This window comes from Stegostoma tigrinum, chromosome 5 (assembly GCF_030684315.1).
Source record: "Stegostoma tigrinum isolate sSteTig4 chromosome 5, sSteTig4.hap1, whole genome shotgun sequence".
Classification (NCBI taxonomy): Eukaryota; Metazoa; Chordata; class Chondrichthyes; order Orectolobiformes; family Stegostomatidae; genus Stegostoma; species Stegostoma tigrinum.
Genome location: NC_081358.1, coordinates 96,910,994 through 97,167,848, shown reverse-complemented (window position 1 = coordinate 97,167,848; position 256,855 = coordinate 96,910,994). Strand labels below are relative to the sequence as shown.

Here is a 256,855-nt window from a genome sequence, read left to right as displayed (position 1 = left end):
CACCTCAAAAAGAACTGTAATAAATTTGTCAAGCATGTCTTCCCCTAACATGTAATAATGCTGACTCTGATTATATTATGTATTTCTAAGTGCATTAGCATTATATCCTTCGTAATAGACTCTAGCATTTCAACAATGACAAATAATAACAGAGAACGAAGTACAATTTACCCCTTGAGTTTGTATGACCATTCCAGAGTGCATCTTGACAATTCTCTGAACAGTTTAACTCTAAATTTTAATTTATGTCCCTTGTTCATAACAGGAAATAGTTTCACTCTGATGACCTTATCAGCTCCTTTTTAATCATATTAAATGCTTCAATTATATCATTCCTTAATCTTCTAAACTCATGGGAACACATGCCTAGTCAATGCAATCTGTCCTTGTAACAACATGTTTTAACCTCAGTACCATTAAAAATTATAAGTAAAACATGAAACTTTGATCGGGAGTTTTCCTGTAATTGTTCCACAGTCACTTTGCATGCTTATGTTCAGTGCTATTATCCTTCAAATCAAACAGTATATGTATCACAAATGGTCAAAGCCTCAATTTTTATCACTAACTAACCGATCTAGCAAATACCTATCTTTACAAATATTAAACAAAAAACTTCATCCTAAACTGTCAGTTCTTGTTTTGTTTGTGCATTTTCTCATGATTGGCTATGCTAATGTTGTCTCTGAACCGCCTTTTCTGCCCATATTGCTTTCATCATTGGCAAGACAGTGTTAGAACAGAGCAACAACTTAATTAGTAGGTTTGACTTAGGTAACTCATAAAAAAATGCATTTCTCAAAGGACAAAGATACAAGTCATCCAGACATCAAAGGAAGATAATGTTGGTAGGTGGGATGTCAGAGCACCATTCACGCCTTGGTGTGATTCCTGTTTTGGGGCCTGGGAGAACAGGCTCCCATCCTTAGTTGCCCTCGAGCAAGTGGTGAGTCATCTTCTTCAATGACTGGAATATGTACTATAAACGAACATCACCTCAATAATCACTTCTACAGATCATTTAAAGACAATGACCCTACCATCCCCACCACCCACACAAATACCCCACCCCTGAAAACGCAACAGCTCCAAAGTTATGAGCTCAAATCTCTGGAGATGTTTCAACCCAAATCTTCCTGACACAAATGAGAGTTTGGCCAATGTTGTGCAAGAAAAATCACTGAAAAGTCATAGGGGCAGCTCCGGCAACATGTGCACTCATTTGTTAGAAAATACCCTACATACCTTCATGTTATGGAATAAATGAATACATTGCATTTATTTGACATAATTACTTACATAATAAGCATGTATTATACTTCTTTCATGTTTAAAAAGATATTCTCATATTTACGTTTAGTTTTATTATTTTAACAACAAAGGAGCAAAAGTTTAAAGTTCTCAGCTGTGAGATTGCAAGCTTCATGACTCATTTTATTATTGATCAGTACTGAAACAGGTCAAACCTAATTAATCATATTGGACTACTGACTACTGAACAGTGATGTACTTAACACTGATATTATCCATCCATGATGGGACTGACCATTGCTAGTAATTACTGACAGTATTTAATTCTTAGCTTTGTTCTTGATCATTAATACTACTAAACACTGATAACATTCTAACCAATTATACAAACCAATGATTGTTTTTATCATTGGTATCTTTATTCATTAGTACCAGTGGCAACTTTCAAATTGCTTGGATTTAATAGAGTTGTCTTTTTCCATAAGTTAACATGGTTAGTCCTGGGAGTGTTATTTTATAAATTATAGAACTAATCATTAAACCTCATCTGTATCTCTTTGGCCAAGCTTTTGATCAACTGTCTTAATGTCTGTTCATGTGCTTTGATAGAAAATAATTGTCTTAAAATACCCATATGAAACATTTGATACATATTTCCACTTTAAAGATAGTCATTAATTGAAGGATATCTTTGTCTGTTGATGCAATGTGATAAGTTTGTTCATCACTTTATATCCAGAAGAAGTTTACTATGTCACAATGTGTGTTGAATGAAAGTAAAAGAGTCCATGAAATAATGGCACTATCTTTGGGAAAGTAATGAAATGAATACAGCCTTCAAGTTAACTGAAGTTATTTCTGGTGCCTTGTTATCAGGAGATGAGGGGATCTTGAGCAAAATACTTCCAGCAACTATTGTGTAATGTGTTTATCTATGGCTCTCATCAGAAACATTCTTCTCTCCAATTTCGAGAGACTGAGTCACAATTACAGAGAACCTCTCACTGTCACATACTTGCCAAATGCTATATTTTGCCTAATAACCTTAAAGTAGGCTCAGATTTAGTTGTGAAAGGACTGACCGCCCATTCTTTGGTTACCCTTCTCTCATGTATTGACTTTTAACCCAACACAGCTATTTGCCATTGGTTTAAGCTAGTGATTAAATGGAGTAGCCTAGTAATTAGGCACAGACAGGCCACCTTTGTTCTTTGATGTAAACTTGAGGTCTTTCATCTAGCCTCCTTTCGAAAGGCCAAGGTGAAATATGAAGGACCATTAGGAAATTCATATCCATGTAGGTTAGATGAGCTTCAGGCCTGTATGATGACTAACATTTCCTATGTGAGGATCTGAATGTTATAACAGGTCATGGAAAAGCCTTTACTGCCATATATTAAAGGCAAGCAATGATGCAACTACACTAACACAATCAGGTATTGATGTTTTATTTTGCCTCCAGACCCAGCTTCCCATCCTGCATGCTCCAAACACCTAGGCTCATTCGAAACTCTGCTGCCTGTTCACCTGTCTTGATGAACTATATTATCACTAATTGCGTCAAAATTTAAAATTCTCATTTTTGTGTTTAAATCCATCCGAGACTTGCTACCTCCCTACAGTTATATAACCCTTCCAGAACTGTGCACCCCTCCATTTCTGGCCTTTCATGCTTCTTTCACTTCCTTTGCATCATGAACATCAACTATGCCTTCAACCTGCAATCACCTTTCTGAAGTTTCCTACTTCTACGTCTCTCTGTCTCCTTCTTTAAGGCACTTCTTAAAACCTAGCATTATCCAAAATAGCTGGTCCTAATGTCTCCTTCTTTGGCTGGGTGTCAATTTTTTGTCCAGTTACAGTCCTGTGAATTCCCTTAGGAGGTTTTCCTACTAAAAGATGCTATATAAATATGAATTGTTGTTTCACAATCTCAGGAGATCCGAAAGATGTTTTGCAACCTGTTGAGAAATTGTGACATTAAGTCATTGCTATAATGTTGGAAGTATAACAGAAAAGTCAATGTGATAAAAGCTAAATTATGTGTTCGGGATATTTTAGATTGTTGTTGGTCAGGTCACCAGGAGAACTTCCCTTCCCTCTTGTGGGATCCTTTTCATCCACTTGAAAAGGCAGATGGGGAAAATGTGAAACTATTGACCCAAGGATGTGTACTCAGCCCCCTGTTGTACTCCCTGTACACCCACTGCTGTGTAGCCAAATTCCAAATAAACACCATCTACATGTTTGCTGATGATACCACCATGTAGGCAGATTGTAAACAACAAAACGTCAGAATACAGGAAGGAGATAGATAGCTTGCTGGTGTGGAATGATGGCAACAACCTATCTCTCAATGTTGCCAAAACAAAGAACTGATCATTGACTTCTGTAAGAAAGGAGGAGGACATACCCCCATCCACATCAATGGAGCTGAGGTGGAGTTGGCTGAGAGTGTCAAGTTCCTAAGAGTGACGATAACCAACAACCTGTCTTGGATTTGCCACGTAGATGCAATGGTAAAAAAGGTACAAACATGCCTCTTCTTCCTCAGGCAACTTAAGAAATATGGCATGTCCATAAGAACCTCACCAACTTTTACAGCTGTACCGTTGAAAGTGTACTATTCATTGCCATCATGGTGCAACTGCTCAGGAATGTAAAAAACAACAGAAGGTTGTGTGCACAGCCCAGACTGTCATGGATACCAACCTCCCATCCATTGTCTCCATTTGCATTTCTTGCTGCTGCAGAAAGGCTGCCAACATCATCAAAGACCCCTCCCACCCAGGTCATGCTCCCTTACAACCTCTTCTGTGAGGCTGAAGATACAGGAAGCTTGAACACATGCAGAAGCAGGTTCAAGAACAGCTTCTTCCTTGCAGTTAGTAGACTAACGAATGGATTCTCTAACTTAAAATAATTTTGTCTTGCTAATGACGATCTTGCTTTGTCTACTTCCTGTGCAATTGTAACCTGTACGCCTTGCTTTATCTAAGCGTCCCGTGATATGTGTGTCCATTTTTTGCTAGGATCCGCCTGTACAGCTCACAAAACAAAGCTTTTCACTGTACTGAGGTATGTGTGACTACAATAAGTCAAATCAAATCACATCAAGACTGGAATCTTTACGGTTTGTTCATTGTAGAAGAGGCTAAACGACGAATCATGACGCAAAACCAAACAACTTGTTTATACTTTCAGGGAGGCAATGGCCTAGTGGTATTATCACTAGACTGTAAATTCAATGTCCCAGGTAATGCTCTGGAGACCCAGGTTCAAATCCCACCATGACAGGTAGTGGAATTTGAATTCAATAAAAATCTGAAACTAAGGTCCTAAGGATGATCTTGAAACCATGGCCAATTGATGAAAAACCCAGAGGTAATGTGAACTGCAGATGCTGGAGAATCCAAGATAACAAAGTGTGAAGCTGGATGAACACAGCAGGTCAAGCAGCATCTTAGAGCACAAAAGCTGACGTTTCAGGCCTAGACCCTTCATCAGAGAGGTGATGAAGGGTCTAGGCTCGAAACGTCAGCTTTTGTGCTCCTAAGATGCTGCTTGGCCTGCTGTGTTCATCCAGCTTCACACTTTGCTATCTGGGGAAATACCCATCCAGTTCACTAATGTCCTTTAGGGAAGGAAGCTGCTCTCCTTGCCTGGTCAGGTCTACATGTGACTCCAGACCTAAAGCAACGTTGTTGATTCTTAACTGCAATCTGGGCAATAAATGTTGGCCTAGCCAGTGATGAATGAAAAAAAAGCTTACTCTGTAGCCATCAAGCAGTGATGATGGTCACAGGGCTACACTTAGTCCTGCTTGTGAGTTAAAATCGAAGCACAACAGTACAGATGCTGGAAATTTGAAACAAAGAAAGAAAGTGCTTGAGATATTCAGCAAGTCTGGCAGCATCTGTGAAGAAGCTCTGAAGAAGTATGGTATTTGACTTGAAATGCTGACGCAGTTTCCCACCCCAAAATTGCTGAAGAGTCAGTCTGGACTTAAAACAGTAACACTGGGTGGAATGCCTTTGGAGTCTGAGTGATGTGGGCTCTTGTAACGTGTGTGGTAGAAAGTGCAGCAAGACCCAGCTTAATATCGGGAGCAAGTTGACCATCTTTATGTTCTTCACAAGCCATGGGATGAGATCTTCACGAGGGAGCAGCAAGTTGCCAATTGACAGTCATCATTGCTTGTTAAATGCCTTACTTGCAAACTAGCTCACTTCATTAATATTCAGTATCCAGCTTCACCAGACTTACCAAAATTGCTCACTGTTGGAAAAACCCCACAGGAAAACCAGATGGCGTTCCTGTGGATTCACTCCCTGTTTGTCCTGAATGACTTCCATGTTGGAAACAGAACATCAACAGGGCAAGGTATGGCCCATGGGCATCAGACACATATACCCTGGTGTATGCATGTTGGCATTCAACATGTGCCAGCCTCTAACAACCCTCATGGCACATCTCCAGTCTACTTACAGAACGGTTCTGCACTTCATTGCTGCACCCCAGGCTGCACTTACTACTTGTAAGTATCACTGTAATTATCCAGCAAGGACACTGTGAGCTCAGGAACACAATCACAGCTCACAGACTAGACTAGGCTGCATCTCCAGGCTGTTCACTTGATCTCTTAGCACTCACTCATTCTGAGCCTCGGTGAATGTCCACAGTATCCTTATTTTGCAATGCCTTGCCATTTTGCACTTTGGCCCCTCAGCCAGAGATACCAGGCTCATATTACTGCTGTCTTGCTATGCTGTTTAGTACAGGTATAAAGCCAGGAATTCAGCAGAGCTGAGTAAATTCAAGGGAGATAGCTTTTTCTCAGGTATCCTGTCTCAGTAATTCAATGAAGCCTCCGATACCAGTCCAGGCCCTGCTCTGGATTGTCAGGATCAGGATCCACACCATCATAAGGGGTGAGGAACCAAATGACGTGCAGCACACCACCCATCTTAATGCTTTCTGTTCTACTGTGGACTGAGATGAAGGTGGGTGACCCAGCTATTACTATTGGTGCAGGTGGAGAGGTGTCCTGAGTAAGACTGACTCAGAGAAGTCACTAGGCCATGTGTCAACAAATCCTCCGAAAAACATGATATAACTCAGAATTTACTGAAACATGAGAGATTCTACCATCTTCTTTTCTCCAGAGATGTTGTTAGGTTTACTGTTTTTGAGCCATTGGTTGTTATTTTATTATTTTGGTGTTTAAACATTTTTGTCAACCTGTTTGAGGGTTTTCAATTGAGGATTAATGCCATCAAGAATCGAAGCAAAATTTGAAAAATGAGGCAAAAATAAATTGCATCTTACACTCCCTTATGTAGACTCATTCTAGGCTTGCTATGTCAAACTGCTTTATTGCTGTTCATAAAGTTAAGCTCTATTTTCCTCCCAAGCATATATTTTTGGCTATAGTTGAGAATAGGGGAGTAATAGAAGTGAACCTCTGTGAATGGAATATTGAAACAGGACAGTGGAATGGGTTAATTGAGGAAAAAAGATTAAAGGTTATCACCTAGCAAGTGTCTAACAGGTATCATTAGCAAAACCTAGAGCAATGTTGGTGGACACTAATTATTATACAAAAGCGAGGCTTTACATTCCAAGTACCCTTCTCACACAATGATTGCAAGGTGAGATTCGGACCTCCAGGAGTTCCTTTCAGTCCCAGGAGACTACTAAAATAACCATTCAAGCTGTCCCTTAGACATTTTACAGCCTAATTACTCCGCATAATACTCTCTTCACTAAGTTGTAATTTATTTTTAGTGTGTTTTACTATCCTGATTCCATCAGTGGTACAGTTAAAATGGTGATACTCTAAATTTTCTTGACTGGAAGACTGAGCTGTAATTAATTCCATATCTGAATGACTTTTTTATCATGATCATATTGAAGGCATTCAAAATAATCAACTCACCTAAATAACCAGAACAAATCGTAAAACACTCTCTTACTTTTCCTGTTTTGGTTGGTGTTCTGTTTTGTACACCTTCTGTCTAGGAACATCAAAATCTTTCCAATGAATTGGTGCTCCACTGTGTTATAGGCTTTTCCTGATTTCATGCCTCAGTACTTGGAATGTCCTGCAGTGCAGATCATGGCCTTACTCTGCATTATGGGCCTTCACTCATATATGCCATCTATGGGCACACCCTTTTGAGATTTTGGCCTTGGTATTTCCAACATGATAAACCTTGGTCTGAGCCTGAACAAAATGCTTCACACCATAAATGAATTAAAGGCTTTGACTTTTCTCTGAACTATAAACATTGTTCCTTACTTGCTCTAGAGGTCATTTTGTGCTACGTATCTCAACTCTGCGCTACAATGTCAGAGGCCTTTTACCATGTTTATTTTTTACAGAAAATTAACTTGCTCATTTAGCTAAAGAAGCTGACTTGTACTTCTGTTTAGTTTATTGTCAACCATCCACTGCTTCTCTGCTCAAACCTAAGCAGTAAATGTTGACCAGCTTTCAACAGTGGATGCATCACAGCAGAGGCTGATCCTGTCTCACTTGAGAGTTACACCAGAGGTCTTTGACCCAGGGCAGCAACCCTCTTCCATAGGCAGCTGCCAACTATTTTAGATTTATTCTCACCCAACTGAGATGATCAGCAACACCGAAATGGTAAACCAGGATTCAAATATAGTCCACAGGGGTGTAGGGTCATGGAGAGAAAGGAACTGCAGTAAGGCAGAATGGTGCTCAGAGCCCTAGTATAAGTCATGAAAAGCCATAATCTTACGTATATGGAAACTGCTGCAGCTAAAACATTATAAATCAAGGACAGATCAATCAGAGGAGCCAGCTGTCTCACAGGTAATCTGAAATAACAATCTTTTACATAAAAGGGAGAGTGAAGGGGCTCTTGTCATGCTAAGGCTGTGTCCCTACCTCTTGGCGCCTGATTCAAGTCCTACCTGCTCTGTAGATAGATTATAACATGTCTGAACCGGTTGTTTAAACATATCAAAATAGAAATTGGAGTTGCATCTATTGTCAGATCAGCCATGATTTTATTGAATGGTGGATCAGGCTAAAGGGGCTGAATAGTCTACTCCTGCTCCCATATCTAATATTATTATTCCCTTGTTTGAAAAATAACAAATGTCACAGTGCAACTTATATTCTATTTTCCTGCCATGCCTCAGTACATTATGAACTTTCTAGCTATTCTTTGATTTTTTAAAACTGTGCACAACCTATTAAAATATCCACTGTAAATCATGTGACAACTGTCATTAAAACTTCAGTCTTAAATGTCAACCGCAGAACTCACACATACCTTCATTTAAGGACAGGACAATGTGAAAGGATTTTGAATTCCAGCCAGCCTGGAGTTCTGTGTAACCTAGACAAAATGAAGCATCAAAACTCAATGTCTATAACGATTATTTCAACTTTACTTTGTATTGTGGTCAGTTCCCTCATTCAAACCAAATTGGGTGACTTTCTTGGTGTTACAGACAACACAGGATGTTGGATTTACACACCTTCCCACCACCTCTTTGGAAAATTGATTTGGAATTTATACAGTCACATGACAAAGAAGATATTTTGCTGAACTGCTTTAAAATCAGCTAGAAACTGTGTTACATAGGAAATCTCACCAGAAAGCCATTGAACTAGTTGTAAGTCATCCAAGCAATCAAAGCAATACCTTGAAGTGGGAGACACTAACAGAAAGGACTTCCTTAGCCTGTTTTAGCTCTTATAAGCTTGACGACAAGTAATCTCACAGCCTGCTGCAAATATTTAAATTGACAAGACATTCAACTTTAAGCATATAATATTGAAGCCATCTAAAAAGCTACAGGCTTGTTTTAAAGCTTATAAAAGCTTTCTGATGGGTTATATAATTTGGGCTCACACCCATTCTAAACAAAATATTCTGATCACCAGCAGTAAAGAGGATTCATAAATTTTGTCTGTGATTGTCTCAACATTTTGAATTGTATATTTTGTATTGCACCCTCAGTAAAGCCTCAATACCTTTACAAGATCACCTACTCCAAGAATGAAATTATATTTTGTTGCAAAAGGGGAAATCAGTGAATATGGAACAATAGCTCATTTTAATTCGGCAGCAAAGCGACAGAATGGTTAACAGTGCTGCCTTATGGCACCACCGACCTGGGTTCAATTCCACCCTCGTGCGACTGTCTGTGTGTGGAGTTTGCACATTCTCCCCATGTCTGCGCCAGTTTCCTCCCACAGTCCAGATAAGTTGGATTGGCCATGCTAAATTGTCTGCAGGCTAGCTGGATTAGCCACGGTAAATGCAATGTTATAGAGTGGGTGGGTCTGGGTGGGATGCTCTTCAGAGGGTTGATGCACACTTGGTGGGCTGAATGGCCTTTCTGCACTGTAGGGATTCTATGATTTCATGAATTATGTTGATTCAGCCGGAGGAACTTTCACATAAGCAGGAGTTAATCAGCCCTGTTTTAAGTGAATGATTGAACAAACTCAAGGTGTTGAATGGTTAATTCTGTTCCCACATTCCTGACTAACTAGCAACTGCCCCTACTCTCACTATAGAAACAAAACTCAGAATGAACCAGTGAATTAACTCCATTAACAAAACCTAGTACTAACATATTCTAATCCGGAGCTTTAAGTAACCAAAGCCTGATGTGTGTCCTGTTTAATTATTTTATATGGCTGGGATATCACACTATTTGCCAATGGGAGGGGAGGACTCAGTGTACTGTAAATGCAATTAAGTATAATACATTTGTGCACTGCTTTATATAGTGCCAAACCATATAAAGCTGCAAAGGCCCATCCTCAATGACTGTAAAGTGCTGAGTCGGCGAATTTCAGGCAGAGTATCAGTTTGGTGGGTAAATTTCCATTAACCCTGGAAGGGAAATGGGGTAACCATCTAGCTTAAAAATGTCTGCATGTATGTTTATATATTTGCATGCAAATGACCATATGCCTACCTGCGAATGCATCCAAGTTGATGTGAATCAATTTATGTCTTTGTGTAAGTATGGGTATCTTTATATGTATGGAAATCTCTATGTCTATCTCTGTATATTCTGCATATGGACATATGTGAGCATGTGAACATGTGTCTTTATACACCTGTTCATGTGTCATAGCATTTGCTTTATTTATTCTCTTTTGGGATATGACCATTGCTGGTTGGACCAGCATTTCTTGCCCATTGCTAATTATCTTTGAGAAATTGTTGGTGAGGGGTCTTCTTGTGTCATTGCAGTCCATGTGCTCTAGATATGATTACAATGTTGTTACAAGAGTCTTTCAAGATTTTATATCAGTGAAAGAATATTGATATGTTTCCAAATCAGGGTGGTGTATGCATTGAAGGTCTATCTGATGTATCTGCAGCCCTTGTCCTTCTACATGGTGAAGGTCATGTGTTTGGGAGGTCCTCCCAATGAAGCTTGGCGAGTTGTTAAGTAAAAACCAAAAGAACTGCAGATGTTGTAAATCAAGAACAAAAACAAATCTGCCATAAGATGATTCTGAGGAAGAGTCACCGGACCCAAAACACTAACGCTTTTTTCTCCTTCATAGATGCCACCAGACCGGCTGAGCTTTTCCAGCAAGTTTGTTTCTGTTCTTGGTGAGTTGCTACACTGCATCTTGAAGGTTGGACACACTGCTGTGCATCAATAGTGGAGGAAGTTAATGTTGCCGGTTCCGGATGGGGTGCCAATTCAAGAAGGCTACTTTCTCCTTGATGTTGTTTAGCTTCTCGAGTGTTGATGGTACTGCATTAGTTCAGACAGTTGAAGATTATTGCATCACACACCTGACTTGCACCTTGCAGATTGAAGCAGACTTTAGAGAGTAAGGAGGTGAGTTATCACGGCACAATTCAAAGTCTTTGACCTGCTCTTGTCATATCTGAAATTGCATGACTGGTCCAGTTCAGCTTCTGGTCCATGGTGACCCCAGGATGCTGGTAGTGTTTGTGGTTGTAGATTTGCTCACTGAGTCGGTGTGTTTGGATAACCAAAAAGCACAATCCGCTGTTACCTCCGTGATGGACCACAACAAGAAGACACTACACAGCCAGGCACACTAGTCACCCTACCCTACACAGGGACATATCAGAGATGAACACAGGACTACTCAGGCCCTTATGTATCAGGGTGGCCCACGAACCAACAACTACCCTGCGACAGCTACCGATGAACGTAAAGGATCCCATACCCAAAACCAATAAACCTAATGTAATGTACAAAATACCATGCAAGAACTGTGAAAAACTTTACATGGGTCAAACTGGAAAAAAAAATACAGGAACACCAACTAGCTACCAAGAGACATGACTAATTCTCATGGTCTCAGCACACACAGACAAAGAAGGACACAAATTCAATTCGGACAATACATCCATAATAGCATGAGCTAAATTGAGACATGCCAGGGAATTCCTGAAGGCCTGGCATTCCAACCAGAACTCCATCAACAAACACATTGAACCGGGCCCGATACACAAACCACTGAAAAACAGAGCTGGAAGTAATGCCAACCACCCCAGCAAACTGAGGCATATAAGTGACAAGTGGGACAGAACACCGAAATGTCACCGGAGGTGCACTGACAATGTTACCCAGCAGGGCGACAAAGCCGAACACACTGGCTTGGCGAGCATGTCTACAACCTCATCTACAACAAGCTACAAATCTTCTCAAACATTTTGGTAGCATTGGTACCTATATAAATTTGTATGTGTCTGTGTGTAGCGCTGTATGCTATGTCTGTTTGTGAATTGGGCCCACATATATCTGGGGTGGTAAGTAACAAGAGAATCGGATTGCCATCTAAAGTTATCCACGTATGAACCCTCAGCTGTCAATCACTGTTGAGACTTATGCTTGAGCAATGTCCACCCAGGCGACATAGATAGTAGAGCCAAATCCTCAAGTGAGTTCACAGATCAATGAATGGAGAGAGAAAGAGGAAACAAGCAGGAGCTGGCAGCTGCAGATCACAGAGCTGGTTCTCCTCGGTGTAACTGGCAGTCAGCCTGATTCACATTTTGCCCCAAGGTAGACAGGTGTGATGTAGGAGGATTTCTCTGAAAGCTTTACTATCAAAACAGCTGTACCAGCAAGTTTCGTTCAAAGGAGAGCTGAACTGGAAAAGTGCATGTAACAGCTGAACGCTGACAGATCATTCATGTTTGGTATTGTAATGTATGTCTCTGAGGCAGCTCCTGTAAATATACAGTACATAGTCGGGGGGGAAGAGAATCAATTGACACAAACTGACACCGGCCACTGGCCTGTGTTTGTGTTTCAGTATTAGTTGCCGCAGATGTATAACACATGGGAGGGGACATTTTAGTCCTGTCGGAATTTCTACAGCTCTTGTGTCTCCCAGCATCTGGTCCTGTACATGCAGCACAATTGTAAAATGTCAATAACTCAGTCATTGCTGAGATCATACAGACCATGTACATCCTTGCACCATATACATTACACAGCGGGTAATGGAGAATAATTCACTTTTTCGTGTTTTTTTTTGCTATCTTCCTCCCACCATTTTCTAATCCCATTCCCTCACTTTATTAATTTCATTACCCATCAAGGAAATTTGGGCTAATTGAATCCAAGATCAACTGAATGACTGGAAGCAAAGGCTAATGGTCAAAGGTTGTTCCTGTGACTGTAAGCCTATGTCTGCAGAGTTCCAAAGGGTTTCCATTATTGGGGTCCTTGTTGTTTGTGGTATATATAAATGATTTAGACTTGAATGTAGCAGGGTAGATTGATAAATTCATGAAGGTTATTGAAATTATGGAGTGGTAAACAGTGAGGCAGATAGCCTTAGATTGTATTGGTTGGTCAGATGGGCTGATCACAGGTAAAGTAAATTCAATCTTCATAAATGAGAGGTGATGCAGAGCCTACAAGGCAAGTGAATACAAGACAAATGGTAGGACCTGGAGAAGCACTGAAGATAGGAGGGACCTTGGTGTCCATGTCCACTGGCTCCTGAATGGAAGGGCAGGCAGATAAATGTTTAGAAGGCATATGGGATACCTGCCTTTATTAAGTAAAGCATGCAGTTTAAGAGCAAGCAGGTTATTCTGGAACTGTATAAAATGTCGGTCAGACCACAGTTAGAATATTGTGCGCAGTTCTGGGATCCATATTAAAGGAGGGATGTGATTGCACTAGAGAGCATGCAGAGGAGATTTACCAGGATATTAAGAACTGCTGATGCTGGAGTCAGAGATAACACAATGTGGAGCTGGAGGAACACAGCAGACCAGGCAGCATCAGAGGAGCAGGAAAGCTGACGTTTCAGGTCGACAGAAATTTCTGACGTAGGGTCCCAATCCGCAATGTTAGCTTTCCTGCTGCGCTGATGTGGCCTGGCCAGCTGATTTACCAGGATGTTGCCTAGGCTGCAGAATTTTAGTTATGAAGGGAGATTGGATACCTTGGGGTTGTTTTCCTTGAAGCAGAGGAGGCTGAATGGGGACATGACCAAGATGTATAAAATGATGAGGAGCACAGGAAAAGAGAGGGGATGTGAGGAATAACTTTTTCACTCCGAGGGTGGTGGGAACCTGGGACTCGCTGCTTGTAAGGGTGGTCAGAAACTCTGATAACATTTAAGAAGTATTTGATGATCACTTGTGTTGCCAAGGCGTACAAAGCTAAAGGCCAAAGCTGAAAAATGGGACTAGAATGGTTACATGCTTACTCTTTACTAATCTTTATTAGATTCAATGGGCTGAGGGACCTTTCTCTGAGACGTTGTAGACCTCTATGATTCTATGAATCTGTCTCTGCCTTCCTCCTCTCCCTCCCTCCCTCCCCTCCATTTCTGAGGAAACATGTCTTTTTGAGATTACATTTTCCGACCTCCTTTTTGGTACCAGTCACATCCAATACTGAATTGTGCCTGTGTAATATTTTGTAATAGTTCTGGGATGGTTGTGTGTCTTTCTTAGTAATTTGGGAATGATTGCATGATCTTATTGCTTTGGAGCAGAAGAAGGTACAGATGTGCACTTGAGTTATACGGAGAAGAGAGGCGCAATTGTTGAGCTTATTGTAGATGTCTGTTGCATTCAATGATGGCATTTTTGCCATTCAGTGGGATCAAGCACCAGTCTAAAACAATGAACTCGTAATCTATACTGATGTTCCAGTCCACTACTGAGCACTGACTGTTGGGGTTATGTCTTTCAGACAAAATATTAAATGAATGCTGTCCACCCTCTTAGATGGATGAAACTTTGGTACCATTTGAAATTGTCTTTGATATTTTGACCAATACTACCCCTCAACAATTATCTAACACAAATTATTTTGTCAACATCTCATTGCTCTTTTTGAGATCTTGCTCAATACAATTGAGACACATTGCAACACTTCAAAATATCTAGAACTGTAAAAGTAATTTGCTGACAGTTGTGTTATGAAACATGATGTAAAAGCATATAAAATCTTTACTGTAGAGTGAGAGGGGGAAAGGTGGGACAAAGGAACTAAGAGGCTGGCATTTCTGAACTTGCATCTAGAACTACAGCCTACTCCATTTGAATGTGTGTTTTACTCATTTTTTATAGATGGTAAAATATATTCAGATTACCCTTCATCACTCGGTACCAATAGCCAGGAGACAGACCCCTGAAACATGTACACCTTTAAGACCTTCCCATGGATCATATTATTCTCCTGACATGATTCCCAGTTTATGTCTTAACCCATGATAATAATTCCCTACAACACGCCTGCTCTGGGGGTAGATTAACAAACTGCTTTGATACTACAGTTGGGCGTTAACAGCAATAGAACAATGGATTAGGAAAGTTGTGACACTTGCGTGCTGTGACCTTTCAGGATTTGAAATTGTCTCCTACCACAACAATACTTATTGGCAGCATGCCATATGAAGGAACCTTGAGGGTAACTGGCCTTTGAGAAGGTATCTACAATTCCTTCTGGTGCTCCAAGTTATCTCCTTTGATGTGGTTGGATCTCTAAACCATGTGCTGCACAAATGCCTGTGACTCGATGCAACATGAGTACAATAGGCTTGATGAAAGACAAATAAATCTAATGAATATTGTGGTTCATTGAGGCCGTGTTCTTCACTCGATTGCAGAAAATACAGTGCAACACGTTATAAGTTCTGGCTCCTCAATTGCAGAAATGTACTGGTCACATACAGTATTTGAACTAATAATTCAGAAAATTTCAGTTCATATCCTACCATGGCAAATTAAGAATTTTAATCTTAACAAATTGTAATAAAAAGGTGGCATCTGTAAAGGTATCCATAACACTTATATTCTTGTCAAAATCCAAGTTCTTCATGAATGTCCTTTGTTGCTGGAAACCTGCTACCTTCACCCTTTTTGATCAATGTGCACCTTCAGTCCCACGTCATTGACTCTTAATTGCCCTCTGATTATTGGTCTAATAATCCTTTTGTTATTTAAATATTCTTAACTGTCCCCGCATTATGGCGCTCTGTTTTGTTCTTCCCTACACACAATGCATTCCCACTACCTTTTCCCTATCTCTGCACTTGCTTATAGTCAAACTTAAAGCTCAAATAAAAGCAAGGTTGTGTCTGCTGGCACCATAAGACAGTTTTTATTGCGTATGTGCTGCACCCCTGTGAATACTGTAGTGACATAGACAATTAATGCTAGGGCTCTGGGTAATGTTGTAGATCAGAGAGACTTAAGTGGATAGGTGCAGTTTCTGTGCAGTTCCTGTTCCTGCTGAGTGCCTACTGGCAGCACACTGCATCCTTGTAAAGAATGGATACCTTCAGCAGCACAAGATCCTTTATTCCCCTAATGCCTTTCCATTGCTGTAAGCATTAATGGCCAGGGTGATTGAAAGCAGTTTGTGTTTATATCCAGCAGACTCTGAGGGTGCTGGACCTGCCCCTCCATGGTGTCTGCCACACTGATCACGGAGGAAGCCAACACTCACATGCCTGAAGCATCTTGGGCCCATAGCTCAGCTGCGTTTCTGCAGGTTTTGTACAGGTTTACCAGTGCCCCTGACAACCTGCCTGCTGCTCTTATATCTGCTTGAGTATTTATGTGAAGTCACAAGTTGTCACACCAGAGAGTCCTCTCCTACCTGGCGATGAGCAGGTGCCTGGTCTCTGGTGCCTGGTCAGTGCTCTGGGTGCAATTAATCTGGGCCATTTCTTCCTTGGCCATCTGCAGAGACAGGGCAGTGAAGTCCTCCCCAGTATATACTTGCAACTCTGATCTAAAATACCCATCAGGTGCCAGTATCTGAGATGGTGGGAGCTGCATTAGGCAGCTTCGCTGTTTGGCAGAATTGCACACCAATGAATAATGCTTCCTACTTGAGTTGCAGGATATGGGATGGTTGCTTTGCCATAAGTGTCGCCTTCACTGGTAAGGGCAAGGATCCTCTGGAATGAGGAACTAAATGTCAGGCATCCCTCCATTCATCCTGTCATTGTGGCATATTTATTTCTATAATGAAGGCCAGGGAGGGATTGAAAGAGATGAAAGTGGGTGGCACATCTGTCAATGCTGATGCAGATAGGGGAAAGCTGGTCAGGTTCCCCAGGAGAGAATAGATGCAGAGGGGTCATACAATGCAAGAATATTGGGTGGGGGAGAGCAAGTGAGGTCTTTTGTTAGTATGGTAATACAAATGAATTGTCAAGTGTTTCTCCAGACTGCAGAGAGTGCATTGACCTGAACAATGACCAGGTTGTCATGCGTCCAGGCATTCGCATGGATACAAGTGCAATACTGCATAGCCACGCTATTTCAAAACATTGCATTAGCACAACATAACTATACTCCAAAAATATATCATTGTCTATAAAGTGCCTTGGGACACTCAAGGTTATGCAACGTGTAAATGTCATGGTCTCCTCTGGTGTTCCTTAGGGAAGAAGACAGGCTTTCCATGCCCCATTCAATCCATGCAGGCCCTGTTTGCAAAGAGGGGCACCAATGTATCATTGTCTGGCCTGTGCAGGGCAACTCTGGAAAGCCAGTGTTTGTCCATGTTCACAACGGCCTTTAAAATACAGTGCTGGCGGCAAGGATCTTGAAATATCCTGGGTTATCCCCACTTTTATGAGTATTTCTGTCTCTTTCAAGTGGTAAAATCTGGCTAGCTTGGACGAGAAGGGTGTTACAGCCATGGGGTAGGAAATCAAGGAGGCACATTTGGGAAGATCGCACAAGAAACTTATAGGCCTTGTGGAAAGAAACTCTCCGTGCAACGGGTCAAAAATGGCATTTTGTCAAAATATTGTAAGATACAGCCCATTGTCTTTCTTTGCACATGTTAATAACTTTGCATTCTAGTCAAAAATTTGTCAACAGGGATGACAGAGGAATCTCAACTGTCCTGTCTCTCTATCAAGTTGCATTTATTAGCATTAAAGGCAGGGATACCATTTCAACCTGATCCATCCCTCGACAACCCATTTATCTGGATTGGACTGTCGGAAGATTTAACAGCAAGGAGTCACTATGGATACAAAATAGAAATTTGACACTCGATGTTCTGAACCAATGAAGAATTTCACGGTTTCATCACAAGGATATGAAGTGCAAATTAGATTTAAATTACCTTAAGAAGTACACTAAAATTTACATTGTTTTATTTGTAAATTAGGCAATATTTTCTGAAGTGGAAGGTGAGGGACACCATTTGAATGTTCTAGGCTTTGTGTGTCCTTTTAAGAGATGAGAGATTTGTGTACACCAGACTCAAGGTCATAAGTGGATAATTGGGCAGTTTGAAATGCTACACAGATCAGCCGATTGTCACTGAGGCACTTAGCCCTTGGGGGATAACAAAACCTAACTAAATAGATCAAAGCCTATTTGATCTGTTTAACGTGGGCTGCAGTTTATCCTTGAATGCCTTACCCCCATAGCCACCATGTTCACACATATACGTGCTAACGTACTTCTGCAAACACTGGCACAGACACTCGCATGCAGTCGCCTACATACATACACATGCAAATACATGCACTTAGAAGTCCTCAAAGTACATGCATGTAGTATGCATATGGTCAAATATTCAATCATTCATGCCTTGAAATGTGTGAAATAGAATCATGCGTCCAGGCATTTGCATGGATACAAGTGCATTACAGCGTAGCCACGCTATTTCAAAACATTGCATTAGCACAACAGAGCTATACTCCAAAAATATATCATTAGCTATAAAGTGCCTTGGGACACTCAAGGTTATGCAAAGTGGAAATAAATGTGGATCCATTCTTTCTTTCCTTCACAACGGTTTGTATGAATAACCTTGTAAATATCTCCAGGGAGAGAGAGAATGAACAAAACCTATTGGAAATCCCAAATCAGACAATGACTAATAGTGATAGTCCAGATATTCCCCCTCAATTTAATTCCATTATGTAGTGGAAAAAGTGGAAAACATATTGTGCCTATTGTAAAATTGTTGATTTGTTAAGAAAAAGGGAATGTAAATCATCAGCTCCTAAATTTAGCTGTTTTCTCTATTTTAGCACTAATACTCACATTAAATCTGCCTCTAATTCTTAATAACTCTCAGTTCTAAACTTTATCCTAAGCTTAAACCCAAATCTTAAACTCATGCCTTGCTTACTAATTGTTCAAGATAGCCCAATGGAACAATAGGTTTGCTACAAGGAATTCACACCACATTTTTCATCCCTTATGTTTTTTTTTGAGATACCTGATCTCAACTAGGAGGGTGGTCAGTGTGCTCCAACTAGCTGAGTCACTACTGGCTTGAGAGAGAAAAGTAATTTTAGCTTCAAAAGCCAGTGAGCTTTTCTGACAGTTTAATCTTTGTGCATATCCATTGTTTTATGACAATCGCTCCACAGTAAAATAGACAGACAATCTTATTGTCTGTGTTGCACAGCAGCTGACAGCACTGTAACTTTGTAGAGTCATGTATGCATTCAAAATTAGGGGTCAGAATCATTGATACCCAGAAGTAGTGAGCCCAGAGATGGGAAGGGAATTTAACTAGGCCAGATGATGACAGAACAGAATCCAACTGCTAGGAGTTTACCTGATGTGGCAATGCCTATGTTAAACCACCTCAATGTCACTTGAGGCCCTATAGGTAGTCAATTAATGACCATTTCAGAACCTATTCCTTACGCTCAATTCCCCCATCCTTGCAGTCCAGGGTGCCAGCAGCTGGCACAGCTTTTTCCATGTCATTGCTGTGCTCTCGTGCTGTTGGCCTTTGGCTGACAGCTGAGATTGTATTGTTCTGGATTCTAATAACAGTGTCCAACCTCCACCAGCCACCAACCAAGTCCCAGCCGGAAGATTCAGTGGCCTTTCAACATCTTTGTTGGCTATTGATTTATTCATTATTCCGTTCTCTCCCTCTTGCGGAGTTACAGAAAGATACCACCCAGAACGTCAATTTAGCTAAGGTAAAGTTGCCATAGTTTTACCAGATTGTGGAGCTGCTCTGACATTAAGGGGAGAGAGAGAGAGAGAGAGAGAGAAGCGATGTTGAATTTAACCTGAGTGTTTAACCTGAAGGAAACTGTTAAGAAGGAGAGTCCTTCATTGTAACCTCATCCACTCTGGGCCTTGAACACATGCTGTTGGTGTCAATCTTTTATCACAAAACAGCCATCCAACCAACTAAGCTAACCAACCTAAAATAGTAAAGACAGTTTTGGTGTTCTGAAATCCGAATTCTGATTCCTCCAAGCTTAACGTACATAGGATTTTTGAGTTTGTTCTGAGCATAACTCCTGGAATTGAAAAGTTGACAGTTTAACTACCAGCAGCATCCATTTATTCAAAGACAAATTATCCAATCTAAAAGCTGTGAATGTTGTTACACACTAACCTGAATTGGAACTCTAATGCTATTCCGCTGGATCAAAATCCTGAGCTCCTTTCCTGATGTCATTTTGTGTGTCCCTACACTTAATATTCCCTGTAATATTTATTTTCCAGTGTGTGGGCCTTCATGTTCCATAAGTGGCAGCAGCTTCCACAAGTTGATATACTGGCACTCCAAACCTTCCAGCAGCTGCACAGCACACAACCTTGAGAGAATGGTGCCTTCATTCCAAGGACTGCAGCAGTTTTAGAAGCCAGCTTATTCACCATCTTCTCTATAGTAATTAGAGATAGAACATAGAACATAGAACAGTACAGCACAGAACAGGCCCTTCAGCCCACAATGTTGTGCCAATAAATGCTCACAACGCTCACACTCCATGACTGAATAAAATATTACGCTTTGTTATAACGTTTTATTCAAACCTTTTGCACTGGACACATCAGGAAAATTCCCACAAGAAATACCAAAGCAAAGGGAAAATAACATTTATACTGTGGGAGATTTCTAATGGTTGGTGTGCTTAGATCAGTGGAGGCATTGCCACAGAGAATGCACCAGTTAATGACTGCTGACAGTTAACTGCCCAGGGTTTGTTTAGCACTTAAACCAAGTAGGTAACTCTAGTTGCCCTGATATATGAACCAAATAATGGCTCTCACTTATTTTGCAGAGTTAAAATAGGTACAGTGTGTGAATATGTTCTTTCTGTGTGGAAAGTACGCGGCCGTGAAATAACGTATGTAACTCCTAACGTATGAAAGTGTGTCTCATTGAAAGCTTAATTGTTGGTCATTTTTCAGCAATATGCAAGCTCTGTATTATGGCACTACTATTTATAGAGTTTTCTTAGGTGAGGAGCAGGATGAAAGAGTTGAGGGGTACATGCAGTCATGGCTTGTTTGAATTGGAGGGCAGGTTCAAAGATCTAAATGACCTGTTCAAGTTCCTACGTTTGTATCCATCCCCATAAATGAATCAACCTATTCTGTTTCTTTACTATGTTATATATACCAGCCCTGATGCAGGGCCACTATCCACTTCATGCATCCACTACGATAAAGAAGCTAGTACAAATCTAAACAGACTTGAGAGCCTAAGGTGATGCACATGGCATAATAACTAGCCAAAATTGTCACTGTATCATTGGTTTAGGCTGTATCCACACACAAGATGGAAAGGTGCCATGTTTAGTGTTGCAACACAAATTCTGTAAACACATATCACCAACAGTCCGCAGCATTCCCAGGTCATATGCATCACAACAGAAAAGGACAGTGATCATTAGCCACATTCCTGATCACTAGGAATTCAGATAGCATCAGGATTTTCATACATTCTCCCTGATATGTGACCGCAGTAATGCTTGATGCCTGCATGAGACCATGCATCGACAAAGATCCTGGAGGGCTGTCACTGACAAGAACAGGACAGAAAAGGGAAACAAAGCAGAGAGGATGCAGAAGTGGGACAACCAGCATCAAATCTGCACAGACACTTTGTTCAGTAATACATTCATGGGCCTATTTTATTCAGGTAGCCAAACAGGCATTAGGCCTCATGACTATGTTAATGAGGAAGACAAGTCATAAAAAACCTAATTCCTGATGAGAAGCAGACATCAGGACTGCTCTACACTTTAACTGGATCTGTAGCAGCCAATTAAAGGTGATGGTTTTTGTTTCTTCCTTGCAGTAAAACCAGGAGAAAAGTGTGGGTTCCTTTAAGAAGATAAGAAAAAGGAGCATACAATGCCTTGAGGCTCTGCCATTAAATAAGAACATGAGTGATCTTACCTTGGCTTCAACTCTACTTTTTCACCAGTTCTCTATAATTTTCTACTGCATAACCTTGTGATCACCACGAATGCCCCAACACAAGTCAATCCTGTGTATCTCCACCATTGCTTACAGCAGCTCCATCCCAGCAGATACTGTGACGGCAATTAGCATAGTTTAGACTTTTCTTGTGGAGTGAGCAGCATTGGATGTATGACAACAATGTCAATTTGGTCCAAAGCTACATATAAGGCTCAAGAACCAATTCCTAAAAATCCTCACAACTTTTGGTTTGGGGTGCCACAGCTCAAGCAGTATTGATAATGGCCCAAGACTAATTTCTATCTCCGCTTGCCCTATAAGATGAGGATGGCCTTTTGATCCATTTAACCACATCTTTCCACAGCATCAACCTTATTGATCTTCATCTGACCGTTTCTTTAATTATTTCAAGTCTTAAACAATTTTCTCATATCTATTCTAAACTCGATTTTCAGCATAATCCCATATTGTCCTGCCCTGTTGTCCAGAGATACCTGGAAGTATTACACATGCTTCTTCAGAGTGAATAAGTGCCTAAGAAAGAAGGATTGAATGGCCTTTGGATCCTATTTAGAAAGCAAATGAGATAAAAGCACATTTGCAAACAGTATATGAATGTACCCATATTCCTTGGGGATTTGGAATTGAAGCTGAGTTCTATCTAACTATCTGGTTCCCTCCCTTCCTGCTTTGATGATGATACATTCCAGATCCGGACAAAGATCACCAAGCTAATAATGATTTCTAAACAGAAAACAGTCCTATATTACAGGAGAAAGTTCATGAATTAGTTGGGAAATTGTTCCATGAAAGGCCATGTATCAGTTTAGGAATAATATCCAGTTATATGGCCAGCAATTTGCAGAAATTCATTGCAGTAGTCTTGTCCAACTGGAGATATCTCAGTGTAATGAAGGATCACTTAAAAGTAGCACATTAAACTGGCCTGTTGTTAAGCCGAATGGTTTGCTGGTCAAAAATGACTTAGTTCTTCCTCATAATCCATGGATCTATTAAGGAATGGGGCAATATTCAAGCATGGCTGCAGCTCTATTAGCACAAGAAGCTCAACACACTCCAGGACAAAGCAATTGTTGGATTGGCCCTCTGGTTTAAATGCAATTCCATTCACCGCATGTGCAACATGGTTACAGTGTGTACTATAATCAGGTGAAGGATTCTTCAGCAACTCCCTGCAAGTTTCACACTTGGAAGGCCAAGGAAGTACCACAAGGACTGCTAAAAGTTAAAAGGAAGGTTCACTGATTTTTCACAACCAGAACTAGTAATGGCAAAGAAAAGCAGCCTTATCAATCACAGTCACATTTGATGAATAATTTTTCTTGGGAAACTTTAGAAGCCTTACCGAAGAGAAAAAGTCACAAGTAAAAATGCAAAAGAATGACCTGGTAGCCATTACAGGGCCATTGCTACAGGATAACGTGGATTGGGGCTTGAATCTTCAAAGATGTAACACAAAACAAGGAAAAGGTGGCAGGATGGTTTTATTAATTAATGATGGTTTTAGCACCATAGAGTTCAATGAACTAAGTTCAATATATGGAAACATTTTGGTTTCAGATAAGAAATGTTAAAAGCAGAAAGCCACTTGTCCAAATGACATACAGGTCCCTTAACTGCAACAGAAAGGTAGGGAGCAGCGACAAAGAAGAAATAATGAGAGCTTATCAGATAGGTTCACTGTTCGTCATGACAGATTTTAATCTACATATTGACTGGAAAAGTCCAAAGGGCAAAGGGTTTGTGAATAGTTCATAGAATATTTTCAGGGTAGTTTCTTAATACATCACGTCCTGGAGCCAACCAGAGAGCAGGCTATACTTGACCTGGAGATAGAGTTAATTCATGATATCACAGGATGTTACCTTATAGGGTCTAAGTAACTTGGGCTAAAGCAAGATCTGAGGTTGAATCAGAGCCCCATGAGATTCATTGCAATGTCAGGGGCATGTTATTCTATCTTTTAGATATTTTTGTTCAGCCTGCTCAGGGATATTATGACACAACTCTGGACCAGGCAGGATATGAACCTGGGTCTTCTGACTTGAGTAGGGACAATGCCAATACACCTTCACTCTTTTTTTTATGTTGTTTTTCCACAAACGGCAGGATGATTTTCTTACTAGGCAGTGGCAAGTTGCCAATAAAGGGGGTTTATTGTTCATTAAACATCTTATTGATGGTTCGATTTGTTTCAATAAACTTAGGAATCTGTCTTAACAGGCTTGATCGACAAACTAGATATTGAGGAATTCAACTGGGAAACCAAAGCAGATATCGAGCAGATTTAGCTCACTGCTTGCTCATTAGGACCCCCTTGTTGGACACTAGGCACTGGCATCTCAGATATGTGGGCATTGGCCACAAGCATGCCACATCCACAAAATTTTGCATCCAATATTAGCTAGCCTCTTAAAAACCTTCATGACGCAGCTCCAATCCACTTGCAGGATGTTTCTGCACTTAATGCTCCATCTCAGGCTATACCTACAACTATTATTGTGATGTTGCTCCAAAGTCACTGTGTGACCAGGATACACACAAGTCAAAGACAGGACCAGGCAGCATCATCGCTCGCTGCCATTGTGCTGTGCCTTTTATTACAGACCAAAAGCCAGGAAGCTTGTCATAGTAATCAGCAAGCCCCAGCTGGGTCAAGGGATAGCCTTCACTCAGAGTGTCCTGGATCAGTAAATGAAAGGTAGCCTCCGTTACCAGTCCAGGCTCTGTTCAGTCAGCATCCTCCATGAGGTGAAGAGCCAAATGATAGTTAACACATTACGCATCTTGGCACTTTCTGCCTACTGTGAGATGTTTTTCTTCTGAAACAGGAGACAAGAAGTCATTAAGAGAGACAAAGCGACGGCACAGTGATTACTTATGGTGCTGGTAAAGAGGATGCCTAAGGAATGACCAGGCAACGCAGATGGCACTGTTGGTGGTGTTGGATTAGCAGCAAGTGAGGGAAGATATTGCAAGTATTCATGAAACTGGTGGAACATGACCATCAGTGGGGAGTGGGTGCAATAGCAGGGAGAGAGTGGTGTGAGGCATCAAAGAGAAGATATGGCACTGACAAACACAGAATGTAGAATGACATAATCTTCTCCCTACAGTTCTAGGCATTATTCCAGATGACTGAGTCTGCTTTAACCCAATTATAACCTCAGATAAAAACCAAATAAAAACCAAAAGGTTTTGAGGAAGGGTCACCAGACCCGAAACGTCAATTCTGTTTTCTCCTCCGCAGATGCTGCCAGACCTGCTGAGCTTTTCCAGCAACTTTGTTTTAGTAACTTCAGTTAAGACTGGCATGTTCTAGTGTCATGACCTTCACTCCTTGTCCTGGGGCGATAGGAAGTCCCAGATCTGCCCATCCCATCCAGCAGGACTGAGAGGCCCCTGCCCATGCGGCAAGGCACCGACTTTTCCTTGTTTACCAGATCCAGGGCAAATAACAGGAACTGTGGCATTGCTTGTCCAGGTTCACCAGGGGCTTTAAAGGTACAGGAGGTCCCTCTGAATGCCGGGATATCCCTTGAGTTTTCTGCAAGTGATGTGAGGTGAGCTGAAGGCAGAATCAGACATGATGGAAGCCATGGGGCAGGATAGGTTGTTAATAATAAAATGTGAGGCTGGATGAACACAGCAGGCCCAGCAGCATCTCAGGAGCACAAAAGCTGACGCTTCGGGCCTAGACCCTTCATCAGAGAGGGGCATGGGGAGAGGGAACTGGAATAAATAGGGAGAGAGGGGGAGGCGGACCGAAGATGGAGAGTAAAGAAGATAGGTGGAGAGAGTATAGGTGGGGAGGTAGGGAGGGGATAGGTCAGTCCAGGGAAGACGGACAGGTCAAGGAGGTGGGATGAGGTTAGTAGGTGGATGGGGGTGCGGCTTGGGGTGGGAGGAAGGGATGGGTGAGAGGAAGAACTGGTTAGGGAGGCAGAGACAGGTTGGACTGGTTTTGGGATGCAGTGGGTGGGGGGGAAGAGCTGGACTGGTTGTGTGGTGCAGTGGGGGGAGGGGACGAACTGGGCTGGTTTAGGGATGCATTAGGGGAAGGGGAGATTTTGAAACTGGTGAAGTCCACATTGATACCATTAGGCTGCAGGGTTCCCAGGCAGAATATGAGTTGCGGATTATGAGGTGGGAACTCCCCACCTACGTCCGTGACACCACCCACGCCCTCCACCTCCTCCAGGATTTCCAATTCCCTGGCCCCCAACACGTCATATTCACCATGGACGTCCAGTCCCTATACACCTGCATTCCGCATGCAGATGGCCTCAAGGCTCTCCGCTTCTTCCTGTCCTGCAGGCCCGACCAGTCCCCCTCCACCGACACTCTCATCCGCCTAGCTGAGTTCGTCCTCACCCTCAACAACTTCTCTTTTGACTCCTCCCACTTCCTACAGACTAAGGAGGTGGCCATGGGCACCCGCATGGGCCCCAGCTATGCCTGCCTCTTTGTAGGTTACGTGGAACAGTCCCTCTTCCGCACCTACACAGGCCCCAAACCCCACCTCTTCCTCCGGTACATTGATGACTGTACCGGCGCCGCCTCTTGCTCCCCAGAGGAGCTCGAACAGTTCATCCACTTCACCAACACCTTCCACCCCAACCTTCAGCTCACCTGGGCCATCACCAGCACATCCCTCACCTTCCTGGACCTCTCAGTCTCCATCTCAGGCAACCAGCTTGTAACTGATGTCCATTTCAAGCCCACTGACTCCCACAGCTACCTAGAATACACCTCCTCCCACCAACCCTCCTGCAAAAATTCCATCCCCTATTCCCAATTCCTCCGCCTCCGCCGCATCTGCTCCCACAATAAGACATTCCACTCCCGCACATCCCAGATGTCCAAGTTCTTCAAGGACCGCAACTTTCCCCCCACAGTGATCGAGAACGCCCTTGACCGCGCCTCCCATATTTCCCGCAACACATCCCTCACACCCCGCCCCCGCCACAACCGCCCTAAGAGGATCCCCCTCGTTCTCACACACCACCCCATCAACCTCCAGATACAACGCATCATCCTCCGACACTTTCACCATTTACAATCCGACCCCACCACCCAAGACATTTTTCCATCCCCACCCCTGTCTGCTTTCCGGAGAGACCACTCTCTCCGTGACTCCCTTGTTCGGTCCACACTGCCCTCCAACCCCACCACACCCGGCACCTTCCCCTGCAACCGCAGGAAATGCTACACTTGCCCCCACACCTCCTCCCTCACCCCTATCCCAGGCCCCAAGATGACATTCCACATTAAGCAGAGGTTCACCTGCATATCTGCCAATGTGGTATACTGCATCCACTGTACCCGGTGTGGCTTCCTCTACATTGGGGAAACCAAGCGGAGACCGCTTTGCAGAACACCTCCGCTCAGTTCGCAACAAACAACTGCACCTCCCAGTCGCAAACCATTTCCACTCCCCCTCCCATTCTCTGGATGACATGTCCATCATGGGCCTCCTGCACTGCCACAATGATGCCACCCGAAGGTTGCAGAAACAGCAACTCACATTCTGCCTAGGAACCCTGCAGCCTAATGGTATCAATGTGGACTTCACCAGTTTCAAAATCTCCCCTTCCCCTACTGCATCCCTAAACCAGCCCAGTTTGTCCACTCCCCCTACTGCACCACACAACCAGCCCAGATCTTCCCCTCCACCCACTGCATCCCAAAACCAGTCCAACCTGTCTCTGCCTCCCTAACCGGTTTTTCCTCTCACCCATCCCTTCCTCCCACCCCAAGCCGCACCCCCATCCACCTACTAACCTCATCCCACCTCCTTGACCTGTCCGTCTTCCCTGGACTGACCTATCCCCTCCCTACCTCCCCACCTACACCCTCTCCACCTATCTTCTTTACTCTCCATCTTCGGTCCACCTCCCCCTCTCTCCCTATTTATTCCAGTTCCCTCTCCCCATGCCCCTCTCTGATGAAGGGTCTAGGCCCGAAGCGTCAGCTTTTGTGCTCCTGAGATGCTGCTGGGCCTGCTGTGTTCATCCAGCCTCACATTTTATTATCTTGGATTCTCCAGCATCTGCAGTTCCCATTATCTCTGATACTAGGTTGTTAATATGGTGTGTTTGATAAGATACAGGGAGAAAAGGCATTAGGCCTCAAAGCAGAAATCCCTCCAAAATAGCCAGCATAACTCAGGCTTATCCAAAAAAAAATAGGATTCAGTCCATTGTGATGATACACATAGGCAGCAGTGACTGTACATAATATGGTTCAATTTTATAATCCAATTTGAAGGCAAGAGGAGAGGGCACAGAACTATTTTGTAACATTTAAGTAAGATTATCAGGTCGTGAAAGCAGAGTTGGCTAAAGTGATTTGATTATTAAAGTTAAATATTGGGTCAATACAGATAGAGCGGCAAACAATTAAGGGGATAGTTCACGAGACCACAGAATAAATACATTCCAGTCAGTAACAAAAATCTTAAGATGTGGATCTACCGTGTTCAATATAGTAACAAAATCAAAGAACAAATGTATATAATTGTGCAAAGACAAGCGGCAGTTTAGAAGATTGAATAGAATATAAAAAACAGCAAAGAATGACCAAGAAGTTGAGAAAAATTAGAAAGTGAGAGACTGTCAGTCAGAAATATAATGATAGATGGTATGAGTTTGTATAAATATTTTAAAAAGCAGAGTTAACAAAGGGAAGGTTAATCCCATACACTCTGAGACTGCAGAATTAATATTGCAAAGTAAGGAAATGGCATGTGAAATGAATGATGAAATGAATCTTTTACATCAGTTTTCATGAAAGAGGATACAAGCACGTTCTTAAACAATTATAAATCAGTAAGAGAGGAAAGTCAGGAGAATTGCCATCACCAGGGAAGTGGTATTAAATAAATTGTTGAAGCCGCAGGCTGACAAGTGCCAGGTCCTGATGGAATTCATCCCAAGGTCTTAAAAGAAGTGGCTGGTGAGATAGTTGATAGACTGGTTTTAATTTTCCAAAACTCCTTTGATTTGGGGATGATGGCACTAGATTTGAAGGTAGCAAATGTAACTCCTTTATTCAAAAAGGGAAGAGACAACTCCTTTATTCAAAAAGGAAAAGAGAAGAGGTGACTACAGGGCAATTAACTTATCATTTATCACAGGGAAGCTATTAAAAGTAATTATTAAATCAGATATAACATTGCACTTGGATGAGTTCAGGTTAACCAGGCATGTCAACATTGATTTAGGGGTTAAATCAAAATGGAGTTAGAAGAGGATAGAAGAGGATGGAGTCTGCTTTGTTTTGTTGTGCACACTGTTGCTGACACCCTGCAATGCAAACCAGTCATCCAAACAAGCTAACAGCTCCCCTGGGATATAGGTGTCTCTGGGAAGGACAATATTTCTTTGCCCATCTCTAATTGCCTTTGAAGTGAATTGTTTACCACACCCCTCCACACCAAATGGCCAAATACCAGGAGAGTGGATCTGAAATGCAGCCAAAAACACTTAGGTCTGCTTCATTTATATTTTCTTAATCAAGCCATTCAGAGTTAATGTTATGACATATCTCCAGTGCAAGTGAGTCTCGAACTCCTGGCTCATGAGTAGGGACACTACCACTGTATCACAAGAGCCTTTCTAGGTCTGCTTCATTTTGTTTACTAGTTCTAGAAAGAGCAGCAGTACAGATGCTAAAGTTAGTCTCAGGAGTAGAGAAAATCTGGGCAACTCAATTTGAGGAGGTCCTTGGTGTATACAATGTGCTAACATTTTTATATATCCATAAGTGCTAACATACACAACTAAATGACTTTTCTACCACCAAATTGCTGTGACAACTCATCTTCCTTATGAAGGGCTTGGGTGAGAAGGTCCAGTTGGGAAGCCAATGCCTATTATGAAGAGAACTCAGACTCAATAAGCTCCACAAGAAAATTAATTAGCGATTGCCCATGAACCTTGTAGGGGTTATCACAATTGCTAGCTAACAGAAAGCAAAGAATACCAATAAATAGGGCATCTTCCAATTAGCAAGGATGTAAGAAGTATTATGTCACAGGGATCAGTGTTAGGACTCAACATTTTACATTTTATATCAAAGATACTCGGAAAGGGACAGTAAGTAATGGATTCTAAATTTATTGTTGACATAAAAGTAAAAAAGTAAGTTGCAAAGAGGCTATTAAGACATAAAAAGTGTCAGTGGGCAAAGATTCAGCAACCAAAGTATAACGTGGGACAATGTAAAATTGTCAATTTTAGCAAAATAAATAAGAAGCATTTTATGTGACTGGTGATAGATTGCAGAGCTCTAAGATGCAAAGGCAAAAGTGAACATACAGATACTGCAAGTAATTAGGAAACCTAATAGAACGTTATTCCTATCTGCAAGGAGAATACAAATGAATACAAAAGGGGGAAGATTAGGTTTCAGTTCTCCAGGAGGTGTTGAGACAACATCTGGCGTTTTTTGTTAACATGTGGGATTTGGGTGATTATGGCAGGCCAGCACTTGTTGCCCATCCCAAGTTGCCTTTGAGGAGGTGGTGGCGAGTTGCCTTCCTGAACTGTTGCAGTCCACCTGCAGTAGGTAGGCCCACAATGTTCTTAGAGAGAATTTTAACATCAAGACATTGTTTGATTAGGAGCCAACTTAGATCAGCAAGCAAAAGAGTAACAGGAGAATGGGATTTGCTATGGGTTAAGACATGAACAATAACATTTTGGATAACTTCAAGATTAAAAAGAGTAGTGAGAAACCAGCGAGAACTGCATTGGAACAGCCTGGAGTTAAAAAAGATAGGAAATAGGATTTCAAAAACAAATGAATTGACAGGAGTGAAGTCAGGCAATGCTACAGAAGTAGAGAGCATTTTGGTGATAGTGACCATAACTGCCTCACATTTTACATAGCTATGGAGAAGGAGAGGATTAGGCAGAATGGGAGGATATTTAATTGGGGAAGAGGAAACTATGATGCGATTAGACATGAGTTAGGAAGCATGGACTGGGAGCAGTTGTTCCATGGTAAGGGAACTATAGACATGTGGAGATGGTTTAAGGAACAGTTGTTGGGAGTGATGAGTAAATATGTCCCTCTGAGACAGGCAAGAAGGGGTAAGATTAAGGAACCTTGGATGACGAGAGCGGTGGAGCTTCTAGTGAAAAGGAAGAAGGTAGCTTACATAAGGTGGAGGAAGCTAGGGTCAAGTTCAGCTAGAGAGGATTACATGCAGGCAAGGAAGGAGCTCAAAAATGGTCTGAGGAGAGCCAGGAGGGGGCACGAGAAAGGCTTGGCAGAAGGAATCCGGGAAAACACAAAGGCATTTTACACTTACGTGAGGAATAAGAGAATGGTCAAAGAAAGAGTAGGGCCGATCAGGGATAGCATAGGGAACTTGTGTGTGGAGCCTGAGGAGGTAGGGGAAGCCCTAAATGAGTTTTTTGCTTCTGTCTTTACGAAAGAAACCAACTTTGTAGTGAATGAAACCTTTGAAGAGCAGGTGTGCATGCTGGAATGGATAGAGATAGAGGAAGCTGATGTGCTGAAAATTTTGTCAAACATTAAGATTGACAAGTCGCCAGGCCCGGATCAGATTTGTCCTCGGCTGCTTTGGGAAGCGAGAAATGCAATTGCTTCGCCGCTTGCGAAGATCTTTGCATCCTCGCTCTCCACTGGAGTCGTACCTGAGGACTGGAGAGGGGCAAATGTAATTCCTCTCTTCAAGAAAGGAAATAGGGAAATCCCCGGCAATTATAGACCGGTAAGTCTCACGTCTGTCGTCTGCAAGGTGTTAGAAAGGATTCTGAGGGATAAGATTTATGACCATCTGGAAGAGCATGGCTTGATCAAATACAGTCAACACGGCTTTGTGAGGGGTAGGTCATGCCTTACAAACCTTATCGAGTTTTTTGAGGATGTGACTAGAAAGGTTGATGAGGGTCGAGCTGTGGATGTGGTGTATATGGACTTCAGTAAGGCATTTGATAAGGTTCCCCATGGAAGGCTCATTCAGAAGGTCAGGAGGAATGGGATACAGGGGAACTTAGCTGCTTGGATACAGAATTGGCTGGCCAACAGAAGACAGCGAGTGGTAGTAGAAGGAAAATATTCTGCCTGGAAGTCAGTGGTGAGTGGGGTTCCACAGGGCTCTGTCCTTGGGCCTCTACTGTTTGTAATTTTTATTAATGACTTGGACGAGGGAATTGAAGGATGGGTCAGCAAGTTTGCAGACGACACAAAGGTCGGAGGTGTCGTTGACAGTGTAGAGGGCTGTTGTAGGCTGCAGCGGGACATTGACAGGATGCAGAGATGGGCTGAGAGGTGGCAGATGGAGTTCAACCTGGATAAATGCGAGGTGATGCATTTTGGAAGGTCGAATTTGAAAGCTGAGTACAGGATTAAGGATAGGATTCTTGGCAGCGTGGAGGAACAGAGGGATCTTGGTGTGCAGATACGTAGATCCCTTAAAATGGCCACCCAAGTGGACAGGGTTGTTAAGAAAGCATATGGTGTTTTGGCTTTCATTAACAGGGGGATTGAGTTTAAGAGTCGTGAGATCTTGTTGCAGCTCTATAAAACTTTGGTTAGACCGCACTTGGAATACTGCGTCCAGTTCTGGGCGCCCTATTATAGGAAAGATGTGGATGCTTTGGAGAGGGTTCAGAGGAGGTTTACCAGGATGCTGCCTGGACTGGAGGGCTTATCTTATGAAGAGAGGTTGACTGAGCTCGGTCTCTTTTCATTGGAGAAAAGGAGGAGGAGAGGTGACCTAATTGAGGTATACAAGATAATGAGAGGCATGGATAGAGTTGATAGCCAGAGACTATTTCCCAGGGCAGAAATGGCTAGCACGAGGGGTCATAGTTTTAAGCTGGTTGGTGGAAAGTATAGAGGGGATGTCAGAGGCAGGTTCTTTACGCAGAGAGTTGTGAGAGCATGGAATGCGTTGCCAGCAGCAGTTGTGGAAGCAAGGTCATTGGGGTCATTTAAGAGACTGCTGGACATGCATATGGTCACAGAAATTTGAGGGTGCATACATGAGGATCAATGGTCGGCACAACATTGTGGGCTGAAGGGCCTGTTCTGTGCTGTACTGTTCTATGTTCTATGTTCTATGTTCTAGAACTCAGCAGTCTTAATGATGGTACAAATATGAAGTTGGAAAGTAATCGAAAACTAATGTAACACCAAGGCTGCGAACAGATGGGCTCAATCTCATTCAGTTTCCAGGGAGAATGACGGAGTCGGTAGCTAGGGAGCGAGTTTTGGAGCAGCAACCAAATACAATGGCTTCAGTTTTTCCAATATTTCATTGGAGGAAATTTCTGCTCATCAATAGACGTCAAGTAAACAACCTGGCAATTTTGTAATAGTGGGGGAGTCAAGGCAGATGGTAGAGAGATAGATCTAGATATCAACATACATATGAAAATTAACACTGTACATTTTAATGATGTTACTTGGTGAAGGCATGAAGGTTAAGAATAGGAGGAGCCAAAGTCAGATCCAGTGGAGGGATAGCAGAGGAAACCGTGCAGGAACAGGAAGAGAAGCGAATGTATATAATATTCTGTTTAACTGGTTAACCTGGACCGTGAGATGGCAACAGAACCCCAGCTTATGATCTGCTGCTGAATGATCTAATCAAGATTTTTGATAGGGATTTGGTACAGAGGAGACACAGTACAGAGGACATGTACAGAACAGCACTTTCTCACTGTGGCACCTCAGATAAGAACTTGTCTTCTTAAATTTCCTGTCCTGGCCAAATGGTTTCCTTTATCAAAGTGATCACCTATCTCCAAGTTTCTGGAGGTGCCCTCAGCTTCCAGGAGGTATTCAAATTATTCCTTCATCACCATTCCTTTGGACAATTTTCAAACTATTTGTCTAAGTTCACTATATTTCCCATGGGTGATTTATCACCTATCAACGTGCTGTGCACGTACACTTACTGGTTACTCCCAGCAACAAATTATCAGGTCAAATTCTGGTCTTCTCTTAATGAATCTGACATAGTCAGCATTTGGCCCAAGTAGTTAGTGTATCTATTACTCTACAGTAACAATAGCTATTCTTATTGTTCTGATAAAAATCACAATGTGGACAACTTTTAGCCCTTTCAACAATGTCGCAAATTCAGGTTTAAATGTCACCTAATTGCCAATTCACACCTTGTCTCAGCTTCTCACTGCCTCTTTCCTTATTTCTCATGTTCTGTGACATGAATCTTTTTGCTGAAGTATTTCATTCAAAAAAAATGGCCTAATTGAACCTGTTATGGACCTAAGGTTAATCCTTTTATTCCGCTCCAGCTCCACCCAAGTGTCATTGTCTTTAATTTCAATTTTAGATTCGTCTCTGGCCAATAAATTTAATTGTTTTCTTCTCTCAATCACTGTCCACTTCTGTAATTCACTGGTAACTGTTGCTAACAAGGGCAGAATGACGTTTTGACAAACTGGTTCTATATTTCTGCAGTTACAACAGTGCCACATGCATTCCATTTGAGTAAGTGAGCTGTCATGCATTTCCCAGTGTAAGTTTTGGCTGCAGCCTCTACCAATCTTACATTTATTTGCCCAATTAACTTTTCTCTCCTTCTTTCCTTTACAGCCTGCTAGATTGAAACTGATATAGGAGAATTATGCTTAGTAATTTGTTGCAACCTTTGCTAACTGTTTCAAGTGTTCAGAATGGAAGCAATCCTAACTCTGGAGCTAACATTACCAAACTGGCTTGAAAACAGATCAGTATCAGTAATTGAACTGAATAGATCACCTCCAGCAAATTTGTTTTCCTCGCTACCTTATTTAACTCTGTGTTTTCCATATTATATGCCCTTTACCCCTTCCCAAACCATGTTTTTTTCAAGGCAAAAAAGAAACAAACAGAACAAAAAGAGTGAAAGAGAGAGAGAGAGAGAGCAAGAGCTTGCAGTTAGTCAACATTCCCTTGGGGAGCATGATGGCTCATTGATTAGCCTCACAGTGCCAGGGACCCGGGTTCGATTTCACCTGCAGGGGATTGTCTGTGTGGTGTTTGCACATTCTCCCTGTGTCTTCATGGGTTTCCTTCAAGTGCTTCTGTTTCCTCCCACAGTCCAAAGCCGTGCAGGTTAGGTGGATTGACCATGGGAAATACAAGTTTGGGGTGGGTTTGTGTGGGATACTCTTTGGAGGGTCGGTGTGACTTGATGGGCCAAATGGCTTGCTTTCAAACTGTGAGGGATTCTATGATTTGTAAATTCAGGACTACTAAAAGCACTTCTCTGCCAACGATATCCTGTTACAGCAGGAAATATGGCAGCCTGTTTTAACAGAAGGAGGTCTTACAAATAATGATGTGACAGTGATCAGGTAATCTGTTTTTTGTGGCGGTATTCAAAGTGAGAGATTTTGCTACTTCTCATTGGATCTTACATGCAGTCAGGTCATTTTTTTCAATGCATTGGTAATTCAGTAGGCTGATAAGAATCTGGTGAACATGAGCTCAAATACCAATATGAAAGTTTGACCATTTGAATTTAGCATTTTGAAAATCCAGAATTAAAAAGCCACTATGAGTAAAAATGATTTGGAGAATGCTGGATTATAATTTTAAAAATTGACGAGACTCCTTTAAGAAAGGAAACTGCTGTCCTTACCAGGTCTGTCTTGTATGTAACTCCAATTTTTCACACCAACATAGCTGCCTCTTAACTGTCCTTTCAAAGTGCTTGTTAAGCCACACAATTGAATCTAAGCTGCTACAATCATGGAAATTCAGCACTGTGAGAGGCTCTTCACCTTATGCAATGCAGTGATTAGATGATTTAAAGGTCTACTATAATGTTCTCAAGGCCACTCGGGAGAATTCTATATGGAATTTTAGGAAAAGTGTGGACTTAAGTAGACAAGAATAACAGTGTGCATGAGAGGTCCATTGTGTGTGGATAGAGGAGGTGGCATAGATTAAAGTAGGGTCAGACTAGGCACGCCAAGAGATTTCCAACTTCTACAAACAGTTCATAGACGTATTATTGCCTGTCCTCTCTTTTACCATGAGACTCTTACATTGTGCAATCACTTTTCATACTAATGATGGCATGTGGAATTTTTCTATGTTCTGAACTTAGTGTCAAACACAACTAAGTCAGGTCTAGCAAAGGCTAGGTACAGCATATAGCTTCCTTGACATAATTTAGTCCCAGGCAAGTTACAGCATGGCTTAAATACAGAGCAAATCTCCCTGCCTCCAATAGCTTTGCAGAGTTTAGTGGTGAATTTTGTGAAATGTGAGGCTTGTTTCTAAAACACCATTCAAATCGCTAGTGCACAAAAGATTTGGAGACACTGGGGCAGAATTGAAAGTGTTAATATGTCCCTGTTGCCAGTTTCCCTGGCTGTGTTTCATCTGGTTAGGTAAACATCTTGTGTTCATTTTTTTTGGCTTCTTGTAACCAGGTTCAGTCTTGCAAGTTTTTATACTGTAAAATGATACCAAATCTTTCAAAACTCTTTTATCTGAACCCACTTCTCATTTACACTAGCATCACTCAATACATAGTGACCCTGACAGCTAATCACAAACAATCTTGTTACTTGATATTTTCATTGTGATGGATGACATGTCAGGTTTCTTGTGAAGAGGTGGTGTGGCCTGTTAAGGATGGGCTGTTATGAGGCACAGAGTGCCAATGTATTTCTTTATTAGGGAGAGTTTGAACTGGTGTCAATTGCAGGTAGGAATGCCAATTTGGCTAAGTTGGTAGCTCTCTGTCTGTGAGTCAGGCCATTGTGAATTGAGCCCCCATGCCAAAGGGTTCATTTTGTGAATGAGATCTCTTAGTAGACAATGACAGGAAGGATCCACATGAAGTTATATCATTTTAAATATTTCAAATTTGCACATCTAACTTTGGTAAAGCAAAGTTTTCTGGCTGCAATATTGGCTCTGATGTAATCTCAGAAGTAGGGCATGAGAATTTGCTCACTGTTACAAATATAATGCTGAAATAGGGTGCATCATAGCTACCTTGAAAGATAATAGTTATCTTGATCAGATAATTGCTCTGTTCATGAATAAACCTAGGTCCACCAATGTTGGATATGAAAGTGCCCACTCTACTTTGAATTGGAAGGGCAAGGCGTCTCAAAATCTTGAACAGCAGGTGAAGCTATTCATATCATGTTACTACTATGCAGTAGTTACACAAGTGGAATTCTCTGCAACAGGACACTGCAATCAATTCTAAAAGATAGTATGTCTATCACACAACTGAGTAATGTGGGACATAAATTTCAGTTGGGGTGCAATGCCATAAGACCATAAGCTGCAGGAGCAGGAATAGCTCATCCACCCCATCAAGTCCATTATGCAACTCAGTGAAGTCATGCCTGATCTGATTATCCACAATCCCACCTTCCTGCCTTTTCTCCGTAATCCTTGATTCCTCCTCATATCTGTCTGCAATGGGTGACTCCTTTATACCTTCTAGTCCTTGGCACCTCCAAATGGGGATACATCCTTTCTACATCTACCCTATCAAGCTCCCTAAGACTCGCATATGTTTCAATAAGGACTCCGCTCATTCTCCTAAACTCCAATAAGTTTAACTTCCCTGCGTGAGAAAATCCTTCCACATCTTGGAATAATCTTGTGGAGAACCTTCTCTGGACACCCTTCAATTCCAATTTATTCCTCTGCTTCGATAAGGGGCCCAATACTATTCACAGTGTGTGAACCATACAATTCAACTGTACTCAGCTAGCTCTTGATTACATAAGTCAGAACAGGGTGTTTAACGTTAGGTGTGCTTCTGCATTATTTAGGGAGTAAAGACAGAAACAATGCTTTTTGAAAAAGTGTTCCTGGATTAATACCTTCATTAATATCCAAGATAATGACTTATGGAATTTACATGAGATACATTGGCATGTTTATAAGATTGATTAATGGGCAGGATTCACAGGATAGCAACAGATGGGACATTTTAACATTTGGCAGTTTGTGTTGGAAGAATCAATGTTGGTGCCATTTACCCAGTATTTTAATGACCTAAGAGACAGAGAATAATACAGGGAGCTTTGCAAATGATGCAAAGGTTGGGGAGAGCAGAAAATCGTGAGCAAGACATAAGGATGTTGCAAAATGATAATGACTGGTTGAGAGCAATAAGGTTTAATATGGGAAAATTTGAGACTGCTCATTTGGTTTTAGGAGTAGAAAGGCTGTTTTATTTATAAAAGCATGAAACTTGCAAATGTCATCTTTCAAAGAGACTTGGGAAACAAAGGAAGTTAGCATATAGGTACAGCAAGCAATTAGGGAAAAAATGACATGGTGTACTCAATTACTCAATTACAGGTTCATTGGAATACAGCAATAAAAATGTCTTGCTATGACTGAATTAAACTTTTGGTGACGCCATTCGTAGATTTTTTTATTTCTTCACTCCTAGGATACGAATGCCATTGGCTGAGCCAGTATTTATCGCTCATTGCTAATTGCCTCTGAGAAGTGGTAGAGAGCTGTTTTCTTGAATTGATGGAATCTCTTTGGTGTAGGGACACCCACATTTCAGTAGGGAGAGAGTCCCAGGATTTTGACCCAATATCATTGAAGGAACGGCAATGATCTATTTCCAAGTTAGGATGGTGAATGGCTGGGAGGGGAATTTGTTTCCATGCATGTCCTTCCCTTAGCCTTCTGTATGGTAGCGGTTGTGAGTTTGGAAGGTGCTGCCCAAGGAGCCATGGTAAATTTCTACAGTGCATCTTGTAAATGATTCACATTGTTGCTACCAAGCATCATTGGTGGAGAGAGTGGATAGTTGTGGCTTTGAAGACTAACAAGTGGGCAGCTTTCTCTGGATGGGGAGGCGAAGGCTTAGTGGTATTATCCCTGGACTGTTAATCCAGAGACCCAGATATTGTTCTGGGGACCTGGGCTCAAAACCCACTCATGGCAGATAGTGGAATTTGAATCCAATAAAATATCTAGAATTAAGGATGCATTGATCACCATGAATCCACTGTTGATTGTTGGGGAAAAATTCATCTGGTTCACTAATGTCCTTTAGGGAGGGAAACTGCCATCCTTACCTGGTCTGGTCTTTGTGACTCCAGTCCCACAGCAATGTGGTTAACTCTAAACTGCCTTCTGGGCAATAAATGCTGCCTAGCCATTGATGCCCTCATCCCATTAATGAATAAATAAAAAGTTTCTTGAGTGTTGTTGGAACTGCAGTCATCCAGTCAAGTGACATGTGCCTTGTAGAATGGCCCTGGGGAGTCAGGTGGGTAGTGAGTTATTTGTTGCAGGATTCCTAACCTGTCACCTACTCTTTTAGCCATTGCAGTTATATGGCTAGACCTGTTCAGTTTATGGTCAATGGGAACCTGCATAATGGTGAAAAGTAGGGGATTCAATGATAGGAGGTAACGTCGTTGAATGTTTGGATTCTCTCTTGTTGGATAAGATTAGATTAGATTAGATTCCCTACAGCGTGGAAGCAGGCCCTTCAGCCCAACAAGTCCACACCGCTCCTTGAAGCATCCCACCCAGACCCATCTCCCTATAATCCAAACACCCCTGAACACTACGGGCAATTGAGCACGGCCGATCCACCTAGCCTGCACAGCTTTGGACTGTGGGAGGAAACCGGAGCACCCGGAGCAAGCCCACGCAGACACGGGGAGAATGTGCAAACTCCACACGGACAGTCGCCCGAGGTGGGAATCAAACCCGGGCCCCTGGCGCTGTGAGGCTGCAGTGCTAACCACTGAGCCACCGTGTCACCCTACAATGTTGGAGAATACTGTATTTGCACTCATTTTCTCCATATTCAGGAAGAATATACTTACATTGGAGACCGTATTACAAAGTTTCACTAGATTGGTCTTTGGGATGAGATGGTTCTACTATGACAAGAGGCCAAGTAAATTATTACATATCATTTGGAGTTTTGAAAAATAAAATGTGATCTCAGTGAAATATTCAAAATTATTAAGGGGCCTTGCAGATTCAATACTCAGAAACAGTTTCCCCTGGCTGGAGTGCCTTGAACAATGTATCACAGACTAACAATAAGGGGCCATTCATTTAGAACTGAGAGAAGGAGGCATTTCTTCATTCGGAGTTGTGAATTGAAATTCTTTACTGAAGAGGATTGTGTAAATGCCTTCATTGAATATGTTTAAAACTGGGGTAGATGGACCTTCTGTCTCTCAGAAAATCAAGAGATATGAGGAGCAGAGAGGAAAGTGGAGTTGAAGCTCAAAATCAGCTATGGTCATATCAAATAAGGATGCTGGCTTAATCTTCTGCTCCTCCGACATCTTATAATCCCATGTTCTTACTGAGTGACAGTCTGAGGAAACATGATGAACTTTGTTGAAGGTGTGAGAGGCTAAATTAGACAGTCCCCTGCCCCAAATGAAACAAGGGTATCATGGGATCATAGCATGTGATTAACTATGCTTATTCAATTGTATGTAGGGAAGTCACTAATTTTGTGATGCATGCTTATTTGAAAGATTGTTGCATTGCAAACTGCGCTGTTTGTTGCATGTATCAGTAAAAGTTACAGAGTTTTTGATTGCTAGCACTAATTACATCCATTGTGGGATAGTGGGCATCGCTGACTGGCCAGCATTTATTGCTTGTCCCTAGCTGCCCTTGAGAAGGTGGTGGTGAGCTGCCTTCTTGAACCGTTGCAGTCCACATGCTGTGGGTTGACCCACAATGCCATTAGGGAGAGAATTCCAGGATTTTGCCCCAGCGGCAGTGAAGGAACAGCAATATATTTTCAAGTCAGGTGCTTTCTGAGGATCTTTGCTGAATTTCTGCAGTGCATCTTGTAGATCGGACACACGGCTGCTACTGAATGTTGGTCAGGGAGGGAGTAGATGCTTGTTGACATATTGCTAATCAAGCGGGCTGTTTTCTCTTGGATGATGTCAAGCTTCTTGACTGTTGTTGGAACTGCACTCATCCAGGTAATTGGGGAGTATTCCATCACACTCCTGTCTTGTGCCTTGTAGATGGTAGACAGGCTTTGGGGAGTCAGGTGGTGTGTTTTTCACCGCAGTATTCCTAGCCCCTGACCAGCTCCTGCACCGACTGTGTTTATATGGTCAGTCCATTTGAGTTTATGGGAGGAAATGTGGTATTGATGTTGGAACAGATCTTGGCAGTTACGTAGGATGTGATTCTGAGTTTATAAGCTATGAAGAAATAACAAAACTCAGAAGCAATGGGCTGCAAACCTTTTTGATGCTGTACTGGTAGCCTTAGTGGATGAGATGGAGAGACTTTCTGTGCCTGCTGGTCATTATTAAAATGTTCATGCTGAGGCTTGCCACTTGATCATCTTAATTTTGAACCTTCTTCACATTGTGTATTTTTGTCTTTTTTTCTTTCAGATACCCGTGAAGTACAACTGGGTACGCAATGGGAGAACATGAAGAAGAGTTTGCATGAAGACATCAACCAATCCACATACTCGGCATTTATCCATTTTATTTTGTTAATTTTAAAGACCCACAATAAATTTATTTAATCACCCAATTAGAAAATCAGTTCTCCTGTTCAGTTGGAGGAACACAGCAGGCCAGGCAGCATCAGAGGTGCAGGAGAGTTGACATTTTGGGCTGGGATCCTTCTGCAGACCCTTCCACTGAAGAGGGGTCCTGACCCGAAACGTCAACGTTCCTGCTCCTCTGATGCTGCTTGGCCTGCTGCGCTCCCCCTGCTCTACACTGTGTTATCACTTACTCCAGCATCGGCAGTTCTTGCTATCTCTCCTGTTCAGTGAAATGTTATGACACACCCTCTGGAACAGGTTGAGATTGAAGCTAGGTGTTCTGACTCAGAGGTATGGACACTACACTGTACCATTGGAGGCCTTATTGCAGTTATATTAGAGGCTAGGTTAGAGGTAATCAGTTAGAAGTTGTAAATGTGTTGTCAGGGCAGAGGGCAAGTAAATTTGTGAGATTCGCAGGGTAAGTATTTGCACATGGATTCCATTGTAGAGAACTTAATTCATCAGCTTCATGGGGGAAGCCACTAGAATGGGTGTACACAACAATATTTTTGATTTGTTAGGAAAGATGCCAAAACGCCTGCAGTCAATGTCAAAAAGTGTTGGGGAATCCAGCTTCATACTTTCATTTGGAGGAAAAGATCAACGAGGAGCTCAAAATTGCCACTTACTAATACCATTTAAAGATAACAGGGGGTAGATCTGCATAGATTTCAAAGCCCATTCCCTCCAGTGAAGATGTAGCAGCCAATTTTGTTAACCTAAGTGCATCCAACCATGATACAATTGGCCTGATAGCCAATTGCTGCAGTTTCTATTATAGCAGACGCCACCCATGACCTGAGGGCTGTGTTGGGAGTTCAGACTGCTGTCGTATAAAGCTCAACTTGCCATCTTGTTCATTCAGATGGTGTCATGGCTGTGAATCAGAGACCTTCAGGATGTCCTAGCAATCTAACTAATATTCTGCAGCAGATTATTGGGCTTGTTGAAGCATCTTTGCAGTGGCTCCGGGAAGTATGACTTTTCTTCAGGAAGACGCTGCTAACCACTAACATTTTACCAGTACCTTGCTGCCACCTACCAGATAAACAGCCAAGATCACTACTGACCATAGAGGGATAGTACAGACTGCTGCTGAGCATTCTTGGCCTAGTGTAAACCAAAGTTGAAATATAGTGCTGACAAACTGATGTACAAGTAAATGTAATCAGTTTGCAAAAAAAACCTGTAATTCAAGCAAAGCCGCATGCTTGCTCTCTGTCATCTGCAAGAGAGAATCAAACAGAAGAGCGACAAACCCTATGTAATATCAGGCAGCAAGCTGTAAGGTATGGCAAATATCCCCAGCTTTATGTTGGAAAGAGTCAGTCAGGTAATATTTCATCTCCAAGGTTACTTTCATAGCCACTGACGATGTGGATCTGAAGACTGCATGCTCAGCTATACACTCTTTGGTGGAGCACTCAGCTTTAAAATGGTACTGTCAAATCAACATGGCACACTGACTGGGATCATGATTTTCCTGCTCTGCTTCCTGCAGAAAGCAGTGTGCATGTTTTAACATTTGACTCTTGTGCAATGCAGCACCATTTATTCCAGAAGCATGTGTTGTTCATTGCTACTTTGAAGATCATGGCACCCAATTGCTAACACATAGGCAGTAACAAGGGCTATAAGAGGATGGGTTACACACCTCAAGAATATGAATGACCTCTGGTGTTGGAAGAGGTCCAGAGGAGATTTACAAGAATTATCCCAGGGATGAATGGCTTATCATTTGTGGACCAAGTTAAAAATTCTAGGTCTGTTCTCAATGGAGTTTAGAAGTGGGGGGGACGGTTCTGATTGAAACTTACAGAATACTGAAAGGTTTGGACAGAGTGGACATGGAGAAAATGCTTCCACTAGTAGGAGAGACTAGGAGCCTCAGAATGAAGGGACAGTCCTTTAGAACTGAGATGGGGAGGAATTTCCTCCACTAGAGGGTGGTTAATCCATGGAACTGATTAGCGCAGAGGCCTGTGGAGTCTAAGTCATTAAGACAAAGATAGGTATGTTCTTGATTAGTAAGGAGATTAAGGGTTACAGGGAGAGGGCAAGAGAATGGTCTTGAGAAACATGATTGAATGATGGAGTAATCTCGATGGGCTAATTCTGCTCCAAATCTTATGACCTTAATAAGTTAAATATCAATGTTATAAGAACTTTATTTAACCTGTTCTCAGCTAATTCAGGAACGCCTAAAGACACATCATTCTGAAAGTAATCTGTGCACTTCTCATTTGTTTTTTGGATGTCGTTGCCACACGTTGAATTTAGCAGCATCCCTCACCCCTGCCCCAGTTGTCCTGTTTATATTTGGCATTAGAAGACTTGAAATGGCAATGCAAAGCAATGGTTCACAAATTATTCTTTATAGGAGCCTTTTGCAAATGGATTTGTGACCAATGGTCCTCAAATGAATTAGAATGCTAAGTAGAAAACTCAGTACTAAAATGCTGTATGTTTAAAAAATGCATTGAAGTATGTGTTAAAAACTTGGATATTTAAAACAAAAGCTCTCCTCATTTTATCATGGGTGAACTCATTTAGTGCCCACCTTCAGCCCTGCTAAGTATAGCTTGAGATGGCAATTTTCAGAGCCCCCTGTGCGTCCTCACCTCTGAGAAGAGACAGCCCAGTCAGTTTGCCCCGAGCTTAGCTCGGTAAACACTTTCAGATTATTTTAGAAAATGTCTCTACAGACTTCAGGTGTCTGTGAACCCCTGTTTAAGAACTACAGGTGTTGAGGGAGCTTATCCAATATCTGACCTGTGTGCTCTGTCAGTTCTGGAAGGGTCAAATGAACTTTGCAGAGTGTTTAATCTATTTCTCTGCACTGAGAATGACTGAAAAAAGGTTTGACTGTGACACTGCATGAAAAAATTTGAAACATTCGACCATCTTTAACCTTCTCTCACATTGAAATAAATTCTAACGCATTCTTTCATCTAATCTCTGTAGATTTTTGCTTTCTCCACCCACCCATCTTAACCTTTTGGCTTGGCTAAACAAAATCTAACAGCCTAATGAATATCATACACACATTCAAATTATAGTATAGTTAATTAAGATACTTTGAAATCAGAAAGAAAAAAAGCATTGCTGAAATAGAAGCTTTTGAAAGACAGATTTAATTTAAAAGGATATTAACATTAAATTACTTCAATTTACTTTCAAGGCAAAGTAGCTCTATTAGGCCATATACATCTGTTTCAAACAAGGTACATTGTCAGATGCTGTTTTGGGAAACACACACCTCAAAACAAAGAACAAAAGCCTCCCTAGTTAGAATCTAGAAATCTTACAGCACAGAAGAAGACGATTTGGCTCATCATACTTGTGCCTAAGTTTTTGAAAAAGCAATCTTATTAGTCCCAATATTTCTTCATAGCCCCACAAAACTCATGGTCAATTCCCTTATCATGTTTGAATCTGCTTCCACCATCCTTTTGGGCTGTGTATTCTAGATCATAAAAACTTACTGTGTGAAAACATTTCTTTATTGGGGTTCTTTTGCCAACTATCTTCAATCCAGGCCTTCTGACCTACCCGACAGCTTATGTTTTTCTAAAATGATTTGCTTTGCAGTCCCAGTCTAATGGATTGTAATTTGTGAGTGACCATGGCTTAAAGCAGAATCTGGAATTCCAGGCCATTTGTGTACACTAATCAGAGTCTTATCAGATGAGAATTTTCTCTCGAGAGCAGTGACATTTCATATGACAACTTTCCCACAGCCTCATTACTGGAACACTCCCCTCTAAACTGCGTGCAAGTTGTAATTTAAGAGAAAAAAAAAGCAAAAAAATTCAGCAACTAATTACTTCTGGGATTCTATCACGACTGTACCACCTTCCTTATTTATGGTCTGTGCCAACAGTGCCCTTGAATTCAAGCTATCAAAGACAGAGGGCATGTCAGAGAGTCCATTGAGAGTATTAAGCTCCAAAAGGGTAGATAGATAAGTATCCTGTTGTGGAACAGTTCTGAAGATGAGGCGATGTAAAGTCAATTGGAGCACATTCTTGCAGCTCTAGATAACCTATCACTTCCTAATGGCTTTTCTCCCATTGTCTCCTGAAGGTGCTGGACTTAGTGTTATAACAAGCTTGATGTGAGGGCATTGTCAGGCATGGTATTAAGCTTAAGCAGTAAAACTCTGTAAGTGGCTGATGAAAGACTAAATGGAGGTAGCCCTCATTATAGCACATGAATTTATATTAATTCTATGCAAGCGGTCGGCATGAATTGGGGAATAACATGTCCTCCCATACATAGGAACAGGCTGAATCTGTGCAGAGTGATTTAAAAGTTACATATCTGTATCAGGTAACACTTGTAAAAATAAGATTTTGTAGAACTGTATAGAATTGGCTCAATTTCAAGCTGTTGCTCCATTTCCTGGCTTTCCAGTGCTTAATACAGTTCAAAGGTTAAGATGGATGGGCGGAGGAAGTGAAAATCTACAGCGGTTAGATGAAATAATGCGTTCGAATTTATTTCCATGCGAGAGAAGGTTAAAGAACACTGCCCGTGATTCTAGAAATCTGAAAGCAACTACAGAAAGTTGCTGACAACACACAACAGACCAGTCAACATCTGGAACTAGGGCAGACAAAGTCAAGGTTTAGTGTGCAAACTATTTTGAAATGGTTCTGAATGTCAAAGTTTATCTTGCCTATTCTCTCCTATGATACTGATCTGCCTGCTCTGTGATAGCATCATCTGCTTTACTTGTTAGTGAGAGTTCATAGGATGGGGTATTATGGTTGAACAGGAGTGAGGTCAGCCTACTAAATGAGGCAGGGGGAACATTGGTTACAACAGCAGCCTTTCCTATTCCAAACTTTATCAGTGGGGCATGGAGCCTCCAGTGCTGATGGCACCTCTCTCAGTTGCACAGAGAAGCCACCTCCATTGAGCTGGGGGCCTCTACAAACAGTAGGAGAATCCTCAGTTATGGCACTTTAGAATCACACCTATTTGTGGCAGAAATACCTTGGGGGACACACTTCAACATGGCTACTCACTATTTCCTGCCCCACCAGACTTCTAAGGCTGCTACACCAGAATGAAAAATCTTCTACCAATACTTATATTGTCCTACTCCAACGGAAGGCCCATTTCTCAACTAAGTTATGGGGCTGGATCTTACATTTGTTGGCTGGTGTGAGTTGGACCAAGATTTTTGGAGGGTTTTTGCTGTGACACCAAGCAAATTTTCTTTTTGTATGTTACAAAACTTACCCCAGTATCCATCTGTCCCACCACTATGACATCTACCTCATGTGAATCTAGCCCCATGTTACCATGTACCATTTCTGGAACAACTCACCACTTTATTGAATAACGCGGAATTGACGGGCATCCCTGGCACTGGTGTTATCCTTAAAAGCCTATCATGCACCCAGACAAATATCACAAAACCGCACTGCATGAGTCCTGAAATTTGCCCGGGGCATGGCAGGCATGGGAAAGATATCTACTTAGAGGTCCTACTGGACAGGCAGGACTTTCTGTTCACCCAAGACCAGCAAAAAAAAGCCACAACACCAGACTATGCCAGCCGGTCCAAAGTTATCACCTGGATCAGATCAATCTGGACTGTCTAGAGGAATACACAGCCCTGTAGAAAGTAGTTCAATGACCTTCTCCAATCCATCAGCATGAATGCACCTTCTCTCCAATGTCTCATTCTCACCCTATCTCTGCTGCCATACCCACCTCCCACCAAGGTTCACACTCTACCATTCTCACTATTGCCTGCAACATCTTTCCTCACTCATTCTTACCCACCCCCACCCACAAAAGCATTTGCCTTGCATTTCCTGTGCACTACCTACTCACCCACTTGGGCTACCTTCTGAATTGCAACAAAAGCAACAACCCACTTTTATTCCCCATAACCACAGAATTCCTACAGTGTGGAAGCAATCCATTTGGCCAAGCAAGAACACACCAACCCTCTGCAGAGCATCACACCTAGCCCACCTCCCTGTAGCCCTGCATTTCTCATGCCTAATCCACCTACCCTGCATGTCTTTGGACTGTGGGAGGAAACAGGGACACTTGGAGGAAACCCACGCACTCACTGGGAGAAGATGCAAACTCCACACAGACAGTGACCCAAGGGTGGAGTCAAACACAGGCCCCTGGTGCTGTGAGGCAGCAGTGCTAACCACTGAGCTACGGTACATGCCTCTCTCTCATTCCAGGAGGAATGTAGTCCCCAGTACAGCAGAAGGAGTAAAAATGAGTGCTGGGTTGCCTGACATTCTGCATCTCACTCACTACGTAGACATGATCCTGGGTCTGGTTTTCCTAAGTAGCTGACTGACTGTGCCTAAGCCCCTGGGCTGCCTTAGAGATTGCTCTTGACTTACTGTGTAGTGACCTTATGAGCAAAGGCTCGACTTGACTGAGGCCTGTTGGCAACCATGACAAGCTTCTTGCCTTGGTGTCTATGTTAAAATGCAAGGTAATGTAAGATATGTGGAGGGCAGAAATAAAGTGGTCAATTTCTGAAGTTATTGATTTCAATTTCGACACCTTGAGGCTGTTGAGTCCATCAGCAGAAACTGAGATGTTGTTCCTTGAGTCATTTGTTGGAACATTTCAGGAGACCCAGGACAGAAATGTGTCTATGTTAAAATGCAAGGCAAACACAAGGGAAGGATGCTAACAGCATTCTAGTTCAGAGGGAATGAGAGACACGACAGCAAGCAAATAGGCCAAAGATACAGCCTTGCCCAGTCCATAAGATGGGTGTGTGGCCCTGAGCACAGTGTCCTTGATACAGCAATACAATGATAGTTTCTGGTATAACCCAAGTTGTAAAATTGGAGTGCAGGAACATACCATAACGGGATCAGAGTGTGCCACTAGGATTGTATGCCAATTGTGTGCAGGTGCCCACGGATGTGTCCTGACAGATTGTTGCCCAGTATCCAGCATAGAGGTCTTTTGGAGCAAACAGCAAACTGAAGTTATCAGATACCTGCTCCGACTTCCATGTGGAGATTTCTTGATATTGAGATTGTTCAGTGTGTTAGGTAAAAAAGAAAGCTGAATATTAATAAAATGAGTTGTGACATTAAGAATCAAGCAATAGCCTCCCTTAATTAGCAAGATGCTGCTGCCTAGCAAGAAACTTGTTTGGCTGCTTGACATATGTAAAAGATGCACTGAATTTCTCTCAATAACTGGCCTTACAGAAACATATGAACTTGAGTAGGCTACGTGGCCCCTCAAGCTTGCTCTACCGTTGGATAAGATCATGGCTAATCTGTGGCCTAACTCCATATGCCTGCCTTGAGCCCATATCCCTAGATAACCTTGCTTAATAAAGAAAATTCTCAAATATGAATGTAATAATTGTATTAGCATTGATTGCACATTGGACGAAGAATATTCCAAACTTCCACTGGCCTTTGCATGTAGAAACACTTTTTAACTTCTTTCCTGAATGGTCTGGCCATAATTCTTAGACTTTGTGCCCGAGTTCTAGAATCCTCAACCAGTGGAAATAGTATACTTTTATCTACCCTGACTTTCCTGTTAATATCCTGAAGATCCTATTAGATAACCCCATAACCTTCTAAATTTTAGATAATAAAGGCTTAATTTGTCTAATCTCTCCTTATAATTAAAGAACGGAAGTCCACTCTAGATTCTGAGGAGTGGTCACTGAAACTGAAACGTTAACTCTGATTTATCTTCACAAATGCTGCCAGACCTGCTGAGCTTTTCCTGTTTATGCTCCTGATTTACACCATCCGCAGTTCTTTCAGTTTTTATCAATGTGGAAAATTTGTGCTGAACTCCCTCCAAGTCCAACATATCCTTTGCAAGGTTTGGTGTACAGATATGTTCACAGTACTCTAAGTAGAGTCTAATTAAGGTTTTATGTAACTGAAGCATAATATCTGCAACCTCAGACTCCAGTCCTTTAGATAGTCCATTAACCTTCTTGATTATTTTCTGCATCTGTTCATGTCATTTTGGTTTGGTTCGATTTATTTTTTGTCACATGTATTTTGTTACAAAATACAGTGAAAAGTGTTATATAATCACCACTCTCTGGCACTACCTTAAAACACTGAAAAATAAATAAAAACTTAGAATATAAGGCAGAAGAACAAAGAAATAAAGAAAAGGTATTCAATTTTACAGAACTACAAACATTTTAAAGAACTATGAACCCCAAATCTTGTTGGATATTCACTGCATTTAATTTTATGCCTTCGAAAAAATACCCTGAACTATCCTTTTCCTGTCCAAATGGATTACTTCACACTTGCTTGCATTAAAATCCCTCTGCCCCACAGCACATTCACATTCACCTAATCTATTAAAATCCTGTCATAACTTTAAGCTGTCCCCAACACTGTCTACAATACTGCCCAATTTTGTGTCATCAGCAAATTTGAATATTTGACATTTTATGCCATTTTCCAAGTTGTTAGTGAATGTTGTGAATAACTGAGGCCTCATCACAGATCCCTGTAGGACACTGCTGGCCAATTCCTACCAATATGAGTATTTACCCATAATTCCAACTTTCTGCTTCCAGTCACTCAACTAATTTTCTATCTAAGTCAGTAATTTGCTCTTAATTTGATGCTGCCACAAATCTCACCATTGCCCTTGTTACTCAGGTGCCTATTAGATTCCACCCATGGGGCTCAATATAGACACTCGGAAAGAAATTTCAGTCCTCAACACAGTATTATCCTAACACTGTCAGAAATTTTAGTAAGCCATTAACATTAAGATGTCCAGCAAATAATAGCAATGCTCTTTCTAAAAGAAAAGTACAAACTTTAATTAAGCGATGGAATTGGCAATTTAATTTTCTAAAAAAAAATCACTTCAAGAGAATCATAGAATCCCTATAGAATGGAAACAGGCCCTTCAACCCAACAAGTCCACACCAATCCTCAGAGCATCCCACCCAGACCCACCCCCCTAATCTACACATCCTTGAACACTATGGGAATTTAGCACAGCCAATCCACCGAACCTGCACATCTTTAGATGGGGTGAGGAAACCGGAGCACCCAGAGGAAACCCATGCAGACACAGGGAGAATATGCAAACTCCACACAGACAGTTGCCTGAGGGTGGAGTAGAACCTGGGTCCCTGGCACTATGAGGCCACAGTGCTAACCACTGAGCCACCATGCTGCCCAAAGTACTGCCAGTTTCTAAACAACCTCTTCAGAGATGTTATGGCATACCTCTTGAGTAGGTGGGATTTAAACCCAGAACTCCTGACTCAGAGGCAGGGACTTTATCTCAGAGCCAAAGAGGATGATTGAAATATACATTTGATTGGTTAAAGTAAATATTCTGCATTGGATTTATCCAAATAACTTAGATTTTGACATTCACCAGTAACACAATCCTTCATTGATGTTTATTTTGCTTCCTTGGTTTCTAATACCCTTTACTCACACCACTGTGGGCACAGCAAACTTGTATAATTTTCAGGTCTAACACAGCACTGAACTATTTAACTTGAGGGAATATCATATGCGAGTCAGGCCCTGTTGCCATCATTGCTCGCACATGTTCATTTTCATTAATATTCAGTCTGCAATGATTTTCCTCACCCTAACCCTGAGGAAGTGGGGACACAAGGTAATCATTACATCTTGGCTGCTGCCCTAATGGGAATTAATTATCTCAGTGCAGCAGAGCCACAGAAACCAAAGTGCTTTCTGCTCCATGCCACTCATCTTCATACCTCTTTTTCCAGGTGAGTCATTGACAAAATTCAAACAAAATACTAGCAACTAAAATTGTCATTCACAATTGTCACTCTTATGTATTATTCTAGGGATTTACAACTACTGTCACCTGGACAGAGATGAAGTAGCAGCAAAGGCATCATGGGGAGCATTGCATGGGACATGGGTCATGAGTGGTGTCAGCTGGAGATCTGGTGCATGGAGCAGCTTTAGGCCCGGAGTAGTGTCAGCTGGAGGTCTGGTGAATGGAGTGACTGTAGGCCCGGAATAGTGTCAGCTGGAGGTCTGGTGCATGGAGCAGCTTTAGGCCCGGAGTAGTGTCAGCTGGAGGTCTGGTGAATGGAGTGACTGTAGGCCCGGAATAGTGTCAGCTGGAGGTCTGGTGCATGGAGCAGCTGTAGGCCCAGAATAGTGTTGGCTGGAGATCTGGTGCTTGGAGTGGCTTTAGGCCCGGAGTAGTGTCAGCTGGAGGTCTGCTGCACGGAGCAGCTCTGGGCCTCAGCCCAACGTCACTAGAGTGAGCCCAAAGTGTCGGTGAATGAGGGATTCCCTTAGCATCTGCAATGTCAAGAGCAGGAATCCTGAAGTTTCTTGGAGAGTGGGTCACAGAAGAAGAGACTGAGTCCTTGCAGGGAGTGCATTTCCAAAAGACTGTTGAACTTTTACCCTTATTCCTTTACTTTTCCACTTAATAATATGAAGGTTTGTAATCTTACCTTTTAACTTTATTCCTTTATTTTTCTCCTTATACTAAGAATAATAGTAATGCTTTATTTTTAACTTTGTTTCTCTATGTTACAACTTGTACATAAGTTTTGTAGGCACAAAGTTACCTTTATGGTACCTAATATGGTGCTATTCATGATGACATTGTACACTTTTCACTGTACTCCTGTACAGCTGCACTTGAGTAAACATGACAATAAAGCTTAAATCAAACAAATCAAAATCAAATCTTCATTCATTAAAATAGTCTCGAGGAAGTTAATTGGATTTAGCTTCTCTTAAAGACATCCCTCTTTCACTTAAATCAAGTACCTGGTTAGCCTTGTGCCTCTGAATTTATTTTATTATTCATTCACAGAACGAGGGTGTCACTGGCTAGGCAGCATTTATAGCCCAGAGGGTATTCCCTTCCCTAAAGGACATTAGTGAACCAGATTGGTTTTGCCAACAATTGGCAGTGGATTCACGGTCTGCATTAGATTTTTAATTCCAGACTTTAAAAAAAAATTAAATTTAAATTCCACCATCCGCTATGGTGGGATTCAAATCCAGGTTCCCAGAATGTTATGTGGGTCTTTGGATTAACAGTCCAGCAATAATACCACTAGGCCATCACCTCCCCAGATCAGAATCATGTGCAGAACTTGAGTTTATAATCTCTCTGAACGCTTCACTACAATCATTCAAATTAAGCCATACTTACCTGCTTCATTGAATGTCAAGGATTTCATTGACCCATTCAACAATGAACATTGTAGTTTTCGTCAGGATATGCGTAATATTCATCCTTTAATTATTGTCGCCAAAATCAGATTGGTTGTTGTCGAGGGCTCTGTTGGCGCAGTGTTGGTGTCCCTACAACTGAAGGTCTGGGTTCAAATCCATGTGCTCCAGCGATGTGCTTAATAGCATCTCCAAACTGGTTGATTAGAAAATATCAGCTTGGTGATTCATGAAGCAAACACAACCAATGGTCAGAATCTAAGAAGCTAGGAGGAACAGATGGATCTTGGACAGGCAATCTACAGTTCCCTGAAGGCTAGGAGGCTAGTTAAAAAGGCATACAGAAGACTTGCCTGTGTCATAGATAATGAGCATGGAGGTTACGTTGGATCTGTACAGAATTTTGGACAGCACACTATAGGATTGACATGATTATACTGGAGGGGTTGCAGAGGAGGTTCACCAGGACTTTGCCTGGGATGGAGCAGTTTATCAATAAAGACAGGCTAGATAAGTTTGGGTTGTTTTCTTTGAAGCAGACAAGATTGAGAGGGGATCTGATGGAGGTATAAGATTGTAGGGACTTGGACAGGATTGTTAGAAAGCAGCTGTTCCTCTTAGTTGAAGGGTCAATAACAAGGGGATATCATTTTAAGGTGAAAAGCAGGAGGTTTAGAGGGGATTTGAGGAATTTGTTTTTCAACTAAAGGATGGTGGAAATCTGAAATGCACTGCCTTGGAGGATAGTTGAGGCTGGAATCCTCACAACTTTGAAAAAGTACCTTGAAAACTCATAACATTCAAGGCTATGGACCAAGTGTTGGAAAGTGAGACTGGTGTAGGTTTAGAGTAGTTTTCTGTCAGTGCAGGTTTGATGGACTAAGGGCCTCTTTGTATGATCTGTTCTATCATTCATCAGTTTGTTGTGCAAAGGCTGCCCAGATTCTGTATTCAGTCTTAATTATGAAGGAACAAAAACAAAGTTGCTGGCAGCATCTATGAAAGCAAACACGGAGTTAATGTTTCGGGTCCAGTGACGCTTCCTCAGAACCATTCTGAGGAAAGGTCACCAACCCCAAGGCGTTAACTCTGCTTTTGCCTTCACAGATGCTGCCAGTCCTGCTGAGCTTTTCCAGCAACATTGTTTTTGTTCCTGATTTACAGTATCTGCAGTCCTTTCAGTTTTTAATTATGAAGAATATTGGATGCGGTCAATATGATTAATGTAATGTCTTTATGATGTTCTATTCAGTAAACACGGCAAAATAGCCCCATATTTTTTCTAAGTGTCATTTTCGTCAAACTTCATGAATGTCTCTGCAAGGCTTTATGAATTTGTCATGTTAAGTGACGTCATCTTCTCTATAAACTACCTCTCACCACTCTCATCATTGCTCGTACCATTATCTTTCACTCACTCCCACCCACAAAATCCCATACAACTAATCCTGCGTGGCTGTTGCCTCTGCTACTCACCTCACCACCTTTCCCCCATCTTCAGCAGCACTAACAACTGTGCCACCCACTTTCATCTCACTTAACCCCTCCTTTTCTCTCATTACAGGAGAAAGCCACCTACAACAGGGCAGTAAGAGTCAAGATAGATATCAGAGGCTGCCACACTTGTCTTAGTGTGCCAGGATCCCCTGACTGAAGGCTGTCTTCTTGAGGGGTTTAAGAGGCATTAAGACATGGGCATGTATTGGTAGTGCATGTATTGCGATTGCAAAGCACGTGGATCGCACATGGTACAGGTGTGAGACTGAGACTGACGTAGCACTGCTGTGACTGGTAACATATCCAACCCCTAACAGGCATATCAAGCTGCCTTTCTCATTGCTGTGAACTGCAAAGTAAGTTAGAAGCACTATGAGCCTTTAAAGAGCAGCTGGGAGGCAAAATACTGAAATGCAAGGCAATACAAAGATGCAGTGAGCAGCTCGTTAGCTACAACTGAATGAGGGCTAAGAGGTCAAGTGAGGATCGTTGAGATCTCGGGTCATGTCTGTGAACTCGATGCTTCATCCTGAGCAATGAAAGGCCTTAGCAAACTCTAAAGTGCATTGTTAAACTGCGCAAGTGTAGAGTAAGTGGGTCGAGATGTGTCATGGTGATGAAGAGGCTGGCACTAGTCGGATGGCAGCAGCCATGGACAAGGGATGCATGCAACTTCTGTCCATGGAGCACACCCTGAGATGACGGCACGGTGGCTCAGTGGTTAGAACTGCTACCTCACAGCACCAGAGACCATTGTTCAATTAGAGCCTCAGGTGACTGTCTGTGAGCAGATCGTACCTTCTCCTCATGTCTGCATGGGTTTCCTTCAGGTGCTCAGGTATCCTCCTCCGGTCCAAAGCTGGGCATATTAGGTGAATTGGCTATGCTAAATTGCCCATAGTGTCTAGGGTGGAAAATGTAAGGTAAGGGTTGGGATGCTGTTTGGAGGGTTGGTGATGGGCTGAATAGATGGCAGGGACTCTATTTCAGTGCCAGGTGTCCAAGATGGAGGTTTGGAGTAGCAAGTAGTGAGCTGGGCTCACCAAATACCCACTGAGACTTACAAGGTGGGAATTCTTGACATTTCTTTTCTACCCAGTAGGTGGGAGTATCAGAGCCTGTACATGAATGAGGTGGGATTAGACAGCACTGAGGGCTATTGGCAGCGATAATCCCTGTTAATCGAACTCTTGCTGTTCACTAATGAAAATTTCATCCCGAGTTCTAGAACCTGGTTGGAAGATGTGACATTTTGGTCTTGTTGCTGAGTAAGGCCTCACATATTTCTACCAAATCTCTTACCATTGGTCACATTGTTTAAGGCCTGGGAAGATTCCATCTTGCAAGTCCGAAAATTTGTCAGTCTTAGGAGGTTAGTTTCAAGTTTTCTGTCCAATCATACCCACTGCAAACTTTGTTTGGGAATGAGGAAAAGAATGATAACCAGAAGGAAAGCCTTCGGGAGACTGGAGAGTTTCTCCTCCATAATTTGTTATCTTCTGAATAAATGTTGCCCAAAAAAAGAATTCTGGCGGCTCCCTAACCACCTTCTATCAGCCACTGTCGTCCCCATCTCCAACTCTTTCACAGATGGTTCTGGCTGACAAAGATAGTAAATGACAATATTTGTAAGTTTTCAGCAGCCGTTAATGATATTGCTCCTCATTTGGGTGGGACCTCTGCAATCTGCAAATGTCTGAAAGACCCCTATTGTATTGCTGTGCAATTATTTTAAACTAGCCACTCAGTCAAATAGCTTCTCTCTCAGCTCAGTTGAATTATTAGTGTATGAGGTCCTTGACCCCTATCATCTTGTCTTCTGTGAGATAACATATTGGACGTGCTTTATTAAATGCCAAGTCATTAATATTTTCAAAATGCATAGAAGGTACTTATTTAAAGGTGAGTTGAATTTCCATTAAAGCTAAATTAAAGGCCTTCAAGAAATTGATGCACAACTTTCAGTAAAATATTGGTTAATATTTTCAGCTACAAAATGCTTATTGTACCTGATAAAGAAAGGAGACCTCGATTAAAAACACCTGCAGGAGGACACCTCTTGTCTCTTGTCAGTGTCCTTGTCAACACCATGCAAAACCCCACGGATGAAGGGTACATTTTTCTGGGGGCCTATCCTTTCATCAAGACCAGAGGCTCAACAGTGATAACATTCACAACTCGTCTTTTCTGTTGATGTAAAATTAATCTCATAAAGCGGGTGACCTTCACTCCCACCTCTTTAATGGTAATCTTGAGTGTCAAACATTCTACACAGCATGCACCATAACTGCAATCTGTCCTAGCCATCATTGCTCGTTCACCTATTTTCCAGAAGGAGCAACAGTGAAATTAAGATTGCTTTTAATTCCCATGCACAATGAAAATCATAAGTGGATGGCTAGTTTCTGGACTGAAACCACACAGAAACCATTTAGGCTGACTTACTGTGATGGGACATCCACCCCATCAACTGGAGTTCTTTTAAGCCTCCGTGATGAATCTCAATGATATTAAAGTCTGATTCCAAATTTTATTGGGTAACCACAGTGGGAGGTGACTTTTAGTCTCTCTTCTTTTCTTTTAAATCAATCATGGGATGAGGACATCTCGGGCTGGGCTGGCTATAATTGCCAATCCCAAATTGACAAGGTGCCCCACAGGAGGTTGTTGAATATGCTAAGACCTCATGTTGTTAGAGACGGATGGAGGTTTGTTAGACTGGCAGAAGGCAAAGAGTAGGGGCAAGAGGGTCTTTTTCAGGATGGCAGCCAGTGACTAGCAGAGTTCCACAGGAGTGTGTGTTGGGATCAGGACAAATCATTACATTTTAAAGCTCCAGACGAATGAATTGAGGGAGTTGTTGCTAAGTTTACAGATGACACAAAGATAGGTGGAGACAGGTAGTGTTGAGGAAGGAGGAAGGCTGCAGAAGGACGTGGACTAGGCGAGTGGGCAAAGAAATGGCAGATGGTATACAATGTAGGAAAGTGTGAGGTTATGTACTTTGGTAGGAAGAATAGAGGTGTAGACTATTTTCTAAATGAGGAAAGGCTTCTGAAATCTGAAGTAAAAATATGATTTAGGAGGCCTACTTTAAGATTTTCTACTCAGTTCACAGTTGGGAAGGCAAATATAATGTTAGCATTTATTTCAAAAAGGCTAGACTATAGGAGTACGGATGCACTACTAAGGCCATATAAGATTTTAGTTAGACCATATTTGGAGTGCTGTATTGTGAGCAGTTTTGGGCCCTGTATCTAAGGAAGAACGTGCTAGTATTGGAGGGGGGCCAGAGGAGATTTACAAGAATGAGCTTGAGGTGAAGAGCTTGTCATGCAAGGAATAGTTAAGGACTTCGGATCTGTACTCAATGGAATTTAAAAGAATAAGGAGGGATCTGATTGAAACTTTCAGACTATTGAGAGGTCTGGGTAGAGTAGTTATGGGAAAGACATTTCCACTAGTAGGAGAGACTATGAGCTGAGTGCACTGCCTCAGAGTGAAGGGATAACCCTTTAGAACAGAGATGAGGAGGAATTTTTCACCAGGGTAGTGAATTTGTGGAATCATTGCCACAGAATGTTGCCGAGATCAAGTCTTTGAATGTTTTTAAGACAGAGATAGATAGGATCTTAGATAACAAGGTGTAGAGCTGGATGAACACAGCAGGCCAAGCAGCATCAGAGGAGCAGGAAAGCTAACATTTCAGGCCTAGACTCTTCTTCAGAAAATGCATCTGCAGTATCCCACTATCATAGATAGGATCTTGATTGGTAAGGTGATCAAGAGTTACAGAGAGAAGGTATAGAATGTCATTGAAAAATATTTCAGCCATAATTGAATGGTGGAGCATATTCAATGAGCCAGATAGCCTAATTCTGTTCCTATATCTTTTGTCTCATGCCCAAAGGGCGTACTGCGTTGTTGTGTCCCGTGTAGGCCAGTTATGGTTCGCAGAATACCTTTTCTGAAAGACAATAGTGAACTAGATGGATACTTACGACACTCAATAATAGTTACATGGTCACCATTAGCTTATTATTCAAGATTATTTCATATCGAAATCAAATTTCACCTTCTGCAATGTTGGGATTTGAAGCTCAGAACATTAACCTGGGGTTCTGGATTATTAGCCCAGTGATATTACCACTATGCACTGCCTCTCTCACCTGGCCACCAACTGAACAAGCAGCTTAATCATGGGGGCACACTCAAGATGCCCTGAAAACCTATCTTGTCTCTCATCTGTCGTTGCAGGTTGTTTATTTCCATTGCTTCCCACTTGGAATGACTAGGAAATGAACCAGTAGCATTTATTTGAGACCCTGGAGTTAAAATAGCACTAGATTGTTTCTTTTCATCTGAAGCGAATGAGATTTGAACTGAGATCATTAGCTATCTGATGAAAAGTTGTTCGCAGATAAAATTAGAATTAGGACTAAGTTGCAGGCTGGTGTTTGGATAGCTAATATAATAATGTGAGCTCCAAACACTAATAATTGAAGAGAAAAGGGATAATACAGAGAATGTAAGAGAGGAAATCTTATCTGGAGCCCAACAGATGCAGCCTCCAGTTCCAAGTGATCTAATGTCACGATGACACATCTCCTTTCACATGTGCTCAGAACCTATACTTAGAGCAAAGGTATAATTCTCTTTTTTCATGCCCAAGTTCTTTTATGGTATCTTTTTCCACTACTAACATTTAATCGTGAACATTGTGCTCTTCACACCCACCATTCCAACCCATAAGTCTCCTTTGCGTAATCTTCAAACATATCTCTGTTGTCCTCTCAGACAAGTGTGATATGTGCACTCTCATACTATTTCCCTGAAGGGATAAAATATTGGTGAAGTGGAATGGCATCTTTTGCTGACACTCACAAGGCTTAAACATAGAACCACTGAAGGCTAATCAAGGAAAAACTGGTTCAAAGGAGAACTATCCAGGGGTTAATGACCACAGCCTTTTGGAAATGAAAATAACCATATGAAAATTTTGCTTTCCTATCCAACTACTTTGCTTTCTTAGGTAAAAATGAATCTACTTGATGAAAAGAAGAACTAAAAGTGTTCTGGAGGTGATGAAGCGAAAACCTCTTCATCGCTTCAAGGGTAAGAATTTCCCTTTCTGCAAGTCATTGTATTGCTTCAACACCTACTACCGTGAGATGCTTTTGAAAGAATAACATCTCATGGGCTTCATGAGAAAGTAGGAATGTGTTATCATCAACAATTGCATAAACCACTGACAAAGGTCAAAAGGAAATTCATGTTTAGTACGGCAACATCTTGAAAGGTCAGCCTCATTCTACATATGTTATTTGCCATTAACACGTGAACAAACATTCTTGTTTTCTCTTTCCATGTTTTATATTTGACAGATTAAGTCAACAATCATCAACTATAGCATAAAGCTTTCTTCAGCTAATCATTCACTGTGATCTTGGAGTTCTGAACAGTTTTGCATCAGAGGCCTTTTCCTCCAACAGTATTCCTCTCTACCATATTAATTGCATGAGAACTCCAATTGTCTGAGTGTACAACTTTAGTAACTCTTCTGCAAGCTTTTAGTTTTCAGCCAGAAAGTCATTGTTGCACTGATTATCTGTTAACGGTTGAGCTTTTAATACATAACCATACTGAGGTAGAAAAACGCTAGTTGCACTCTTGTTGAGTTTGGATCTGTTCAGATTAGTTCTGATCCTCAACTTCTAGCATCACCAAAGCAGCCTATGTTTGTAGAATCTCAATGGTTGGACTTGTAGGTTTTGGTTGAAAAACCCTTTAATGTTTCCATGGCTTGCTGAAGTAATTTTTTTTTGCAGCCTCCTAAAGCCTTATATGCAGATCATCAATTTCTGTATGTAAAATATTGACTGGATTCATTTTGACCTAAGGATTTGTTGAATAAACTTTTATTAGTTAATTACAATTCTTACAATACCTCTTAATGGGCTTTGTATGTGGAGTTAAGTTTTTCTCTGAACATGTCAAGGTCATGTTGATCTCTGTGCATGATTATAACAACATATAGGATACAATTTCCACACAAATTCTATTTACAAGTTTGCTGAAGGCACCACCATCGTAGGTCAGATCTCAAACAATAGCAAGAAAGAATACAGGAAGGAGACAGAGTGTTTAATTGCATGGTGCAAAAGACAATAATCTCTCCACCAATATCAGCAAATAAAGGAGCTGATCATTGATTTCAGAAAGTGGAGTGGAGGACATGCCCCTGTCTACATCAGTAGTGCTGAGGTTCAGATGGTTGACAGAGTCAAATTCCTGGAAGTAATGATTACCAATCATCTGTCTTGGTCCACCCATTCTCACTGCAGCCAAGAAAACACAGCACTGTCTCTACTGCCTCAGAAGGCTATGAAAATTTGGCATGTCCATAAAGACTCTTACAAATTTTTATAGGTGCACTACAGAAAGCATCCCATCCAGATTCATCACAGCTTGGTATGGCAACTACTCTTCCTAAGACCAACAGAAACTATGGAGAGTTGTGAACACAGCTCAGTCCATTATGCAAACTAGCATTCCACCTATTGATTTTCTATAATTCCTGCAGCATTGGGAAAGCAAGCAACATAAACAAAAACACCTCCCACCCCAGGTACACTCTCTTCTGCCCTCTACCATTTGAAGGCACATACAAACAGATTCAAGAACAGTTTCTTCCCTGTTGAATGGACCTCTTTAATGTTAGCATTGATCTCTCTCCGCACCTTCTTGGTGGCTGTAACAATGTATTCTGCACTCTGGTCTGTTTCCCTGATGTTTTTGCATAGGACGATCTGTCTGTAAAGCACTTAAGACAACACATTTGGTACATGTGACAGTAATAAGCCAAATCAAGTTAAATTTGCTTTTGCCTGAGCAGGTTTGAAGCAATCCATCCTGCCTGATTCATCAACAATTCTGAATTTGTTTTGAAGCTCTGAGACCTCTTTCCTGCACACTTGAAGATCTCATTCTGTTCCCATAATCTTAGAGATTTCCAATCTCCTTGTCATTTTATTGACTGTAAAACCTTGAAGTTTTACTAGCTTCAATTAACAACTGAACTTATACAGATTTTTTTCTTGTTTTTCTATAAATGATGTGGTCTTATACTATGGGAGGTATTGCCTCATCTAATTGTGACCGCAGTTGCTGCATCTTTTCAGTCAGTTGTGTGCAATCCACCTTTACGTCTTCTTTACATTCTTCTGTAAAAAACAGTTTATCTCATTCAGAAGCAGCTGTGTTCTCAGGAATAATACCATCTGAAACCTAAGATACAAGAAGATCCAAGTCTCAGACTCCAATAAATAAATGCCATAATTGGTGGATTCCATCTCGGAGAACAAATGCTGAAAAAGAAAACTAACAACTGGAGTGCACTTTTGCAGGCTGATCGCTGTTGTGCCAGGCTGGAAGTGTTCATATTTGATTGAGCGCAGTAAGTACCATCTCCTGTAATAATGTCTTGGAGATTTGATCAAAGTAGGGACTGGAAGGAGGCAGACCTGAGATAGTATGCTCCTAATAGGCTTCGTAGCAATGCAAGTAATATAATCTGTATGTAGTTGCAATAATGTGATAAACTTCCTATTATTGCTTATTTGAGAAAAATCTTCTCATTATACCACAAAGGAAGCTGCCCTCATCCACACTAGACCAGTTTAAAAGAACCCACACACATAACAGTCACCTCCCTCTCCCACCATTTTTAAGCTTCCATTTCAAGACAAAACAAGGGTCCGTGCTGCCTCTTGTAATGTTAGGGCTGGAGTGTTTGTAGTTTAGTGTGATCCCTGGAGCACTGAGTTGATGCCAAGACGTTTGGTAACTGCTAACCAAAGAAAATGTTAGGAAGACAAGCTTTACAGGAAACTCCATGTAATAGAGAGTCACAATGTTCCAGAACAACGTAGAGAACCTGTGTAATCTTGCTTCCATTGCATTAAATTGCAATGTGCGCCTGGCCCCTCACTCTGATACTAGCCATTCTCAAGCCCCAAAATTAAAGTAAGGATGGCCTGAGGATTATTGGCCGCAACCATGAATCCACATCTGAAAGGATCCTCACATATCCTCCAATAGCCACCGTTTAAAATTAGCTTCTCTGCCAGCTATCTTAATCTCTGTGTACCACAATTCATCCTGTGAGTCAGTAGAAACAACTTCTTGTGGGCTGACCACATCCCCCAGGAAGAGTTCATCCTGCTCTCCCTCTCTGCACTCATGATTCTCTACAAAACTGTTTGGATGGGTTCCTGCCTGTGGCGTTCTCTCTGCCAATGGTAGTTTCTTCCCATATCACTGAAATTATTGTTAGGTTTCATGTTGGGTTCTTATGAGCGCTTGTTTCAGGTTCTGTGCTTCTGTTCACCATTGCCAGCATGTAGTAATGTGAGATCTATTCTCCAGTGAATAAACAGAAACAATCTTCATTAAAAATATCTATATACAAAGAAGGTATAAAAAGTCATCCTGTCTAGGATCTTACTGACGCAAGCTCCAGTTCCACTTGACCTGAGTTCACTATGACATAGGTCCTTCCATACATGCAGTATAGGTATAATTATGTTTACCACACAGTTTATAGGTAAAATATTGGTTTCCTTCTGTTTTTGCAGCAAACTAGGGTGAGTTGTTCTCTGCCCTTCCAAGTGTTGCAACGAACGCAGAAATAAATTGTGTTACAGATGTTTCTGAGTGACAACCACACCTCAAGAACAAATCCAAAAAAAAGATTTGTTATTGTGTGCTGTCCTAGATTAAAATTTGTAAACCATCAGGTATTTATATATGACTAATGCAAAATTAATAATGTGAGTCCATCTGTCAAAGTTTTCAGTTGACAAGCCCAGGCAATACAATGGAATATGCATAACCAGTTGCAGTGGAATTATCATTTTAGCAGAGGCACTGAAATTCAATGAGGTGTCAAGAAATTTGCATCTTTTGTTTTACAGCCACATAATAATTTCACAGATCAAGAGATTACAGGTTGCTTAAAGTTATCCAGCTCGGAATGAAACAATGCCATAAACATCAGAATCTGCAAATGAACAGTATATCAAAAGCAGCCTTTGAGCAACAGAAGAAAGTAACATGAACTGATAACAGCATGGATATGAAAACTTCTTCTCTCCCTCTTTCCATTAACCTCAAAACGCAGTGCGAGATCTCAAGAGCTACAAAATTTGCCACTACTAGAGAAACAAAATGACAGCAAAACAGTTGGTACTCAGGGTTAAAAGCTAACACCTCAAGGCCTGTACGGACATTAAACTACAACTGACTTTACGTTCCTATCCATATAAACACGTTCCCTTTTTAAGCATATTACCTGTATTTGTATATGTGTGTGTGTGTGTGTGTGTGTGTGTGTGTGTGTGTGTGTGTGTGTGTGTGTGTGTGTGTGTGTGTGTGTGTGTGTGTGTGTGTATCATAGAGTCAAAGAGATGTACAGCATGGAAACAGACCCTTCAGTCCATCTCATCCATGCCAGATATTCTAAATTACCAGTCCCATTTGCCAGCATTTAGCCCATATCCCTCTAAATCCTTCCTATTCACATAGCCATCCAGACATCTCTTAAATATTGTAATTGTACCAGTTTTCACCACTTTCTCTGGCAGCTCATTCCATACACACACTACCCTCTGTGTGAAAAGTTGCCATTAAGTCCCTTTTATCTCTTTCCCCACTCACCTTAAACCTATGCCCTCTAGTTTTGGGCCTCCCTATCCTGGGAGAAAGATCTTGCCTATTCCCCTACCCATGCTCCTCATGATTTTATAAGTCGCTATAAATTTCCCCCCTCATCCCCGACACTTCAGGGAATGTAGCCCCAGCCTAATCAGCCCCTCCCTGTAACCATTATACGAAGAAGATATAAAAAGCCATCTAGGATCTTACAGACCCAAGCTCCAGTTCCACTTGATCTGAGTTCACTATGACATAGGTCCTTCCACACATGCTCACTAGCTACACATGCAGTATAGGTATAATTATGTTTACTTCACAGTTTACTCCAGCAGCACCCTCCAAACTCTCAGCCACTTCTGTCTAGAAGAACAAGGGCAGCAGATGCATGCGAACACCACCTGCAAGTTTCCCTCCAAGCCACTCACCGTCCTATTGCTGTTCTATCAGTGTCATGGGAATTACCTTACAAGGGCCATTATGGGTCAACCCACAGTAGATGTGCTGCGATGGTTCAAGAAGGCAACTCACTATCACCTTGTTAAAGGCATCTAGGGATGGGCAATAAATCCTGGTCAGCCAGCAATGCCTACATCTCACAAAATAATTTAAAAAACTCATCTTCTTGGGGACCTTCAGGACTCAATATTGAGTTCAACTTTAGAGTATGACCACCTCTTTTCCATATTTTTTAACTATTGCACATCCCAGGTCCTGTCATGAAATGGGTTTTTTCAGTACAGCTAACGTTCTGAAGAAAGACCACTGGACTCGAAAAGATAACGCACAGATGTTGCCAGACCTGCTGAGTTGTTCCGGCAATTTCTGTTTTTGCTTGTTTCAAACATCCTCTGCTAGTTGGAGTCATATCTAGCAGATAGGGAGATAATTGTGGTTGTCAGAGATCCGTCACCTTAATCACAGGATATCACTGCAAGAACTCCTCAAGGTAATGTCCCAGGTCCAACAGTCTTCAGCTTCTTCATAAATGACCTTCCCTCCATCATAACGTCAGAGTTAGGGAAGATCACTAATCATTCTTTATTCAGCACTATTTGCCACTCCTCAGATTCTAAGCAATCCATATCCAGTTGCAGCAAGATTTAGCTTCGGCTGGCTAGCTGACAAGGGCTGGGTTGCCCTTCATGCCTCAGAGCTGCCAGGCTACCATCTACCATCTCCAACAAGAATGAATCAAATCATCACTCTTTGATGTTCAATGGTGCTACCATCACTGAATTCCCTGCAAACAAGATTCTGGGGCAGGGGTTCCCATTGACTAGGAAATAAACCAGACTTGTCATTTAAATACTGCAGCTACAGCAGCAGGTCAGAGGCTAAGTATCTTGCAATCAGTAGCTCACCTCCTGACAACCCAAAACATGTCCACTATCTACAGGACTTAAGTCAAGAGCATAATAAAATACTCTTGAGTGATACCATCCCAAGACAAAGCAGCCTGCTTGTTTGGCACCCCATCTAAACCTTCAACATTTACTCCCGACCCATGGTGGCGTGTTGTGTACCATCTGCAATAACTCACCAAGGGTCCTCTGACAGCGCCTTCCAAAACTGCAGGCTTTTCCACTAGGAGGGCAAGGGAAGCAGATGCATGGGAACATCACTGCCTGTAAGTTCTTCTTTGAGATACTCACCATTGTAACTTGGAAATATATTGTAGTTCCTCCATTGTGGCTGGTCAAATTCCTAGAATTACCTCCAAATCAACTGTATGTGTACCTTTTCCCTACAGATTGCGGTGGTTCAAGATGACAGCTCAACGCCATCTTCTCAAGGGCAGTTAGAGATAGGCTATAAACATTGGCCAAGCGAGTGACATCCTCATCCCATGAATGAAATAAAAACTCACACTTTAACCCCAAGCAGGTGAATTTACAATGGGATGAAACTCCTATCCATTTTCCATTACTGTCTGTCCAGCAGAGCAAAATCTATTGAGTTGTGCCAGCTAATAATGATACCATGTAGTCCCCATACTCACTATAAACTGATGAAAGTTTGCTCCAAGTTCCGTCAAATTAGACTTTTGAAGGCAGTAGAGAGAGAATATTTCTAATCTATCAAACTGGACTTCAATTTCTACCAAAGACTTAGAAATTAGAAGAAAAAACTTTGAATTTATGTAATTCATATACATGTAATTTAAAGTTTTATGATGATGCGGCTTATACCCTACCTTAGGGAAAGTAGCTCACAGCTAATTAATTATTTATAATACAGAGAAATGTAACATGACAAGATTCCACAAACACAAACGAGCTAACTGAGTAGCTGATTTTAGTGGTGCTGTTTCAGGGATATTGTGGTAAGATTTCTGGTGAATATCTTGAGAAATCCTCTGCTTTATCAACATTGCCGTGAAAAAAATTAGACCTTACTTGATAAAGAGCAGACAAGGCCTCAGACTGGGCTTGTATACACTTGAGTTTAGGAGGACGAGAAGGGATCTGATTGAGATGTATAAGATTATTAAGGGATTGGACAATCTGGAGGCAGGAAGTAGGTTCCCGTTGATGGGAGAGTCTAGAACTAGAGGACGCAGTTTAAAAATAAGGGGTAGGCTATTTAGAACAGAGTTGAGGAGAAACTTCTTCACCCAGCGAGTGGTAGATACATGGAATGCTCTGCCCCAGAAGGCAGTGGAGGCCAACTCTCTGGATACTTTCAAGAAAGAGATGGATAGAGCTCTAAACATAGTGGAATCAAGGGTTATGGGGATAAGGCAGGAACAGGATACTGATTGTGGATGATCAGCCATGATCATAATGAATGGTGGTGCTGGCTCGAAGGGCCGAATGGCCTACTCCTGCACCTATTGTCTATTGTCAATTGTCTATTTAGTGTCTCATCTGATCACCACATCTACATATAGGCAGCACTGCCTCAGAGCCGGATTGAATATGATAGTCAACATCTCTTATTCTAGTCAATAAGGTGGTGCTTTAAATCGTGACTTTCTGACTCAGAGGCAAAAATTCTCTCCTGAGAGAAGGATGCAAATTAAGTTAAAATGTACGTGTTTATCCCTCTCTTTCTCTCTCTCTCTTTCTCCACATGTTTCTTTCCCTTCGTTGCTTTCTTTTCCTTTTTCTATTTGGTCTTTTAATGCCATCTTCCTTAGTTTGAAGAGAATAGTTTTTAGGTGCTGTTTTAAACACTGGTTGTGAAGGGCAAGAAAGTTAAATAAAATCAAAGACTGGAAACAGAATGCAAAAGAATTCACTATCTACACTACACTCTGGCTTCTGCATTTCTCTATGCATTATCCTAATTCCTCAGCCTTCATCACCTTTAGGCACTTTTCATTTACTTGTTCTACAACTAGGGTGGTGCAGTCAGCTTCATTTAAAACTGCCATATATCAAAATTATGCCATAATCCACTTAAATACATAAAAAAAAAACTAAGGCTGCCAAGTTTCAGTCACTAATGAAAAGAAATCACTCACTTTATTGGGAAATGGGATGTGTCAGTGCTAAAAATAAACACAGGAAACACATGTGATCTTTGTTGTTCCTGCTGCCCATAAGCAGCAATGAGATGATGAACAGGTAATGGGCTGAATGTCATTATTTTGGGCAAGTCTGAGGTACATCAAGTTGTTGAAGGGTTTTTGCCATGAGGCCTGGTAAGTGTTCTCATCTCATCTCACCAAACTCATCACAATAATGGGGAGTTCCCTCTCCCCATCCCCCTCTCTGATGAAGGGTCTAGGCCCGAAACATCAGCTTTTGTGCTCCTGAGATGCTGCTTGGCCTGCTGTGTTCATCCAGCCTCACATTTTATCATCACAATAGTTACCTTTTTGGTATCTTTTACTTCTGATCTTCCCCCAGTTTTACCGTTTTTAGAACAACTCAGTGCCCATTGGATAGCCACAGACAAGCCAGAATCCCCAGTACCCATGCCATCTTTAAAACACAAGATGAGCACTGGCATTCTAACGTTGCCCTGCATGGCCATGGACAGAATTGGAGCATGATGAAGAAGAGAAAGATGGCACCACATTTCTCTGGCAGTGACCTGGAAGTCATGGTAGATAGGGTGGTGTGAAGGAAAGGAGACCTCTTTCCAAAAGAAGAGCAAAAGGGCAATACTACCAGTCCCTGACAGCCTGGTCTGAAGTTGCCATCCGAGTGAGTGCCAGAGTGTAGAGTAGCAGTCCACAACATCAAAAGAAGGTCAATGATCTTCTCCACTCTACCAAGATAAGTGCCATTTCCTTCATATTCACTCTATCTCTACTACTGTACCCATCTCTCACCAAGGCTCATGCCCCGCCCATCTCACTGCTGACTGCGTTCATGCACCTGTAATTCCCACTTAGCATCCCTCACCACAGAATCTGCATACCCTCTGCACTGCCTCCTCATGTCCTTCAGAACAGCTCACCGCGTTTAACCAATGTGCACCAGGACTAACAGAAATGCCATCCACTGCCATTTCACTCATTTCTCCCCTTTCTTCTCATTACAGGTGTAAACAATCCATAACAGTTCAGACAGAGCCCGAACCAGTAAGGAATGCACCGTGGGTGAAAACATTTTTCTTCAGGTCCACTCTATTCATTATAAAAATCACTTTAAATCAGTGCATGCTGATCTTTCCACTTGGGCAAAGGGCTCTCCCTGTCCTTTCATGACTTTTGCACACCTAATATAAGTCACCCCTCAGTCTCCTTAGTTCTCAGAAAAACAACCCTAATCCTTTCCTCACAGCTGCAATTTTCAAGCCCTAGCAATATTTTTGTAAATTTCTACTATATTCTGTCCAGAGCAATTATTTCCTTCCTACAGTATAGTGACCAGGCACTACAAACTTATTGCAGCTGTGACCTAACCAGTGTTTTATACAGTTCCAATGCTATATCTTGGGAGGAGATCTAATTCAGGTATATGAGATGCTAAAGGGTATTGCCAAAGTAGATGTAGAAAGGATGTTTCCTCACGTGCAGCAATCTAGAATAAAAGCTGTTCCACTACTGTATGGTAAAGTCTATTGTTTGTTCAAAACTGTGATATCCTGTGATTTCATTCTATTACCAGCCTTAAAAATAGAAGTCTCTGGTCCCAAAACAGGTAATAACAGAAAGTTGGCAGTCTGGTTTATGAGTATAACAAGAGGCAGATAGATTTTCAATGAGCAAGGGAGTGAAAGGTTATTGGATCTAGATTGTAATGTGGAGTAATCAGATCAATCATGGTCACACTGAATGACAAAGCAGGCTTTTGTTCCTAAATGGGGATAGTGAGAACTGTTGACGTTGGAGTCAGATAACACAGTGTGGAACTGGAGGAACACACAGCAGGCCAGGCAGCATCAGCGAAGCCTAAAACTTTCTCTTTGGAACCAAATAGAACTGGAAAATGATGGTCTTTAAGTTGTTGACAAAGGAGCAGCATTGAGTGGAACAGATGGTAAGGATGCCCATAGGAAAAGACAGAGGAAGTGTTGTTGCTAGTGAAGGACAGATGATGATGCAAACTAAGTGTTAATGATAGATGTGAATAGAAGAAAGCAGGCCAGATCTACTGAGAGTAAACCAATGTTGTCAAGACACCTGAGGAGGAAGGGAATTGGAGTGAAATAAAAATGGAGGACAGAGGTAATATTGAACAAATGTTGACTGCTGAAGGCTGTAAAGTGCAAAAGAGGAATATGAGGCACTGTTACCACAGTTTTCATTGAGCTCAGCTAAAATATCAGAATAAGACCAAGGCGATGCATTAAAATGGCAAGCAACTGGCGATTGGGATCATTCTTTTGGGCAGAGTGGAAGTGTTCCAGTGATCCAGTCTGAATTTGGTCTCACCAGTACAGAGGAGATTGCATTGTGAGCTGCAAATACAGTAGAACCATCTGAAAGAAGTGCAAGTGAACTGCTGTCTTCACCTGCAAGATATGTTTTGGGTGTTCGACAGGGAGTTTGAAGCTAATGGGGCAAGTATTACACTTTGTATGATTGCATGGAAAGGTTCAATGAGGAAGTGTCAGGAATGGACCAGGGAGTGAACCAGGAGTGAACGGCACCTGCGAAATTCTGAAAATGCAGGGGAGAGGAGGATGCCTTTAATGGTTGTGGAGACTAGTGGAGTGAAAAGTGTGGGTAAGGACAATGGTTATTCTGGAGGGAGGGGAATGGGTGAGGGCAGAAATGCTGGATCACATATTGTTGAGAGACTATCAGATGCCTGTAGGAAGAAATCCTCAGTTGAGGAAAGAGGAGGATAGGTCAGAGGCATCCCAGCATCATTGGGACAGTTGCAATGGAGGCAGAGAGACCAGGAGAATGGAATGAACACTTGCAGGAAGATGGCTGTAAGGAAGTATAGTCATTTAGTGAGTTTGTAACAGAAATTCCATTTACAGAAATGGAAATAGTAGAATCAAGGAAGGAAAGTGAAGAATCAGAAATGGACCAGGTGAAGGTGAGAGAAGGATGGGATCAAAATTAATCAAGGTTTAAAATTCTGGGTACAAATGCAGAACACCTTCCAAATTCTGATGTGCCATTTTTTGATGCATGTATTAATTTTCTGTTGGCTTCTCAACTTAATCACTGGCAGATTAATGGCTATTTCTTCCCCTTCTCAATTATTTAATTCAAAAACTGGCATTGGTTCATCACCACAGCTCCGATGTCTGAGTCGAAGCAGTAGTTTATTGGCACTTTTAAAAAAGAAATCTACTGTATTCCTGCTCACAGTGTAGTCTCCTCTACACCAGTAAGATGAAACACAGACTTGGATTGCTGTTTAGAGACTGGAATGGAAGGAATCTGAACTGTGGATCCATCCTGAGTTCAATTAGTAAAAATAATCTACATAGCATTTTTATATTCACCCATACATCAAATAACCTCACTGTCTAGATCAGCAAATATTGCCTATCCTTGGAAATGGTAGTTGTAATTTGCCTTCATGAACTACTGAAGTCCAAATTATGAAGATAATGTAGGCAGGGCGTTCCCAAGTTCTGACTCATCTTCCTACGTTTGGTTGTCACCCTGTTACTGGTATCAATGATGGAGCGCAAATGCTTGTTCTTGAATTAAATAATTAGAAATGAACAGAAAGAGCTGTTAATCTGCTATTTTACAATGTGACAAGTAGAGAAAGAACTATGTCGTACATCAAAAAATGGTACATCAGGCAGAAAACTAAATCCTTGTCAGCACTGCACATCAAAAGAGAATCTGGAGTTTCCCCGTAGTTCTCAGTCATAAAGTGTTTAACTTTGTCGAATCAACTTCTGTTCTCTTCATCTATTAAAGCAATGAATGAGTGTTTGATTTTGAAGTAAGTGAAACTCCTTGATGTAGTGCTTTGATTTTTCTTTTGAAAGGTAGGCATTAATTTGTCAACTGCTGTCTCATTTCACCATGAATAATCAAAATAAGAATAAATCATATCAAGAAGCGCTGCCTCTTTACATCGAAAAAAGTTTTTTGAGTATTTTAGAACTTCTCACTTTGTTTCTTATCTTTCTCAGCCTGTCCATGCAATTTTCATCATTTATCCTTCAAATTTTACTACCACATTTGTCAAGGTGCTGACCAATACTGCAGCATTACTGCAGCAGTAGAGGGCTCAAGCAGCAGACCCCCAATGCATTTATTTATCATGGAGCTATGTCCCTGAGTTCTCGATATGCTATTCAGAGCAGTCAACTAATCAGTTAAGCCACTTCAAAACCAAATGTCGTTTGCAGAAGGTCTACCAGACAGGGATGTGTAATCTGGTAATACTCCACCATCTAGAACAAACTATCACCTGGAGAAGATATACCGACAGGGAGGGTCGCCCAATTGAATTAAATTTGCCTCATAGATACAATATATTCTATTGTTTTAAATTAAGATTTAATATGAAGATCATTATCTTTTATTTTAAACATTTTAAAACATAGACCATTGTACAAGTGTTACATGTCCCAACATCTGTGATCTGTGGATCTTCATGACACCATAGTTAGAGCATTGCATCCAGTTGACACATCTTACTTCAGGAAATAAGCCCAGGATATGAAGAAGACAGTTACTGCTATAGCAGGGGGAGAGAGTTTCGATGAGGTCAAACTGGAGAATTTGGAACTCTTTTAACTAGGTTAGAGACACCTAAAGAGATTTGAAAGAAGGGCAAGGATCAACAAGGATTCAGATGAGAAAAAAAAAGAAGCAATTTATTTCAGAGATAGTAGGATCTGCAGATGCTGGAGAATCTGAGTTAACAAGGTGCAGAGCTGGATGAACACAGCAGTATCAGAGGAGCAGGAAAGCTGACATTTCAGGCCTAGATCCTTCTTCAGAAATTGGGGAGGGGAAGGAGGCTCTGAAATAAATAGGGAGAGAGGGGGAGGTGGATAGAAGATGGATAGAGGAGAAGATAGGTGGAGAGGAGACAGTCAGGTCAAAGAGGCGGGGATGGAGCCAGTGGAGCTGAGTGTAGGTGGGGAGTTAGGGAGGGGGTAGGTCAGTCCAGGGAGGACAGACAGGTCAAGGGGACAGGATGAGGCTAGTAGGTAGGAGATGGGTGTTGATCTTGAGGTAGGAGGAGGGGTAGGTGGGAGGAAGGACAGGTTAGGGAGGCGGGGAAGAGCTGGTCTGCTTTTGGGATGCAGCCAGGGAAGGAGAGATTTTGAAGCTTGTGAAGTCCACGTTTGATTCCATTGAGCTGCAGGGTTCCCAAGTGGAATATGAGGTGCTGTTCCTGCAATCTTCCGCTGACATTGTTGTGGCACTGCAGGAGGCCAAGGATGGACATGTCATCTGAAGAATGGGAGGGGGAGTTGAAATGGTTTGCAACTGGAAGGTGCAGTTTTTTAGTGCGAAGTGAGTGTAGGTGTTCTGCAAAATGGTCCCCAAGCCTCCACTTGGTTTCCCCAATGTAGAGGAGGCCACAATGGGTACAGCAGATGCAGTATACAACATTAGCAGGTGTGTAGGTGAACATCTGCTTGATGTGGAAAGTCTTCTTGAGGCCTGGGATGGGGGTGAGGGAGGAGGTGTAGAGGCAGGTGTAGCACTTCCTGCGGTTGCAGGGAAAAGAGCCGGGTGTGGTGGGGCTGGAGGGGAATGTGGAGCGGACACGGGAGTCACGGGCAAAGGTTGCAATGTAGTTATCTAAGAAGCAAGTTATGCTGGTTTGTCAGACAGTCAGTGGAGGATATAACTTTTCAGGTTATTAGCGGAAGGACACAATGAAGAGGTTATGAGAAATAAATTACATGTTTTGGCTTAGGACAGTTTCTTTTTGCTCCTGTATAGATATGGTAACTAAATCTAACCTGTCCAAATCTTAATGCTAATTGCTTGCTTTAGTCCTGTAAAATAGCCCTCATTGGTTTAGACTTAAATAGCAATGATGAGAAGGAAGCAGGAAACAGAAGGGTAGCATCAATAAAAGGCGATTGCAGCTTTGTGTACCACAAATGTTTAACAATCACATTTCATCAGGCCATTTTTGAGGATGTGTTGCAGAATGCATGTGCACTTTTACCTCAAGCCTCACGGAGTGCAACTAATCAGACCAGGTCAGCCAATAATTGGAAATTCCAACCAATTTTACGTGTGTGGCTAAAATGGCTCCCATATCATTTTTGTTGTTGTATTCTAGTCTGGATGACTTGATGACACAATGAACTGTGATTTAAATCTTCACAATAATAAAAGACATGCAAGATGTTTTATGCATGCCAAAGAAGCCAATTTAACCAAAGTTAAACCGTCCTTCCATCCCATTTTGTGTATTCTATTTACTAACTTACAATCAATGGTTTCACATATTTCTCAGCTAATCTCAGTATGCTAGTAATCAAAACAAAATAGTGAAAACACTGGAGATCTGAAATAGAAACAAAGTGATGGAGGGACTCAGCAGATCTACTAGCATCTGTGGAGGGAGATTAGCGTTAAAGTTTGGACACTAAACAAAACACAGCTCTGGATGCTGGAAATCTGAAACTAACTCGTGTGGATGGATTGTGAGCTTTGGATGTGCTGGAAGAGGCAAGGTGAAAAAGTGGAGTTGGGCAGAAGGGGGAATAAAAGGAGGGGGAGGTTAAAGGGTGATAAGCAGAGATAAGGGTGCAGAGGTGGTAAGGGTGGGAGTGGGGGAAAGACAGGACAAGGAAGATAGTTGGAAAGGAGAAGGGTGGAATAAGGGAAAAGGGGTATAAGGGAAGATGGAGTTGAAGTGAGGAAAGGTGCGAGTGAATTAAAGTGAGAAAGGAAAGATTTGAAAGAAACCCAAGGTGCAGCTTTTTCATGCAGAGGATGGTGCGTGTATGGAATGAGCTGCTAGATGATGTGTTGGACGACGGTGCAATTGCAACATTTAAATGGCGCCTGGACAGGCAAATGAATAGGAAGGATTTAAAGGGATATGGACCACATGCTGGCAAATGGGACCGGATTAAGATAGCATATCTGGTCAGCGTGGATGAGTTGGACTGAAAGGCCTGTTTCCATGCAGTACATCTCTATGACTCTAAGGGGGAGAATGTGGGGAGAAGATGGGTGGAAGAAAGGTGAGTGGGAGAAGGGGAGTTCCCTCAATCTGCAGTATTTTTTGCAAAATCAAAGGATTGAGCTCAGGACAAGGGCAGGGGTTGACCTGTGGCAGCTGTCCTCTGTATCCCACACACAATTCCTCCACTCTGAAACCCTGAAACTCCACAAATGCCCTTTTTCCATCACACACAGGCATCACTTTCCTTTTTTTGCCCCTGACCCTCTATGGCATGTCTCATGGTGTCCTGCAGTAGAGACCAAGGTGCTGCCCAATTCTGGAGATGCCAGCCTCTGATTGGCCAGCAATTCCCAGCATGAGGAACTTCCTTGTCTGGATTTATGAACTGGCAAGAAACCTGTCAGCAACCAATCCATTTCCTGGTTTGGTGATCAAACCAGCAGGCCTCCAGGCAAAGGCAGGCCGAGGGTTTCTCCCCACTAAATTCTCCAGCTTTCAAACTTAGTCCAAAATATGGGAAATCCCAGCCAATGTGCAGCTTTGATGCAGAATTAAACCCCTTTAGCTTACAAATGTGAATTATGCATATTCGTGTAAAGTAAAACTTGCATGGCTATTGGGAAAGTGTATGAGAGTGTTAACTGGTTAGTTCTTTCAAAGAACCAGCAGAGGCACAATGGGCCAAATGGCCTCCTTCCATGCTGCATGATTCTGCAATTCTTTTTCCAAAATGTCCTCTCAGTGAATTGAAGTAATCCAAACTTATTCTACTTGAGATCCTAAAGGGCATGTAGAGGAAATTTACAGCTAATCAGTTGGGGGTTGGATTGAACTCCAAATCTCAAGGTGAAAGGTCAATCTTTGGCCTACCTCACCTCTTAGTATTCCCTAGGTTCTTCACAGAATGAGTTATTGCGGCTTAAGTCATTTCTAGCCTTCTGCAGACTAATGTCAAAGAGGCCATGCCCCAGGGAATATCAAACATCTCTGTCTTTACTTGAACTTATGACCTTTAATGTCTTTTGCAATATTTATCGAATTGACTCAAAAGGTTTTTATACTCCAGCAGCCTACTCCAACAGTAATGAAGTGACTGTCAATGTTTTCACAAATTTTCTCAACTATTCCCGTTGTGGTGCCATTGATTTGTACAGTAGAAACCGAGTTTTGATTCATTTGTGTTCATGAGAGACAGAGAGGGAGAAAGAGAGAGAGGCATCGAGAGACTTACATATTCAATGAGGAATGGAGATATATAGGAACAAAAAGGACAGAGAAGCCAATATTGAGGAAAACAGACACAGACAGTAAAAGGGGAAACATAGACACTCACAGAGGGAAGAAAGAAATACACAGAGCAGCGAAGCAGAGAGTGATAGGCAATAGTAAGGGAGAATAGAAACATATATAGTGAGAAGTAGAAACAGAGTGACACACATGTAGGCAGGCAGACAATAATGGAAAAAAGATGATAAAAACAAAGGTAACATGCAGCAAGAGAGGGCTAAGACAAACAGAGTTGATGTGAAACTTCAGCTGAACACTAATTCTTTGAATAGAATTACTGTAAAATTGTATACATTCAAGGGAAACAAGCAATTAAGTATTGTGAGAACACCTGAGCAGACATGAACAAATGACTGGGTGTGCGATTTACATGGAGGCCAATGTGTTCTCCAGGTCACAACAGATTAGGTGATAAGAACAGCTATTTGCACATTAATGCTATCCCTCACCTTCTCAATATCCCCCTGCCTCCTGCAGCTTGGTCCCTCCTGGAGAAGCTGCCACCCACCTGAACCATCCCTGGAATTCTTTCACAATATATTGCTTTGCATTCTTTCTGTGTGCCTCTCAGGCAAAAGGCACTAAATTGGTGCATTGCTCTCGACATGCTGCGTGTAACATTATACCAAGTTTAACTTTGGAAATCAAAGCCTAAAATTAAACCTGATTGATAAACATGAATGGGTTGAGCAAAGGAGACTTTCAAAGGCCCAGGCTACAGCTGTACCTCTCCTTCTTTAAGATTAAATGAGAACATTATAAGCTTTTTATTGCCCTTCAAGTGTTTAACTGTTTCACTGTGCTTTCTTTTTAGAAAAGGAGAAGTGCTTTAGACCAGGATAAGGATAGCAGGTGTGTGGGAACACCACAACCAGGCAGATCCAGCTGGAAAGTTGGGGGTGAGTCTATCTCCACTGGCCTGGAAGGCTACAATCAAATTTTAGGGTATTCAGACAATCAGCAGCTTAAGGTTATGACTTCTACTGCCCCCGAGGTCACTGAGGCCCATAGCTCTTCAGCTCAGCCACTGTGAAGACAACAGTAGATCCCAGACCAGGTGCAGCTGGACAGGCTCTGGCAAGGAGCCACAGAATAATCAAAAAGCCACAGGAAGCTTCTTCAAGCAGAGTTAGCCTTTGCTATTGGGTCTTCACCCGTGAACATGCGGTCAGGATACCATGGAGCCATCGAGTCATACAGCATGGAAACAGGCCCTTCAGTCCAACTCTCCATAATGACCATGTTTTCCAGAATAAACTAGTCCCACTTGGCTGTGTTTGGCCCATATCCCTCTAAACCTTTCCTATTTACATACCGGTCCAAGTGTCTTATGAATGTAGTAACCATACCTGCTTCTACCACTTCCTCTAGCAGTTCATCCACATACAAACCACCCTTTGTGTGAAATGCCCCTTTTAAATATTTCTCATCTCACCTTAAAAATATGCTCCATAATTTTTAACTACCCGAGGGAAAAGATCTTTGTTATCCACCTTACCTACGTCACTCATGATTTTATAGCCCTCTATAAGGTCACCTTTCAACTTCATATGTTCCAGTAAAAAAAGCTGCAGGCTATCCACCCTACCCTTATAACTCAAATCATCCATTCCCAAAAACATCCTTCCCAATAACTCACCTCTTATATCATAGCAGCTGCCAGACCATAGACTACCCCAATCCAAACTTCATCTGATTAGAATCTGAATATGCCTGTTCTACCATTGGGTCTCATCCCATATACGATGCCCATAGTCCCATTGGCAAAACTCATTACATACCAGAGGACACTGATACTAGTAAAATACCAGTGTGGATGAGAAGAGGCCCTTGAGTAGTTAATTAGACACTTAAGGGTGTCCAATGGACCATGGGCAGGTGCAACACAACATCTACCCCACTACTGGTAAAATATCAGTATAAGTGAGCAAGGAAGGGGTAGAGCAGCTTCCATCACTGTAGTGTTAAACTGATTTCTACTTCTGGCACATTGTGGTGCTGCCAAATCTGCCAGTATGCAGATCAAGTCTGTAGCTGATGTAACTTAATGACATCCTTTGTCTTTACCTTGGCAATGTCTAATGATCAGTGCTGCAGGATACATCATTTTAGAATATTACAAAGGAGGCAATGTTCTTAGTTAGCAATGATAGCATTGAATACAAGTAAATTAGCAAGAGGACCATATGACCTTAAGACATTAGGGCAGAAGCAGGCTATTCAGCCCACAAGTCTGCTCCATCATTCAAAGAGACCATGGTTGATCTAATAACACACAACTCCACATTCCTTCCTTTTTCACAATTTCAATGTTGTCAGCAAGAAAGCTAGGAATGATATGAGGAGAAACTTCTTTACATAGAGAGTTGTTAGGATTTGGAATGTGCTGCCTAGGAGAGTGGGAGAGCTTCTGTACTGTAAAATCCTATGATTCAATGATTCCCATAACTCTGGATTCCCTTTTTGACTAAAAATTTGTCAATACTAGCTTTGAACATACTTAGCACCACACCCTCGACAACTCTCCTGTGGTAACGCGTTCCACAGTATCACTTTGCAAAGAAGAACTTACTCCTCATTTCTATCTTAAATGGGTAACTGTTTATTCTGAGATTATAGCCTCTGATCCAAAATTTACCCACAAGGGGTATCAGTCTGCCAGGATCAACCCTGCCAGCACTCTGAGAATCTTATCTGTTTCAGTAAGGTCACCTCTCATTTTTCTAAACTCCAATTCATCCAAGTTCAACCTACTTAATCTCTCCTTGTAAGAAAATCTCTCCATGCTCAAGATCCACTTGGTGAACCTTCTCTAGATTGTCTGCAATGCCAATATATCTTTCTTTAGATACAGGAACAAAAGCTGTCCATAGTATTCTAGATGTGTACCGTTTTAGCAAGATTTCCTATTTTTCTATTCCATTTCCAGTGAAATAGAGATCTGCATTCTATTTGCCTTCCCTATTACCTGCTGAACTTGTATGCTAGAGTTTTTGGGATTTATACATGGCAAGCCCCTGATCCCTTTGTGGTGCAGCTTTCTGCAACCTACCTCCATTTAAATCATATCCAGTTCCTGTATTCTTCTTGTCAAAGTGTATAAACTCACACGTTCTCATCTGCCAAATTGTTGCCTGCTCATTTAACCTGTCTAAATCTATCTGCAGAATGTTTGCATTATACTCATGTTTTCCTACCATTTTTTTGCCATCAGCAAATTTGGGTACAGTGCATTCACTTCCCTTATCTAAGTTATTAACAAGTACTGTAAATAAATGTGGCCCCAGCACTGATCTCTGCGGAACACAACTAGTTACAGAGTTAGCCAAATCGCTATCTGTGCTAATATAGCATCCACAACCAACGTTCCCCCTAAGCTGCGCAAACTCCAATGTCCCACACATAGCAACTGGTGTTGACATGTTACTTATGGTATTGTCTTCGAATTCTCACTGCCATGTACAGGCCTCAGAGATCTGTGCAGCCAGTAACAAAACTAGGGAGAATTCTGCCCACAGCATATTGGTCCTTATTTTATTAAGTAGTTTCTTGTGCAGGACTATTGAACACATTTTTGGACTAAATTACATCCACTGCTTCACCCTTATCAATGCTGCTTATTACATCCTCAAAAGATTCTTCAGGCCGGATACTTCCTTCACGAAGTAAGGGTGACTCTGTTTGATTATATAATGTGTTAATGCTCTGCTATTATTCTTTAATATAAATTGCAATATTTTCACAATGACAGATGCTAAGCTAACCAGCCTTTAGACACTTTGCTTTATATTTCTGTCCTTATTTGAACCTGGGTGTTACATTGCTATTCTCAAATGCTGTAGGACATTTCCCGAATCTAAGAAACTTCTTGGAAGATTATTACAAGTGCAACAAGTGCTACTTCTTTTAAAATCCTAGGATTCAACCTGCCAGGGCCAAAGGACTTATTGGCTTTTAGAACCATTATCTTCCCTTGTCCTTTGCTCCCCTAGTGATGACTATTGCACAATTTCCTGCAACCTTTCTTCCTTGATTATTTAATATTTTTACAATGCTAGTTGGGCATAATCACTAAGGATTTTTGGGTTTCTGTGGAGTAAGTCATCTGTCTACAAGCTCAAGTGTAGAACTCACAATCTCCACCCACAGACTGTGCGACATCAACAGAATGGGCATAGCTTAATATAGTATGAATATTAACTGCTTCAGAATCACTACCTTATACAACAAAAGCCCTACTTGATTTTCTGTAAGAGCCCACCTTCTGCTTTGGGGGTGAGGGGGAAGAGGATACTGTGGAGGAGAGGATGGGGGTGGGGAGGGCAAAGGAAGAATTCCGGCTTCATCCCCTCCAGGTCACACACTATCCCGGGTCTGCAGCAATAAGGCCATTCTTCTGTCAACACTTGTTCACATTCCTGTAATTCTCTACATACTGTAAATGTGACGTGCTTTTTATTATTTTACTAATTAATAAGCAACTTGCGGTATGAAAAGAAACCTTGGGAATTTGCACTATTCTGCCACTCCATTAATCCAGCATGATTATAGCTGATCATCCAAATCAGTTGGATGTTCTCACATTCTCTTTGTACTCTTTAACCACTTTAGCTGTAAGAATTGTATGTAACACCTTGAAAGCATTCAATGTTTAAGCCTCAACATTTTGTGTAGCACAGAATTCCGCAGGATCACCAATCTTTGGGTGAAGGAATTTCTCCTCATTTTAATCCTAAATGGCCAACTATACATCCTTAAATTGTGACCTTTGGTTCTGAGCTCCCTAGTCATTGGGAACATCCTTCCTGTGTTTACCCTGCCTTGTCCTATTAGAGTTTTATAGGTTTCTATGAGATCCCTCATCATTCTTCTGAACTCTAGTAAGTATAGCCCAAGCTGATCCAGTCTTTCTCCTCGCACCTCACAGTCCAAAGCAACTTTGTGTCATCTACAAACTTGGAAACATAGCTAGGGTTCAAGCACTGATCTCTGCTCCACCGTAATAGAGACTATCATCCACTCAAAAAAAAATTCATTTATTCCTAGTGATAATGGGAACTGCAGATGCTGGAGAATCCAAGATAACAAAGTGTAGAGCTGGATGAACACAGCAGGCCAAGCAGCATCTCAGGAGCACAAAAGCTGACGTTTCGGGCCTAGACACTTCATCAGAGAGGGGGATGGGGAGAGGGAACTGGAACAAATAGGGAGAGAGGGGGAGGCGGACCGAAGATGGAGAGAAAACAAGATAGGTGGAGAGGAGAGTATAGGTGGGGAGGTAGGGAGGGGATAGGTCAGTCCAGGGAAGATGGACAGGTCAAGGAGGAGGGATGAGATCAGTAGGTAGGAAATGGAGGTGCGGCTTGAGGTGGGAGGGAGGGATGGGTGAGAGGAAGAACAGGTTAGGGAAGCAGAGACAGGCTGGGCTGGTTTTGGGATGCAGTGGGGAGAAGGGACGAGCTGGGCTGGTTTTGTGATGCAGTGTGGGGAGGGGAAGAACTGGGCTGGTTTTGGGATGCATCCCAAATTTAAGTACATGTTATCCCTCAGGATTTCCTCCAACAACCTGCCCATTACCAACGTCAGGCTCACTGGTCTACAGTTCCTTGATATTTCCTTAACACGCTTCTTAAATAGTGGCACCACGATAACCAGTCTCCAGTCTTTTGGCACCTCACCAGTGGCCATCAATGATTCAAATATCTCAGCAAGGGGCCCAGCAATCGCTTACCTACCTTCCCACAGAGTTCTCATGTGTGTCTTATCAGGTCCTGGTTTATCCACCTTTATACATTTTAAGTCATCCAGCACCTCTTCCTCTGTTATATGGCCATTTTCAAGATGTTGCGACTTGTTATTTTTTAAGTAGGAAAAGGTTAGTTAAATTACAACATAATACAAAGTTAATTAGGACATCAGATTCCAAAGATGAATAAGATACATAACAAGTGGTTTTTGAACATACTTTTGAGAATTGGGAAGACAGGTGACAGATGAAATTCAATGCAAAGAATTTTAAGCATGAGAAATTGAGTGACAGCTCATGAACTGTTAATGAGGTCAGATGCGCAAATTTAGCACACCCATGAATTTTCCATTGGGGCTTTCAAAGCTCGTGCAGTACCAAGACACAACTTGGGAGGTTTCGTCCCTCTGTGCATTAGCTGATTTCACCAAAGCTGCTATTGGGAAGCTACAATAGGCATCACTAGCTCCTCGATTAGGTTTGTCTTTTCTTGTTTGCTGCTCATTGAGCCCCTCCCTCAGGAACAGGAATGGACAAGAATAAGGCTCACAGGCATTAAGTACAATAAGACTAAGGTTTAAAAGAGTATTTTCCCACAGGTTACTTGAGGTGTGGTGCAGATGCCTGGGGAAAAGAGTTGGGGTCAATTGGTATCTTTGATAGCAGCTGGATTGCTAACTATTGCAACATGGAAGTGAGGAGAAATATTAACAAGTGCTAGTTTTGTTTTAAGGAGAGATCAGAAACAGAACTCCAGATTGAATGATACAAAAAACAGAATATTATTTTCTTACTCAAGGCCTTCTCATGGTAGACTTGCCATTGCAATAACGCCTACCTTCATCACTACCTAGGCCTATGCCAAAGCAATGGGCACTTCTTTTAGGCTACTAGAGCAAAGTTATGTCTCTGGCTTTATATCAGAGGAAGAGTTGTGCTCTTGAGAGGAGATCGTAGGTGAAAAGGAAGTATTAAAAGCGACAGAGTTTCCAAATTCCACTGGTGAGTCTGATTGGAAATGTTGTGTTTCCTGTTTGAGCAGCCAATTTATACTGCAAATGAATTCTGCGCAAGGTGCTGGGATTTACAAGGGAATCTGGTCAGCATCTATCTGGCATTGAAAAGAAATATTTGTTTTCAAGCCTATGATGGCAACACATCTATAAAGCAAACAGAATATTATATTTGTGTTGAACAATCATAAACCATGAATTAATCCACATGATTGTTCTTTAGATAGGTTTCTGGGTAGCTCTAGAAGTCAGAAGTTAAGAGTTACTGACAAAGCTTAACAAAATTCAGCAATAATGTTACAGCAGATTGCCCAGTTTCCAAGAAGCCTACTTTGGGCAAATGTTACATCTGCAGTGTACTCACTTGAAGGTCTAGGGCAAATGTTACATCTGCAGTGTACCCACTTGAACGTTTGTAACAAGGCTATAGACATACAAATTATGGGTAAGTGTATCAGCTAGCAGTCCCTGGAGACTGCTCAGCCATTGAATAAGCTCATGTTGAACTGATTGTAACCTCAAATCCAACACATGCCAACACCCAATAACCTCTTCACTCCCTTTTTTTCCAAAAATCTATCTACCTCTACATTATAAAGTTTCAAACTCTGCTTCCATGGCCTGTTGTGGAAGAGAGTTCCAAAGAGTCATGACCTTCTGAGAGAAAAAAAATTCTTATTTCTGTCTTAAATTGGAGACTCTTAATTTTAAAATTAGGTAATCTCAAGTCCAGATCCCCCACAAGTAGAAAACCACCCTCTCAACATCCCTCAGGATGTTTCATTCAAGTTATCTTTTCTAAACACCAGAAAATACAAGCCTAAACTGCCCAATGGGATCTCGTAAGTCAACATACTTTCTCTGGGTTTTAATCTTGAGAACTTCCTCTGAATTAATTCCAATGCATTTATACCTCACCTTAAATAAGAATACCACTATTGCACAAAATCATTAATTGTTGGAAAAACTCAGCAGGTCAAGCAGTATCAATGGAGGGAAAGCAGGGATAATGTTTTGGGTCCAATGATCCTTCTTCAGATGTAGACCAATATTGTACACAGTACTCCAGACATGGTCTCACCAATACCTTAAACAATTAAAGAAAATCTTCCCTACTTTTGTATTAAATTGCCTCCACTATAAACAATAGGATTCAACTGACCTTCCTTTGGTATTTTCATAACCTGCGTAATATCCTTTTCTAATTCATGTAGCAGGATATCCAGCTCCCTCTGTAACCTCTCACCATTTAGAGGATATGCTTCATAGAACATAGAACATAGAACATAGAACAGTACAGCACAGAACAGGCGCTTCAGCCCACAATGTTGTGCCGACCATTGATCCTCATGTATGCACCCTCAAATTTCTGTGACCATATACATGTCCAGCAGTCTCTTAAATGACCCCAATGACCTTGCTTCCACAACTGCTGCTGGCAACGCATTCCATGCTCTCACAACTCTCTGTGTAAAGAACCTGCCTCTGACATCCCCTCTATACTTTCCACCAACCAGCTTAAAACTATGACCCCTCGTGCTAGCCATTTCTGCCCTGGGAAATAGTCTCTGGCTATCAACTCTATCTATGCCTCTCATTATCTTGTATACCTCAATTAGGTCCCCTCTCCTCCTCCTTTTCTCCAATGAAAAGAGACTGAGCTCAGTCAACCTCTCTTCATAAGATAAGCCCTCCAGTTCAGGCAGCATCCTGGTAAACCTCCTCTGAACCCTCTCCAAAGCATCCACATCTTTCCTATAATACGGCAACCAGAACTGGACGCAGTATTCCAAGTGCGGTCTAACCAAAGTTTTATAGAGCTGCAACAAGATCTCACGACTCTTAAACTCAATCCCCCTGTTAATGAAAGCCAAAACACCATATGCTTTCTTAACATCCCTGTCCACTTGGGTGGCCATTTTAAGGGATCTATGTATCTGCACACCAAGATCCCTCTGTTCCTCCACGCTGCCAAGAATCCTATCCTTAATCCTGTACTCAGCTTTCAAATTCGACCTTCCAAAATGCATCACCTTGCATTTATCCAGGTTGAACTCCATCTGCCACCTCTCAGCCCATCTCTGCATCCTGTCAATGTCCCGCTGCAGCCTACAACAGCCCTCTACACTGTCAACGACACCTCCGACCTTTGTGTCGTCTGCAAACTTGCTGACCCATCCTTCAATCCCCTCATCCAAGTCATTAATAAAAATTACAAACAGTAGAGACCCAAGGACAGAGCCCTGTGGAACCCCACTCACCACTGACTTCCAGGCAGAATATTTTCCTTCTACTACCACTCGCTGTCTTCTGTTGGCCAGCCAATTCTGTATCCAAGCAGCTAAGTTCCCCTGTATCCCATTCCTCCTGACCTTCTGAATGAGCCTACCATGGGGAACCTTATCAAATGCCTTACTGAAGTCCATATACACCACATCCACAGCTCGACCCTCATCAACTTTTCTAGTCACATCCTCAAAAAACTCGATAAGGTTTGTAAGGCATGACCTACCCCTCACAAAGCCGTGTTGACTGTATTTGATCAAGCCATGCTCTTCCAGATGGTCATAAATCTTATCCCTCAGAATCCTTTCTAACACCTTGCAGACGACAGACGTGAGACTTACTGGTCTATAATTGTCGGGGATTTCCCTATTTCCTTTCTTGAAGAGAGGAATTACATTTGCCTCTCTCCAGTCCTCAGGTACAACACCAGTGGACAGCAAGGATGCAAAGATCTTCGCAAGCGGCGAAGCAATTGCATTTCTCGCTTCCCAAAGCAGCCGAGGACAAATCTGGTCCGGGCCTGGCGACTTGTCAATCTTAATGTTTGACAAAATTTTCAGCACATCAGCTTCCTCTATCTCTATCCATTCCAGCATGCACACCTGCTCTTCAAAGGTTTCATTCACTACAAAGTTCATTTCTTTCGTAAAGACAGAAGCAAAAAACTCATTTAGGGCTTCCCCTACCTCCTCAGGCTCCACACACAAGTTCCCTATGCTATCCCTGATCGGCCCTACTCTTTCTTTGATCATTCTCTTATTCCTCACGTAAGTGTAAAATGCCTTTGTGTTTTCCCGGATTCCTTCTGCCAAGCCTTTCTCGTGCCCCCTCCTGGCTCTCCTCAGACCATTTTTGAGCTCCTTCCTTGCCTACATGTAATCCTCACTAGCTGAACTTGACCCTAGCTTCCTCCACCTTATGTAAGCTACCTTCTTCCTTTTCACAAGAAGCTCCACCGCTCTCGTCATCCAAAGTTCCTATATCTTACCCCTTCTTGCCTGTCTCAGAGGGACTTATTTACTCATCACTCCCAACAACAGTTCCTTAAACAGTCTCCACATGTCTATAGTTCCCTTACCATGGAACAACTGCTCCCAGTCCATGCTTCCTAACTCATGTCTAATCGCATCATAGTTTCCTCTTCCCCAATTAAATATCCTCCCATTCTGCCTAATCCTCTCCTTCTCCATAGCTATGTAGAATGTGAGGCAGTTATGGTCACTATCACCAAAATGCTCTCCCACCACAAGATCTGATACCTGCCCCGGCTCGTTTCCGAGCACCAAGTCTAGAATGGCCTCTCCCCTCGTCGGCCTGTCAACGTACTGCGTTAGGAAACCCTCCTGAACACACCTTACAAAAACAGCTCCATTCAAATCTTCTGCTCGAAGGAGGTTCCAATCAATATTAGGAAAGTTAAAGTCACCCATTACAACAACCCTACTGCGTCCACACTTTTCCAAAATCTATCGACCTATGATTTCTTCAATCTCCCTGCTGCTATTGGGGGGCCTGTAGTAAACCCCTAACAAGGTGACTACTCCCTTGCTGTTCCTAATTTCCACCCATACTGACTCAGTAGGCAGATCTTCCTCGACAATGGAAGCTTCTGTAGCTGTGATACCCTCTCTGATTAGTAGTGCTACACCTGGAAGATCCAGCAACCATTCCTGCCCATGAGAAACCCATGTCTCTGTTATGGCCACAACATCATAGCACCAGGTACTGATCCATGCTCTAAGTTCATCACTTTTATTCCTGATACTCCTTGCATTAAAGCAAACACACTTTAACCGATCCCTTGGTTCCTTCCCAGGAAAATCCTTCCCACTAGCTGGTCTACCTCTTGCTACTGCCTCACCTGCATCAAAGCTCACCTCTGGTATGCAGCTCAGGTCAGGTTCCCACCCCCCTGCCATACTAGTTTAAACCCTCTCGAACTACTCGAGCAAACCTTCCACCCAGGACATTGGTCCCTTTCCAGTTCAGATGCAACCCGTCCTTCTTGTACAGGTCCCACCTTCCCCAGAAGGCATCCCAATTATCAACATATCTGAAGCCCTCCCTCCTACACCAGCTGCGTAGCCACGTGTTCAGCTGCGCCCGCTCCCTGTTCCTCACCTCGCTATCTCGTGGCACCGGTAGTAAACCAGAGAACACTACTCTGTTCGTCCTGCTCTGCAGCTTCCATCCTAACTCCCCGAAATCACTTTTTATATCCTCAATCCTATTTCTGGCTATATCATTTGTGCCAATATGTAACACGATTTCTGGCTGTTCGCCCTCCCCTTTTAGAACCTTCTACACCCGATCGGAGTCGTCCCGGACCCTGGCACCAGGGAGGCAACATACCTTCCGGGAATCCCGATCTTGACCACAAAATCTCCTGTCTATTCCCCTAACTATCGAGTCCCCTACCACGAGTACTTTTCTATTCTGCCCCCTTCCCTTCTTTGCCACAGTGTCAGGCTCAGTGCCAGAGAACTGACTACTATGGCTTTCCTCTGGTAGGTCATCCCCCCCAGCAGTATCCAAAACGGTATACTTATTGCTGAGGGGAATGCCCACAGGGGATCTCTGCACTGTCTGTCTGTCCCCTTTCCTCCCCCTAACTGTAACCCATCTATCCTCGTCCTGAGCCTTAGGAGTGACCAACTCCCGATAACTCCTCTCAATTACCCCCTCTGCCTCCCGAATGATCCGTAGTTCACCCAGCTCCAGCTCCATTTCCCTAACACGGTTTTCAAGGAGCTGTAGTTGGGTGCACTTCCCGCAGATGTAGCCAGCGGAGACGTGTGCCACATCTCCCAACTGCCACATTCTGCAGGAGGAGCAAGCAACTGCCCTAGCATCCATTCCCCACTTATCTGAACACCCACTCAATACTAAAGTAGAAAGCTTACGTCAAGTAATAATAACAGATTAATAACAAACTTATATTCAATAGAGAAAGTTTAGAATGACCTTAACTTATTAACTAGGTTAGAGGAGGAGGGCGGGTGGGAGAATCTACAGTTGTAGAGTCTCGGGTTTAGCCTTCCTTTTTATTCTTCGTGTAAAAATGGACAATTTCATATTTCCCATGTTATACTCCACTTACCAGAACCTTTCCCACTCATGTAACTTATCTGTATCCCTTTATAGACTCTATGTATCCTCTTGATAAATCAGTCTCCTAACGATTTTTGTGGCATCAGTAAAATTAGCTACCATGCATTTGGTCTTTACTTCAATGTCTTTTGTACAAATTGTAAAATGTTGACTCCCCATCACTGAACCCTGTGGTGTGCCACTCAATACTGTTGCCAAACAGAAGTAGATCCATTAATGCTTATTCTGTTTCCTGTTAGCTCACCAATCTTCAACTCATGCCATACAAATAAGATCCCGCAGGCCTTGAGGATGTTGTAAGTACACCACTGCCCAAATGAACTTATAGTTAATGTGTTTTGGTGCATAAACATTTCAATGAGGTTCAGATAGTATGGCAAGGATGACTGACTGGGCTATTCTACAACAACATAATCAGATGCGTTCTTTGCAATGCATATGACAGATAGGGCCTCAGCACATCGTGACACTCTTGGCCAAACCTTACAGGGCCTGAATAATAGGGACCATGGCAGGATTTGGGTCAGAATCAGGTGAAAACTTTGATGAGGCTTATTTTGACATCAGAAACAACTCACTACATCTTTTATGCATCTGCTGGGTGGTGAGGCAGGCTTCTCACTAGGCATGGGTGAGTTTCCAGTTAAGGAGATTATGACCTCATTTGGTATCTTCCTCACCAAATGCTCCAAACAAACGAGACCTTGAGAATTCTCAACAAGGAAGTCAGAGTAGGTATTTGGAGTGCAGCGTAGATTCACAAGGTCAATTCCCAGAATGGCGGGACTATCATATGTTGAAAGATTGGAGCGACTGGGCTTGTATACACTAGTGTTTAGAAGATGAGAGGGGATCTGATTGAGACGTATAAGATTATTAAGGGATTGGACACTCTGGAGGCAGGAAGCATGTTTCTGCTGATGGATGAGTCCAGAACCAGAGGACACAGTTTAAAAATAAGAGGTAGGCCATTTAGAACAGAATTGAGGAGAAACTCCTTCACCCAGAGAGTGGTGAACATACGGAATGCTCTGCCCCAGAAGGCAGTGGAGGCCAACTCCCTGGATACTTTCAAGAAAGAGATGGATAGAGCTCTTAAAGATGGTGGAATCAAGGGTTATGGGGATAAGGCAGGAACAGGGTACTGATTGTGGATGATCAGCCATGATCATCATGAATGGTGGTGCTGGCTCGAAGGGCCAAATGGCCTACTCCTGCACCTATTATCTATTGTCTATTGACTATAGCTCGCTGATGGCTGCAATTAACCTTCATGTTGCTCAGCACCAAACAGCATCTCAGGGCATGATCAATGGAAACCAGCTCTATACACTCCTTATCCATGGATATTGGCATGAGACTGTGCCATCATGGCCCTCATGGCACCTTGCCAATCCACTTACAGCACATTTAGGAAACATGGACCTGCATTACAGAGTGCACCAACAACTAGCATTGAAAGGCTGCTGCAAGGGCATTTTGCAGACAGGAGTAGGCACCCTTGCCATGCTGTGTCATGCCTGTTAACACATTGGCTCTTCAGCCAGAGCTAAACGTTGTCACTACTGCTGTATAGATGTGTTAGACTGCTTGTCATGCTTGTCAGAAAGTATCTGTGCGATAGGCAAGGGAACATCTTGCTGCACAACACACCAAGTCATCAATCCAACACTTGCAGTATATGCCAGCTGCTTGTTGCCCAAATATACTACATGTTTATTCAACCAAATGGCCATATCAGAAAGGGTGGGTGAGAGTCCTCAGTCCAGTACTCACATAGTCCGGGGGTTTGGCTACAAACAGTTGCTTTCTTGGGTTGCGTACAGTCTCAGGATCTGACTCCAATCTGAAAAAGGGCAATGGTCCGATTTGTAGGAGCATCAGAACAGTTTGATGATTTGTATATTTGTCAGTCAGAGAGCTGCAAAGATTGCTCTCAGGAGTGGAGTCAATCACATGTAAGATTGTTCATCAAAATCAGTCAGTGGTCTGGGCAAATATCGTCCTGGGAGCTCAGAGTGTTGATTATTGAGGAGGGTACAAGGGCCCGGTGCAGGCTCCAGGAGGAAAAGTAGGGTCATTCAAAGAGTTGGAGACAAGGACAGTGAATGGGGAAACTCAATGAATATTGAAGATAGGCAGAAGAGCATCGCAGGGTATGGTAGGTTATGGTAAGGAGGCAGTTATTGGCAAACACCACCACCAGGACCTCCACAGGGCAAGTGTAAAGCACTATCATTATCAGTTGGTACATGCAGAGTGAACGTGCTTAGGACACAAATTCTGGTCAAGGGTGATTTGCACCATTCATTGGTGCTTACAAATCTACAAATTTGCCAAGTCAATGATGGAGTTGTAGAGAAACTAACTTAAAAAGAAATGAATGATAGGCAAAAGTATCTCATTGTTTGTAAAACCTCCAAGAGTGATGTGGTAGGAGGAGGACATTACATCATTGTTGATCATGTAAGTGTACTGAATGAAATGAAAGGTTGAATGGTTGAAATGGATTTAGGATAAGAAGGGGTTTCTGAGCACAGTTGACACTCCCTTTTGATGTAATACATTGTCCACTCGGCTGATGTGGCACATTGGCACACTTGGCGTGACAGGGTCATGGTGAAGCAGGCAATAGGACCACTGAAGTTGTGTTTCCGCTGCTTGGAATGGTCTGGGAAGTGGAGGGAAAGGGGTATGCTCCATTATAGTCCAGGCACAGTGTGCCACCAATTCTGACATTCTGTACTCTTCACAATTGGAGCAGGCGAGATGATATGATAGCTGCTTGGGAGCAGTCTTCCTCTGAGGAATGGGAAGACAGTACGGCACTAGGAAAGAGGAAGCTCTCTGTTTGCACAAGTTCAGCAGTGTCGACTCTACTAACCTCCTTATTTTGTTTGTATCAGGCCCATCAGAAAAGATTTGCAACAATGGCTGTGGTGTTGGAGAATAATGACCACACATTCAATACTTAGTGCAAGAGATGCTCAGAGCAGATGGTTTGTAATCAACCTGTTCAGAGTTGTTATGATGCACCTTGGAGCAGCTAGGACCTGAACCGAGGTATCCTGGTTCAGAGGTAGGGGCACTATGCAAGAGTCCCTAGTTTCGCAGGATAGTGTCCTAGGCTCAACCATCTTCAGCTGCTTCATCAGTGACTTCTTTCTGTTGTAAGGTCAGAAATGTGATGTTCTCTGATGACTGCACAATATTCAGCACTATTCACAACGTCTAAGATACTGAAGCAGTCAATGTCCAAATGTAGCTAGACCTGGACAACATTCAAGGCTTGGGCTGATGGGTGTCAAGTAAAAACTATGCCACATATGTTCCAGCCAATGGTTATCTCCCCTTGACATTCAATTGTATTACTATCACTGAATAACCAACTATCAACGTGCTGGAGGCTACCATTGACCAGAAACTGATGGACTAGCCATATAATTACAGTGGCAACAAGAGTAGGTCAGAGGCCAGGAATTCTGTGGTGAGTAATTTACCTCCTCTTTCCCCAAAACCTGTCCATCTTCCAGAAGGCTCAGACTAGGATTGTGACCGTATAGAAACAAAGAAACAAAGAAACCTACAGCACAGGAACAGACCCTTCAGCCCTCCAAGCCAGCACCGATCAAGATCCTCTGTCTAACCTGCCATCTATTTTCTAACGGTCTGTGTCCATTTGTTCCCTGCCCATCCATATACCTGTCCAAATATATCTTAAAAGACGCTAACGTGTCTGCGTCTACCGCCTCCGCTGGCAAAGCGTTCCAGGCACCCAGCACCCTCTGTGTAAAGAACTTTCCATGCATATCTCCCTTAAACTTTCCTCCTCTCACTTTGAACTCATGACCCCTAGTAATTGAGTCCCCCACTCTGGGAAAAAGCTTTTTGCTATCCACCCTGTCTATATCCCTCATGATTTTGTAGACCTCAATCAGGATCCCCTCAATCTCCGTCTTCCTAATGAAAATAATCCTAATCTATTCAACCCCTCTTCATAGCTAGCACCCTTCATACCAGGCAACATCCTGGTGAACCTCCTCTGCACCCTCTCCAAAGCATCCACATCCTTTTGGTAATGTGGCGACCAGAACTGTACACAGTACTCCAAATGTGGCCGAACCAAAGTCCTAGACAACTGCAACATGACCTACCAACTCTTGTACTCAATACACCACCCAATGAAGGAAAGCATGCCATATGCCTTCTTGCCCACCCTATTGATCTGCGTTGTCACCTTCAGGGAATGATGGACCTGAACACCCAGATCTCTCTGTTCATCAATTTTCCCTAGGACTTTTCCATTTACTGTATAGTTCGCCCTTGAAATTGATCTTCCAAAATGCATCACCTCGCATTTGCCCGGATTGAACTCCATCTGCCATTTATCTGCCCAACTCTCCAGTCTATCTATATTCTGCTGTAATTTCTGACAGTCCCCTTCACTATCAGCTACTCCACCAATCTTAGTGTGATCAGCAAACTTGCTGATCAGACCACCTATAGTCTTCAGTTGCCTGGATATATGCAGCTCCAATTCTTAAGAAGCTCAACACCATCGAGAAGAAAACAGTCACTTTGGTTGGCATCTCATTCAACATTCACTCCATTAACTATTTTTGCACAGGGGCAACAGCATGTACCATCTACAAAATGCACTGCGGATACTCAGTTAAGCTCCTCCAACATCTCCTGCTGAACTCGTGATCTCTGGCACATAAAAAGGACAGGACAATAGAAACACCACCATCTCCAGGTTCTCTTTTAAGCCATACATAAAGTAAATGAGCTAAATGAACTACAATGCTGCTCCCTCACTGCTGCTGGGTTAAAATGCTGCAATGGGATGTGTACACACAGGGCTTCCTCCTCCTACAGAACCAGCAAAGCAGGCCATGACACCAGACCATGCCAGCCTGTACTGAGGTTGTCATTCAGGTTAAAGTTGTCTCAGCCATCTTGAGGATTGTCCAATGCAAAAAAAGATCAAAGGCCTTCTCCACCCCTTCAGTGCCACCTGGTTCTGCCATCTGCTCTCAGTCTACCTCACAGTCACTTTATGTTTGCTGCTGCTATACATACCTTCAGTCAAGGTTAATACTGGATGAACACAGCAGGCCAAGCAGCATGCTCCTGAGCTGTTGCTTGGCCTGCTGTGTTCATCCAGTTTCACACTTTGTTATCTTGGATTCTCCAGCATCTGCAGTTCCCATTATCTCTGATCACAAGGTTAATACTATACCACTCTTACTATTACCTATGATAGCTACCTTCACTTTCTCTCAAGCAGCCACTTTCCCCAGTCTACTTACACTGTGTGGCATGTGTGCTTTCTAATCACTCACTGGGGGAGCTTCATCACTTGCATCAGCGCTCATAGCTTTGCAAAGCAACCTAATCTCAGTCAGAAATAGTTGGAACAGCAGATGCTGGAGAATCTGAGAAAACAAGGTGTAGAGCTGAATGAACACAGCAGGCCAAGCAGCATCAGAGGAGCAGGAAAGATAACGTTTCAGGCCTAGCCCCTTCTTCAGAAATGGGGGAGGGGAAGGGGGCTCTGAAATAAATAGGGAGAAGGGGAGGCGGATGGAAGATGAATAAAGAAGAAGGTAGGTGGAGAGGAGACAGACAGGCCAAAGAGGCAGGGGTGGAGCCAGTAAAGGTGAGTGTAGGTAGGGAGTTAGGGAGAGGATAGGTCAGTCCAGGGAGGATGGACAGGTCAAGGGATGGACAGGTCAAGGGGGCAGGGTGAGGGCAGTAGGTAGGAGTTGGGGGTGGGGCTTGAAGTGAGAGGAGGGGATAGGTGGGAGGAAGGAAAGGTTAGGGAGGAGGGGACGAGCTGGGCTGGTTTTGGGATGCAGTAGGGGGAGGGGAGATTTTGATGCTTCTGAAGTCCACATTGATACTATTGGGCTGCAGGGTTCCCAAGTGGAATATGAGATGCTGTTCCTGCAACCTTCAGGTGACATCATTGTGGCACTACAGGAGGCCCAGGATGGACATGTCATCTAAGGAATGGGAAGGGAAGTTAAAATGGTTTGTGACTGGGAGGTGTAATTGTTTAGTGTGAACCGAGTGTAGGTGGAACCCTGCAGCCCAATGGCAGGAAGTCATGTCTGGCAAATCTTTCAGAGTTTTTCGCAGAGGTAACAAAGATAGTTGAGGGTAGGACAATCGACATTATCTATACGGTCTTTAGTAAGACCTTTTATGAGATCCCGCACCACAGGCTGGCCATGAAGGTTAGGTCACATAGGATCCAGGGAGAGCTAGCTAATTGGATTCAAAATTGGTTCGATGGTAGGAAACAGAGGGTGATGGTTGTTTCTCAGACTGGAGGCCTGTGACTAATGGTGTTCCACAGGGGTCAGTGCTGAAACCTTTGTTATTTGTTATTTATATAAATGATCTGGATGTGAATGTACAAGGCATGATTAATAAGTTTGCAGATGATACAAAATTAGGAGGTATCATCGATAGTGAGGAAGTTTATCAAAAATTACAGAGGGATCTTGACCAGATGAGGAAGTGGGCTGAGGATTGGCAAATGCAATTCAATACAGATGAGTGTGAGGTGCTGCACTTTAGAAAGTCAAACCAAGGTAGGACTTATACAGTAAACCGTAAGGTCCTGAGGAGTGTTGTGGATCTAGGAGTACGAGTACATAGTTTGTTGAAAGCGGCGTCACAGGTGGACAGAGTGGTGAAGAAGGCATTTAGTATGCTGGCCTTCATTGGTTGAGTCATTGAGCATAGGAGTTGGGACATTATGTTACAGTTGTATAAGTTGTGGATGAGGCTGCACTTGGATTATTGTGTATAGTTTTGGTAACTCTGTTATAGGAAAGACATAGTTAAACTGGAATGTGTGCAAAGAAGATTTATGAGGATGTTACCAGGACTACTAGGCCTGAGTTAGAGGGACAGTTTGGCCAGGATAGGACTTTATTCCTTGGAATGTAGGAAAATGAGGGGTGACCTTATTGAGGTATATAAAATCATAAAGGGCATTGATAGGATGAATGTGTATAGTCTTTTTCCCAGGGTTGGGGAATGGAAAACTAGACAGCATAGGTTTAAGGTGAGAGGGGAAAGGTTTAAGATGGACCTGAGGGGCAACCTCCTCACACAGAGAGTGGTGCGTATATGGAATGGGCTGCCAGAGAAAGTGGTTGAGGCAGGTACAATAGCAACATTTAAAAAACATTTGAATAGATATTTGGATGGGAAGAGTTCGGAGGGATAAAGATTGGAGCGACTGGGTTTGTATACACTTGAGTTTAGAAGGATGAGAGGGGATCTGATTGAAGCGTATAAGATTATTAAGGGATTGGACACTCTGGAGGCAGGAAGCATGTTTCCGCTGATGAGTGAGTCCAGACCCAGAGGACACAGTTTAAAAATAAGAGGTAGGCCATTTAGAACAGAGTTGTGGAGAAACTTCTTCATCCAGAGAGTGATGGATATATGGAATGCTCTGCCCCAGAAGGTAGTGGAGGCCAAGTCTCTGGATACTTTCAAGAAAGAGATGGATAGAGCTCTTAAAGATAGTGGAATCAAGGGTTATGGGACTAAGGCAGGAACAGGATACTAATTGTGGATGATCAGCCATGATCGTAATGAATGGTGATGCTGGCTCGAAGGGCCGAATGGCCTACTCCAGCACCTATTGTCTATTGTCTATTGTCCATTGATAGGCGGACAATTGGAACTAGCTGAATGGGCACCATGGTCAGAATGGACCAGTTTGGGCCGAAGGGCCTGTTTCCATGTTGTATTACTCTATGACTATGTGAACGTCTGTCCGTGCTTAATGAATGGTCATTTTATATTATGCTGTATTTGTACTTGCATACAAATCGACTTGCAAAAGTACTCAAGAACAATGACCTGCCTGTACTGCTCATAGACAAAGCTTTTCACTGTACTTAGGAACACATGACAATAAGTTAAATTAAATCAAATCAAATCATGCTTTCTTATGTTCTGACATCCAGGCCTCTAGAGGCTGACTGGAATGAAAAGTTCAGCTGGCTGAGAAAACGGTCCAGCCCACCGATGAAAATGTGTACACACTGCTATGCCAGAATGAGGCCTGTAAGTGCATAATCTGGGACTGCCTGCATTGGAAATACCTCAATCACAGTATCCATTTCATTAAAACACAACAAGCAGACATCGCAAAGAATCATTTTTAGCTGAGAACAAGACAGAGGAATATGTTGACAGAAATGAAATATTTTAACTGTCTCCTCTCCTAGTTAAAGAAGAACTCTTAATATCTCGGGGTTGCAAAATGTAGTGAAATTATTAATAAAAATATCTATTGTAACAGCTTCTTTGTAAACACAGTTATATCTATATTGGTGGCTGGCTAGAAAATCACCATTCATTTAACGGGGTAGGATTACTGACTTGGGACATTCAAATAACCATCATATTTTCGAGTCCTACTCCAGAAACGAGTTCATAATTTAGGCTGTATGAAATACTGAAGAAATTTTCTCCAGCTGGAGGTGCTGTCTTTGAGTTGTAAATCTAAGGGCCAATCTGCCCTCTCCTTGGTATCTTGACTAACCAATATTTATCCCTTAAACAACATTGTTCAGATTGCCTGGGCATTGTTTCATTGTTGTTTCTGAAAGTTTACTGAGATAGTTTTCTGTCTCTTGAGATTATTGTGTTTGTCAATTCCAAGCTGATCGTCACCAGGTATGACTGAAAGGCGTCACACTGGCATGGTAGTGTGTACACGATTTGACTTGATTTGATTTGTTGTCACGTGTTGCTAAGTATGGTGAAAAGCTTTTTTTATGAGCATCACAGGTGGGTCATAGTAAGCAAGGTCATACAGATCATCAAGTGAAAAGAAAACTTAGACAGAGGCATACAGGTTACATTGCACAGGGTGTGGACTAGGCAAAATCAACATTGGCAAGATCAGAGTTATTTGAAGTTAGAGTCATCAGTCTAATAATGGCCAGGAAGAAGCAGTTGCTGAACCTGCTGGTGCATGTCTTCAAGCTTCTGTACCTTCTGCCTGACGGAAGAGGTTGTCGGAGATCATTACCAGGGTGCAACGGGTCTTTGATGATGTTGGCAGCCTTCTACGGCAGCGAGCTGTGTAAATGGAGTCTATGGATGGGAGACTAGCTTCTGTGATGGTCTGGACTGTGCACGCAACCTTCTGCAGTTTCTTATGGTCCTGCGCAGAGCAGTTACCGTACCAGTCCCTATGCACCCAGACAACATGCATAAGGACTAGGAGGCAGAGAAGAATATTTAGCCCCTCATGCCTGCTCCACCATTTAATATGATCATGGCCCATCTCACCTTAGCCTCAAGCCCACTTTATTACCCACTCTCCAATAAGAAACTGTATATCAGTGAGGTAAAATGACATGATGGTAAAGATGGAATGCATGCTAATACATGTAAATAGGCCAAACTGCTCATTAGCTAGAATCTGTTCTGCCCATTTTCTTTCTTTTTTAATGTACATGGTCTTGTGTCTTAATATATGTATATTTCAATATTCACAAGTGAGCTGCATTTTGAGCCCAGCTGACAATCTTTATTTGGTTGGAGTGTAATTCCTTACATAGTCAGGATTATCCAGCAACATTTCATCAGTTGCAGAATCAACCCTAATATTAGACACTGAGATGCGAGTTTAGTAAGTGCAAGGCTTCAGTTGTTATACTGCGTGTTGTAAACAGCCACACGGACATGCCAATTGATGTGATCTGCCAGTTTTTGGAATGTACAATCGACATTACTAGCACCACACTGACACTGAAATTCATATATTATGTTAATCACCAGCAATTCCTCAAACTTTTGAGATAGCTTACCCTTCCAGTGTAACCTAAGGTAGAATGGGAACTTTAAAGGGCCAAGAGTGACCACTTTAGTCACTTCTATACTTCTATAAGTTTGTGTAATATACAACAAGGAATGATCTGCTCAAGGTAGCATGCAGGATAGTGTTGATGTGCCTATTTTATCATCAATTTTCAACAAATGAATGTTGGAAGGTTTCCAATGAGGACAATAACCTTTTAATGTACGACACTGTAGGAATACCAGCTGGTGAAGGTTGGTTTGAAGTAGACAGTAGTAGAGAATCCTGTAAACATGAATAAACCTTTCAATGTGGCAGTACTGTTAAAGAGAGCAGCTGTTAAAGTATATAGTATTCTAGGTTAGTTTATTAAGGTATGGCATAGAAGAGCAGGCAAACTTACATAAGATGGCAGTTAGATTTTGGTTGGATTATTGTGTACAGTTCTTGATCATACACTTTAGGTAGGATTGGAGACAGTGAAGAAGAAATTTATGAGGTTGCTTCCAGGGATGAGAAACTTCAGCTATGGGGCTGGATTGGAGAAGTTGGGATTACTTTCTTTGGTGAAGAAAAGCCTAAAAGGAGACCTCGTAGAAGTTTTTAACGTTATGAGCCATCTGGACAGAATGGATAAGTAGAAAGAGTTCTCACTGTAAATGGATCAAAGGGCACAGTTTTAAAATGTTTTGCAAAAGAAGAAATTCAAAATGAGAGAAACTTTTAAAAAAATCATACTGCCTGGAAGTTTGGTGGAAGCAGGTTTAACGATGGCATTTCAGAGGGCATTGGATGATTATTTAAATAGAAACAACTTAAGGTTATTTGGACAGGCTTAGTGAATGGTAGGTGGAATGTAATGTGGAAATGTGTGAGATTGTCCAAGTTGGTAAGAGAAACAGGTGTGCAGATTATTTTTTAAATGGTAAAAATCTGAAAAGTTTTGAAGTATGAAGAGACAAACACGTTCTTGTTAACAAGTCACTGAAGGTTAATGTGCAGGTGCAGCAAGCTATTAGGATGGTGAATGGAATGTTAGATTTTATTGCAAGAGTATTTGAGTACAGGAGTAATGAAGTCTCACTTCAGCTGTATAGAATTTTGGTCAGACAGCAGCTGGAGTAATGCATGTAGTTTCGGTCTCCTTATCTCAGGAGAGATTAAATGCTAGAGTGAGTGCAACAAAGGTTCACTGGAAATGTTGCCATATGGCAGACTATCTTATGAAGTGAGATAGGGTAAACTGGGCCTATATTCTAGAATTTCAAAGAATGAGAGGTGATCTTGTTGAAACCTAGAAAATACCTAGAGGCATAGACAGGGTAAATGCAGGTAAGCTGGGTCCTTTGACTGAAAAGTCTAAAATGAAGGGGCACAATTTAAAGGTGAGGGGGAGACCATTTAAATTTGAGAAGGGGACAGTTTTTTTTAGTTAGTGAATTGTGAACCTTTGAAATTCTCCATCACAGAGGTCAATGGAGCTCAGTCATTGAATATCCTTAAAGTAGAAATTGGTAGACTTCTGATTACTACTGCCATACAGAGTGAAGGAGATGGGGTGGGTAAAAGGCACTGAAGTGCTTGATCAACCATGATTGTATTGAATGGTAGGGCAGGCTTGATGGCCTACTCCAATGTTCCTATGTAAAAAAATGCCCCCGAGAGCCAGAACAGACATAACAGTTAGTTTCCTTTACTAATTGTGCCAAAGAAGGAATTGTCATAAGCAATGATCGCAATCATAGAATCATAGAGTCATACAACACGGCGACACGCCTGTTGGTCCACCTAGTCCACACCAAACACGTTCCCAAACTAAACTAGTCCCACTTAGTTTGTTCTGGCCCATATCTCTCCAAACCTTTCCTATTCGTGTACTTATCCAAATGTCTTTTACATGCTATAATGGTACTTGTATTCATCACTTCCTCTGGCAGTTCATTCCCCCATGAATGGCTCTCTGTGTAAAAAAGTTGTCTCTCATGTCCTTTTGAAAACTTTCTCCCCTCATATTAAGAATATGCTTCCTAGTTTTGGAATCCCCACCCTAGGGAAAAGACCCTTGTCATTCACCTTACTTATGCCACTCACAATCTTTTAAAATTCTATAAGCTCACCACTCTACCGCCTCCAGCCTATTTTTCCCCTAACTCAAACCGTCCATTCCTGGTAAATAAAAGTGTTTAACAAACAATAATGACTGTAAATTGGCACCACTTTGCTACCTAGCAAGAAACTTTCTCAGCCACTTATAGAAGGCATAACAGATGCTGAAGGGTCCTCCTCACATTGTGATTCCCTCTGTACCATCCAATTTTGCGACACGTTGCATTATAGCCGACATTGCTCAGACTCCTGCAAGATACTGCCCCTTGTCTCTCACTTCACAGATGCTGCCTATTTCCAGTAATTTCCGATTCCATTTCCAATTTTCAGCATCCACAGTATTTTGCCATCCTTGATGAATAAATCATGTTAAGGGGCATCCAACAGAAACAGTTGATCTTCTACATGAGTACTGCTTAACATAGAATGCAAAAGCCTATTAACATATTGAGGGATATTGTTAAGTTTTCATATTGTTAACTATTAACGTACTGCATCACAACATTAGTCAATGCCTGAGACAGAGGAAAAGAAGTTACTCACAATTGAAATTACTCACAACTAAAGCTTTAATCCAAGAGACAGGTTGTACTATCAGTATTGTAATAATTCCAGTAAGTCACTGCCTAAGGTGCTGACAACTTAACACCCATCCCATTACTTAAATCAGTTTGATACAGTACAGCCAAGTCACTCTAACATGGTGATAAATACACACACGCATTTGGTTGACTTTAAAGGTATTCTGTCCTACAATTGTTCTGATGACATGCCATTTCTTTGGATTAATTCAATCAATTGTTTGGCATAAAACTGAACATTCCTTGAAAATATAGATGAACACCTCTGGAAGTGGACAGTGCATTAGACAGGCCTTAACAGATATTAGGGTACAATTTGCAGGAAACTGGGCTCTGGGACTGCACTATCTCCCTCAGAACAGTGCTCCTGAGATGCTGCTTGGCCTGCTGTGTTCATCCAGCCTCACATTTTATTATCTTGGAATCTCCAGCATCTGCAGTTCCCATTATCTCTGAGTGCTAGGAATGGGGATAGTTACAGAAATGAGAAAATAAAAAAAGGGAAAAATTAATAATGCAGAGATATCTTGCTTGCATATCGACAAGTATTTGTGTTTATGCAGTATTCTATGCAGAAAACTATCTGAATGCTTTACAATGGAGAGAAGGAGAATACCAATGAGAATAGAGGGCAAAAGGGAAACTTTTAACAGGAATAGAAAGTGCAATTTTGGAACCAAACTCAGAAGAACAAGTACGCAAACAAGAGTAATTTACATTTATATTGCAACTTACATCCTCCATATCATAAATAGCTTTCATTTGATTAATTCTTTTCTGAATGTAGCCACTTTTTAATATAGGGAAACATGGTAGCACAGTCCCACAATTACATAATTAACAAGCTTTTTGTTTTGGTTGAGGGACAAATATTGGCCAGAAATTTAGGAAGAATCCCTCTGCTGTTCTTTGAATTGTGTTTTGCGAACTTATGTGCATATCTGAGTGGGCAGACGGAGACTGAAGTTTAACATTCCAGCCATTGCTACTGGACCACATCACTGTGGCAGCGGGTGTCATCTGGTAGAGCAAAGTTTCTACACCTCCCCTGACCTAGCAGGCTTTCATATATCTCTACTCTGCATCAAACTCACAATGTACTTGGCTTGAAGGTGTTTTATAGCACAGTACAAAAGAGATTTGCACTTTGTCAATTGTAATCAAGAAGTCCATGAGTGTCCTTCACATGGTCTGCAGGCTCTTCCAAAATCCAAGGCACTGAGATGACAAGGCCGTGAGAACAGGCCCTCATCCTCACAACTTGTGTGATATCACACAACCAGACTGACTTCTATTTGTGACTGTGGTACCACAGCTACCTAGAATACAACTCCTCCCACCCACCCTCCTGCAAAAATTCCATCCCCTATTCCCAATTCCTCCGCCTCTGCCGCATCTGCTCCCACGATAAGGCATTCCACTCCCGCACATCCCAGATGTCCAAGTTCTTCAAGGACCGCAACTTTCCCCCCACAGTGATCGAGAACGCCCTTGACCGCGTCTCCCGCATTTTCCGCAACACATCCCTCACACCCCGCCCCCGCCACAACTGCCCAAAGAGGATCCCCCTCATTCTCACACACCACCCCACCAACCTCCGGATACAACGCATCATCCTCCGACACTTCCGCCATCTACAATCCGACCCCACCACCCAAGACATTTTTCCATCCCCACCCCTGTCTGCTTTCCGGAGAGACCACTTTCTCCGTGACTCCCTTGTTCGCTCCACACTGCCCTCCAACACCACCACACCCGGCACCTTCCCCTGCAACCGCAGGAAATGCTACACTTTCCCCCACACCTCCTCCCTCACCCCTATCCCAGGCCCCAAGATGACATTCCACATTAAGCAGAGGTTCACCTGCATATCTGCCAATGTGGTATACTGCATCCACTGTACCCAGTGTGGCTTCCTCTACATTGGGGAAACCAAGCGGAGGCTTGGGGACCGCTTTGCAGAACACCTCCGCTCGGTTTGCAACAAACAATTGCACCTCCCAGTCGCAAACCATTTCCACTCCCCCTCCCATTCTTTACATGACATGTCCATCATGGGCCTCCTGCAGTGCCACAATGATGCCACTCGAAGGTTGCAGGAACAGCAACTCATATTCCGCTTGGGAACCCTGCAGCCTAATGGTATCAATGAGGACTTCACCAGCTTCAAAATCTCCCCTTCCCCCACCGCACCCCTAAACCAGCCCAGTTTGGCCCCTCCGCCCACTGCACCACGCAACCAGCCTAGCTCTTCCCCTCCACCCACTGCATCCCAAAACCAGTCCAACCTGTCTCTGCCTCCCTAACCTGTTCTTCCTCTCACCCATCCCTTCCTCCCACCCCAAGCCGCACCTCCATCTCCTACCTACTAACCTCGTCCCACCTCCTTGACCAGTCCATCTTCCCTGGACTGACCTATCCCCTCCCTACCTCCCCACCTATACTCTCTCCACCTATCTTCTTTTCTCTCCATCTTCGGTCCGCCTCCCGCTCTCTCCCTATTTATTCCAGAACCCTCACCCCATCCCCCTCTCTGATGAAGGGTCTAGGCCCGAAACGTCAGCTTTTGTGCTCCTGAGATGCTGCTGGGCCTGCTGTGTTCATCCAGCCTCACATTTTATTATCTTGACTTCTATTTGTACGTGTTGGCTGCGTGACAGCAACAATGAAATAGTTTCATGAGGAAGATTAAATCACTCCTATAATATAACTGTGAGATCAGATTGTCAACAGGTGAAATCAAGGAAGAGAAACTGGCTGAATGTAGAGCCCAAAGTCATTCTGTGGCACTCCAGCTAAACCAGATACCACCACACTGTGCCATTCTTACCCCAAACTCCAATGCATTTTTGGGTGGTGGCAAGTGAAAACCAGTGGGATAGGAACAGTAAGTTATCTGGGTAGTCTATCACTCTTATGGCATGGTTCACAAATGTAAAGGCTTGAGACCCAAGGCAAGCTAACCCTTTTTGTACCTGATCTGGGGATTGTTTGATGGGACAGTCAGACTTGCCTTGACTTTGTATTTTTAAGGGAAATGAGAAAGAGCCAGGGAGTGGGAGAATTTAAATATATTTTAAAATTAGTTGTGCTGTACTGTTCGACATTTATGTACAGTAGCAAAAAAAAGCAGCCATAAAAAGCAAGACACATCTCAATATGACTACCACGACACGCCCACCTTAGACCACAGCTACTAACCCTGCCAAAATAGACAGTGAGGTAGTTTGGCAGTAAACCATATAACACCTTTCAAAGTAGATTCTTCTGGAATTTGCGTAAGTGAACCTCTTTGATAAAGGAACTATAACAAAATGTCTCTGTTAAAAATTTCAGGAGTCCTCACCTAACTCTGAGTTAGTTGTTTACACCAACCATGCTCTACATGCCATTGAAGGGCCCAGGGCATGGAACCATGGATATGTGGAGTCTGCCAGTCCTTCACGCATTCATAAAATATAACAGCACAGAAAAATGCCAATCAGCCCTTCAGGATTACAATGGGGGTGTTTTAACTGTTAAATGGTGATTGTAGACTTTACCCAGAAGAAATCCAGATTCCTTGGTGCTGAGACAGATTTGAATTGTACCATGACAGTGGTAAAATATGGACAAACAATTTTTAACTTCTATTATCTGATTTTTAATATTTGAAACCTTCCTCGCTTAAAATGGTCCTAGAATGTTAGAAACAAGGACCTTAAATAGCTGTCATAATCACTGATCACAGATTGAAGCAAGTTAGGAAGTCAATTTGGAATTAAATTTGTCTAAACTAAAGTTATAACTTTATCTGAACATAGTGAAATCAGTCAGAGATAGCAGGAACTGCAGATGCTGGAGAATCTGAGATAATAAGGTGTAGAGCTGGATGAACACAGCAGGCCTTCTTCTGAAGAAGGGTGTAGGCCTGAAACATCAGCCTTCTTGCTCCTCTGATGTTGCTTAGCCTGCTGTGTTCATTCAGCTCTACACCTTGGCATCAGTGAAATCAGTCAATTGAGTTGTGTTTCAAGAAACTGAAATCTACTGTTATTACTTACTTGAATGAGAAGTTACACATTTTGGACATGAAAGGGTCATAAATGACAATCCAGCTTGGAAACATAATGGAATAGACAAATGATGCATATTGAACAGCTGCTTGGCAGAGCAGCAGAGAAAAACAAAAAATGGATTTGTGACACTAAGAACCAGAAGATTCTTTCTGTTCCTGCTTCCTTCTCAAGGAAAAACCAGTACCAGTAATGAAGTAAGTCAGAGAAACATCCATTCACCTAGATTTCAAGTACTCTGTAAATTTCACTACTGTTGAGGGTATAAGATATCAATTAAGTAGCTGCAGTCTCAGGATCAGCATACTCAACAACTCTAATGTTAAAGGCGGGGAAGCAGATTCACCTGTCCTCACCTGCGTCTAATACATGGCCCAGAGTCCAACCATTGCAACTGATGCAAAGGAAGTTAGGGAGCATCCCATAACAGCCACAGGACTGTCTAAACTGCAATTTTATGTCTGAGGTTCCATTCTGCCTCAACATCATTTATCCAAACCTCGCTGCCCTTGTTTGTGCATTTTACAACCGGTCGGCAAAATATTTAATTAATGGAGAAGTATTTTTTCAAGAAAAACCCAAAGGCAATGTGGGCTTTGTGTGTAGGAAAATACTGACACTACATTTTAATCCCAGAGAAAGACCTTTTTTCATTGATGTGCTCTAATGAACATAGGCCTCAGCTTTCGAACCACAAATTAACAATACCCTCTTCAAATTAAATTTGATTAATTGAACAAAACTGTCTAGGAGAATCAACTGCCTGCAGAAGGAGTAAGACTCTGAAAGCTTGTGTTTTCAAATAATCCATTGGGCTATAACCTGATGTCGTGTGATTTCCACCCTTTTCCAATCCAGTTCAACACTGGCACCTCCACGTCATTCGATTAAGTAATGTATCAAGCAAATATCAACGTATTTGGTGCTTAGTAAGTCATGCTGGTAGTGTACTAATTTAATCATGTTTCAATATTTTCTCCAATTGTTTCATTATTTTCCATAGTTTTCCCCATTGGCAAAAATTAACAAAAGAATTATATCTTCCAATTTATGTAACTTATTTTGTTTACAATTATCTTTCTATTAGGTGGCTCATACCTATTTCGCTTTTATTTATCTGCAGGGTGTCGGTGATGCTGACAAAATCCACAACTGTCAGCCATTCTACTAAGGTGGTGGTGAGCTTTCTCTTCAAGTAACTATTTCACTTCAGAGGACTTTACAATTATACGGTCGTACAATTGATTTCAAAATATCAAGTAATTTGTGGCCATGTTGTAGAGACCTTTGGTATTATCTGAAGTATTTGTTCCCCAAAGGTGCAAGGTAGATTCACCAAGTTGAAGTATTAGACCAAAGTTGAAGAGTATGAGGATAGATTACGAGCAAAAGCAAATGAATGTAGGTACCTATCAGCAATAATCTCAGACAATAGTCATCCTTGTTAAGGTGGAGCTAAAGATGAAATCGACCCAGAGCAGCTGGGTCAATCTAGCTATCCACTCCAGGTGGATAGAGTTGTTAGGAAGGCGTATGGTGTGTTAGCTTTCATTGATAGAGGGATTGAGTTCAAGAGCCATGAAGTTATGCTCCAGCTATACAAAAGCCTGGTTTGACCACATCTGGAGTATTGTGCCCAGTTCTGGTCACAGGAAAGATGTGGAAGCGTTAGAAAAGATGCAGAGGAGATTTACCAGGATGTTGCCTGGAACAGAGGGAATGTCTTGTAGGGAAAGATTTTCTCTTTAGAACAACGAAGGATGAGAGGTGACTTGATCGAGGTGTACAAAATGATCAGAGGTGTAGATAGAGTAGACATCCAGAGACTTTTTCCTAGGATGGAGGTAGCTTTTATGAGGGGACATAATTTTAAAGTGAAAGTAGGTAGATTTCGGGGAGACATCAGAGGTAGATTCTTTACTCAGAGAGTGGTCGGGGCATGGAATGCATTACCGGAGAGGGTAGTGAAGTCGGCCTCATTAGAGGCATTTAAGCGGCCATTAGATAGGCATATGGATGATAGTATATGGTAGCAGTGCAGGCAAGATAGACCTTAGGTTTAGGGTAAAAGTTCAGCACAACATCGTGGGCCGAAGGGCCTGTACTGTGCTGTACTGTTCTATGTTCTATGTTCTAAGTAGACCAGTCTCAAGGCTGCAGTACAGATACCAACATCGAGATCCCAGGTAGACAAAATCCATAAGCACAAATAACACAGGCTCGAGTCGATGACCGTGATATAACACCACAGTACAACAGCCTAAGAACAATTAAATCTAGTTAGATGCTATCCAGGCCCACATAGTTGATTAGCCTTGTCTTTTTGCATTCCTGTGCTATAATGGAATGCACAGTCAATTCATTTTGAGAAGCATTTATCTATCCATTATTGCCTAGTTAACCATCTTTGCCCATTTCCATCTCAGCTTAGAACAGAATCCAAACTCCCTTTGCTCCACTATTAGCCTTAGCTACCCAGTCGGGTTCTTAGATTTCCTCGACATCTTCTACCTTTTGCCACTATTAAGACCCATTTTCTTTTGGATTGAGGTTTTTGGCACTGTTTCTAATATTTTTATGGTTTCTTTCTCTGGTTCAGCATTCATTTTTGATTCGATTTCTCTGATATACCCCAGAAGGTTTTTGTTTAATATTTACATAATTACAACAATTTTTTTAAACGATTCACATTATCAACATATCCTCCCACCCTTAAACTCAGAATGTCCGAAGTCAAGTAAAGAAAATAACTGCCACAATTCTTTTTGGAGTTGAAATAGTCTTAATGTGTATACATGTTCTTTCTGCCAGCAAAGAACAAGGTCCTGTGTGTTAATATCTTTAGCTTCCAGCACACAAACTGTGCTACTATGAGAGCTCAACTTGACAACCTTAAATATGGTTTACAGTATAATTTTTTGCATACTCAGGATTATGTTGCTAATTTTGTCCAATTACAGAATTATATCTAATGTTGGAAATTGTGTTTTTTTTTCCAACCATGGGCTGGTTGGGACAGTTAGTAATTTGCTTGTTGCAAAGGGATATGTTGTTAGATACAATCTTCCTTTGGGTTGTAGAGTCTACTTGTCTAGCATCACACCAGCAAGGAAATTTATGTGCCACATTATCTGTTTGTGTGATCGAACTCTTCTTGGCTTGACAGCCCCTTCTGTTAGTGGAGAACAATATTCATGTTGTGATTGCATAGCAGCAGCATAAAACAGCTAGCTTCATCTTTTAATCAACCTTCTGAGCTACATTACCCTTCACTGAGTGAAATTGAGTGCTTTTCAGGACCAAACTTTGCAGCCTTTAGGATGTTTGTTTAGTTTGCATTACATGCAGAGAGGAATTGTCTGATCAGTGTAATCTTATCCCAAAGGATGGTTTTGGTATGCCCTATTTTAGTATCAAGCTGAAGATGAGCAAGACCAATGCTATGGCATGTGAAACTGTAGGGATTCTAACATGCATATTGAACAGTGAAGATGGGTTTCCTGTCGACGGTAGTACAGAACTTACTAGGATAACAAGGTGTGGAGCTGGAGGAACACAGCAGGCCAAGCAGCATCAGAGGAGCAGGAAGGCTGACTTTTCAGACCAAAACCCTTCTTCAGAAATGGGGGAGGGGAAGGGGATTCTGAAATAAATGCGGAGAGAGGGGCAAGTGAATGAAAATGGATAGATGAGAAGATAGCTGGAGACAGACAAAACTTACTGTTGATTTCTCAGTGAGGATATTAAGGAAGTCTGTTCCACGATTTCTCCATTTCAAAGATGAATGTGAGCACAAGATGGACACAATTAAGAAGTATAAGGAATTTCTTACTTGCAGGAGTGGATTCAAATTTAGCATATTTGAGAAATGCAAGCAGTAAAAGGTGAGGTACTATTCCATGAATAGCCATTTCTACAAAACAAAAAGAAAGAAACAAAAACAAAATTTATTGACAATGCAGTCACTTCAGCAGGACAAAATTAAACAATAAAGTAATCTAATTGACATCTATTATTTAAGCCAATTATCTTTGTTTTCAGCCCTATTCCCACAAAAGAGACAATTAAGGTATAAATAAAAGAAAATAACAAAATTGGCTTGATTGAATACATGGCTTTCACGATGCATTGTTTCACAGGTATATATGGTCGTTCCTTGGTTGAATTTCTGAAGATGTTGAGCAGTGCAACCTTTGCAGTTCACTCTGAGGAAGTTAGTGATACATGTAACTTAGTTTCTATCCTCTGAACATCCAATGATTCATAATGGGACGATGGCAGGGAGCTTTCAAATTTTCATGCTGTAACATCAACAGCCTTCTCCCAGAAACACACTCCCAAAACCCAGTTCAAACTCTGGCTCCTCATTCAATTTAACCATCATCTTGCCTTCTTGAATTGTTGGCACTGATTCTCAGGCATTGACTTCATTAATGGCCAAACATCTGCGATCCAGTTAAATGCACTGCTTCCTCCCTGGTATGGAAGAGTCTATGGAAGTCTTTTGATCAAGAACTGACCTATGTCAGGCAGAAAATACAAAAGCCTGAACACACACACAAGCAAGTTCAGGAATAGCTGCTTTCTGGCCATTATCAGACTGTTGAATGGACTCTAGCCTCAAATAATGTAACCTGTGTGCCTGTAAGTCTTTTTGATCTGTACATCCTTTGCTTGCTGTGACCTGAGACTACTCAGACCACTTGGAGCCATCACAGCAAACGAACCAACAGCCACATCAAGACAGCAACTGACCAGGGTTAAATGCCCAACAGATACCATGGACAGGACGTATGTGGTTTACAAGATACCATGCGGAGACTGCACCAAACACTATGTGGGACAAACAGACAGACAACTGGCAACCCACGTCCACAAACACCAGCTCGCAACAAAATAACACTTCTCGATGTCCTTGGTTTCAATACAGATAGATGAGAAAAAACACACTTTCAACTGGGACAAAACTACTATCATTGGACAAGCCAAATAGAAGACAGCCATAAAATTCTTGGAGGCTTGGCATTCATCCACGGACTCCATCAACAAATACATTGAATTAGATCTGACATACCGGTCATTACCCGAAATGGCACCTACCAGCAGCAGCAAAATCCAGACCATATCAATTCGAAGCAGCACAAGACAACAGTGCTTCACAGGAGGCTCCACAGCACTGAGGATGTCACCTAGTAAGGGGATGAAACATCTGCTATCAAGCCTCCCAGCTCAGTGAACACACCAACATCTATAAACAGCACCCGAACTCCAAACCTTCACTCAAACCCTGAGCACATCAGTTTTGGGGGTGATGTCATTAAGTGGGTACTAACTGCCTGGTTAAACGTCCTTATCATCAAACAAATCTCGGGGGCATTCAAAGAAGGGTCTAGACTCGAAATGTCAGCCTTCCTGCTCCTCTGATGCTAATTGGCCGGCTGTGTTCATCCAGCTCTACACCTTGTTATCTTTGTGCTTGAATATTCTTTTTAGTTCACCTATAATTAATTTTAAAAATTAGAATTAGAATTAGAATTTGGTTTTATAATCACGTGTACTCAAGTGCAGGGATACAGGAGTACAGTGAAAAGTTGCCACTCCTGGCAAAGGTAGATAGGTACAAATTCTTAGGTACAAAGTAGAAAAATAAAGAAATAAGTTAAAATTTAAACATTTACAGTTCTTCTTAGTATAAAGTAGAAAACTAGAGAAATAAAATTAAAAGTTAAGCATTACAGTTCTTCTTTAGACATGGGCCTGCAGATGCTCCACAGTGTGTTGTTCCCACGAGATGCTTGCATTCACTATAAGGGCTCAATCTCTCCCCCACACTCACCTCTGCACTGCTGTCTCGCCACTGACCACCACCTGGGTTCGCCGCTAGCTGCTGTCTGGACTTGCCAGCCGTCTCACCACTAGCTGTCATTTGGGCTCATCAACTGTCTCGCCGCTAGCTGCCTTCTGAGCTTAGAGGCCGTCACACCACTAGCTGTCATTTGGGCACATCAGCCATCTCATCACCAGCTGCCATCTGGGCTCACCAGCCGTCTCAATGGCGACAGCTCCAGACCTCGATGACGCAGCGATGCTGCCGACTGTTGGAATTCCACCTGGATTACCAACAGCCTTACCACCAAGTGCCAAAGTCCCACTGAGTGCCACGCTCGGGACCCCAATGCCATCACCTCCACCACCAAGCTCTGGCTAGAAGTTATGTAACAAAAAACTGAAAAAAGAAAAACAAAAGAGAAAAAAAGGAAAGTTTAGATAAACAGACAGATTGGATGTGCCCCTGACTCAGAGCCTCGAAAGCTGCGTGTGTTCTGATCATTAGAATAAAACCTGATGTATATAGAATGTGGGCAATGACAATGGACATCGGAGAACAAAATAGGGAGGACAAACTTGGACTCACAGTAGCCAATGTTTTGAGAAATGTTTTCAAGGAGGTGACAAAGGTGATAGATGAAGGTTCAACAGTGGATGTTGTTTACGAGGATTTTAATAAGGCTTTCAACAAGTTCCCTCATGATAGGCTCATCCAGAAGATCAACATGCATGAGATTCATGGTGACTAGGCCACATGAATTCAGAATTGACCTGCCCGAAGAAGACACAAGGTATTGGTGGAAGGGTGATTTTCAGGCTCAGATCCATTACTAGTGGTGTTCCGAGGGATCCATACAGCTTTTTGTGATATATATAAATGACTTGGATGAAAATGTAGATGGGTGTGTTAATAAGTTTGCAGACGATGTTAAGATGGGTGGAGTTGTGGATAATATAGAATGTTATCAAAGGATGCAGCAGGATATAGATCAGTTGCAGAAATGTGCAGAGAAATGGCAGTTAGAGTTTAATCGGACCAAGTGTGTGATGCTGCAAAGTGGGTGATCAAATGTTAAGGAAGAATATACAGTTAATTCTAAGGTTTTGGAGTAGCTCAGGTTTTGGGTGTCAAGGTTGATTGGCTCGCCGAGCTGGTTTGTTGTTCCGGAGACATTTTGTTACCATGCTTGGTAACATCCTCGGTGCAGCCTCTGATGAAGCGTTGGTGTGTTTTCCTGCCTGGTTTTTAAACTATGGGTTCTATTGCGATGGATTGCCTCACTTACAGGTTTCCTCTGTAGTGCAATGTATATGGGGTTGAGTTCAATGTGATTATTAATAGTATGCTTCATGGAGTGCCATGCTTCCAGGAATTCTCGTGCTCGTCTCTGCCTAGCCTGTCCCAGGATCTTGCCGTTGTCATGGTTCTCCTTGTCCATGTGGATTGAGGTGATTGAGTACTGGTCATGTCTTTTTGTAGCCAGTTGGTTTTCATGCACTCTTGATGTTAGTTTCCTTCCTGTTTGTCTGATGTAGTGTTTCCCTCAGTCTCTGCAGGGGATTTTGTCGATGACATTGTTCCTGTCCATGGCAGGGAGTGGGACTTTATTTAGGGTGAGCACTTGTTGTAGGGTTGGCAGTTGAATGATAATGGTAATGATAAATGACGCACACAACCGGCTCCACAAATACAACAGTGAAATTACGCTCCAAAAAAACGTTATTCCAGGAACGAGCCATTAACATCAGCCAACAGACCTCAAGAGCCAAGGAAAGACAGACCCTGCAAGGCAAGCTAGCCACACTTACCCACAAAATCGACAAGAACAGAACTTACACAAAGATAAGAAACCTCTCCGACAGGAAACTGACAGACATGGAAAAAGCCGTTCTCACCTGGGGACTGAACTACAACTACAGGGACACCAATAAAATGGAATGGCTAGCTACAATGGAAGCCACACTCGAGACCAACAAAATCAATGAAGTGACAACAAACTATAAGATAGATAATAGTTCCAACACCAACCAGAAAGAGTGAACTCAACACCCTCAACACACGGAAAATACAATCCTTGGATGGATTAAAGAAGGACAAGAACATCACTATACTATCTGCAGACAAAGGGTGCATGACAGTGATAATGAATAAAAAGGACTACATCCTCAAAGCACAAGCTCTGCTCGCCGAAGAGAACATTTACCAATCAGTACAAACTGACCCGACACCGCAACTAGGCAACAAAATCCTCTACCCGCTACAAAGACTTAAACAAACGGGACAGATCAACAAAACAGGCTTCTTAAGAATGAAACCCGAAGAAACTACACACGCCGATTCTACGGCCTCCCAAAAGTGCACAAGCCAGAAGTCCCCCTCAGACCCATAGTCTCCCTACCAGTCACTCCATCGCACAGATTAGCCAAAGAGCTACAAAGAAGACTCAGGCACCTAGTCAACAAGTCACCCCACTCTATCCACTCAGCCCAAGAACTCCTCAACTCCATCAAAAACATAAAGTTAGAGGACAAAGACACTATGATATTGTTTGATGTCACTGCCCTAGTCACATCAATAGACATACCACGAGCAAGGGAAACAATGACAACACTACTTGAACAAGAACACGACCCAGTGAAACCATCTCCAAGGACAATATACCTAAACTACTAGACCTATGCCTCACCACCCACTTCACCTTCAATGGCCAAACATACAAGCAAATGAACGGGACACCCATGGGATTACCCATGTCCGGACTCATAGCAGAAACGGTGATGCAAAGACTGGAAAGTACTGCCCTTCCACAAATCCAACCTAAACTATGGATACGCTACATAGACAACACCTTCATCATCCTTAAACAGACCAAATCAGAAGAGACACACAAACTCATAAACAACATCCTCACCAGAATAAAATTCACCAGAAAGGTGGAGAAAAACAAACAACTCCGATTCCTGGATGCCATGGTAGAGCACAAGATAAATGGGGAACTGCAAATGAAAGTACACAGAAAAGCCATACACACAGACCAGGTATTGAACTTCAACAGTAACCATCCCAGCACTCTCAAATGAAGCTGCGTGCGAACACTATTCAAAAGGGCAACAACACACTGCAGCAGCAGGAAACTACGCCAAGAGGAAGAAGAATATTTCTTTCAAGTGTTCAAGGATAATGGATATCCAAAGAACTGGGTCAGAATCTGCCTACAAGAACAGCAGCAGAAAGATTCTACATGCCCTGACACACTCATCACCCTACCCTACATCAGGGACACGTCGGAACTCACCACAAGACTTCTACCATCGCTGGGCATCCGAGTGGCACACAAGCCCGCATCAACCCTACGATAAGTGCTCACACTAGCTAAAATCCCTGCCATGGGCAGGATCAATGTCATCTACAAAATTCCCTACAGAGACTGTGAGAAACACTACATCAGACAAACAGGAAGGAAACTAACAACAAGAGTACATGAACACCGACAGGCTACAAAAAGACATGACCAATACTCACTCATCTCAACCCACATGGACAAGAACCATGACTTTGACTGGGACAACACCAAGATCCTGGGACAGGGTAGGCAGAGACAAGCATGAGAATTCCTGGAAGCATGGCACTCCATGAAGCATGCTATTAATAAACATATTGAACTCAACCCCATATACATTCCACTACGGAGGAAACCTGTAAATGAGGCAATCCATCGCAACGGACCCCAGAGTTTAAAAACCAGGAGGGAAAACACACCGATGTTTCATCAGAGGCTACACTGAGGATGTTACCAAGCACAGTAACAAAATATCTATGGAACAACAAACCAGCTCGGCGAGCCAACCAATGTCAATACACAGTTCATGGCAGGATTCTGAACAGCATTGATGTACAGAAGGATCTTGAGGTTCAATTCGATAGCTCCCTCAAAGTGGTCAGCAAAGTAGACAGGGTGGTAAAGAAGGCACGCTTGTGTTTATTAATTGGGGAATTGAGTACAAGAGCCTCGCTGTCATGTTGTAGTTTTATAAGGCTTTGGTTGAGTCACATTTGGAGTATTGCATTCAATCCTGGACACCACATTACAGGAAGGATGCAAAGGCTTTGGAGAGGATGCAGAAGAGGTTAACCAGAATGATGCCTGCATTAGAGTATATGAGTTGTAAGGAGAGGCTAGAAAAATTCAGGTTGTTTTCTGTTGAGTGGCGGGGGCTGAGGGGAGACTTGTAGAAGTTTATAAAATTGTGCAATGCATAGATAGGGTTGACAGTCAGAATCTTTTTCCCAAAGTTGAAATATTTCATACAAGGGGGCATGCATTTCAGGTTAGAGGGGAAAAGTTCAAAGGACACATGAGGCGCAAGCTTTCAACACAGAGAGTGGAACGCACAGCTAGGGGTGGTGGTAGAGGTAGATAAGATAAGGGCATTTAAGGGACTTTTAGATAAGCACATGAAAATGCAAAGAATGTAGGGATATGGATCAAGGGCAGGCAGAAGAGATTAGTTTCATCTGGTGTCACATTCAGCACAACATCATGGGCCAAAGAGCCTGTTCCTGTGTTGTACTGTTCTATGATCTATGTTCTGTGTTCTATGAATCATCCACGCACCTCCTGGTTCCATAGAAATAACAAATATTTTGAAAAGATTTGTTTCCACTTCAGTCCATTAAGGTTTGGCATCTTCAGTCAAGTATCTATCAGAATTTTGGAATCAGCATTACAACTCTAATTTGCATATAGAAGACACTCTGGGGAATTAAAAATATTTGACTTGTTTTGGATGCTGATGCACTTTTGGGAAAGGTTGAGTACAGGAGGAGATCACTTGGAAGTTAATCACTGTGCTATTTTTTTAAAAATTCATTCATGAGATGTGGGCTTTGCTGACAGTTGTCTTTGATAAGTTGGCACTGAGTTGTCTCCTTGAATAGATGCAATCAAGTTAGTGTCGGTAGACCCACAAAGCCTTTGGGGAAATTGGGGTGTTATGCTCCAGCATTTGGACAAAGCAACATTGAAAATGTGATATATTTCTAAGTCAGGATGGTGAATGGCTTGAATGGAAACTTGAAGGCGGTGATGTATCTGCTGCCCTTGTCCTTCTAGATTATAGCGGTGGTGGATCTGGAATGATCTCTATAAGGAACTGTGCATCTTGTAGATGATATATACTGCTGTGACTGAATTTCAGTGGCGGGAAGTGTGAAAGTTTGTGGATGTGGTACTAATGAGGCAAGCTGCTTTGTCCTGGATAGCATCAAGTATCAGGCAAGTGGGAGTATTCCACCACTCTCTTAACTGTGAATTGTGGATGGGGAGTGAGGGGGTGACTTACTCACTGTAGGATTCCTAGCCATCGTAATATAGCACAGGTGAAACAAAGTTAATATTTTCCCTCATTGCATCTTGCACATGCCCCATAAATGTGTCAGTTTCTTGTCAGTTGCCATGAGACCTCAGGTCCACAGGTGTTCTATACAACTTGTCAACTGTGCATGTGGCAACTTGTCTTGCGTGCAAAAACCCAAACTGCCAGCACAGTCACTAAAGAATAAAACAGAAATGCAGAGCTTTCCTTGGCAGTACAGTTAGTCCTTTAACAGCAAGGTGGAACACCAAAATGTTAAACTCGTTAAAAGGGTGTTGCCTTGCTTTGTCTTCTTATCGCAGACTCAATTCCAGAGTTGCTGACATCACTTCATCCCTTCTGATGAGCTGTGGCGGTTTGCAGTAAATGAGCACAAAATTCCTCAACATGCTCTGACCTATGCCACAGATAGAAAACCCACCTGGGATTGCCACACATGGGTGTCAACTTGGCTCATTTTGGAGCACATTAAAGTCTATTGGATTTGGGCACATAATTTATCGTGTCATTGTTGGAGGCAGAAAGGTTGGGAAAGATTGATCTTAGAACCTGTTTGCAAAACTCTCCAAGGATTTTTTCATAATTTTTTCCTCATCCTTGATCCCTCAGCTCTACAATTGGTCACAATGATATCGTCGCCTGAAGCCACATCATCAGCTGCCTCTCTTTGATGAGCATAGTAATTGCTAGACATTGCCAGGCCAAGAAAGTTACATCTAATTTGCTTTCTAACCTCCTAGTAGATATATAATACAATGGTAATGGAGTTATTAATTGATCATAGAAATCAATCTTAATCAAGTCCATCAATTAGTCTGCAACAGATCCAGAAATGACAAGTGCATATTTTCTATGCTCTTAAAGTATTATTGAGAATTTATGATGTGCTTTCTTGGTAGCTGACACTCTCAGCTTTGATACAATCTTGCTCCTACTATAAGTTTCTATGTACAACTTGTGGAATGGCTTTTTCCAGCGAATTCACATTTCCCTCATTTATGTAGGATCAGAGGTTGGAACAAGAGAAAACTATTTAATACCTATTTTTTATTATTTATTTGGCCCATCATGAGAAGCCATTTTTTGCATGTCCTCCTAGTCTATTAACCTCATTCATAGCATCTCATGAGCCTCATCTAAAAAAAAAATCTGTTGCCTATGTCCTATCCAGCACCAAGTCCCATTCATCCATCATTCTGGAGTTTACTGGCCTGGAATGGTTTCCAGTCTGGTAATGCCTCGATTTTAAAATTCTCATCTTTCTTTCCAAATCCCTTTGTCCACTTTATCTATGTAATTTTCTCTATCCAGAAGATCTTTGAGAAGAGGCAATGTCACTAGACTGGCAATCAATATCCCCAGGCTAATGCTCTGGAGTCAAATATCCAAACCTGACTGTGACAAATAATGAAATGCAAATTAAATGAAAATCCCGAATTTGGAAATTTAAGCACAGTTTTTTTTTAAACTCCCAGTGGCAACTGTAACCTTTGTTTAAAACGCAGGAGATTTTAGAAGTTTCAGATCACCACAGTCTATAGGCTTTATCTGCCCTTCGTTTATGACAGTTATATCAAACTGTGATTCCCATACTGCAGATTAAAGCTCTAACAGCTGTCAAAATGAGTTCTGTTTGAATTCAGGACCACCAGCAAAAATTGGATCTGACTGAAATGGGACAGTGAGGAGAAACAGTCACATCCAGGTCCTCCGCTTGTTTTTATAGGTCTATGAAGTCCTCCTGATTCCATAAAATCAAATTCCCAGTTTTCATTCACTACATTGGCTGACAATGCCCCCAAGTTGAACTAAGTAGACAAACCTATGGCAGATGGAGGCCAATGAAGGGAGCTATCATATGCTGCATCTAACAAACATAAATCAGACTTTTTGTTATGGCACGAGACACGCCAGTTTTCATATTGTGACTTGGAATTTGCCCACACCTATTGCTACTTAGACAGGCAACATGCAAACGTGGCACTGGCTCATTATTTTCAATGATTGTAGCATTGATCTAAGTGTGGTCAAACCTTTGTCTACTTGAACAGCAGAAGGGAGCACCTGCTGGCTGACTCTACAAACTGTGAAACCTATATTCAAAATATGGTGCTATAGGCTGTGCTATTTTGCCAGATGATTGATCCTGGTATCTACTGGCATTTGGTACCTTTACATGTACATGAAACTGGGTAAAGATCATGACGTAGTTTACTGCCAGCAATCCTCCATTGTCTTTGGCCTATCTAGTAATTAGAGAATACACTACCGCAGAGTGTCTAGAGAAGTTAACAAGGAATTTTATTTAATAATACAATAAGTAAAACTACAATTCATCAAGCATAATTACAATGAGTTTATACAAATATAAATGCTCCCTCTGAAAGCTTAAGTGGAATTCCATTTTCTAATAGACCAAGATAATAAAATGTGAGGCTGGATGAACACAGCAGGCCAAGCAGCATCTCAGGAGCACAAAAGCTGACGTTTCGGGCCTGGACCCTTCATCAGAGAGGGGGATGGGGGGAGGGAACTGGAATAAATAGGGAGAGAGGGGGAGGCGGACCGAAGATGGAGAGTAAAGAAGATAGGTGGAGAGGGTGTAGGTGGGGAGGTAGGGAGGGGATAGGTCAGTCCAGGGAAGACGGACAGGTCAAGGAGGTGGGATGAGGTTAGTAGGTAGCTGGAAGCCGCACCCCCAGCTACCTACTAACCTCATCCCACCTCCTTGACCTGTCCGTCTTCCCTGGACTGACCTATCCCCTCCCTACCTCCCCACCTACACCCTCTCCACCTATCTTCTTTACTCTCTATCTTCGGTCCGCCTCCCCCTCTCTCCCTATTTATTCCAGTTCCCTCCCCCCATCCCCCTCTCTGATGAAGGGTCCAGGCCCGAAACGTCAGCTTTTGTGCTCCTGAGATGCTGCTTGGCCTGCTGTGTTCATCCAGCCTCACATTTTATTATCTTGGAATCTCCAGCATCTGCAGTTCCCATTATTTCTAATAGACCAATTCGGTTTGGGTATAGTAACTTTTCCTGAGGACAACTTATTTGGTTTAATTACCAGGGAAATGATCTAAACCTAAGAATCGTATTTCAGACAAAGTTATTGTGAACTGTGTTTTGCACCATCACGTGGCAGTAGAGCAATCTGAATCTACCAGTTAAATGGAAAGATATATATTGGATTTAGCAGTCCTCACTTTCCTCAGCTGGTTGCTTTCTTTGTGACCTAGGAAATCCAATTGGCTAGGTTCACATTTAAAATGACGATCAGATCTGAGGTTTGCAGCGTCAATCTAATTTGAAAGGCAGTAGGTTTAGAGGGGATTTGCGAAAAACTTCTTTTTTTCACTCAGAGGGTATTGGGAATCTGGAGTGCAATGCCTGGGAGAGTAGTTGAAGACAGAATACTTGGATGAGCATTTGAAATGTCATAACGTTCAGGGCAATGGGTCCAGTGCTAGAAACTAGGACTAGTATAAATTTAAAGTAATTTTGTCTCAGTGCAGATTCGATGGGCTGAAGGGTCTCTTCTGTACTGTATGATTCCATGACACTTTGAATAATACACCTGCCTTCTAGGAGTGGATGATTCTCTGTGGCACCTCTCAATCTGCCAATGCCAGGAGTAAGCGGTTTGAGACATGTTAGATTTTGGTTGAAAGTATTTTATATCTTAACATTATATTGAACCCAAACCTATCTATTTTGCAGGATTGATATTCCACTCTTATTGCTTGACTGGTTGAGGTGTTGTTACGTTGGAACGGTTTCTGTTTGTACTCAAATCTCATTAAATCTCTTGTCTGACCACATATCAGGATTAGAAGTGGGCCAAAAATAAACAAACAATGAATTACTTTAAAACGACATGTCAATGTATGATAGCTCATTAACACTACAGTTTAGCTACTCATTTGGCCTTGTTGGGTCCAGTAAGTATTTTCTTTGTGAGAGTGAGGTGAGATTTATGATATTGTTAATGCCAATGTTCTCAGTGTTGCTGAATGTCACCCTGTTCAGACAGCTGCATGATGCAGAGATCTATCTCCTCCAAAGGCTTCAGGAGATTTGTGATCCCTTGCTTCCCCCCACTGGTGTGACTCAGTTTCTAGGGGTTCTAGCCCCCTTTCTGAAAGAGTGGAAAGATTGCCAGTGATTATAATGTACAAAGTAGTGAAGTACTGGAAGTTAGGGATGATGTTGTCTCTTTGAAATGGATATGAAGAGAAGGTAAAAGTTCAAAATGAGTCCCAAGTGCTAGAGAGTACAGTTAGGTGAGTGAGTGTTTCACTAGGCAGCAAGTAAGATTCATTGTACGTGTGTTATCAGGTCCTTGAAGATGTATTCATAGATCTTGGGCCATGCATGTGAGGTCATATTTGCAGGTGTGCTGCCAGGTCCTTGGGTCAAACTCTGGGCATAACCTTCTTAGTGACCTCTTTCTGTTCTCTTTGGAACAGAATCCTCAAGGACCTCCAGTTCCCTATGAAAACATGACCGCTGTTTCAGTCCACTGTCCTGTCAAAGCTCTCTATTGTATACAGTAATGGTTCTGAAGAAATTAATGTCCCTGCTAACTGACTCTACCGATTCTGTTAACGTCATACAGTGTGGATGGTCACAAGAAGTTTTACTTTATCTTTCAGAGGAAGCAAATGTACTTGAGCCAGCTCCCCTATTGATACGCCTTTCACCTGCCCAGGATCATCTCTGAATATTAGGCCCAGAACTACCGATTTGCTAGCTAAAAAAAACATTCTCCTGGATACGTTTTAAAAATGTTGCTCTCTCTCTCTCTGTCTTGAATGCTAAAACTATCTCAGTTAATATTTGAGTGATGAAATCCCCTACAATTAGTGCCCTATTTTTCTTCGAATTCTCTGAAATCTGATTATGTATTTTATCTTCTATCTCTGCCTGGCTGTTTGTGGCCATAGTACAAACAGATCAGTGTGTCCTTCACTTTGACCTGTGAAGCCTCATTTGATAATCCTTTCAAGATATCGTCCCTCTTCACTGCTATAATTGATTCCTTGAGCAGCAAAGCAACGCCACCCCTCTTCCAGTCCCCCTCTCTATCACGTCTGAGTACCTCACATACAGGAATGTTGAACTGTCAATCTTGCCTGTGTTTTGGCCAAATCTGTTATAGCTATAATATCATCCCCCCCATATATCTATCTGTGCCTTAATCTCATCTATCATAGGGGAGGAGATGGCCTAGTGGTATTATCGTTAGGCTGTTAATCCAAAGACCCAGACAGCATTCTGGACCTGGGTTTGAATCCCGCAATGACATGAGGAGTGGTGTGATGAATGACGGTGGCAGCATGGTCACTAAGAGACTTGGTGTGTAATGAACAGTGATGCAGGTAGTTGTGCTATAACGCATGTTTCACTAACACAAATTACCTGTAAAGCATTTGATGAATACTGGATGTTGTTTGGATAACATGAAATTTCTACTGTATGGATATAGTGATTTCCTTATAACACAATCTTCTACAGCGTGATTTTCTATACTGCGAGGTCACACAAGAACGCAACCATAAAGTCATTGAAGAACTACTAGTACTCATCCAGTTAGTTTTTGAATTCTCCTACGAGTCAGGTTTCTCTCCTCAGTAAGGGTAAGGAACATGTTGCTGGACAGCCCTTCATCTGTAAAGGCTCTTTCTACCATTTTGTAGGCTGTCTTCTTCTGGGATGAGGTAAAGGAAAAGACTGAATCAGGTGAAAGTGAGTGCCATGTTTGTTAGTGCTGGTGCAGGTAATGGAAAAGTGGTGAGGTGTTTTGAGCAAGTGTGTAGGAAGCACAGAGGCCGTGCAGGGTTAGTGATATGGGAGGTTGGGGGTGAGAATGAATGAGCGAAGATGTTGCAGGCCTTCACAGAGGGGCAGTGCATGAGATGTTGAGTGAGGTGCAGTTGCTTGGATAAAGTGAGTGTAAGTTATCAGCATGAAAAATGTGATACATGTCCTGGAAGAACAGATAGGGTCAATGACATCCTTGCTGCTTTGCTGGCTGTTTCTCTGGACCATGTGGACTACATTGACCCAAGTAGTGACCTCAGACCATGCTGTCAGGGTCTGGTGTTGTAACCTCCCCTGCCAGTCCTCCGGGAAGTGGACTCCTCTCATTTGCAGCACCCCTTTGATCAGGATCAACAAGATGTTGTTGGAGAACTGTGGCACCATCTTCCCCTTGTTTGACACCCTCACTACAAATGTCCTTTCTAGCAGGGCATCTTCGGAATCCCAGTACTCACCCAGGTATACTGCAGCCTTTGGAAGACATCATGGGAGTTGGCTATGCCAGTAATTTGGTGGAGTATGCCAGTAATTTGGTGGAGTTATGAGTTGTAAGGGAATGATATATGGCAAGATGGGGTTAGAATCAGAAATGAAGCTCACAATAGCAGTGGAGTAGTAGCTATTGAGGTTAGTTTGGTAAGATAGAGTGAAAAATCAATGGCTGGCATCTTGATGAGAACCCTTCAAAGATCTCGACACAGCTCACACTTAGCCAAAAGAAGATAAGATTTAATCCACAGTCTTATCAGAAAGCACCCAGGAGCTATGTGACTTTTCTTGTTCATTCAATTGCACCTGAAAGCAGATAATGATCCTGTTACCCTAAAACTCAAGCCCAAGAGGTCAGGAAACAACTCATGGATTCCATTGAATGCTCAAAAAGTGCTAAGATGCAAAAGCTTACGTGGGTGTAACAGATAATGTAAGGGATATCACTAGGAATTCCAGTATAATTGATTTTGCTTTGTAGAATGATGATTCCTTGAAATTAATATTTGAACCATTTTCTTTGATTTTCATGTAGATGTCTAGGATCAGCCATTTTGAAGGGAATCATTTGAAGGCAGAAACAGAAGCTGCTTCCCAACAGGGAGATGAGGCATGTATTCAGGGCTACTGCCCTGAATCAGGTCTTTAGGAGCCACACTCTGCAGTGCAATAAAAGTGAAACAGAGGAGCCCTCACTCACTCCAATGGCCTGTTCTGCTCAGTCCATTGTGTGGGAGCAATCTCCAACACTTGTAGCCATGAATTAATCATCCCTATCTTGCTAGTTTTATTCTGCCTGGTATGGCACTGGGAGTAATCCATAAATAATTATTTTGAAACTCCTACTTTTTAATTTTTTCCCCAGTTCCTGAAAATCTGACTTTTAACAACTCAATACCTTCCTCTCTATTGTTTTGGCGTTAATATATGTCACAACTTCAGGTCCACTCCCCACAATCTGCAAAATTTCTGCATTCACTACGTAATATTCTTAACCTCGGCACCAGACAAGTATCAGACCAGATGACGGGGCTAGTGATGAAAGCTACTTTTTATTTCTAATTTCTGTCAAATAAGCTAACAATCTGTAAAAATGGCAATGTTCAGGAAACAGATAATTGGAAGGGTTGCATTTGACTGCTTGAAAATATCAGTGACTTTTCTTACTGCCTAGGATTGGCATGGCTATTGTGATGTTTTTATAGATCGCTTGGAACATTTGAAGGACTTTAGACAGCTGGGCGGAGACTGTCAGAGGAGAAGGTTGCTATCTTTGGTCTGTTGGTCATTCAGGTATTTACGAACAGGGAGAAGAGGCTCCATCCCAAAAAGGTTCTCCTGGAGAAGGTCCGAACTGTTTGGAGTCAGTAAATATCTATTATTGTTTTCTTTATATTGCTGAGCAAGATTATAGTTCAGACAAATTCAGGGGTGGTGAAGCCACAGCTTGGTGAAGAACAGTCTGTGAAAAAGCTGAAATAGTGCCTTGAGTGTTGCTAGAACCCAGGGAAGCACAGTCCTGATTGGGACAGTGAACTACCAAAAAATGAGCATTTGTTGAGGCCATCTGTAATTGAGTGGCTTTTGAGGGAATTTCAAAGCAAGGTGTTCGATAATAAAGAATTGGAACTCCTCGTAAAATTTAATGAGACCCACACTATCACTAATATCTGAATGGCTGTTGAAAAATCTGTTAAAAACCTACTTGAAATCTACTGATAAATTTGAGAGCTGGCATTTCCTACGTTAAGGCTGATGTACTTTTTCGTGGTCATTTTTAGTATTTGAGCCAATAAGTGAACTTTAACACAGGAGCTAGAGTTATAAATGCGACAATTTGAGACAGTAAGGTCTCATACACTGCAAACAAATAACAATTGGTTGATCTGTTTTCGCTGTGTTGTTTGCAGAGGAAAGTTGGACCAAGCATTGACAATTTAACAACGTACAATTCCTTAACATCCAATACATAAAACTATCCAATCACTGGCCACAGTAATAGCGCCATTCACATCCATTATAATCACTTGGAGAGGATTGTTGGTACTTTGATTTGACAACTGAGTCAAAGGACAAGGCATAGCTCAATGACAGCATTCCCGGGGTGAGCAGTTCAATCTGTAATTTTCATCATCCCGTCCCAGGTTTGGCACCACAAGAGTTACTGAAACAGCCTTACTTCATTCCACACCTGATGATTCCTTGTGGCTGGTGACTTTGAACATGAGCCAGGGATGTCAGGCAGGCCCAACCTATCTGCTGAAATTTCAATTCAAAGCATGTTGGAAGAGGATTGGTTTACAAGTAAATTATATTAACAACCAGCTGCTCTAAACAGTTTTGACAGAAATCTACTTTGCTTTATTCTTGGTGCATTATTTACTTCAATGACTGTAGATGGCATTTTGTTTAAGTCAACAATTGACCAAAATTCAGACATTTTTTTTTCTGACATTTTTTCTCTTCCTTTGCATAAAGCCCTGCTAATCATTTTGGCTTACAAATATATCAACAAGTCTATGTATGCTGGCAATACAAAGATAAGTAGAAAAGCAAGTTGTAAGGAAGGTATTAAGAGCCAAACGTTCACTCACAATTTGAGAACATAGGGCTGGGAAAATTCTGATGGATGGCGTTGAGCTACTTGAGTGTTGTTGGAGCTGCATGTATCTAGGCAAGTGAGGAGTATTTCATTACACTCCTGACTTAGGCATTGTAGATAATGGGCAGACTTTGGGGACTCAGGAGACGAGTTACTCACTACAGGATTCGTAGCCGCTGGTCTGCTGTTATAGCCACAGTACATATATACCACTGTGCATATTACAAAGGGCAGCAGTTCCTGTGTATATTATAGAGAACAGTAGTCCCTGTGAATATTACGGAGAACAGCAGACCCGTATATAATACAGAAAACAACACTCTCTGTGTATATGAAACAGAGCAGAAGTCCCTGTGCATATTATAAGGAAGGGCAGTTCCTGTCTATATCACAGAGAACAGCAGTTCCTGATCACATTGCAGAGAACAGCAGATCCTGTGTACTTTACAGAGAACAGCAAGCCCTGTACCATTGTAGATTCATCTCATCAAGTTAAGTATGGATGTATGTTGGAATGATTGGTTGCCACCTCCAGTGTCAGAAGTTGAGTAAATAGGCCTGATTTGTGCATATGCAGTTTCTTTCAGGGTCTACTTAATGGAGAGAGAACTGAATTTTCTAGACATGCTGTGTAACTATTTTGCGATGCAATGAAAATGTGAGTAGAGAACGAACCAAGCAGGGAACTTACACCTGAATGTCCCTTCATCCAACAGCGTTTATATGTAGTGGCTTGAGAATGGTGTAAGCAGCTGGAATCAATAGTCACCACAGAATTTGAGGAAATGCATTCGATGTCTCTGCTCACAGCCCCTCACTCCATTTTCCTCCTTCTAAACCTAGGCTGGCACTGGTTATTAATCTTGACATTATTGCTTCCATTCTCCAAAAATGATTCATGTTCTCATCAGTACCAAAATGTCACCCTTTGGACAGGTTGAGACGTGAATCGGTTTGGATACCCAACCACTACTTCGCCATCACTCCAACCCAGTACCTGCACCCTTTCCCCATTCTCTGCATTTTATACAGAGAACTGAAAAACATATTGCTGGTGAGGAAATATGTGTGATCTAATCCTGATGCATGTTCATTTTCCGTCAGTGAGTGTGTAATTGCCGGCTTGCTAATTAAAGGCTCCTACCAAACAGTAGCTGCTGATCTCACTGAGCAAGACCAGGGACAATTCCAAACTGATTCACGTCTCAACCTGAGAAGGGATGACATGTTGGTGCTGATTAGAACATGAGTCATTTTTGGAGAATGGAAGCAATAATGTCAAGATTGATAACCAGTGCCAGCTGAGGTTTAGAAGGAGGAAAATGGAATGAGGGGTTGAGGGCAGTGACATCGAATGCATTTCCTCAAATTCCATGGCGACTATTGATTCCAGCTGCCTACACCATTCTCTAGCCACTACATATAAATGCTGTTGGTTGAAAGGCCCTAGGATGTAAGCTCCCTGCTCAGTTCCTTCTCTACTCTCATTTTCATTGCATCACAAAATAGTAAGATGGTATGTCAGGAAAATATAGTTCTCCCTCAAGTTAGTCAATCTTCAAAGATATTGTTTATACACAAATCAGGCCTATTTACTCAATTTCTGATAGTGGGGATGGCAACCAATCATCCCAACGTGAATTCATACCTAAATTTATGAGATGAATCTACAAAGGCACAGGAACCAGGTGTTTTAATCAAACTCAGGTCCTGGTGGTCCTTCTCTGATAGCTTTGGATCTTCCTTGTTTTGTTTGGTGCTCAATTCTGCCCTTATTTGCACGCTTGATAAAAATAATTGCATTTACATAGCATTTTAATGTTGATACCAGATGTAATGTGATCTACCCATAACACATGAACTGCTGTAATTCAAGGAGGCAGCTCACCACCACCACCACCTTTAAGAGTAATTAGCCACAGGAGGTTAACATAATCGGTGCTAAGTCCACTGCTTTTCATCATTTATATAAGTGATTTGGATGTGAATATAGGAGGTATGGTTAGTAAGTTTGAATTTGGCACCAAAATTGGTGGTGCTGTGGACGGTGAAGGAGGCTATCTCAAAGTATAACAGGACCTTGATCAGATGAGCCAATGGTCCGAGGAGTGGCAGACCAAGTTTAAGTAAGATAAATGTGAGGTATGGCAAACCAGGACAGGACTTATACCATTAATGGCAGGGCCTAGGGGAATGTTGCCTAACAATGAAACCTAGGGGTGCAGGTTCATATTTCCTTGGAAGTGAAGTTGCACATAGACAGAACAGTGTAGGTATGCTTGCCTTTATTGCTCCGAGCATTGAGAATAGGAGTTGGAAGGTCATATTGCCACTATACAGGACATTGGTGAATTCTGGTCTCCCTGCTTTAAGAAAGATATTGTTAAACTTGAAAGGGCTCAGAAAAGATTTTCAAGGGTGTTGCCAGGATTTAAGAGTTTGAACTATAGGGAGAGCTGACTTGTCTGAGGCTTTTTTCCCGGTGCATAGGAGGTTTGGGGTGACCCTATAGAGGTTTATAAAATCATGAGAGGCATGGACAGATTGAGAGGCAAGGTCCTTTTCCCAGGGTAGGGTATTGGTTTAAATGTGAGAGGCAAAATATTTAAAAGGGATTTGAGGAGCTACCTGTTTTCACAGCGGGTGGTGCGTGTATGGAATGAGCTGCCAGAGGAAGTGGTGGAGGCTGGTACAATTACAACAATTAAAAGGCATCTAGATAGGTACATGAATAAGATGGGTTTAGAGGGATATGGGCAAAATGCTGGCAAATGGGACTAAATCAGTTTAAGATATCTGGTTGGCACAGACGAATTGGACCACAGGGTCTGTTTCTCTACTGTATAACCATAACCCTATAATTGCTAGCTTAAGTAGCGATACCCAGATCCCATGAATGAATAAAACAAAGAATGAAATACTTTCAAAACATATTAAGTCTAAGAAAGGATAACAGAGATTATTTCCCAGAAGGAAACCAGGGATAGGGAACTTCAGTTATGTGGAAACAATGAGAGAAAAACTGGTAATCCTACGATGGAATGAAAATGAAGCTGTTGATTAATCATGACAATGGATCTCTGTCAATGAGCTGGCAACATGCCTAGCTATGACATGAAGAAAATGCCAGTCGTCAATTGTGCAAATTTGCCTCCAGCAGGTTGCTTTTTTCCTGATGGAACAAAATTTGTGCTCTCCCTCATAAGAAACTGGGCATGGATATTGAAGAATCCAACAGAAATTTGTTACATATATACAAACATACATTCATTGCACATAAAAGATATTAGATTAGAGTATCATGCTTCAAGTAATCCAATGCAAGATGGAGTATGAGGCCTATATAAAGTCAGGTCACATGCAGTGATGATATCATGATAAGCATATTACTTAAAGGCATTCCAACATACTGACTGTGAGACCTGACGCGACAGTTCAAAGATAAAAACTTGTCCCAAAATAGATATGCATAGTCAGCACATTTTAATTCAATAATTAGACAAACAACTTAAACCGAGTTTACAAGGCTAAAGTTTCAAATTTCAGTGTAAAACTTTGAGATTTTGACAACTTGTCCTGATCTAGCATTTGTATGTGCACCTAGAGAGGTATGTATTGTTTTATGTTGTATTTGTTTGATTACTTGGTTGTTGCCACTCAACATCACTGCACAATCATTGGAGTATTCCTCCTCATTCTGTGTGCATTATTGATATGTTGTACATTGGTTTGAACTAGATTTAAATATTCATTCATGGAATGTGGGCATCTCTGGCTAGGCCAGTATTTATTGCCCATCCTTAATTTATTAGAGGGCAATTAAGAGTCAACCACATTGCTGTAAGTATGGAGTCACAGTTAGGTCAGACCAGGTATATACAGGAGATTTCTATCCCTTAAGAAAATGGCATTAGAGAACCACATGGGTTTTAACACATCACCCATGGGTTCATGGTCATGATTAGGTTAGTTTTTTCAATTGAAGATACTTATTGAACACAAATTTCACCGTCTGTCATGGTGACATCTGAACCAATAACCTTAGAGCATTACTAGTAAACGTGACATTGCCATTACATCACCAATACTTTCATTTAAGTGCCTGACCTTGTATGATCTGGACAAGTTGCATATTTTAGAGTTTTTTGCAAGTATCCAAGTATTTGTATTTATAGCTGTCACTCTCTGCCCAGTGTGCAGTTGAAATAGTTTTCTACTTGCTCACTTATCATGCATTTCTTTGATTCCACTATCACTTCAAGTATTTCTTGTGTGTCAGAATGGTTAGATGATTGTTGCTGGACAAGGTCATTCACACTTGAGTTCTGAACAAAGTTGTACAGCTGTAATCCCTCCTCCAATGATGTAGCAAGATAATGCAGCAAAGCAATGTGAAAAACTTTGCTTTTATTGTTCAGCATTTAAACGATAATTGATTTCACAACATATACTATCAATTCTGCTAGATTGTTGGAGTGCAGATACAGCAAAAATGTAATATCATCCACTCCCCACTTAGCACATGTCTTGAACCTGTTTAGCAAAATGCTGCAGCCCATTGTCAGAAGTCACCTATTCTGGGATACCAAAAGCTAAAATAGCACTCATCGTGCCAATGACAATAGAAATACAATAGGTGCAATGTCGAACAATGGGAAATTTAGAAAAGTAATCTGGTTCAAGATTCCAAGATGAAAATCATCTCCAGGAGCTTGAATTTGTTGTTACTTCTGTTGGGGAACACTGGATTTTAGTACAGATCCCTCTGATGCTGGAGTTAATAGGTTTAGTTCTTAAATATCCTGATTCATCTGTGTCCTGCATACAGATTCACACACTAACTATTTTGGTTCAATACACATATCCTTGGTGTATCTTGGACATGATATCTTGGTGTGATATTTTTAGCATTTGGATATTACTCTTGAACTACTTCCCATAATATACCAAGTTCATCTCTGAATGGCCAAAATAAACAAATTTTCTCAGGCACTTCTCTGCTGATTGCAACTGTTCAAAATATAGCCGAAAAATTCAGAAAATGTGTTCAATTTTCATAACCTATAGCTTTAAAATCTCTAGGGGAGGAGATGGCACTGTGGCATTATCACTGGACTATTAATCCACAGAACCTGGTCATGTCCTGGGAACCTGGGTTCAAATCCCACAACAGCAGATGGTCAAATTTGAATTTGATAAAAATCTGGAATTAAGAATCTAATGTATTTGCTGATATACCCAATTAGATCATTATTATTCATTGTAAAACCATAGCTGATTATTGGGGAAAACCAGCTAGTTCACTAATGTCTATTAAGGAAGGAAACTGCCATCCTTACCTAGTCTGGCCTACATATTATTCCAGATCCACAGCAATGTGGTTGAACTCTTAACTGTCCTTTAAGCAATTAGTGTTGAGCAATAAATTCTGGTCCAGCCAGCAATGCCCTGTGAATGAATAAAAACATGTAGATCAAGAGGAATAACTTTTACCTTTGTATAGGTGCTTTAATCTGCTCAGTGTTAGATGTAATTACACAATACCTGGTTTATTTCTTACTCTAAAGCCATACCTTTGGACCTCAACAAGTAAATTCTGCAACTGTAGTAGTCAACCTACTTGTAGTTTCTGGCATATCATTTCAATGGCTTATGGTCAATTTTACCAAGCTTTCTGGTCTGCTTGTCAATGCATTAAACATTTGTGTACGTATATTTTCCCATGCATCAGCCAATCAAAGCCTATAATGGCAGAGCTTCTGCACAACCTCTCTTTCTTTCCATTGAGCAAAGATCTGTTCTACTCTTTTTATTCACCTTGGCTGTAGGCCATTTTGTTTAGTGAGTCACTGAAAATTGATCATATCTTCATCGTATTGTTATTAATGACCACAATATCACTTTCATTTCCATGCACATCATTTTCTTTAATTCCCTTTCATTGATTTTGTTGTCCCCATGTGAGGCACTTTGCATTTCTTGACACTGAAATTGTGTTCCCATTGACATGTGTTTCATTCAGCATATCCCACTTGATATATCTTCTGTGGTGTTCTACTGGACATGGACTTTAGTTATCATGAGCTCCACTTCATTGTAAATTATTCAGTATGTGTGGCACTTAATACACTGTACTTGGCTCACATTCCATTTAAAAGATCTATTTTTGGAAAATTGAATATCTACAAAAAGATTGCGCAGCATTTGTATTTGGGCTATTGAAACTATAATTACAGTTTTCATCAGGACATACCGCAACTTGAGGTAATCATACCTGTCTTCACGGAGAAGTTTGTCAGGCACAAAATATTCACTAGATTCCTAACTCATTCACATTATTTAACTAGCAGACAAAACAAGACACGGGAATCAACTAAATAATAAAATGTGAGGCTGGATGAACACAGCAGGCCCAGCAGCATCTCAGGAGCACAAAAGCTGACGTTTCGGGCCTAGACCCTTCATCAGAGATGTGCTCCTGAGATGCTGCTGGGCCTGCTGTGTTCATCCAGCCTCACATTTTATTATCTTGGATTCTCCAGCATCTGCAGTTCCCAATATCACGGGAATCAACTGTTTACCATTTACAATATGGTTTTATACTTCTGCTACAGATGTTTGTGGTGTGTTACAAATAAAGATTCTGAATATGGAAATGAGGAAATGACATTAAATTTGAAACACACAGAATATTAAATGCAAATCCAATCCTTCCATTACTGGAAGCATAACAGAGTCCTGAGAAAAGACAGAGTTAGTGACTTGAAGAGATATAGCTGCTTTTGCTGGAAGAGAGGGAGTTACAAGGAAGGATGCCATCCAAAGAATTTTATATCACTGTAAACTGCTTTGAGGAGGGAAGTACAGAAGGCTTTTTCCCACTGGTTGGTTAATTATTAAAAAGACATTTTCAGCCTCTCAAGCTTGCTCCACTGTTCAATCTGATCATAGCTGTTTGAAAATTTTGAAGCATTTTACCCACACCATCCCATAAACATTTATGCATTGATAATCAGAAATCAATCAAATTCTACTTAAACACAGTCAAAGGCTGACCTTGCACAGCCATCTATAGTAGAGAATTCAAGAAAGCTCTGGGTAAATAAATCTCAGCTCATCTTAGACCCAGGTGGTAACTCTCTTATTTTTAAATTGTGTCCCCTCCCCGTTTCTAGACTCCCCAACCAAGGGTAATATCTGACCTGCATTTACCCTATCTGTTCCCTTAAGCACTTCGCAAGTTTCAATGTAACACCACTCATTCTTCAAAACTCTAGAGACTACAGACCCAAATTACTTAATCTCTCTTCATAAGTCATCTTAGGAAGAAGTCGAGTAAACCTTTGCTGCACTCTCTCCATGGCATTAAATCTTTCCTGAGATAAGGAGATCAAAACTGCAGTTTGAATTCTGAGCATAGTCGAACAAAGATCCCAAATAATTGAAGCAAGATTTCACTATTCAAATACTCTTGAAGTAAAGGCAAATTTTTTATTAATTTTCCCAATAGCTTGTTGTATCTGCATGTTAGCCTTCATTGACTTACTAACAGGGATACCTGTGTCATTTTGTACATCTAACTTTCCAACATCTCACCATTTAAGAAATATTATGCACGTCTGGTCCTCCAACCAAAGTGAATTACCTCACACTATTCCACATTATATTCAATCTGCCATGTTCTTGCCTATTTACTGACCTTGCCCAAAGCTGAAAATCTAAGGATACTGCATTCATCAGCTCTCCTTTATTAATTTTATTAATCATGTCTTCTAAAATTCCAACCAGTTCATCAAACATGACTTCCCATTTGCTAATATACCCAATCAGATCATTATTATTCAAGTGTCTATTTATCCTTTATAATAGATTATGTCATTTGCTGGGTCTGTACTGGCAAGTTTATAGGCATACAGGCCCATAAAATCCCTTTGGTGGCTTTCCCACCACCCTCCTGATTGCCCCTTACCCTTCCACAATTTTGTGAAGAGCTAGAGCAACTTTTGCCCTAGTTAAGACTCTTGAATTGTTCAGTGACTCTCTACAGTGTGGAAACAGGCCATTCGGCCCATTGCCTTCACATCAGCCACCTGAAGAGCAACTCATTCAGACCCACCCCAATCCCTGTAACCTTGCACTTACCATGGCTAGCCCACCGAGCCTGAATGTCACTGGCACTATAGGCAATTTAGCATGGCCAATCCAACTAACATGCACAAACTTTCAACTCTGAGAGGGAAGCCAGAGCACATGGAGGAAACTCAGGCAAACAGGGGGAGAAAGTGCAAACATCACACAAACAGTCACGTCAGGGTGGAATCATGGCTGGGTCCCTGGAGCTGTGATGCAGTAGTGCTAACCACTGAGCCAGCATGCTGTGAATTCCAGCACAAGTCCAACATGTTCACGTCATGTGAAAATATTTTTTAAAGCAGAAAAGATGACACTGAGCCTAAAGAATGCTCCACAAATGATTCTTCTTAGATATTTCAGAAACATTCAATTCTGTCGCCTGGTGATTGGAAAGATGTCAGAACCAGTAACACACGAGCCGGTGGCCACAGTGTTAACAGAGTGCATAGCCTTTTCTGAAACCTTTCCAGTTGGCAGATAGCAGGACTTACAATAATGATGGTATGCATCAAGACACTCAGGTAGTATGACAGTAAGTGGGACTTCCTCTTCGGTGACCTAGCAAACCTGATCAGGCTGGTTCACATAAGTACATTCCTAACCTCAAGATAGAGAAAAACTTCATTGCAGTTGCATTGTTCTGTTGTCAATTGAATTCACCCCTCTAGCAGAGGTGTGAAACAAGTTCACAATTCATAATCAGTGCAGAATGGAAAATTTTACACAGGTACGGCACTGTTCATAGTCACAGAATGCCAGCATGCATTTCACAACTAATCTTTTTTGAGGTGCCATTGCAGTTGTTACATGCAGAAGGTTGGACAGCAATTTAATTGATGAAAGGATTTAACAGGGTGCCTGCAAAAACATTATTTCATCAAGTACCAGCAGGAACTAAAAATCAGAGGTGAGTATTCAGGAGTGAAATCTGGAACCATTTTCCCATAAAAGTTAATAAAAGTCTGAAAACTCTTTTTCAGATGATTGTGTCCAGTAACATTTTCAATAAGGTCAAAAGAGTTATTTTACACAAAAGTCAAATGCTATGGAGCAAAGTCAAGTAATTTGAGTTGAGTTGCAAGTCAAGTATGATCCAAGAGAACGGCAACGTAGGCTTAAAAGGTCTACTCCTGTTCCATATTGATAAGTTCCAATATGGAAATACTGTGAACTGATGAATTTAGACAGTGGAAAATACAAATGCAGCAGATAGATTTAATGCGGGGAAGTGTGAAACAGTATATTTTGGTAGGATGAGTGAGGAAAGGCAAGTTAAAGGCAAATACTGGGATAGAGGGATCTGGGAGTTTATGCATGTATATAAGTTGAGGAAGCGATTGGTTACCTTAATTAGCTGGATGGCTGGTTTACAATGCCAAATGACGCCAGTAGCGTGGGTTCAATTTCTATACTGCTGATGTTACTACGAAGGACTCTTCTTCTGAATCTCTCCCCTCGCTTGAGGAGTGGTGACCCTCAAGTTAAATCATCACCAGCTGCTCTTATCTCTCTAATGAGAGAGTGGACTATGGTGACATTGCCTCCTTTTTTTCACAGGGTACAAAAGCAAGGAAGGCCTCAACTTGACTACAGGTAGTTCTCCTATAGTTACATTCTTGCATGACCTCACTCTGTAGAAAATCACACTTTAGAAAATCACTACATCTGTACAGCAGCAAGTTCATGTTATCCAAATAGCATTACATCAAATTCACATTAACAAAGCACACGTTATAGCAGAACTACCTGTATTGTATAAGCACTTAATCTGACCTGCTGTGCAATGAGGCTCCATTAGGGTAGAAATCCCACATCTGAGAGTGGCAGGTTAATTATAGGTTGGAATTTCTCTATTACTGGAGTGCCACTAGGAACAATAATCATTGACAGAATGAACTGAGACTTACCCTAAAGATTGCCCCTGGATCCCTGGAGGCAAGTGAATAGAATCACCAGAGAGGAAGAAGGCAGGGGTCTGCTTTCAGTGCTGTCCCCTGCTTTAAAGCCAGCTCCCTGGATTGGGCATTAAGTGGTTGTTAACAAGGGATTCACATTGCCCACTGCCCCCGTCCCAAACGCAATAGGCAAGCGAGCTAGGTGAATCCTATTAAATTCCCGAGCCATCACTAAATTCCAGTGGGTTCGGAGATATTTAGTGACAGATGCTTGATAAACCTAACTGCTATCCAACCTCCATAAACTGCATTGCCAGCTTGGGCTCTTCCTGTCCTCAACTGAAATAGCGACAGGCTTTCTAATCCAATGCATATTCTCCTGCTCAATTTACTTGGTGTCTCTGCTATCACGCCCATTGTGGTAGGCTCCTCAAAATTTATTACATTGCATTCCAATTCTATACACATCCTTTTAGGAAAGATGCTGAAAGTTCAGTCATAGTGCAGAAAAGATTTATCAGACTAGCTGTCGGTATGAAAAAGTTCAGTAATGACTAAATATTAAAAGAGTTGTTCTTTCTCAAGAAGACATGGTGACACACAGATTTGAAAGAAGTGTTCAAAATCTGAGGGATCTAATTAGAGCAGATAGAAAGAAATTGTTCTCATAGATAAGGGATTGAAAACCTAAAGATACCAATTTAGGGTAATTCTCAAAAACAAGTGACACGAGGAAGAAGCATTTTTCATGCAGCAAGTGGTCAGAGCTTGGGAATATGTTACCTCAGTGTAGTAGAGACAGATACAACCTTGGCTACCAAAGGGGTTATTGGATAAGAAACTGGAAATAAAAACTAAAATGTCTAATATTAAATGTTAATATTTATAAAATGAGACTAATAATTAATATTGGAAGTATTAAGAAATGGGAGCACTTTGCATTGAAAATAACACTACAGCACATGTAGGTCATTTTAATGTATTCAAATCACAATGCAACATTTGGTAAGGAGCCCATTATTTGAGATTAGTGAATTAATTGGTATTTAAAAGTTTGTTAATAAATTGATTTAGATCGCGTTAGGAGAATATAGAAAAAAACATTTGTTGAAATAATGAAATATGAATATTGACTCCGGAATCAATGCATCGTCTGAAATTCTGCTTGATTATGTTTGTGGTTTGAAAGCATGAAAAAAAGTTCCGTGTACCTGGTAAAGTAGATTAAAGAGTCACATTTGCAAGCACGAATGATCAGTGGTTACCTGGGAAAGGGCAAGAAAGTGGGCAAAGCAAAAAGCTGACACAGACATTATGGTTGAAATAGCTTTCTTGAGCAATGCAAGCATTCTGTGATTCTAAATAAGAAATGACAGCTGACAGTTTGTGCTCAATACAGTACCACAAATTGCAGTTACATAAATGATCAAACATCCATTTTTGATGGTTTGGGTAAGGGCAGAATAATGACCATGAATCTGGCAAGCTCATTGCTCTTCTTCAAAAATTGTCAGAGAATATTTCAAGTCCAACAGATCTGACAATACAACCATCAGTTTAAAATTCCATTCAAAATACAATAGTGCAATGTGGCCTCAGTACTTTACCGAAATGTCAGCCGACATCATTTGCTCAGCTTTGAAAGGAGGCTCGGAGCCATGATCTTTTGGCAGAGTGGTAAGAGTGTCAACCAAGATATGTGATTTGATTCTGAATTCTTCCCATTCAGTGCATATTCACACTAAGCGAACATTGGCAGAAGCATGAGACTAATTACACAGGATGTCTGCTTGGTGTAGTTTGAGTCATAAACAGCTATCAGGTCACCAACTGTTCAAAGTGTGAGTTATTGAACTGACTGGAGAAATGCATTTTAATAGCATTTTAAGATATTTCTCTGCTTATGAAAGAATATCTCAAATTGCTTCACCAAAAATGGATGTTTGATCATTTATGTAACTGCAATTTGTGGTACTGTATTGAGCACAAACCGTCAGCTGTCATTGCCAAGGTGATTGCCAAGCAAAGAGTTAAGAAATTAATCAATTTCAAGAAAGACGAGGGGAAAAACAAAGGCACAATGCAAGAGCTGGGTTTTAAGGGGCAGTTTCAAAAAATGAGTTTGTCAATTTTCCTTTCCACAATAATCTTTCGTAGGGCCAATGGTTTTGTCTTATTTCTCGGGCTTTAATCAAATCTCCCTCAACCCATCTCTAAATGTAATCCACCTATTTATTTTTCTTCTTCCTCTTATTTTATATCCTCAGTTTCACCTTGAATTGTTGCCAGGACAAGGTTGTCAGGTCTTCAGTTCCAATGTCTGTACTCGGGTATCTTTCCATCTCTCCCTCTCTCTCTCTCTCTCTCTCTCTTCAGCTGCACTTGCCAATGTTTTTGATTCCCTAATCTCATTCTTGATTGGACCAACTAATTTGTATTTCTGCCCATCCAGGTGATTCTGAGCATCCTCTGCTATACCCAGATTTCAAAAGTTGTTAGCCTCCTCTCATCCTCTTTTTCTCAGAGTTCAGTTATCACGCCCATAGGGCAAAACACTCTATACTGGGTGACTGTACAAGGCATTTCATTCAGTTTCATACTGATGCTTTTGGAATCCAAGATGCCACATCAGTCACTGCATCATATTTAATCTAAAATGGATAATCTAAAATGGCCATAAAATACAAAGTAAATAATACTTGAAGTAGAAGGACATTCAGCCTCAGATCTTCGGGTAAACTTCATCCAAGGTGGATTTCGGGACCCATGACAACGTGGAGTTGCCGAGCAGAGGCTGATAGCCAGGTTCGATGCCCATAAGGACAACCTCAACCAGGATCATGGGCTAATGTCGCACTGTGGGTGACCCCAACACATTACACACACACACACACACACACACACACACACACACACACACACACACACACTCTGTCTCTGTCCCACACACACTCTGTCTCTCTCTCTCACCCCCAACATACACTCCCTCACACACTCTCTCACACACTCTCACACACACACACACACACACACACACACACACACACACACACACACACACACACACACACACACACACACATATACACACACACACTCTCTATCCTACACATACACAAACACGCATACACACTTTCTCCCCCAAACATTCTCTCTCCAACACCCATAACACACTCTCCCACACACATGCACAGACACACTCTCTCCCACACACACGCGCGCGCACACACATAAAAAACACACACAAACGTGCATTCACACACTCTCTCTCCCACACACACACAAACATTCATGTGCACACACATACACACACACACATACACACACACACACACACACACACACACAAACATGCACACACACTCTCTCCCCCACACGCATATATACATGCTCTCCGACACAAACGCACATGCACACGGCCTCTCTCTCTCTCCCACACACACACACACACACACACACACACACACACGTACTCGCTTTCTCTCTATCTTTCTCTCTCCCCGTACACACATGTGCACACACCCACACACTCTCTCCCTCACACACACACAGACATTGTCTCTCCCACATACACACTCTTCCCACGCATAGACAGAGACACTTTCTCGCTCACAGACTCACTCCAACACACACACACTTTCTCTCCCACACACACTCTCTCTATCTCTCCCACACACACTTTCTCTCCCATACACATGCGCACACATACACTCTCTCCCACACACACTCTCTCTATCTCTCCCACACACACTCTCTCTATCTCTCCCACACACACACTTTCTCTCCCATACACAAGCGCACACATACACTCTCTCCCACACACACTCTCTCTATCTCTCCCACACACACTCTCTCTATCTCTCCCACACACACTCTCTCTCCCATACACAAGCGCACACATACACTCTCTCCCACACACACTCTCTCTATCTCTCCCACACACACTCTCTCTATCTCTCCCACACATACTCTCTCTATCTCTCCCACACACACTCTCTCTCCCATACACAAGCGCACACATACACTCTCTCCCACACACACTCTCTCTATCTCTCCCACACACACTCTCTCTATCTCTCCCACACACACTTTCTCTCCCATACACATGCGCACACATACACTCTCTCCCACACACACTCTCTCTATCTCTCCCACACACAAACAGAAACACATATACACACACACACTCTTTGTCTCTCTCTCTCTCTCTCGCTCTCTCTCCTCATACACACACGTGCACTCACACCCACACACTCTCTCTCACACACACACGTGCACACTCTCTCCCCCCCAACGCGTACTCACAGACGCACACACACTCTCTCTCCTTCACACACACTCTCCCTCCCACACACACACTCTCTCTCCTTCACACACACTCTCTCTCCTTCACACACACACTCTCTCTCCCACACACACACTCTCTCTCCTTCACACACACTCTCTCTCCTTCACACACACTCTCTCTCCTTCACACACACTCTCTCTCCCACACACACACTCTCTCTCCTTCACACACACTCTCTCTCCTTCACACACACATCAGTAGAGTGGCCCTTTGATCTTTTACTCATAAATTCTGTATCTGATACTACTTCTCTCACTAACATATGAAGGAGCAAGGCTTCGAAAGCTTGTGTTTTCAAATAAACCTGTTGGACTATAACCTGGTGTTGTGTGATTTCTGACCTTGTCCTCCTCAGTCCAGCACTAGCACCTCCGCATCATACTGCCAGAATGCTATCGGGTCTTTTACAGTATCTAGTGTCTACAACCATTTCTGGATATCACGCGGAGTGAATCGAATTGGCTAATGATGGAATACGTGATGCTGGGACCACTGGAAAGGTTTCTCAAAGCTTCTAGGCTGGGTTAAACTGTCACTGACCCTGAGCTAAGATAAGAGTGAGCTGAAGATACTCATTTTATAGAGTTGTTGAAAGTATTTCAGAGAACAGAATGACTGTAAGATTTATCTGCAGGGGTTGAGTGGAGACAAAGACAGTAACCAGAACCAGAAACTCACGGATTCAATTTCTAACATAGTGAGGAAGAAGTTTTCAAGAATGGACCAAGGATGGAAGTTGATGATAAAACTTTGGTAATTAGTTTGGAGTGAGTCCTATTTTCCTTTCATTTATATGTTTGAAGACACTAGCTCATGTAAATTCATCTAATTGTGGACCCATTCTCAATGCTAGGACCCCACCTATTCACAATATATATTAACGATTTAGATGAGGGAACTAAATGTAATATTTCAAGATTTGTAGATGATGCAAAGCTGTAAAGGTGAGCTGTGAGGAAAAAGCAAAGATGCTTTAGTAATTTGGACAAGCTGAATGAATGGGTAAATGCATAGCACTTGCAAGATAATGTGGATAAATATGAGGTTATACACATTGGTAGCAAAATCAGAAAAGCAGTTTATTATCTGAATGGTTATAAATTGAGAGGAGATTGTGCAATGAGCCCTTGGTATGCATGTACACCTGTCACAGAAAGTAAGCATGCAGTCACAGCAAATGAAAAAGAAGGCAAATAGTATGCTGGCCTTCATAACGAGAGAATTCAAATACAGAAGCAAGGATGTCTTGCTGCAATTATACATGGCCTTGTTGAGACCACACCTGGAATACTGTATGCAGTTTTGGTCTCCTTATCTAAGGAAGCATATATGTGGTATAGAGAGAGTGCAGCAAGGTTTACTAGGTTGACTCCAGGAATGACAGAATTGATGTATGAGGAGAGCAGAATTCCTTAGGATTATACGTGCTGGAGTTCAGAAGAATGAGAGAGGATTTCATAGAAACCGATAAAATTCTAACTAGTTAGACAGGGTGTATATAGGAAAGATGTTCCTGGTATCAAGGGAGTCCAGAGCCAGGGTTTTGGAGTAAACCATTTAGAACTGAAATGAGGAGAAATTTCTTCACTCAGTGAGAAGTGAGCTTGTGGAATTCTCAACAACAGAATGGAGTCGAGGCCAAGAAATTTTATGTGTTTATGGAATTGGATATAGCACTTGGGGCTAAAGTTTTCAAAGAATATGAGGGAAAGCAGGAGCAGAAATTGGATAGTGACCCATAGTCATAATTAATGTCAGGGCAGGCTCGAAGAGCCAAATGGCCTGCTCCTGCTCCTATTTTCAGTAGGCCAATATTCACCAGAAAGACTGCAATTCCCAGGAGAAGGCTCTGAGTAATTAGGTAGATGGAATAATTGCCAGCTTTACCTGTGGATGTGAGTTTGCTCGCTGAGCTGGAAGGTGAGTTTTCAGACGTTTCGTCACCATTCTAGGGAACATCATCAGTGAGCCTCAGACGAAGCGTTGGTGTTATGTCCTGCTTTCTATTTATAGAAAATAGAAAGCGGGACATAACACCAATGCTTCGTCGGAGGCTCACTGATGATGTTACCTAGAATGGTGACGAAATGCCTGAAAACTAACCTTCCAGCTCAGCGAGCAAACTCACATCCAAAACCTCAATCTGAGCTACAAATCTTCTCAAAACTCGCTAGCTTTACCTGTGTCACCCAATTCCTGAGAACAAATTATATTGACAACCCCAACGTGATGCTCCTCTCACTTCCAGACTCCAAACTTCCACTCTACAGCAATCTTTATACAGAACATAGAACAATACAGCGCAGAACAGGCCCTTCAGCCCTCAATCTTGCGCTGACCTGTGAACTAATCTAAGCCCATCCCCCTACATTATCCCATCATCATCCGTCGGCTTATCCAAGGACTGTTTAAATGCCCCTAATGTGGCTGAGTTAACTACATTGGCAGGCAGGGCGTTCCACACCCTTACCACTCTCTGAGGAAAGGACCTGCCTCTGAATCTGAATTAAATCTATCACCCCTCAATTTGTAGCTATGCTCCCTCGTACAAGCTGACTTCATCATCCTCGGAAAAAGACTCTCACTGTCCGCCCTATCTAATCCTCGTATCATCTTGTATGTCTCTATTGAATCCCCTCTTATCCTTCTTCTCTCCGATGAGAACAGACCCAAGTCCCTCAGCCTTTCTTCATAAGGCCTGAGCTCCAGAACAGGCAACATCCTGGTAAATCTCTTCTGCACCTTTTCCAATGCTTCCACATCCTTCCTGTAATGGGAGCGACCAGAACTGCACACAATATTCCAAATGAGGCCACACTAGCGTTTTGTACAGTTGCAGCATGACATCACAGCTCTGGAACTCAATCCGTCTACCAATAAAACCTAATGCGCCATAAGCCTTCTTAACAGCACTATCAACCTGGGTGGCAACTTTCAGAGATCTATGTACATGGACACCAAGATCCCTCTGCACATCCACACTACCAAGAATCTTTCCATTGACCCAGTATTCTGCCTTCCTATTATTCTTCCCAAAGTGAATCACCTCACATTTATCCGTAATGAACTCCATTTGCCACCTTTCAGCCCAATTTTGCAGTTTATCCAAGTCTCCCTGCAACCTGCAACATTCTTCCACACTGTCCACCACTCCACCGACTTTAGTGTCATCTGCAAACTTACTAACCCATCTACCTATGCCTGCGTCCAAGTCATTTATAAAAATGCCAAACAGCAGTGGTCCCAAAACAGATCCTTGAGGCACACCACTAGTAACCGGACTCCAAGCTGAATATTTTCCATCAACCACCACTCGTTGCCTTCTTAGAGAAAGCCAGTTTCTAATTCAGACTGCTAAATCTCCCTCAATCTCATGCCTCCGTATTTTCTCCAATAGCCAACCATGTGGAATCTTATCAAAGGCTTTACTGAGGTCCATGTACACATCAACGGCCCTTCCCCCATCCACATGCTTGGTCACCTTCTCAAAAACCTCAATGAGGTTTGTGAGACACGACCTGCCCTTGACGAATCCATGCTGACTATTTCCAATCAAATTGTTGTTTGCTAGATGATTATAAATCTTATCTCTTATAATCCTTTCCCAAACATTTCCTACAACAGACATAAGGCTTACAGGTCTATAATTACCTGGGTCATCCCTACTGCCCTTCTTGAACAAGGGCACAACATTTGCAATTCTCTAGTCCTCTGGTACTAAACCTGTAACCTGGAGGACTCAAAGACCAAGGCCAAAGTCTCCGCCACCTCCTGCCTAGCTTCCGAGAGAATCCTCAGAAAAATCCCATCTGGCCCACGTTATTTATCTACCTTCACACCTTATCATTCGACTTATATCATTACTTCAAAGAATGTTGTTTTCTCAATATCTGCTAAGCAGCTCTTCATCTTATCACTTTGTTTTGCATCATAATGCTGATGCCAGTTCTGAAACACTGGACAGAATTTTAAATCCTCCCCAAGAGTGGGTTTGGAGGTGGGGAGGTGTGGGCATTTAATCAGACTCAAAGGTTTAGATTGAGAAACAGATCATTTTCGCCTTCTGCCCAAATAAGTTGCGGGCATGATGAAGGATTATCTGCCCTGACACTAACTGCACCCTTTGAGTAGGCAATTAATGCTTACTTAAGGGCCTCATCCTGCTGCCACTGATACTGAACCTGTGATGAGTAAGGCAGTCGCCTAGCAGGGAAGCTGAGAAGCAAACCATCTCAGTCTTTCCCTAAAGGTACTTGGTGCTTGGTTGAGAGACTCGGTATCAGAAAAGTTGTAGGGGGCAGCTGGATTCTGTGAGTAACTCCAGCTGTTTCTTCTGAACCCATTCCGATCCATTCAATATAGTCAATGGCTCCTTCCTGTCAGTCTCATTCCACATGTACTCAGCCATATCTGAGGTACATTACCCATCATGCATCTCTGGTGAAGGTATTGCCAGAAGCTGTGAAACCTCAACTGGCACTGCCTACAGTGGAAAGCTACTAGCTTCTGATTGGTCAGCATTACTCAGGGGGTAGTGGGCCTTCCCCAAAGAAGACAACAGGGGTCTCTCATCATTTGTGGGTAGATACTAGATTGACAGACAATTAGAGCCAGTAGCAGTCTTACTGCCTGTGATCTCTGCTGTTTAACCTGCTCTACTCAGCAGTTGGCAGGAAAACTCACCTGAAGTTGGCAGGATTCCACTATGAATTTGTGGAAACCATGATGCATTGTGCACAGATGGTAAGGTTAACTGGTCACTTGAGAGGGGAAATGCTGTGGTTTGAAGCAGGGTGAAGATTGTGGGAAGTGAATGTGGAGCGAGAAGTGGCCGAAACAGGTAAGTATTTTAAAACCATTTTTTAAATTTCTCTTTTGAAGCCAGGAAGGCTGACAAACAGAGGATGCACAGATGAAAATCTCTCACTGCTGAAGGCAGTAGCTTGATCAAGGCAGGGGATATCTCAACTCACATTTTGTCCATCCAATTATCTCAGTTAACATTGCCCTGCCATGGAAATTTCTGACAAAAATCTTTTGTCTATCTAGCTCATTACAAGCCTCTGGATTTTTGGTTCAGGTAAATTCTAAGTCACAACTACATTCATTATGTTAATGGCGATGTCACAAAGGGGGAAAATCTTAACAAATCTTAATCTCATCCAGTCACATGATTGCAAAATGATGAAAATACTTCAGTTCATTTGATCTCTTTCTGCCAAATGTATCTTAATTCATTGTCTTCCCATTGCAGCATCAAGCTGCTTTATAAATTAGTTTTATGTCTGGACCTTAGGATGTAAAATGGTTGATGAAGACCTTCTAAATGAAGAGACAGTATTATTTGAGATAACAAGGTGTAGAGCTGGATGAACACAGCAGGCCAAGCAGCATCAGAGGAGCAGGAAGGCTGACATTTTGGGCCTAGACCCTTCTTCAGAAAAAGGGTCTGAAGAAGGGTCTAGGCCCAAAACGTCAGCCTTCCTGCTTCCTTGCTGCTGCTTGGCCTGCTGTGTTCATCCAGCTCTACACCTTGTTATCTCAGATTCTCCAGTATCTGCCGTTCCTACAATTTCTGAGACACTATTATTTGTTTTTATTATGTTATAAATTGCCTTATGCGTATCGGTTGAGTAACAAGTAATAACTGAGAGACTTTAATGAACGTGCAGATATCTGTTGGTACGCTCTTTAAGATTGGATGGAAAGTTCAATTGACAATTCTTTTACAGTTTAAGGGAAGGGCAGAAGGATCCAGTTTGATTCCTAATATGTTTCACTTGTCGGCTCTTTTAAAATGTTGCATTTAAAAAAGCATCTTTCATGTGTTTTCTAAGCAATGTTTACTTTCACGGATACATTTAAACAGATTATTACTGCCTCATCACTGTTGTGGGACTTTTCAATATGCAAATTGGCTTCCATATTTCCTGTTTTAGAAACATTGTTTGGACTTCAAAAGCACTTCACTGGCTGTAAAGTTATGCTTTGTGATTACGTGACATTGAAGGCCATCTTTTTTGCCATAAGGATGTTGTAACACAACTTCAGAAGCTTCTGGTTTGCTGTTCAAGGGACTGTTACAGGTTCATGGAGATGAGACCTTAAAATTTGGCCCCACTTTGAAATGACCCTATTTTTGCCAGAGGCAGGATATGACTCCCACACGTGGGAACTCTGTAGGGTTATTTTAACTTAGTGCTGAGTTTGAACAGACAATGTTTTTCACTTCAGAAAGAATCTTAACCTGCAGTGTTGAAGTTACAAATCTTTAGCAAAGTTGTAAATACTAATAAAGGGTGAATAGGGTCTGTAGAATTCTCAATATATAAAAGTTACTTAAATGGCCAGCCCTTTAAAAATTATTAATAGATGCTTGAGCCGCTAGGAGTTGATTTCAGTAGTTTATTTGACTATTTACTGACATAAACCTAATTGTTATCATTACAGCAGTATTAATGATTAGAGATAATGGGAACTGCAGATGCTGGAGAATCCAAGATAACAAAGTGTGGAGCTGGATGAACACGGCAGGCCAAGCAGCATCTTAGGAATACAAAAGCTGACATTTCGGGTCTAGACCCTTCATCAGAAAAGGGGGATGGGAGAGGATTCTGAAATAAATAGGGAGAGAGGGGGAGGAGGACCGAAGATGGATAGAGGAGAAGATAGGTGGAGAGGAGAGTATGGGTGGGGAGGTGGGGAGGGGATAGGTCAGTCCAGGGAGGACGGACAGGTCGAGGGGGCGGGGTGAGGTTGATAGGTAGGAAATGGAGGTGTGGCTTGAGGTGGGAGGAGGGGAGATGACAAAAGAGTTGCAGTGGGAGAGAGATCCGCTGATGTTGGTCCAGAGGGAGGAGGGTAACTTCTTCGGGTTAGGCATTCTGGAAGAGGTTTTGCAGTGAGGTTAAAATTGTAATCAGAGATAATGGAAACTGCAGATGCTGGAGAATCTGAGATAACAAAGTGTGGAGCTGGATGAACACAGCAGGCCAAGCAGCATCTTAGGAGTACAAAAGCTGACGTTCTGGGCCTAGACGCTTCATCAGAAAAGGGGGATGGGGAGAGGATTCTGAAATAAATAGGGATAGAGGGGGGCTATTAACGGTTATCTGCTTTCTACAATCTACCATTTTAGTTGGGAATATGGGGTGAGTGCAGCTATGTGAATCATAGTTTGACTGAGAGCTCAGAAAGGTTTGTCAAAAATTAACTGACTTTAATGTGGCATTTATGGTGGCATGTTTGTTTTTATAAGGGAATATGTACTTGAGGTGATTTAAATCCACTGAATGGGCTTTAAGATATCTTTGTGTTTTCTATACAGTGAATTGTGGTGCTGTGACTATATCACTGAACTAGTAATCCAGAACCCACACATTAGCAAGTCCCACTGGATGTTTAGCAGTAAGGTTCTGAGGGGAGTCAGAGGTGTGACAGGCTTGAGATCAAATCAGGGCCAAGGCAGATGACAGAAAATTGAGTCACACAGTTGCATCAAAGCCATGGAAGGAGCAAAGCAAACCATGGTGCAATTACAGGGGTGAATGAAATTTGGGCACAGCCATTGTGTATATTTTTATTTTGTGAAATAAAATTAGTTTTAAAAAAATCTTTCACTTAGAATGGCAAGGATGGTAAGGCCTTACAGCTCCATCTAGTGGTTCACTTCAACTTGGTTAACTGACAGATGGGTAAGCACAGTACCGCCATCTGGTGGTGCAAGGGAATACAGGAACAGGAGTCAGACATTCAGCCCCTGGAGCCTTTTCCATCATTCAATCAAATCGTGACTGATCGATCTGTGGCCTAGCCCGAGAAACCACCTTTGGCTCTTATCTATTCTTATGTTTGCTAAACAAACATTTGTCTATGTCAGATTTAACACTAACAACTAAAGCAGCCATTTGTGAAAAAAGAGTTTTGAACATCTAGCTGTTTGTGAGGACAAATACTTAACATCTGTCCTGAATGGTGCTCCCTAATTCTCAGACAATCTCCTCTAGTTCTCGAATCTACAACATGGCAATAGTTAATCTTTATTTATCCTGTCTTTTCCTGTGAATATCTTGAAGACTATGAAAAATTACACGTCAAACTTCTAATTTCTAGAGTAATCAAGTTGAATTGTATAATCTTTCCTTATAACTTGAAGTCCAGGAATCATTCTTGTAAGAATATGTTGTACTCTCTCCGAGGCAAACGTATCCTTCCTTAACCAGGGTTAGAACATAGAACACTACAGCTCAGTACAAGCCCTTCGGCCCTCAGTGTTGCGCCAACCTGTGAAACAAATCTGAAGCCCATCTAACCTACATTATTCTGTTATCATCCATGTTTATCCAGTGACCATTTAAATGTCTTTAAAGCTGTCTAGTCTACAACTGTTGCAGGCAGGGGATTCCATGCCCTTACTACTCCCTGAGTAAAGAATCTACCTCTGACATCTGTCCTATATCTATCACCCCTCAATTTAAACCTATGTCCCCACATGACAGCCTTCACCATCTGAGGAAAAAGGCTTTCACTATCTAATCCTCTGATCATCTTGTATGTCTCTATTAAGTTGCCTCTTAACCTTCTTCTCTCTAACGAAAACAGCCTCAAGTCCCTCGGCCTTCCCTCCATACCAGGCGACATACAGATAAATCTCTTCTGCACCCTTTCCAATGCTTCCACATCCTTCCTATAATGTGGCGACCAGAACTGTACGCAATACTCCAGGTGCGGCTGCACCAGAGCTTTGTACAGCTGCAACATGACCTCATGGCTCCAAAATGCAATCCCTCTACCAATAAAACCGAACACACCGTACACTTTCTTAACAACCCTATCAACCTGGGTGGCAACTTTCAAGGTTTTATATAATTGCAGCATAACTTCTGCATACCATACTCCAGTCCTCCAGATATAAAGGCCAACATTCCATTAGCTTTCTTGATTATTTTTTGCATCTGATTTTGACACTTTGAAGATCTGTACACCTGAACTCCCAAGTCTCTTTGGACATGCATTGTATTTAACTTCATTCCATTTAGAAAGTATCCCGATCAATCCCTTTTCAGTCCAAAATGGATAACCTCACACTTGCTTGTGTTGAACTCGATCTGCCACAGTTTTGTCCATTCACTTAGTGTAAAATTACAAAGGATATGGATAGACTATCACCTACACTGTCCCCGATGACGCCTGACTTTGTACCATCAGCTAATTTGGATATGGCTTTCTCTGCCATTATCCAAGTCATTAGACGTAATGTGAATAATTGAAGCCTTAACACTGATCACTGTGGGACACTACTGATTACATCCCATCAATTTGAATAGCTACCCATTCTTCCTACCTTCTGTTGCCTGCCACTCAACCAATTTCACAGCCATGCCAGTAATTTGCCCTGAACTCTCGTGGACTTCTAGCTTAGTTAATAGTCTCTGATATGGGACTTTATCAAATAATTCTGGAAGTCCATGGACATTGTCCTGTCCACAACCTTAGTCACCTCTTCAAAACATTCGATAACATTTATCACATATGACCGACCTGTCATGTTGGCTTTACCTGACTGACTCAAAATTTCCAAGGTGTTCAGTTTCCCATTCTTGATTATAGTCTTCAACGATTTCCCCACCAGAGATGTTATGCTAACTGGTCTGTAATTCCTTGTTTTCCCTCTTTCATACTTCTCGAAAGGTGGAGTGACATGTACAACTTTCCAATCCAAAGGAACGACTCCTTTATCTGAGGAAGTTAGCATGTCTATACATGCCCGCTCTTTCCATTAACATCCTCAGATGCAAACCATCAGGTCCCAGGAATTTGTCACTGTTTAATTCCATTTAATTTACTCATTATCGATGGCTTACTTGAGTTAATTTTATTCTTCCCTATTCGCAATCCAGTACCAATTTCCTTGGGATTTCTGGCAAGATTGCCTCAGTATTTACAGTAGAAAAAGAGGATAAGTAATTATTCAGCATATCTGCCATTTCCCTGCAGTATTTGACAACATCCCCACTTTCATTTTTTAGTTGGCCTTCATTGGTCCTGACTACTAACTATAAAATTTCTATTTATTGAGTTTGATGTCCCTGGCAGGTTTCCTTTCATAATCTCCTTTAGTGCCTCTTAGAAGCAGCTTTGAGGTCCTTTGCTAGTCTTTGTATCTTTCCCATTTAGCAGGACCTGCGTTTTTCTTCTTCATTTTTGTAAGCCCTTTTTAGTTGTATACGGTCCCTTATCTCTTTAGTCTTAACCTTAGCCTTTTAGTTTCAAATTCTGTTAATTTAATCATATTGCCCAAAATGTGGCCAAAAACTGAAAAGAAAGGCTTATGACTTCATACACCTGTTGAGAAGCTTCACCTGGTGGAAGAGAATGTGTATTTGAAGTAGAGTCTCATGTCACCATAAGGAAAGTCACAGGCTGTGGCTCACTGGCTATCATTCTTGCCATTGTGTCTGAAGGTTGGCTTAAGTCCCACTACAGAAATTTGAATACAGAAATTCAGACTTATTCTCCTATACAGTTCCAAGGGAGGGTTGCACTGCAAAAGGTATTGTCATTCGAATGAGGCTAAAATTTCAAATACTCTCTCAGATGAGTAGAGAAACAGAAGGAGGCTGTTTAGGTTCTAAATCTGGCTCTGCCATTTAGTGAGGTCATGGATGCTGTGAGTCCTTTCTAGTTCCTCTGCTTATTAATCTTAATATCTTGGAAATACGAAGAAACCTATCAATCTTCAGGCTTTGGATTTTTCACTGATCCAGCATTAATTGTTGTTTGGGGATGAAAATTCTCAAAGAAAGCTTTCATTTTAACAAAGTGGTGTCACACTGCAGGTTTTGGAAGAACAGCAAACAAAAGTTTATTACAGAAAAACCAGCATAAAATAGGAAAACCAAACAGTCTAAACATACAATATCAAAAATTTTAAAAAACAAAGTAGAAGTTCCCCACCTCTACAGGCTCCATCCCCGCCCCTTTAACTTGTCTGTCTCCTCTCCACCTATCTTCTCCTCTATCCATCATCAATCTGCCTTCCCCCCCCCCTCCCTATTTATTTCAGAATCCTCTCCCCCTCCCTCTTTTCTGATTAAGGGTCTAGGCCCGAAACGTCAGTTTTTTGTACTCCTAAGATGCTGCTTGGCCTGCTGTGTTCATCCAGCTCCACACTTTGTTATCTTGGATTCTCCAGCATCTGCAGTTCCCATTATCTCTTAGAAGTAAAATCTTATTCATCTGAAAACACTCCTTCATAAATTGTAATGAAACAAAAGTCCTTTTACAGTACCAAAACACCATTCATATAATATTCACACCAGTGTCCCTATATCAAACACCTCTATAGATTTAAGTCACTTGTGGCTTCAGCGTTTACACTGGAGCAGCAGACAGCTTCTTTTTGGAGCTTTCACACATTTGAACTTTAATACACAGCTTTGGGCAACCACTTCAGGGTTTGTTCTGGTCTGAGACTCACACCAGCCCCTCACTCTGAGGTAATCTAGTTCACAATGTATTCTTCCTTCCTCAGGGTCACAGATCCGTGCAGCCATCCTATTCAAGAAGCATCACAGAGTCCCTCATTGAAAGTAAAACTGAAATCCCTGAAGGCTCCTCTCTAAACTATGGATATTTCCTTTGACCTAAAAGAAAATAAGTTCTAAAAGTCTGTAAGAAGTTCAGATACTTCATTGTTTACGTTGCTGGATTGCAAAACAGTTCAAAATATTTGGCAGCACAGTGGCTCAGCGGTTACCTCTGCTGTATCACAGCATTAGTTGCCAGGGTTCAATTCTATCCTTCGGCGACTGTGTGTGTGGAGTTTGCACATTCTCCCCGTGTCTGCCTGGGTTTCCTCTGGGTGCCCTGGGTTCCTCCCACAGTCCAAAGATGTGCGGGCTAGGTGGATTGGACATGCTAAATTGCCTGTAGTGTTCAGGGATGAGTAGATTAGGTTTGTTAGCCATTGTAATTGCAGGGTTAAGGGGAAAGGGTGCAGAGGCAGTTCTGTGTAGGATGCTGTTCGGAGGGTCGGTGTGGACTTGTTGGGTCAAATGGACTGTTTCCACACAGTAGGGATTCTGAAAGTTCAATGGTGGTGCAAAAAATCCATTCACTTGAAAGCTAGGTCTCCAAAACTGATTTAATAGGAATCTGGAACAAAAACAAAAGTTGCTGGAAAAGCTCAGTAGGTCTGGCAGCATCTGTAAAGAAAAATATTAGAGTTAACATTTTGGGTCCGGTGACAAAGGGCAACTGCATTATACAGACAACCATACAATATAGCTAAAATACACCTGCAAGCACCACATGCCTTGTAGGTATTAACCTACTATGCAGTGTCCAAATCTTTGACCCAAGTGCTCCTATTCACATTATGCAGCATCACAAAGCAATGTCAGTAATGGTTGTGATGCACAAGTAAATAACTTGCAAACATTCACCCTAGTCGACAAAAAGTCACACTCCTGTTGGACACCTTGGAGCAGAAAACCTGACAAACGAGGTGTGGAGCTGGATGAACACAGCAGGCCAGGCAGCATCAGAAGAGCAGGAAACCTGACGTTTCAGGTCTGGACTCTTCTTCAGAACCCTTTTTCTGAAGAAGGATCCAGACCCAAAATTTCAGCTTTCCTGTTCCTCTGATACTGCCTGGCCTGCCATGTTCACCCAGTTTCACACCTTGTTGTCTCAGACTCCAGCACTGGTAGTTCCTACTGTCTCTCATCAGGGAGCCTGGTGTAGCACTCAGGATGGCTCAGCTCTGGACCCTAAATGTTGAAGTTGCAGCATGACAGATACCTACAACCACAGATGATGAACATATATTAAACCAATGTGAGAACACATTAACAATGAAGTGTCACCAGTGTCATCTATGCAACCTCAGGTCTTCTTTCTTTCCCTTCCTCTACATCGCAACGCAGTGTCATTTCCAAAGCAGTACAGGATGGAGCCTATCCCACAGTAGAGCCCAGTAGCCTTGGAAATGCTGGCTGATGATACTATTTACCTCCCAGCAAGGTTAGTAAAAAGGAAATTGTTAATTCAAGGTTTTGTTTTACCCATTCATGGGATGTCAGCATTTCTGGCTGGGTCAGCATTTATTGCCCATTCCTAGTTATCCTGACAAGCTGGTAGACAGCTACCTTCTTGAACCATTCAGTCTGTTGTAGGTACACATAATGCTGTTAGGGAGAGAGTTCCATGTAGGAATAGTGGTATATTTTCAAGTCTGGATGGTGAGTGGCTTGGAGTCAAACATGCAGGTTTGGTTGTGGTGTTTTCATTTATTTGTTGCCCTTGTCCATTTAGACTGTAGTAGTCTTGGGTTTGGAAGGTACTGTCTAAGAAGCCTTGACGAATTTCTGCAGTGCATCTTGTAGATGACACACACTGCAAGTGATGGAGAAAGTGAATATTAATTTGTTGCCAATGAAGCAAGCTGTTTTGTCCTTGATAGTGTCACGCTTCCTCCGTGTGTTTGAGCTGTAATCATCCAAGGAAGTGAGAGTATTCCATCACGCTCCTAACCTCTGCCATTTAGATGATTCAGTGGTCCCTGCAGACAGGGTTTGCTGAGATGCTCCTTTTGGCTTGCCACAACTTGCTGTTTGTTGATCTTTCTTTTCCAACTATAGAGTTTTGCTGAGGTCGCTAGTGAAATACTGTGTACAGCTTTGTTTTGAAAAGCATACACAGGCATTCAATGCTATTCAAAAGAGATTCACCAGGCTAATTCCTGAGAGTAAGAGATTGATTTATCAAGAATGGCTAAACAGATTAGGCCTTTATACATCAGAATTTAGAAAAATGAGAGGTGATCTTGTTGAAACATACAATAGAAACCATACAAGATACAGGGAAATGTTTCTACTGGGGGCTGGGGTTGTAGTTTTGAACTAGGAGACATAGTTCACAGAATAAGAGGGCACTCATTTAAAACCAAGGAATGAGGGAATTTCTTTTCCCAGAATATATTGGATGTCTAGTATTCTCCATCCAGAGAGTTGTGGAGGTCAAATCACTGAAGGTATTTAAAGAGAGGCAGATAATTGTTTGAACTATCAGAGAATTAATGGATTATGATGAGCTGGCAAGAAAGAGGTGCGGCCTGAGGCAGATCAAAAATGAACTTATTGAATGACAAGGCAGGCTTGAGGGGCTTAACGTCTCCTCCTCCTCCTATCTTTTATGCTGTTGTTCCAGGTAACTTTACTTGCTCGCAGGAGGCACAGAACAACGCCCCGTGGGGCGGCACGGTGGCTCAGTGGTTAGCACTGCAGCCTCACAGCAGCAGGGACCCGGGTTCGATTCCTGCCTCGGGCGACTGTGTGTGTGGAGTTTGCACATTCTCCCCGTGTCTGCGTGGGTTTCCTCCGGGTGCTCCGGTTTCCTCCCACAGTCCAAAGATGTGCAGACTAGGTGGATTGGCCATGCTAATTTGCCCATAGTGTTCAGGGGTGTGTGTGTTATAGGGGGATGGGTCTGGGTGGGATGCTTCAAGGGGCAGTGTGGACTTGTTGGGCTGAAGGGCCTGTTTCCACATGGTAGAGAATCTAATCGAGAACAACTACTTCACAACTTATAAAGCCTCTGAGTTATTAGTTAAAACAAGAACTTACAGGAGTTGGCAAGGGAAAATACACTAGATTTCTTTGGGCTTTAGATCATAACACCATAAGAGGTAAGAACCAGAGTAGGTTGTTTAGCCCCTTAAGCCTGTTCTGCCATTCAACAGAATTATTGTCAATCTGACATTCCTCTATCGACTTTCCAGCTTTTTCTCTGTAACCCTTGATTCCTTACTGATTAAGAATCTATTTATTTCAGCCTTAAATATACACAATGACTCTACCTCCATAGCTCTATATGGTAAGGAGTTCCAAAGATACTCAACCTTCTAAGAGAAGAAATTCGCACTCATCTCAGTCTTAAATTAGAGACCCTTTATTCAGAAAGTGTGCTGTTTGGTCCTGGGCTCTCCCATGAGGGGAAACATCCTCTCAGCATTTACGCTGTCAAGCCCATCAAGAATCCTATATGCTTCAGTGAAATAACTTCTCATTCTTCTAAATTCCAATAGTAATGTCCCAAACTGTTTAGCTTTTGTTCAAAAGGCAATTCCTCTGTGATCATCCTAGTGAATCTTCTCTGAAACTGTCTCCAATGAAATAATATCTTCCCTTAAATAAGGGTACCAAAACTGCTCACAATACTCCAAATGTGGTCTCATCAGCACCTGGTTCACTTCCAGTAAGATTTCCCTACTGTTATATTTGAGCCCGATTAAAATAAGGGCCAACATCTTGATTAGCTGCTGCACCTATGTGCTAGCTTTCTGTGTTTCATGCACAAGTACACCCAAGGTTCTTTATGTGGCAGCTTTCTCCAGATTTTTCTCTAATTAAATGATACTCTGTTCTCCCTTTCAATTAAACAATTTCACACTTTCTCACATTAAATATCATTTGCCAACATTTTGTCCACTTTCTTAACCTAACAACACATCTCTGTAAACTCAATATACTTCTTTCTTCTGCAGACAGAGGAAAAACAATTGTATCATCTCCCACCTCACTTCACCAAACAATCTTGGCTCACTTCAGTCTATCGTGGCTGACTTTTCCTGGAATGAAACAAACAGAAGGATTGGCTGGCACAACTGCTAGTGCTGCTGCAGGTGGGGAAATGTGGCAAGGTGGCCCAGGTGAGTGAGTCAAGGCCAGAGACCAAGTCGGATTAGTAGTGGGTGGGGATAGCAGTGAGAATTGAGAATGATAAACTATCAGTTTTGGTGGAAAGTGTGTGCAGTAGCAGAAGTAGAATGAGTGTGACTTTGTACAGAGAAGTTGGTGGCACTTACCCTGGCAGAGTGAAGGAAGTCATTGGCCTTTGTCCTATAGTGCTCGGCATTTCTCCATACCATGGAAACCTCACTGGCCTGATTGGCAAGGTTGCGTCTCATGGCCTCATGTCCACATAGCCAGGAATCACCTTTCCTTTGACTGCCATGTCAAGAGCAAATGACATGGCTCCTCTGGACTAAGTCTGTTTGGCTAGGTGCTCAATGATCTTTTAAATATGGTATTAGTATCAGGAATCTGAGGATGTCCCAGCAGTGGCAAGTATTTCCACTTGGGGTGAGTGGGAGAATAGCACGAACAGGATGCCATAGGGAATAAGATGAGTTTGGGAAGACCGTGCAAGAAAACCCATTACGCTTCATGGAAAGAAAGTTTCCATGAAACTTGCCAAAAATTACAATTAGTCAAGTTGTGGTAAGTTTCAATATAAAAGAGTACCCATTCAGAAAGAAAATAAAAACCATCACTAAAAGCATTTCTCATAAAAACCTAACTAGTTCACTAATATGATCCAGGGAGGAAAACATAATTTCCTATTGAGTCTGACCAACAATCTTGGTTGGCTCATGGCAGCCCTAAAAAGAGGACTTCTATGCACCTACTGATTGTATCGGCAGGAAAAGGCAATGAACCCCGGTCTTTCCAACGATGTTCTATTTCCCAGGAGAGAAATAATGTTGTATTATCAGAAGTACCATCTTACAACAGAGAAGTTAAACTAGCATTCAATCTGTCTTATTTAGGAGGACATAAAAGAATCAATGATGTGATCATCAAATATTTGGTTAGGATAACAAGGGGCATGAGGGATTGTAAAAATAGAGTTGAGGTTCATATAAGCTATGATGGGTCAAGCACAATAAGCTGAAATGAAGGTTTATTCCCAGCAGAAACCTCAAAAACCTTAATGGGTCAAAAGTGAGTTTGGATACTTCATGAAAGAGCTAGCCTATGATTTGATTGTCTTTTCTAAAGAATTAGTTTGCTTCAAAAGGTATCATGATTTTGATAACAGGTCATAGATCAGGAACATTGGGCTGATTTCCCAAGAACTTTGGATCTCTGACATTAGAACAGTACAGTGCTCACTGGCTGCACATACTGGCAGAGCACCCAACAGTGTAATCTTCCCAAAGACAGCTTCCTAATGGGCTACCTCCATGTTCTTTATGCTATTAAAGACAGTGGGCATGGTTTTGAGGCTGCTAGCCAAATCACAGAACAGCAGATCTACACTCTTGGAAGCTCCTTTGGGAGAGGTGGATGCCAGTGAGACAGGTCAGAAACTGTGAGAGTGCCTCAACATGGAGGTGCTATTCAAGACGTACTGAAAAAATTTGAGCAGGAAGACCATTACTGCCTCAAAGATGGGAAACCCCTTCGGGCGCATTGGTTGGAACTTAGGAATGGCCCTCCTTACTCGGCACTCCATTGTTGAGACACTGTCCGATTCCGACAGCCCTTCAGATTCTCAGGAGGAAATCACCTTCAAAATGTTAACCTCCACATTCAACAGGGATTGCTCCAATACCATAAAAATGTCAGAAAGCCTATAGAATCACACCTAATTATGTTTTTAATCATCTTACTAGTTAGGATCAATGGTCCGGGAAGCCGAGTCAGGTCCTCAGCAAGCTTTGGGGAGCTCCCCCAATATTGCTCTCCCCTTTTCTCCTAGTTCCCGCATTCAGGTTCACTATCAAGGAGTGTTATGAACATGCTTCATTATTAATTTTCTTTGCAAATTCTTGTTTAGATAGACAGTGGTTCATTTGGAATGCCGAGAAGATACCTGTTTATTTTTAAACAGGTCATTGGTCAGGAAAGGACAGCTGGACTCTTTTTTTCCAAAACTACTTACTGTAAATGATATAGGTTAAGTCAAGGGAACAGCCAAGGTGCTGGATTCACTGGAAATCATATGTCATTATTTAACTTCTATACTCACTTGCAATCACATGTCTGTATTGGGAACTCAGTTGGGGTACAGCCTGCTGAGACAGAAAAGCAGCTTAATTCATCTCTACTTTTCTGAGAAAGTCCTGCGGCTGATCCCGTGGGCTAAATGAAACATTAATTCAGCTGTTTTCCTGAAAAGCTTCTGAAAGGACAACTGTTTATTTTTGTATTTTTTTAATGTGGTCTGAAGCAAGAAAGAATTGTGCTAAAACCAGTGGTTTAAAGGATTGCTGTACATTTTGAAAAGCAAGTAACCTGACATTTACGACAGCATTGGGTAAATAGTTATTTGAAAAAGCAGTACTTACAGTGGTTGTTACTGAATTGAAGGTATAGGTTTCTGTGTACAGATGCGACTAAGGGGCAAGAAGTCATGAACTGGTTTACAAACTCACGACCAGTTATTAATAACAAAGCCTGCCAACAAACATGTGATTGGCTCTCAGATAACTGAAAAGCTTGGTGCCATGAAAAAGGTAGAGCAAAGTATTTTGATACCCACGAGCACAAATGCTTTCTCTCTGTTCGTTGCAGATAACACCTATTTTAAACCTGAAGAATCCACTTAATCTTTACTCCAACAGTTGTTGTCCGCTGTGCCTTTCAATTGATAGGACAGGAAAGATCTTAAGTGCACCAGTCGCCTTGCAAACTGGTCAAAGTATCTGAGGAAAGACAACTGAGAAGTAATATTCTGACCTGTATAATCATAAAGATCATCTCTGCAACTTGTGAGTAGAACCACTGAACTCTCTTCCACTTTTCTTGTGCAAATAACTTATTTTCCCTTGTCTGTTTATGAAAGGGGTGTTTTACGGTATTAGAGTTTTAAATTACTGTGTTATATGCAAAAGTCTATAACTATTTATTTGTAGCTGGAATCTAGTTACTTGAAATTAATTGTAATTCTTAAGTGTAGAGACCTGTCTGTGCTTTCTATCAAACAGATTCTGAAATTCAGGTACATCAGGGATTTTTTTTTAACTTTTGTGAGGCTCTGCGAGTATCAAGGCTTGAATTTTTTTTTCTTTTATATGTCCACAGAATGTGGGCATCACTGGTTAGGCAAGCATTTATTATGCATTCCTAATATCCAGAGTCCACATTTTAAAGTGTGCTATCCCAGTGAAGGATAACTAACATTAATCCAATTTTTCTACTGAACAGTTTCTGAAAGAGTTCTTCTGACGGATTACTGAATGACCTGCATCCACAAGGATTCAGATGACAACTGCCTAAGGTTAGTGGTACTCACCTACATGTGCCAGGTCACCAAGTGAAAGCTATCTTGACTTATTTCATACTTTACCTTTCTTTCAAGAACTAACAATTATTGGTCAGTGTTTTTTTCCACAAAGAAATATATTTTCTTTCTCCTTTATTTTTCTGTCTGTGTGTGTACTTGTGTGTGTGTGTGTGAGAGGGACCATAGAATCCCTACAGTGTGAAAAGAGGCTATTCAGCCCATCAGGTCCACACTGACCATCCAAAGAGCATCCTAACCAGATCCAACTCACCATCTAGCCGCAAAACCCTGCATTTAACCTGACAAGTCCACCTAGTCTACATATCCCCGGACACTTTAGGCAATTTAGCATAGCCAATTCACCTAACCAGCATACCTTTGGCCTGTGGGAGGACAGCAGGACACCCGAAGGAAACTCAAGCAGACATGGAAGAACATGCAAACGCCACTCAGACAGTCAGCGATGCTGGAATTAAACATGGGACTCTGGCTCTGTGAGGCAGTAGTGCTAACCACTGAGTACTGTGCCTCTGTGTGCATGTTGCCAAACAGGTCCTGTTCTCACAATAAACTAATAATTTTGTTTTATTTTTCTTGAATTGGACTTGGGCAGCACTGGCAAAGTCAGCATTTTTTCTCTATTCTTAGCAGTCCTTGAACTGATTGGCTCCCTAGGCCACTTCAAAGGCAAGTTAAGAGTCAACTAGTGTTGTCCATCTGATGTCACATGTAGGTCAGTCCAGGTAAGGGCAGTAGATTTATTTCTCTAAAGGGCATCAATGAACTAAATGGGATTTTACATCAACTGACAATGGTCACTATGAGTCTAGCTTCCAGATTTTTATTTAATTTAAATTCAACCATCTGCCATGACAGGATTTGAACCCAGGTCCTCAGAATATTACATGGCCTACGATTAGTAGTCTAGCAATAATACCACTGGGCCATTACCTCCCTCATAATATACATATATACTATTCAATTTGATAAACTGGTCAATGTTGTAGATATTTTCTAAATAACCTGTTCGAAGTGTTACTACACACCTCAGCAGCAGGTGGGACATGAATGTAGGTTTCCTGGTCCAGAGGTAGGAATACTACCACTGCATCATGAGAACAGGTCAAGGGAAGAATGAAAGACAGAAGGATTATGCCCTGTGACCCTGCAATCTCCATTCTCACTTCCTTCAAAATCCTTGGATTCTTCTCGTTCAGGCATGCTTGTCAACATTAAGTACCAATTGACCTTCCACCAATTCTTCTTTATCAGTTTTGAAGGCTTCTGATGACACAGGTTCCTCCTCAGCATTCTTTCAACACCTCAGCAATTCCTACAAACTCCACGTGTAAATCCCATTTATGGTTCATAAATGGTCTATTCTCCTTTTACCATTCTTTTACAATCGATGTACCTATAAAAAAAAACTTTATATTGGCTGTCAGACTATTGTCATAATTCCTCCTCAACTATAAGATGTGGAAGCAGAGTAGGCCACTCAGCCAAACCCACTTTTTCTTCTTTACCTTAACTTGTATCTCTCCTATCATCCGGGGGGCTCTGGATTTATTTGTCCTACCTCTCACATTTGTGGCAATTTACGCCGACTGTACCTGAACTATCTCCTCTTTGAAGGTAACCCACTGTACAGTAACAGATTTTCATCCAATTGCTTATTCCAGTCACTCATGCCCAGTTTTATCCTTGCCCAATTCAAATCAGCTCTCTGCTAATTAATTTTTCTTATGCTGGTTTGATGCTTGTTATTCTCTATCATCATCTTAAGACTTATAATACAACAATCACTGCCCTCTAAATTCTTCCCCACTAACACAAGATCTCATTTCCTAGGACCATATAGAAGCATAGCTGATCTCATGGTGGCCATTGTCAGTTGATGTAAAATCCCATCCAGTTCATTGATGCCCTTTACGGAAATAAATCTACTGCCCTTACCTGGTCTGACCTACATGTGACATCAGATGGACAACACAAGTTGACTCTCAACTAGCCTTTGAAATGGCCTAGGGAGCCAATCAGTTCAAGGACTGCTAAGAATAGAGAAAAAATGCTGACTTTGCCAGTGCTGCCCATGTCTAATTCAAGAAAAATAAAAGTGCATCCTCTCTTGTTGAAACGGATGGGTTGTAGGAAACTCTCCTGCACGCAGTCCACGAACATTTATCAATTGTCCCTTATCTCCAATCTAAAAGTTGAACTCAAAAGTGACCTATACAGATGTGTTTTGGATGCTTTACAAAAGCTGGTTTTTGTTTCTTTTCAATTTATAATGGAGTGTTTGGGATGAATAATTTTATATTTTTAATATCTGAATAAAAATTTGGTGTGAATTTGGAGAATAAATAGTTGGTTTGGTTTATTCTATTTTACCTTCATTTCATTTATTCATAAACTTCTATTTAATTGGTAAAGCAAAATCTGCAGCATTGTGTATTTGTTTCAGTGCGAGACTGCTTTGTTAATCCAAATTATAATCTGTCAATTCAGGTTCCTGACTGGGATCTGACTTGTCCAGTAATAAAATCAACTAGGACAGAACAGTTATCAGAGAAAGTCAACATACTTTTGTAAAGGGTAAATCATGTTTAATCAATTCATTGGAGTTCTTCAAGGATGAATCATGTGCTATGGTTAAAGGAGAATTTGTGGATATACTGTAATTTGCTTTCAAAGGCAGCTGATAACATGCTACGTCAAAGGTTATTGCATAAAACAAAAGTTCATGGTTCAAGGGTTAAATTATTGCCATGGTTGAAGGTTTATTGGCAATCAGAAAGATAACGTTGGCATAAATGGACATATTTCACGTTAGCAAAATGTAAGGAGTGGTGTGCTACTACTCAATGGTTGACAATGTAAGTAAATGACTTGGATGTAAGGGCAGAAGGTAGATATTTTCTAAACAAATTATTTAAAGATGTTATTACTCAGGTAGGGCTTGAATATGGGCCAACTAAGCCAGAGGTAGGAACTCAAGAGCCTCGATTAGGCAGAACATATGGTTGCCAATTTGATGGTAGCACAAAGATAGATAAAAATATAGAAGCATAGCAAATAGAAGCAGAAGTAGTTTATGTGGCCTTTCAAGATTGTTCCACCCATTCAGTATGATCATGACCATTCGTCCAACTCAGTATCCTGTTCTAACTTGCACCTACACCCTTTGATCCCTTTAGCCCTAAGAACTAAGTCTATCTCTTCATTAAAAATGTAGAAAGTAAGCTGTGAAGCAATCAGAAGAAGCTAAAAAAGATATAACTATTTGGGCAAAGATCTGGAAACTGATGTATAACTTGGGAAATTAGAATACGAAATTGTCCATTTTGGCAGCCTGCGTAGAAGCACAGTATGTCATCAATATAATGGGAGATCTCACACCTCTGAGATGCAGTGGGATCTGATGTTCTAGTGCATGAATTGCAAAGATTAGGATGCAGATACAGCAAGTAATTAGCAAAGCTAACAGAATGTTATCATTTATTATGAGAAGAATCAAAATACGGAGGTTGGGGAATTATGCCTTCTCTAGGAGCAACAAGAAATGGGCAAGAAATGCTGGCCAACCGGCAATGCCCTCATCCCACAAAATGAATAGAAAAAATTATACGTCAATATACAGGGCACAAAAAGGGAACTGTACAAAATAATGGTCAAAGGCTGTAAACGTATTGGATGGAGTTCACCCTGTTTACCAGACTAGTATCTAGAACGCTTGGGTTGTCTTATAAGGAAAGGTTAGCAGGCTGAGCTTTGCATCTGGTGGGGTTTATAGTAAGTGATTTGATCAGTAAGATTCTGACAGAGCAGATGTGGAGCGGATTCTTCTCCTATTGACAGAATCTAGAACTAGCTGTCATTGTTTACAAAATTAGGGATTGTCCATTTAAATTAGGAGGTGAGGCACTTTGTATTCTCATAAACGATCATGAGTCTTTGGAACTCACTTCCTCAAAAGATAGTGGAAGCTGAGTCTTTGAATATCTTTTAAGGCAAAAGTGGATAGATTCCTGGGAAGCAACAAAGTAGAAGGATATTGGAATTGGTGATAATGGGAACTGCAGATGCTGGAGAATCCAAGATAATAAAATGTGAGGCTGGATGAACACAGCAGACCCAGCAGCATCTCAGGATATTGGAATTGACAGGAATGTGGATTTGAAGTTGTAATCAGATCAGTCATGATCTTATTAAATGGCAAAGCAGGCTGGAGAGATCAAATAGCCTACTCCTTATGGATATGTTCAATTCCAGAGACTCACTCCTAAAGGCATTATGGGGATAGCCCAAGAACATTTCATTAAGGTGAGCCATGACAGTGAATCGCAGAGAGAGCTCAAAGGGCTGAATGGCTCACTACTCTATCTATGATGTGAATGCTAGTAGTTTAAGACGGTTGATAATCACCACCTTCACAAGGACAGTTGAAGGAAGGGCAATGAATAATTACCTCGCCCAGTAATTCACATCTCACAAATAAACAAACGGCAAAAGCAAGGGAGGCGTTTGTAAATGGGATCGCGTGCAAGTTCGGATACTAGCAGTGGAGTTTTCAATGAGTTCATGGTTTTGTAGCATGAAAGATGGGAAGACAAGCCAGGAATGAATCTGAAAAATAGATGAGGTGAGGTGGGGAAAACAGGTGATATTACGCACGTTGTAATAGATAACCTATGTAATGTATGAGAAATGTAGCTGGAAGTTTATCTGAAGTCACATACACCATCAAAGTTGCAAACAGTCTGATTCAGCCTCTAAGATCTATTTCCTTGGAACCAGCATGGAGAAGGCTATGAGGGAACATGGTTTGGAACAGGAATCAAAGACAATTGAATCAGTCCTTTCAAGATCCGGTTCTGAGGGTAGACTGGTGATGTTGGGACTGTTTCCTTGGGAGAGAAGACTGAGGGGAAATTTGATAAAACTTTTCAAAATCATGAAGGGTCTGGACTGTGTAGACAGGGAGAAATTCTTTACACTCACAGAAGGATTAAGAACCAGAGGGCACAGTTTTAAAGCATTTTGTTAAAAGAAGGAAATTCTGCAAGGTGAGGAAAACACTTTTCACATATTAAATGGCTTGAAATGGATTGCCTGGAACTAAGGCGGAGGCTTGTAGCTCAAATGATGCAATAAGGAGGGCACCAGTTAATTATTTAACAACATACAGAGTTACAAGGAAGGGCAAGAGTCCAATTGACACCAAGCCTTGCTCAGCACAGAAACAGTTCTGCAATACCCAATCCAAGGGAAATTCTTTGGAGGTCAGATGATACAAACAGATGAACAGAGAACAAACACAGACTACTTGGTTCTTCGCACCTGCCCAGCCATTCAATGAGATCATGGCTGATTTGATTTTAACATCAACTCTACATGTCTGAACATTCACAATGATCTTTCATTCTCAAACTAATCAATCAATTATTCATCCCTGCTTTAAAAATATTTAAAGATTCTTCATCCACTGACTTTTAAGGAAGGGAATTACAAAGACTCCACGAAAATATGGAGAAAAAAAAGTTTCCTTGTTTTTATTTTAAATGGGCCAAGCCTTATCTTTAAAATATGACCCCCTTCTCTAGATTCTTTCAGGAGAGCAAACATCCTTTCAATACCCACCTGGTCAAATCACTTTGGGATCTTCTATGTTTCAATTAAGTCACCTTTTACTCTTCTAAATTCCAGCGATTACAGGGCTAGCCTGTCCAGTCTTTCATCTTAAGGGAATCCATGCATTTCAGCTAATAGTCTAGTAAACCTTCTCTGAAGTGCTTCCAATGCATTGACATCTTCTATACATTCAGTGGCCAGTAGTATACATATTACTCCAGATGCAATCTCATCAATATCATATACAAATAAACTTAACCGCATTATACTGCCTTCAATTCCTCTTGTAACAAAACATAACATTGTTAGCTTTCTTGATTATTTGTTGTGTCTGCATACTAATCTTCTGCAATTCATGCACTAGGACACACAGATCTTTCTGCATCTCAAGGGTGTGCAACCTTTAAATTTTTTTTATTCTTTCTGCCAAATTAGCCACCTTCACACTTTTCCACATTGTACAAGTTTGAAGGTTGGTGGCAGAGGGTGATGGTGGAGGGTCGTTTTTCAGACTGAAATCCTGTGACCAGCCATATGCCACAAGGATCAGTGTTGGGGACCACTGCTTTTTGTCATTTATGTAAATTATTTGGATGTGAATCTAGGAGGAATGGCTGGTAAATTTGCAGATGACACTAAAATTGGTGTAGTATGCAGTGAATAAGACTATCTCAGAGTACAATGGGACCTTATACAGATGTGCTGGCGAGTGGCAGATGTAGTTTAATTTAGTTAAATGTGAGGTGTTGCATTGTGCTAAGGTAAATCAGGGTGGGATTATACACTTAATGGTAAAGTACTGGAGAGTGTTGCCAAACAAAGAGACCTTGGGGTGCAGATTCATAGTTCCTTGAAGGTGGAGTCACAGGTAGACGGGGGCAGTGAAGAAGCCATTTGGTACACTTGCTTTTTTTAGTCAATGCATTGAATATAGTTGTTGTTGTCATTGAGTACAGGAGTTGGGGTAGCTGTACAAGACATTATTTAAGCCACTTTTGGAATACTGCATTCAGTTCTGGTCTCTCTGCTAAAGGCAAGATGTTGTTAAATTTGAAAGCATGCAGAAAGGATTTACAAGGATGTTGCTGAGATTGGAGGGTTTGAAGTAGAGGGACAGGCTGAATAGTCTAGGCCTATTTTCTCTGAGGTGTTGGAGGCTGAGGGGTAACCTAGGAGAAGCTTATAAAATCATGAGGGGCACGGACAGGTTTTTTACCCAGGTAGGGCAGTTCAAAACTAGGTTCAAAGTGAGAGGGGAAAGATTTAAAAGGGACCTAACGGGCAACTTTTTCACACAGAAGGTGGTGTGTGACTGGAATGAACTGCCAGGGGAGGTCGTGGAGGCTGGTACAATTACAACATATAAAATACATCTGGATGGGTAATAGAACAGGACAGGATTAAAGGGATATGGGCCAAATGCTGGCAAATGGGACTAAATTAATTTAGCATATCTGGTCGGCATGGACGAGTTGGACTGTAGGGTCTGTTTCCATGCCGTACAATGGCTCTATTTCCATTTGCCAGATGTTTGCTCACTCACAACTTATTTAAGTCCCTGTGTCAACCTCTTATGTCCACTTCACAATTGATTTTCCTACTGATCTTGGTGGAAACTGCAAATTTAGTTATTACATCTTCAATTCCTTTATCCAAATCATTTACATAAATCATAAAGAATTGTGGTCCCCAAACAGACCCCTGTGGCACATGACTTGGAGGCGTGAAAAGACCCATTTGTTTTTACTCTCTGGCATTCTGTTAGCCAGCCAACCTTCTATCCTTGCAAGCATTCTCCCTTACACCACGAGCTCTTATCTTCCAGAATAAGCTTCGATGTGGTATCTTATAAAATGCCCTCTGGAAATCTAAATTTAAATTCACTGATTCACCTTTACCTATGGCACAATTTTACTTCAAAAATTTCCAATAAATTAATTAAGCATAACTTCCTCCGATAAAACCATGTTGCCTATGCTTGAATACCTTGGACTTCACCAAATATTGTTATAATGTTTTAAATATTAACAATGGTGATGGGCATATTACAAGGAGTGTAACATTATCTTAGTGACACCATGTTTCAAAACCTTCCTTATTATCCATCAACTTTGCCCAGTTTCTTTTTGATTGTCCTTTCAGAGGCTAGTGCTAATTTTCATGTTGAATTAGATTGGGAACTAGATGCCCGTAGCTGCAGAAGGATCCTTTTGGATTTCCACTGCCTGGAAATGTGATGGAGACAGATTCAACTGAGGCATGCCATAGGATATTAGATCATATGGCAAAAAAAACAGCATCTCATTTTCCTCCTGGGGATCCTGCAGCCCTCCAGACTCAATATCGAGATCAATGACTTTAGGACCTAAGCTCTCCCATATCCTTACTTATCCCCACACACAAGACCTTGTTATCACACAGCCTGCCATTGCACGCTACCTATTGTTCGTTACTAACAGTTACTATTCACAGCTTTTCACCCTCATAGCCAGATCGTAATCCACTCTTTCTTCTAACTGTTCTTCTGTCTCTTCTCTCCGAACCTCAGCCCGAAACGTCAGCCTTCCTACTCCTCCGATGCTGCTTGGCCTGCTGTGCTCATCCAGCTCTACACCTTGTTATCTCTATTTTTCTTGTTAACATCAGTTGTGAGGAAGGGCCAATTGACCTGAAAAATTAACTCTGATTCTCTCCGCAGAATCAGCCAAAAGATAACGGCGTTCACACGCTCTTTCCGAAGACTATCGGAGTGACATTGGCCGTCCTTGGGTTTCCATGGTGAACAGCTCCTCCCCACCATCTCCGAAAACGGCGGTCGTTTGTCACGTGACTAGTTGGTTGCGGCTCCTGTGGTCAGGGGCGGGGGGTTGGGAATGAGGGGTGTGTCTCCTTCCTTCATCCCCTTGACGTGGCGCAAAGGAACGGAGAGGGGGCGAAAGCTCCAGCGAGCTGTATCGGCCATCTTAAGCCGAGGTGAGGAACTGAACTGACGTGAAATGAAATGACCAGGGTCGGTTGATGATTAAGTAACGGTTTAGTCTCCTTTCCAGTTGAAAGAACTAACGGTTTTTTTTTTGATAAAAGAAAAGAGGCGTCGGCAACGCAGGTGGAGAAGCAAACCCGTTGTCGAGGGATAGCGGAAAAAAAAGCTCGTGTGACCGTTCGGCCCAGGTGTAGTGTACGAACCTCTTTAGTTTATGGATTCGGCTGTCGCTTCATGGGGCCCGCTCTGCCTAGTGTCGACCGTCAGTTCGTCAAACGGCCATCTGCTTGCTCCTGTCTCCATCGGTTTCTCTTGGTGCTTTCCGTGGTAGGGCCGAGATTTACCATCTCGGTCAGGGCATGGTTGTTTGCCGCCATTTTGAGTTACAGGAGTGGGGGGGGGATATGCTGTTAAATGGGTTATTTCATTTAATATTTACCTAAGAATTCGCCTGTTGCCGATGTATCGTGATTTATAATCGTATTAAAGGGGAAGCAAACGTTTCTTTATATTTACAGTATGCGCCGAATTTTATAGTAATCGGGATATTGCTGCAGAAACTCGGCCATTCTGGTAGTGTCTGTAGAGAGAGAGAGGAAGTGAATGAAACAGTCTGATTTAGTTCTGCGGAACGGCGGGGACGAAATTCAGGAGTTCCGAAGAGAGTCGCACCGAACTCGAAATGCTTACTGTTGTTGTTCCCGCCGCTTACCCGTCCTGATTTTTTTTGTAGCAATTATCGTGATGCCAGTTTTCCAGTATCTGCTGTACTTTGCCTTTCGTTTAGTTTATACGTACCCGTGCATTGGTTATAAGGAGCCCTCTTAGAGCCGATAAAAACAATTCATAGGCTTGGAAAGAGTTTTGGTGTTATGCATCTTTGAACGGTCAGTTGTTTTGGCTTTTTTAAAAAGAAACAAGCCGATCTGGTTCCCTTCCCGTTTTCTGATTATTATTTATCGAATATTCGTCCTGTGCGCTATCAACTTAACGCGAAATTCTGTCTACATTTGCAGTAGGCACAAAACGTGCTGTAGCTGTAATTACGAGCACTTGTCAGTGGTGGTGCTACTATACCTATATTACAAGTGGGTGTAGTCAGTTAACTTGGGTAGCTTCCACTGTAAATAACGGAATTTACAATGGAAACACAAACCAGAATGTCAAAACATGGGCAATGATTTGGAACGTATTGCTTGACTTGGGAAGATAGAACCATTTCAATAGCTACCTTCAAAAAGGAATTTAATGTATATTTTGAGGAAATACTTGCAGGACTGTTGTGAAACAATTGGGATACGTAGAGTTATCCAGATAATCTTGATCATATCCAGGTACTAATTTTTGTGCTTTAAGATCCCATGAATGTTTTGACTGAATTCTTTCTACAGTCACAGTTCAGTCGTCACTACTTCTTCCTCCATTGTTTTAGTAATGAGATTAGTTCTACTGTACGTGGGCCTTACCAATAAAGAGATTTCTAAAGAACTCATATTTATGTAGTATTTGACAAGTTAATGGTGCCAGATAACTCTTCACAGTTCTAATGGAGTGTTCTAGCAGGCAGTTTGTGAACAGTGACTTCACACAGGCAGCAATGAAGCCATGTTACTGACCTGTTTAGAGATGTTGGTGAGGTATAAGTATTGACCAGTGTGCTGCGAGAACTATCCCCGTCAAAGGATTCCACAGCATCATCTTAGCAAATTTTTCACTGATTTATTTCATTTTGAAAGCTGTTATAGATTTTGTTTCACCCAAGTTCTTTTTTTCTTGATACTTTGCAAAGAACACTTTTTTTTGTTTTGTCTCTTGGTGTTAATTTTACTGTAAGTTGGCATGATTATAACAAATGCTACACAGTACGGTGACTTAGTGGTTAGCCCTGCTGCCTCATAGCGCCAGGGACAAGGTTTGATTCTGCCCTCGGATGACTGTCTGCATGGAGTTTGCATATTCTTCCCGTGTCTGTGGGGATTTCTTCTGGGTGCCCTGGTTTCCACCCATAGTCCAAATATATGCAGGCTAGGTGGATTGGCCATGCTAAATTGCCCATAGTATTCAGGGATGTGTGAATTAGGTGGGTTATAGGGTTGGGATCCTCTGAGGGTTGGTGTGGACTTGTTGGGTCGAAGAGCCTGTTTCTACACTGGCATTTTATAATCTATGCTTGTGAAGTAATGCCAATGTTGGCTGTAGGGTGAATTGTCTCAAATGTGCCTGCTCTGATCCCTGATCCAACAAGGACATCCGATGTAGGCAGACAGCCAAATGAAATCAACTCTCCTGAATTCTCCAAGTATTGTTAACCTCTGGAAATGATCAAACAAATGAAGCTGCTCCCTATGGCATCTTATCCACAAATGCGAGTTACAGGTTTACCAAAGGAATAGACAGCCTTTCTTTTTGTACTAGAAGTTTAATACAGAATAGTGCATGACAGGAATAAGCCTTTCAGCTTACCATGTTTGTGCTGGCCACAAAATCTTTGTAAACTAAGCCCCTCTGTCTGCACATAATCCATAACCTTCTATTTCAACTGTCTAAATCCCTTCTCCACATATTGCTCTCTCTGTTATATTCCATATTTTGCCAAACAATAATTCTTAATTTCTGAAATCCAACTATCAAACAGCGGAATTACACCCGGTACTAAACACTGATAAGTGGAAAAAGAAGTTCAGCCAAAAGAAGTATGTGACATTTAAACTATATGGCACTTCGTGAAAGCTAGTTATAGCTGAATACTCTTGCCCTGCTAAAAAGGCAGACTTTTGTATTCAATTAAGGGCATATAATCTCTACAAAAATTTGATCACTTTCAGAGTTGCAAGATTTGTCAATGGACCGGTTCACCAGTGTAAACATTTGGATTAGGTGTCAGAAGGCACACTTCAGAGACAATCCACCCTAGAGCTGATGTGGGCATTCATTCATTATCTGCCTACGTTCTTCTCCTTAGCGTTAAATTTAATGCCTAAATGAGTCTGCCCAAACTTTGAAAAAGTTGTATTAAATCTTAACTGAAATTTGTTCCGTTACTTCAAGTTCCTCCATGACTGTGTTTTCTACCTTGACACCTGTATAATGATTCTCTACTGTATTGCACATGATGATTACAAGTTAGAGAATTGTACCTGCACTCATCACTCTTACGAAATCAATTATTTGTACAAAATTATTAATGTACTCTAAATGTTTATTCATAAAACTCCCATCTCATTGCAATTCTACAGAATTACACTTGTTACACCTGCTGGTCATCCATGCCTTCAGTGTTTTGACTTAAAACCAATCCCATTCCTCACATTTCCTCCCAAGATCTTCTACCTTGCACTTAAAATGCTTCTACCACATGTCCATGCAAGTGATCTGTAGCTTTCACCAAATTCCTTGGTTACCTCTGTACCTGCTACCTGTTTTGAAGTCTGTCCTGTTCAACACAGTGCTAATTTCACACAACAAGAAGGGTATTCTAAATGCAAAAGCAAAAATGAAACTTCATCTCCACGTGACAGTGAAGTGAGCACTTAGTGTCATAGAAAGCTGCATCTGGGACAAGTAGGTGAGGATGGGTCAAGTATTTTTTCCTCTTCATGTGATGTATTTTTCTTTGTCACTTATTATAGCATATTTAGTGATGTCCTGAGCATTATGCTTTTATCTGCTGCGAAGTGTTGATGGCATAAATATATGGAACTCTGTCCCATGGTTTAAGTTTAAAGTGAGTGTTCAGGCTCCAATATGTAGAATTCCACTTGTCACATCGTGGCAACCATGGAGGACCAATATAATTTCTCTTGTCTAATCAAGTCAATAATCTATCCTAAATTCAGACCTTCAGCCTTAAGGTTTTTTTTGGACTTTAACATATCTTCTGCTAGTTCTTCAGCTCCACTAGGACTACTTTAAATTTAGCTTTGCGTATCTCTCTGAAAGACGGTTCTCTCCTTTCTCATTCCAAAATTGTTAACACGCACTTCCTTATTTCTCAACCACTTGTCCTAATATAGTACTTTATACAACAAATTCTTCATCATTCCTGACCTGAAAATGGATTTAACCAGTAGTGTACTTCATAGGCCTAACCCATCCCTTTTTAAACTTTAAAAATTACAGTTACAAGGAAATTGTTATTCTGGTCCTGACTCATTTTCCTGAATCTTTAATATTTCCTACACCTTTGAGCAGTTTATTGATCTTTTCCTGGTTTCCATTTTGTCAGTTAAGCTTCCTGCTGTTCCAGTAGCTGTCAACCTTGCTCCACTGTTAGTCTCAAGTTTAGTTTTCAATGCACTTGCTGCATTAGTTTAAATTCCAACCCAGCTTATTCTCTCTGCAGTCTTAGCTTGAAAGTGAAAGCTTTCACTTCAGTATTGCTTTTTGTCCTGTACTCACTTGAAGTACGACTTCTTCACTAATGCACCAGCTCCACACTCTTATGTTGTCCTTCCCATTCTTCCATGTTGTTTTCCATGACTGAACCACAAGAAAGAGGTTGCAGTTTCTTATGATGTTATTTAATTCCCTGCCTTCCTTGTGCAAGGCTCCAATGTACTTCTGTTTTGTGGTGTTGATTTCCAGTGTAGCAACTTTCGGCTGCCCTCCATTTAGAGAACATCAATTTATTCTGTCTTTCAGTCTAAATTAGGGTGGCAAAATACTACTTGAAATTCCTGGTTGTCTTCAGGTTTATATCTCTGCTATTCATTTGATTCTAATATTAATTGCGTGTATGTTTAGGAAGAGTGTGTGAAATTAGCTTAAACTTTCTCCACATCTTCCTTCACTAAATTAGCAACTAAATATCCCGTATTAAAGAAAAATATATTGTGTGCAGAGTGCACTTTGTGACACTTTGCCTTAAGGTGGGTGCTTAAGACTTTATTTATTTTGGCTTCAGCTCCAAATGAAATGTTATGTTGCACACATGCACCAGCTGTCTCAACTTTGTTGGCTTTGACATTTTGATTGTCTCAGACATCCAGCAAAAGTGGAGCACATTCAACCTTTTGTCTGGACTGGCTGTTTGTTTGAAAGAGCTATCCAATTAGTCACTCGTGATCACTGATATGTCCTAACAAGTATTTCGTTTATCTGAGAATTTTGGTTTTTATACAAATTATTTGGCCAGGTAACCAAAAGTTATTGGAGATGTAGAAAAGATTTAATTGAAATTGCTTATACTAACTAATTTAGCAGCCTTTTCTTAAAGCACTGGAAGTGAGCATCATCTAGCATAGCCAGCGTTTATTGGCTATTCCTAATTCGCCCTGCAACAGCAGTGGTGAGTTGCCTGTTTTAAATCTCTGCAGGCCATCAGGTAGATACAAAATGCTGTTAACAAGGGTTGACAGATTTTCCTCACTTTGCAATAGAGAACTATAACTGCAGTTCCTTCAAATTCAGGATGGTGTGGCTTGGAGGAGAATTTGCAAGTGATGTTCACATCCATCTGTTTGCCTAGTCCTAGGTGATATAGCATTGGCAAGTTTTAGATGGTGAGAGTTGCTATGGTGTATTTGGTATGTAGAATTCACTGCATGGGGATGAATGTTTAATATGAATGGAATACTGATCAAGCAGGCTGTAGTGATCTGAATGGTCTTGACCACCTTGACTGCTTTTTGGAAACGTTTGCCTGCACAATCTGGGGAGTCTTTAATCATACTAAAGTCACTATATTCCCTGAAGATCATGGAAGAGAGAGACTACTGGTCGTGGCTTAACCTGAGGACCACATCACCTCTGAAGAGGTTGTGCAGGAAAGTCCTTCACAGTAAATTCAGCTGGTTTCAGAATCGAGCCCACACTGTTGGCATCGCTCTGCATTACAAATCAGTTGCCCAGCCTCTGAGCTAATTAATAGTCATCATGTTACAAAATGGTATGTCTGCAGTCATGCTCACAGAAGTAAGAGTTTGAGTTGCTTTGGCTAATGTAATCAATATTGATGCCATGGTGGGTGGGTGGCAGTCAGTGATTGGGGTACATAGAAGAAGTTAAATTTCTTCTGAAAATTGCAATTACCAGTATTGCTTTGGTGTGAATGTTATGTTGCTAGGCAAGCCAAATCTGAATGTTTTGCTTCGTGTGGACAATTGCTTCCGTAGTCTCAGCAGTCATCAGTGATCATCCTTCCATCCCAAGGTCAAGTAAGGATGCCATCGAAGCAATTGATGATTGGGACCAGGACACATCTGATTCATTCCTGTAATGATGTCTTAAGGCTCATACCTTTTTGGCCTCAGTATCCGTAAGTGCGTATTAGGCTAGACTGAAAACTGTGGAGATTTTTTTTTCCCCTGACCTCATTGACTTTGAGGCTTCTTTGCCACACTTTCAAATGCTGCTTTGATGGCAACTGCACCTAATGTGACCTCACCTCTTAAATACTACCCTCTTTAGTCACATTTGGTCCTAGACTATGAAATCTAGAACTGGATGTCCCTGATGAAACCCAAGCTGAGCGTCACCAAGTTATTAAAAACTGTATGCTATGTACATGTCACTTGATAACATTGAGGATGTTTCTATTACTAAGTAGACAGTGGTGTTAATTGGTCAGATTTGATTTCTCCTTTGTACACCTGAACAGTTTTCACTTTGTTAGATGCCAGAGTTGTCTGTTCTGGAGCAGCTTGTCTAGACACTATATTTGTCTGTATCCAAACACTATTTTTAAAGTCCCTCATGATGGTGATCTGTTTGCAATTCAGCTTAGCTCAACCAATTTCTCAAACATACCTTTTTTTTTTACTTTGCAGCAAATAAGTGATTGGAGAAATGTATGTATTATTGTAAAGTCTCTCAAGGCTGAGGGGTGACCTTTTTATGGAGGCTTAAAAGTTGAGGGATGTAGATAAAGTGAAAAGCCAAGGTCTTTTTCCCCAAGATCCAAAACTAAAGGGCATAGGAAGATGAGAATGGAGCTGACTGGCAACTTCAGCAGAGGGTGGTATATAAGTAGAACAAGCTGGAGGTGGCTACAGTTAAACATCTAAATGTATCTGGATGGGTACATGAACAGCACGAGTTGAAGGATATGGAACAAATGCTGGCAAATGGCATTAGATGGACAGTATGGTGGCTCACTGGTTAGCACTGCAGCCTCACAGTGCCAGGGACCCAGGTTCAATTCCAGCCTCGGGCAACTATCTGTGGAGTTTGCACACTTTCCCTGTGTCTGCATGGGTTTCCTCCAAGCACTCCAGTTTCCTCCCACAGTCCAAACATGTGCAAGCTAGGTGGATTGGCCATGCTAAATTGCCTGTAGTGTTCAGGGGTTTGTGGGTTATAGGGGGATGGGTCTTGGTGGGATGCTCCAAGGGGCAGTGTGGACTTGTTGGGCCAAAGGGTCTGTTCCCACACTGTAGGGAATATTAAAAATAATCAGTTCAGGTTGGTGCAGATGAGTTGGACCAAAGGGTCTGTTTCTCTGCTGTATAACTTGGGCCTTTTTGAATTTTTTTCGCACTGCCTGTGTCTGTTTGCATGGCCTGCACTGAAACCAAGTCTCAGGCATTTAATAGAGTTTAAACCCCATCCTTCTGAGTGTTTGCCTAGTATCTTGTATCAGTGAATGTTTTATTCAGCTATATGGATCTTTTTAATTGCTCCGCCAGTGATTCTAAATGGGCTGTTGGACTGAAGCATTGTGTTGTGACCAGATTGTAAATGAACCATGCAATTTGTTGTGTTTCTTAAATTCAATGTAACTGCAAAATTTGTCTTTTTAGACTGAAAACTAGGCCATATTTAATGGTAGTAATGATGGAAACTTGTTGTTTAAAGCAATAATTTACACTTGTAAAACTGCTAAACAGTTTGAGGCTAATGAAAAAAGAGTTGGTAATGAAAGGAAGTATTCTAAAGGATGATGAAGTTGGTGTTTTGTGGGGTGGCAAAGTAATTGGCAGTGGAGGAAATTTTGTTAACGTGACTTTTTGATTACTGAAGGCAGCTACACATGGGGCAAAAAGATATAGATAAAGCAAGTGTACAGATTTAGGAACAGTGTACTGGTGGGGGTTCATTGAATTCGGAGTTTAAAAATGGAGAGTTGTGGCCAAGATGGGGATATCTTTAAATTTCAGCATTGGACTGAGATTATTTTGACCAGGATGGTTTAGTTTCGTGACTTGCAAATTAATTGCAGGGAAATTGTAGTTCCCTTTGGTGCTATATCACTTGTAACAAAAGCTAGTATGGGAAGTTGGGTAGTCAGCAATTTAGTTAGAATTGAATTTAAAGGAGCAGCACACTTTTTGGGCTTAAATTCAACACTTGACTTCTGCAACACTAGAGGAAAACAATGAAGGTAGAAAGCATTCTTAGTGGAAGCAGTGGCATAAAGTTAGAGTTTACAGTAAAGTGCTAAAGTATCCACATTTAGTTTTTGTTTGAGCAGTGAGGAAATGACAGGTATCAGGGTTCTTATAAAGAGCACCTCTGTGATCTGAGTCACTTTCACCTGCACCCAAACATTGGTGTTCTATTTCCTCTGTTCTGCCTCTCCTGTTGGTTTGTTTGCTTTTTTTTTTGTGCACAGACCTGGTTTGTGAGCTGAAAAGCAACAAGTTGATTTTCTTTTATTTCTTTAATGTTTTGATTCTGCTTGTGAATTGTATTGTAGCAGCTGATGTAAGAAGGCTTTTACCAGGCTTGTGAAATTCAAGGAGGAGAAATCGGCCGCATATAGAAAATGTTGGCAGGATATGGGCCACTTTTTTTCCACTAGTGCAATAATACCTTTCAGAAGTCAGTAACAGTATACTTTGTCACTGCTCGTATTACCATTGTCCGGCTTATTGTGACTTCTAAGACCAAACTTTGAAAGAGATTTGAACTTCTACATCCAAGTTGACAATTAGCATCTCAGTTTTTTTTGTTCAAAGTTGTACTGTCACAAGTTAACAATGAAATTGGTTAAATATTTTGTTTTATAGGGAGCTCCTATAAAATGAGACATTCTTTTCTACTTATCGCATCATGATCCACAGTTGCTTCCAACTTCCTTTTTCAGCTTAAGTTGGAAGTGCAATCTTTTACAACTAGCTAGCTTCAATACCATTTTGAAACTTACTCTGTTTCAGATGCGATTTATTACTGAGTATCTCCATTATGGGTTTTGGTTCTTAATCAGGCTACAAGGTTCAACCACTTCTCTGAATGGGCAATTGAACCTATTTCAGAAAGCCTGTGATAACTGAGGATTTACTGTTCTTTTTGCAGCTTGATTTTCGCTATCTTTTTCTGAGTTTACCTGACACTTTTTTTCTTTTATCTTTTATCAGTTTGTTATTAGTCCTTGAGTCTAATCAGAAGCTTGCATCATGGGGTTGTCTCTTCCAACATTCCTCAAAAATATTATTGGAAAAAAGGAAATGCGTATTCTCATGGTGGGTCTAGATGCAGCTGGCAAGACCACCATTTTGTACAAACTGAAATTGGGTGAAATTGTAACCACTATTCCCACTATAGGTAAGTGAACTAAAGTTTGACCTTTTTTAAACTTGACAAGATGTGAACAGTTAATATAGTTATGTTAAATCTTTATTCAGGTAAGATGGTGGTAAAGAAACTTGGGACTGTACGCAAGATGGGAACAACAGCAATACTGTGTTTTTAGAAGAATGAAAGTAATAGAATGAAATGGATCTGAAGTGTACAGCCTTTACTAGCACAGAAAAATATAAGTACTTTGTACTGCCAGGCACAATTTTGTTTTTGGCTTGATGGCTTCAGAATGTATTCTTTTTGATGGCAGGGGATGTAGGTATATGACTTAGCTTCTTCAAAATGGCATTCTACATTTAAAGGAGTCTTGAATATCATCTTGAATAAACAGGCTAATTTTGTGGAAAATGAGGAGGAAGAGGTTGCCCAATGACTTAACTAGCGCTAGGTCGTCATGCTTGAAAAATACAAAACAGTAATTTTTACATTAGAAGTAAAATGCAGGAGAAATTCAGCAGGCCTGGCAGCATCTGTGGAGAGAGAAAAACTTAAGTTCTAGTTGGACTTTGGAACTCGAGGGGCCTGGAATATGTTTTAATGCTGTTGACACAGTTGAAGGTGGAGCAAGTAGAACACTTGATGCGGCTCCACTTACAGTATCCTCAATAAGACATTGCTACCAAATGCATTATCTCTGTCCCTTCTATTCTCCATGTTCTGCAGGGACTGTGCCCTCCTAACCTCTGGTCTGTACTCTGACTGTTCCTGACGCCAGCCCACCACCCCTTCCCAATGTGCAATTACAGAAAATATAATACTAGCCCTAGCGAGTTTTGAGAAGATTTGTAGCTCAGGTTGAGGTTCTGGATGTGAGTTTGCTCGCTGAGCTGGAAGGTTAGTTTTCAGACGTTTCGTCACCATTCTAGGTAACATCATCAGTGAGCCTCCGACGAAGCGCTGGTGTTATGTCCCGCTTTCTATTTATCTGGTTAGGTTTCCTTGGGTTGGTGATGTCATTTCCTGTTCTCTTTCTCAGGGGATGGTAGATTGACTTGGAGTCAATGTGTTTGTTGATGGAGTTCCGGTTGGAATGCCATGCTTCTAGGAATTCTCGTGCTGTCTCTGTTTGGCTTGTCCTAGGATGGATGTGTTGTCCCAATCAAAGTGGTGCCCTTCCTCATCTGTATGTAAGGATACGAGTGATAGTGGGTCATGTCGTTTTGTGGCTAGTTGATGTTCCTGTACCCTGGTGGCTAGCTTTCTGCCAGTTTGTCCAATGTAGTGTTTGTCACAGTTCTTGCAAGGTATTTTGTTGATGACGTTTGTTGTCTGTATGGGGTCTTTTAGGTTCATTAGCTATAAAGACCCTATACAGACGACAAACAAAACAAACGTCATCTACAAAATACCTTGCAAGAACTGTGACAAACACTACATTGGACAAACTGGCAGAAAGCTAGCCACCAGGGTACACGAACATCAACTAGCCACAAAATGACATGACCCACTATCACTCGTATCCTTACATACAGATGAGGAAGGGCACCACTTTGATTGGGACAACACATCCATCCTAGGACAAGCCAAACAGACACGCACGAGAATTCCTAGAAGCATGGCATTCCAACCGGAACTCCATCAACAAACACGTTGACTTGGAGCCAATCTACCATCCCCTGAGAAAAAGAACAGGAAATGACATCACAAATGCAGGAAGTGACATCACCAACCCAAGGAAACCTAACCAGATGAATAGAAAGCGGGACATAACACCAGCGCTTCGGAGGCTCACTGATGTTACCTAGAATGGTGACGAAACGTCTGAAAACTAACCTTCCAGCTCAGCGAGCAAACTCACATCCGTAATACTAGCCCACTTACCACCTCCCTCCTTGCTGTCCAAGATCCCGGACAGATTTTTGTGGTGGAGCTCAAGTTTATTCATACTACTTGAAATCTAGTCTGTTGTTTGTTACTCTCAATAAACTTTTCTGTGTTGTTCAGATCAAACACAGACTGGGTAATTGCTTTATGGAACACCTGCACTTTTTATCCCTTTAGAATAACCCTGTCTTTCCTGTCATTTTAACAATTGTTTTTTTCCTTAGGCTGCAACCTTACAGCCTTCAGGACTCAACATTGAGTTCCAGCAACTTCTGAGCATTTACACTGTCTTCTAATTTGACATCTATACTCTTTTTACTTGCTTTCAGCAAAACCAGCCTATTTCTGATTATATACCACCTAACATTAACATTGTGCTCCTCCACTACCATGAGTACATCCTTTCCACTTTTTGCTCTAGGTATGCTCATGTGTTCCACTAGCTGCTCCTCCACCTTTGTTAACAAAGTTTGTAGCCCCTTTCATTTCTAGAGAAATAATATTGGACTCGATATTTAACTTTGTTTCCCTCTCAGCAGATGCTGCCTGGCCTGATACGTTTTCATCAGAACTTTGTTTTTATTTCAGGTCCTCAGCATTTCCAGTGTTCTTGCTGCTTTTCAAGTGTGCAGTGACTTGTGTAATGTCTTGTTTTCTTAGGCTTCAATGTAGAAACTGTGGAATACAAGAACATTAGTTTTACAGTGTGGGACGTGGGTGGACAGGATAAGATCCGTCCACTTTGGCGCCATTACTTTCAGAATACACAAGGTACGTGCAATTTGTGTTGCTTTAGTTTTGACTTGAATGTCCTTTGGAGAGAACCCAAATATTGAACGTTGTGCAGTACTCCTCACTCCTTGCTGCTGATTTATCTAGTTCATTTTAAAACTCAATTTCTATTGGAAGTGGAGTCTGAGGATGAAGTTGTGGGCTTCATAACTGTAGTTGTGTGGCATTTAACTGCAACCTGTAGGGAAACTGTACAGGTCTTGACCACGATTTCCCAAGTGGAACTGAAAAAGTTGCATTATCTATTTCAGCATTTGTTCTTTGTCTTGTACAAGGTGTGGGCATTGCTAGCATGGTTGGCATTTGCCCATCCCCAATTGCCTTTGAGCTGATTTGGTTCTCTAGATTGTTTCAGAGGGCATTATAAGTCAACTGTGTTATTGGGGCCTAGGAAGACGTGTTGGTCAGATATGGACAAAATTTCTTCTGCAAAAATATTTCAGTGAACGATATGGGTTTTATAGTCACTGATAATGGTGATCAATCACCTTGGGTAGCTTTAAATTCTGTATTTTGAGTTCAAATGCTGCCATCTACCATTTTGGGATTCAAATCTACATCCACAGAATGTTAGCCACTCATTATCAAAATGCCATCACCTTCCCAAACTTGCATTGAATCAGAAATTTAAGATCCCTTTAACGGCATCTGCAAACCTGTGACCTTTAACCCACAGTTTTACAGAACATGACTTCACCATGATCTGCAAGTTTCCGATTAAGGTCTGTAATCCTGATCAAACTGTCACTGGATCAAAATCCTGGAATTCCCTTCCTAACAGCACTGAATCTGTGGGCATGGCCTGCAGCAGCGCAAGAATGTGGCTCACCACCCAAACCACACTTCAGAAAATTAGAATTTGAGTTTGCCAGTGATGTTCGCATCTTATGAACAAATGAAATGGTCACAAGTAGTTCACAAAGCTGACGCATAAGGCTAAAATCATTTTTTCAATTTTGATGTAAATAACAGTTGACAGTTCACAGAACTATGCAAGTAGTTTAGCCCTTGGAAGGTTGACAGGTTATGCCTTTTGTTTTTGTTTTGAGGATCTTTCCTCTTTCTAATATACCATGTAGTTCCTCAGGAATAGGTTTTTCTTAATCATTTATGTTGCATTAAACTATCACACCCAGAGCAGTTCTGAGGTGAATTGGGTCCAAGGAATGATTCTCCATAATCTGTCCCAACTCCATGTGATCTTAAACCCACTAGTTAAAGATTTTTGCTCAAGAAATGCAGGCAGTGGTAGAAAGCGGTACCTTTACATTATAACCTGCCCATAGTTTGGGGATGTGGTGATATTGACCCATTAAGGTGCCACTTTCAGTACCGGACAGGGATTTGTATCTGAATTTCTTCACTGTCACTGGGTCAGAATCCCTCCCCAGTAGCACTGACAGTGCCTGCAAAAATAAACTAAGTGGTTTAACAAGCTTACCAACACCTTTTTAAAGGTAACTAGGAATGTGCCATAAATGCTGGCCCAGCCAGTGAATCCCATCTCCCATTGAGTGACTAAAAATAACTAGTTGTGCCCCTAACTAAACTACAATACTGGCATCTGCCTGATAGTATGGAAAATTAGCCAGTTATGTCCTGTCCATAAAGAAAGCACATCCAATCTAGCCAGTTTCTGCCCCATTAATATACATGCATCAGCAAGTTATGCAAAGTGTCATTGACAGCATAGCTAACTGGCACTTGTTCATAATTTCATGGGATGTGGGCTTTTCTGCTAAGGCCAGCATTTGCCTAACTTCGATTGGCCTTGAACTGTCATTTGCTAAGCCATTGAAATGAGTAGTTAGAATCAGCCACGTCACTGTGGGTGTGGACCAGACTGGGTAACATTAACAGATTTCTTTCCCTAATAGGCATTAAATAGTAATGACTGATAAGCTTTTGTTCCACCCTGTCTACTGCGCACCTGTCCTCATTACAAACAATTTCCTAACATGCACAAAATATCCTTGAATTCCAGAATTGGGTGTTTTTTTATTTTTAGATAGAGGTAACATTTTCTGGTATAGCATCAAAGAACTTTAGCAAAATCAACATCGATGGGAATCAATCTTTGTACCTACCTAATAAGGAAAGTGATTATGGTGGTTGGTCAATACCTATGCAAGGACATTATCCTCAGGAACCACTGCAACAATGTCCTTGGCTCAATCATCTTCTGCATCTATGGTCATAAGAGGTATCTGCTGCTGATGGCACAATGCTTCATTTGATTTTTGCATAGTGAACAGTCTTTGGTGATATGTAGCAAAACATGGACAGCGTTCACCTTGGGCTGAAATCTGTAAGATGCACTGCAGTAGTCCACTAGGCTCCATTGACAAAGATGTCAGACAATGGCCATCAGTAAGAGCTCGTTCCCCTTTGATATTCAGTGGCTTTTCTGTCAATAAGTTGAGAGGCTAAACATAGTTCAGAAACTGAACTGGACCAGTAATAAATACTGGTAACGACAGCAGGTCAGTGGCTGGGAATTCAGTGACGAATACTTCATCTCCTGACTCCCTAAAATCTGTCCATCTATAAGTCCAAAGCTAAGAATGAGATGGAATCCTTCCCATTTGGCTGTTGTGTATCTGAGCTCCAACAACCTTCAAAGTTTTGACATATATGATCCAGTGATTTTGCTTGATTGGTGCACCATCCACTGCCACCAACTTTCTGTCCCTTTGATTACAATACAGCAGAGTGTACCATGTACAAGATGCTACACAGCAAACTAATTCTCCTTCAGTAGCACCATCCACATGCGTGGCTTGTACCACTTAAAAAGTTGAAGGCAGCAGATGTATGGGAACACCACCTTCAAGTTCCCCTCCAAGCCATTCCTCAATCTAACTTGGAAATATATTGTTACCTCACTGTTTCAGGGTCTAAATCTTGGATCCCCCTCTAATGTGTATCTACACATGAAATGTGCATTAGCTCAAAAGCAGCCTATTATCTTTTAGTCAAGAGGAATTAGAGATAGAAACATGCTGTTTTTTGCTGCTCCTGCATCCTCTGAAAATTATCAAATTGTTGGACCATCACAAGAGGAAAGAGATGGGTGAGAATCATCTTACTACTTTTGCTTGTGTTGCAGGTTTGATTTTTGTGGTTGACAGTAACGATAGGGAGAGAGTGAATGAAGCTAAAGAAGAGTTGATGAGAATGCTAGCTGAAGATGAGCTACGGGACGCTGTGTTATTACTGTTTGCAAACAAACAGGTGAGTACCAGATTTAGATAGAACACTCAATACTGGAGACCTGACGTTCTGGACAGCACTGTTGAATGGAGCCTGACTTGTTACTTTGCACAACTATATATCTCCTGTGTGAGAGATAATGGGAACTGGAGAATCTGAGGATAACAAAGTGTGGAGGTGGATGAACACAGCAGGCCAAGCAGCATCTTAGGAGCACAAATGCTGACGTTTCGGGCCTACACCTTTTCATCAGAAAGGGTCAAGGCCCGAAACGTCAGCTTTTGTGCTCCTAAGATGCTGCTTGGCCTGCTGTGTTCATCCACCTCCACACTTTGTTATCCCTCCTGTGTGAATTGTGTATTTGTAACACTGACTTTAGCCTGTTTATTCTGGCTTGAGCATGAACGCTACTCATCAGTTTGAATTACGTGATGTATTAAACAGTCAAGTGTTCCAAATTCTGATCACTGAGCTGTCTGGTATCAGTTAATTTTGATCTAGTTGGTGCTTCCATGAGGTTTGTTTACATTAACTGCTGCAATGCAGCTAATGGCTTTCAATTGTATGGTGTTATTTAGCTGCTGAGTGCCTTTTGTCTATCATTGTTTTCAATACCATGTTTAGATGGGTCTAAATTTAAATGGGTAGGGAAAAAATTGCAGGTCCCATAGCAGAGATATGTATTACCTGTAGCCACAAGTGAGATGCCAGAGGATGGTTAATGCTGTGCCCTTATTTAAAGGCTGAAAAGAGAAGCCTGGGAACTGTAGACCTATGATGGGAATGTTGTTGAGAATTCTGAGAAGTAAGATTTACATTCCTTTTGGAAAGGAAAGGTCTGATTGGAGATAGTCAGCATTGTTTCTTTGGGAAATCATGTCTTATAAACTTGATTGTGGTTTTTTGATGACGTAAAGATTGAGAGAACAGCAGCAGACACTGCCAACATGGACTTTAAAGCCTTCGACATGTTTTTGCATTGTAAGATGAATTAGTAAAGTTGGAACACATGGGATTTGCAGAGCTTGCCAAATGGATACAGAGTTGGCTTGATGGTGGGAGACAGTGGTGGTGGGGGGTGGCTTTTTTCGGGTTGGAGGCCTGTGACCAACTGGTGTGTTCCACAAGGATCAGTGGTGGGTCTGCTTTCCCATTTTACATAAATAATTGGATGAGAATTTAGGAGGCACGGTTAGTAAGTTAGTGGATGACACCAAAGTTGCTTGTAAGCGGTGAAGTGGGTTAAAATTAAAAAGGGATCTTTATCAATTGACTGAAGTGCAGATGGAGTTCAGTTTGGATAGATGTGAAATATTACTTTTTTTTTAGTCAGACAAACAAGGGTAGGACTTGTATGGTTAACAGTAGGGCTCCGGAGATAGTATCGTTTGTACCTCCAACGCCTAGGTCTGTTATAGTGCTTTGAAAGTTGCATCACAGGAAAGCAGGTTGGTTTTAAAAAGGTGCTAAGCATGTTTGCTTTCAGCCCAATGATTACATAAGTTGGGACATCACGAAGAGGGTGTACGTCATGTTGGTGAGGTCACTTTTGAATTACTATGTATTGTTTTTTAGGTCACCCACTATAGGAAGGATATTAAATTTTGAGGATTCAGAAAAGATTTGCCAGGATGTTGTAGGACTGGAAGGTTTGAATTATGGACAAACTAGGATTTTTTTTTTTGTTTTCCACTGGAGCTTAGGAGGTTGAGGTTTTGTAGAGGCTTATAAAATCATGAGGGGTGTAGATAGTGAACTGGAAAGGTAAATTCCCCAGTGGTCGGAGGGGAGAAGAGTTCAAAACTAGAAAGCTTTTTGGGTGAGGGAAGAGGGATCTGAGGGCAACACTTTCATACAGGGGTAGTAGATATGTGGAATAGATTAAAGTACAGTTACAATATTTAAAAGATGTTTGGATAGGTATTTGAATAGGAAAGGTTTGTAGGGGAATGGGCCAAACTTGATTGGCATATACAAGATGGACCAAAGGGTATGTTTCCATGTTGTATGACTCCGAATCTTCGATCCATTTCTAATTCTGTATTTTCTCCACCCTCTAGGATTTGCCGAATGCAATGAATGCTGCAGAGATCACAGATAAACTAGGTCTGCATCAACTCCGTCAAAGGACCTGGTTCATTCAGGCAACCTGTGCAACCAGTGGAGATGGCCTGTATGAAGGACTGGACTGGCTGTCCAGCCAGCTTAAAAGCAACAAATAATTAATTTTTTCCCTTCCTCCTTCCCCTTCCTGCCTGTCCCTCCTTCCTGCTTCATTATGTAGTGTGGCAAACTGCTACTTTGTGGTATTGGGTGCCAGGAACCTGCTTCATTACATCCAATCACGAACTATAACATCATATTGTATGGGTGAGAAGTGCTGACATGAAAGGAAATATGTGGTTTCTTATTTAAAATGTGTATATATCGTCCCTTTTTGTAATGAGGCAGCTTCTTGCTACTCCTATGCAATATTTACCCTCATGGTTGTTCTTTGTTTTCCCTTCTTTTGAAGGTTAAAACTGACGTGTAAAACTGACGTGTAAATATTAAGTGTAGGAAAGGGATATACAAATAGATTAGAAGTGGGAGGTGTCTGTCCTCCCAAAAGTGCATTGCACTGCAAAATATGTTAGCAGATTTCACTTGTTAACTCTAGAACAAGGTTCCAAGGTGTGGGGTATGGCTTTTTGATGGAGGGAGGGAAGCTTGCATGTGTCCTTACACTTGTTCAACTTGTTTTCCTCCTTGCCCACGTTTGGGATTTTGGGAGTGAAGGACTAATTTGATTTTTTTTTCTTAATTCTGACATACATTTTTGAAGTGATTTATCAGTTCCATTTCTCTCGCACTGTCCTGCGAGTCATTCTCAGCAGTTGCAAAAGTATCCCTTTCCTAGACCTATGCAGGCTGGATTTGAAATCAGAATAAAATATTCTAACCCACCTTTCTGCCTTCTGAATAATTTGAAATCCAATTTTCAAATAGCTTACTTTAAAATGAGCAGATAGCAGTTAATTATTTGTGTGCTGGACATTCACATGAATTGCAGGTCACTTTAAAATTAGTTTTGATATCATGAATTATTAGGGAAGAGGAAGTCAGTGACTATTAGCAACAATTCTTGAACCATTGAAGTGAAAAGACACCATGAGCCAAGTGTCTAGTTTTATAATAACTTGTTTAATTCTGGAGTTGTGCTGATTCTTCTCTTCTGCCTCCTGGCTCACCTGAGTAACTGTAAACTGACCACAGCATGCAGGCACCGTTGGGTCAGATGAAAAGAACTTTTTGGCTTCTGTTAGCTTGTCCCCTTAGGTAGTGTATACCAGATAGCAATGTCCAGTGAATGCACCTAAATCCTCTTTCCCCACCCCACCCCACCAACTTTTAGTGTTGAAACTACATCTGAGTCATTCCATTTTTTGGATGTAGAGCAAAGACCTGTTGCCATCCGTTCCTGTTCTTTTCCCTCCTGCTGTAACATTGAATGTCTGGAGCTCAAGGCAAGACCCAGCCACCTGCTACATGAATACTGCAAGGACCTGGTTTGCCAGCAGTTTTTTTTCCCTCCTTTCCTTAGTTAAGACTGAGAAGTATGGACAGTAATACCTGGGTCTGATCAGGATGGGTTATTGCTGTGAAGTTAATCCTTCATTACACACACTACTAATCAAATGTTTTGTATACTTGTTTCAATTTATTTTGAGCACTGTAATTAAAGCTGTTAGAATAAAATCTAAGATTCCTTAATTTTTGCTCCTGCACTTGCCTAGCATTTTTTAAATTAAGTAACATACAGTGGGGTAAAAATGACACTTTTTTGAACTAATTGTTCAAACTGTACACTACCATTTAAGTAAAGCTCTCAGGCTCAGCTGTGTTGCTATTGAAGCAAATCATTGTACCCATTGACACAACCAGGATGAAAACAATACTTTCATTTTCTTGTGATTGACCAGTAGTGGCTACAGAAATGACTTGTTTTTAATTTGTTTCATTGTATGTGTGCATAAATATTTACACTGCTACAGCTTTAAGACAAGAATATTGTACAAATGCTTCACATCTGCAAACATGGTTTGCAAATTAAGTTCAATATTTCTTATGCCACCTAAGAGTCAAACACTGATCTTCATTCTTTGCCTGCTGACTGTTGACCTTTTTACAGCGATCCAGGGTGATGATTAGAGGTTCCACTACCCCCAGAAGAATCCATGTGCTGTTGTCTGTGTATCTTCTGTTCAGATGAATGGTATCTTCTGGAAAATAATGGAAGTGGAGTAGAGAGGAAGGTAAATTAGCAGTACTTCTGAATTTTTCCATTGTTACCCTATTCTTAAAAACTACAAGGCAAACTACAACATGACACATGGAGAGACTACATAGTTGCTCTCCATGAATGTATGTATGAATAAAAGCAACCAGTTTTTAAACAATCCTTAGACTGAAAACTGAATGCTGTAAATCAAACAAAAAGTTGAAAAAGCTGAGGTCTGGTAGCATTTACAAATAGACATGCAAGTCAGTTCTGAACAAGGATTACTTGATCTAAACATTAAACATGACTTCTCTCCACAGATGCTGCCAGACCTGTTGAGCTTTTGCAGCACTAAGTTTTTGTTTGAATATAATCCTTGAGGCTGTTGACATGCTTGCCAAGCCACTGGGTTTAGTTGCAAACATTGTCACCCTGCTAGATAACAGTCAGTGTGCCTCCAATGAAGTGCCTGTGTTCTGTCCTGCTTGTTACTTAAGCCTGTTTGGTATTACTTGCGGTTTTGCTTCTGTGGATGGCGTTCAGGCCTCCAGGAATTCCCTAGCATGTCTGTTTGGCTTGTGATTATTGATGTTATCTCGGTCAAATTTTGTCCCTCTGTGGTGTATAGTGTGACAAGTGAGAATTGATAGTGGCTAGTTGGTGTTCATTTATTTGTATACTCAGTTTTCTTCCAGTTTAGTTTATATAGTGTTTTCCAGTCCTTGTGTGGTATTTTGTATATTACCCTAGTTTTGCTGGTTTTGGGAATCAAGTAATCAGGATATGCAGGACACCATGAAACGACTTGGTGTGCCTCTCACCCCACTTCATCTTCAATGTCAGCATATACAAACAAATCAACAGAACATCCCTAATATCAGGACTGATTACAAGTTAAAATTGAGAGAGTGTTCCCTATTATACAACCCAAACTTTGGGTCTGATATGTAGATGACATCTTTGTGATTATTAAATGCACTAACCTAGAAGAAACCCAGATACAAACATCATCCTTACTAGGATAAAATTTATGAATAGAAAGAATACCCGTCCTGGAGAGAGAGGCAGAATGCAAAAACGCTCAATTACACAGCAACCACCCCAACACCTGCAAAAGGGCACCATTTAAAGGAGCCAACATAGTGCAGCAAAGCAGAACAGGAATGCTTAAACTGAGTCTGCAAAAGAAATGGATACCTGAAAAGCACAATCCACCACTACCTCCAAGATAGACCACAACAGGAAGACATGACCAGAATCCTTAAGTACTATCAGATGATAAGACTACTCAGATGCCTGGGTATGACAGTAGTCCACCCAAATGACAGCTACAGCTGAACATAAGAGCCCATACCCAACTCCAGCAAAACTGGAGTAATATACAAAATGCCATGCAAGGTCTGAGAAACACTAAATAGGCCAAACTGGAAGAAAATTAACTTGCCACCAAGAAACATGACCAATTCTTGTGTCTCACTACACAGACAACATATCAATCTCAAGCCAAACAAAGGCTCACTAGGGAATCCCCAGAGGCCTGGTGTTCCAACTGGAACTCTAAATTAGACTGTGTACTAACTAGCACACAAACATATAAATAACAAGTGGGATAGAACACTCACGTTTCAAAGGTGCATTGATGTCACCCTGCTGGGTAACAACATCTACAACCTCATCCACAACCTGAGTTCCAAATCATCTCACTGTAAATCATTATTTGTTAAGATAGATCTCTACCTCTTTAGAATATCTTAATGAATGACTGATTGATTATACAAATCAGAAGCAACACATTAAAGTGATCTAGTTCTAGTCCTACTCCCACTGCCAGCATTTGGCCCATAATCTCTCCAAAGCCTTGCTATCCATATGCCAGTCTCTTCTTGCAGCTCATTCCCTGCATACACCACTCAGAAGTTACTGAGGCCCTGTTTTACACCACCTTCTCCCCTTAAACCTACACCCTCTAGTTTTGGACACTGGGGAAAAGACCTTGAGTATTCACCTTAATTATTGCCCCTAGCCTCTACAGTCATCCCTCAGCCTTGTTGAGATACTTTGATAATAAAGTTGAGAAATTGGTTTAGCTAAGCCAAATCACTTAGACTCCTGATGGAAATATCCTTAATGCTATCAAGTGGCATATATGTGGCAAATAACTTGGTGATGCTCAGCTTGGATTCCATCAGGGACACCCAGTTCTCGATTTCATAAATTTAGTCATATTTGCTGCTAAGATAAGAGGTGAGACAACATTAGGTGCATTTGACAAAGTATTTGAATGAGCGTGGCAAAGCCGCCTCAGGGAAAACTCTCCAGTTTACAGTCAAGCCTATTTAGAACTCTCATTTTTGGCCTCAGACATCACTACAGTCATTCCTTAGGGATGGGACCTGGTCCCACTCATTATCAGTTGCTTCAATGGGTTACGCTATGTTGAGCTCCATTACAAAAGCAGATATTTTGGGTTTTTACAAGTTGTCTTTAATGATCAAACATCTTATCTCAGCCATTAGTTATGTTATATCCCTGGCTTCTAGTGATTTTTGTACACCAGATTGTTCAGCTGTGATAGGCAGAATGTTTTTTGGACACTCTTTAATCTAGCCACTTGACTCTGCTACTATACAGTAGAGTTGTATGAGTGGTACTGTCAGTACAGGAAAGGTGGTCCATATACCATAAACACAGTGCAATAAATTAACATCCTGTAAAATTCAAAAGTTTAGAGGAGTAAAATTTTAACAATCCTTACAGAATTTTAGGTATTTAGTGCAGATTTCAGCAATTGTCCATTAGATTTTGGTGCCCAGTTTCAAATGAGCCTTTTGCCATTGGTAGTCTGACTGGTGGGATACAGCAGTGGTCAGTGCTGATTGGAGGGGGAGCTCATGACATCATTTGGAACCTGGTTTAAAAAAATCACAGGACCAAACACTTCCAGTGTTTACAGCATAGGTTAGGTTGTGTAAACCATATGTTTCAAACCAAACACCAAGCCTCAACATTAACTCTGCTATGCTTAGCATGTCAGATTATGATTTAATAACGGATTTAAAATAGTGTTGTCTTTTGTAAACTGGTAAATTAATCCTGATCAGTTTGAACTGTTATGGCTGGTTAGAATGAGAATTATAGTTCATTTGGGCACTGCCAGCTTATTGCAACAGTGACACCTCCCCTCTCTTTCTACCCCCACATTTCAACAGTTCATCTCTTCTCTCTGTAACCCCACTCCCACCACCCCCCAATTCCACCCACCTATCTCGATGGCTTGACGCCTGCAGTGATGACTTCGTTCGGCTCTTATGCTTTTTGCTCCTTTTTTCCTTTTTCTTCTTCTTTTTGCTGATTTTTTGTTTCTTGTGTCGTTTCTGGCCCTCAAACCTAGAGTTTGGGATCAACAGACTAGTTTAAAAGAAGAGAGATGTATTTAAGCTGTCATGCAGATCCCATCTGAAATTCAAACACCAGCCCAACCAGAACATTTTTGTCTATCTAACTGGGTACTGGATTCCTTCTTAAACAGTTAGGTGAAAGCAAGCTTCATATCCTCAGCGTGCAGAGTATCTTAGAAGTCGTCATTATAACCAATGCTCCAGAGACTTGTAGGCATCACAGGAGCTAGGCTGCATTATTTCAACATCGTGCCCTCCCTCTTTCACTACCCTTTGTTATTGTTGCATGTGAGCAGTACTTGTTTAATTATTTTAGTTGATTATTTGGGTAACTGTTGGATTTTCAAAAAGTAGCTGAGTTCTTCCCAATGTAATAGTAGATTTAGGCAGTTTCTTGTCAGTCTGCTCATCTGCCTAGCTTAATGGCCAAAGGTGCAGGCAGTGACTGCTGCCTTCCATGTTATGTTCACACCCTCGTGTCCCTGAAGAGGAAGCTTACGGTGTTGACTAACACCCACGAAGCACAGAGGGCTCAGCATCATATGGATTAAATGTCTTATTTATGACCCAACACCATTTTAATCTTTCTTCCTTCACTGTGTTGATGCATTATTTCAGTAGGCATTGCTTGTAATTTACTATAACAGTGTGGAGCTGGAGGAACACAAGCCAGGCAGCATCAGAGGAACAGGAAAGCTGACGTTTTGGGTCGAGACCCTTCTTCAGAAATGGGGAGGTGCAATAAAAAGAGGGGGGGGTAGGGCTGAGGAAGGTAGGTGGGATGGTGATAGGTGAGATGGTGATAGGTGAGTGCAGATAGGGAGTGGTGGGGATTGGTCAGTGAGGTGGGAGAGGCAGACAGGTTGTCAGGTCAAGGAGGCATGGATGAGAGGGAGGGTTAGAAACTGAAATCTACAGTTAGGCCATGGGGCTGTAGGCTCCTGAGGTGGACTATGAGGTGCTGCTCCTCCAGTTTGTGGGTGGCATCATTTTGACACCGCAAGTGTCCCACTATGGGTAGGGGAGTTAAAACAGCTCACGACCAGAAGCTGCTGTTCGTCATGAACAGAGCGCAGATGCTCTACAAAACAGTCTCCAAGCCTCCACTTGGTACTTCTGGATATAAAAAGGGTGCGAGGTTTCTTGAGGCACAATGGTAGTGTTCCTGTTTCTGAGCCAGGATACCTGCTCTAGAGGTTAAAGTGAAATGACTGAGTCACACAGCAGAATCATGAATTCGAGTTAATGACTAGTGCTTTTTGAATTAGATCCATAGTGGATGAATGGTGGAGATTCACCTCAGTCATTTCCTTACAAAAAAGCAAGGAATGGCTTTGGCTTTCAATTACAAGGAAAAACAAAATTGTATTTCTGAGACTGTATGTTACAGACTCAGAGGCTGAAGATTCTAATATGGTTTCTGGACAGTTTCCACAAAAATTAATGTTGGAAGCCAACAAGGCAGTGACACTATTTGAATATTCATCGTCTTAAAGATATCAATCACACAATTTGAAAAGGTTATTAAAAAGATAAATCATTTCAAGCTGAAAATTCAGGAATGTTGTGATGTTTAAGGTATTAGATTATGCACTAATCTCCCATACAGTCAGACTTTTGGTTTTGACAGCTGTTCAATTTTGAGGTAACCATTCCCTTTGAACAAATGGCAGCTGTGTTAAAAATCTTTTAGAGAGACTATTGTTTTTGGCTACCTTTGCAGGACACGTTGGAAGATCTGCATTACAGAGAATGGAAGATTACAATTAGTAACACTTCAATTTTAAGGGCATCTAGTGGCAGGTGCTTGCAGAAGGGTAAAATTACTGAAAGACATTTAATAGATTTCCAAATCAAAGGAAAAAAGAATTTTGGTGGTAGCTGACAACAAGTCACAAATCTACTGGAATTATTAATAGCTGTTTCTAGTATGACTCCAAATATCATTAAGGATAAAGGAGTCTCTGCATCCTGTCACCATTTAGATAACAAGCTTCTTTTATTGTCTTTCTGCCGAAATGGACAATTTTACACTTTGCCATGTTACGCTCCATTTGCCTACTCACTCTTTATATCCCTTTGTGGGCTCCTTATGTCCTCTTCACAACTCATTTTCTACCTTATCTTTAATCAGCCAATTGAATAACCATATCTTTACAATTTGTCTGATTGGGATGAAAGGATTAGAGTTTAGGCCCCAGCACTGACCCTTTTGGTACACACATGACATCTTGCCTGCCTGAAAAAGATCCATTTCTTTCTACGGTGCTTCCTGTTCACCAGCCAATGCTACTGTCTACACTATCAGCTTTTATCTTGCAGAATAAATTGATGTGGCACCTTATCAAATGCCTTCTGGAAATCTGGAGTACACCTACCAGTTCCTCTTCAACAGATGTTAAACTAAACTGGCCTGTAGTTTCCTGCTTTATACCTCCCTCTCTTTTTGAACAAAAGAAATACATTAGCTATTTCCAATCTAAATGAACCTTCCCCAATGAGTTGGAAAGGAGTTTTGCAAAATTAAAACCAATTAATCAACTATCTCACTAGTTGTTTTTCAAACCCTAAGATGAAATCCTTCATGATCTGGGGATTCGTCAACCTTGTAATTACAATTTTCTTCAGTTTCTCCCTCCTTTTCAATTCCTGATTTACATCTATTTCCTGGATGATACTTGTATTCTCTGTCGTAAAAACTGAATGTATTTCCTCGATTCATCTGCTATCATCCATTACCAATTTCCTCCAGATTCATTTTCTGGAAGACCAACACAAGTTTGTTAACTCATTTCTTACAAATAGTTTGTTTAGATTAGATTCCCTACAGTGTGAAAACAGGCCCTTCGGCCCAACAAATCCACACCGCCCCTTGATATATACCATCCAGACCCATTCCCCTATAACCCACACACCCCTGAATACTACGGGCAATTTAGCATGGCCAATCCACCTAACCTGCACATCTTTGGACTGTGGGAGGAAACCGGAGCACCCGGAGGAAACCCATGCAGACACGGGAGAATGTGCAAACTCCACACAGGCAGTCACCCAAGGGTGGATTTGAACCCAGGTCCCTGGCGCTGTGAGACTGCAGCGCTCACCACTGAGCCACCGTGCTGCCTATTTTAATTATCTGCTTTTATGTTCGTGGCCAACTTTCTTCCCCTCATTATTAACCTCTTAGTAATTCTTTGCTAATATTTTATGATTGTCTAATCTTCTGACTTGCCACCTTCTTTGGAGTTCGTTAGCTAACCACAGACTGTGGATCTATTCCTTGGCTTTTTTTTTTGTTTGTTAGAATACATCCATTATGTCTGTTCTGCATTTTCTAGAATATCCCCTGAAATGTTTGCCACTGCATATATATTAACCAAAATACTTTAGCTAGCTCTGCTTTCATGTCCTCATAACTGCTCTTGCTTAAACTTAAATTAGTCACCTTGGACCCTCACTTTTCTCACTTGAGATGTATGTAAAATTCAATCATACTATGGTTGCTGCTAACTACAATGGAGGTAATTCATCTCTTCTTATTCATTAAAACCAAGTCTAGGCTGTTCTGACTGGTGATGTAACAGGCTGGTCTAAAAACTTGTGCCCAAAACTTCAGCAAAATTCCTCATCTAGACTACTTTCTCTCATCTGATTTGCCTAGTCTATATGTAGGTTAAAATCCCCCTGTATTAATTGCTGTACTCTTTTGACAAGTTCCCATTACATTAGGAGGCCTGCATACAACTCCCACAAGTAACTTGCCTTTATTATTCCTCATTTCTACCCAAGCTGCTTCTAATATCCTGGTTTCCAAAACTTAGGGCATATCTCTCTATTGTGCTATTATCATCTTTAGGTTTGCCCTGAATTGTAATGGTCTGCTTGAGCTCCCACTTGCTGCTGCTTTGCAATAGCAGCTGTACTGCCGATCTTAACAAGCTAGTCAGTCATTTGGTTACATTATTCACTTACGTTGCCTTATATTTTATATAATACATTAGTTTTAAGCTTGGTAAAGTTAGAGAACAGAGTAGGCTGCAATCAAGTAATAGATATTCACTCCAGATAAACGTGTTTGTGTGTGTCATGTCTGATGTTTGACTTGACCCTTCTACCTTCAAATTCTCCCTTTCTACTACCAGTCAGTGAATTCATAGACTTTGTGATGCCATTCTTCCCACACTCAGACATTACAGGAAAGTCTTACGTTAATTGGCTGGTGAGGACTGATACTTGGAGATGGAGTCTAAATAACTGCAAATTTAAAAAAAACTATAGAAATATTCAGCATTAACATTCAGGAACAAGTGAATAGTTGCTTCCTAGTACAGAATTTGAATATTGGTAATCAAAAAAGGGCATAGTGTCAAAGATTTTCATTACACACTAAGTCAGAATCTCAATACCAAATCACAAGTACACCAAATCTCAAAGAAATAACGATTCATACTGCACAAGGAGGTAAATATTGAGTGGTTGGCAAATAGCTTCTGACTGCTCGAAGCACCGCCATACAGTGAAAATAAAAACAGTACTTGTGGCCAATGGTCAGCGCCACTGCCACAAACTACTCACTTTAGGGTCTCAGGCTCTCCACCCTGTGGCTCCGATTTCCGCTTCTGGCTTGATGACTTGCTGGTATCATCAGATTTGTGGTGCTATAACAAGAGTGAAAGGGAACATCAGAATTTTGAAAACAAAACTGCAGATCCCTGACAATATACCAGCAGAGTGCCATAGAATCCTGCAAATACTGGCACAATACCAGTGTTATGGACCAGACCACACCTCCATCGAAACAGGTCAAGGGGATAGACTAGACCCTAACTTTATCTTTATCTTATTTTAAAATGCAAGTGCTGCGTGTTGTGTTCCAGATGCCATTCAATTGGTTAAACCATGAGGCTCGAAAGAAAATGCACTATTCATTCACTATAGCTAAAATAAAAGACAAAAGAAAAGAATTGGCTTAACAGTATCTCTCTCAAAATACTTAAAATGATAATAAACTGCCCATTAACAGTTCCAATGCAGGAAAATTCAGTAATAGATTGTCTCATGGAATTTTAGCAGGAAGAGAACCCAAGCTTTTAGCTGTAGCAAAAAAAAATGCAGCAGGTTTCACAACTCCAACAGCTACTGAAAGCTAAACTAAAAATCCTGGTTTTGTGGGAACTGACCCCACCCAATCAGGCTGTTTCTATTGGTCCAACTTTAAAAGTTTAAAAAATGGTACCCCAAGCTGTTACTTTATTGGCTTGAAGCAGCTGCTTGCCACTCTGTCTCAACCTCACTTCATATCAAAAAGAGAACAAAATACACGTCTTAAGGCCATAGTATCATCACACCTGAGAGCCTCTGAATATATAGACGTTGCCCGGGGAACTGCAGGAATATAATCAGCACGGTGCCAGGGAGCTCCCCACCAGAATATGCCAGTTTGCCAGGGAATCCCCTCCCAACTGAATATACCAGATTCATGCTGGGGAACATCATGTATAGACAGTACCCTAGAAACTGCAGGAATTTCTAAAGTCGCAGTCAGACAGGATAGCGAAGAAAGTGTTTGTTAAGCTTGCCTTTATTGGTGAATACATTATAGGAGTTGGGACGTCAGCTACAGGACTTTGTTTAAGGACATTTCAGAATGCTGCATTCAATTCTGGTTCCCTGCTTTAGGAAATATGTTGTTAATCTAGAAAGGGTTCAGAAAAGAATTAGAAGGATGTTGCCAGGGTTGGAGGGTTTGAGCAATAGGGAGATTGGGACTATTTTCTCTGGAAGGTCAGAGGCTCAGGGGTGATTTAAAGAAGCTTACAAAATCATGATGGAAATGGAAACAGTGAATGAGATTGGGGTGTCCAAAATCAAAAGGCATAGATTTAAGGTGAGAGGGGCAAGACTTAAAAGGGCTCTGAGGGGCAACGTTTTCACATAGTGGGTAATGCATAGGTGGAATGAGGTGCCAGAGGAAGAAGTGGAGGCTGGTACAATTACAACATTTAAAAGGCATCTGGATGGGTACATGAATAGCAAAGGTTTAAGAGGGACATGGGCCAAATGACTAGATTTAATCGAGGATACCTGGTTGGCATGGACGAATTGGACTGAAGTCTCGGTTTCTGTGCTGCACAAGTCCATGACACTACTCGAGTTTTACCAGCATATTACTCAGAATAGAGAAGGGAGAACCAGTAGATGTGTAAAAGCTTTGATAAAAGTACACTACAAGAGAGGTTAACGTACAAAATTAGAGCACACAGGATTGGGGGTAAGATTGGATTGCAAATTGATTAGCAGACCAAAAACAAAAATGATAGGAATAAATGAGTTTCTTGCAAGTGGAAGGCAATGGCTGGGGGGGTGGAGGTACTACATTGCTTTAGACCTAATTAGTTAGTCCTGATATCAACATTTTAATGATGGACATGAATATAATATTTCATTCACATTTGCCAGTAAAACAAAAAATTGAATGGTAAGAAGGATGTAAAAAAGCTTAAGGCAATTTAGACAAGTTGAGAGATAAGTAAATGCCTGGTAGACGCAGTATGATACTGATAAGTGCGAAGTTATTCATTTTGGGAGGGAAATCAGAATGGCAGAGTCTAATTTAAATGGTGATAGATAGGGAAGTGTCAATGTACAAAAGTATCTGGGTGAACACATGCACACTACTGCAGCATGCAATTGGTCTTTATTGCAAAAGGCCGAGTACAGATGCAAGAACGTCTTAATGTAGCTATACAGGGACTTTAAGAGCCCACACCTGGAGTACTATGTACAGTTTTGGTCTCCTCACCTCAGAAGGAATAATTCAACTGCCAACAGAGTGCAGCAAAGGTTAACTGAGATTGATGAAATGGCAGGAATCACGTGAAGAGAGATTCGGTTGACTGGACTTGCACTGGAGTTAGGAGTCAGGTTGGCATTGAAAATATAAAATTGTGTGGGTTTGGACAGACAGGTTCTAGTGTGACATTTCCTCTGTCTTGGTAGGTTACAATCTCAGGACACAGGCTAGGCATTATAAGGTGGCAGGGCAGGTAGAGATAGTTGTAAACTCGCCTCAGTATTCTAGGCTTCATGAAGTAGGTGCACAGAGTACAACTGCAGGGAGATTATGCCAAACCTATAAAGGGCAATGATTAGATCTCAACAGGATATTGTGAACATCTCTTTGTGAAACACTCTAAGACAGTTTGTGAACACACTAGACAGAGCACAGAAGAGATTTACCAGAATGGTTCCAAGGATGAGAAATTTCAGTTATGTGGGTAGGTTGGAGAAAGTGAAATTGCTTTTCTTAGGAAGAAGATTGATTGTAGTTCTCAAAAGCATGAGGGGTCCAGACAGAGTATATAGGAAATTTTTCCCACTTGTAAAAAGATCAAGGCAATGGTAAGTTTTGAGAAGTTTGCAAAAGCAGCAATTGAGAGGACAGCAAACTCTTTTTCAGTGAGCCAGGTTTGACTGCATTGCCTGGAATGTGGTGGTAGCAGACTCAATTGAGACAGTCAAGGTGGCATTGGATAATTATTTAAATAGTAGTACAGTTATGGCAAAACAGCAGGAGATGGCACCAAGTCAAAATGTTTAGACAGACAGTAGGCCAAATGGTCTCCTTCTACACCGTAACAATTCTATGATTTAGGACAAAAGTGAGCAGAAATTTATTCACACAGGATAGTAACAACAGTGTTATTCTACACTCCATATGTTAGAACATAGAACAGTACAGCACAGAACAGGCCCTTCAGCCCACAATGTTGTGCCGACCATTGATCCTCATGGATGCACCCTCAAATTTCTGTGACCATATGCATGTCCAGCAGTCTCTTAAATGACCCCAATGACCTTGCTTCCACAACTGCTGCTGGCAACGCATTCCATGCTCTCACAACTCTCTGCGTAAAGAACCTGCCTCTGACATCCCCTCTATGTTATGAACACAAAGTCACTCAAATGTATTGAGACACAGATGTCTTGATACTAAAGATGTTGAAGGGTGCTGGGAGACAGAAGTATGATATTTAGATCAGGTAATCCTGTACAACGCAAACACAAGGCATTCCAGAACTGGCAGCTCCACAAAAACCTCAAGTGAGAGGAAACAAGCCGATGGCAACTGAAAGCTGAGATGCAAAATAAAAGAAGCTACGATCTAATGGATGATGGGCGGACATAGCGCAAAAGTTGCTGACAATCACAGTGTGCATGGTGCCATTAGCACAAACAAAAACTTATACATACAATCTGAGTAGCTATGGACCTATTCCACTGACAGCCCAACTCACTCCAAAAAGTAGTCAATGCCCACTGCAGCATGCATTTTGAGGACCTCCTCAACCAAGGAGCAGCCTTCAATACAAGTGATTTCGACACCATCCTGCAACACTTTGTCACCATCTCAGTGTACCTTCAATTCATCACGCAGCCCAAAAGAAGCCATCTGACTCTAAATGCAAGGCCTACCATGTGATGGAAACCGTGAAGCACCAAAATATGGCAAAGAGGCATGACGTGGCCACAACCTCATCGTCCTTGTCTGGAAGGAAGAGACTAAGCTGAGAGATCTCAGACACCTCGTAATTGTAACTATCTATCTTCGGGAAAAGGAACAGGTTCGGCTCTGGAAATTAGAGGGATTTCCTTACTGTCTGCCACAAGAAAGATAATCAGAATCCTCCTCAACCACCTCTTCTCAGTTTTGTAAAGTTCCTCCCAGGATCACAATGCTGCTTCCACCCAGCAAGAGGTACAATGGACATTATTGTTAATGTGTGACAAATCCAAGAAAACTGCAGCACCAACCTGTTATGTGGCCTTCTTCGATCTCGCAAAGGCCCTCGATGCTATTGACTGTGAGGGATTGTGGAGTATCCTCCTCAAATTCAGCTGTCCACAGTCATGTGTCAGCATTCTCTGCCTGCTTCACAATACCATGTAAACTATGATCGTTACCAAAAGAGCCACACAGACCCCAATACAAGTGCAAAACGGGTCAACCAGAGGTGCATCATCGCACTAACACTCTTCGCCATCTTCCTCACTGCAACACCATTTTCACTGTTTCTACTACCTCAATTTAACCTGTCCAACCTCAATACCATTCTTATGAATACACACACTTCCAGTGTCAATACGCCCTGAGGCCCAACCAAGATTCTGCAAACTTCTGCATAACTTTCTCATTGGCAACTCAGCCTCTTATCCCACTAAGAACTTAATTGAATGATGCCTACCGTAAAAACAGCCAGTCCAAGTTTAGCTGCCTCACGGTCCTCTCTAGTCAGCATCATTCTGGGAGCAGTGCCACTAGAAAGAAACAGGTTGGAACAGCTGGTTATCAGATGTTAGCTTACACTTGCTAGTTCCTTATTTTACCTTAAATAGTTTTCCTATTTTCTTTCAGTTATCAATGAACTGGGCCTAAACGACACAGGTAAACACCTTACTCTCCATTTGGCAGATCCCAGATCAATGCCAATGTTACTCTTCATCAGGTGGAAGTGGATAAGTGACAGACACACAAAGTGTTCCTCTGCAACACTCAAACAACAGTGACAACAAAATTCAAACATTGACATTGGAGCAAAGAGGGGAGAGAAGAAGAAATTAAGCTCTCAGCAGTGCCAGCTCATTCTCTTCATTAAAATGCTTACAAATCTCCATCTGGATGGATCTAACAGATACCTTCCTTCCTCACTGAGGTGAGATGAGGAAGTTGTGCCAGCACTGTTGGAACAATATCCTTTCGAATATTTTATTTAAGAAAGCCAGTTGGCAAAAAATTTGTACAGCAGTCAATCTTTGCTCAGTATTAAGGGGAGGCAATGGTCTAGTGGTATTTTCACTGGATTGTTAATTGAGACCCAGATTATGTTCTGGGGACCATATTTGAACACCACAACAGCAGATGGTGGAATTTGAATTAATAAAATATCTGGAATTAAGAATCTAATGATGACCATCAACACATCGCCAATTGTCAGAAAAACCCATCCGGTTCACTAATATCTTTTCGTGAAGAAAACTGCCATCCTTACCTGGTTTAACCTAGTGACTCCAGACCCACAGAAGTGTGGCTGACTTTGAACTACCCTCTAGGCAATTAGAGACAGGCAATAACTGCTGCGTAACCAACGATGCCCTCATCCAATGAATGAATGAATAAAGAAAAAAAATCAACTTACACAGCAAAACATTACAAGGACATACTTGTTGACTTGCTCACATCCTGATGTCAACACATTTTTCTTTTGAATCCAATTTAAATTAAAACAAATTAATCAAATTAACAAGTGGTAGCCTTTTAAAGGAGGCCCTGTAACATATCAGGACCTTAAGGGAATATTACAAAATTAAATTAAAATATTGTTTTCAGGACAGTGAGTAAGTGATAATATACACCAGCCCCTGTGGTGCCCATGGATCAGGAGAAGTCTCGAGCATATCAGTGGACACAATGTACTTGCTCCATGTCCTGTACCACTCATTCATGGATGTAACCATAGAAGAAAAGAATATAATCAGAAGCAAGTTTCTCTTTAGTTCATTTGCTTTCATAAGAGTCTAAGTTAGCCAAATTAAAAGCTGACAGTTCCTTAAAAGGAACTTTGAAACAAAATTCAACATTCAATTTAAGTTTACAGAACAGAAACTAAAGATGAATTGTGGACTATGGTTAAAGGCTCAAAATATTCCTCTCCAGGAACAACAGGATGTAGATGTAACCACAGAAAAGAGGAACGTAGTCAAGTTTCAATTTCCTTCATACTCTTCTGAAAGATCAAATTAAAATAAACCAAATAAACAACAGCATGCCCTGGAAAGGGCCCTGCAACAAAAACAAAACTCTTAAGGAAAACAACAATTGGACTTACTTCTGGAGTGATGATACATCCAATGCACTGCACATCCCCCCCCACCATGGTGTCCATCAGTTGTGATGTGCCAGGAAATCCTTTAATCTGCCTACCCCTCTCAACACTGGATGACCAAAGAACAGGACTATGAGACTGAAGTTTAAGCAAAAATTAAGTGAAGGCATCTTCAAATAATGAAGATGACTTGGTAAAAGTGCACAAGCATGTACACAGGGAACACTGACTCCACACTGTCACAAAATACAGGCGATCTGGGAGTCCATAAATCATCTTAACTGCCCATTACAAGGGACTGGTATGTGCAATACACTCCACACCAAGTTCAAGTTTCACTGTACACACAATCCAGGCAGGTCAAACTTGAATTTAGGCCTTCTGACCTAGAAATATTATCACTGCACCAAGTGAGCCCTTAAGATTAATTTACTTGCTCAACCACTGATGTGCTATGCTCAGGAAACCATAAATGCTGTAGCAAAGTGGACTGGTGCATATATGCTGAAGTGTGGAGCTACAGATATTGATGGTGGAGATTCCAACATTTTTCATTACCAGGCTGACCACAAATTTCTCCCACTGTCTGGCAGTGGCATATGTCAGAAGGATTTGCAAGTTGATACCCAACCTGTTTATGTTCAACCACATTATGGATGCACTTCTTGCAATTTATATTAATGAATTAAATGAGGGGAAAAAAGGGATGATGGCTAAATTTACAAACAACACAAAGATTGGTAGGAAAAAATGTTGTGAAGATGATATAACAAAGATGCAGACTGACATCGATAGGTTAAGCAAGTGAGCAAACGAGCAATCAGCAGTGGATTATAATGTGAGAAAATATAAAGTTGGTTACTTTAGGAAGAACAGCTACTGACTACAGAATTCTGAGATATAATTGGATCTAGGTGTCCTAGTTCACGAGTTTGTGTTTTTGTATGCAAGCACAGCAAGTGATTAAGGTTAACGGAGTGCTATCTTTTATTACAAGAAGTAGTGAGTAGAAAAGGAAGGATGCTATACTTTAGTATTACACAGGGACATTGGTGAGATCACATGAATACTGTTTGCAGTTTTAGCATCCATATTCAAGGAAGGATCTAAATACATTGGAGGCAATTCACAGGAGTGTTACTATATCGAAACCGGGAACATTTCATTACGAAAATTTGGATCGGCTGGAGTTTAGAACAGCGAGTCTTCTGAACAATTCTGACAGAGGACTTCAAAAAGATGTTCACTTTTATGGGCGAGTCCAGATCTGGAAGACATTCAAAACTATTGCTCAACATTTTAGGACTCTGTGTAACTTTGAAACTCTGACAGAGGTTGGTGAATGTGAGGTCAACAAACAGTTTTAAATACAGCAGATGGATTCTAGGTAATAAAAACAAAAAAAGGTCAGCACGGATAGATAGGAATATGGAATTCAGAAAACAATTACACATTACACTCCTTACGCCAATTTCTTACCCACTCACCAAACTTCCTTATCTCATCACAATATACTTTTCTTCTCATCTTTTTGTCCTTCCTATCTCTAAATTTAGCTACCATGACTTCATTCTCCTCATTTAAGTCACTGACATAAATGGTAAAAAGCTAATGCCCTTTTAGGACCTACTCGTCACATCATGTCAATTAAGAAAATTCATGCACGCACTATTTTCTGCCAACCAATCCTCTTGGGGTGCTACTATATTACTTTATGTATCACAAAGGTGTGGCAACTTGCCAGATACCTTCTGGAAATTCAAGTATAATATTTACTAACAAAAGGTTTGGGGGAGGGGGTAATTTGTATTGTTACAAAATGGCTTCATCAAATGAAGTAGTTAGTAAACCTGTACAAGGAGGAGCCTACGAAAATCAAAAAGTAAATCCAAAAATCAAAAATGTAGCCCTGAAGTACTCTCAAAAGGAGTCCCCCTTGAAAATAAAAATTGAACCCGACATGTGACATTATATAGAACATAGAAAAATACAGCACAGTACAGGCCCTTTGGTCCACGTTGTGCCGTGGAACATTCCTAATCCAAAAATAAAATAACCTAACCTACATTCCCCTCAATTCACTGCTGTCCATGTGCATGTCCAGCAGTCGCTTAAATGTCACTAATGACTCCGCTTCCACGACCACCACTGGCAAAGTATTCCATGCACTCACAACTCCCTGGGTGAAGAACCTCCCTCTGACGTCTCCTCTATACCTTCCTCCGAACACCCTAAAACTATGACCCCTCATGGCAGTCAATCCTGCCCTGGGGAAAAGTCTCTGGTTATCGACTCTATCCATGCCTCTCATTACCTTGTACACCTCGATCAGGTCACCTCTCTTCCTCCTCCTCTCCAGAGAGAAAACTCCGAGCTCAGTCAACCTCTCCTCGTAAGACAAGCCCTCCAGCCCAGGCAGCATCCTGGTAAACCTCCTTTGCACCCTCTCCAAAGTCTCCACATCTTTTCCATAATAGGGCCACCAGAACTGGACACAATATTCCAAGTGTGGTCTCACCAGGGTTTTGCAGAGCTGCAGCAAAACCTCGCAGCTCTTAAACTCGATTCCCCCTGTTAATGAAAGCCAAAACATCATATGCTTTCTTAACAACTTTATCCACTCGGGTGGCAACTTTGAGGGAGCTATGCACTTGAACACCAAGATCCCGCTGTTCCTCCACACTGCTGAGAATCCTGCCTTTAATCCCATATTCAGCATTTAAGTTCGACCTTCCAAAATGCATCACTTCGCATTTATGCGGGTTGAACTCCATCTGCCATTTCTCAGCCCAGCTCTGCATACCGTCAATGTCTCGCTGAAGACTGCAATAGCCCTCAATACTATCAACGGCACCTCCAACCTTTGTGTCATCAGCAAACATACTAACCCATCCTTCAACCTCCTCATCCAAGTCATTTATAAAAACTACAAAGAGCAGAGGCCCAAGAACAGAGCCCTGTGGGACACCACTCAGCACTGACCTCATTGCAGAATACTTACCATCTACAACCACTCTCTGCCTCCTGTCAGCCAACCAATTCTGAATCCAGACAGCCAAATCTCCCTGTATCCCATACCTCCTGACTTTATGAATGAGCCTGCCATGGGGAACCTTATCAAATGCCTTGCTGAAGTCCATGTACACCAATCCACTGTTCGATCCTCATCAACCTGTCTTGTGACCTCCTCAAAGAACTCAATAAGATTTGTGAGGCATGACCTGCCCCTCACAAAGCCATGCTGACTCCCTTTAATCACGCTATGCTTTTCCAAATAGTCATAAATACTATCCCTCAGAATTCTTTCAAAAGCCTTGCTGACCACAGACCTAAGGCTGACTGGTCTGTAATTTCCAGGGATTTCCCTATTCCTTTTCTTGAAAACAGGAACAACATTTGCCTCCCTCCGATCTTCCGGTATGACTCCTGTGGAGAGTGAAGAAGCAAAGATCTTCACCAGCGGCTTAGCAACCTCCTTTCTTGCTTCCCAGAGCAACCTAGGATAAATCTGGTCTGGCCCTGGGGACTTATCAATCTTAATGTTTGCCAAAATTTCCAGCACATCAACTTCCTCAATCTCGATCTGTTCAAGCCTGTTTCCCTGCTCCTCAAAGTTCTCATTCACAACAAGGTCCCTTTCCTTAGTGAAAACTGAAGCAAAAAACTCATTTAGGGCTTCCGCTATCTGCTCAGACTCCATGCACAAGTTCCCTACGCTATCCCTGATCATTCTCTTATTCCTCATGTATGAGTAAAATGCCTTCGGATTCTCCCTAATCCTTCCTTATATAAACATGATGATAGCGTTATCAGTGTTTTTGGACAGTTCTCCCTCAGCCACATGAAACAGAGGAACAGTGATTCATCTTTGTGGGATCTTTCATGTGCCAAATGTATTTTCCATCACAAAACACAATTTGCTTTATTTGAAAATCATTAAAACAGTGTCAATGATATACTACAATATGAATAAAATAATAATCATACCCTACAATTTTACAGAATCACTGATATAACAGGGAATCAATCACCACGTTTCTCTCTGCTTTTCTCAAAGATGCCGCCTGTTATAAGATATAGGTTCCCATGTCTTGTCTACACGCATTATACATAGCCATAGTTCCTGCTTTCAGCAATGAACCATCAGCAAACATGTGGACTATGGCTTTGTGGATAGAGGATTACAATTACACCCAGGATGTCTGTGCATGTTCCTTCTAATGAGAAAGCAACTAAAAAGTAGCAATGTTGCGGAGCTATCTCCTTCTAAAAGAAGGCAAAGCCCTAAAATGTGTGACCTCCATCACTGCCGTGGCCAAGATCAGGCCAGTCATGTAACTTGTAATTTCATAATACCATTTAACATGACAAAACTTCCCAAGGCACGTTTACAGTGTGTAGCAGGAAATACAACAGCAATGGAATGATATTAGGACAAGTGATCAAAAACTTTGAGATGAAAGCTGAGAAACAGGGAGAGGATTTGGGGGTATTTTCAGAGAATAGAGCCTCATTGTACAGGCTTCAATAGGGAGGCAAAGGATAGGGAAGATTTAAATGAAAGAACTGGAAGAGTGGACAAAGCACTTCGAGCAGTTAGAGAAGCGATAAAGTTTAAAACATAATCTATTCTCTATTATACAGTGATCTGAAAAAACATACATTCCTCACACTCAATAATAAAACAAGAGAGGAAACAAAATCAAATCTAACCACAGATGGCAAAGCCTGGAAACCTCATGAACAGTGGACAGTGATAGATGTCAAGACAAGATGGACATTCTAGGGAAATAGACAGACATGTAATTGATGGAACTTACGACAGAAAAGTGTGAAGCGATACCTTTAGTTACGAAGCATTAGGTGAGGTAGCTTAAGCTAAGGAAAGGATTCCAAATTAGTTGCAGAGACATAGGGATGCAACGGTACGGGCGTGCAAACTATTAAAAGTGGTAGGGCAGGTGAAAAAGCAACAAATAAACCGTATGGCATCCTGGGATTTAGAAACAGGAGCAGAAGTAGACCATTCTGCCCTTCAAGCCTACACTACAATCCACGATCTGCTTGGGATCTCCCCTACACCTTTTCCTGTCTGAGCCCTACAAGATTCAAAAATCTAAGTTTTCCTTGACTAAACACATAACCCAGCCTCCAGAGTTTCCTGCAAAAAAGTGAATTCCACAGGCTAATAATCTTCAGTGAAAAAAAAACCTCCTATCTCAGACTTAAAATTGAGATCATTTTGTCTTAACCTGTGTCTCCTAGTTATAATCTCCCCCATCATAGGGACCATCGTCCTGGAATATTCCATACCCAGTTTCCTGAAGATCCGGTATGTTTCAATAAAATTACCTTTCATTCTTCTAAACCCTAAACAACACCGGCTCATAAACCCATCACTCGAGAATGAAGACTAATAAATCTGCTTTGAATGTACTTATCATAGAGGAGAACAAAGCTGTTCACAGTATTCCAGCTACGGGCCCAACAGATGAAAGGTATAGAGTATAAATGCAAGGAAGTGATCAATGAACACTTAAGACTTTGTTTAACCTCAAGTGGAACAAGTGTCCAATTCTGGGCATCACACTGTAGAAATGATGAGAAGGCTTTAGAAAGGATATAAAAAAATTTAACAATAGTGGTTTCAGGAATGAGGAACTCCAGTTTTGTAGATCGAAAGATCGATGAAAATAGGGTATTCCTTATAACGAGTGGAGGTGATTTCACAGATATGTTTGAAAGCATAAAGCATCCAGACAGGCAAAGAGAAATGTTTGATTGACAAAAAGGTCAAGAACAAGAGGATATCAAATTTAAATGATTTGGAAAAGAAGCAATAGTGTTAGAAAGAAGAGCTTTTAAGGAAATCTGGATTTCACTGCCTCAGTGAGGTACAAGCAGATTCAACTGAGACTTTCAAAGGGAAGTAGATTTTTAAAAAATCTTATACTTTGCAAGGAATGGGCGACTGTGGCTTTAGGTGAATTGCAGTCGCGGACAGCTAGCACAAACTCAAAGGGCTGAAGGGTCACCTATACTGTGAACAATCAAAATCATCTTAAACAGCCCCTGATGGGGCATAATAGCCTCCTTCTTATACTGTAACTATTCTATGCTTTTATTGCCCTGAATAGCAGGCTTGTTGATTTCAGGTTAATTGTTTGAAAACGAATTTCAAATCACCATCTGAAATTAGCAGGGTTGGGGAGTGAGATTTAACGATCCCAAATCTTACTCACCCTCAATAAATCAGCTGTATGAGAAACAATGACTGAATATCAACATTACATTAGCTTACTTCAGAAAAGCAAATCAGCAATGTAGGGCCCACACAATCTGCTTTAACTCCCACCCCACAGATAAGAAATACAAAAAGATACTGCAACCTGTTTTATGCCACACCTGTGAAAGACTGTGATTGGGACACAGCTGGATGTAAATCTGGAGTCTGCCACAGTGGATTTTCCAGCAGAGGAAAGGAATGAACTTCTTTGGCTGATTCTCCGAGTTACTCAAAAAACGGAACTAGACAAGAGAGAGTTTGCAGCCTTAGAAAGAGGTATTTCAGAAGTGAAATTATGTATGGTCAGATGGATAGAGCAGAAATAGTAGGAACTGCCGATGCTGAAGAATCTGAGATAACACAGTGTGAAGTTGGATGAACACAGGAGGCCAAGCAGCATCAGAGGAGCAGGAAAGCTTGACATTTTGGGTCGGGACCCTTCTTCAGAAAGGTTTTCTGAAGTTAGATGGAGCAGAACGTAGGTTTCAGGGATGTAAAGATATGCTCAAAGTTCCTAAGATCATAGAGATGGAAGCAAAAGTATCCATCAAATTAGCTCTACCATTCAATGAGATCGTGAATAATCTTTAACTCAACTTTCTTGCCTTTATCCCCCATTGTCCTCAAATTTCCTCTTACTGATTAAATCTGTCGATGTCAGCCTTGACTATTGTTTACAATGCAGCCTCTACAGCCCTCTGCAGAGAAGAATTATACACAGACTTACTACTTCAGAGAAGTTCCTCCCCATCTCTGTCTTAGATGGGCAACCACTTGCTTTGACATTAGGCCCTCTAGTTCTAGACTCTCCCACAATTAATCGCTCCACATCAATACTGTCAAGCTAATTAATAACTACATATATTTCAACAAAATCACCTCATTATTCTAAACTCCAATTAGGACAGGCCTAACCCACGCCTCTCCAAGAAAATCCCTCCAAAGAAACAACCTAGTGAATATTCTCTGCACTGCCTCCAATACTAATATACTTTTCATTAGGTAAAAGGACCAAAAATATTCAGTTTTCTAGGTGTGGTCCGAATATTGTCTTGTAAAACTTTAGCAAGTCTTCCCTTTTATTTAAACTCCATTTCCTTTAAAATAGAGGCTAAAGGTCCATTTGCTTTCCCTATTACCAAGTGAAACTGAATGCTGACTTCATGATTTATACAAAAGGACTCCCAAATTCCTGTGCTGAAACGTTTTGCAGTCGTCATTTAAATAGTATTCAGATCCTCTTATCTTCTCACCAAAACACACAACCTCAAACTTCCCCACATTATATTTCATCCTCAAAGTTGTTAAACCTACTTGTTTAACTTGTCTATATCCCTCTGCAGACTCTGTTACTGTCACCAGCTCTCCAACCTATTTGTCATCTGCAGACTTGGCCACCGTTTATTCATTTCACTCATCCAAGTCACTAATATATATTATAAATAATTGTACACACAACAATCTCTCTAGTAACTCCACAGGTTGCGACTGAAAACACGTCCTGTATTCCAAATCAGTCTCCCAGTGATGAGTCATTCTTCTATCCATACTAGTATGTTTAGGCTCTTAAGTAACCTAATGTGCGGTTCAAACATCTTTTGGGAACACAAATACAACAAATCCCCTTTATCTATCCTGCTTGTTAGCTCAAAGAATTTCAAATATTTGTCAGATATGATTTCCCCTTCAGGTAGGCATGCTGACTTTGCTTGATTATATTTAATATTTCTAAATTCTGCTATTACACACTTCATAATAGATTCTAACATTTTCACCATGAGAGATGTTAAGCTAACTGGCCAATAATTACTTGTTTTTGTCTCCCTCCCTTTCTGAATAAAGGTGTTAGACTGGCAGTTTTCCAATCCACTGGGCCTTGTCCAGAATCTAAGAATTCTTGCAAGGTTATGACTAGTATATCCATTATCTCTGCAGCTACTTCCTTTAAAATCCTAGGATAAAACCAAGCAAGTCAAAGCGAACTTATTACTCTTTGGCCCCAGTAGTTTTCCTACTACTTATTCCCTAGAGTTAGTTTTTTATTTATTTCCTCACCCCTTCCCATCTTTTGCCCCTTAATTATTCGATATTTTGGAATGCTATTAGTGTCTTCTACCATCATTACAATGCATAGTATTTATTCATATCCTCTGTTAATTCATGGTTCGCATTATCATTATTTCCTTTTTATACATTTTTTTTTAAAAAGTGTCCATTTTTATAAATACTTGCTAGGTTATTTTCTCCATCTTCAAATTATTTTAGTCATTCATGTTGGTTTTAAGACTCTCCCAATTCTCTGGCTTACTTCCAAACTTTGCATTGTATGGTTTTTTCTCTTTTAAATTTTATATATTTTCGAGTCAACCCTGTTCAGAATATTATTACACAACCCTGGAGCAGGTGAACTTCAACGTAAATCATCTGGTCCAGAAGTAGGGACATTAACAACTGTACCACAGGCACCCTTTTATACTATCCTTAACTTCCTTGGCTAACCATGGCTGCTTTTATCCCCTTCCTGGAATCCTTTTTTCTCACTGAGATACATCTTTGCTAGAAATCATCAACTATCTGAAGTGTTCTCCATGATTCATCAACCGTTAAACTCATTTGGAGTCTTACAGTCTTAGAGATATACAACACGGAAACAAACCCTTTGGGCCAACTCATCCATGCCAACCAAACAGCCTATATAACTTGAGTCCCATCTGCCAGCATTTGACTCATCCCTCTAAACCCTTCCCATTCAAAAACCTTTTAAATGTTGTAATTGTACCAGACTCCACCATATCCTCTGATAGGTCATTCCATACACACACCACCCTCTGCATGAAAGAGTTGCCCATTAGGTCCTTTCTACATCTTTCCCCTCTCACCTTGAACCTATGCACTCTAGTTTTGGACTCCCATACCCCAGGGAAAAGTCCTTGCCTATTTACCCTATCCATGCCCATTATTATTTCATAAACTTCTAAAGTCAACCCTCAGCCTCCAACACTTTGGGGAAACATAGAACATAGAACATAGAACATAACAGCACAGTACAGGCCCTTTGGCCCTCAAAGTTGTCCCGACCTGTCGTACCAATCTGAAGCCCATCTAACCTACCCTATTCCACGTACGTCCATATGCTTGTCCAATGACGACTTAAATGTACTTAAAGTCGGAGAATCTAGTCCTAGCCTATTCTCTGTAGCTCACACCCTCCAACCCTGGAAACATTCCAGGTAACTCTGTGTTAGAGAAGAGTTGTTACAATGAAATTAAGTTTAGCACAGATGTTTTCTATCCACGTTTCTCACTCTCAAACCGAAGGTTGAATTCAATCATATTACAGCCACTGCTTTCTTGGGAGAAATCTTTTACTCTGGCAATTTATTAAACCTGCTTTATTACAGAGTACCAGATTCAAAATAACCAAATTCCTAGTTGGATCCACAATGTATTAGAAACATAAAATGTAGGTGGTGGCCATTTGGTGCTTCAAGACTACTCAGCCATTCAGTATGGATTATGGCTTATCGTTCAACTCGGTACGTGTTCCATTTTCTCTCCACACCTTTTGATCCCTTCAAGCCAAAGAATTGCATCTAGCCCGTACTGGAAGCATTCAATATTTTAGCCTCAACCACTTTGTAGCAGAGAATTCTGCAGGCTCATCCGTCTCTGCATTAAGAAATTTCTTCTTGGAAGCTGAGTACGCTATGGAACTTGGAAAATAGGGGCAGGTTTGGGCCCTTCGAGCTAGCTCTGCAGTCAGCATGATCACGGATGATCATCCTACTTATTACCAACACTTCCTCTAAGCTGCATGGCACACCGAAATTAGCACCGACTTCAGCTCTGGAAGTCACTGCCACACTTTAAGGCCTCAGAAGTCGACACAGCCAGTATGAAAATTAGAGATAACGCTGCTCAGTACCCCATGCCTGTTTTTGCCCATACACTTTGACCCCTTTAGCCTCAAGAATTATATCTAACTCTTTCCTGAAAACATTTACAGTTTTAGCCTCAACTGCTTTCTATGGCAGAGAATTCCTCAGACTGACCACTCTATGGGTGAAGAAATTTCTCTCATCTCAGTTTTCAAAGGCCTATCCTGCAACCTTGGACTGTGTCCTTGATTCTGAACTCCCCGGTCATTGGGAACATCCGTTCTGCATTTACCCTGTCTAGTCATTTTAGACTTTCACAGGATTCTAGGAAATCTCCTCTCGTTGTAATAAGCTTGAGTGAACATAGCCTTAACTGATCCAGTCTCCTATAATGGTGCTCCCTCATGGCTACCTTTGCCAATTTGATTTTCCAAATCTACGAAGAAGATTAAGCCACTTATGGTTAATTTTGTGCCGTTGCTGTTCAGATCATGCCTTCATTATCTGACTTATTCTCTGCCTTATAGAACATCTATCATTAGGGGGTCAATAGACTACTCCAGTTAGTGTTTTTTTACTCCTTGTTATTTCTTGCTTCCAAAACATACATCTTCCAATCTATGATCTTTCCCTGCTCATTCTATACAGTACTTATTCTATTTCATGCCAACAACACTGCTTTCTACCTTTCCCTTCTAGTCTGTCCTTCCAAAAAGTTGCATACAGTTCCCAGCTTTGATTCCTTGTAACAATGTCTCTGCAATGGATAGATCACACTCTTTAACCTTTATTTGTATCATTAATCTTATTGTTTATTTGATTTTAAATTCGATGTGCTTTTAAGTAAAGAGCCATTAACTTTGCTTTTTCGCTTTTTTGACCTTACTTACCATTCTTCCTTAAATGTTTATACATAATCTTTTCTTGTCCCACACTGGATATTATTGCCTAAATAACTGCCCTGCAATATCCTTGTGTTGTGTAAGCTTAAGTATTGCCTCTCCGAGCGCTCCAAACCTCCACTAAGTTTAAACTGTCTCAGTACAATATACCTTGAAAGAAAACCTAATATATAATACATACAGCTGTATCACATATTGGGATAATATATTCAGGAATATTATGCACAGTCAGATGTTACAATATAATTTTTGGCAGTGCTTTATGCAGCAGTAAAAGGAGATATAGAAGGAAGGACTATAATCGCTAAGGCATGGATTTCCATACCTGGAACTGCCAAGTCCAAGGACTCTGTCAACATCCTTGCTGTCTGGTTCCGCAGTATCACGTTTACAAACCTCTAACAGTTCCTGAAATAAGATGGAGAATGAATTTTCAGAACAATAATATTCAAGATATACACTGCAGCACTCAGAATTACATAATCATAATATAGTTATAGCACAGAAGGAGGCTATTCAGCTTGTCATGCTGCTTCTTACAACTCAGCTGGTGCCACACTTCCATATTCACCAAATAGTCTCTCCTCCCTTTACCTAACTCCATTTGAAAGCTTTGATTGAATCTATTGCCATCACAGGCAACGTTGTTCAGATTCTCACCACTTGCTGCCTAAGATTTTCTTCATATTTGACATGGATTCCTTTGCCATTTACCTTAACTTTGTCAGATTTTCAATCCTTCTGTTTCGATCCTTCCTGCTTTTGACAACCTCTTCCCAATAAACATTCACATTACCTTTTGCCAAGAAAAGGGACCTCAGTTTCTCACCCATCAATGTGCAGCATATCAAACAGGCACCACTCAGGGGATAGTTAATCACTGAACCTAACGCATGGTACAGTATTTCAGAGAGGTTGCGATGCAAGGTGAGGGATTTATATACATTTTAACAATTCATTTTAGATGTTTAACCATTGGTGTGTGCGTGTGTTTGTGAGCAACAATGATTTAGCGAATAACTTGTAAATATTTATATTGCTACAGCAATTTCTTTTTAAAAATAGTATGAGGTATAATTCTTGAAGGCTAATAGGAAGCTGTTTACTTTGGGGGAGTTTTACAAGCAGAGGGTAAACAGTGCATTATGCTTCAGGTGGCAGATTCTGGAATTGTGTTTTTAAAGCTTGGGTAACACCCATAGCTTGGAAAACCTTTCAGTTTCAGTTTTCTGATTTGCAAAAGTCTTGGCTGAAACTGAATACGTAAAATAGTTGCTCTAAAAAGAGGAAGATATAGTTCAGAACTGTGAAGAAATATGGCCCTCAGTTCAAGGAGTTTAAGTTCCAGACTAGAAGTGTTTCAGTTAAAACCCTAAGGAGGTTATTTGAAGCAAAGAAAAACTAAAATTATAGGAAGATTCAAGAAAGGAGAGAGAGATCAGATTCTGAAGATCAGGGAATTGAAGTCACAATTAAATTAAGCCCTACAGATGTAATAGAGACAGGAATTCTTTCCGGTGAGTTGAATTGGCACTAATGGGATTGTATTTTACTGGTGTTTGAAAACTTTAAATTTGTCTATTTTAGTAAATAGTTTTGCTTATTCTATTTTGATATTCATTTCTTGTAAAAGGTGCAAAACTCAGCTTAAGAGGATCAGTTAGGACCAGCAGCTAGGGTACCAAAACATACACAGAAAATCACAGCCTTAGAAGACAGCTCAAATTGTGCAATAAGATGGGCTAAATATTTGCAAATAATGAAACTGACACTGTTCAAAGTAGTTCCATATTCCAAATTCTGGGCACAGAGAACGGGGATGGGTGGGAGGGGAAGAGTTAATCCTAAACATGCATGCCAACAGCATAAGCAATAACAGGATAGCCCAATTAAGAAATGAAGAAGGCCATTATCACACAGCCAGATAGCTCCAAACAACATTCATTCACCTTCGTGAACCTTTTCTGCAAAACAGACACATTCTTGGCTAAAAGAGTTTTGAAGGAGGATCACTGGACCTAAAATATGTTAACTCTGCTTTCTGTCCACAGATACTGTCAGACCTGCTGAGTCTTGCTAATAATTTCTGTTTTTGTTACACAGTCTTTGCTGTTTCTGGAAAGACAATGCCAAGTTTCTCTAATGTAATTCCCAAAATATGATTGTATTGCACACAGTTATCAGCCCACTAGAAACCATTATGTTGTGGCCTTTGACTACTTACTGTTGTTAGTTGTAACTGATGATAATAAACATTTAAAAAAGTGTGCTGATCTGAACCTCGGTGAAATGCCTGGATTGTTGAGCATTCGGTCTCTGTACACATGCATAAATGATCCTGAGTGAACATTGTATCCAGATTCCGGGTGTCTAATTTTAATATGCGAATATTCGTTCAGAGTTTTCATTTGAGAGAGAACATCTACTTTGCTGTTAAAACCAAATATGCAGCAGTGTGTGCTTATGTTTCAGGGAGGGACAACCTCATTAAATGAATCACAGAAGACTGCATGCGGAATGCACACGTGATGTTCTGTGATATATCAGAATGCAGTGCACTTTACAGTGGATCACTTGCAGAACACCGTACAACAGTGGATCCTGTACAGGATGCATTATACCACAGAATCACACAGGGTAAACAGATCACAAACCTGCTATTGTACAATTTCCATTCATTATACTGCACTTCACACATTACTTACTTCTTTCGTTATTCCAGTGGGTTTCCTTTTAGGATTCTTGTGCCCTCTAACAAGAGAGAGAAACAAATACTGATGTTATATTAAGATCCAAAGGAGTACTTCATTATTTTCCTGGTGATTGATAAATGCCAATGGAAGCCCTAGCAAAACTACAATTGTTGGAAACCTGGGGGAAACCTAACATACCCATCACAAGGGAAGATAGAAATGGTTATCGGCCGGTCATTTCAGTTCCAGGACCTCTCTGTAAGAGTTCCTCATGATGTGTCTTGGGCCCAAACACTTAGATACTTTATTGTTGACATTCCCTCTATCATAGGTTCAGAAATGTAAATGTTCACTGATTGCACAGTTTCAGCACCAGTTGTACTCCTCAGATCTTTATTTAGTCCATGGCCAAATGTCACAAGATCTGGGCAGTGGCTAAGTTTGGGCTGATAAGTAATATTGACACCACCCAAGTGCCTTTTAGCGGCTGTCTGTAACAGAAGAGAATCTAAACGTTGCCCCTTGACATTCAGTGGTCTTACCATCAATGAATTCCTCGCTGTCAACATTCTGTGGCCATGACAATCTGAACTGGACTAGCCGTATAAGTACTGTAGCTACAATAGCAGGTCTGAGGCTTGGGCTCCTGCAGTGTGTATCTCATGTCCTAACTCCCCAAAGCCTGTTCGGCATCGGGAAGTTAGGAGCATTATATAATGATCTCCACTTGCCAAATGAGTTCAACTTCAACACTGAAGAAAATTGGCACTATGTCAAAGCAGCTGCTTGATAGGCACCACAAACATTCCCTCCCTCACTGCTCTTAATCACAGTTTCTTCCCCCCCCGCCCACCACACCAAGATTGAATTTGAGTTCCACTATCTGCCATGGCAGGATTTGAACCTGGGTCCCCAAAACATGAGTCTCTGGACTAATAGTCTTGTGATAATAACACCTAGTGCCATAACTCTCACCTTGGCTCTCAGTTCATTTCTTTCAACTATGTTTCAACAAAGGCTATAGAGATGGCAGGATCTAAGTGGTCATGGTAAAACACAAAAGTAATATCACTAGGCAGGTTATTGCTGAGTAAGCACTGTTGATTATATTCCCATTGTGTTATTCATGATCAAGTGTAAACCAATAGGGTGATAATCAAGGACAGGAATATTTGAGGAACTTCCTGCCATGGTTCATTGTTTAACTGTCAACCATCATGCACAACAGAAAGTGACAAGGCTACAGAATTACGATCTGATCTATGGGTTGTGAAATGAAGTCACCTTATCTATCACATGCTGCTTCCACTGTAATGACATGTAAGCAATCTTGGCTTGTAGCTTCAGAACATTGACAACCCATTTTTAGATATGCCCGATGTTGCTTGTGACATGCCCTCCTGTACTCTTCACTGAACTGGAGTTGAACTTCTAACTTTGTATTTTGATAAATACTCTTGCTTCACTGAAAACACTTCCACAATTACTCTAATGAGACTTCACAGAACTGTGGAATGTTTAGGCCAGTGACGCCAGTACGACTAACTGGCTGGACACAGATATGATTTGTGTTGTTGTTGTTTTGGGCAGATGCATTCATAAGTAGAAAATGTTTTATGCGCAACAAGTAGAGTAATATTACAATAAATTGATATTTGCATGAACATTTATCACTATTTGATGACTAAAGAAAGGAGAATATGGATTTTCATCCTACCAATCTACACGAAATTTCAAGTTAACAATGCATATGTCAAGTTTATGACTAGTAAAAGGCCACGTTCCAATGATGCTGTCTACTACTGTTTTATTTTTGTTGAACAGAAAAGGATGTTGTCATTTCTAGATACCTACTTGGCTGCTAGAACATTTAATTAACCAATCAGCTAAAGCAATAGTTTAATAAAAAGCTTTTTGAACAGACTGCCACCCAGCTTGGGGGCTTTCTCTTCAAGTTGGGAGTCCTACACAGGGACTGCAAAATGGGATGTTCCAACAGTAAATTTCTTTCAACTTTAACCTCATTTTAGTTCATGACCAACACAGATCTGACATTCTGGAGACCAAAGCCAACAAATAAATTTATGCCATCATGTTCTATAACTTTACATTGTAAACATAGCACTAACACCTCAGTCAATCCACCAGCACAGCGATAACAGTATATACCATCTACACGATGCACTGTAGCAACCCATCAAGGCTCCTTTAACAGCACCTTCCAAGCCAATGACTTCCACTATCTAAAAAGGACAATAGTAGCTGATACACAGGAACGCCAATATCTACAAGTTCTCCTCACCAAACTGACTTGAAAATATGTTGTTGTTCCTTCATTGTCACAAGGTTAAAATCTGGATCTGGTAATGGGTAATGAGGTAGGTTTAATAAAGGGGTTGATTATAAAAGACCTCCGGAGAAAATACTGATCATAGCATGATAAAATTTTAATATTCAATTCAAAAAGGAGAAGCTTTGATCAGAAACAGCAGTTTTTAACCTAAATAAACGGAATTAGAATGAAATAAGGATACAGTTAGCTAAAGCGAACTGGGCAGATAGATTAGTATAAGTGACAGTAAGCAAGCAGTAAGAGGGATTTGAGGTAATTCATGACTCTCAGCAAAAATATATCCCAGTAACAAGGTAAGACTCCAAGACAGGAATAAACTACCATGCCAACCAAGGAAGATAAAGAGAGTATTAAGTTGAAAGAAAATGCATATATGGAGGCAAAGTCAGTGAAAGCCCCAAAGACTCTGATAAATTCAGAATCCAAAGGTGGACTAAAAAGATGATAAAAGGAGAGAGGAAATAAACTACGAGGGCAAACTAGCAAGGAATATAAAAACAGCTGAAAAGATAACAAATGCTTTGGGTGTAATTTTTTTAAACCCTTGAATTCTGGAGAGGACTGGAAAACTGTTAATTTGACACCCCCACTCAAAAAGGGAGGCAAAAAAATTGGGCAACAATAGGCATGTTAGCCTAACATTTACAGTTGGAAAAGTTTTGGAATTAATTATTAAGGAAGAAATAGCAGAACACTTGGGAAATCAATCTATTCCAACAGAGTCAGTATGACTTCTTGAAAGGAAAATTTTGTCTGACTAATTTATGAGAGTTTTTCGGGGGCAGTAAAGAAGGCGAATGGTATGTTGGCCCTCACTGTGAGAAGTTGAGTACAGAAGCAGGGATGTGTTGTTGCAGTTATACAGGGCCTTGGTGAGGCCACACCTAGAATATTGTATGCAGTTTTTGCCGCCTTTTCTCAGGCAGGATGCTTTTGCTCTCGAGGGAATGCAGCGATGGTTTACCCCACTGATTCCCGGGATGGCGGGTCCAATGTATGAGGCCAGATTGACTAGATTGGGATTATTTTCACTGGACTTCAGACAAATGAGGGGGATCTCACAGAAACTTGTAAAATTCTAACAGGACAGGATAGGGTCGACGCTGGGAGGAAATCCCTGATGGTGGGCGTGTCCGAAACAAGGAGGTCACATATGACGATTTGGGGTAGATGATTTAGGATGGAGAGGAGGAGACATTTCTTCACCCAAAGAGTGGTGAGCCTCTGGAATTCATTACCATAGGAAGTAGTTGATACTAAAGCACTGAATGTGTTCAACAGGCGGCTAGATATAGCACTTGGGGCAAATGGGATCAAAGGTCATGGGGAGAAAGCGCAATTAGGCTAATGAGTTGTATGCATGAAGAATGGCTGAACAGGCTCAAAGGGCCGAATGGCCTCCTCCAGCTACCTTCTACGTTTCTATGAGTCGATGGAGGGGAAATTAATAGATGCGTTGAATTTGGACTTCCAAAAGTGTGCGACAAAGTATCTAACAAAAAAATTAACTCATTAAGAGCCTACAGTGGAGTAGGAGGTAGTATATTAGCATGGACAGAGATTTGATTAATGGGCAGGAAACAGCAACCTTCTTCAGGTTGCCGACCTGTGACCAGTGGGGTTCCACAGGGATCAATAAAGGGGCCACAATTGTTTACAGTATGCATTGATGACTCATAGAAAGGAAGTGAATATGCTGTAGCCAAACATTCAGAACGTACTAAACTAGATCGAAGGGCAGGTTGCAAGAGAGATACAAGCGCTTTACAGAGAGATAATCAACAGGTTAAGTAAGTGAGCAAAAAAGTTAGCAAATGGAGTATAGTATGGGAAAATGTGAAGTTGTTCAGTTGAGGGGAGAACAAAAGAATAGAATATTATTTCAATGGAAAAAGTCTGCAACATGAAGGGACTTGGGTAAACTTGTGCATGAAACACAAAACTAGCACACAGGTTCAGCAGGTAATCAAGAAGGCAAATGGAACGTTGGCCCTTATTTCAAAAGTTGGAATATCGAAGTAGGGAGGTCATACAACAAGTGTGCTGGTGAGGCCACCCCTGGAGTACTGAGAGCAGTTTGGTCCCATAACTTAAGGAAAAATATTTTGTTGGACGTAATTCAGAAGGTTTACTAGGACGATCCCCAGTAAGGAGGAATTGTCTTATGAGTAAAGACTAAACAGGTTGGGATTCTATTCGTGAGAATTTAGAAGACTGAGGGATTACCTCATTGAAACACATGGGATTCTTGAGGTTTGACAAGGTAAATATGAGAGGATGGCTCCCCTCAAGGCAGAGGCTAAGATCAGAGGGCATAGCCTCAGAATAAAAGCATGCCAATTTAAGACCGAAGTGAGGAGGAATTTCTTCTCAGAAGGTTAAGAGTCTGCTGAGAGCTGCAGGGGCAGAGTTCTTGTGTAAATTTAAGGCTGCCATAGATAGGTTCTTGCTTTGTAAAGGAATCAATAGTTTGGGGAAAGGACAGGAAAGTGGACATGCCAAGTGTCAGATCAGCATGACCCTGTAGAATGATGGTGGAGCCACGAGGCCAACTGTTGTTCCTATTTCTATTGGTTTTACAGGATGGATTGGCTTGGTCCTGACATGCAGGAAAACCACTGATAAACAGGCCCACAGAACAACACATCAAGGTTTGTACATTATGATGAATCTTACAAGATGGGAGACACGCTGTTGTTTGTTAGTTTGCTGAGCCAGTTCTGTGGCGTGCAAACGTTTCATTACCATTCTAGGCAACATCATCAGTATGACCAGAAATCGAAGCATTGGCGCACTGCTCCGTTCAAATCAGAGAGATCCTCTGGAGTGGTGGGTCTTGTCATTTCTGATTCCATTTTCAGTAGCAGTCTGTAGACAGGGTGTATTTCTATGTTCGTTAATGGAGTTCCGTGCTGAGAACCAGACCTCCAGAAATTTCCTTGCATGTCTGTTGTTCACTTGTCCCATTCAAACTTAGGCCTTCTTTATCTGTGTGTATCGAGACAAGTGAATATTAGTTGTGTCTTTACTGCCAGCTGGCATTCATGTATCCTGGTCATCAGCTTCCTCCTTGCTTGTCCAATATAGTTTATTGCAGTAGCTGCATGGGATTCTGTTTATCACATTAGTCCTGTTTACTGTCCGTATGGGGTTTTCAGTCTTTGACAGAATTTGATGCAGCATTGATGTAGGTTTGTGAGCAAACATGACCACACCGGCAGCCCGGTGGCTCAGTGGTTAGCACTGCAGCCTCACAGCGCCAGGGAACCAGGTTCAATTCCAGCCTCGGGTGACTGTCTGTGTGGAGTTTGCACATTCTCCCCGTGTCTGCGTGGGTTTCCTCCGGGTGCTCTGGTTTCCTCCCACAGTCCAAAGACGTGCAGGCTAGGTGGATCGGCCATGCTAAGTTGCCCGTAGTGTTCAGGGGTGTGGGGGTTATGGGGGACGGGTCTGGGTAGGATGCTTCAAGGGGCAGTGTGAACTTGTTGAGCCGAGGGGCCTGTTTCCACACTGTTGGGAATCTTAATAAAAAATGCATGATAAGGAGTCCGGTCGTCATTTCAGAAATATTTTTGATGCTGAATAGAGTTACTAGTATCTTCTATCGTATCACGTCCTCTGACTGCCATTTGTTTTGTACGCACTGGCAGACAAAACTTCTTGGGTATTCGTTGTCGGCAAATTCTTTGTGCAGGTGTTCCTCTTCCATTCTTTTGGAGTTCTGGGGTGTCGCAGTGTGATACGACTCATTTAAACAGTGCCTTAATGCAGCTCCATTTGTGAATGGAGGGGTGATTGCTATTGAAGTTCAGTATTTGGTCCTTGTGCACGGCCTTTCTGTACCCTCAGGCTTGGAATTCACCGTTAGTTAGTGTCTGAGAATGGAGGCTGTTCGTTGTTTTCTTCCTCTCTATTGAGTCTTATGTTTGTGAAGATGCAGTTAACAAGTTGGTGGGAGACATATGTAGAATCAGACCATGTACACAGATTCATTTGCACATTAAGAAAGTTTTGGATGGAAGAGTTAGTAATGATGCCAAAAAGTCTGGGCTCAAAACCAGTTTAGTAAGACAGGCAGAAAATCAATGACAGCTACAGAAAAATGCAGTATGCCATACTAATTAAACAAAACATTTCTTTAAATTTTCATTTTACAACTCCTATCCTCATTTTCAACTCCTCCTCCCTTCTCTACTTCTGGATTTCTCCTCTTGTGCACATCATACTTCTTTTGCTCCAACGTAAACAGTTGTACTTTGAGAACGTAGAACCCAAGCACTGGATTTCCCTCTCAAAGTCTCTTTAGCTCACCAGCTCTCTCTTCAAAAAGCTGCTTAAAACCTACTTTTCTTTTAAAAAAACATGCTTTTTTGGATCTGTCTCAACTTTGACAGCATCAACTGAGATCCAAGTATAATCCTGTGAAATACTTGGAATATTCCAATTACGCAGGGAGTACTACATAAACACAAGTTGTGCTATTATAGGGCTCTCACCACTTTTTCCCCTCCACCAATGGCTTAATAGGCATTTATGCAGAATGGCATAATTAATAAAGACCAGGAACATAGTGCACTCATTCTAATGAGGTTTTTAGTCTGTACATATGTTTAACACAGACAGTAGCCCCCAATCAATATAGAAGCTCAGAAGAGGTTCTGCAGGAATGCCACAATCCACGGAACCACAAGGCTTCACAGGAGAAGGGGCTGATGCAGGCTATCCTCACCACTCACAGTGCTGCCATTAGGGCTTCGTGCTCAGCTCTCCGTACAGCCATCAACTCCTCACTACGAGACTGTGTCCCCTCTGTTTTCTTTTCCTTCGTATACCAGGTGAGGTCCTTTCCTTTCTGCCATCGTCCAACTGGAGCCATCAACGAATTTCCTGCACACGATTATGAGCAAGACAAAAATAAAGGTGTGTATACATTAAAATACAACCCCGAGGATGAAATCGTTTTGGTGGCTCAGCGGTTAACACTGCTGCCTCACAGGACCAGAGACCCAGGTTTGACTCCACCCTCAGACGACTGTCTGTACAGAGATATCAAGATGTAGAGCTGAATGAACACAGCAGGCCAAGCAGAATCAGAAGAGCAGGAAAGCTAACATTTCGGGTCTAGACCCTTCTTCAGAAATGGGGGGAGGGGAAGGGGATTCTGAAATAAATAGGGACAGAGGGGGAGGTGGATAGAAGATGGATTCAGGTGGAGAGGAGACAGACAGGTCAAAGAGGCAGGAGTGGAGCCAGTAAAGGTGAGTGTCGGTGGGTAGGTCAGGGAGGACAAACAGGTTCAGAGGCCAGGACGAGGCTGGTAGGTATGAGATGGGGTTGGGCTTGAGGTGGGAGAAGGAGATAGGTGAGAGGAAGGACAGGTTAGGGAGGCAGGGACAAGCTGGGCTGGTTTTGGGATGCAGTCAGGGAAGGGGTGATTTTGAAGCTTGTGAAGTCCACATTGATACCATCAGGCTGTAGGGTTCCCAAGTGGAATACGAGATGATGGTCCTGCCACCTTCGAGTAGCATCATTGTCGCACTGCAGGAGGCCCAGGATGGACATGTCGTCTGAGGAGTGGGAGGAGCGAGTTGAAATGGTTTGCAACTGGGCAGTGCAGTTGTTTGTTGTGAACTGAGAGTAGGTGTTCCGCAAAGCAATCCCCAAGCCTGTCTGTGTGGAGTTTGCACATTCTCTCCATGTCTGTATGGGTTTTCTCTGGGTGCTTCCACAGCCCAAAGATGTGCAAGCTAGGTGAATTGGCCATGCTAAATTGCCAACAAAGTCCAGCGATGTGTCAGTTAGGTGGGTTATAGGAGGAGGGGAATTGCTCCAAGGGTCGGTGGAACTTGTTGGGCCAAAGGGCCTGTTTCCACACTGTAAGGATTCTAGCATTTCAGAACCCTTTGTGCAAGATCCCGCCTTGGGCTGGACGTATGACCTTCCCCTCACCCACCCCTTTACCATTAGGGATTGACCCCACCCCCGACCCTCTCAATCAAGCAGTATCTCACACTCATCCTCAGGGATCATTCCCCACTTTCTCTCCACCTTCCAGGATTACTGTCTCCATCCCCCTCCCCACTCCCCACTCCCCACTCCCCACTCCCCCCCGACTTCTCTCTCCTCTCCTCCGCCCCCCTCACTCAGCCCCGAGGCTCGGCGATTTTACGAAGGCCTATCCTTACCCAGGTAATTCTCTCGGTGTTTATCTGCCTTCACCTCCTCCCAGGTGAACTGATCTTGTCCACCGCGGACCCCGCCTCGGGCCGAGCCCATCATTGTAGAACCACCGGACACAACCAAACCACTAATGACCCCCAAAAAGCCCAACAAGGCGAGCGACCCGGGTCCTCCTTTAAGCCCGTGGCGCAGGGGAATGACGATTCGGTGCCGCCATCTTACCGTGGTAGCGTGGGTAAACTGTGGGACGCCATCTTTGTGTGGGGAACGATCCCTGCTGCCCCCTAGTGCATAGACCTGAAGTAGTTAGTCTTTCACATCGTAAGATAACAAGGTGTGGAGCTGGATGAACACAGCAGGCCGAGCAGCATCAGAGCAGCAGGAAAGCTGACATTTCAGACCCAGACCCTTCTTCAGGAGAGGGGAAGGGGATTCTGAAATAAATAGGAAGAGAGAGGAGGCGGATAGAAGATGAATAGAGGAGAAGATAGGTGGAGAGGAGACGGACCGGTCAAAAAGGCAGGGATAAAGCCAGTAAAGGTGTGTAGGTGGGGAGATAGGGAGGGGATAGGTCAGTCCAGCGAGGATGGACAGGTCAAGGGGGACAGGATGAGGTTAGTAGGCAGGAGATGGGGGTGGGGCTTGAGGTGAGAGGAGGGGATGGGTGAGAGGAAGGACAGGTTAGGGAGGCAGGGACGAGCAGGGCTGGTTTTGGATGTGGTAGGGGGAAGGGGAGATTTTGAAGCTTGTGAAGTCCGCATTGATACAGTTGGGCTGCAGGGTTCCCAAGCGGAATATGAGTTGCTGTTCTGAGCTCGAACAGTTCATCCATCTCACCAACACCTTCCACCCAACTTTAAGTTCACCTGGACCGTCTCTAATAACTCTCTCTCTCTCCTTCCTGGACCTCTCCAGCATTTGCAGCTCCTACTATCTCTGAAACAATAGCTAGAAAAAGCTCAGCAAGTCTGGCAGCATCTATGGAGAGAATCAGAGCTAACTTTTCAGGTCAATTGGCCCTTCCTCACAACTGATGGTAATAAGAAAAAGGTCAGTTTACACGCAGGTGGATGGGTGTGGGGAAAGGAGTAAGGACTAAAACAGAGGTGGGAATAGAGTCCAAAGAGAGAGAAGAACAGTTAGACAAAGGAGTGGATAGTGATCTGGATGGGAGGGTGAAAAGCTGTGAATGTGGACTGTTAGTCGCTTAACAATGTGTGAACAAGGTCAGGTCTGAGAGGTAGGGGGCTAGGACATGGGTGAGTTTAGGCCCTAAAATTATTGAATTCGATATTGATTACAATAATGCTGCAGGGTCCCTAAGCAGAAAATGAGGTGTTGTTCTTTCAGCTTGTGTTCAGCTTCGCTGGAACACTGGGGCAAGCCAGAGAGACAGAGATGTTGACCAGGGAACAGGGTGGTGTGTTAAGGTGGCAGGCAACAGGTAGCTCAGTCTTTTTTGCGAGCAGAATGTAGACGTTCTGCAAAGTGGTCACCCAGTCTACGTTTCATTTCCTCAATGTAGAGGAGAGCACATTGTGAGCAGTGAATGCAGGAGACTAGATTGTGTGAAGTGCAGGTGAAGCGTTGCTTCAGCTGGAAGGTACGTTTGGGCCCTTGGATACTGAGGAGGGATGAGGTGAATGGGCAGGTGGTACACCTTTAACAGTTGCAGGGAAGGTGCTGTGATTGGAGGGGGATTGTTAGGAGTGAAGGAAGAGTGGACCAGGGTGTTCCGGAGGGAACGACAATGGAGGGGAGGGGAGTATGTGTTTGGTGGTGACATCTTGCTGGAGGTGGCAGAAATGGCATCTGATGATCTTCTGGATGTGGATGCTGGTAGGATAGTAGGTAAGGACAAGGGGAACCCTATCACTGTTGCAGGAGGGAAGGGAAGGGGTGAGGGCAGAAGTGCATGGGATGGTTCGGACCTGGTTGAGGGCCCTGTCAACAGCAATACTGGGGAAATCTCAGTTGTGAATGAAGGTGGACACTTCAGAGGCTCGCTTGACAAAGTTGGCCTCATCATAATATATATGAGGAACTGAGAGAATGGGTGGAGCCTTTACAAGAAGCAGGTGAGGATGTCTCGTCCAGGTCGCTGTGGGAGTCAGTGGATTTATTGTGGATGTTAGTGGCCAGTCTATCCTCAGAAATGGAAACAGGGATGCCGAGGAAGGAAAGGGAGGAGTGAGAGAAAGACCAGGTGAAAGTGAAGGCTGAGTGGAAATTGGAAGCAAAATTGATAAACATTTCCAATTCCAGATGAGAGAGGGAAGCAGCATAGATAATATCATCAAAATTTTGAAGAAAGAGTTGTCAGTGGGGACAAGAATAGGACTGGAACAAGGAACAATACCCCACGCAGAGACAGGCATAACTAGGGCCCATGTGGCTGCCCATAGCCACCCCTCTGACCTGAATAAAATGAGAAGAGTTAAAAGAGAAGTTACTGAAGGTGAGGATGAGCTTGGCCAAGCGAGGAAGGCGGTGGTGAGTGGGGATAGTTCAGGCTTTTGCTCTAGGAAGAAGTGGAGAGCTCTGAGGCCATCCCGGTGGGGGATGAATGTGTAAAGGGATTGCATGTCCATGGTAAAGAGAAGGGGGCTGGAGCCTGAAAACTGGAAATTCCGGAACTGGCGTAATGTGTCAGAGGAATCACGGATGTACGTGGACAGTGCCTGGACCAGGGAAGAAGACCGAGTCAAGGTACGAAGAGATGAGTTCTGTGGGGGCAGGAACAGCTTGAAACAATGGGTCCACCAGTGCAGTCCTGGTCTGAGGAACAGTCATTCAACTCAAAACATTAACTCTGATTCTCTCCTCAGATGTTGCCAGATCTGATGAGCCTTTCCAGCAATTTCTGTTTTTGATAATAACATTCCTTTGCTGGAATTGGACCCAAGTGGGCTGACCACCTCCTCAGATGTTGCCAGATCTGATGAGCCTTTCCAGCAATTTCTGTTTTTGATGTAATATTCCTTTGCTGGAAGTGGACTCAAGCGGGCTGACCCCTGGTGCAGAATCCAATATCTTCATCACTTATCTGGTCTCCTTGACTCTTTGCCCCGACATCCTATTCAAATGACACCTACACTCTGATCCACTTGGCACCCTACCCACCTGGGACTCTCTCCCTTACCAACCTGACATCTAATCTCACATTTACCGTATGTACTTAACCTTTGACAACAAGGAGCAGGGTGGCAAGCTTCATGCGATTTTCACTCCTCCCAAACATCTGGCGCATTTTAATTCTATTTCCCTTTCTCTCCAGCTCCTGCCCAAGCTCCTGAGTAATTTGAGCCTGTTTGGTCGGTATTTCTGATTTCCAGCATCAAGAGCATCCCAGTATATTTCATCTGCTTTCTGGGGAGATATCCCTAATAGCATTCATTGCCAACTGTTGTGGTGCAGTGTTGTGGCCATTTTCATGAGTCACGTCAAAACATTATTCCCTTCATTAGTAAAATATTTCAGTGCATTGAATACAATTCAATATCAATGAGAAGGGAAATGCCAATGATTTATGAAACTTGTTAAAATGTTAGATACTATTATAGTCTTAACAAGGTGGCAGCCAATGTGGGCAAAACATGGCTGTACACACAAAGGCCATAAATGGCCAGATAGCCTGTTTTAGCTGTTGGTTGAGAGATACGTATTGGCCACTGCCAGGTTACCTGCCCTCCTCTTTACGCTGTACCATGGGATCTTTCATAGAGTCGTAGAGATGTACAGCACAGAAACAAACCCTTCGGCCTAACCTGTCCATGCCAACCATGCCTAAATTAATCCAGTCCCACTTGCCAGCATTTGACCCATGTCCCTGTAAACCCTTGCTATTCCTATACCCATCCAGATGCCTTTTAAATGTTGTAATTGTACCGGCCTCCACCACTTCCTGTGGCAGCTCATTCCATACATGCACCACCCTCTGCGTTAAAAAATTGAACCTTAGGTCCCTTTCAAATATTTCCCCTCTCATGTTAAACCTATGCCCTCTAGTTTTGGACTCCCCTACCCTTGGGAAAATACCTTGGCTGTTCATCCTATCCATGCCCCTCATGATTTCATAAACATTGATACAATCTCCCCATAGCCTTCGACATTCCAGGGAAAATAGCCCCAGCTTATTCAGCCTCTCTGTATAGCTCAACTCTCCAACCCTGGCAACATCCTTGTAAATATTTTCTGATCCCTTTCAAGTTTCACAACATCCTTCCTAGAGCAAGGACATCAGAATTGAACGCAGTATTCCAAAAATGGCCTAATCAATGTCCCGTATAAAGCAATATGACCTTCCAATTGCTATACTCAAATACTCAACACCTCCTTCACCATCCTGTCTACCTGTGACTCCACTTTCAAGGAATTATGAACTTGCATTCCAAGGTTTCTTGGTACAGCAAAATTCCCCTGAATCTTACCTTTAAGTGTATAAGTCCTGTCCTGATTTGCCTTTACAAAATGCAGTACCTCACATTTATCTAAATTAAACTCCTGACCTGTCCTGACACAACATGACCTCCCAACTCCTACACTCAATGCAGTGTGACTCAAGAGCAGAAGTGTCTCAATACAATGACTTGATATAAAACCAGCAAATTTGACACTTCAGCGCAAGTGCAATAACTGAGAAGAGTATCTATTGGTGGAAGGCTACCAGAATTCCAAAAAGGAAAATACAGTGAAACTGGCAAATTAAACCTACTTGTCCACTGGTCTTATATACTGCAAATGGAGAGCCAAGTCTTATAAGATTTTCTTGTAATTTGATTTTCCCTCTGAGCTAGCAGTGATCTCCAAAGACCAGCAGCTGACAAGGTAGGAGAAGAGGTCCCTATATTGTAATTCAGGCATGTGCAGTGCCCAGGGTGTGATGACTTTGAACCAGTCGGTAATGTCTGAGCTCTGTTGGTCTCCAACAATTCACAAGGCAACACTTCCTTAATGGTTGCTGGATCCACAGCATGAGAAATTACTGGAAGTGCCATTAATCATAATAAGCAAAATGTTGCTAGATCAGTACGTATTGTCCATTCCTAGTCACCAATGAGGTGGTGATGCCGAGCTGCCTTCTAGACCTATTGCAGTCCTCTTGCTGTAGATACCCACACAATGTTGTTCGAGAGGAACTTCCAAGATTTTCACTGAGCTACAGTGAAGGAAGGGCAATACATTCCCAAAGTCAGGATGTTGGGCGTCCTGGTGAGCAGAATGGCTGGCATGGTGGCTCGGCGGTTAGCACTGCTGCCTCACAGCAGTAGGGACTGGATTCGATCCCAGCTTTGGGTTACTATCTGTATACAGTTTGCATGTTCTGTGTCAATATGGTGCTGCAGTTTCATTCCACAGTCCAAACGTGTGCAGGTAGGTGCATTGGCCATGGTAAATGCAAGATAACTCTTCTGAAGTGTCAGTGTAGGCTTGATGGGCCAAATGGCCTCTTTCTACACTGTAGAGATTCTATAATGCTATGAGTGGCTTGAATGGTAACTTGCAGGTGGTAGTGTTCCATGCATCGGTTGCCCTTATCCATCTTGGTGGAAATATTTGTAGGTTTGGAAGGTGCAGGATCTTTGGTGAATTTTGCTTGCCTTAAAACCCAACATTCCCATCCTGCTTTTGTTTCGTACATGGATTCGGATGGCTTCACAACAAACACATTTTCTGTTTTGATGATTTTCAAGTACTCACTCAACAATTTTGTTCTCCAATTGTGGCCACTTGCTAGGTTTACCTCTGTTCACACACTTTTGTTTCGGCATTGTCTGAAGTTAGTTCAATATCTTTCTCCAGTCTCTCACAAATTTCTCCAAAACACCAAATTCTCTTGCTGCTACACAGTTATTTGTCTTCTCAGCAACTTCAATATCTTCCATTTTAAACGCTGCTGTGTATGTTTTGTTTTTGCTGGAGAGCATTTTTATACAAAATGATGAAGAAATTTCAAAACCTTAACTAAGTACTTGACTGTACTAATGAAGGGTGTAAACCCAAAACGTCTACTTTCCTGCTCCTCTGATGCTGGCTGACCTGCTGTGTTTCTTCAGCTCCAAAACTGCATTGACTGTATTCCTTGATTGCCTGACTCTGACCTGATATGTCTTAAACTTTTGCGCCAGATTCTACCATTTCCCACTATTTTTTCTCTTGTATTGCTGTTTTAGTTTGACTCTTGTATAGTCTCACTGTTCATTTCCTCATCGTAACTTTTACCGAGATGTACAGGATAACTCACAAATATTGATCAGTCATCTATGAAGAACTAGAGTTGACTTTTACATGAAATGTATGGAAAATTCAAGATTTTTTGGCCAAAAATAGGAGATTGACTTTTGCAAGTGATCGACTTTTACTTGGGTATATACAATATTCTAAATTCCTCTTTCTTTGGTTGTGTTTTAAGTGCAGTGTTTAAATAAATTGTGTTTTGCTCAACATCAAGTAGTTTGACTAGTCGCATCGCATCTGGAGATAGACACTTTATATTGCTTTTAAAATAAGAAAAAGCCAGGGTCTAGGCTTCCTTCTTAAAATATTTTGAGGGCATTTGGTCTGATCCATGACTTGCCACTTGTCAATTCAAAGCTGGATATTGTCCAGTTCATTCTTATTTGGGTGTAAACTGCTCAGTATCTGAAAAGCTACAAATTGTGGTGAACATTGTATAATTATTGAACATCTCCACTTCTGATCTTTCTTGTAACATTTTGACACGAGCTCTAACACATTGCCCTCCTATGAAACAGTCTAACTCTGGGACAGAATATCTGTTTGATATTTACAACTCCGTCTGTGGATACATCACAAGATAGCCTGAGCCTGGGCTCAACCAACTTTAACTTAGAAACTTGGGTTGCTGCTTCGCAATCTGGAATGGAAAATCTGTTTGAAGTTTTGAAGTAGATTTGTAGCTTGGCTTGTGGATGTTGTGGTTGGTTGGCTTGCCGAGCTGGTTTGTTGTTCCGCAGACGTTTCATTGCCTAGCTGGGTAACATCATCTATGCAGCCTCCGGTGAAGTGCTGTTGTGCTTTCCTACCTGTTATTTAAACTCTGGAGTCCGTTGAGCTGGGTTACCTCACTTGCAGTTTTTCTTCATGGTCAAATTCTATGGTCATCAATAAACGCATAGAACTCAACCCCATATACGCTCAACTACGAGGAAATACGAGAAGTGAGGCAATCCAGCTCAACAGACCCCAGAGTTTGAAAACCAGGTGGGAAAACACACCGACGCTTCATCAGAGGCTGCACTGAGGATGTTACCCAGCATGAAAGTCTGCAGAACAACTAACCAGCTCGGTGAGCCAACCAACCTCAAAATTTATTTGATTTTATTTTAATATCTGCCCAACAGAGGAACACCAAGGTAAGTTTTAGTACTCAAATTCTCACCATGGCTGAATTTAAACGCAGTGCAGAAAGTTAAGACTGTGAGTAAGAACTTTATCCAATGCTGTAATTAGTTTGCGCTGACCTCCCGTCAGCTACTTTCTGTGAACTTGAGTTGCCCCCAAGATACTGCTGTCCCCATACTGTCACAACTATCCTCTCTCATCCACCACTTTTTTATTGTTTTTTTCCCCATGGGATTTGTGCATCATTGGCAATGCCAACATTTTTAACCTGCCTCTAATCATCCTTGAAGTGAGTTGATTGCCAAGCCATTTCTGACAGCCATTAAGAATCAGCCACGTTGATATGGATCAGGAGTTACATGTAGGCCAGTGTAGGAGATTGCATTCTCTAAAGAGTACACCCCTTCCCTCTTTCAGATCCCATCCTCCAGGAGGCTTGGTCACACATTACTCAAGACTTTTTACCATTCAGTTTTAAAACAGCAGTCAGCTAAGGCAACATCTACTGCTGATATCAGAACCCAGACTCCAGTCTGCAAAAGAACATGTTTTTTGTCCTGTGAGAAACAACCAAGAACCTATATTTTGTGCTTCCTTCAAATAATCAACTGTCCGTTATTAAAACAAAGATACAGAACTTACACTTCAGCAATATTCATCAGATTAGTTTTAAATGAATTTTGAAGTGAAGAAACTGACTACAACTTCTGAAGTGCCAGCTAACCAATCAAAAACTTGATTGTGTGAAATAAGTCCTACCACTGGGTTAGTTTTACTACAACAGTGCTGAAATTCTCACAGATTCAGAGGAAGTGTTGTAAAGCACCATCAATCATTAAAAAAGAGGAAAATTAAACAATACAGCAAACTTTTTATCAGCCAGCACCTGTGGAACCAGGAGTGTGCTGGTTGATCAAATATTCCAGTTGATTCAAGAAGTCCACATATTACACATATAAAACACATCCTAAGTAAGAGAAACATAATGCAAGGGATATACACACTACTGTTATACTTTATTTAGAGTATAAATCACTTATAGTAATGCCACTTTGCCTTAAATAAAACTTATCAGCAGAGTGCCCTCTCACTCACACCGTCAACTGACTACTTAGACACTGCGGAGATCATGGTATTTGGGAAGTTGACTCAAAATTGAATCAACTGTTAATATTTTGTGTGGCCATTTGATTGAACAAGTATATTTACATTGAGATAAATAAATTAAAAACCATAATAGTTGGGCTGGATAATACAGTAAACTTCATGGTATTTGAGGTGTATAATTTTTAAAGTTTTTCAGGAGTGCTGGTTCATCAGGTGCCAGTTAGAACAAATCTTTACTATACTCACACATTAGCCTATAGCAGAAATTGGGAGCACTTCCGAACTACATAATATCAAACCACAAAATTTGACAGATGCAAATATAAGAAACAAATCTACATAAATTCGTTGGAAGCTGAAAATTGAACAGTCAAAATGATTTATAAAACAAAATAAATGATCAGAGCAAAACTGTCTTATTCCATCATTTTAAAAAAAGGCACATTTTGATTCAAAGATGTTTGTAGAGTGGCATTGTTTAACTGCTGAAAAGTTATCCATTGAGCGCAAAATGTTTACATTCTATTATGTCAGGAATTACAAGTGAGACTGACCAATAAGGTAAAGTGGAATGAAATCCCTGAAATGTTGTTAGAGCTACTGTGACTCAGTCAACAATCAGAAATGGTAGATGAAGAATTTGCACGTAAAACTGATGAACAACATCCTGTCACCCAACTAAAGCTGAACATGTTTAAATTACAGGATAATAAAATGTGAGGCTGGATGAACACAGCAGGCCAAGCAGCATCTCAGGAGCACAAAAGCTGACGTTTCGGGCCTAGACCCTTCATCAGAGAGGGGGATGAGGGGAGGGAACTGGAATAAATAGGGAGAGAGGGGGAGGCGGACCGAAGATGGAGAGTAAAGAAGATAGGTGGAGAGAGTGTAGGTGGGGAGGTAGGGAGGGGATAGGTCAGTCCAGGGAAGACGGACAGGTCAAGGAGGTGGGATGAGGTTAGTAGGTAGCTGGGGGTGCGGCTTGGGGTGGGAGGAAGGGATGGGTGAGAGGAAGAACCGGTTAGGGAGGCAGAGACAGGTTGGACTGGTTTTGGGATGCAGTGGGTGGGGGGGAAGAGCTGGGCTGGTTGTGTGGTGCAGTGGGGGGAGGGGATGAACTGGGCTGGTTTAGGGATGCAGTAGGGGAAGGGGAGATTTTGAAACTGGTGAAGTCCACATTGATACCATATGGCTGCAGGGTTCCCAGGCGGAATATGAGTTGCTGTTCCTGCAACCTTCGGGTGGCATCATTGTGGCAGTGCAGGAGGCCCATGATGGACATGTCATCAAGAGAATGGGAGGGGGAGTGGAAATGGTTTGCGACTGGGAGGTGCAGTTGTTTGTTGCGAACTGAGCGGAGGTGTTCTGCAAAGCGGTCCCCAAGCCTCCGCTTGGTTTCCCCAATGTAGAGGAAGCCGCACCGGGTACAGTGGATGCAGTATACCACATTGGCAGATGTGCAGGTGAACCTCTGCTTAATGTGGAATGTCATCTTGGGGCCTGGGATGGGGGTGAGGGAGGAGGTGTGGGCACAAGTGTAGCATTTCCTGCGGTTGCAGGGGAAGGTGCCGGGTGTGGTGGGGTTGGAGGGCAGTGTGGAGCGAATAAGGGAGTCACGGAGAGAGTGGTCTCTCCGGAAAGCAGACAGGGGAGGGGATGGAAAAATGTCTTGGGTGGTGGGGTCGGATTGTAAATGGCGGAAGTGTCGGAGGATAATGCGTTGTATCCGGAGGTTGGTAGGGTGGTGTGTGAGAACGAGGGGGATCCTCTTGGGGCGGTTGTGGCGGGGGCGGGGTGTGAGGGATGTGTCGCGGGAAATACGGGAGACGCGGTCAAGGGCGTTCTCGACCACTGTGGGGGGAAAGTTGCGGTCCTTAAAGAACTTGGACATCTGGGATGTGCGGGAGTGGAATGTCTTATCGTGGGAGCAGATGCGGCGGAGGCGGAGGAATTGGGAATAGGGGATGGACTGCTGTGTTCATCCAGCCTCACATTTTATTATCTTGGAATCTCCAGCATCTGCAGTTCCCATGATCTCTGATACTATGTTTAAATTACAGCTTGGGTTTAGGAGGAGAGGGAAAAGGGAGAAACCAAGGGAGGGAAGATTGAGATAGAGGGAAGGGGAAAAAGAGGGAAAACAATATCCAAGTGAAAAATTGGAAATAGTTACAGTCTCAGAAAAAGTCTTCAACATTTCTAAGTGCATTTGCAGTTTGGGAAGGTAGGTAATTTTGAAGTACTCACATCACTATTAACTCAATCAATTCAATAGAGGTGCAACATATTTTTAAGGAGCAGAGCACCTTTCGCGTTCCAGCGAGCCCTGCATAGGTTTCTTTTGAACTGTTTACATCGCTGGTGATATACATCCAGGATCAACCCATAGCCACAAAAAATGGCTGCCTTTGTCTGTCCACAGTCAATAATCAACAGCTGGAAACTGCTCAGGAAAGCTCCTCTCTACCCAGCAAGAATCCAAATCTCCTTACCCTTGAAATGATCTTTGAAACCCATATATATGTTTGACTTATTCCAAAATTTAAACAGGGTTGTGCAGATCCCTTTTTCACTACTTTGTAGTATGATAGTTACAATGGCATAATGTAGACCCTCATGATTCATGGTCAGTTAAAATAGGGAAGGCACGTGCTAACTGCTCAGATGATTGCTGATTATAAACAGACAAAAGTGGCCATCTTTTGTTATGAGTCGATCCCGGATGCATATCACTAGCAATATAAAGAGTTCAAAAGGAACCTATGCAGTGCTGTCTGAGGTTCAAAAGCTGTTTTGCACTTCTAATGAACTGCGTGAGTTAATGTTGTTGGAAGTATTTCAAAATTACTTACTTTCCCCAAACTGCGATTACACTTAGAGGAGCAGGGAGCCCTCACAGCTCTAGAATCTGCAGTCACTCCTGATAGCTACAGGCTCACCCATTAGCCTAGCCACACAGACTAGTCTTTTCAGACCTGCACTAAAATCAGTAGAATGATAAGACTGAAGATAAAAAAGAGAGAAACACCCAAAGAGAGGAGTGTGGGTGTGCAAAGTCCATCCCAAGCCTGACAGGAAATCCCCTGAAGACCCATGTGTACCCACTACCATCAGCTGGGGTAGTCTCATCCAAAATGCTGTAAATTAGAAGGGAAGAATGGTATGAGTCTTCCAGATCAGTCCTAAGCAAAGAGAAATACCTTGGCAGAGTGCACATTAGAAGCAAGTGGAACCCTCTCTGCAGAGTCCCAACTGTTTAGGAGAATTAACCCTGAGTGTGACCCATCTTGACCAACGTTCTGTAAGTTTTGGGAGCTTTATCTTTGTGAGAACAGTATCCCACATCACTCCCCAAAAAGCATTGAGTGTATATGGAGGTGAGGGGCTCTTGTTGTTTGAAGCATTGGGACTTGTGGGCTTGTGGAGATGAAAGGCTTGTCATGTGAGGTCTGGCTGAAGACTCTAGGTCTGTACTCACTGGAGGTTAAAAGCATGAGGGCTGAGATCTGATTGAGACTTTCAGAATACTGAGAGGCCTGTATTGACTGGATTTGGAGAAAATGTTTCCACTAGTGGGAGAGACTAGGACCTGAAGGCACATTCTCAGAACGAAGGGACGATCCTTTAGAACTAGATGAGGAAGAATTTTTTTCAGCCAGAGGGTGGTTAATCTATTGAATGTTATGCAGAGGGCTGTGAAGGCCAAGTCATTGAGTATATTTGAGACAGAGATCAATAGGGTCCTTGAAAAGTAAATTAATCAAGGGTTATGGGGGAAAAGCTGGAGAATGGTGATGGAGCAGACTCAGTGGCCTAATTCTGCTCCAAGATCTTTGGTTAGAGGGATTGAGACTAGCCGATCTCTAATGGCACTTATGGAGAATTGCAAACCCACCTCACCGCAGCCCCAAGTCTACTCTGACAGGCAAGGCCGAAAGACTTGGATCAGGGGTTGGTTCTGAGGAAAGGTCACCGGACCTGAAACGTTAACACTGATTTTTTTCTTCCCACATGGTGTCAGACCTGCTGAGCTTTTCCAGCAACTTTGGTTTTGTTCTTGGATCGAGGGAATGGGTGCTAGGCGCATTTCTTACTCCCCTGTTTGAGTTTACCAACAGTGTGGTTTACTTTTGGGTCCTATAATCATAGGAATCATTCCAGACTGCTGGTAACAGGAAAAGACTTCCAATTCAGGAATGAACTGGCCAGCAATCAAGCCAAGGTAACCCTAAAAGGCCCAAATTTGTCAGGCATCACCTGGAAGACCGAGCAGTCACAGGAATTGAAAGGTCCAAACTAAAGCCTACCAAATTAATTCAAGTCAAGCTGTGGCCTTTAGCAAATAAACAGGACCCATCAAGCAAAGAAAGTTCTACCTACCTACCTAGGAAAAGAGTGACTCAGACTGAATCATTTAAGTGCAGTTCTGAAAAGATGCAGTACGGTAAACAAGGTTCAGTGGCCCTGCAGGGGGCAGTAGAATTCACAATGTTTGGATAACCCAGATTAATTGCTAGAAATTGAAAGAGTTGGACTGGGTCAGAAAGATAGAAGTCTTCTTGGAAGGAACCCATAAACCTCCACAGAGTCTAAAAGCAATACCTCCCCATCCTTGCCCCAGAAATAAACCTTATTGAGAACACAATATCAGATGATCTCACATCAGGATTGTAAAAGCAACTATGAATGAGGTAAATAGTTTCCCTTCACAAGCAGTCAGCGAAATTTTCACCGTAAAACTGTCTCTCAAAGAACCCCTTGGTATTAACTGGTGTTTTTTTCCAGATGTCATGGACCATTTTCTAACTTATAATGCATTGAGGAGTCTGCTCCATGCAGTATCGTGGTTGGGAATCTTATGTGCCATCTCTAAGAACTATTTACCCAAGATTATACTGTTCATGGAGTTTTTTCCCCCTTTATTCATTCATGGGATGAGGGGGGTCACTAGCTAGGCAGCAATTATTGCCCATCCCAAAATGCCCAGTGGGCAGTTAAGAGTCAGCCACGTTGCTGTGGGCCTGGAGTCACATGTCCGCCAGGTCAGGTAAGGATGGCAGTTTCCTTCCCTAAATGACATTAGTGAGCCAGATGGGTTTTTCTGACAATCAACAATGAATTCATTAGACTCTTAATTCCAGACTTTTATTTATTGAATTCAGATTCCACCATCTGTTGTGTTGGTGTTCGAACCCAAGTCCCACAACATTATCTGTGTCTCTGGATTAACAGTCCAGCCTCCCGTCTAAATGAAGGGATGCTACCAGAAGCTGAAATTGGATCAAATGACCAAATGTTTATGACCCCTGATTGTGAATGGTGGAATGAATGAATACCTCTTTACCTAGTTCCTTTTTTTGCGAGAACACACAAAAAAAGGACTCATATAAAGTACATTTAATTATATATACATACATATATACATTCATGCACCCTTGGTGACCACTTTAAATGACTCAACAAAGATGGCAGCTATAATATTGCTGGACTTAGCAATAACCTTCAGGAAACCTTTCAGAAGTTAAAGTCAGCCAGACAACCAATATCTAATGCACTTTCTGATGGGACTGGGATGTAAACTATTATGTTATAAATTGTTACAGAAATATGTTGCCTCTAGGAAAAAAACCCTACTCAATAGAATTGTAAGTGACCACTATCCTGGAAGGAGATGTGCTAATGACTTCCCATTGAAACAACTGTTCTAGATGCATCCCGGATTGTATCTACAATACAGCCCTTTATGACAATGGTAACCACACCACCAACTGCATTCCCCAATTTACCATAACCCAACCAGTGGAACTCCTACATTGCTGAACCAAACTGCCTACTAACTTACCAATTTTGAAACATCAGTTAGTTAAGTATCAATACTGCTTCATACAACAACAATTAATGCTTGCAAAATGCCTGACTTGCCTCTGTCAAAAAGCATCCAACAAACTGTATTTTGTGCTCATCTTGTAATCAACTTTTCTTCATCAAAGTAGTGAAGTTTTTTTTAGTTCCATCAAGAAGTTTCTTTTCACCCATATTCCTCAGATGACCTTCAAATGAATTTTCAACAGAAGAAACTGCTTACAACTCATGAACTGCTGGCTGGCCAAAAAAAACACACCCGCTAAGAAATTCCAGACTTTCACTCCAGCTTTGGACTTTTGGAGTCCATCTTAAAAGCAGGGTCATTGATGAGATGGCATGTCTCAAATGATGTGCATCGAACATCTTTCTGATTGAATATGCTCTTTGTCCTTTTTGATCCTGACTCTTCTTTCTATGTTTGTAGGCATGTCTGCGTTGTGAAGTAACAACCCTGCATCCATCCCGTCCCTTCCCACCCCACTCTGGTCCAATCCCATTTCAAAGGGTGTGTGAAAGAAACGCTACTTCTGGTTTAACATTACAAAACTTTGGACCTTATGAAGTTAGAATCTACAAACAAAATGACTGGAGAAATACATCAGAGATAATGGGAACTGCAGATGCTGGAGATTCCAAGATAATAAAATGTGAGGCTGGATGAACACAGCAGGCCAAGCAGCATCTCAGGAGCACAAATACATCACCATGCTTTTAAAGGAAGAACATTTAAATCATAATCTGTTTATAGACAGTTGGTAAGAACAGAGAGAGAGAAAGAAATACATCTGAAAACTTGCAAATCTGTCTGTAGCAAGAATTTTTGGTTATGTATTGACTTAAAGGCACCATATAAATGTGAGTTGTTGTTCAATTTAAATCTATCAATTTGCTAAATATGTATCAGAGGTTCTCTTCACTCTGATAGTTGGCTCTGAGGGAGCAGAATCAGTGTCAAGGACTCTCCACATGTAAATAAAGGGTGACTTGGTGATGGGAAACCAGCCTCTGTGGACTCATTTCAAAGGTGACAAGACCAAAGTAAGTTCCTGAAGAAATTTGCTCGCAATAATTATCTTTGAACAAAAACAGAAGTTACCGGAAAAGCTTAGCAGGTCTGGCAGCATCTGAAAAGGAAAAATCAGAGTTAACATTTCGGGTCCAGTGACCCTTCCTCAGAACTGGTCATCTTTGAGTTTTTGGCATCATGCCGCTATTTAAGAAACTTTGTTCATTTGATCCTGCCATTGAAGGCTAGTCCTGGCATGTGGAAAGAACATAGTATTTATTCCAGGCAAATGACATTGGGGCAGATGAAAAGCAATGAGCTTGTGGACTCTCAGTTTTTTTGTTACAGGAACCTAACTTTCCCTGAGGCACTAGATACTAAAACCTTTCAAGAATTGATGGACTTAGTTAAGGACCTCCAAGCTTCCTGTAATTCTGAGACATTATCAGCTTTATTTGACAACCAGAGGAATCTGTATCAGGATTTTTGATGAGGTTAAGATGACTGACAGAGGCGTGTGACTTTGGTTTAACCCTTAATGAGATGCAGAGAGACTGTTTCTTTTGTGGGATTAATGATGCAACCATACAAAAGCATCTATAACCTGAAGCGCAACTTGACTTCGAACACCTGGCATTGTCATTGGAAAATGAGGCAAGTGGAGCATGAGTTACAGAGTATTCTGAGGGAAGTGGACACCTCCACATGTCCAACTGAGCTTGGTGAACACCAATTGCACAGCTGCACTTAGGACATATCTTGAACAGACGGGCTCTCAGTCAATCTACAGCAAAACCCCAAAACAAAGCCAAGCCTCAGCCATTGTTTAAAATTTTCTTCATGATCCAGGCTGGCAAACCATTGTAGTTTCTGCCAGTATGGGGATTCGAGACAGCAAGAGAGATAGACCACTCGGCCTAAATTGAGTAAGAGAACTCATAGGATGGTACCCAGGAGAAGACATACCCTGAAAAGTCCACTTACATCTGGTTTGGAACAGTTAAATTGCTCAGCAATATCCTAATCAGAACCAATTAAAATAAATGGCCATCCAGTCCTAATGGAGATCAATACCAGTGCAGTCATTTCAGTGATCACAGAACCAATCTTTAATAAAACTGTCGCTAGACTCCAATCCTTAAGTTTGTACAAGACCTCAGCTCAGCTGAGAACCTATACTGGGGAATCATGAGACATTCTGTCAGGGAGGAAATTGCGAGACCCATTACAGAAACATTTGAATTATCTGTAACTGCAGGTGAGGTCCCAGATGACTGAAGGGTGGCTAATGTGCTTTTGTTTCAGAAAAGTTGTAAGGAGAAATTGGGAAACTATTGACCTGTGGGTCTGACTTTGATTGTGGGTAAATTCTTGGATATGATTTTGAAAGTTAGGATTTATGGACATTTAGGGAGTCAAAAAAATGTTTAGGGATAGTCAGCGTAGTTTTGTGCGAGGAAAATTGTGTCTCACAAACTTGATTGAGTTTTTTGTGGAGGAGATTGAAGGGTGCTGAGCAGTAGTTAGACTTTAGTAAAGTCTTTGACAGGGATTCCACATGATAAACTGATTAGTAAAGTTAGATCACAAGTTGATTCAAGTTGAGATTGTCAATTGGATACATAATTACTTTAACGGCACAAGACAGAGAGTAATGGTGGAGGGTTGGGGGATAAAAAGGTCCAGTTTTTTAAACTGGAGGCCTATCACCAGTGGTGTTCTACAGGGATTGGTTCTGGGCCATCTCTTGTTTATCATTTATATAAATGATTTGGATGAGAATATAGAAGGTATGGTTCGCAAGTTTGCAGATGAAACCCAAATTGGTGGCATAGTAGACAGAAGGTTTTCTAAGATTACAAAGGGATCTTGATCAAATATGTCGAAGGGCTGGAAAACGCCAGGTGGAATTCAGTCTGGATAAATATGAGCAAGTGCACTTTGGTAAAACAAACAAGGGTAGGGCTCATATACTTAACAGTAGGATATTGGGTAGTGTTGTAAAACAGAGGCACCTAGCGGTTCAGGTATGTAGTTCCTTGAACTTTATGTCACAAACAGACAGGATGGTTAAAAAGGCATTTGGCATGCTTGCCTTCATTGCCCAATCCTCTGAATATAACAACTGCGAAGTCATGTTGAGGTTACATAGGATAGTGGTGAGGCCTCTTTTGGAATACTGCGTCCAGTTCTGGTTGCCCTGGTATAGGAAGGATATTATTAAGCTGGAGAAGGTTCAGAAAACATTTACCCAGACGTTGCTAGGTATGGAATGTTTAAATTATAAAGAAAGGCTGAATAGGATGGGACTTTTTTCACTGGAGTGAAGGAGGTTGAGAGGCGACCTTATAGAAGTTTATAAAATAATGAGAGGTTTAGATAAGGTTAATGGTCATTGTCTTTTCCCTAGGATGGGGGATTTCAAGACTGGGCGGTGCATTTTTAAGGTGAGAGGAGAGAGATTTAAAAAGACATGAGGGGCAATTTTTTTACACAGAGGGTGGTTTACGCGTGGAGTAAACTTCCTGAGGAAGTGGTGGATGTGGGTAGAGTTATAATGTTTAAAAGACATTTGGATAAGTACTTGAATAGGAAAGATTTGGAGGGATATGGGTCAAGAGCAGGTAGGTGGATTAGTTTAGCTTGGAATCATGGTCAGCATGGAATGCTTGGACCAAAGGGTCTGTCTCTGTGCTGTATGACCCTATGATTCTGTTAAGTCTTCAATTCCTGTCTCTTATGAGAAGCAGCTGGTACAGTTAGCACTGTTTGTCGTAAAAGGTTCGGGCCCAAGGGGTGAAATTGGTTGAGAAAGATTCACCTTGATTGACTCAACATTTTTCAATTATAAAAAGACTGACTGAGTGAAGTCCTAACTAAGTACCCGACAGCTTTTCAGGACAGTCTAGGGACTATCAAAAGGAGCCAAGGCCACCTTGCATGTTGACCATGATTCTGGGAGGCCCACTGTTGATCAGTTGCCTTCCTCAACAACAGTTATTGGCTCAGCACAAAGAAGTTAAAAGTCAAATCTATATCAACAAACTACTACCTTTATCAGTGTGGTTAAAGCAGTCATACAATTCACATCATTTGGTCAGAAAAAGGTATACAGTAAGCATGCAAATCTGCACTGCACCTACTAAGCTTGACATTCACAGAACAGTCAACAAACTAAAAGTTAATCCCCAAGAACAACGCTCATGTTGGCCAGATGTCTCTTCCAGGTCATGGGGTGTCTTCTCCATACCCAAGTGCAAGGTTGCTCTTCATGAAAATTGCTCTCTGGAGTTTTTGCTGATGTCACACTGAAATCCTTTATTTTTATCCTTTTTCTTTATCTTCCCAAACTGTGGTGTCTTTTTCTTGTTGGCCGCTCAGCTCATCTGATTGCTGGTGTCTTCCAACTATAGGCTCACTCCAAAGACACATTTAAGATTACTTCATTATTCTTCCACCAAATAAGGATTTCCCCTTATGTCATCCCTCAGAGCTGAATCAGCTCAAAGCAGCCCAAGCCAGCTGTTAGGGCTCAGTTAACTTCAGTTCACAGCTACTGTCCTTATGCGTGAGCAGCCTCTGGCCAACATCTTACTCCTCTTGATCCAAATATATCTATCATAGGATCACAAATTTTCCCTTCATTCTGTTAGCTGCTCATGGGATCACCATCTGTGTGGGTGTGTTACATCTGCACTGTATTCATATGTATAAAAAAGACTACTTTATAATAAAAAATATTTAACTACTTAATTCGCACAATCTCTTTTATAATAACATTCGTCCCACCCGTTTCATTAGAGGTTCAACTTTTATCTTTCTTATAATTTCAATTTTCCACCTTCTGAGCTGATACATGTTGAGTATTACAATTACCAGTGTACACAAGATCAATATTACAGCTGCTTGTGATAATATTCTCAACCATGAATGTGTTCAAAAATTAGATCCTCAATTCCATTACTTACTGCAGAAACCAGGGTCACTCAACACTTCATTGCCTTATCGGATGAGTTCTAATTGAGCGGGTATGTTTTGGTCTGTTGATAGATTATCTCCTTGGCCTCTTCCACAATTTGTGTAATCTTCATTACCACTTATATTACTGACAGAGGTAAAGTTTGCCCCCAATAACCAGGTCTGAGGTCGCATTTTTGATGGCTACATTGTGTCCCTTGGTCTTTGAGTGTAATGATCTGCTCAAATTGTCTACATGTTTTTTTTCAGTTAATCTATTTGCATACCTTGTTCAAAAATTCACTTTATTCAAATTCTGTCCTGTCTGAATGTTAGAAATTTTGATTCATGCTCCTTAATTTAGTTTTTATGTTCCAGTTCTCTATCTACAGATCACCTCCCTCAATAATAGTAAAATAACATCATACATGGACTCCAAAATTTCCCCAGCTCTCTTCATCTGTAGATATCTTGAGGATACTTCTTCAATATGTGTCCTTCCTTGTTAATTCTGTGAATGATTGTATCATTAAGCGCTAACTACTTCCATATGTAAATACACATTTAGTTGCACTGTACGTGGTTTCAAACAATACAGCTCTGATAAACTGCAATGCATTCCTTAGATTTTAACTTTTGGTTTATATGTACCTTTTTTTTCAATGGATCTGTATGTCATCATTTTGGGCCCTTTCACTCCAGCTCAATGTCACTCCTCCCAGAGTCCACAAATCTTTCATTTCTGTAATACTTTGAAATAATGGTCAATCACACCTTTTATTTTGACTGAAAAATAGTAGGAACTGCCGATGCTGGAGTCTAAGATAACAAGGTGTGGAGCTGGATGAACACAGCAGGTCAGGCAGCATCAGAGGAGTGGGAAAGCTGATGTTTCGGGTCTGGGGGAGTGGAAGGGGACTCTGAAATAAACAGAGAGTGGGGAGGCAATGATGCAAGATGGGTAGAGGAGCAGATAGGTGGAGAAAAGATGGACAGGTCAAGGAGGTGGGAATGGAGCCAGTAAAGATGAGTGTAAGTAGGGAGTTGGGATAGAGGTTGGTCAGTTGGGAGGGAGGGGTGGGTAGGTGGGAGGGAAGATGGACAGGTCAAGGAGGCAGGGATGAGGTCTCTAGGTAAGAAGTGGAGGTGAGGGTTGGTCAGTGAGGTGGGAGGAGCAGATAGGTGTGAGAAAGGAAGGACAGGTCAAGGAGGTGGAGACAAGCTGGGCTGGTCTTGGGATGAGGTTGGGGGTGGGGAGATTTTTAAGCTTGTGAGGTCCACATTGAGACCATTTATTTTGACTGTTTTCTTTTACCTCCCTTGCACTGACAGTTTGCTTTAAAGTCAGTTTCTCAATGGATTCTGTGTCAGTGTCTGATCATTTAAACTATGCTTTGGTGGTCTTCCAAATGACACTAATCCTTTTTGTCAAGCAGGTGTACACATATGAGACCTGATCTTCAGTACTTCTCTCATGTTTGTTACCTCAGAGATAACAATCACTTTTGCACACTTACATAGGTATCCTAAGATCATGTCGTGCATTCTTGACTCTCGTATGATCTTATCAAAATATTTATGAGAGTTTACTTATCTCTCCACGTATAATCCCAATGCCAGGGGTGGTGGCTCAATTATCAAATTCAGTTCTCTTAAAATGAAAGACAAGGACACAATTATCCCCAAGAACAAGCTTTCACTTTCGTACTGTCATCTAAACTTCCCTTTCTCTAAAATGCATTTTAACTTCAATTGCCATTTCACTGCATTATTCTAATTACTTTCTTTGTTTTTTGTCATCTGCCACCACTCTCCGCCCTCAATCACTTTGTCTCGTCTAATTTTTCAATTTAACTATTACCATTATAAGTAATTCCAGGGTTCTGGAGGGATTTGTAGTCGAATGGAACATATTCTTACAATATTTTAAAACGGAATTCAAACATTTCTTTGATTCAGGCAAAAACATGTTTCGTTCATTCTTTCTCTAAAATGACATACCTTTTTAAAAGTTACTTGATAACTCATTCTCGGTATTTAATATGTCTCTACGTAAATTTGTCAAATTCAATATTTTGTTTGCCCCCTCAAATTCACTAACAACGTTTTATGCACTGAAACCACTGAGAATGTGTGCTTGCACTTTATCATTTTTCAAGAATCATATAAAATTTTCAACTAACTATTTTTTCTGAAGAAGGTTCTAGGCCCAAAACATCAGCCTTCCTGCTCCTCTGATGCTGCTTGGCCTGCTGTGTTCATCCAGCTCTACACCTTGTTATCTCAAATTCTCCAGCATCTGCGGTTCCTATGATCTCTATTTCGGGCCATGTGGGTCTTAATATAATTTTTCATCATGACATGCTGAAGTGAAACCAGACTTAGTGGTTTTGAAATTCCTGAACACTCAGTACATTTAATGTTTTCACACAGTCATTCTCCAAAGCTGAGATGTTTTGTTAGCGAATGGCTCCATGGGTTGAGGATGCCTCATCCATACGGTGTTGCATTATTGAAAATCTGCACACAGGTTCAGAAGTTTGTAGCCATTACCAAAAGCTTTCTATATTTTCAATTACCTGAAAAACAAAACAGCATCCAGCCATTCGACTTTGAGCAGGATAGGTTAATTAGTAGTGGTTTGCTGCTAATTTAAAGGAGATGGGTTAAAACCTCTGGACATAATGAAGTCAACAGCCTCTCTTTCTCCTGTATGGAAATAAGTGTGTTATATTTAACAAAGGAAAAGCCTTCCTCCTTTGTTAGATTTTATTCTCTTTTTTTAACTCCTCAATATTAGTTTTCTCAGATTTTAGAACTTACCATCAGATAATTTTGTCCAAAGAGAATTGCATTTCCAAAATTCTAATTTCTCCATGACTTGGATACTTTCACACCAAAGTATATTTATCATCCAGAATTAAAGATTTATTCATGCATTAAAACAATATTTGGAAGTTCACTCTGGCTAGAAAAATGAAATTAAAAACAGGATAACTTTAACATAAAGTTTCCACAATTAAAACATACCCAAGACTCTTTCCAAAATCCAAACACAACACAGTTGGCACACTGATTTGAGGAAAGAACAAGTAAGTTATATCTCTAACTTCTTCAATTAACTTTAATCAACTGGAATAGAATTCCAAGAGGTAAATATTTATGAAGATCTAAGAACCACATTTTAAAACAATATTTTATCAGGTGTTTGATTTATCCAACCATTGATAATTCCTTAAAAGGACATTATATTAACCATACGTATTCCACACTGCTACAGGAACACGTCACTCTTTCAAATCACCATACATTCCTAAAATACAAACTAAACTCACAGTATTCCCAGATCTCGCGCTCTGGGGCACAAAACACAGAAATTACATGAAACATTTATCAACTAACAAACAAAGATGCACATCAACCAGACCACAAAAAAGTAATACGTGGTTCAGCACAAAACGCTGATCTGTCCCTCCCCATGACTTGTAATTAAGCACACAGCAGCTTCACATTCCGAGAAAACTTTTATGGGTGATTTTTCATTTTCTCTATTCCCTTTGATTCAACTGGTCCCTTGGGATCATTTGCTGTCACCACATTACATGCATGATAAATTGAATTATCTGTTAGTATACTGGCACCTGCCTGCATAAACCCCCTCTGGTACAACTTGCCATTCCAGCAGCCATTGGAGCAGACACGGCTGAGCACGCCTTCCCCCCCGCCAAACTTACTCTTGAAAGGCGACAGCTATTCCTGCTTACCTTCCTCACTGTACCTAGCAGATCCCATCATTGGCTTCTCTCCATGTTTCAAGTCCATATTATCCCTTTCCAAGTGGTGGGTTGGCTTTGTAGTCTTTCTATCTGCTTTGAACAATTTGCATGATTTCCAGTGTTGCATTTCTTTTCCTGTGCTGCTCTCTGTAGCGCATCTACAGCAGACTTTATATCACTATACCATTTTTCCAAATTTTCTTCCTTCTCATGATCTTGTCTAAACATCTCCTCATACTTATTTTTCTCTCTTTCTAATTTCTTGTACCATACCTCATACTGTTTCCTGTGGGTGAAATAATTGGCAGTTTTCTCTGCAAGCCTGTTTGTCTCCGTTTGAAGGTTATCTATCTCGGCTTGAAGCTCCAGCTTCTCCTGCCAGCCTTCTGTCAAGTTCTTTAACGGACTATCTGATATAGCCTTTTGCAACTTTAATTGTTCAAAGGGTTTCCCCAGCAGTTTTCCCTTCACCACTGGCATGACCCGCATACTTCCTCTATTGCAGTCACTTCCCCATTACATATGTTTGGAGGAGCCCCTTACAAATGAAACAATCCAAATCCCTGGGACTCGGAAGTTCCCTTTGTATCGTCATCCTGGGTTAAGTCCAACTTAATCCAAGGCTTTTGTTCTGACTGTGCTCTACAGATCCTGACTGGTGTCACTCTCAGGGCTCCAGGCTGGATGGTTCCTTCTAGGAGTCGGTCCAAAGGAGCAGTAAAACTGCTTCTTGTTGACGGTCCTACAGCGCCAATTAACGTGGTCCAGTTGCCTCCCTTGACAACAGTTATTAGCTCAGCACAAAGAGAACAAGAGTCAAATCTAAATCAACTAACCACTTGCTTTCAACCACCATCATTGTCGACAAGGCCCTCAACCGAGTCCGACCCGTCTCCCACAGGGATGCCATCACCCCTTCTTTTTCCTCCTGCAACAGCGACAGGGCTCCCCTTGTCCTTACCTACCATCCCACCAGCGTCCACATCCAGAAGATCACCAGATACCATTTCTGTCGCCTCCAGCGAGATGCCACCAACGGACAAGTATTCCCCTCCCCCCACCTTGTCCACCTTCCGCAGGGACCGTTCCCTCCGGGACACCCTGGTCCACTCTTCCTTCACTCCCCCACAGTCCCACGGCACTTTACCCTGTAACCAGTGAAGGTGTAACACCTACCCATTTACCTCCTCCCTCCCCAGTATCAAAGGATCCAAACACATCTTCCAGGTGAAACAACGCTTCACCTGCAATTCCCAGAATCTCATCTACGGCATTCGCTGCTCACAATGTGGTCTCCTCTACATTAGAGAAACACAGCATAGACTGGCTGACCACTTTGCAGAACACCTATAATTCTGCTCACAGAAAAGACCCTGGGCTACCCGTTGTCTGCTGCTTTAACACATCACCCTGTTCCCTGGCCAACATCTCTTGTTCTGGCTTGCTGCAGTGTTCCAGTGAAGCTCAGCGCAAAGTGGAAGACCAACACCTCATTTTCCAGTTGGGGACCCTACAGCCCTCCTGACTCAATATTGAGATCAATAATTTTAGGACCTAAACTCTCCCAGGTCCCAGCCCCCTACTCCACACACCAGGTCTTGTTACCACTTAGCCTGCCACTGCACACCCCCTGTTGTTAGTCACTAACAGTCCCCATTAACAACTATTCACCCTCCCAGCCTGATTGTTATCAACTCTTTGTCCAACTGCTGTTCTCTCTCTTTGGGCTCTGTCCTATCAGTTACTCTCTACCCCACTCCCTGGCTATTTTCTGCATGTAAACCAATGTTTTCCCAGCTACCGTCAGTTTTGAGGAAGGACCTTAAATGTTGACTCTGGTTCTTTTCTTCCCAGATGCTGCCAGACCTGCTTAGCTTTCCCGGCAACCACTACCTTTATTAGGTTAGTTAAAGCAGACACACAATTCACGCCATTAGAAAAAAGTTAACAGCAAGCTTGCAATTCATCACTATCCACTAAGCTTGATGTTCCCAGAATAATCAGCAAAATAAAAGCTAATACACAAGAATAGAAGCTCATGCTGACTGGGCATCTTTTCCACACCCAAGTGCGGGGGTTGCAATTTGCAAAGGTTGCTCTCTGGAGTTTTTGTTAATATCACACTGACATCCATCATTTTTATTCCTTTTCCTTATCATCCAAAACTGTGGTGTCTTGTTCTTGTTGGCTGCTCAGCTCGTCCGAGTACTGGTGTCTTCCAACTATAGCCTCACTCCAAGGACGCCTTTACAATTATCGCATTATTCTTCCACCAAGTAAGGACTTCCCCTTATGTCATCCCTTAGAGCTGTACTAGCTCATGCCAGCAAACAGGGCTCAAGTAACTTCAGTTCACAGCTATTGTCTTTATGTGTGAACAGCCTCTGGCCAACACTGCCCATGCCGTTTGCCTTGAGCGCAAAAGTAGATGCAGAAATCAGAAGGCTGGAAAGCAAAGGAATCATCAAATCAGTCTAGTTTGCAGAATGGACAGCACCAATCTGACAAAGTTTGAAGCCCAACGGTTCAGTTCATCATTGTGGAGATTTTAAACAAAAGGTAAACCACTATTGGCAGCTAGATAAATACCAAATCCCTCGCATAGCTGGCAGGGGTGTTGTCATTCACGAAGCTGGACATGAGCCATACCTACTTGCAATTGTGGTCAGATGAGGATTCCCAGAAGAATGCTCCATTTAATACCCATATACAAAACTGCCCTTTGGGGTATCATCAGCCTGTGCAATTTTTCAGCAGAAGATGACGGCACGGTGGCTCAGTGGTTAGCACTGTTGCCTCACAGCTCCAGGGACACGGGTTCGATTCCACCTTCAGGTGACTGTCGGTGTGGAGTTTGCACATTCTCCCTGTGTCTGTGTGGGTTTCCTCCAGGTGCTTCGGTTCCCCCCCCCCCCCCCCCCCCCCCGCAGTCCAAAGGTGTGCAGGCTAGGTGGATTGGTCATGCTAAATTGCCCATAGTGTTCAGGGATGTGTAGATTAATGGGGTTATAGGGGATGAGTCTGGGTGGGATATTTTGAGGTTCAGTATGGTTTGTTGGGTTGAAGTGCCTGCTTCCACACTGTAGGGATTCTATGAACAATTTACGAGGTCTATCCCAGGTAGCCACTTATCAAGTTGATGTGCTAATAACAGGGAATACCAACAAGGAGTACTGGAGAACTTAGATATCTTCCTTAGATGTTTCTCCCAGGTCGGCATATGTCTTAAAAGGGAAAAATGTGTGTTCCAGGCGCCCCATGTGATCTACTTGGGCTACAGAGTCAACAAGACTGGGTTACACCCATTGGAATATAAAATGAAAGTGATCAAAAATGCTCCAGCTCACACATCTCTACTGGAACTTCGGTCTCTCCTTGGGCTGGTGAACTATTACGGAAAGTTCATACATTACCTGGCCTCCATCCTGGGGCATGTGGAAATGGCCATGTAGCCAAACCACAGCCTTCAGGGAAGTGAAGACACAGCATTCAACCTCTAAGGTGTTGGCAAGCTATGATCCCAAATGATATCTGGTATTGACATGCCCAGATAGAGAAAGAAAATTTGGCGGTCATCTTCGGAGTCAGGAAGTTCCACCAATACATTTACAGATGTAAATTTGTAATAATAATGAACAACAAACCCCTGCTAGGTCTACTTAAAGAGGACAAGCAAGCGTTTCCTACAGCTTCAGGCCAAATTCAGAGGTGGGCTCTAATATTGAGTGTGTATGATTACAAGTTGGAACACCATCCAGGAGGCCAAGAAGGAAATATTAGATGCATTGAGCTGCCTGTTGGCGGCAGATACACCTCCAGTGGTACCGCCACCGGAAAAGTCTGTAATGGTTTTAAATTTTCTGGACGCACTTCCATTAACAGCTAACAACATCAGGCTTTGGATACAGGAAGATCCAGTTTTGGCAAAACTTAAACAGCTGGTGGTGATGGGAGAAACCGAAAGGCTGTCACAGCTGGCATTGAAACTTTTTTGGAGCCAGAGAGACCAGATCACTGTAAAGGACTGCATATTATTATCGGGAGCAAGTGTGATTGTCCCGAGCAAATGTCACTATCCGATTCTGGCTGAACTCCACCAGGGACATCCTACGGTTTCCAAAATAAAGATGTGGATAAGGATTTATGTCTTGTGGCCAGGATCGGATGCAGTCATACCTGCTTTTGTGGGACAGTGCCCACAGTGCCAACAAGGCCAGCACCAGCACCTCCCACCACACCCCTCCCCCACCCCCCCATTCGTGGGAATGGCCAAGTAAACCCTGGACTTGGTTATACGTTGACTATGCAGGTCCTTTCATGGGCTCAATGTGCTTCGTCATTGGGAATGTCCCCTCAAAATGGCTGGACATGCATAGAGTTCATTCGTCAAACACGGGGATGGTGATAGAAAAGCTGTGTGCATCTTTTGCAATACCTGGACTACCAGGAGAGTTGGTGACAGAAAATGGACCATCATTTATCAGCAAGGAATTTGAGAATTTCCTGAAGTTAAATGTTATTTGTCATATAAGGGCAGCTGAATAGCATCTATCATCCATTGGTCTGGCAGAAAGAGCAATCCAAACTTTGAAGGCAGACTTACAAAAACAGCCTACAGCCTCACTAGATACCAAACTGTCCCATTTCCTATTTAATTATATGATGACACCCTCATATAATTACAAGGATAGCTTCAGCAGACTTGCTAATGGGGAGAAGGTGCCACACCAGGTTGAACCTTATCTTCCCAGACCTGGGGGGAGGGGGGACGGGGTATGAAGAGGGGTGGGTGTTGGTGAAACAGCAACAGCAATGCTAATGCTGACACAAGACTCTGCTAGGCGAGGGAGACAGTTTATTTCAGTTAACAAAGTTTGGTAAAGGAACCACCGAAGTGGCCCTACATACGTAAGAAGCATGCTCAACACAAGGTCAGGTCCAGTGATGTATGTTCTCCCTCTCTGTCAAGCGTTTAAAATGCCTTGAAATCTGACATGGATTGGTGGATTTGCTGCCTCGATGCATTTGCCACCAAAGAGGAGAATAAATTTCTTTGGAGATGCTTCTGGGTGCAAGAAGTGAGCTACTGTGCACGATATATTGTCATACTCTGCCTGTATCAAATGCAAAGTTGGAAAAACATGACATGGTGCTAAAAGGCACTAGGAGATGCTACAATAAAAGGCCTATGTCCTCACACTCAGAGCGGGAAGCGATGTTGTCATTGTAATGAGGGCAGCCAGGTGGACCTCATAGAATATGAATTCACTGGATCAGATTAACAGTGCCAATCAGGGAGCCCTGGCTGACACATAGAAAAAGGAGTATCAGAGGCTCTGAGGGAACTGGACCAGTGTCAAGGACTGTCCATATGTAAATAACGTGCAGCTTAGTGACGGGATACCGGCCTCTGTGGAGTTATTTCCGTAATGACTCCCTTCCTCTTGGATAGGGCTATATCAATCAAATGCCAGCTGGTCAATTGTAAATAAACAGGAACAATTGAAAAGACTTTCCTCAGCAGCCAGTTAGAATGCAGTCTCCATGTTCCATTGATTTTCCACTTGTACAGTTAATGTTCTGGGTCTTCTGTTCAAAAACAAATCTGACAGGCACTCTATAAGGACAGCAAGAAAAGGTCACTCAAGAACATACAAGCCAGTGTTCAGTTTAATAGTATATCTCAGTACTAAGTGGGCATAGGACTTAAAATAGAATAAGTTTCAAAAAATTGATGGCAGGAAATTCAACACTGCAAACAAAATTTAAGTGCAGATGTGAGCTTTCAAACTGAACAAAGGAGGGATTTGTATTCTTGTCCCATCTACATATTGGAATGACTTAACTGATATCTGCAGAACAACAGCAGATTCTAGCTCCAATAGCACATGGAGAGCAGTAATCTAAGACCAATCGATGGTCGAATCTTCCAAAGAAAATTGTCAATAAGCAATTACCGTATTGAGGGACTTTTTTTTGCTATGGATGATCATACAAATTCAGATAAAGAGTAGGCCATTCAGTCTATAAGTCTGCTCCGCCATTCTATAAGATCATGGTTGATCTCATTACTCCACATTCACTCAATAACCTTTCACCCCCTTGTTACTCCAGCATCAATTTATCTCTGCTTGAAAAGACTTAAAGACTTGTCCTCAAATGCTGTTTGAGATTCAAAACCTCACAATCCCCTATGAAAGAAAAGGAATGCTCATGTCCGCCCAAAATGGGTGGCTCCTCATTTTTACACAGTGACCCAAGTTCAAATTGTCCCACAGGATCCACTCTGTCATGATTCAGCTAGATCTTACCTGTTTTGATGTAATCACTTCCTACATTTCTAAGCTGCAGCAAATATAAGCCAATCCTGTCTAACCTTTCCTCGTAAGTCGATCTGCTCATTCTAAGTCTTTGTCTAGTAAATCTTCAAATAAGGCAGCCGATACTGTACACAGTACTCCAATTTGGGTCTTACCAATGCCCTGCTTAACTTTCCAACTCCTGTATTCAATTCCACCCAGTAACAAGTACCATTCTTTAAAGTTTCTTATTTATTTGCATTCTAACAGTTTACAATTCATGTGTAAGGACACCCAGATCTTGCTGTATCTCTGAGATTGGTACTCTCTTAGTTATTAGATAGTATGTTTCTTTATTATGCTTCCTCCAAAATGGACAATTTTATATTTCGCACATTATGTTTCATTTGCCAGATATTTCCCAAGCACTTAACCTCATGTTGTCTTCTTCAGAACTTACTTTTCTACTTATCTTGGCATCATCAGCAAATTTAGCAACCATGCAGTTGGTATTTTTATCTAAGTAGTTGATATAAATTGCAAAATATTAAGACCCTAGCACTGATCCCTGTGGGTCACCACTCACTTCATCTTGCGAATAAAAAATGACAGATTTATACATAATCTTTGTTCCTTATTATCCAGCCAATCTTCGATTTGTGCGCCCTACATCATGAGCTTTAATTTTCTTAAATGATCTTTGATGTGCCACCTTGTGACATTCTTTCTGAAAATGTAAATACAGTACATCTAATAGTTCCCCTTTATCCACAGCACATGTTACTTCCTCAAGTAACTCCAATAAACAGATTAAACATACTGAGGTTGGTTCACTTGCGAGCTGGTTAGTTAGTTCACTGATATTTCACAACCCTGCTGGGTAACATCATCAGTGCAGCTTCCGATGAAGCGCTGTTGTGTTTTTCTGCTTGTTATTTAAACTCTGTGGAGCCCATTGGAGTTGATTACCTCATTTCCGGTTTCTCTTTGCAGTGGTGTCTGTAAATAGGGTCTAATTCTATGTGTTTATTAATGGCCTTCTTGGTGGAAAAGCAGGCCTCTAGAAATTCCCGTGCTTGTCTCTGTTTGGCTTGTCCAAGCATCCAGACTACCTAAAAATGAAACCTGAAGGGACAAACAAACTCCACCCCCCCACCCCGCCCCCGATTCTACGATCTCCCAAAGATACGCAAACCAGAAGTACCCCTCAGACCCATGGTCTCCCTCCCAGGCACACCAACACGTAGATTAGCCAAGGAGTTACAAAGAAGACTAAAGCACCTTGTTAGCAAGTCACCCCACTCAATCCACTCAGCCCAGGAGCTCCTCAATTCCCTCAAAGACATAAGAGTAGACGAGGTGAGACATAGATAACAAAGTGTGGAGCTGGATGAACACAGCAGGCCAAGCAGTATCTTAGGAGCACAAAAGCTGACGTTTTGGGCCTAGGTCCTTTGACATTACCGCCCTCTTCACATCGATCGACATTCCACTGGCAAGAAAAACACTAGCATCATTACTGAGGGAACCGGACGTGAGGGAGACCATCTCCACAGACAACATGCTGAAGTTCCTGGACCACTTTACTTTTAATGGCCAGATCTACAAACAAATCCACAGGACACCAATGGGGTCACCTACCTGTGGACTAATAGCAGAAGCGGTGATGCAGAGTCTTGGAACCATAGCCCTTCCACAGATCCAACCAAAACTATATACAAGGATATACAGGGACAACACTTCCGTCATCATCAAACGGACTAAACTAGAGCAGACACATCACCTTATAGACAACACTCTCACCGGCATCAAATTCACCAGAGAGGAAGAAAAGAACAAATAGCTCCCATTCCTGGACTTGAAGGTAGAATGCAGGGCCAACAGGGAATTTCCGACGAAGGTACTCAGAAAGGCCACACACACATCAAGTCCTAAATTTCAACAGGAACCACCCCAACACCCACAAACTGAGTTGCATAAAAACACTATTTAAATGAGCTACAACATACTGCAGCAACCCAGAAAATGAAGAAGAATATGTCCACCAAGTATTTAGAGACAACAGATACCCAAACAGCTGGGTCCGACGATGCCCGTCACACAAACAACAGAAAGATACAGTATGCCCCAGCACATTTGTCACATTACTGTACATCAAGAATGTATCTGAACTGACCACAAGACTCCTACAGCCAGTGGGCATCAGAATGGCACACAAATCTACATCAATCCTACACCACCTGCTAACAAGAACCAAAGACCCCTTACTCGCTATGGACAGACCAACGTGATATACAAGATCCCATGCAACGACTGTGACAAACATTACATTGGACAGATAGGAAGGAGACTGGCTACCAGAATGCATGAACATCAACTAGCAACGAAAATACACAACAAATACTCACTTGTCTCCGTTCACACAGATAAGGAGAACCACCAGATCAATTGGGACAACACCAGGATCGTGGAACAAGCCAAGCAGAGACAAGCACAGGAATTTCTCAAGGCTTCATTCTCCACCAAGCAGGTCATCAATAAACACACAGAATTAGACCATATATGTACTCCACTGTGAAGAAAAACCAGAAATGAGATAATCAACCCCAGAGTTTAAATAACAAGCGGGAAAGCACACCAAAGCTCCATTGGAGGTTGCACTGATGATGTTACCTGGCAGGGTAATGAAACATCTACAAATTAACGAACCAGCGTGGCACATGAACCAGCCACAACATCCACAACCCAAACTACAGATCTAGCCAATGAACTTTGGATTAAATATAATTTCTCTTTCATACTGTATGTTTTTTTTTCTTTTCTTTCACAGGATGCGGGCATTACTGGCTCAGCTAGCAATTCTTATGCATCCCTAAATACCCTGGGGAAGCTGGTGATGAGATGCCCTTTGAACTGTTGTGGACCTTGGGGTGACTGCACACCCACATTGTGGTTAGGAATGGAGCACCAGGATTTTGCCTCTACAGCACTGAAAGAACAGTGACTTAATTCTGAGGGGATCGAATCAATGGGCAAAGGCAGTAGTCCGAAATGTTCAGACTTCAAGTTCTCAACTTAAAGAAATCTTGAAAAAGGGACAAGGATCCAAGGCAAACAGCTCAATATGGACCAAGATCCGATTTCGGTAATTCAAAGCTTGGCCCCACTGCTGGAGAATCAGGCCTTCTGTGAAGAAGTTGATCACAGTGCAGATGATATGGTCAGAAATAATGTCTGCAGTACCTATTGATCATGAAAATTCGAACAGACAAGAGAAAACGTGAGATTAATTTTACAAGAGTGAGCTACCAGTGTACATAACTAATGTGTACTAGTTTAATCTGTCAAACTGCAGGGAGCCTGGCCTGATCAACTGCCAGATGTGTATATGGAACCAATGTGGAATATGTTATACATGTTGTCATTTATTTGACATTGTTCTGGCAATCCCACTTATACCAGAATCAACGCCCATTAGACATTATGCAGAGTAGAGAATATTGGAATAATCAGGGACAGATGATCATGTGAGGTATCACAATATATATGTCCACATGAAATAGCGACAGGGGAAACTGTTGTAAGTCCTAGTTAGATAGATGTATGTGTAGAAATTGCTCAGACAGTTTGTCTACATCTGCTATGTGAGATGAAGAAGCACAGTGTAGACAATTCTCAACTATACAATGGGAGCTATCTGGGCTGCATTGGAACCAATTCACATCGCGTGTCAAGGAGCTCTGAGATATTGTGTCACTACATCACAAAAGGATGATCATTATAGGAACAATCTATAACTAGCTATGCACTTGTTTGTACCCACTAATACCAGCTATAGTGGGAAAGGTAGAACTGATTGATATCAGAGATGTTACGGAAAATCTGACACAGTGTCTGAGCTGGTTCTCCAATTGAATCCAAACTATGCCTGAACATATTAAAGATATTTAACATGTTGCCCAGTGACAGTGCAGAATGTTTGATATCTCGCAGCAGCAAACTTAGAGGATTTACTGATGGTGTTTAACAAATAGATACTGCTACTAATAATAGGCCTGTGATGCTGGAAATTGAATGTGTAGATACACACATGAATTAGGATCATCACCCATGCTTTGGTCATCCCCCACTAGTTGTAAACCTAGCCTGCTTGATTCACAACACGAGAAAGGAATATGGGAAATGGAGAATGCAGGATCAGAAGGCATGGAGCAGGGATCTATGTTTATTAAAGCATGGGATAATGATGTATTATGGTACCTACCCCACTTAGCATGTGTTTTGAAACAGTTTAACAGTGAACAGTGGTCCATTGTCAGACACAATCTGTCCTGGGATACAAACAAACCAAAAATACCACTCACTATGGCAGTTATAGTTACACTCATTGTGTTGTTAAGTTGTCGAACAATGGAAAATTTACAACAGTAGTCTTTCATAAGAATGTGAACTGTGTACTGTGGAGAGGTTTGTTGCTATTTTCATCTAAAGATTGGATGATAAATCATATTTATGTGAAGGCTCCTTCCACTGCAGGGGTTGCTACAAGGTTTTCTATTCATTCATGGGATGCGGGCATCCCTGTCTAAATCAGTATTTATTACTCATCCTTAATTGTGCAGAGGGCAATTAAGTGTCACCCACATTGTTGTGAGTCTGGAATAGA

General features: G+C 41.7%; 2 protein-coding genes and 1 long non-coding RNA gene across 6 annotated transcripts; 1 reads left to right on the top strand and 2 right to left on the bottom strand.

Annotated features, from left to right (window-relative positions):
• Positions 1-150,026: 150,026 nt before the first annotated feature.
• On the bottom strand, positions 150,027-167,657 carry LOC125451856 (uncharacterized). Its single transcript, XR_009445779.1, has 3 exons — positions 167,431-167,657; positions 163,659-167,212; positions 150,027-151,150 (listed from the first exon to the last, which is right to left on the bottom strand). It is a non-coding gene; the product is annotated as an uncharacterized LOC125451856 (long non-coding RNA).
• Positions 166,490-185,733, top strand: arf1 (ADP-ribosylation factor 1). Of its 4 annotated transcripts, none has more exons than XM_048529510.1 (5): positions 166,490-166,622; positions 175,929-176,115; positions 178,636-178,746; positions 181,877-182,001; positions 184,041-185,733. In XM_048529510.1, the coding sequence occupies exons 2-5, from the start codon at positions 175,968-175,970 to the stop codon at positions 184,200-184,202; spliced, it is 546 nt and encodes a 181-aa protein (XP_048385467.1). In that variant the 5' UTR covers positions 166,490-166,622; positions 175,929-175,967; the 3' UTR covers positions 184,203-185,733. The 4 variants fall into 4 exon arrangements, with proteins under 4 accessions (XP_048385467.1, XP_048385469.1, XP_048385470.1 ...); XM_048529512.2 differs by having other exon boundaries at positions 166,570-166,659; XM_048529513.2 differs by having other exon boundaries at positions 166,604-166,820.
• Positions 184,045-246,370, bottom strand: c5h1orf35 (chromosome 5 C1orf35 homolog). The gene is made up of 10 exons (XM_059646353.1): positions 246,075-246,370; positions 228,625-228,730; positions 222,820-223,111; positions 221,371-221,521; positions 214,294-214,339; positions 211,914-211,996; positions 198,885-198,957; positions 194,215-194,297; positions 189,503-189,649; positions 184,045-186,242 (listed from the first exon to the last, which is right to left on the bottom strand). Exons 1-10 carry the CDS (start codon positions 246,368-246,370, stop codon positions 186,146-186,148), a joined length of 1,374 nt encoding a protein of 457 aa, XP_059502336.1. The 3' UTR covers positions 184,045-186,145.
• Between the last annotated feature and the right edge of the window lie 10,485 nt (positions 246,371-256,855).

What these genes read in the sequence shown, in the direction of transcription:
- arf1 (XM_048529510.1), top strand. Translation starts at nt 175,968, where the DNA reads ATGGGGTTGTCTCTTCCAACATTCCTCAAAAATATTATTGGAAAAAAG. An exon ending in AACCACTATTCCCACTATAG is followed by an intron (nt 176,116 to 178,635) that starts GTAAGTGAACTA and finishes TTGTTTTCTTAG; the next exon opens with GCTTCAATGTAGAAACTGTG. An exon ending in TACTGTTTGCAAACAAACAG is followed by an intron (nt 182,002 to 184,040) that starts GTGAGTACCAGA and finishes TCCACCCTCTAG; the next exon opens with GATTTGCCGAATGCAATGAA.
- c5h1orf35 (XM_059646353.1), bottom strand. Translation starts at nt 246,370, where the DNA reads ATGCCAGTGGTGAAGGGAAAACTGCTGGGGAAACCCTTTGAACAATTA. An exon ending in CTTGGACTTGGCAGTTCCAG is followed by an intron (nt 198,958 to 211,913) that starts GTATGGAAATCC and finishes GTTTCTTTCTAG; the next exon opens with TGGCACTGCTCCCAGAATGA. An exon ending in GGAGAGCCTGAGACCCTAAA is followed by an intron (nt 189,650 to 194,214) that starts GTGAGTAGTTTG and finishes CTTTTAAACTAG; the next exon opens with TCTGTTGATCCCAAACTCTA.